General features: G+C 39.8%; 4 protein-coding genes across 10 annotated transcripts; all 4 read right to left on the reverse strand.

Annotated features, from left to right (window-relative positions):
- Nucleotides 1-2,914: 2,914 nt before the first annotated feature.
- On the reverse strand, nucleotides 2,915-94,310 carry LOC144053366 (voltage-dependent calcium channel subunit alpha-2/delta-1). 2 transcript variants are annotated; one of them, XM_077567755.1, is made up of 39 exons: nucleotides 94,006-94,310; nucleotides 81,831-81,912; nucleotides 80,892-81,008; nucleotides 63,255-63,314; nucleotides 62,774-62,809; nucleotides 61,213-61,342; nucleotides 53,254-53,385; nucleotides 49,950-50,019; nucleotides 47,917-47,967; nucleotides 47,653-47,752; nucleotides 40,215-40,373; nucleotides 37,473-37,577; nucleotides 36,999-37,077; nucleotides 36,875-36,924; nucleotides 36,686-36,775; nucleotides 35,427-35,501; nucleotides 35,257-35,337; nucleotides 35,068-35,142; nucleotides 34,283-34,342; nucleotides 32,370-32,441; nucleotides 31,939-32,010; nucleotides 31,800-31,861; nucleotides 30,725-30,801; nucleotides 24,998-25,058; nucleotides 24,796-24,887; nucleotides 22,649-22,730; nucleotides 20,207-20,269; nucleotides 17,972-18,075; nucleotides 17,387-17,482; nucleotides 16,018-16,085; nucleotides 15,891-15,929; nucleotides 15,748-15,819; nucleotides 14,146-14,298; nucleotides 14,006-14,058; nucleotides 13,624-13,679; nucleotides 13,217-13,346; nucleotides 11,646-11,758; nucleotides 9,243-9,325; nucleotides 2,915-6,422 (listed from the first exon to the last, which is right to left on the reverse strand). In XM_077567755.1, the coding sequence occupies exons 1-39, from the start codon at nucleotides 94,092-94,094 to the stop codon at nucleotides 6,309-6,311; spliced, it is 3,303 nt and encodes a 1,100-aa protein (XP_077423881.1). In that variant the 5' UTR covers nucleotides 94,095-94,310; the 3' UTR covers nucleotides 2,915-6,308. The 2 variants fall into 2 exon arrangements, with proteins under 2 accessions (XP_077423881.1, XP_077423882.1); XM_077567756.1 differs by lacking the exon at nucleotides 34,283-34,342.
- Nucleotides 94,311-99,829: 5,519 nt separating this feature from the next.
- On the reverse strand, nucleotides 99,830-159,455 carry pclob (piccolo presynaptic cytomatrix protein b). Of its 5 annotated transcripts, XM_077567228.1 has the most exons (37): nucleotides 159,319-159,455; nucleotides 155,721-156,876; nucleotides 154,229-154,888; nucleotides 150,393-151,163; nucleotides 149,518-150,321; nucleotides 147,984-148,913; nucleotides 147,083-147,916; nucleotides 146,173-146,937; nucleotides 144,897-146,039; nucleotides 143,765-144,811; nucleotides 142,463-143,527; nucleotides 136,376-137,158; nucleotides 129,836-136,259; nucleotides 127,934-129,498; nucleotides 127,582-127,847; nucleotides 126,402-127,236; nucleotides 125,263-126,307; nucleotides 124,453-124,521; nucleotides 124,090-124,116; nucleotides 122,484-122,572; nucleotides 121,973-122,048; nucleotides 121,759-121,884; nucleotides 118,584-118,692; nucleotides 116,939-117,006; nucleotides 116,615-116,868; nucleotides 114,040-114,087; nucleotides 113,459-113,589; nucleotides 111,422-111,448; nucleotides 110,956-111,049; nucleotides 108,813-108,884; nucleotides 108,463-108,748; nucleotides 107,161-107,355; nucleotides 105,350-105,494; nucleotides 105,213-105,271; nucleotides 103,589-103,726; nucleotides 103,165-103,310; nucleotides 99,830-102,066 (listed from the first exon to the last, which is right to left on the reverse strand). In XM_077567228.1, exons 2-37 carry the CDS (start codon nucleotides 156,642-156,644, stop codon nucleotides 101,923-101,925), a joined length of 22,164 nt encoding a protein of 7,387 aa, XP_077423354.1. In that variant the 5' UTR covers nucleotides 156,645-156,876; nucleotides 159,319-159,455; the 3' UTR covers nucleotides 99,830-101,922. The 5 variants fall into 5 exon arrangements, with proteins under 5 accessions (XP_077423354.1, XP_077423358.1, XP_077423356.1 ...); XM_077567232.1 differs by lacking the exon at nucleotides 124,453-124,521; XM_077567230.1 differs by lacking the exon at nucleotides 124,090-124,116.
- Nucleotides 159,456-176,355: 16,900 nt separating this feature from the next.
- Nucleotides 176,356-205,701, reverse strand: sema3e (sema domain, immunoglobulin domain (Ig), short basic domain, secreted, (semaphorin) 3E). Of its 2 annotated transcripts, none has more exons than XM_077568923.1 (17): nucleotides 204,951-205,701; nucleotides 189,858-190,018; nucleotides 189,619-189,678; nucleotides 189,244-189,363; nucleotides 187,458-187,551; nucleotides 187,195-187,311; nucleotides 186,742-186,884; nucleotides 186,520-186,634; nucleotides 185,226-185,295; nucleotides 185,019-185,163; nucleotides 182,795-183,020; nucleotides 182,116-182,207; nucleotides 181,251-181,292; nucleotides 180,858-181,024; nucleotides 180,328-180,395; nucleotides 180,083-180,216; nucleotides 176,356-178,140 (listed from the first exon to the last, which is right to left on the reverse strand). In XM_077568923.1, the coding sequence occupies exons 1-17, from the start codon at nucleotides 205,087-205,089 to the stop codon at nucleotides 177,643-177,645; spliced, it is 2,391 nt and encodes a 796-aa protein (XP_077425049.1). In that variant the 5' UTR covers nucleotides 205,090-205,701; the 3' UTR covers nucleotides 176,356-177,642. The 2 variants fall into 2 exon arrangements, with proteins under 2 accessions (XP_077425049.1, XP_077425048.1); XM_077568922.1 differs by having other exon boundaries at nucleotides 180,328-180,398.
- Nucleotides 205,702-220,119: 14,418 nt separating this feature from the next.
- sema3ab (sema domain, immunoglobulin domain (Ig), short basic domain, secreted, (semaphorin) 3Ab) lies at nucleotides 220,120-244,206 on the reverse strand. Its single transcript, XM_077568635.1, has 17 exons — nucleotides 243,636-244,206; nucleotides 234,158-234,318; nucleotides 233,780-233,842; nucleotides 230,938-231,057; nucleotides 229,837-229,927; nucleotides 229,193-229,312; nucleotides 228,712-228,854; nucleotides 227,708-227,822; nucleotides 227,552-227,621; nucleotides 227,330-227,474; nucleotides 227,016-227,235; nucleotides 226,842-226,933; nucleotides 226,725-226,766; nucleotides 226,143-226,300; nucleotides 224,834-224,901; nucleotides 223,986-224,131; nucleotides 220,120-222,090 (listed from the first exon to the last, which is right to left on the reverse strand). Exons 1-17 carry the CDS (start codon nucleotides 243,754-243,756, stop codon nucleotides 221,581-221,583), a joined length of 2,385 nt encoding a protein of 794 aa, XP_077424761.1. The 5' UTR covers nucleotides 243,757-244,206; the 3' UTR covers nucleotides 220,120-221,580.
- Nucleotides 244,207-288,358: the final 44,152 nt, after the last annotated feature.

Below are 288,358 nucleotides of genomic sequence, written 5' to 3' on the forward strand. Positions count from 1 at the left end.
TGCTGGTGGCTAAACTGAGCTCTGCCTGCTTCTGTCAGTTAAAAGAAGAAAAAAAAGAAAAACAAAGCATGCCAATTAAAATGTTCATTCCAGATTTCAGGGAAGTTTATCCAGACGCGGGTTGATTGCCCCCAGCCAGGGTCACGGGGCCGAGGCCACTGAGAGCGTTGCGGCTAAATTTAGACTCGCACCATCGCTAAGTTGCACCACAGATAGCGTTTGTTAGTGTAATCTTCAGCCAGGCATGCTTTATTACAATCCAAATAGTGTTGATGAACTTTTGGAAGTTGGGGGTTAAGCATGCCATGTGCTTACACCCGCTCATTTCGCCGGAGTCAGCGTCAGTCGCGTGTGTCACTTCCTGCAATTAGCGGAACAAACGCCGAAAAGAAGATGCTCTTTTGACCTATGCGGCAGTGAGTCACGCGGCTGCAGCTTCGGGGTGAAGTGTTCTTACTTGAGTGGGCCAACATTGTGCTAAAATAAGCACATTGCATAAAAAAAAGTTACTGGTGCAGAGGAACATAAAACTCTCTTAGGTTGTCTTTGACATTGAAAAAACAAAGTGGCCTGCAATGGATGAGTCACGGTATCATAGGCCCAAAATGTCTATTATGTGTCATTTTAACAGCTGTTGATGAGTTCCTGCTGTTGTGTAGCCAGCCATCAATTACTAATTCGCACATCAGCCCAACAGTTTTGTGGTTTGGGTTCAAATCTGGGCTCGGGACTTCCTGTGTGCATCTTCTCCCCGTGCTTGCGTGGGTTTTCTCCTGGTACTTTCTCGCACATTCAAAATCATGCATGTTAAGTTCTTGCCTTCAAGTAGTGTTCTAGCTGACACACTAACGGGAAGATCCAACTTAACTCCACGGCTACATGCGTGTCCTGACTACACCCTGAGTGGTCCATTGATGATTTAAAAAAAAAAATGTTAACCTCAAAATTTTACGGAAAACACTGGTGATCATTCACTATAGGTTTTTCACGAAAAATTGGGTAACTGCGTAAAAAAACAACCCAACAACAAACAGAATAAATGAGAATAAACAAAATATTAAAAAAATTGGGGGAAAAATCCCAATCTGAATATACAAATTTTCAGGTGCCGAACTGCGAATTTGTAGTGACTGATGTTTTAAGTTGTAATATCACCATTCACCACTACATGGCAGACATGAAATAGTTGCGCTTACACCGGGTCTTATACTGCCATAGACTACAATACTAGTAGGTCTGTTTTATTTTTTATTTTTTCAAATTTTGAGTGATATGTAGGGCAAACATTGTACATCTGCAATATTAGTTTTGAGTGAGTTAATTTTTGTGGGGGAAAAAACAGTTATTGCACTTAATATTGATTTCTTGTTCAACGTTTTTATTTGCCGTCCTAGAATGGGGGGTGGGGGGTGGGGGTGGTGGTTGGGGGAATCAGAGTATGTCGTTATTTTGCTTTAATCCATTTGATATTCGGTTAGGATAATGGATGGATATTTTATATGAAAGTATATTAAAAGCACTTTTGCACATATTTTGTCCATATTTTAGATAGGATTTTTGTCATACATCTGATTATGAAGTGCAGGGACCGATGTAGCCCCACAACACTAATAAAAAAACACAGCGTTTATTTTTGCCCATTCTTGGTGTAGGCCTAATACATGGTTTGTCTTTAAATTTGGGGTTCCAAATAAGGACGAGCTGTAGTAAGATCCGCCACCGCCGCCGCTTTCCCCGCGTCTGTAACTCCTTAAGTCAGGCATGTTAAAGGCTATGACCTCAATCTCCGTTTACAAGGATATCCCCTTACGAGCTGTCTTCAAGATGACCACTACAGAGCAAACGTAGAGAGACCTCCTTGTTGGATACATCTCCAAAAGAAACAAACTGTCAGAGACAACAGCACTTCAAGCTGCGGCCGTGCTGATGCTTAGATTGGCATTGCATTAGATAGGAGAGTGCAGACCTCCGCTAAGGTAGGAAGATTGTTGTCTACGTTTCAAGACAAAGGACTCCAGGAGAAAAACATTGATATTTATCAAATTAAAATGTTTTAATTAAAGTGGACATAATTTTTTCCCCCCCACAATTTAAGACATTTCCCATTAATACCTTATTAGTTCTGTGACACACTTTTGTTCAACTACCCCAAAGATCAAGAATTGCAGGACACTTTTTACACTTGTTTAACTGTTTTGAAGGGGCGGAGCTGTCTTATTCAAATGACTGCTCACTTGGCCACCTCTATTTGGAGCAACAGCTTTCATCACCAAGACGACCAGGGACAAAGCTACTTGATAAATTGAAAAAAAAGTGAGTGCAAACGTTAAATAGAGGCCCTCACACCATTTAGACAACAAACGCATCAATCACATTTTCACTTGCGGAGTCAGCACTTCTTCCCCAGACTTAGACGTGTCGAGAAGTATTGTGTGGATCCACTTCCAACACTGCAACTCTGCTTAGCTTTTGGCCTTGACATAACAGTTCTTCTGTATTGTAATGGGGGGAGAAAAATACTGTGGGCGGTTTTATGTAAATTAGCCCATGTGTGATGTCACAATTTTACAAAAATTCTCATCCATGGACACATTTCAAGAAAGATTTGTTTGGTTTATTTGGGACCTAATCACTGCATTCCAAGCTATTAACTGATTAACTGTCAAGTACATTTTTTAATGGGTAGGAGTAGAATTCCTGTGAAATTCAGGTTTTCAAACCACTGTAAAAACAAATTCCGGTCAATGGCACTGATTATCACTTTGGATTTGAGGTCAGCACAAGTTGTGAGTAGAAGATAAATATTAAAATATATTAACCGGCTTTAAAGGGGAATTATGAAAAGGGTCTATTAACATTAAAATGGATGTGACGTGTGGTGCTGCCAACAATGAAAAAAGGTTAGAAAAGGCCATAACAATACAACACTTTTATTGTGAATATATTATATTTGCACAATAATCAACACCATGTTATAAACATTTTTAACCCTTTCTGTTATTTTTCTCTTTTATACAGTAAATAGTGTACAAATGTATACAAAAATGTATTCAGGCTATAGTCAAGTTCCACAAAAGAGTACATCATGTACAGTATTAAAGCACAATCAGATATCATGGAGGAGGAGGAGGCCTTCGCATCAATAAAGATGAACCTCCCCGACCTCCCTTCTGGATTAAACACACATCAACACTTTGATAAACAGGCATCACCTGCACACGTAGCACCGGCAGCTCAACACGAAGGCAAGGTGGAGAGAACTTGAACCCTCAGAAGGCACGCACCTGGTGACCACGATGCGGATTAAAACGGAGAGGTAAGGCAATGCTGGATGATCACTGATACTTTGTCCTCTCACGTTCTCTCCAGCAGGCCCTGATGCTGACCGCGGCGGCGCTCGAAACACAACAAACAAAAAAAAGCTCAACCCGGGAACTTTGCAGCGTTTTGGACGTACAGGCCTTAAGCCAGCTTCTGCTTCACAGCACTTTTAATAGAGCGACAACAAAGAGGAAACAGGCAGGAAGAGGAGGAGGGGAGGGAAAACAAAAAGACGGTCATGTTTGATATTAAGCTCATTCACAAGTCATCTTGGCTCCTGAGTCGGGTGATGCAGAGAGAATACAGAAAGTAAATTCTGTGAAATGTTGGAGCATGAACTTTCGGCTGAAGTGGATCCAGGAGGAAACTGCATTCCTCATCTTTTCTTCACGTTTTGGCGCTTAACACATTCTCACGTGAATTTAGTAGGGACTTGCACAAAAGAAATCCAATTGAGCACCGTTCGGCTACGTGCCAGCAAAATGAACATAACAAAACTACTTGATATCGTGCTATTAAATCTCCATATTTTCCCAGAAAATATCTTTTGTTATCATAATTGCTCCAGACAGCACAAGATTGATTGATATCATTTAAAAATAAATAAATAAATAAAAAGCTTTTTGGGTTTTAGTTTTAAACAACTGGTTCACTCCAGTTCTCTAGGTGGCAGTGCTGCACATTACCGAGTGGGTTCCAACTGCGAAGAGGAGCGACCACTACTTAGACCCAATGGAAAGGGACTGTAACAATACGCACCAATACGCTAATGGATTTTTTCCCTGATTTATGCACCACTTCAGTAAACAGTTTGATGAAAATGTGTTTGTAGCCAATTCTGATAGCTGCGTAACTAGCTGCTATCCAAAAACTAGGATGTCACTTAGGGGATGACGAAAGACGTTAAATACGGACAGAGTGTAACATTTTTTTCAATTCTGGGGGGCTACGGACAGTTTGTACGGACAGTGATTCATTGATTCAAATGGCATAAACTAAAGATCAAGATCCTGATAAGCAACAAACCAAAAGATATCAAAACCTGATTTTGAGCTTTGAGGGAGTAATAAAGCTTTGCCTTGTGCTTTTTGCTGTTTGTTGAGGTATTAAAACCACGGAAATACACATTGCATGAAATCCTACTGAATTTTCACGAGAATTGATTGGTGGGCCGCATGGTTAGATCAGAGAGTTCCAGACAGTGAGAGATCACTAGGTGTTACACCGGAAATTATACTAATTCATCGCTTCTTCAGTTGCCCCCATTTCCACTGCACATGACCAGCTCGGCTGCACTTGCTTAGCTTTGAGGCTGTCAAATCTAATTCCAGAGGAGACTGAGGGCAGCTGCAGCAAAGAAGAGATTGTGGAGTATAACACCACTGTGTCCAAAGCCAAGGCACAGCAACAGGGTAAGCTCGCCTTAGCATTTTTGTCATTTTTAAGCAAATGCTTGTAATCCCGGCTGAGCAGGAACTGGAGGTAGTACCTTGTTTTCGTCAGTGGTAAGTGTGGGTTCTGTGCAGCAAAAAAAAAAAAAAAAGGGTATCTGAGTCAAGATGCAGGCAATGGGAGTTCAATGCATCAAATGAAGGAAACCCAAAGATCAAATACAAATGTTAGATTTTAGGGATGTTCAATAACACTTTTTTTTTTCAAGACCAATACCAGTGCTCAACTCTTGAGTAGTCAGTGGTCACCCATACCAAGACCAAGTACCAATACCACTGGTACTTTTGATACGCAATTTTTAGTTCCTGATTGTAAAACAGTTGGCAAATACTGTACTGGCATTGGCCACTGTTGCTAGTACCGATGACTTGAAATAAGGCCAGGTCCTAGTAATTATTATTATTATTATTATTTTAAAAGAAGTGTGGGGACGGGTCGTGGCATTTGGGGCATCTGGAAGTGCAACCCCAAAAACAATTTTTGTTGTCAGTTCAGGTCAGCAGCACATAGTCAATTGCTTTTGAGCTTCCTGAAAGGACTGTTGCCCTTATTGTTTTGAAACATTATGAAAAGGAATATTGGCATTTATTTTTTTCTGTATTATTTGCTGAAAAAGCTTTGCTGTCCCTATAAAGCCTAAAGAATGCACAAAAACAAAGTAAAGAGGAATTGGTCACAATGAAGTCGTTGATGTGATACATCTCAACTGAAAGATTAACATGTTGGGGTGTTGCTAAGTTTAGCCTGGGTTGTTAGGAGAATCTTCTCTGCATATGATCATAATGCACACCTCAGGTGCAATTTAAAAAAAATAAATAAACTAGTCTGTAGCCTAAGATGTTTATTTTTTGAGGCATAGTTGCAAGATGACTTTTAAATGACAAAGTGTTTGGGGTCATAGTTTACGGTATAGTTAAGGTTTAAACAAAATTTTGGGGGGGGGGGCGTGTTAATTACATGCTTTTTCGCGATAGGGCTCAGTTTACAGTATTGTCCTTTGCTTGATATGAAGCACACGTCTCTACGATACAACACTGAGTTAGTAGCAAAATGCCTGTTGAGCGGGTACAGTACATTTTTAAATACTCAACAACAAAAAGAGTGACGTGATGTGGGGATTACTCGCCCTTGATACGCAATCAATACAAACAATCGCAACAACTACACAAATCAACGCTGCCAGTGAGCACACAATCTTGAAAACAAAACAGAATTAAAGGGTTTGGTTCGCGCTTACCCTTGCACCCCGCAGGAAAATCATTTGGGGGTGCAGCATGAAATCGAAGCAGCTGAGCAGGGTTAGCGTTGGAAAAAAAAATGAGCGAGAAACCTTTGGCATCAGAAAATGAAGACGCCGAGACTGCGTAAGGAACCAAATAACAGCGCATTTGTCAAACCATCTTCATACGGTCCTGGATGGCATCCTCCCGCTCCTGACATGACGCCTTCGCTTCTTCAGAGCGTTTTTGCTGCCTCGTTTCCTCTACATACGCTAAGAGTCTTCCTAGCCGCGTCGGTTTGGACGTTTGCAGGCGTCACGAGCTTGGCGAAGGCGTGCCGAACCACAGCAGCAGAAGCAGCTGGACAGCGAGCGTGGCCCCAAGGCTGGGGCTCAGGCCGGTCCCGCCGCCACAATCAGAGTCGTCTTCCTGCAGGGGAAATCCTTCGTCAGTTAGATACACAAATAGAACGACAACTAACTCTACACTAATGAAAATTAATAGTCAGAAATTGCGTGGCAATGCAGAGATTTTAAATTGAAATAATAATTTGGAGATAATGCAATGCAAATCATAGGGGATATTTTATGGAAAATAAAATAAAATGTAAATTTTTGTAATCTTATTCAATGAATAGCACTTACAACACTGTAATTTACACAAATATACAGGATTTTTTTCCCACAGAGGCTACAAAACATATGTCTGTGAATAAATTGTCTGGCTACATGTGTTGCTGCATTATCTGTGTTCCAATATCCGTTGCTTGAAGGGTTATAATGCCGACAGATTGAGGCTAGTTTTGTTAACCAATCTATGGCATTTTGAAGAATTGGCAACTATCTGCCAAACTGCTGGTTGTGATGGCCGCTGCCGCTTTTAGAGCATTTTTCGAATCATGCCATCTATTCAAAAAGAGCAAATTTTGGAATTTTGCGGATTCATCTGTGGTGTGGTGGTTATAGCTAGAGGTGGTCCCCAGGTTACGACGGCATCTACATAAGACATTTCAAGGTTGCAAACGGCGAGCAATGGACTAGTTTGCACAGCGGCATAAGAATATGCCTTAAGCGGCACACAAAGACAAAGTCCTGTCTACTTTTCTAATCAAAATGTATACAATAAAAGTGACAGACTATGACGTCCCAAAATATAACAAACTTAATTCTCTGCTGTAAACCGAAAACACTCGTGTAGATTTTTTTTTTATGCTCAATTGCTTTAGTTTACTGCCATCAGCCCAAGAGTGTTTACTGTAGTGAAGTTGTTTTTGTGACCTGTTTGTTTATTGTTACACTCATTCCAGCAGTAACGAGGTTGAAGTTCATCACGACCAGATGTTCTAACTAAAACCAAGAGCATTCATGCATGCGGCCTAGGGTTTTGTTTCAAAAGTAGGTCGGGAAATACGCTGACATGAACCTTTTAAACCCTACGATGACCTTATCCCAATTTTGAATATGTAGCTTGTTAATAATGTATTAGTAGTAAGGGAAGGACTACTAAAAAAAGCCTTTGAAGAAATAATGCTTCTTAGTAGGTATTACTGTTTTGGTTAGCAATAGAGTTCAGCAAAATCTTATTGTCTATGAACAAGACGGCCAACTAAGTGAGGTAATATACAGTACCTTCCCGCAACTGTAACTGTGTGCGTGTGAGTGTGTGTTGGGAGTTTTCAGGAAGCTCTGGCATGCCAGCAGCGGGCTTGAAAAGGTTTCAGAGTGGCCTGGATTCAAAAGGCAGGAAAGCCATGCGGGGCTTCCTCTGTTTACTTCAGTGACACAATCTGTCTTCCTATGAGGAGCAGAGCTAAAAGTAAGTAAGGTAGAGATGGAAAGATGAGAAAGGCCCACTTCCTATTTCCTCTTTCGGAATCCCAGGACACACTCACAGACATCAAGTGTCCTGATCTAAGAAGCTTAAAAAAAACAATGAAAGGCAGGGCTAACAGATATGACACCATTTTTCAGACCAAATATTTAGACAGCGTATATACACTATAAAGTCGGCTGGTCAGGAACAATATTTTATCCACATTCCTCCTTTGATTTTGCCAATTTATGCTGGTTTATGCAGCACATGAACCGCATCACCCTTTTTCTTTCTTTGGTGGAAACCATGTTAATGAATTGAATGTGAATGGGTGTGAACAAAGCAGCTAAAATATTCCTTCCTGAAATGACGTTCTATGCAAAGCACTTTATTGGTAGTGAAGCAAATCTCCAAGTGTTACACGAGGGAAATGCATCATACAACTACTATATTAATATGTTTTTTAATAGGTAATTAAAAGGCAATTACATTTCCATTTTAATAATTCTTAAATAATAATAATAATATCCACAAGTATTATTCATAATTCATGCAATGATAATATAAATAAAGAAATACTATAATTATATTAATCACACACATCAATTCAGTAAAGTTCTTGGATAGGAATACTATTAATAGTATAATCATTGTATATTATTTAGCATTTCATTCATAAAGTAGCAAATATCGGTGTTAAGAGTTAAAAAATACAAACAATGATGTCAAAAATATATATTAAGCATAAATTAATAAATTAAGAGTTGATTTGCATTTGTACTGTTTTTAATTAATCTAAATTATTTCATATACAGTAATAATAATGATAATAATAGCTTTCAGTTTAATAAAGAATAATGAAGATTACTTTTTTGTTGAAGCCTCTAGCTTTAAGGTTTTATACACATTTGACAGTAATTTGTCCTCACAAGGGGAATATAGGTTAAAATTATTAGCGCGGCAATAAACACACATGACCTAAAACATTCATTGGAATATAACTGCCATAAAAAAATATACAATCTTTCTGAACCCGTCGTTCCTACATAGACAAACTAACCAAAAACAGTGAGCAGCAGCAACAGAAACAAGAGCAGGGCTGAGTAGCTCAATGTGGACCCTCTGCTGATTGGACACAAGGGCTCATCCTAGCATGATGGACGAGAGCAACAGCCAGTGGGAGGCAGAGGCAAATAAAATGAGAAGATGAAGACAGAAATCATTAAGAAACACAACAGGACGACAGACCAAGAAGAAACGATGACATAAAAAATGGTGAAAAATTACAAATATGGACACAATAGAGTAACCAGACAGATAACGTTGCACCCAAAGGCCCAAACTGATCCTAATCTGAAAGCAAATGACATTTGTGAAGAATAACATCTATTGTAAATCTGTCTTGTCAGCTCACAGGCACTGAGGCCAATGTCTTACATTTTCATTGTTGTCGAAGCACACGTCGGGCCCTTTGCGGTACCTCGGGTTCTGGGCCAGCTCGCATTGATCTGGGCCTTCAGCTGAACATACATTTTTCAGAAAAACGGCTACAATGTGGTGATAAACAGAGTAACATTCCTCACTAAACTTACGCATGCAAAGTACATTTCATTGCACATATGTCGTGTTTGTTTTCTAAAAATTTGGATTATTATGATAGATACATTTAAAACTACTGCCTTATGAGTATTGTCCCAATGGGTACAATACAAAAGTTATGAAATAATACTGTCATAATATTAAAATGATGTATATATACTGTATATAAAACAAATAATGATTCTATGAGAACAATATAATGGTTCTGATATCTTGTACGCTGCAAGAATGGCAGGGTGGGCAAAATTTTCCCTGACCCTCCACATCCTGGTCACCACCTCTCCCAGCTCCATCCCTCAGGTGTGGCACTCTGAAACTATGCACACAAAAACCAGCAGACATACCAATAGCTTCTTCCCTCTTCCTATTAGCACCACCATTTACAAAATCTCCATGAATTGATGAATAAATAGTTTAAGTTATTCAGGCAATTTTCAGAAAATAAATAAAACATAGATGCAAAACACAAGGTAGCACAAATGGAACACAAATAGATTTGTATTGTCTGTGTGTGCTTGGCTGAGCAGCATAAATTGAACTATCTTAAAGTGCATTTTTGAAAGAAAGATGAGAAGAAATCATTTACATCAATCGCAAAATCTTGCAAACTAACCAACAAACAAAGAAACACCTGATAGGGGTTAAATCAACCTTCCTAACTCTGAACATATTGGACACAATCGGGGGGGGAAAAAAGCACTCAGATGCAGGGGAAAACACACCAGGCGGTCAAGGAACTGATTATCTCCACACAGGAGGAGTAAAATAAAACAAACACAAAACAAATAAAAGTGCTGAACTCAACCTTGGTAAAAAAAAAAAAATCAATGAAAAATTAATGACTGTTATGCCCTTGTCAGAAAAAGACCTTCAGACAAAGGTTGAAAAACACAAACAAACAAACAAAAAACCTGGATGTCTATGGAACTAATTACCCGACAAAGCAAAAAATAAAAGTAGCAAACACCAAAAACTAATAAAAGTGTAATGTGTAAAAGTGTACAACGTAATCTAACAACATTGGAAATAATTGCTGAAAAATGACTGAGTGATTGTTATGCCCATCTCAGAAAATACACTCCAACAAAAGGTGGAAAATACTCGGATGTGCAAGGAACTGAACACAGAAGGCATAAAATGAGATCTGACCAAAACACAAAACCTAAATAGGATAGAGCAAAACCTTGCTACTGTCCAAGAAAATTGGACATAATTTATGAAAAGTGAGTGATTGTTATGCAGCCTTTCTAAGAAAAATAAACGTAACTGTGGTTGAAAAAAAAAAGGTTGCATAAGGAACTGATTGTATTGACGCATAAAGCGTAAAAAACAGTAAACTAAAAACACAAAAACAGATACAATGGATGAACACAACCTTGCTACTCTGAAAATATGGGGCTTACTCTATACAAAATGAAAGATTATTATGTCCTTCCTTAGTGGGGGTAAAAAATGGGTTGTGTAAAAAAGAACTGATGATCTCAACACAGAAGGTTTACAAATAAATAAAAATAAAAAAACAACAAGAAAAAAATTAATGATTATGTCCTTGCCAGAATCCCGCCTGTGTAAGGAACTGATTATATCGACACAGAAGGCACAAATTTGACAGCCCACAAGTGAAACAAATGTCAGGGAGCAAACCGCAGACGCGCAAGACACCGAATCACATCAGGAAACGATAAATCCGACTTAACACCAAGTAACAGTCCAAAACAATCACAACTAAAAGCCCAATTGAGACTAAAAGCCAACAAATAGTTCTAAACAGGACAATTTGTTCGCCCGTGTTAAACTGCGCAAGCACCATTACCTTAGTGGCAACAAATGCGGCCAGTTGTGACCCCGTGGCAAACGCTCACGATGACACCTTTACTGTTCGAGCAGCAAGAAGCCACATTTAAGCCACATCTGTCAAACAGATATCCTGCCTACATTTCAACATACAAGTGCACCTCTGCTCTTAACCTTAATTCAACTTGATGGCGGCGCACAGGCCAGAAACAAAGAAAAGCCAATCTGGTAGTAACGTGAGCGCCTTTCATACGCGCCGCATCTGGTTTACTGCTCACCCGCGGACGCTCAGAGGGGACCTGCTGGAAAGTGCTTCGGCGTGTGTCCTTGGACGCCGACTTTAAAGCTCTCTTGTCACAAGGGCTGATGGATGGAAGGACTCAGGAATGAAAAAAAAAAGACGTGTCACTCCCATGTTGACTATTTACGACTTGAGTGAAAGGATACAGGGTTGTTCGGCCTGTCGCAGAGGTCTGGGGTCACATGACAAACACGTGGCTTTGGCGTCGGTGATCAGGAACACCAGGTTGGTGTTGGGCAGCTTCTCCGCTCGATACATCCTGGTGAGCACACGGAGATGATGCAGTGTGAATTTAGTACCAAGTTCACAAAAATGTACTCTTGCATTAAGTTTGAGTATAATGTTTATCCTTAAGTTAGTTTGAATTTTCACTGAGAACATGGATCATCATAACTGCCCATCTATCTACACATCTAACATTATCTATTCATCCATCCATAAATCTATCAATTTCAATTCAATTCAAAACATTATTTCACTCTTTAAAATAAAATAAATAAAAGAGGACAGAAAGAAGTAAAAACGTGTTATATCTGCCCCTGATCAACACAATATTTGCTATAAATATATATTCCCAGTAATTTATACATTTTTTTTAAAATACAGATAGACTGAGAAGTTTTTTTTTTTACAATCCAGATTGTTCCACAAACTGACACCGTGAGTTGAAATACAACATTCATTTTGTTTTGTTCTATATTTAGGTTTGGAGAAAAGGTCTGTTCCTTTTAATTTGTACTCACTTTTCCTTTTTTTTTTTATATATTTCATTTGTATATTAACTGGTAAAATTTCACGACGGGCTTTATACATTATTTTAAGGCAAAAATTAAAAAAAAATAATTTTCAAGGCGGACTTTTTACAAAAAGGAAAAAAACCTGGACATTATGAGGATTAGTCAGACAACGCTTGTAGCTGGCTAGCTTGTTTCAACCCGGTAAAGGATTTATCCACTACTTTTACAGTGGCAACTAGGTACTGTAGCTCTGGAGCTGAGTGAAATTTTACGTCTGAAAACCAGCGCCCGCTACTGCATCATTGAAACAGGATTAGCTTAGAGTAGCTAAGCTTTTATCCAAGTTTGCGCAAATATGTATTCTTAGTAATTCTGCTACAATTGCAGTGATTTACTTTATGAGCTGCTATGTAATATAAGCAGTCCCATTTGCTACTTGCACCCATGCAGGTGTGCATGTGGCCTCTCTAAGCGGTTCTCTTATTGGACTTTTTATGGCCGCCATGAGGCTTTGTGTGTTTGCAGCCGTTAACATTGGGAACCAGACACGCGGGACCCATAACACCGGGTAATTACAGCCATATTTAACCTTCAAATTGACACAAAAGAAGGTTAGAGCAAAGTAAATGTGCAGCGGCCCGTGGAAATTGGTGAATTTGAAGAAAAGCTAGAGACTGGGGGAAGCTGAACAGATAAAAGAACATTTGTGCTTCCCCCTGCAATTCCTGTCAGTGGCAGATCAAGGTCAAATGTGCCTGAAGTAAAAACCGAAAGAGGCCGTTCAGGAAGGCAACACTATTCCTAACCAATCCCCACGGATCATTAAACAGAAGGATGTGCAGGAAAAGGATCTGAGGAAAGGAGGGACATCTTTATAGTGTCATATACACTACATTCGCACATAGAGGAGAAAGTTGATAGTTTGTAGGGGCGCATGAAAATTTACTAGACAGAGCGTACTCAGAAATTAACAGACATACCTTGAACAGTTTCCGCAGTCCAGGACCCCCGAGTAAGATCTTTCATCGTTGTCAAAGAAGTACTGAGTCTGCTCTGTGATGCAGCTTTCTTTAAACATGGCGTCAGGAATGTCCTCATCCGCTGACTCCACTAAATGAAGTTTGCACAAGGAACGGTTTGTCGTAAACAAATGCCGCTTTTCCACTTCACATTATTGTAGCATTGACAAAACTGCTTGACTGATGACTGACCAACAGTTTGGTATCTACTCAACACGCTTGAACAAAATTCTAAGAATGGTTTATTCCAACACCTGCCAATACCTGAAGTGTCAATAGCGAGCAAAGCCGTGTCGAGCGGGTAGTAGAAAAGGGCATTACGAGAGAAGCAAAAAGTGGGAACAATTATAAATGTTTGCGTTGCTCACCTGCCTCCAGAAGGTTGGGCAACATGAGGCCATAGAAGAGCTGTTGGAATATAGACCTACACAAGGACAATTTTTTCTATTTTAAGTTTGTTCCTTTCAAAGGGGAAATCAGGTCAAACATTTTTTTTACAACAAAATCTATCTATGTTCTGATTAATTTTACGTCGTATGGAATGTGAATTAAGCAGCACACACAAAAAAAAACTTACATTGATTGATTATCTTTACCTTTAAGTCCTACGATTAGTCCTGCACAGTACATCATAAATAAGTGTACCTTAAAGGACAGAAATTGACTCCAACTGCACCCAACATTCTTATGTTGTCCAACAACATAGATACAGTACACGTAGAATGTACAGTATGCCTCAAATGAACTCACCAGGCAGCAGTGGAGGCCCACCAGCCAATACTGAGCAACTCTGTTATGGTTGGCTACAAAAAAAAAAGTCAGATATGGAGGTTAAACCCCTTCAAGAATCCCTCTCCAAATTGGCAAAGCTAATCCAATGACAAACCGACCACATGGACAGAGCGAAGCCCCGCTGCAGCCTTGCTGTCTTTCTCCGGGTCACAAACAGACTGGTAGTCGTAGGTCTTGTTGAATGAGTACAGGGAAGTATTGACCAGGTTGATCATCAGCACAGGATCCACTTCACCAAAGAACTGACCTATCTGGAAACACGAGAGATACCTTCAGTTCAGGAAAACTTTTTAAGCTGCTGAATTGGGGTTTTGCAAGGCAATGTATCATTTCTCAAGAAACTGGCATCTGCTTTCTACGGCAATTTGCATGGAGAGTTCAGTCATACGCAGACAATCCTTTTAATAAACAGGCAGCTGTCAACACATCTCTGGTGCATGTAATGGAGTGGGCTATTGCCATGTCTTTCCCCCCTCTGCTAAGTTCTGCAATGTCAGATGTTATGCAACCGTATTATATTTCTGCCATGGCCACAGAGGAATCATGTTTTTCTTTTTGGAGGGTGGTGTAAAAAGTTACTATAGTACACTGATAGTCCCATTTTCTACACTGACAAAGACTTAATTTGGCCTGATGAAAAATTGGATGTTCCATTTCTTGTTTTTCACAGGCATCCTTCATGCAATCAAAATCCACCAGTGATATTTCAGAACCACTGGCATTTGCTTGTTCTATTCATGAACATACCAGATCCAACCAATAAATGCCTGATCTGAGAAATTTAAAGCAGATGGTCTGCAGCAAGGTGCCAGACAGTTCACGACTGTAGAATGTCTGTCTGAATTGGTTGAGCCAGTCCAAAATAATCAGCAATGGAGTCACAAAGGAACATTTATGTGTGGTCAAGAGCTGATTTTTTTCAGACACAAACTAAGAGAATGAAAAACCACAGAATCAATCTTATGGTCCAGATGATGAAATAATAGCAGATCACACTGATTACATTTAAAAAAAAAAAAAAACATAATCTTTGAGGTATTTTGACAAAAGCCCTTTATTAAGACACCTGGGAAAGAATAGGAACTATCATAACTTACAAAAAGCATTCCTCAGGCCAGCACTTGTACTGTACTAACATTGGACCATAGAGACCTAAAGCAGTCTATAGTCAGTATCTCAGTGCGAGAGGCTCAAATCCACAAGAGACTCACTTCAATAAAGCATCCTTAACTGACAGAACCTGAACTTTGAACATCCTCGTGCGTCTGATGTTGTATTTCAGTGGGGGCAAGGATGAACCTACGTCCTAGAAAAGCTTTGAAAGGAGCTCAGAGTAAGCAAGCAAGCAAGCCATCTTTGTAACTTAGCCATGGGTCCTTTGTCTGACCTTGGTAGGAGATTGATGCAGTCCCATGAGATGCAATAGATGACTTATAAAGTTTCTGATTTCACCTTTCCTGACAACATGGCAAAATGTTTCATCCTGTGATATTTCTTTATTCAACAGACTACCCTCAAGATAACCCCCAAACACGCTTTTCCTGTTGGATTTTACAATGAAAGTTAATACATGAATTTGATGTGCAAGGCTAAGATGCTTTTCCAAGTAAAACTAGTTTTTCTAACATGAAGTTCTTGGTATTATCAGCTTCGAACAACTACAGTGACATACAGTATCTCTTTAAATGATTGAAACTCACCAAGGTAATGTAATCTTCCTGATTAGACATGAGCAGAAAGCCACCATCATCCAGGATCACGCAGTCGACATGCTGCAAAAGGTCAAAATAGTTTTCAAGTCTGATAAAAAAAAAAAAGTTTTTTAAAACATGCATTGTTTTACCTTGTCATTCCTCATACAGCCACAAATCTCATCTTTGCACTAAAATAAAGAAATAAGTGAATTCAGTGCTAATGCCTAAATGTGTGAAAGGAATAGTAATACATATGATCATTTAAACATCACTTACATTCTCTTTAAGTGTGGCGTTCATAAAACTGTTCATCCAGAAAGTAACATTGAGTTTCACTCCCACCACTACAAACAGAGTAGCATTAAAAAAAACAGTTTTATATTACCAACATGACACAATTTGGTGTTTGCATGATATTGATTCTCTAAATTGGATTGCGTGCAATGGTGGACGTCTGGTTCACACTTTTTTGTTTTGTTTTACAAGCAAGGCATTTTAATGTAATCATCAATTAAAGACAGTTTTTTTTTCCTTTTCCTATATTTCAACACAGTGTATAATGTTACAGTGGTTGACAATATTAATAAATATGATGTCGTGATCTGCGTTTCTGTTGCCTTATTAGTTTGTTTCATGTTTTGTGACGTGTCCCTTTTTCATGTGATATCTACGTTTTAGGTTTTCATTTCCACTCGTTCTCATCAGCACTGTTCCTTGTGTGAAACAATGTTCTTTTAGAATTGTGCCTCGTTATCTCAGTCTGTTTTTTATTTAGCAGAGATGGAATTTAGGTAAATCGTCAATTTCCGTACATGAGAATGCCCAACTTCCAGCGTATGCTTAATGACGTGACACCTCGAAAAAACACTGAGCACCGACTGAAGCAGGTTTACGTCCGCCAATCGGGTTAAGTACAGATAGTCCCTCCCATTTCGTGCATTTTTGCGAGGCTTCGCGTCATAAAGCATTTGATAAAAAAAAAATGCGGATGCACTCGGCGAAAGGTGGGCAGTGTCATCAATGGGAATTGACGATTAACGGAAGAGCTCACCTCATGTATTTAGCTCCCTGGTGTCTTTCCGTTTTTCTTGGTTCATTGTTGCTGTCATTTGTTACGCTAATCTAGTCATGGTATGTTTTTTTTAGTTGTGAGTTTATTTGCTGTATTTCTTTGATAAATTGAACCATGTTTTTTGTATTAGCTAATTTGATTTATCTCAGTACCTTGTTTGGCTTTTTGGTTAAAAATGTTGTATTATTATCATTGTTTTTTATATCCATACCACTCTGCCTCCTTGCTTCCCTACATTTTGGTCCTTTTAGTGCAATGCCACCAAAATCCATTGAGATACTTTTGTTACGTACTTTTAAGAAATAAATCCTTTAAAAAAAATACAAGTACTTAATGAGTAAGTTGATGTTTGGGAAGGTGAAAATGGTTAATATTTACTGTATTTCTATGTCAAAGTCTTTTGATATTTGCCATTATTAAAACTTTATCGTTTTATTAATTCACTTTAATCGCAAGGTTTTGAGTCATTAATATTCCTTTTGGGGAATTAGCCCACCTAAAATTTGCAATCGTGGGTTTTACTTCAAGTCTTTGTTACAAGCAGCAATCGATGTGCGGTTAAGCACAACTGACCTGCCGGCTTAAGCGTGACTTCATTGATGGTGAGATCCACGGCTTTGCTGACGAGGATACCAGATTCGGAAACACTCTCTCGGCCTTCTGTTGCAGCTGAATGAAGGACAGACGAGGGAACAGTGAATGTAATTACTACACATTTGGCTGAAAAGCCAGCAGAAGCAAGCGTTTCAGAACCACACTTAAAACAGGAATAATTGTTATCCATGGCCGGGACGGATTCCAATGCTTGTAATTCACATTGAGCCCGGTGGAGCTCGTGAACCCACATGTGTTAATCCAGTTGAGTATTACCCCGACTACATTACACTCATTGCTTGCCTCCCCTGACGTCTGCCGGAGAGATTAGTGGAGATAAGCAAGAGAGGAAGCTCACAGTCCAAGAGTGAGGCCGAGGATGAGTGCTGACAGACATACTGTAAGCCGGGAAGAAGCTGAGGATAAAAGGTATGATGTCATCGGCGTACGAGCGTGAGCTTCGCCAGGACGGTTCGGGCTGACTTACAAAGGCGCTGGGGCTTGATGCCAGACCAGACTGAAAAAAAGCTTCGGCAACAAAGTGCTTACACACGAGGTTCTTACTATTAAAAGATGGAGCAGTGAAAATGTATATGTCGTTGTCCAGGGATCGCTTGTAGAAGCTGGATTCGTACGTCTCGGGATTCTCTATCCAATCTTCTCCGGCACTGCAAAAAAAATAATAAAATCACTTTTTCTCAATTAACATAACGTGTAGTTAACCTTCCTGTTATGCGGTGGATACAATTGAACCGATTTTAAAGGTTATGTCTTCTGTTGGCATTATCATATTGTATTTAATTATTTGGGAATTTACATTGTAGATTAAATAAGACCCAAGGGTGACACACCAGACTAAATGGTGACAGAAATATCCAATTTGTTCATGCTTTTGAATATATATATAATCTGCACTGGATATAAAAAGTCTACACACCCCTGTTCAAACACCAGGTTTTTGTGATATTAAAAAATGAGACCAAAGTAAATGTTCTCAAAACCTCTTCCACCATGATTGTAACACGTAACCTTTTGAGTGGAGAAGTAAAAAATAAAGAAATAAACAAACACCTGCCACCATTCGACGTGACTTTGATTAACCCCAAACAAATTTCAGATGTTCTAGTAGGCTTCTAATGACTTTTTTCTTTTTATCTGAAGCCTGAACATTTTGTACTCACATTGACTGTAAGATGGTAAGGAATTATGAACATAAGGGTTTCTAATATAATATAGGTGAGATTCCAATTTGGAATTCAAACCATCATTGTGAAAATGGCTTAGTACAATGTTAGCAATGGTAAAATATCCAATACATGCACAAGTATATATTTCTGTATTATATTGGAGTAGTTCAAGGTGTTGTTGTTGCCTTCAAAGAACAAGCATCTTACTTAACTTTAGAAAACCCAAATCCCTAACTTAATCCCAACCTAACAATAACCTTAAACCTGACCCGAACCCAACCCTTTTTGTTTCACAATAGCATCAGTCTTACTTGAATGCAGGTGGCAAATCCAGGACCAGAAAAGTAAAAACCATGGCACACTTCAGCCAAAGGTGACTCTATACTCAACCGGCTCCTTGAGAGCTCGTTTACCTAGCATGGAGTAGAAGCCCCTTTGACTACCCTTACCAAAAAGTAGTATACATTAAGTACATAATACAGAGTATACTTAAGTATACCTAAATTTATTTTTTGAGTGTACTTATTCTTGTACTAAAAGTAAACTTTAAGCAAACTCTTTGGGATTAAATTGGAACATTTTAGTATACTTAAAAGTACACTTGAAAGTATACTTTGTGGTACACTTATGTCCACAGCAAAAATCCCAGTGATGAATTGACAGGGATCAAACCAGCAAACACTGGTATTAAAGGTAGCGACCTTAGCCTCTAAACTATCCAGCCACATGATCTTTAGGGCTTTATAAATAAATGTAACCTACAATTTTGATTCCTTAGCGAGTGCCTTATAAGTAAAACTACAGTATGTAAACTTTTAGTATATGTTTTAGTATACTTACAAGTACACTTAACATTTACTTGGTGCAGTATACTTCCAAAAAGTACAAAAAAAGTAAACTTGAAAAACACTCTCCTAATTTTGAGTATACTTCAAGCATATTTAAATATACTTCTTTTTGGTTAGGGTAAAGCCAAACTGTAGTGGGGTTGTTACTTTCTGGACCTGGATTTGCCACCTCTGTTTGAATGTAACAATATTTAATTAACCTCAAAAGATAGTCTAACATATTTTTGTTGTGTGGATTAGCAAATTACATTTTTTACACAATTATACAAATATTTTAATACAACAAATTACTATGGATACTCCCTGTTAATAGTATGTAATGTTCCAATATAGAAATTGAAATATCAGATGTACCTTTGATTATATTTAATGAAAATATCAATACCTGATGTGAGCATGCATCACAGTATCTATTTTGTCACAACTCAATTGACAACATATGGCAATTGGCAGGAAGTGATTATGACTAACATTATGTTCACTTTGGACCACCCATGCATGGCAAAGACGAGGAAATGGAGGAAATTAAAATGCACGTGGCTGCTGCTGCAAGCATGCATGGATTGATCCTTGTTCTGCATGGGCCTAATCCTTCTTGTTGAAGAGCCACTGGAGCGGCCAGAAAGAGCTCCGACTAAAAATATCACAGCCCCTTTCAATTTTCACAGCACATACTGTATTTGAGTGCCCAGATAATTGGCTGAAGCTCGCAGGCTAGTTTGGCCGCGCCAGAGAAGAGCAACGTCGACGACGAGCAGGGGTACCTTCTCGGGAAGACTCTTGTGATTCCTCCATCTGTGGCTACAAATCTGGCCACCGTCCCATTCCTGAGAGGATGGAAAAAACACAGTCAAGCTTCGAAGTGGATCACGCCGACAAATAGTGCATCTGTGAGTCCCAGCTGGGGGAAAAGACACTCTTGAATTTCACAACCAGAGTCACTTGTCAGTGTACAGAATACCCTTGGAACTTGCAACCAAAAATGTGGTCCAAACGTCAAAACAGAATCCAGAACCCAACGGAAACTGGAATCAACCCATCTCCCTTGCCTCCCAGTGTATTTTACTGTGTTTTTTTTGGGCTGATTTTGTATGTGTAGAGCCTTTACAATGATAATATTAAGCAGAAAAAAACTGTAAACATTGTAGACATTTATATTCTTCACATACAACAGTTTAATGCCATCGACATATACAGTATACTGTTCGTCAAATACCGTTTTCACTGTTTAGGCGTGAAAGACACTCTCGCTGAGCTTATTTGTTAAATTCATGATTTGTAAACCACTGTAATGAAAAACAGATTCCTCTAAATGCTAGTATTGCATCACTTTGGATTTGAGATCTGCGTAGCTTTTGAGTTGAAGATAAAGTTTAGGGAGTGAATCTCGGCTTGTCACATCGATTATGAGGGGGAGAAATGCCAATGCGTTGGAAGTCAAGTAATCGATGATTCAGTTCTTTGAGTAAATGACAAATGTGAATTTACAAAGGCCACAGTGTTAATTAGTTTCACATCTGCGAACAAATGATTACTTTGCTATCAAAAACCTTTCTCAGTCTTGTTTCTGTTTTATAGTTTTAAGTGTCACAAAAGCAAGCTATATTATAGCATCAAAGTCATTGTTCTGGTTGACCGTTTATTTTTACAAACAAAAATAATAATTGTGTCCACTTTTTGGTCAGAAACTTTTTTGTGAAACCAGTCAATGTTCTATTGCTGTTTGCTAAAAAAAAGAAAAAAGCTAGAAACAAATTTTTTTTTCGGGTTCTCAACTTTGAGAATGATTGTCAAATTGACGACGCTAAAATGATAATTCAAACTGAAAATGATCACTTATTTTTGCTGTCCACTGTGTTATTTAAGTGAAATAATCCAGTAAACAGATTAATTACAAAAAACAAGGTTCCACTGTATAAACTTTTTTGTGGCGTAGATTACAGACGCTCCCCTACTTACGAACATTCGAGTTACGAACAACGGTACATACGAACATGTCTGCGCGCATGTCAAAAAATGTTCGGAAAGAGATGCTGTAAGTTAGATTTTTTATTGCGCACCTTTTTCCGAGTACTGTAGTGCTTCTTTCCGCCGCTAATACCGACGCTTGCCGCTGTGAGAGCTCACCCAGCATTGGAGGCTCAGCAACGTGTCGATGAGGAGGAAGAAGAAGAAACGCCTGTCGCTCATATATAAAGCCATCGCACTCTTCGAGCAGCAAGACCCAAATATTGAACGTTGCACAAAGGTTGCAAATCAATTGAATGATGCCATACAGTGCTACCGCATCATTTATGATGAAAAAAGAAGAAAACTGTGCAATCGTAGTTAGATCGCTTCTTTCGGCCAGTTTCTAGTAAATCCTCCAAGGAAGATACTCATCAACCCTCATCTTCTTCTCCGCGACCCTCAACTTCTTCCTACATTGAAGTTACGGAGGAGGAAGTAACTTTTGAAGCCCATTCCAGCGACGACGAAGAACCTCTCATGATATAAAATCCTCCTCTTCCTCCTCCTCCTCCTCCATCAAATCCTTAAGCATCGAGTACATCTTGCAAAAGTAAGTTAAACTTCATTTTATTTATCTTATTACGTACACGTACATACTGTGTGTGTCTCTCTCTCTCTCTCTCTCTAACATACGTAGTACAGTACTGTACGTATTCTCTTTAAACATACATTATAATACAAAATATAGCACTGAAGCAACTTACGAACAAATTCACCTTACGAACGATCGCTCGGAACGTAACTCGTTCGTAAGTTGAGGAGCGTCTGTAGTTACTTGCGGATTTTCACAATTTACAACAGGGCTTGTCCCCTATCTCCTGTGAATAGTTAAGTATGATGCTCCGCATGCACAAGCGTAAGAAACTTTGTGGAAAGCAGTTCTAATTGGAACCCGATATAGTATTTAAATTTGTGCACACGCTCCTAATTAACTGCCAGTGTCGGTAAGTGGGTACATGGTATGGAATATGGAAAATTTTGACATCTTTTGACATGATTCCTGGCAGCGCTACTTGTGCCTTGTAGCAATTAAGCATATGCTTTGCAATTAAACCGGGTGCACACATATTGACTATCGGGCCAAATTTAAGCATTTCGTCACAAAAACAGTACGGATGAAACCTGACAACACAATTGACATGTTTGCAACGTTGATTTTCGTAGTATACATAATAATCTGGACGATTCCTACTCACACTTTCTGCTCTTTCCACAATTCAACCAGCTCAGCTGTCAGGCCGGCATCCAGGATGAGTCGACTCACAAGGGACACATTGCCTGTGATTGGAGACAGATGCCGTCTACATATCATGCATGTCACGGCTTCAATAGCTAGACTTGCAAAGAAACTTGTGAGGGCAAAATGAATGGAAGAAAAACAAGCAACAATGTCACTGATAGCTAATTGATGATAACATTTAAAACTCTTTAATAGTTTTTGACCAGGGATGTCTAAACTTGAGGACCACATACAGAAAAATGGAAGGAAGTTGTGCTTATAAAACATGCTAATAACAATTCAATATACTGTAGGTAAGACATGGGCAAATTACAGCCCGGGAACCACATCCGTCCCGCCCACAGTCTCTGACTGACCCTCACAATGACCATGAAGTCCAACTAAAATGTAAAATATATACCACTTTTATTTTGAAAGCTGTGTTGTTGTTTTTTGATGTACACACTTGTGGAAACTCGTACAAGAGAGGTAGCGAGGCAGAACTACGACTTATGTCTGAAATGTTGCCAATTTGGCTATGTTTTGGCTACATTTAGTGACTTTCCCTCTCGCTACTATTTGTCCAAAAAAACAGACTAGCTAAAAAAAAAAAGTAATAGTGGTCCTAATGCTAGAAAGTGGATTTGGCCATATAATACAGTACGCAAATCTACAGTTTCATATATATTACATATTGGGTGTATTATAAGTCATCATAATATGAGTTGGCAGTTGATGCACAAAATTAACGTAAAGTCAAAACATTTCTTTACATTAATAAGTTCTTGAGCCCCTACTAGTCTAAACACAACATTCTGATTAATATTGTGTTTGTGGAATATGAATTAAAGAGCAAAATTCACCCATTTTTATGGATCTCAGGAGACGGCCATTTTGCTTCTTGCTGTCGACTGAGTGCTGAGCAACTGTGATGTTATTTTTTATTTTTAGTCAACAAGTGGCAAAATGGCCGCCACCTGAGATGGATAAAAACAGATGGATTTTGCTTCATAACTCATATTCCACGAATTCGATACTAATCAGATTGCTGTGTTTAGACCAATGCGGACGAATATAACATATTGCAAAGGAAATAGGTCTTGACTTCGCCTAAGTGTAAAGAAGTCATTTTAGTGACCGCTTATAATTTGGTTTAAAATGTGTCCCTCCTATTCTCCTTAATTTATAACAATACATACCACATTTACACATGTAGCAATTTATTGAAACAAAACATTATACTTTTTCTAGATACAGTTTTTTTTTAAAGTAGACAAAGTTGAGGTTAGCATGTTAGCTTAGCCCTCGAGCCAGCATTTCAGTTTTCATGTGGCCTCTTTGCTAAATTAGGTAGGTTAACATCTTCTGAACATAATTAAAGGGGGAAAAATCTAAGTTTTGTGTTATTGTTGACTTTGGAAAAAGTTAGCATTAGAAATTAGCTTTGAAGTCTGCTAACATCATGGTAAGCTTTTTTTTTCCTTGTAAAAATTAAACTAAAAAAGTTTGATATCTTGTCACGTTCAACTTTTGTTACAATATTATTTTTGATCTGATCATAACTATGATGTTGGCCCCGACTAATTTTATATAACAAACAGAATATGCAGTGAGCTACTAAAACGCTTCAACTGTGAATGGCCCCCAATCAGACTTTGGACATCCCTGTTTTGTACTCCAAACTTTTCAAAGGCAGCAGCCTAGTGTGACCTTGGCTCCAAATGGATCAGGGATAGCTGTCTCCATTAGCAGCGGGATAATGGCAGTAAGCTATACCGGCCGGTGTGATCCATTAGATGACGACCAATCAAACCCGATGAGTCTCCGCGTAGAATGACAACACGGGGCTTCTAGGAAGCTCAGTCGATCGGGCCTGATGTCACCCTGCTCAGACCTGACTCATCAAATGAGCTGCTCTGCCCTTCAGATGCTGAGCACAGGGGTGAAGATTGCACAACTTCAAACATGAAAACAGATTGTGACGCATGCACACACACGTACACACACACACACTTGACAGGGCTCACGTTTATCGCACTCAGTGTACATTGATGAAGGCCGAAACACCATCAGTGCGAGTATTTAGAAAGCAAACCAAAACACTGAGAGAGATGCATGACTCACATGCATCTGGAGTGTTCCTATCAATGTACTGGTTGAAATCGAGGAGAAACTGGGTGTTGTTGAGCGACAACGTCAGCTCTTTGCAGTACTCCCTGAAGAAACAGCAACCGTCAGTTTCACTCTCGCCACCACATTTGCTCCGGCATGCGCAACGGTACGTTCAGTCGGGGAAAGTGGCCGAAGGGGGACTTAGCCCACTCACCGTGGAGCGATAAAGGTGTGACCAAAGTTGTCGAAGTTCTCCAGCTGGAGGGTTTCCATCACTTTGGGACAAAACAACGCACACACAGATCTTCATTTACATTACTTGACTGGCATTTCGGTACCTGCAAAAATGTTGTGCTTTCAGATTCAGGTTCACACACACTCATTCTTACTCAAAAACCAGCAATGGAGCTTGAACTTTACTTCTATTTTCAACGACAGGATTTCTCGCTTTTTGTTTAGCTTTGGAAGGAAGAATGTGGTGACGACCGTAGATCCGCAACTAAAAACTATGCAGGAAAGTGGTACACACTTCTATGTCCTGGCTGCTCAGCACTCTATAAGCTTAAATAATAAAACCATAACATACAGTGGAAAGTCAGCATAAATATTAGGTGAAGCAATGAGTTAAGGCTGAGGACCCAGTGACAGTTTTTACACTTAAATGATTAAGAATACCTTAAAAACACCTAAAAACATTGCTTGCAGAGTAAATTATGATTTTACAAAGGGGACATTTTAATGTGGAATGGACAAATTCAAATCCATTCATTTTCTATCGTCGCTGCTATGAGAAAAACACGTGTGTCCATTTTTGCCATTTTTATGTTTTTGGGATGAAACTGAATGTAGACATCCCAAAAATGTAAAAATTAAAAAAGTCGGGTGAAAAATGGACATCAGTATTTTGAAACTGAATGCATCTTAAAAAAAAATAAAATCGGGGAAAAAGTAAATGTGTTTTTTTTAATGTGAAAAACACTTATGTCCATTTTGTCATATATTTTTTTATTTATTTTTTTATGTTTTTTGAAATGAAACTGAATGCAGACATCCCAAAAACATAAAAATGTTAAAAAATAAATAAATAAATAAAAGACACAAAAATGGACATAGCCTAAGTGTTTTTGACAACATGTGAAAAATTTATGAAAATCATGACAATTGGAAATTGCATTGGTTTTATTCTGAGGCATGACTATTTTTTAGGACTGTAGTTTTTATATTGCAGTGATGCTAAAGCACATAGATGGCAACTAAGGTCTACACACAAACACACACGGCCACTGACACGCCTACACTGACACATAACAAATTGGACAGATATGAGGTGCTGGATAAAGAGAGTGAGGTGAAGAGTGGCGGCTCATAAGGAATGAAATACTTGCCTATTTGCCCTGTGACCCCCATGAAGAAGGAGGAGGAGAGGAGAAGGAAAATCAGAAACTAAAGAAAGTATTTGGAAAATATTTTCTAATAAACTAGAATATCAGAGCATGCATTGAAACAACAGTCATAAACATCCAAAAGAAAATCTCTCCAGGCTGCGGAGGAGCGTTCAAAATCTCATAAATGACAAGACAGGCGTCGTTCGCCGTCATTCACGACCGTCCGTTCGTAGATTTTTTTTAGCATTTACTCAGTTGGCGTGGTGGCGCTGTCTGCAAAAGCCATCACTGAAAGCCCCACTTTGAACATTGTCATGGAAATGTGCTGCGGGATGAAACGACATCCTTCGCGTAAAAAGATGACAGGCAGATTTATTGGCCAGCTCCATATAGCACCCTCTGGTATAGGAACGCATATTTATGCGCTACTACTTGGGGGGGCAATTTTTCCTTATGAATCAGTTGGGAGATGTTAGTGGTGGTCCAGCTCTGGTGTGAAACTTAAAGAGGACTTAATATGGAAAATGGAATTTTGAACAGCTTGCATACAAATAGTTAGGTCTCTGGAGTGCTTGCCCTCCAGTGATGGCTCAATCAAATATTGATAATAAAATAAAAATATTTTTAAAATATATCTGTATTTTGATACGACAATGCAAAACATGATGAGTAGTGTAAGAGTTTGTCATTCATCTCTGTGGTCTGTATCTATGTTGCTTTACCCACTGATTCTCATTAAAAGACAATATAGGACCAAGGTGGGGCGCGCATCATTCCAGTGCCCCGAGCTAGCCGACATCACATCCCAGTTTGGGCTCTATGTATGTATGTCATATGTCACCCACTGTCTGCTGGAGTTATTAATTATTTATATAAAGTTTTACATCTTACGGACAGGTGTGCTTACTCAATAACAATACAGACGAGTGAAGATGTCACCATTGCACGCAAGTTTGAGTGTTAAAATAACCACATTTTTCACCCACACTTATTTGAATAATTGTATAATGGGCAGGAGGCACTATTTTGGCACAATGGCTGTTGCCCCTATTTTCCTGTAGAGTGAAATAAAGATGAGGGTTTTGGGACTGAAACTTAAATTTTCTCCGTGAGCGTGACAAGAGGAATGTGCACTGTGCATGCTCTCTCTCTCTCTCTCTCTCTCTCTCTCTCTCTCTCTCTCTCTCTCTCTCTCTCTCTCTCTCTCTCTCTCTCTCTCTCTCTCTCTCTCTCTCTCTCTCTCTCTCTCTCTCTCTCTCTCTCGCTCTGCGGAAGCGCTGGGAAGGCGGAAGTGTTTGGGAATGTGTGGATGAGACCGTGGAAAAAGATAAGCGTGTGCAACAACGGATATAAAAGTGTGTCAAAATAATAATAAACCAAGATTGCAGTGAGACAGTCCCTCTTTTGGTGGCTCCTTTTGTTCGACCATCGGGACGAAACTTTGGCAACATGCAACGGCCCGGGAGTTGTCCCCGGAGGTGACTCTGACCCAGGAGGAAAAAATCTCCCCTGCGTTCCAAGATACGATACCGATCAGGAAAGGATAACACCCGTCAATTGTGACAAAAAGGGCAAAACTGAAGTTGCACAAGCGTCACGGGAGAACGTGGATCAATAATGGAGCAGCGTTACTATTGAAGTAGGTGGTAAGATCTAAAAGGATGAAACGGGACCCACAGCTTGCTTTTTTCTTGCTAAAAAGGTAAGACCTCGTCACGAAAATGCGATAGGGTCTATTTATCATAAGCAATGCACAATAAAACTACCACTAACAAACGTCTCGGCACTCTGGGCGCGTGCACATCGTTGGCTTCCATTACGCTTTTCGCCAGAGGGGCCGCAAATCTGCAAAAACTCGGTAACTTGTGTTCAGCTCCTTTAATTAAAAAAATACAAATAAAATGTTACCAGTTTCTTTGTGTTGTTGTTGTTGAGTGTGTGTGTGTTGGTGGGTATGATCATGTGGATGTTGGGGGGAGGGATGGGTTATCTTTTTATTGTACTATGGATGTTTAAATTGTTCAGCACCTTGAGCTGTATTTTAATGTATGAAAGGTGCTTTATTAATAAAGTTTGATTTGATTCGTTTTTTTTAAAACACACTTTGTGTCTGGTATCATTTGTATTGGTATTAGGCCAATACCTGGCCTTATTTCAAGGTATCGGTTCTTATGAGCAAGAACTAGAAATTAGAAGAATAGAACATTGCCATTAATTTCTTGCAATTTTAAGGAAAATTATTGTCATTGTATATTTTTTTTTGTAAGTTGAGTACTCGTACAGGTAATGGTCTGAGAAAAAAAGTGGTACCAAACACCCCTGCTTTCACCCCTAGTTGTAACACTATTGGCCCAGCAGCAGGCTATACAGCCAGTGTGCCCATTTGCCACATAGACATAGATCCTTAAATCCTTTGAGTGTTTCGTGACAGACATCGGTGTTATTAAAACAACTGGCAACTGTTTTAAATTGTAGGGGGGGGGGGGAAAATACACAATCTTTAAGATGGCCGCCATGCCCAAGCAGCACGGTGGGTTTTGAGCTCTTTTAATGGCCCCGTAAACGTCGACGGGCTCTTTATGGTGGCGAGGGAATGACACAAGGGCCAAAGTACTCAGTCAAAATCTCATCTATTGGGATAACTGCTCCATTAGCCAAACGGCTTTGTAGAGACACATCAAAGTGATGAAAATGCACTAGAGACAGATGGTTTTTTACGCTGAACTCGCAGTTGTTTTTTTTTTGCTGCTAATAATACCCTGTGAGGTAAGTAATCGGCAACAGAGCGCTAAATGTAATAATCACACAAACCTGTGCAAGATAAAAGCATGCAAGAAGCGGAAGAAACATCACATTACAAAAAAAAGGACAGAAGAGTCAGTACTTGCCCCAAGACGATGCTGTAAATGTCCAGCAGAGAAGACACACAAGGAAGTAGTAGAGAATTTAGTAGAAAATCGTACAGAAAGAATTCACAACTCAAACAATGTGGACTTGTTTGTGTATACCTTAAAACCAAAAGTGGAAGTCAAATTTAAATCGCAACACTCACTTTTTTTTTTTTTTTTTTACAGTTACTTACCATAAAACTTATTTTTAGTAGAAAAATCATACAAAAAGAATCCACAGACTAAATCCGAGGCTTCCTAGAAAGCTGCTTAATTATTATTTTCATTACTTTCAATATGAGATTTTTATTTACTATTTTAACAATCACTTATTTTATAGCTTAAATTTTAATAACTATTACTTAGGCAAATGCTGAGTGACATGGTAGATTTAGTTTTTTTAATGAATAATTGATATGAATTTAGTATAAATTTGCATTAAAAAGTGCAAATGTCACACAATGTGTGCACGGTTTGCATGTTCTCAGCGTGCCAACGTGGGTTTTCTATGGCTACTCCGCTTTCCTCCCACATTCCAAAAACATGCATGGTAGATTAATTGAACACTCTAAATTGTCCCAAGGTGTGGTTGTGAATGTTTGTCTAAAGAGTTCCCTGCAGGGTGTACCCCGCCTGCTGCCCGAAGACAGCTGGGATTGCGCCAAGTAATATTATCAGGATAAAGTTGTATTATTACAAGATAAAATGGCAAGATTACATGAATGTCAAAGTTCAACCAGGTAAGAAAATCACATTTTAACAAGTGAATTTCAAAAATAAGCTTTGATAAATCTCTTTGAGGGAAATGCCATATTTCCGGTCAACTTACAGTTAACTGACAACTTAATTAAATTTCATACTGTAAAATAAATGTTCACTTTTAACAAAAACTCATTCCATCATACCCTTTCAAATTGAGCCGTACCATATCAAATTGTATCGTTATTCCACTGAAACTAAGCAAATCAAATCATTCAACTTTAAAATGTATTGTTGCAGGTATCAAGATAATGCTAAATCGAATCGTCTTTTATTAGAGAGATGCACATCTCTATGCTGTTAGGCTAACAGTAGCTACAGCAAACACTTGCAATTTGCCCTGTGGCAAAGCACTGCTTTTGTCTAAATGAAGCTATTCAACTCACTTTATCACCAAGATCCCACCAAATGTAATAAAAAAAACATTTTGCAGACCCTCAACCTATGGCTTGCAGACCCTAATTAAGGAACCACTGGTGTAAATAATGCATGTTAGAATTGTTGCTGCATAGTTTTTATCCAAACTGATTACGCCAGATGGAAAAGGTAAGCGCAGGGAGGCGAAAGAGATACAATAGAAGCCAAAAGCCTAAAAGCAAGTTAGAACAAAAGAAAGGAGGGAAGCAAAAAGTTTAGGGAGGATCAAAGGAAATTCAGCACTCAGGCTAGGTCACTAACAAGGGTTTCATGTGTTTGACTATGCATGGGAGTGCATGGCCGCTGACCAACGGGTTCCACTACAAACGAAAAAGCTCGGCGGGGATGCGGCACACAAGGAGCGGCCTGCGGTTTCAGCTGGGAGGCAAAAGTGGTGACCCAATGAGAAATTTGTCAGGGAGTTGCTCGTGGAGGGTCAATAAAAGGAAATAAAAGCGCAGTTTGCTTGATGATGGATGGTGTTGCACTCACACATTGCTTGCTTGATGTCATCGCCCAGTTTGGCTTGAATGAAGTGCTCGCTGTATTTCGGCAGAACCAGAGCCAGGCTGCACAGGAAAGGCACATGAACATTTGTTGGTTAGGAAGAAGCATGTTGTTGATGATGATGATGATGATGATGATGATGATGAAGACAACGATGAGGTTATTGTTGATTTGGTTGATGTTTTTGATGATGTGATCTGTCAACTCAAATTCGGTGTCTGTCTGTATTCTGTCATTTTTTCTGTATTTTTACTGTAATATTTTTACTCGACATACAGTCATTGAATAAATTATTAGAACACTTTTGCTTCTTCAGTTTCTTGTTCCTTTTTAATGGCTGGCATGACTAAAAATAATGATGACAACCAAAATAGTACCTCATGACAGTTGATTTTTAAAGTGGCTATCTCGCCATTTTTTCTGTTATTCTTGATAACGTACCTCAATTAAAACTGTGATGTTAGGTCTTCCATGTTCTCTTTTCTAAAAATGAACAAGAAATTGGAAAAGACAAAGTGGTCTAATATGTTTTTACTTTATCTATTTGTCTGTCTGTTTGACTGTCCAGCCATCAGTGAATCTAGTCTAGTATACAGTGCACACTATTATGATGTGGATATTCATTTGATTAAATAATAAAGACATGATAAAGAAATTCATTTTGCTGAATGTAGGGTGGCAATTACTTTTGATGTTCGGTATTTGCAGCGGGACACAGTCCATACTCCCATGATTAGTGGGTGTTCACTGTTCTTCCTACTTTTTTTCCCTAAACAGTAATGCATTTAGTATATATGAACCAAAAATATAGCGCATTAACCGAGGTAATATTGCTTAGAAAATTTTGTTCGTTAAGCAAATTGTTTACGAACCGGATATTTGTTAACCACAAGGTGTTCCACTCTACTGTAGGCCTCTGGAGCCTGACATTAGAATCTATGGTCAGCCCTTGTGACTTAGTACCCTTCATGATTGAGTGACCACTCAATGATGAGTTGTCAGTGGATAGGCTTAAGTAGCGCAATTGCATAAGATCTTCACGAGAGCTCAGATGACTCACCTGTAATCGGTTCCATTGACTGGTGCCCAAGTGTATGTTCTTACTCCTCTATCAATATATCTCTGCAAGATGATACACATATCAAACTGTAATCTAGCTGCATAACGTTTTTTTGTAATTTAAAACCAAAGTCTCTGACCTCATCCTGAGTTTTCACCAGGGTCTGAATAGTGCGCTCACCCGTCTCACCATCAATCATCATTTTCCTGATCTGGAGGGTGACAGGTGCACTATTTCAGTTACTTCCTGGTGCCTTTAGACCCACGTCACAGTACAGCTCCACTTTTAAAAGTACTGTCCGATGGATTTCTGTTGCATTTTGTAAACGCAACATTCAAAACTGACGCTTGAGGAAGTCGAGGAAAGCGGCCAACCAGTAACGAGCATGAGACCAGTCCACCAATCAGGAGTGGGGGTTTGCACAGCCAAATTTGCATATGCCACTGATAGTAGCTTACCTCCGCAGCTTGGTTGGAGGAAAACTTCTCCGCCCTGAAACGTCTGGACAGGCCAAAACAAATCCATCGGACAGTACCCTTAATACAACAATACGAGTGCCGTAAACAGTACCTCCACTTTAATGTCATTCTCCAGCTCGGCATCCAGGAAGTCGAGAGTAACCGGCTCCTGGAATTTAGGATTCTACAAGAAATATATATTTTTAAATACCCTGCACGATGTTGGGAAATATTTGGGTGGTGGCATTTTTATTGTGCAACTGAATAATAAAACTCATGGTCCTAATTTTAAGTTGTTTGGTCGAAATTAATTTATTTGTTTCCCCAACTTTTTTTGTTTATAATTAGTTAGTGCCCGATGGAATGAATACAATCCATGTGTCTGCAGTTAGGTCCACAATTATTTGGACAATGAGAGTTTCAAATGTCTATACTGCATCTCTATTACACTATATATGTCATGGCAGCAAATACTGAGGGAAAAAAATATGAATATATATCTTCAGATCAAAATCACACCTCTTCCACATGTGAACCAAAATCCGGTACATATCGGATATCGGTCAATGTGAGTGCAACATAAGCGCGCAAATCAGATAGCTTGTTGTTTTGAAGTCTGGGTCAGTACCCAATGAGTCCACTATATGCAGCATCTAAAAAAAAGTAAAAATCATTTGAGTCATATTTGATTAAAAGTAACACTGGGCCCTTACAACAGGATGTCTCAAAAGTCACAATAGCCTACACTGCATTTTTTCTCATTTTTTTCAGGTCTTATTTGGACTGATGTGAGGACATCAGCATCTAATTGACATCGAAGAAGGGTTGATGAGCTGATCCTTTGAATCAGATGTGTAGGAGCATGGAAACCTCTAAAACATGGCAGGACTGTCGACCTCGAGGACCGGAGTTTGAGACCTATGTGATAATCTTCTGCTTAAACAACATGAAGTTGGTACGAGTAAAGGTTTGTCACTCTCTGAAGCATCTGATGAATTGAGCTTGGTAATGTTGAGTTCCAGTGCAGCCCTCTAGACTGACATTCCCTGGCTTTAGAAGTTTGATGTTTTCATTAGCGGTGGTATCGCAAGCTTTCCGCTCTGTGGTTTGTCAACAACAGATCCTCTTTTAATTTTGCAGTGATGTTTCAATTTCAATTGGCTAGCAATTTAGCAAGGGAATGGTACACTTAAAAAACCTGCGAAGCCTATGCTGTCAAATGTTGACGGCATAAAATACGAATGTCACCTAAAACGAAATAAAACAAAATAAGGGCATGGAGACTTTTGGGACACCCTGTAATGTGCCATGTTTAAAATAAAACACATCGGTGTAGTTTTATGGTGGTATCAAATGAAATGTGAGCAGAATGACGGTGCTATTCTAGTTCCCGCATATGTGCCAGATGAGACAGTGCCAATGGGTTGAAGGGACATTACTATGCTGAAAAAAATATTAAGCAGTACACTTACATCACATTAAACGCACAGTTAAGAAGTGTGTAAAATATTCAATGACACATTGAAATTGCATGAGTTCCTTACATTTGGCGGTAAGTAAAAGAAAAAAATAGTGCAATGAAAGATGAGGCATCTCAGCATGAAAATAAGAGAAGGGGAAAAAAAGAATAAATGATCAAGGGCAAGCAATGATGCATGAGACGGAATAAGACATCAAACATATTCAAGGAAGACAGGAAAGGATATGAAAAGAACTAAAATGGTTAATGAAAAGAATTCAAAGGAAGAGAGGAAGACATAACTTTTTGTTTTTTTTGTTTTTACAATAACTCGATCATATGTTGGAAACAGGAGATATATTTATTTTACACATTGAAGGGACTTACTTTACCCCAATTGTCTATAATAACGCCATCCTAGAAAGTGACACTGGGAATAACATATCGAATCACAACGCTAATGCTAACTAGGGTATTCTAAAAAGTAAACTGCTGCAAAATATGTACATACTATCTATGGCTACTAAACTGACTACTTTTATGTACAAAACCCTGGTAGAGCTCACCTCGTGAAAAGTGACAGCATATTTATTATAGACCCTTAGATTCCTGTTATGGATCCTTTTCTGGGAAAATCATGATAAAGTGTTTTATAAAATAGCTTTCATAGTGGTAGGTGGGGTTGTAAAAATACAGGAGTGGCATTAAAAAAATAGTCTGGTACTGGTACTGATCTTGTAATGTTATTCCTCTGCTGAAAGCCAATAAAACATTTACCTTCATGAATTGAATAACTAGTTTTCTTTCCTAAGTATCTGTCAAAAAAGTTGTGAGAGATCTTAGCCTTACCTTAACTCTAAAACTTATTTTAACTTACAACATTGCATTGGGAGGTTAAAATGAATCTTTAGCCAATTTACAACTAAAGCTAACCTTACTTAGGTACTTAATGTTGCTATAAGTTCAGGTGAGCTTCAGCTAACTGTAACTGATCAATGTGGGTATTTTCATTTTAGTAAACGTGAATGCAGACATCAGATTAGCAGCTAATAACCTAACACAAGGTTAAAATGTTGTGTATTGCATTATACCTGTAACCTTAACCATGCTATGTGGAGAACACAATACAATCACAAGGTTAAGGTTAGTTCTAGTTAAATGTTTGCTATACAACTAAAGCAAACATTAACTGTATTATTTGTCTATTTTTTTCTACAAAACATGAACGCAAAGCTAATCTCAAGAACATTGTTGCAAAACATTAATTTGAGCTAATGGTTAGCTTCAGACCAAAGTCAAATATCCAGCTGAAGCTAACCTTAACTGTACAGTGTAATCTTGTGACGCCTACCTTTGGCTGGAGATTGGGATGCAACAAGACATAGCCGTTTGGATCAATGGCAAAGTAGTATCCATTTGGACCAATCTAATGCAGACAACATAGCAAAGGGCAAATTTACAAATAAGCAAGTTACCATGAAATATTCGTACATACGCCAGCTTTCATGCAATCTAAAAAAAAAAAAGAAGTTTGACTGACCGTGAAACGTGGCGTCAGCTTCTTGATGTCATTCAGTGACACATCGATGCCCATCACTCCGAGAATGAGCTGATTTTGATACTGAGAGACAGAAATAATTGAAATACATCAGCTGGTCTCTATACCGTTGACTCCTGTACATCTGTAATCATGTGTCAACTTCACCGCACCTCGCTGTTCCTGTCGTCTTTGGTTTTGGTCTTATTGAAGACGGGAAGAGTCCCAGTAATGACCAGACCGAGTTCCTGAGTAAGGCACAAACACAACAAGGTCTATAATACCATAAATTTACATTTTAATGTTTTAGCCTACAAATAGTTAGGTCTCTGGAGTGCCTGCCCACCCATCAACAGGCTTGGGGAATGCAGGTCCAGAAAGTAAAAATCCTGTCATACACTGCAAATAGGACTGTAGAAATGTTAAGAAAAAAATATAGTAAAATAAGAAAATTATTACTTCAAATAAGCAAAATTGTCTGCCAACAGAACAAGAAAATGTTACTTTAATTTACCTGTAAGATTTTGAAAAATAAGAAAATAATACTAGGCCCATTTCAACCACTGCGGTCTTGAAAATAGCATTTTCAGACTAAAAACAAGTCATGTTGACTTTTTTCAAGCTGTAATAAATACAACAATTTTCATAAATACATGAGTATTTTTTTTACGCTTGGATAACTTAGCCTGAGTGTCAAGGTAACAGGTCCCATTTTCTTTGTCATGACACAGCCAGGAATTGAACCGACAACTTTCAAGTCCGAGGGTAGGCACCTACCACTAGACCACCAAACTGAAAAATTTGCTCAGTTGATATAACGAAATTAACAATATTGCACTCATATTATCTTATTATTATTATTATATATATTATTATTATTATTATATATTATTATCTTATTATCATATTATATACTCTTATCATACTTGTATTTTTTTTCCATTTATCTTATTACTAGATTATGCAAAATCTTAAAATAAGAAAATTTATGAAACCCTAGTTCAGGGTCTTTGATGTTGATTAGTTATCTTAAAATGTGGGAAATTCTTGTTTTAATACTCACAGTACTTAAAACTGGCTGTTATCACTCAATGCCCAGACTGCTTGATCAAATAAGATAATTAAGTAATACGTATCTTAAAATAAGCACAATAATTTTGCCTGACAATTTCATTTTAAGTAAAAACAACTTATCAAATCAAAATAAGCAAATTTAGGTTAAATTTAAGAAATTATATTTTACTTAAGATTTCAGTTTTTGCAGGCTTTCGCCACAGGTGCTTCTACTCAACTGGTAGGTAAACAAGCTTGTCTCCACCTGTTGATTAGAAGCACCTGTGGCAAAAACCAAACTGTGGTTGCCGCGATAACTACATTTGTACTGGCACCCCACAGAAGATGTGACCACAGTTTCAAGTTTCCCACCACTCACCAGTGCATCGAGGTACACGTTGGTCCACTGCACTTGTTTGGCCTGCTTGTCTGCCAGAACCATGGGTCTGCCCAGAACATCCAGGTACTCCTAAATTAGACCCCAAAAAACCCCCAAACAAACAAGAAGCTACTGAGTCATGTCTGGAAATAGATGCTGATAATGTTATCAAGCATTTAATAAAATGACCTGTGTGTTGATTCTTATGGCTCCAATTGAGGGGATCTCATAGAAGTAACCTGGAGTATGTAAACAAAACCAAGAAATGGATAATATGATGGCATATTGCAGACAACGTGTGAATGCGCTGCACCTTTGTTGGAGCAGGCCATCCACTGAATGGGTCCTTTGTCGTAGTTGTGTTGTCCCACAGAGAAAGTGAAGATCCTCACCTACAACATTAAAATGTCCTTTTTAACTCAGGTGTCCTTCGCATGGTTCTCTGAGCAGAACATGCCTCAGTATATATTTATTTAAATAGTAGTCATTATGCTCTGAAGTTGTATCTCAACATACACACAATCTTTTTAGTTCTTACTCAAAATGTGTATAGAAGAATTGAAAACAAAGCACTTAGCAGAAGTGACATCATCAAACTAATTGCTCTTAAGGCCATTTGTTGTTAAAAAAAAAAGAAGTAATAAACCATATATGTTATATGCGATACTTCATGTCATATTAAATATTTTGCTGTGTGAATGAAAATATCTTCCTGATTCTGGGATAGCCCCAAGACTATAAACACATTGTGATTGCAAGCAATTATACGTTATTGTGTGAGACCAACTTTTTTGTCTGCGTTGTATTTCTCCAGGATGGACCGCGCTCGCTCTTCTCCTCCATCAGTAAACAGCATGATGATCTTATTACAGTTTGCTCTGCTTATATTTGTCTGTTAACGCACACAAAAACATGAAGATTATTATTAGACTTTGGTCTACGCTGTGTTCAGTCATAATATTTTTTTTTTCATTTGATATTACATAGTTAATTACAATTTTGAGTGATGTATTAAATATAATGCTGAATCCAAACCACATGTTGATACGCCTTAACAAAATCAAAAAATATATACAGTATATATATTCTAGCAGAAGTAGCAGATAGATCCAGCAGATGGCAGCAAATAGCAGAACATTACTAAAGCTGTCTTTCACCAACTCGTTCATGCTTTAGTAACACTGTATGTATAGCATTAATTGCAAAAACAATGAATACAAATGCACATGTAGCCTAAATGTCATTAGTTAGGTTAATGAAATGAAATCAGTTAAAAAAGAATAGAAAATGTTAAATTCAAGATGAACCCAAAAACACATACTAATGTCATTCATCAGTTTTCTTAAAATAAATAAATTAATAGATAGTAATAATAATAATTATAATAATAATAATGATGATGATGATGTAATCAAAAAGAGCTTCAAAATTAGGAAAATCAAGTAAAATTAAAAAATAAAATGTTTGACGCAAGATGTACTGAAAACAATGTCATTCATTGATTTTTTTTGTTCATTTAATAGTGATTTAAAAAAAAATCAAAATGCATAAAAAATTAAATAAACTGTAAATTAAACTGAAATAAAACGTACTACTTGATTGTATTTTGAATAAAAAAAGTATTACAGTAAATAATAATAATAATGGGTAATTAAATAAAAAGATTTTTTATATACATGCATAATTTAAATTAAATTACATTAAATAAAACAAATCACTATTTATTGTTCATACATACAAAACACATATTCAATAACAATATTCAAAAAACAAAATAAGACAAAAAAATAAATGTCATATTACAATACTATGAGGAATTAAAGAATCACTACACATATTCACTTGTATGAAAAATAAAAGCAGTTAAAGTCAACTAAATAAAAGCTTTGTGTATTTAATAAATTAAAGGAAAGTAATTAAACTTTTTTTTTTTTTATGTAATATCCTGCGATTGACTGGCAAGTGGCAACCAGTTCAAGGTAGAGTCCGCCTTGCGCCCAACGTTGACTGGGTTAGGCTCCAGCACTCTGAACAAGATAAGCAGTGTTGAAACACGATGGATGGATGTATAATAACTTTAAAATTAACTTTGTGTTTGAAATTAATGGCTGCGAATGGCTGGAAACCAGTCAGGGTGCACCCTTGACCAAAGACAGCTGGAATAGGCTCCAAGACAAACACAATCCTATTAAATGTATTTGTATTAAAAAAGAGAATAAATAAGATAAAGATATCTAAAATTTCGTTCAACACAATGACAAAAAAATTGTGAACAAAGACCTTTCTTTCTGACGTAGACGATGATTCGCGGATGTGTCAAACGGCCGCATTATAGCACCAACTACTACGGAGGAGGACTCAATGTTAGATTATTTCTTTTTTCCTTTAGTAATTGAGGCTACTATCGGCAACCTCCGTGAGTCCACAATACCTTAAAATAAGTCCGGCAAAAGCCCAAGAACAATACCGGCTATTGGCACTCGCCCATCCCTAGTTGTGTGTAATAGACTGATTTGATTTCATTTTAGTAGTTTATTTGATATGGCCAACGCAAACATAGTTACTAACAAAGCTTACAGCTGATGTTGAGCAAAAAGTGTTTAGCAGATGTAAATTTACAACTCACCCGTCCCTTGTTGAGCTTTTTACAATTGATTCACAATCTACAATGGATTAAAAGAATTCCACCACTTAAAAATAATAAAATCCAGTATAATAATAGAGTGTAATCGGGCCTGTTGATCGATCATTCGCTCCCCTCATTCATTCACTACATATGGGCACAGTTTTGATTCATTTTCAACCGACTTTTAAGTTGGGAGGTAAATGTTTTAAACTCACAGATAGCCTTTATTTTAGGGGTGGGAATCTTTGAATATCTCATGATACGATTCTGATTTTGGGGTCTGCTATTCGATTAGATTCGATTTTTGATTCAAATTGATTTGATTGACAATGATTTTTGCTTCAATCTATAGATGTGCAAGAATTGTAATGATCTACTCCAGTCTGACTCACTAATGCTAATTAGCGCAGTACTTGCGTCATTTTTATCACTCAAAAGAACGGCTCAACGCTAAAAAAAACCTAAAATTTTTTTGGAATAACTTGATCGTGACTTTTTCCTTCTACTCTCTAATGTGGCTACACTTAACAGTGTATTAGCCTGCGTGGAACCACACTGCCCCTCAGTGGCTAAACATGAACAGCGCTCCAAATAAAGGCACACGCAGACAAAGGCAAGACAGTATAAAATAATTTAAACAAAATCGATTTTTGGACATTTAAAATCGATTCTGAATCGTACTAAAGGAAAATCACGATTCTTATGAGAATCGATTTTTTGGGCACACCCGTACTTTATATCTATGGGAATAGAGCTCCAAAGTTTACTGCTCTGATATGAAAAAGCTGACTGAAAAGAAAAACAAATAGAAATGAAATAAATATTCCCAAACAGAAAAACTAATTGAACTGAAAAAAAAATATTCAAATGACCAAAAATAAAACGTTGAAAGGAGGTGCTCACCGCAGCGAGCTGCTCAAATGCAAATTCGAATCCCTTGGTGTAGTTGGTGATGCCCTTGGCCGTGATGTTTTGCACGGCATCCTTCAGCAGCTTCTTGTTTCTCACGTTGGCTTGAACCAGATGGTCGAAGCATGCAGTCTTCTTCACCATGGTGTTGAACTGGGAAACAAAAGCCAGCGCTTAATAAATTACACTACGCAGACCCCGAAGACACGCTGTCGTAATTAGAGTGAAACGCTTGGTGGTATGTGGCAGTTTGGCTTGAGGCAATTTGGAATACTTTATCACATGTGCAACATATATGTAAATGAAATACTGCGTGGCACGCACAAACATACACACACGCTCACACACGCATGTACACACGCTTCACTCCCACCTGGCCTTGGTTGTTAGGAGCCAGTGGAAAAACAGACACATTCATCAAGCCCCGCTAATTGCTTCACATTCTTGAAGCGCCATGACTTGGTACCCATGGCAACAAGATCGGAGCCAGCTACAGTATATAAGAACAAGGTTATGCAGCAACAAAGTCTTGTTTTTGTTTTGCTTATTGTGGAGCAAAAAGGTGAGGAAGCCATTTCCATGCACACGCAGTTCAAGCTCCTCGGCATCAGTCGTTCACGTGGGAGGCCCTCAGGAAACAGTGAGCCGTACCTTGCGAGTCGGTAAAATTATAGTTATATTGCATCACTTTTTAAAAAGTACATAAAACAATCCACTGTAGCATTACGCACATTTGAAACATTTAATTCAGTAATGCTTTTGCATACCACTAGAGGGAGTCGGCATCCCAGTTCACTTGTTAATGTATCACATTCTTATTTTATTTTGGAAAATTTACTATTTATACTGACAATAAGAAAGGTTCTAAATTATTTTTAATTTTTTTTTAAAAGCATTTGATTCAGTAGAATTCAGTATAGCTTGCTTGTTAGAATAGGACTTTGTTCCCTCATTAAACTTTAATATCATAATATTACAACCTTATCTTAGTGAAAGACAAAGTCCTAATATTTACATTCACCATTGTGACAAAATGTGTCTTTTGGTAAACATTATGGCTTCATTTCTTAAAAATAAATAAATAAATCAGAGCATTCCAACTTGGTCCAACTTTAACGACGGGGGGGGGGGGGGGGGGGGGGGGGATGCATTGGATAGCATTAATTGTATTCCAATGTCAAATCTCAAATCATCAGGGTTTTTCTGTGTTTCTGCAAACACTCGTGTGTGTGTGTGTTTGTGTGTGCGTGTCTGTCCGTCCAATGGCCAGCCTTGAAGCAGCGTCTACTTTGACAATAACAGACAAACACATCTCTATTTGACTGAAAGGCCACCATCACAATGAGTAAAAAAAAAAAAAAACACTAAATCAAGAAGACAGCAAATATACGTACTCAAACACAACAGAGGTGTGCATAATGGCCCGTGTTGTCATATAATCCATTAAATGGAGGACGAGGAGCAGTAAAGTGTGTGTGAATAGGGAATACGAGGAAATTGGGAGGGTGTGTCATAGTTTGCAGAAAGAAATTAGTTCATGTCATGAGCTAAGTCATGTTTACACAGATGGTGATTCTGCTGTCAGGAGTGGGTGGTGAGTTTTATATTTAATGCAAAGGCAATCATCACTGGCCTCTCAGGCTTGAAACGGAAAACAAACAGTTATAAAAGATTAAATGCCAACGTATTGGATTTAAAAGTTAAATATAACGAACTGTACTAAAACAATGCATCATTCTGGATTTAATGCAAAGGTTAAGGCAATGTAACTCATGCGCAGTTTGAACATTTAATTCAGCGATTCTTTGTCTATCACTTGAGGGAGCCCGTGTACAACACTTCCAGAATTACTATATTGCATTAATAAGCATTACTAAATTTGTATCATTATGTGTTGTTTTTGGAGTGATTTTTTTTTAGCACGTCTAACATATTAAGCACATTTGTTTCTGTTACCAGAGGGCTAATTTTCCTCTTTAATTTGTTTAGTCCCATCATTGTGCACATCAAAAAAGCCGTTTCTCGTTTCTTTGAACAAGTTGCGAATGCCTTAGCACATCCATGCAATTGATTACATAACGCTTCTGCTGTTTCCTTGCCCAGTCTCTTGCAATCAATCTTCCCCAGGCACTACTAAGGTGTAACCAACAATTTAGAATAATTATCGAAACTTAAGTGGCAGTTGTCATCAGAACATCCCTTCAGAGTGCACCGTTACGCTCCAATTCACACTGACTGCGGAACGGACGCGGTGCGTTTTCCGTACGGGATCCGCACGGACTGCAATTCACACCGCATGAGCTGTCCGTGTCCGGAAATCTGCACCCGCCAGACCACAAGATCTCGGTGGTTCGCACTGTAGAGTTGAGTTCACGCGATAAAAAACGTGAATATAGAGTCCTATTGGTAAACAATAGCCACACTTGCCTGTTGTCACACTGATATGCTTTTTGGACATTATTTCTGGGACTTCTAATTAATTGAATGATTAATTTATTCTGAGCTTGTTTTTTGTCTTTTAAATGTTCGACTAATGTCATGCTATTTTAGCTAACACCCCTCCCCCCCCCCCAAAAAAAAAACAACAACAACAAAACAAACAAAAAACACGAGTTCGCAAGCGGTTTTATTTTGAAATATACCGGATGTGAATGCCTGACTTCCTGTCTGCCTCGTGTAATTTCTTCAGCTTCATGAATTTTGAAAAAAAAAAAGAAATCCGTTCCGCACCGCACTGCAGCTGGTGAGAATTGAGACGCAGACTCAAATGCTTTCTATTTCTTGCGAAGGGGATACTCCGCGTCCGTTCCGCAGTCGGTGTGTCTTATCCGTACAAAATGACACAAAGATATGTCGTACTGATGGCGCAAACATTTACTTTTTGAGAGATGAAGTAAGGATTTTGCAAAAGAAAATTTCTTTTTCACTTAATTGTTTTGCAAATTTTCATTCTGATCTTAGAAAAGTACCAAAAGAGAGAACAACTAATATTCATTGTGTGTTTGTGTTTGTAACTGTTTTCAGCATTTTTGGCCCTGACAATCATACGAGGGCAGTGGTTTTATGCCAAATGAATGAGAGTCTGTGCTAAAGAGTAAAGTGAAGCAAAAAGACGACCAGTCGGGACATGAAAATTGAACCACTCGTACTGTATTTGTTTCTTGCCAATGGACTAACTATCTGTTAGAAAACTACAGTTGCGTATTTACTTTCAAACTCAGCATGTATAAAATCGTGAGTGACGTCCTACACGCTGGGATCGCGACCTCTATCATCCCAGCATTCTGACACTGGTCAATGGAGACTTCATTCTTCCTCCTCTGCATAGTCTGGATGTGAAGTGCCAATGTGGAGAGAGCTATAGTATGGCGTTTTGTATTTTGAAGGGAGAACAATAATTTGTTCGGTTATTTATAATTATTTTATGTTTTGTGTACGGTGCTTTGTTCCAGCTGCGGCTGTTGTAAAATCGTTTTATTGAGTTGAGTTGAATTGAGAGTGAAAGGGTTTCCGAAATGGGTCTCATGTACCTTTTTTATTGAGCAGCTGTTTTTTCATCATGTTTGTCAGTAGTGTATGGATGGTACATTATATTCCGGTGATGTACTGTATGTTACTACTACTACAACTACTTTGTCTGAGGAAATGTGAGAAGTGATTGGATCAACAGAGCCCTTAAGATTCTTCCAAGCAGCATTTGAATTGTAAATGAAATAATAAATGAATCAAAAGAAACAAACATTTTTGTCTGTGTGTTTAGCATAGTAGCATATGGTTTAATGCCCAAAGTTATTCTCGCTTGATCCGTTACGAGTAACCATTGCATGTTTGTGATCATTGACATTTGCAAGTGAGAAAGAAGCCGCAATGTCGGTCAGGGGAGCTTGTACATTGTGTTCCCTGTTTCTGCTCTTTATTGTGTTTCCCAGTCATTTTAATTACAGTAACTCGGAAAATGTTGGGCATCATTCCGATTTTCTTGAATGCAGTGATAGATAGATAGATAGATAGATAGATAGATGGATGGATGGATGGATGGATGGATGGATGGATGGATGGATAGATAGATAGATAGATAGATAGATAGATAGATAGATAGATAGATAGAATCTTTCCCCCCCAAAAAAACACTTCAGTTTGAAGGTCCTTTTACAACAACTTTACTGTATGTTTGTGTGAAACACCCCATGTTTTACACAGACTGGATTAGCCATGACGCAAGGCTCAAGGCTAATCATACTGGTGTTAATGAGACCTGAACACTTCCTTGCTCCAGTTGGCACTCACCGGCCTGGCTGCCTGCTGGACATAGAGCAGTGAAAACAAGGGCCTGGTTTATTGAAGATCCCATTATGGGGACGTCAAATTATATTTAGTCACTCGAACCGATTTTGCGCACTGTGGGCAACAGGTGTAAAAGCGGTTGTATTTAAAAGTAGGTTTTGTGCTTTGGGTAGTTTAGAACATATTAGTGAGCACCGAAAGTGTAAAATGTAGTTTATCATAGGTGATACGGCATGACTCCTTCTTGCGACTGGCTCAGCCCTGAGATTATTCATTTCTCAATCTAAAATATGTTGCACTAATCTTTGCTTCTGGCATTTTAAAAATGTATGGAGCAGAAAATATATGTTTTCCCCATTTTGCAACCCTGCTCAGGTTTGATCAAATCACATTGAACAACTATTTGTATTTACTCCTCCCAGAATAGGCGAAATTTGTTTGGCGTTCATCTGCTCACTAGATCATCTGTTTGCATGAGCAATCAAGTTTGAGCCGTTTTAGAACGAGCAAACCTTTAGTAAATCAGGCTCCAAAGGAGCAGACGGGAAAAAAGTGGGAGAAAAGAGAAAACACATGAAAGAGGAAAAGATGAGCACAAGTGAAGAATGGGAAGGAGTAGCCAACAGGCGTTCCTCTGACCTACAACAGCTGTCGAGGGAGTGTAGACGTGTGCATGTGAGTGTGAGAGTGTCTTCCTTGACCAAATGCCAACTCGGTCCCTTGGCTGCTGTTAATGAGGGAGGATTCATTGCTCACATTTGATATTAATGATGGCATGTCAAGTTCCGACACCTCCAGGTGGCATGCACCAGTGTTTGAGATTTTCGAGCGAGCCCGCGGATGAAAAGACAGACGTGCTGAGAGGGCGATACCGAGACAAAATGATGACTTCTGAGAGTGACCTCAGTTAATCTGCTGTTTTTTTAATAGTTTTTTGAGGGGAGCGGCATTTAAGGGATTTAGGAGGATGGTGACTGCATAACCCTTGGACTGACCAACTGACCAATCAGTAAAGCACAATACTAAAGCGAATACAGTCGCACAGAAATAAACAGTTGATGCATCATGATCAATTAATTGCAGCTCCCATTGTAATAAAGTCATGCAGACAAGTGAAGAAGAGTTCCATTAAACAACTCTAAGAGACTATGTAATCTGTTCTAATATTAGTTAAATTATTGTTAAGGATAACAAATATATGACTTATTACTTACTTGTTATGTTGATTGTTTGCATGCTTTGCTTCAATGTTTGTGTTTAAATATCCGTTCCTTAAAGTGAAAGTCAACCTGAAACATTTCTTTAAGAACTACTGATATAACGTGAATAGCTTTCTTACAAGGTGACATGTCTATGGTTAAAAATAAATACAGACAATATCCTAAAACCATGAACCAACCACCACTTTTTAAGCATCTATGTCACTTCTCTGTTTGACCGTATCTGTTCCATTCTTAGAAACACAAAGGACAGCCTAATGGATGGTAAAGATCTTCGCAGAACGTCCACTGAGAACCCGACATTGTTTTCAGAAAAACAAAACTTCCCTGAGGGAGTCCAAAGCTCCAATCTGCAGGCTCCGTCACAACAAACACTTCATCTACAGGAGCACACCACTATCGACACACCACTCAGCCTCTTGATTGGTTCTTTGGACGCTTAATCGCAGGCCTGGAAGGTTTTGAGGGATGAAAGCGCAGCGAGTCGTGGGAGTGATTGGTCGATGAGAGAAGAACAAGTGAAGGGAGAGAACGCGAAAAGATAAAAATGGAAAAGTTGCTGTATTGCACATGGAAAGGGTACACGCATTGGTCATAGATGCAAAGAGACGAATGGGCAAAAGTAATAGAGATGACAAATTAACTGCTTCAGATTGAGTTTTAATTATTTTTGTCCAACGCAAGGGTGGCAAAGAAAGTTGGCTGGATGTCACAATACTTTTGTGCATGCAGTATATAAAAAGAGAGGGCGGCGATGAGAGTTTAAAGTTTCATCCAGTGCACCAAATAGAGCAGCAGGCATTTCATTAAAGGCCTGCTTGAAGGTGGCCAGACGTGGCAGAAATCCATACTTCATTACATGTCATCCATCTCTGGGAACTGCTTGCGTGTGCGTGCATGTACGTGCGTGTGAGACAAAGCAATTGTGGGGTGGAGTGTCTTTGCTCGTGTGTTTGCTAAACCCTTAAGAACCCTTAAAACCCTTAAAAAAATACCAGTATACCAAAAACTGTTGTAGAAATAATAGTATACAGTATAATAAATGTGTTGCTATTACTGTACTCTTTAAATGAGTTCATCTTCCAAAATTAACTACTGAAGCTAAATCAGTTATAATTTAAGTAGCAATGAGTATTTGCTGAAAACAGTAAACAATGTGACATTTTGCCTCACTGCATACCATTTGGTGGATATATTTACTCAAAAACATCCGTAAAGAATGATATTAGTAGTTTTCACATTTGAACAAATCAAAAAAACGATATTAGCCCAAAATATATAAATATCAGACACTGATTTTTGGAATTTGTACCCATTAAAATATGTTCTCTAAAAATATCTTTAGCAAGTATCAGTCCGTTGTGCTGAAGAAGGGGCTGAGCCAAAAGGTCAATCTACGTTCCGACCCTCACCAATGTTCACTCCAATGTCTCTCAGCTGGCCTGGGAATGCCTAGGGATCACGCTGGAGGAGTTGGTTGAAGTGGCTAGGGAGAGGGAAGTCTGGGCTTCCCTCCTAAAGCTGCTGCCCCCGGTATTTATATGGCCGTTTAAGAGAAGTTATTGTTTCAGTTGGTATAGGCACACTCGCGGAAACAGTACAGCGTCTGATTTTTGTTACACGCTTTGAATAGGCAAAAAGCAGCAGTGGAAAATTACAAATCAACATCATAACAAGATCAAAAACAATATTTTTAAGGAGACATTTCTTGTCACTATGAACAAATTTATATTTTTGGGGAGTAGATTTGCCATTTTAGGTTATTTTCAGGAAGTATTCCTGATATTCTCAAAGTGGAATATCCTTTGGTAAATTCCACCTTTTGCCATTCGACACAGCCAAAATTGCCACAAAAAAAAGTCAATGGTGCAAAATGTTCGCATGAAAATTGAATTGGTAGGATTTAAAGCATCTGAATCAGCACTCACATAAACCACGTTAACGTAGTCGTCATCCGACAATGTCTCCAGCATCTCGCTGACCGACGTCCGGATCAATTTGAGCGTCAGACCGGAAACGCTGCCGCTCCTGCATAAACAAGATGACGATATCATTCTGCTGCACTCGTGTTTGTCAGGTAAGACCAATGGGAGGCACAAAATGGGGGTGGCGATGAATAAGACGAGAAATTAAATGTGTTATGATCAGGGTAAATCATAAGGGGATGGCTCAATGACATTTGTGTTACTCACGCGTCCACCAGGATTAGCATATCTTTGGGCGAGGCGGCTCCTTGAATATACCTGCACACACACTTAACCAGTAAGCACAGTGGTACCTTGATTTACGGGATTAATTCATTCCCTACCATGCCTGTAGCTCAAATATTTTTTTCCCAGTGAAATGAACAGAATTGCCATTAATCACGTCAGCTACCAACATTTTGTGTTGCATGCTTTTTTTAATTATAGAAATAGCATTGTGCAGTAGTTCACTGTCTGAAAACATACCCAAAATAAGAGCCTCTTTCATTGCAACACATTTTTACATGCCACTTTCACTGAACTTCATCTTCACTGTTTTTTTTTTTACCACATGTTTTTCCTTGCAGCACCTTCTCCATCTTTTCGTGAGTAGAGGTCCAAAGCTTAGAAATTATTTAAATGCTCCTGGCTGGTATTATCGACCACTTCTGCTTCAGTATAGTATGTATCGTAGAAATACAACACTGAGATTGCTTCACCAAGTCAACTACATGCACATCTTGCTCTTGTTGTTTTTAGGAGCTTAAACTTTAAAATCTTGTTTTTATTTAAAGTAAACAAACAGTAAATTGGTGCTGCTGTTGTAATTTCAAGCCAGATTTTTTTCATAATAATCTTAGGCAGCTGTCCAAAGTAAAGCTTCTCCTTTCACAAAAGCACTAACAAACCGTAATTAATGCCTTTGTTACATATATTACTGTAATGCACTTTATTTTGTTGTCAGCCAGTCCTCCCTCAAGCGGTCCTAAACGCTGCTGCTCACCTCCTTAACGGCTCTTGTAGGAGGGAGCACATAACTCCAATTCTGGCCTCTCCTGTATATTTTAGAGTTCATTCTAAATTACTTATTTATTTATTTTTTGGTTGAGTTACTTCAATTGATATCATCTGCTTCTTCTGAACATGCACTTTCTTAGGGCCCAAGGTCTGAAGAAAGAAATTTGGCAAAATATGGCACAGAATGTGAGCAAAAGACAAAAATGACCTGTACTTTCACTGCGAGGTAACCTGTGAACTGAAGGTGGCCGGGTGTAGTGAAATGTGTTTTGTTATTTTTCTGATTTGTTTTTCTTGTACAGTTTGTACCTTTATCGTTTCCCATTTATTTTGGGTGTAATTCCACTGTTGACCACTAAATAGCGGCACACTGTTGTTGTTTTTTTACACTATAAATTTGAAAGAAGAAGAATGAAAACAGGAATTATTTCAGTTTAGTCCAGTTTTTGCTGAAGATTATTCAATTTTCTTCACATTTTCTTCACTTCTGCTTTTTACACCTACAGAAGGCAATAGCTCAAGGTTGATTTTGTGCATCTTTGGGCATAATTGTCAATGTCAGATGATAGTTTGGGGGAAAAAAGGGATTTCTTTACTTTTAAACACTTAGAAGGATTGGTACACAGTTACACTGTTTGTACAATATACTTGTTCGATCCATTGTGCTCTCAATTTATTTAAAACTCTTTAAAGGCCACTGTATCCGTTTGGCACACTAACTTTAGAATGTTTTTAAATTTTAGGCATTTGTTTGGAAATGAACTTCAACTCATTAACGCATTTTAGGTATTTTTATTTTTATATTTTGTTGTTGTTTGTGTCCCTAATACTCAGGAAATGCAAGGCAATTTTTTTTCCCAATGACTAATTCTTAATCCGGCCATTAAAGGGCTGAATATGCTTGTATTATTTTAAAAGTGTGTATTAAGACATTAAAAAATGAGTGTTGTCAATGCTATAAAAACATACTTAGGGAGTCTTTATATATGGTATTTTTATTTCGGATATCACTTATTGCGGAGGTAGTCTGGAACTGGGGATGACTTTAAAGCCATCTTTATAAGTAGTCTGTGCAGGTGGACTGTGCAGGTAGAGCCAGTGAGTGGATTATAGTATTAATACATAAATCTTGTTAATTTACTCCAGCAAAAACCTTCCAGAAATAGCATTGTCCTTCGGATTCAAATCAATGAGCCATGTTGTGGCTTCCAAGCAGTAAGCAATGATGTAGTGTGATCTCTTACCACGGTCTCCTGCGTACATCATACAGGTCAATTTTACTGGGCGTCTTGCGAGCATCCATCCAGGGAGACGCTGCAGGACATGAAAAGTGTGTTGATTACACCTGTCTCACACAGCCAGGAGATAAAACTACTAATTGCTTATTTTATGTATGACCCACCCTTCATGTCAGGCTGTATGACATACTGCATGGTGACAAAAATGGCAGATTTCTGGATGCCATGTTACATATCATCAAATCGTAGAGCCCAGAATATAATTCTTGACAAGACGTGTGGACTTAATTTAATTGCTTTGACAATCACCAGTTTGGTATTAGAGTGGGGGAGCATGAAAAGCGAGCACGCATGAGAGAGTGAGCCCGCTCTTCATGCATGCTAAGTAGTATTTAAAAACACAGTGTAATAAAGTAGACAAAGCCAGTGATCATTCCGGAATATTGCACATCAACCTCTCCTGTGACACACACAGACGATGTCATGAATAGAAAACACTATGGAGCTTAAGCATGGATGATTGGTTCGTATAGGACTGTGTTGTATGGGATATGTTGAGCTTTTGTATGTACTGATATGAGCATATTGCAGACTGTGACTATAGGGTCAAGGTCATTTCAATTAAAAAAACACTCAAAATGGATTTTATGTATCGTACTCAGCAGAGAAAACTGTTGATTTGAGCAGGATAATAAATGTGCATAGACAAAAAATGTTGGCCATTCCACTGAGACATAATGAAAATGTAATATGGAAAATGGAGCAGGAGCTTGACAGGTGGATCGTTTAAGCGTCTGCACTCTGCAGTGATGCAAACTCTGGACCAGGAGGAGCTGAGCCGAAAGGCGAAGATCTCGATTTAGCGGTTGACCTACGATCCCACCATCACCTTTGGTGACGAACTGTGGGTCGTGATCGCAAGAGCAAGATTGCGGGTACAATCAGCTGAAATGAGGGAAAGGAGAAGCTCAGAGCAAAGCCACTTCTTGTCTGTATGGGGAAGAGTCAGATGAGGTGGCTCTGGGATCTGGTTAGGATCCTGAAAGCTTCTCTGGTGAGGTGTTTAGGCCACGTTCCACTGGGAGGAGGACTGGAGGAAGACCTAGAGCACGCGGAAGAGACCCTGGGCTCTATTTTCGTAGACAGCGCATATGCACTGTGGTGCGAATGCCGGCAAGTCCTGATTTTCATATCAATGCAAAACACGCTCACATATCATTTGGCAGACCAATGTCCGCCAAGCTGGATGGGTCGGGGCAGTAGAAGGAGTGTGTTGGAGATGGGATTTACAGAGTGACCATTTGGTGGCAGGAAATCAATCTAAATCTCAGACCACATCTAACACCGGTGCAGGGTGTACAAGACAGTTGGGGTCCATTTCACAATGCATGTTCAACAAACACTGAGACTAACCCTGAACAGCGAGTTGACATATACTGAGAGAGGAAACTCTGCGTTTTCGGTTCCAGGACAGCTGATTTAAGATAGTTTTATCAACACAGAGTAGTTTCACATGGAGTTATCACTCCAAGACCACCTTAATGGAGCCTCGATGCGTCTAGTCACCACGGCAACGGGGAAGCTGCCCTCTGCTTCCGCTTTTATTTTACCCCTCTGAAAATTGTAATGCGATCATATGGCGAATTTGAACATATATTTAGAAAAAAAGTGCAACACCGCAGCGGCTCCACATAGAGGAAGGCGGCGTGGGAGAACGTTGCTGCTCGTGTTAATGCGTACATTTAAATGTAGTCCTTTGCAATCACAATAATATTACAGGGGAAACCTGTTGAATTGTAGCTCATGAATTCATTTCATTTAGGTGCAATCATGCGGGGGAGAATCGCACTTGACTTAAGATGAAATATAAAAACATCATTCAAACGGGTATAAGAAAAAAACAGTGCGTATCACACAATATATGCTGGGATGTGATATATACGACTGGTAATGTTGCAAATGTAAGGACGGATTAAGTTGTGTATGTAGATGATGGACTGCGATGAGGTACCGCTCAAAAGGATAACTGTCTAAAAATACCAGCATATCAAAAAATCTCGCAATGAATTCCCTGCGCAATATTGCGGCACCTTCATCAATAGGGTCATTGTCAAAATGACATGCCACGTTTGTGACAAAAGACTTTACACTATAGACTATAAGCGCATTTACGCAAAAAGTCACCGCAGCGGACTGAATGAATGAGGAAATCAAATGTCGTGTGTGGTTGAAAGGAGGCGGGTACAGAGAAAACCTAGAGGTTTATTGTAGAAAAACCTGTTACCAACCAGGTTAGGTTCATGGAGACTGTTACTATGGTAAATGACTGAGGGCTTAAATTACCTCTTTTTATGAACCATGCAAGAGTTCCCTCTTTTCCTCTGGTTTCAGTTACCTCCCTTTCTGAAACGGAAGACGCAGAGTTTCCCCACATTTCAGAGTTTCTTGACCCAAGGTTCTCACTAAACCTTACTTTGTGAAATAGACCCAGCTGGTGTAGCATGTAGCATGTAGCATGTTTTATTCGTAAATATGTCAACAGCAGGCGTCAGACCCTCTGAATCACTGTACCTATTGCATATTTTAATTCATCCCAATGGATGGCAGTTATGGGGGGGATCACTTCATGGTGTAGATGTGCTTCTGCCGTGTGTCTACAGCAGTGTTCCACTAGGACACTGCATTCATTTATTCATGTATTCATTCTTTGTCTAACCATGTAAAAAAAAAATGAGAACAGTTTCTCATTTGCAATGCCGATCTGGAGGCAATTTAAAGTTCAGTGTCTTGCCCAAGGACAGCTCAACGACACATAGTAGGAGCCAGGATTCGAACTGCTGATGTTTCGGTCACTGGACGACTCACTCCACGAATTGATCCATAGCTGCCCTAAAGGCAATGGAAGAAGCCACTTTGATTGGCCAAGAACTGAAGTTGGCCGAGCTGTGTTCATCTGTGAAATACCAACATCGGGTCTAACATGCCTCCGTACAGTTACACCACACGCAGTTATGAAAATACAGCTATATGTCTTCCAGCTGGGAATGGCTCAGAATAACCCCGGAAAAGATGGACGAAGTGGCTGGGGAGAGGTAAGTCTGGGCTTCTCTGCTTAGGTTTCTGCCCCTCTGACGTGACGCCAGATAATAGATGAATGGAAATTGAAGCAACTCTGAACATTTCAACCTGGTGTACCTTCTCAAGTTGCTCACTCTGTTTATCTACTAAACTCTTTCTGCCAAACTTCCGCTCTTAATACCTACCATCTTACTCGGAATGTGAAGACCTCGCTGTACTTTCTTTTGCATACCTGGGTAGTAGCGGGCTAGACCAGTAGCACTTCCAAACACCTGCCAAAGAAGCGTGGGATCGTCCTCTCTGTTTTTCTTAAACACATCCTCCAGTGCCTCCGTCCAGTTCAACTCGTTCAGCACAATGGTTGCTAAAAACAAAAGACAGATTGCGATGTACTTTTTCACAATGTTTGTAAACATTAGGCACCAAGCTTCTTCCTATGTGACTACTGCTGACTTGGCCGGAAAATGATGACCTTGAGCTAGTAGGTCATAAATGGCGTGGATGTTGTAAATAGTTGCAGAGAGATCGCAAGACTCACTAGAGGGACAGAGTGGGAATCACTCCTTCATTAGGTTTGTGGAAGACACTTTATTACATATGTATAGAGTGTTTCAGTCGTTTTTGAGTAATTTAGCAAAATAGTGGCTAGCCTGCTATCAAGCATCAGTAGTGTGCTATACATTTTACTGCTGTAAAATCATTTCAAGAGACTTAACATATTCGACTATGACATCATTCAAGATGTTGCTGACCCTGTTTTCTTAATTTTTCATGCTTTGGTGCAATCAGAGAGCAAGTGAGCTTTGCAGCACGCGTAAAAATGTCTATAAAATACAAGAATAAACACCTTAATACACATCATTGAAATTTCCCAGCTTCAGCAAATATGAACTCGTGTGGAAATTTTTGATAAAATACATTTATATTCCCTCACAAAAATGAACCTGTTCATTTCTACCTCAAAACAATGTATAACATCTATAAGTGTGTGTGGGTGTGCATGTGTGTGTGATAGCAGCTGATTGATAGTGTGTGTTGTGGGAGGCAACAGGCATTATGGATGCAGTGACACAGCACTTGGACAGCCCAGAGCCATGTAACACTCACAATGATGGATGGGGGCAGGGAGGCAACACTGGGCGCCCCCAAACTGGATCAGCTTCTCACTACACTCTTTTTTTTCCTCTTCACTTCTTCCTCATTTTTAGTCTCCTTACCTCTGCGGAGGATATTATATTTGCACACGTGCCTCGTTTGCCTGACAGTAGAGATTATGTTAAACATTGCATTGTTCAAGTTATACCTGACACTTCATTAGGTAGGCCTCGGGAGACCGCATACAATAGCTGTATCAAACCCTTTTCCCTTTCAAAGATAATAGTATTCAGTTTTGTCTAGTTTTGACTTTACTACACTATATGTAAATGTGAGTAATGCGACAAGCACATCAAGGTAATCAACGGCTTTGGCATTTGCCAAAATAATGTTCAGTGTTTTGTTGATGGTGTTGTGACGTATGTTGAAAAGCACAAAAAAATTGTTGGATGTTATTTTAAGTGCCAAAATAGCCAGGTAACGACCAATCACAACTCAACTGTTTCCTGAAACGGAGCCAGGATTGGTCAGTATTTGATCCTACTCAGTCAACAGTAAGTGGCAAAATGGCTGCCCCCTGAGATGGATCCAAGCGGTTGGATTTTTCTACTCAACACATATTCCATAAATGTGATAGTAATCAGAATGTTTTGGAATAGTTTGGGCACAGTACAACACATTATAGTAAAATAAATTTGCATTTTTAATTTTGGCACAGAGGACAACCTCCATAGAGTAAAGTGTTGTTGTTATTTCTTCTTGGCTGTAAACTTCTTTAAAGGTACGTGTGTGAAATAGATGGGAATTTACTGTATTGATTGTGACGTGGCTCATTGATGTGCAAACACTACCATTTGCATGCGCGCCTCTCGAGGCGGCACTAAATGAAGTCTCGCTTTACCAAGAGTGGCTATTTTATTGTTGTTAAATATAAACATACGCGTGTGTGTGTGAGCGTGCGTGTGCATGTGAGTGTGTGTCCAGTGTGTGTGCGAGTGTGAGTGTGCAGATTATGCATTTACCTCATTAAGTGCAGAATTCTAAATGGGGAGGGATAAAATAACACTATAGCCAGCGGTGCATAATGAGAAAAGTTCAAATTGCTCGAGGCTAAAAGTTACAATGGAGCTATAGACTAAAATAGCTTTACATATACATTGTTCGGGATAATAAAACATTATACTGTATGGATTCTGCATTGAACACAGTCTGCCAGAGATTAATTCATAGTGTAATTAAATACAATAGCATGAATTGGATGACTAGATGACTGCACACTAACTAGAATATTAAACATATGGTTAATAACTCTAGGACCGTGTGTGACAGATGTATCTCTCTGTGTATGTATTTGAAAGAAATCAGCTTCCGAATAGCTCCTTCATTCATATTTCCGTTTTGGGGACCTGATTTTGGGTCCTCACAGCCCAAGAAGTGATTGTCTAAAAAGATGTGTCATGATCTGTAATTTGGAATTTTGCTTTGTTTTGAATACAATTAGTTTTGTTTTATGTAATGGGTTTTCTGTCTACTTTTCTCATCAGCCTGGTCCCTCGTGTCTAACAATCAGCTCTCTCGGCCACTCGAGTGTTCCTCGCTGTCTCTCCAGTTTGTTTGTATTTAGTTCCACGCTTGCTTTCAGTCTTTGTTGAATGGTAGGATGTAATACTTGTCTGTTGTCACGTCTTTTTTTCCTGGTGAATTTAGTGTGAGTGTTTGTTTGTTACTTTTTACTTTGTATCTTTTCTTTTCATTAGCTAAATAATGTATTTTTAGTTAAGTGCCATTTTCTTTTCGAGAGCACTCCTGCCTTGCTTCCCTGCAATTGGGCCCTTAACCCCAACAGTCCAACCTTATGGGCCATTGGGAGGAAAAATGACCTTCATACTAGCTCCAGAAATCGTGTTCGGATGTTTCCCCTGATTTATGGTTCCTGAACCCTGTGAGGTCCTCGGAATGTAAATGTGAAAGAAATCCCCACAAAACCATGAATAAAAGAAAACACTTTACTTTGACTTTGTCGTCACAGATGTGAAAAACATGTATCAATGATATGTGCCATAACATTCAACTTCAAAATAACTCCCTAATGAATAGAATGGGTCTCATGATTTGTGATCCTCACACCACAAGTGGTCCCTGAAATACTGTATGAAGACGTAAGCAACATTTTGTTCCCATAGAACCATAAATAGTAATAAACACAAACTCACAGAAAACATGCATAGACGGTATGCGCCATTGCTTTGTAAAAAAAAATAAAAAAGCTAAAAAATAACTCCGACATTCATATAATTGGTTTCCTAACTATCCAACATTTTGTTATGAAATCAAAGCCCATATTATTTTGGCTCATGTGTTGAGAAACATTTAAAAAGTTATTTGAGAGCATCTACTGCTGGAAACATAACAATTACGCTCCACTCCACACTCCCTCCTTTTCCCTCATTTAGCCAAAAAGATGAAGCCATTGTGATGCGTTCGTCATCTGCTGTATTTCCAGTCTCACAGCAGGCCAGTATGGGGGTGATTTCATAACCCCGCCTCCCACTTTACCCAGAAAATCCAATTTCGCCCCCCTGTCTGAGAAAAGGCTATTCCGGGAACATTTATGGGGTGGAGATCAAATTGGGCGAGTTGAAGCCTCAACAGCGTACAAATGTCTTCTTTTCCCTTCAGAGCGCTCAGAAGAATATGTTCTGTGGAGAAGGCAGGCGGCTGGCTGCAAAAAATATGCAAGGACGGCTGTTGGCCCACGTGCAGACTGATGCATGTCTACAATCAGTTTTCATCAAAAGTGCCAAACAACACATCTCTAGCATTGCTCGGTGTCAGCTTAAGGCAGAATCTCCAAGCAAATTGAGTTTTAGGCACGCACACACACACACACACACACACACACACACGCACACACACACACACACACACACACACACACTAACACGCACACACACTTTATATAATTATTCAGAATATCTACATTCATCTCAATGGGTTTCTCTGACAGGGTTCAGATTTGGGGTAATTTTAAGGTAATTAAATTTGCACTTTGAAACAGTAATCCATGCCTTCATCACATCTCAACCGTGTAACTGTAATACAATTTACTTTGGAGTCAGCCAGCCAGCCCTGTATATGCTTCGAAGGGAAAAAAAGAGCTTTATAAAAAATTCAGGTTGCTATGCGTTTGTTCTGATTTTGGTGTGTTTAAATGTATTTATTTGAAATGGACAATGCACATTAATCAACATTTTACAATGTAAATGTGCCCAAGTTAGCTAAGTCAAGCTAATTTTCATTGGCAGTCCCTTGGGCGAATGTAAAAGACAGCCTAAAACGAGAGTCATTAAAATCACAAATCAATTTCCAACAATACACAATAATATAACACGAGTTATTGTCCTGTACAGTTAATAGTGCTAACTAATCTCTTTCATTCAATGAGACAGTTTTAGCCCGACTTCAGCCACTGTGTTTTTTGTTGAAGACACTTTTATTCTTCTCCAATTTAAGTTCAGCGGGGAAAGCATTCCATAGTTTAGTGTGTCAAGTGCATGTCAGAAGCTCACTAATGACATGCACACTCGATATCGCATATGTACGGCGGAGCTGCACATGGGGGAATGCTAAAAATGTAATATGTACAAAATCTCATGAACCCTGGTTTTCCTGATTTTTTGTTCCCACGCTGCAAGAAGTCGCCATGATGGACTACACATTTTTTGTACCCATAAAGCATGAATACCCGGGCAGACACACACACTGACGGAAAACCACACTCTCAAAAGAGAATTCATCCATCCATCCATCCATTTTCTTGACCGCTTTTCCTCACTAGGGTCGCGGGGGTCCTGGAGCCTATCCCAGCTGGCTTCGGGCAGTAGGCGGGGTACACCCTGAACTGGTTGCCAGCCAATCGCAGGGCACACAGAGACGAACAACCATACTCACAATCACACCTATGGACAATTTGGAGTGTTCAATTAACCTGCTATGCATGTCTTTGGAATGTGGGAGGAAACCGGAGCACCCGGTGAAAACCCACGCAAGCACGGGGAGAACATGCAAACTCCACCCAGGAAGGCCGAAGCCCGGACTCGATTCAAAAGAGAATTGCTGAACCAATTTAAGATTAAACAGAGAAATGTTGACCAATTTAATAAAACTAAAAATGGTAACACATGATTGAATTAAATTAATCCAAAGTGATATATTAAATTAATAAAATTAATCCAAAGTTAATTTAAGTTTAATTAATTATGAATTCATTAAACTTAATATATTCACTCTTGCTTCAAGTGGTAACACACAAATATATTAAGTTGAATGAACCCATAATTAATTAAACTTAATACATTCACTCTGGATTAATTTAATTAACTTAATATATCACTTTGGATTAATTTAACTCAATCATGTGTTACCACATTAAGCAATTTTATTAAATTGGTCAACAGTACTCTGTTTAATCTTAAATTGGTTCAAAAATTCTCTTTTTCGATAGGCATGTCATATGGGCTAATACTATTTTTTTTAAGCTATAGATAATTCCTACATTCATGTTTTGGTGTCTCCTTCGTCAGGAGTAGTTTATGGTCCTGATACAGCAAGGCGACCCATGAAATTACTAAAAAAAAAAAAAAACATGTGGGCCTATGCATGAAAATTCACATCTTCTGAATTCATATTACATAGATAGCTTGATTTTTGTTCCCCATACTGCAAAAACTGCCCATGATGTGAGTGTGTAAACAGACGTTTGTCCCCATTGAGCCATCAGAACATCCAGCAGCTCTGATATTCATTACTTGCAAGCAATACACGGCATCTAGGAGTGTGAAGTATTATGGCACCCAGCCCAGAATATAGCCAGGGATTTGTCACAGGAACGGTAAAATAGGACAAAGTCACGACAGGTTCAAACCCAAGTGAACAAACAAGCCCTGAACTTTCAGAGTCAGAAAATAGAGGACAACTGCCCCCGTATTTCCTGCTATGTGTGAAGTCCAACAAAAAGGTCAGGGGTCTAACCTTGGGACCAGATGGGTCCACAACAGGACTTTAACCCATTCCACAGTCCCCTTCCTTTGTGTGAATGCTGAATCATCACATTTCACAGAATTGTAATTAATAAAAGCTGTAAGTCACGGTGCCACACAGTCGTTGTGGTGTGTCCAAAAAAAAAAAAAAAAAAATATATATATATATATGTATTACCACTTTACAGAGATTTAGAGAGGAACTCCCTTTGGAAGCAGTTTTTCAGAGATTTTCTTATATTTTTAAGCTTTAAAAAAGAGATTCAGGTTTACTTTTAGTGCTTCATTGTAAAAGTAACAAATAAATGAATAAATAAAATAAAGAATCCAGAATATTTTGTGTAAACATGTAATGAGGCAAACAAGCATTTATTTTATTTTATTTTATTTTATTTTAACTAATTGCTCCATCACCTCCACGACCCTTGGGAGCACTAAGCGGTTAAGAAAATGGATGGATGGATGGACAACCACATCAGAGTTGACCTGCACTCCATTAGATATTTGTCTATTGCTAATGTAAAAAAATGCAGCAGCACCATTCAAAAATACTGGTATTAGCATTAGATTAATTTAATGACCTTATAATTGCAGTAATTAAAACATAAGCTATGATTGGTATTCAACCATTAAAAGCCAGTAAAGCAAACCATTCATTTTAAATTCCTTGCTGGGTGAAGGAGACAAACCAAAGCCAATCAGCAAATAATAATAAATAAATAAACTGTTGACTGTTTAACTTGAATATGCCATCATACACAAAAAGTCGTTATTAGGGTCTCGGGTAAAGACTGTGGCACACTCATGTTTTTGACTTGTTTCATTATTGTGTTTTACTTTGGTGAAAATATTGACGGCTGTTTTGTGTAACCCTGTTAAGCCAGCAAACTTATAACAGATGGGATGGAGGAATAAAAAAAGAAAAGAAAAGAAAAGAACTACTCGCCGGTGGATAGAAATAAGAGAGAGAATAAAATAAAGCACCATAGCCTTCACATAGCCAGTGAGCTATTAAACATTTAAATAGTCTTCATAACAGGAGCTATGACCACCATAGCTCAGCTGAAAGAATACTCGATGGCCTAAATATACTGAAACCACCGAAGTGTCACTGTAAAAGATAGGCACACTTATTGTGTTGAATTATTGAATGCAATGTGATTTGCTTTTTCCCTTGGAAATAGTGAAATGTGAGTCTTGTTCATTTTCTTGGTCATTTTTTAAATGAAATTGTTTAATTAAATCACATCTTTTACATTTGAAACATGAGGCGAGGCGTTCATACCCATGATTTAAGTACAATTCTTTATCTATTTTTTTAATGTATACAAACATATATTTCATTTTATAAATCCTGAAACGTCTTATGATCTATGTTTTTGTTGACTTTGTTTTGATTAGATTTAGTTTTGTTTCATGTTTTCCCTGTCCTTTTTTTTGTATCATGTCTACTCGTTTTCAATTCTACCTGTTCTCGTCAGTCCTGTTCCTTGTGTCGACCAATCAGCTCTCACCAGCCACTTGTGTCTTGTCCATGTGCTTTGTTGTCTTGTATTTAGTTCACTGGTTTCTGTCAGTCTGTGTCGGGTCATGTTAGTCATTTTAAGTCATGTTATGTTTCCTGTAGTTGAGTTTCTGTAATACTTTGTGACCTTGCTTTTTATGGACTTTGTTAATTTAATATTTTTATAATTCCACCTGCCTTGTTTTTGTTTGTTTGTGAATAAATAAAATTTTATTTAAAAAATTTCTTGCTTCTCTGGGTCCACCATTTTCCACCACATCATACAACTTTGACAAAATGGTCCCATCTACATAGACAACCATTTACATCATCAGCAAGAAAGAACTGAACCCAAGTAAGGTGACTACAAATAATAACCATCTTATTAACAACTCTCTAAAAGAGGGCATCATTATTTTCTGTTTGGAATCATTATCCCCTATTAAGCCAATGGCAAATTGAGGCGCAAACTGCAACGACGTCTTTTAATGCAGTTTTTATGTGTCAGCTGTATCCATGGTTACCGTGGGTGTGCATGCATGTGTGCACTCACAGCCATCATAGATGTCGGTGGGGATGTGCACGGCCGTGTGGCTGTGGTCCGTGAGGCGTCTAAAGGACGGATCCTCCTTAAAGTCCGGCCGGAGTCGAGATTTGCGTCCCTCAGTTTCGTTTGAATCCAGCTATTGAAAAAAAACATGAAAAATCAGTTGTATTGTATATATGATGTCAGTTGTATTCACCTTTGTTGCCCTGTTATGGTTTACCGTATATTTTATCACCTTGCCTAAGAATAGGAGAAAAGGTATGGCTTTGCATCAAGGGTGTGACAATATGTGAAGAAACATGTGTTGAGATTTGGAGGACGTCGAATGGAGAAGGAGTGAAAAAGGGAGGAGGGCGGTAGTGCATGTGAACACTTGCTTCTTAATAAAGCAACAATACAGTGGCCTCATCTATCTCATCTGTCAATTAGAGGAGAACCATGGCAGGAACCTCTTCACCTGCAAAATAAAAAGGTGCGGGGGCGGGATGAATTAGAGGCGACAAAAGAAGAAGACGAAAAGAAGAAAGCCTTGAAGGAGACCACGTAGCATGAAAGCAAAAAGGTACGAGACGAGAGTGAAGAGTGTGAAGATGAGGATGCGAGTGTGAAAGGGAGGTCACCATTGAAAAGTTGCTTGGATGACAAAAGTCTTGGGACACACTTTCACTGTCATCTTTGTTGTCCTTATTGAAGGGGTTTATGCATCTCTAATCTAAAAACCCTATTTATTGATTGGTTTGCATTATTCTGCCAATACCAATACAAATGTTTATGTGAAATCATATCATTTGTTAATCAAATGTCAGTTTGTTAAATAAAAGTAATATTTTAAAAGCACAAGTGGTATCTCAACTCAGTATTGGTGAGTACGCAAGTGTGAATATTTGTACAGGTATCGGTCGGAGAATAAGTGATATTGAACATCTCGAGTATGAAATTTTTTAATAAACTTTGTCTTGAATTTTGTTTTTTTAGATACTCCAGGCCGGTCCCCACGTAGTCTCTTATTCAAAGTGTTGAAAAGAACTTGAGAACAAATCCATTAACTTTATTGAACGCTCAATTGTCTATGTAGTGTTGTAAAAGACCGCCTCTTCCCTCACTGTGGAGCCGCGCAGTATTATGTTGCCTTAAGATTTAAAGTATGTGTGTTTGTTTTAGACAATAATGAATGAAAATGGTTTGTGTAGACATATTTGATAAGGCATCTTTGGTTAAAAATGGATCGCAAGAACGAGTCAGTCACTAACTTGCAGTGCATGCAAACTCATTTCCGTCTATTAAACTGCTCAGTCAGCTTAACGTTTTAATTCTTGCATCATCACTCATGGCTTTAAGACCTTTGTGAAAGAGTTTGGGAAGATAATGCAACCGTCATTTGCTTTTGTAAAGCATTAAAGACTATCTGTCTGGTCGGGGAATCGGCATGAGCGCAGCAATAATACATTTCCCACCACTGACTTACACAATAAGTAATTTATTTTATCATTCAGTTCATTTTTTATCATTTAATTTAGAGTCCAAATTCACAGACACAAAATTTTGAGGTCTTCCCAGAAACACTTACATTGTCCTTGGAATTGTAGTACGCAATTTCATCATCCTGCAAACAAGCACATGAAGCAAAAAACAAAAAATTACCATAATGTGGCAAGAACAATATATATTTATATATTTTTTCGTTTCATTTTGTTTTGGGGGAAATTGTTTTAACCCTTCTGTTTGACACTCTAAAGAATTGTTTCTTGTAAGTACATTTTTTAGTTTCCCTTCTAAGTTTTTAATTCCTTTCTCTAATGTAATTTTATTGTAACATACAGTATTTTATTATGAACTTGGGCTTGGATCAGAAAGAATAAGGCTATAAATGGACAAAATTGGCAAGTTTTAATCATTTTTACTGCAACAAGAGTGGAAGTGTATATAATTGATCTTGTGGTTGATTCTTACTGCCTTTTTTGTAGTTGCAGTTATTGTCACAAATCGCTACACATTCTCTATGCATGCAGAAATAATAAAAAAATACAACTCCCACAATTTTTCCTCACCTCATACTCATCTTTCCACTGGTGTTTCATCTGGAACTGCTCAGCAGCTGTAGCCAGTTTCTAGAGGAGAAGAGGTGGGTGGCGATGAGGGTGGGGTGGGACAAGGATGACAAGGATTTTAGTCTGGGAACTACGCAACATCCACTCAGTCATTGGTCTGTGTAATTATTGGGAATGTGCACAAAAAGCTACAGACATGGATATATTACTGCCATCCCGCCCTCGCGCAGCTCAAACTGTCCGGGCTATCAAGGTCTTACAGCACTGTGAGGCAAAAGGCCACGTCGCACTGCATAATAATGTCAGAGTGAAAAGGTTTTACTGCTTGTGTGTGTGTGAGTGTGGTTGTTTCAGCCTGCGAATTGGCACATCGCTGAATCCCGTCATAGGCAAGTGAATTACTGACTGAGCACTTGTCACTCAAGGAGGACTCTGCTAAATAAAGGCTGCGGGTGCTACTCTTGTTATATGTCCATTTTCTATACTGCTTTTCCTCACTGTGGTTTCAGGTGAGCTGGGGGCTATCCCAGCTGACAGCGAGAGGAAGAGTACACAACAGACTGGTTGCCAGCCAATTACAGGGCACATGGAAACAAACAAGAATCCACACTCATGTTCACACCCGTTGAGAATTTAGAGTCTTCAATTGATGTAAGAAGCTATACTATATTTCTTGGTCCAGAAAATATCCAACCTAATAGGATTTATGGGGGTAAAATATTCCTTTAAAAATCAGTGGTGCTGTTATAATGATTGGCATCCGAGACCATCTGATGAGACAAAGGGCAAATTTCAATGTGTAAGCATGTTTTTGGATGTAAATGACCACAAAATGACAACAGTAGCTGCTCAAATTGGAACAGGTTTCCATTAAACACAATGGAGCCCTAATTTTAAAGGAATGAGCTTCAAATTTGGATGAAATAACATTCCAGTCCTCACTGAAGGACGCATGTTCACTCTTCACTAGTCTAGTCTCCTATATTGAGGCCACGAGAATCATAATTACATTATTACATATCCAAAATTGCATTTGAATTTTAAGAGGTCATGCTAAGTGGTGATCACCAAAAATAAAAAAATATATATACTGTTCATTTAGTCTAACTTCAGGGATTTGGTGAAAATATTTGTAAATATTGCAAAGGGAAAAAAATATAAAATTTTCATGGAGATTTTAACGACGGTGTATTACGTCCACGTATAAATATATTATTTTTAGAGGGTGGGAGCAATATTTCGAGAAAAAAAAATTCAAACTCAAACTTACGAGAATTACACGTAGCGTACTACTCGGATGTTTGTGCCAATACTTTTCGGTCGGGTATTCAAATGAGGAGATAGTAATTGCTTTAGCAGAAATTTAAGCATTTCAAGCATTCAAGTTAATTTGTTAAAATGTATATTTACTTGTACATTTATGTTTCTATTTATTATTTTGTATTGTTTCCAATTATTATTTACACATTCATACATTTTGGTATTTTTTTGTACAAGTAGCTAAATTGATGTGTCGAATCTGCTGCTCTCCATCATTCAGTTGCATTTACCTAAAGTATGCTATCTTCTGATTGGTTAGTGTTAGTCAGGTGATAGGGGATCAGGAAGTGTTGTCGCTCTAGCTGCAGTGTATGACGAGTAAAATTTAAATTAAGAATGAATCCGTCTCTACCCTGCCTTTTCATTTCATTTCATTCATTTTGTCCCATTAACCACCAATGAGTCCTCACATTAGGCTATGGCTACATTTATTTGTCGTAAGTTTCTGAGTTTTTTTGTTGTTGAAAATTTGCCACTTTCTAAAGTCGCAAATTTGCCACTTCCTAAACTTGCAATTTTTTTGCAAATATACCACTTTAGAAAGTGCCAAAGTTGCAATTTTTTTCTCTCTGAATATTAATACGGTCTGCAAATAAAAAATAAAAAAAAAACTTATATATAGCCCTAATACGCCATCGTAGATTTTTCGCCAAAATAATAATAATAATAATAATAATAATACAAATCATGTGGGACGCAGGATCTGAGCCCTGGGTCTTGAGTTTGACACTTGTCCACAAGATCCATTGAGTAGCAGCTGGCAGCACTCTTTTAAAATATCACTGCCCCCCATAGGGCTGGAGTGGAACAGTATCACCTGGCACTAGGAATCAGGTGGGCGTGTTTGTTCTTGCTGTAAGTCTGCTCGCTCATTATTGTGAAAATATTAAGTGTGAGCACGAGGGTTGACAATGATAAAAAGCAAATCCATTCATCACATTTCCAAGGGTATCATTTCCATCCTCAGACCTTTGTGATAACAACAGCACATTGCTTGTGTTTGTCAAATCCTTTCAAACAACTTCACGCTTCAGTGACGGATCCAAAGACAGACGGGTGGTAGTGGGGGGGATAAAAGATTACAAGGCACACTGCTGGCCCAGCCAACCCCAAATAACATGAGCATTTTCCACCAAACCAGGACAGGCCTTTTCTGTACATTAGTCACAATACAGTATTCAAATAATGACATGATTGTACTCTTTATATCGTACTTATTGACCTAAGTACATACATATTCAACGAATTGGTGAGTTTTCTGATATGTTGGGGGGGGGGGGGGGGCAATCAGTCAAGATAAGGTCTGAACACTGTAAAATATGTAAAGGTTTGACCAAAAAAAGCTTATCTGTTGGTTACTTTGCACAGGGAAGATGTACAGAAAGTACCACAGGGGACAAATTAGAACATTCACCAATCTTTCTGTATGTGTGCAGATGGTTTATAAAATAGGCCATGGAAGGAAGGCGGAGCTGAATAATCGTATGAAAGTCTCACTCATTCCTTCTCATCAATAATTCAATACACAGACAGTTAAAGTCAGAAAATTCGCCCGGGGATCCAAAGTTATGAAATCATAATTTAGATATGATTTTTCTGAAATACATAACTCTTTTTTTGACTGGTACATTCAATCACTACACATATAAAGTTAAAACTTGCTTCTTATCCTTTCAACGTAAAATGTGAAGTTTATATGATCATTTTATTGCACGAGATTCAGATTTGTTTACTGTTCTCAAGACAATTAGTAATTTTTTTTCACCTTACTGCCGTCTGACACTGTACTGGAGCAAACTATACGGCCACATGCATGTACAAATCTGTGCAAACACACTCACACACACACACACACACACACACACACACACACACACACGCACACACACACACACACACACACACACACACACACCTCAGTGGAGAGCAGACGGACATGCTTGTTAAAAATTCATGACAGGACTTCTGGGAGATATAGGGGAGGGTGTGTGTGTGCGTGTGTGCGTGTGTGTGTGTGTGTGCGCATGTGCGTGCACGTGCGTGCGTGTGTGTCTAGAAAGATAATGATAATAACAATTATGAGCCTATCTCTCAATGTATATCTCTGTTCAACACATACAGCTGGAATTTGATCAAATCTTGTCGTGTTTAAAAAAAATGCAGTCCAACAAATTGATACTTAATCAAACATCAGAGTTCAATCCAGTGCAGGGGATTAAATAAATAAATAAATAAATAAATATATATATATATATATATATATATATATATATATATATATATATATAGAGAGAGAGAGAGAGAGAGAGAGAGAGAGAGAGAGTATTTAGTTGTTGACCCCTACCATAGACTCTTCCAAGACATCCTACAGCTGATAAATTGCATAGGCAAGCTTCATTAGGTTCCAGGGGAAGCAATCCAATACAGGAGTGAGATATTGGAGAAAAGTCCGATCTCACTTTCTGACATAGTGAGGCTGCTCCTCAACAGTTGTGGAACTTGTTAATGTGTGTAATAACAGTAAATCACACCAAACGCAGCAGTCCTTGGGAGAGTTACTGCAAGTTGTCATTTGCACAAATTGATCGACGCTCCCTCGCAAGGAAGTAAAGCAAATTTCAGCAGAACAACAATTGAGTTAATGGGCTTCCCTAACTGGTCGCCCGTAACGATCTCCCTGTAACTGCTCATTAGTCGTTCTCTCTGTGATTTCAGTGTAGATGGCTCAGCTCCTACACAGTAATGAGTTCACTCCGTCACCGTGGCTGACCACTGGAGACCTGAGGAGAAGCCACCAGCTCAGCTGCCGTTTTAAAGGGGGAGGAGGATGAGAACTGGATTCAAAATCTATGGTTGTTTGAAAAGTGCCAGAGAAGAAGAGGAATCATGCAGAGCAAGCAAAAGCAATTCACTGCAACCGGGAAGTCTAATGTGATGATTAGAGGCGCTGAGAGGGACACATGCTTCGTACAAGGCTGCATTTCAGGCTGCTAGAAAGCAGGTAATGAACACTTCGAGCCGAGGCACTCCAGTTGAACATATATATGTATAAATAAATAAAATACAGACATACATACATACATAAAACACTGCCTGACGACCACAAAAACAATTGCTTGTCGGCACAACAAACCTGATATTGACAGGCTCAATTTACAATATCAATTTAACAAGATTTTCCAGGTGGAAGTCTGTTAAAATGCTGATTCAGAATGGCCACTTCAACGCAATAAAATTTTGACAATCAAATGAGAGGAAAATTGTTTGTGTGATAACACCTGAAAAGAATAGAATAGAAAACCTGGTCAAAAAACACCTTCAAAGTAAAACACTATAACTTCACTATTTAGTTGCACAGGGAACAACTTATCTGATTGGCTGGCAGGTTTCAGTTAAAAATATCCACTAAAAATCTCATATGGGCCGGAATTCCAAGGGGTTCTCCAAACGATGCTTCAAAATTACTCGACACTTCAAATGCTGTCACTTGCCCTAAAAACTCCCACTAAAATAGTGCAAATGGGACATTATTTGCAAAAAGTGTAGTGTGGGCAGCAGAAGACGTCATGTACTTTATCTTTTTTTTCCCCAAAGCAGTATTTGAAGAGCTCATTCTATGTTTGTTTTCTTTTCTTATCTTTTTTTCCCCAGAAAATTCCACAAACATTGTGGTTACTATTTACAGTGAAGTACATAGTAAAATAAATGTATGTAAGAATCAGGGATTATGGTTGCGTTAATGAGCTAGCGGTTGAGGTTAGATGGTTTCCTTGGCAAATCCTCGGAATGATCATCAAACTTTGATGCCATCCTAAGACCATTGATAGGCAAAAAAGAAAAGCATAAAAATTTAAAGTTACCCATCTGTCAAGGATGCCTGCTTCCGTTTGGGACTCATTTGGTCCAATTGCCTAACAGGAGTTTGTCAAAGTACCAACTGCAATGAAACACATCTAAAATGGCTGAGTCAAACAAACATTGCCTACTTTTTGTTAATACTACGAGTTTATTTTTTTTTATTTTTTTTTTGTTTTTGTGAATCCTGTTGTGCTAGACATGTCCACCCAATTTCGTGTTGATCATTGATACTGCTGTCAGTTGCTAAGTTTTTCAAATTTTGGGAAAATCTTCAAAATGATCATCAAACTTTAATGTCATGCTTTGCCCTCATCATATGGCAGAGAGGGGAAAAAGTTACACAATTCAGCTTTGCATGTTGATCTTAGATAGCTACTTGTAACTGGGGCACATTTGGGTAAATTCCTAACCCTGACACTAACCCAGTTCATCAAAGTACGAGTTCTGGAATTCACCCGAAATGGCTGCTTCGATTCTAAATGACTGAATTCATGTTCAATTTTGGACATGGATCCTTGAGGCTTTGGTTTGTGCATATTGTGATAGATGGATGGCATGCGTTTTGGGAGATTTTGTTTTCCTAATGATACCGCACTCCATGCTTTGATACTCAATTAATTGACAATCAGGTCCGGACAATTCTCAGAATCCTTATCGGTTAATGCTCATCTTCTGGCCGTATACCAATTTGACTGGCTTTTTTTGCCAATCGGAGGCTTGAAATTTCCAGTTTTCTTCTATGAAGTGTACTACAACATTAGAGTAGAAAAACAGCAATATTTTTTTCTCCTACATGCAGCTCCCTTGACACGACCAAGTTCTGTTCTCTTGGGAACTTAGTAGTTCAGGGGGAAAAATATCTTGAAAGTAATAACAGACTGTAATCTAATGATTAGAATTTATTGATATCATACTAAAGCATATTAGTGTCATGTCTTTTCTAGCTCGTATTGCTGGAACATAGACCAGTTCTCATGTTTAATGCAGTGCTTAACGCTTTTTGTATCATTTCTCGCAAAATCCCCATGAGACGTGTTGCATAGTGAAGAAAGACGAGCACGTACAGGCTGGAAAGACTCTCAGCTCAACTAAACCCCAGACTCTCTTGTGTGTGCATGCAAAAAAAAAAAAAAAGCTTCTAAAGCCTGAAATCCATGGTCCATTCAGAGCACAGCGTTTTCTCCCTTACACAATAGAGCAATACTGCTAAAGAGCAGTAATGGCCTAAAAGATCATTAACACACACAAGCGCTTGTATTCCCTCCACCCACTCACGTCCATCTACAGCTGGGAAGTTTTGTCATCACGAGCATGACGAGTGGGGGGCATCAATATTAGAAGCTGAGCAGAAGAAAGATCGAGATGAAGAAAATGATTAGGGTTATTGATTAATGCAGGGCAAAGAGGAAAACACCTTATTAAAACCTGAGAACAAACACACAGAAAACCTTCACTGCGTAAATATCTTGTTCTGCATGCTTGAAGAAACGAGGCAACTGTATTATTCAATTATTCAACAAAAGCGCAGAAAATCAGGAAGACTGAGCCGAGTGACATCAAACACTAGACGTGGAGGTCGGGCCAGATAAAGAACATGTTGATTTTTATATTCCGCTTTGATAGAGTGGCATGGCAAAGGGCCAGGAAAAAAAGGCTACAGTGGAGGGAAGACGATAAAGAAAGAGAGTGGCGCTCTGCATGCCCTGTGGGAGAGCCTCGCTCGACTCTCCCACAGGAACGTCGGCAGCTGCTTCTGTCTCACGCTCTAATGTCAATGCTGTCTACCCCTGAGAACATCATGTGGCATAAATTGTCAGCCAATGACACATTTATAAATGTTTAGCTATCGATCCATCTATTTGCTATGCTGCTTATCCTGTTCAGTAGGCCTGAGTATGAAACAGTGGTGACTCGAATTGACAGTTAAAAATGCATGTTGAATCTCAATTTTCGCATTCGAAAAAGAATCATAGGATACTGTATTTTATGTGTCACAGCAATGTTTAAATGGGAATGTGTGTACGTATGTACCTAGGGACTCTTCATGAATAACACTTGGAAATGTTTGCGTGCATGGGAATGTTTAGCCGGCTAATGAGCATTATATTAAATTGTTAAGCAATTAGTTAATAAAGTCCACCTAGCCAGTATATCAATGCCTTTGTCATTACGCATCTGTAGGCCTCTGAATGCTGTCCTAGCACGAAGAAAGTTTGCAACGTTGGACACAGGGCCAGAGAGATGAACCCTCCCCGGGTTAGCTTAGCACTAGCTAGCTGCTACGACGGACATAGGGTGACCATAATTTGATTTCCAAAAAAGTGGGCACTCGGCCAAGGGGAGGGGACCGACACCGTGACCACGTCTTCGGTTTGCAGCGCTGAGCACTACCAGTGAGCAAAAATTCTGGGGAGCCGACAAAGGTAAGGACCTTATTTGAACGCTGAGGAAGTGAGGTAGGGAAAATTTGTTTAATCCAAATTTAATTAAATTTTGTATTTTGTATTTTCTTTACAATTATATTTTCTACGTGTCCCCATTAGTCTACACACAGTACTGTATTCTGAATAGTAGGGGAGACCGGGGCTAGTTGTATCACGGGTAAGTTGTCACATTGCAATTTTCTTCTCCACCAGAGGGCGCAACGAAAAAGTGATACTAATATTACTAGTAATATAATATAATATATAATATATAATATAATATATATAATAATACTAGTTTTCTTCCTAGAAATGCTCAGGGGTTGTGTACTGTCTGAGAAGAGAATAGCACATTGTGAGCTGACATGAGTGCCCGTTAACTGTTTTGCACAACCCAAAGTAAACATTTTCAACTTCATGTATTTTGAAACAAGCGTCGTACATAGACAAATTCTAGCAGCAAATCATGTGGACTCATTAGCGGAGAGATTCGGGCATTTTGTCATGCCTCAGTCACGGCTCTGTTTTAAGATAACTTTAATCTAGAGCAAGAATTAGCCAACATGGTAGTTTGGGGCAAATTGTCTCAGTCATTTTGGTGTTTGTTGTCAAATGTGCAAAGAATAGGCCAATGAAAAATGTACTAAGGCTGAGAGCTATGAACTCCATGCCAGCAGTTCCTAAGGACTTTAATCTATTTTATAATATTTTATGTTAACCTTTGCTGAATGACTATATGGTAAATTTTCAAGATCAATGATAAACAATTTATCTGGCTGTAAAATTAAACAACAACAAACAGCAGGAGAGTAAGGACATTTTTGTCCTTGCTTTATTAGTTGCAAAATCCGGTGTGACATCTTACCCCATATTGTGTAACAACTTACCCATTGGTGGGGCAACATGTCACATGTTCACCCCCTCTATTTGATGGCTTATAACTCTGCACTGACACAAGGTATGAAATTTATATGAATACAAAAACTTCACCTAAGACTTTTTCATCTAGTATACATTTTGTTTATGGTTATTGTCCATCCATCCATCCATTTCCTTAACCGCTTGTCCTCACAAGGGTTGTGGGGGGCGCTGGAGCTAGGCGGGGTCCACCCTGAACTGGTTACCAGCCAATATGATGTATTGATTCCAAGAAATATATAAAAGTATAAAAAGTGACTACATAGAACATATTATTATATAGAATTTTTGGGGATTGACTTTCCGTTTAGGAAACATGTACAATCTTAAGTTTAAAAAAAAAAAAAAGTGTTGCCTATATGTATAACAAACTACAGTGTGCTGCATTTATTAAATCAATGAACAGCTTAAGACAACACAAAATGTTGTTTCTGCATGTTACAAAAACATCTTGAACTCTGAAAATAGGAAATTAGTTGTAGCTTACTTTCAAATAAACAAGTCACTGTCTATTTAACCCCCCCTCCCTTGTCATGAAATGAAGCCAAATTAAAATTATTCGCCTGCAGCAAACCAAAATTGCTGCCTGATTCTGATTTCCGCCATCATTTTATCTCATATGGAGCTTTAAGTCAGTTGTCAGCGTGAATTAAAAAAGAATATTCAACAATGTAAAATACATGCAGTATTTATAGCCAAATTAAATTTATTTTACCTGATTAATGTGATTTCTGCTTTTCGACCTCAACATAAGGCTGTATAGATGTTACCTTCATTTTTACACACGATAGTACGCTGTCATGAGGTGCGAGCAATGTTTCTTTTTTAATATATTTCATGTAGCATTCATTAAACGTCCTATTCAAAAAGTGTTCTTTCCTTGGATTTATCCATGGTTTGCCTAACAGGGGTCGAATAGCTCAATAAATCCTGTCGCCAGGTGGAGCAGAAACTTGCTATAAATGAATGCAGAATTGTCCGCTGCCTCCCTTCTGAACACATAAAAATGTCATCTTCTGTGGCAAAAGTCAGGCTAGCTATTTGAGTCATAGAAATGTAGACATAACTTCCCACATCGAGCCGTATAACGAAATATGCGCATAATATTACAGATTTTTCTGAACATGTGAGTGTGTGAAACAAGTGTTAGGAGGTGACAAAGTTTGTGCGAACAGAAGCTCTTGTGATCTGATCATTGTTATGAATTACGAAATGTGTGAGCATAACTTGACGATGCAGTCCATATTGCTTCTGAAAACAATTACAGTAATCGCATGTTTGCAGTTTACTATTCACTCACCAGTTTGACTCACCAAAGCACAAAATTAGGTGTTGAACAACTAAACATTTTTTTTAATCAATGTGATGGAAGTCAACTGAAAATTGATCAGTCAATGATGTCATTGATATTTTTTTCAGTACAGCTTCTCCCAAACTTTCGATGGACTCGAACAGAAACAAAAACTAATGATTAAAAATACTTGTATAAGTCACCATTATGCTGAATGTGGTTGATTGAAGGCTAGCGGTGATCAGAAGAGCAAAAGTTAGCAAAGCTAACCACTATTGTCATCCACAACCATCATATTCTCCTACTCTCTTACCTGCGCAGACATTTGAAAACTGTGTTGCGTTCAGGGTTGGGAGGGTTACTTTTAACGCTCTGTCCTCTCTCTCTCTCTCTCTCTCTCTCTCTCTCTCTCTCTCTCTCTCTCTCTCTCTCTCGCTCTCTCGCTCTCTCTCTCTCGTTCTGTCTCTCTCTCGCCCTCTTTCGTGCTCTCTCATCGTAGAAATTGTAATCCCTCGAAGTAATCCCCATTTTTAACAAATGTACCTGTAATCTGATTGCATGTTTTTTCCTGTAACTCTAATGGAATACAGTTAAATTTTTTTTGTAATCTGATTATGTAACGGCGGTACGTGTATTCCGTTTCTCCTCAAGCCTGGTTGCGTTGATGGCTGCACAGCTTGCTGCTCCACGTAGCATTTCAGTTTAGCGACGGCAGCAGAGAGGCAACTCGAAAGACGATGCCAAAAATACGTGATTAGCGATTTGATGCCTTGAAATTTTGATGCGAGTAGGAAAGTCAATTACTAATTGGTTCAAGTTGTTACATTATGACTCCTAATGATTAGATAGGTGACCTGAGCTAGGCCGTTGTGTCGCTGTGACCTGTCCTGGCTTGGCGTCTTCCTATCTATCTGCACTCGGGCTCACTTATCCAGTTGAAACCAGTTAAGATCATCATGTCACACATTTTTATATGGGCTAGGCTGAGCTGCCCACCGTGTGGGTGGGTGGCTCAAGTCACCTATCTAATCATTAAGAGGCCTAATCTAACAAAGTAATAGGTTTTACTTTCTGGAACTGGATTTGACACCTCTGGTAGTACAGCAGTGATAGTGAAATTGGTATGTCTCAACTGAAAGACAAGCTTTGTATGTTGGTGAGGAGACAAGTTTAGCTTTACTTGTTAGCGGAAATTAGGTCTTAAATCATACCAGGTAGTTATTTGTAAGGGCAATGTTACAGAACGAGTTACACATTTTTATTAAAATGTTTTGGGGACATAGTTTGTGTGATGTTTTTGTTTTCAACTGTTAATGTAGGCAACAATCATTTTTACAGGGCCTGTCAATTAATTGTTTTGTTTTTTTAATTCCGTTTATTACTGTTATCTGCTACCTCAGGTAATCTTCAAAAGAAGTAATCACTGTTCACATTATGCTAATAAAAACGAAATGCAACGATGAATATGTTGAAATTTAAGTGTGCAGTCATCTCTAATTGTTCACGTCACATTTATTTACACATCATCTTGGTGACTCCTTCGCTCGCGAATAATTAACCTCATTTATGGCATTTATTTTATGCAAAGTGTGCTTTCCTGTGTAATGTCTGCATTTGTTTCACACCCAGTGGTGTGTGTGTGTGTTATTTGTTTGTTAATCTGTCGCCTTCTGCCAGAGTGTTTCCATAATGAGCGCAAGATGCGACATTATGCGCGTCAATATAATGAGCCGAGGTTATGATAGGATCAGAGATGTCTCAGTCTCCATAGCAGATGTTACTCAACCGCCCATCGCCTCTCCACGCTGATTATATTAAGCAGACGAGAGGTATCTGTGTGTGTGTGTGTGTGTGTGTGTGTGTGTGCGTGTGTGTGCGTGTGTGTGTGTGTGTGTGTGTGTGTGTGACAGACAGAAATACAGAATAAGAGGGAGCAGCGCAGATGGGGAATTCATGTATACAGTATGGTAGGCCTTGGAGAGGTGTCGCATATAAGCCTTTTCACCATGGTGTCACACCAACTTCAAGCCCAAATGAACAAAAATAAACTCTATGTCATTTGATCGTGAGAGATCGCTGTAGTCTGTGCATTGTGTCAGTTGAAAAGATAAAATTATGCTTGTTAAAGGTCTTCCAAGAGAAATGGAAGACCCGCCGTAATTTACATTTCAACAGTTAATACGTTGATTGAAAACAGACACGGTGAGCATTCGAATATCGTGAACTTAAACATTAGAGGATTGGCTAATTAATCAATTTTTCTGTTAATCGGATTATTAACTCAGACGTGCTTTTTTTGTTATTTTCTATTTTTTACATTAGCATTAATAGGATATTAGTAACCTAACACCAACCAATCCATATTACAGCTTTTAATAAGATTCCGCACACCTGCGCTGTACTTCCGCACAGTGACAGGACAGCTGACAGTATACTTGGACAAAACCGTATCACCAATGTGACAGCTCAAAGTACATCATGATATATTGTATGTCAGTACAGTTTTTCATTTGAAAACCGCAAGTGTGCAGCAGCCATTGTGTCTCTTTTAAACTGTTAAATGCATTGTGCGGGATATCACAGAAAGCTGCTTATGTTGCTGTCATTAGAAAAGCCCATAAGGTTAAGTCTAAGGTAAAAATCTAGTGCAGTAGGCGTGATGTAATATAAATATATGTGTTGTTATATTCATATTATATCACCACCGTGCCACGGATCTTTACTATCTTCAGTAGACCAAACACACCCATAAACCTTTAAATTAGGTTTATAGTCATAGTGATTTACTGTATGTAACTTTGAAAGCAAAACTGTGCATTCCAGCTGCAGTTTATTGCTGTGGCTTGAGGTTTTACAGTAAGTGGTGTTGGTGTTGCAGACCCTGCCATTTGTCACCTAATGCACGCACGAAGTATTGTACAATATATGCCAATATGCAAAAGAGGCATTAATGCCTGCTTAATGTGTATGCATAAGATCATGTCTGTCTGCCTGCCAAGTGTTTTATCAGTTTGCCTGAATTCTGCAGCATCAACAATTTCATTTTTAATCAAGATTCGGGGTCACCGTGCTTTCACACTTGCGGTGTGTTCATCCACTTTGGAACATTATCCTTGCCCATTTTTTGTGCCCTTTCCAGTGTTCCCTATAAACCTCCAAACAGTTGCATAGTTCATTTGGTAACACAAACCCTTCATGTGGCATTTCTAATACACATTTTTTAATACGTGAAGCTTTTATGAAGTTCAATATATTCCCTTTCAACCCTGGAGGACAGTAGCACAGATATTGCAGAAAATGGTTTATTTAAAATAAAAAAAAAGAAGTATCATAAGTATGTAAGTAAAGAAAATAATACAAAGGTACTAAAAATGGATGACATACATATAGTTAAAAAGAAGAAATAAAGGCCTTACCTCAAATAAATAGTAAATTTCAAGAAAATATAATGATGTAAATGGTCAAGAATGTTTATGACAGGCTGTTAAATAGCAACCATATCGCCTCCACAATTCGCCGAAGATAAGGACCAAGACTAACCATGATTGTTAAAAATCCAGTTAATTGATGCACCACTATCGCCATAAAAAATGCAAACAACTGGGGGAACTGGCATAAAATAGATAGATAGAAAGTAAAGATGTAAGTATGTTACCATGAATAATAAGAGTAGTGTTTAAAAAATAAAACAAAACATTGTATAGGTAAATTTACAAATCCCAAATCTCGAATATGTAGGGTCCACTGTCGTCAATTTAAATAGAAGCAACCCCTTCAAAAAATAAATGCCTCACTTCAGAACCCAGTGAATGCTGAAGTCCTGATGATGAACATGAACAACTGTGTACTGTACCTATATTAATCCTTTTGAAAGAAAACGAATGCCTCACCTCAAAGACACATATCCTAATGCCCTCAGAAAATACAAACAAAACAAAATACTCACGTCTCCTAAAAAGTGAAACTGAAACATATGAATGGTCAAATGTGGTGATGAAAGGTTTTAAAGTGGCGTTTTTCATCAAATATTGGCCTCAGCTCTAATGGATGACTTACTTCAAATAATTGCCACACCTCAAGCAGACATATCACCTTTTCTTCTCACTATCTGTCACTTCAAAAGTATTGAATTTTCTTCTGTTTTTGTTAACAAAGCAATTTACCCTAAAACAATTGCCTTCACTATAATAGATGCTGTGCCTCAATCTTCTGTGTGTCGTCTTTTTTTTAATCGAAATTAAATACACAAACCCTAACTCCCAAATATGGCCTCCCTAGTTTATGCCTCAATTGATACTGTGTTGAAAACTTGAAAAAGTAAATGCCTCACCTCCAATAATCCCATAATTCAGGTCAGGACAAAATATTGCTTGTAATGCAAATAGTGTTCATCATTAATTTAACAAATGAACACATCAACCCTCATTTCTGATGAATGCCTAAGTAGTTGAGTAAATAAATGTTCCTGGTACAAGTACAGTTTTGCGTGTCGACTTTAATGAGGACAAATTGTTACATAAATGATCCATCCTCAGGAAAAGTAATGGCCCTCTCCAAGACCTTTGGCTTTATTTTTGTCTGTTTAGGTTCGTTAACCTCGGGTAACAAGATCACTGTGACCACAGCCAGTCAGGCGAAATGCGCCGCGACAGCCACCATGTGTGAATGCGCGTCCCCGCTGGATATCAAGGCCCGGCGTAGATCGTAAAGCCTTTGATACTGTGCTCTCTCTCCGAGCAGCGTGCGGCCAAGTGCTCATTAATAATGCATGCCATACTCTTCCCACACACTTATTTATGGAGGCATGAGTACACATGCGTAGCCACACACAGGTGGCTGGTTAAACTGTCGCCTTAATCTGGAACTGTTGAGCAGAGACAGAGAAATAAGAATTGCTCGACATCTCGCTGAAAGATGGACTTGCTCGATGTGAGATGAGTGTGCTTATTGTGCGCGTGTATGTGTGTGTGCTATTCACTCATTTATCCATTCATGTGTGTCCTCAGGCATGTAGAAACCAATATCAAAATGCCCGGAGGTCACTCGCAGGGCAGGAACGAGACAAAAATGCAATAAGTAGCTAGAGGTGATCAATGTTTGGAGTCTGATTCAAGCTCCCTGACCCTCGTAACACACACACACAGTACAATTTTTGGTGACACAAGACGTCACTTGGCCAGTTTTTTGTCTTGAGATACAAGCAAAAATCTGTGAATACCAGTCTGCTTTAGACCCTCACCGCCAGATGGCAAAAGCAAAGTTCTTTCAAAATCCAGCCACCATCAATTCACATTGGTTTCTTTGCAATGGAAAGAAAATATCAGTTGCACTGATGCACCATTAATTAAAAGGGAAGTCAAGTCAAAAATGTTCTTTACAATAATATGTTCTATCCGGCACGATGAGCCTAAACACGGGCTTCTGATTAATATGAATTAAGCAGCAAAACCCAGCCATTTTTATCCATCTCAGGGGCGGCCATTCCGCCACTTGCTGTCGACTGAATTATAGTCATAAGAATATGGTGTCAAGACTAGTGAGGGCGCATAGAACATATTATTGTAAAGAAAATGTTCTGTATGTGGAGAGCCAATATTATGCAACATAATATGTGCATTTTTATACAGTACAGTAATGTGTAGTACTATAAACAGATTGCAAAAGATGCCAGATGTAATCCGGGTTGGGACTGAAAGAGAGTTGATATTTGATTTGAGATACAAGTGATCTGAGTAACAAGGATGTCATCATAAGTCAAGGTATCGTTGAAAACACATCCATTACCTTCCCATGGAGCCAATTTCGTTCCCATTGCTTACTTAAAACACAGCAGACAGACACTTGGCAGGAGATGTGTTTATGAAGCGACTGTCTGATTGCTAATGACAACGAAGAGGATGCAGGCGTCGGTTGGGGTGCTGAGAGACGAGCGCTTTCGGCGCCCACTGAATGCACGAACACATAGATGAGCGTCTATCGATGACCCACTTCTGTGCTCATAGAGAAAAAAAAGAAAAGAAAAACCCTCCTCAGGGTCATAGCTTTCATTATTGCACTGCATTTCTGCTTTTATGTTGACATGGTTTGTATAATGAAGCCTGTTTTCGTGACTGTTGACTAGAATTTTAGGTCATATTACTGCTTTTACTACTGCTAAGAGCGACGAGCAAGCACTCACACCCTTTCCATGGTGAATCTTCAACATTTGTTTGCCATGCTTCACTAACTTGAAATGTTGCAGGCTAAAAATATCTTAGTAATTTATCTGTCAAAGATGCCTTTCCGATTGGGCAAATTCCAAGAAGAAATTTCTCAGAGTATTAGCCGTGGATTTTACCTGAAATGGCCACTTAAACCAAAATCCTGAAACTTTAGTGCACGGGTCCTTAAGACTTCTTCCTGCATCCGTATATGCTAGACATTTCGTCTTAGTTGGTGTCAGGAGCTGATTTTTGTTGTTGTTTTTGTAAATTTCCCACAATAAAGCTTATATTATAAATAAATAATCACCAGACTTGGACGACGCCATGCGCTGCCCACAGTACAGTAGTTGCTATAAGCAAATAAAACCTTAACAATTTCTGGCCAATGTATCTTGGATACATGCTTACCATTAATTAATCTGATTAGGGATTTTTTCAATGTTTTTCGATCTTTACTTTTTTTTTTTTTATTGCTAAATATAGGCCTCAGTCATCCCTGGCATCCTTATTAGGGTCTGGGGCTATTGCATTTGTATTTCTGTTCAACTAAAATATTGGTTTGGCTTCAGATGCAGTCGAAAAGAGACTTTTAACTATCCTGGATGCTTCTTTACTTCCCTACTGTGAGCCTTTAGTAGCAATTGTGAGTAACGTTTATTTATTTGGAGGCGATTGTGAGCTGCCAGAGGATTATTACAACATGGAGGAGTGCGACGGTTTTCTCTTCGAGCACAATGGCGCTTATTTATCACAGCGAAAAGCAAACAATCCAATTCAGTGTCCCTTGGGAACGTTCAGCGAGCCAAACAATTCAACATATGATTCAGTTAATTAGGAGCCAGATGGCACTACTAGAAACTAAAAATTGGATTTTCTGGAAATAAGATGTTAATCAACTCAAGTAGAGATGTTGTTGGAAGCTGTTTAATAAATGTAATTATGAATGTCATATTAACCAATGGAGATCGAGAGTCCGGGCTTCGGCCTTCCTGGGTGGAGTTTGCATGTTCTCCCCGTGCCTGCGTGGCTTTTCTCCGGGTACTCCCGTTTCCTCCCACATTCCAAAGACATGCATGGCAGGTTAATTGAAGACTCAAAATGTGGTTGTTCGTCTCTGTGTGCCCTGCTATTGGCTGGCAACCAGTTCATCCCGCCTACTGCCCGAAGCCGGCTGGGATAGGCTCCAGCACCCCCGCGACCCTTGTGAGGAATAAGCGGTTAATAAAAAAAATAAATGAATAAATAAAATAAAATAAAAAAAAAAAATATATATATATATATATATATATATATATATATATATATATATATATCAGAACCCTAGGTCGGGGATGAGATCCTGCCCCATTTTTTAACCCTATGGTTTGCTATGCTAAAAAAAAAAATGAGAGCAAGATGAAAACTCAAGCACAAAATGGGCGCCTATGTTTCCGGGTTTATGAGTAGGGCAGACTGTTGTACTGTAAACCACACTGTCAGTTTGACAAATTCCCCGTGGGAAAGCGCCATTGTAGGAGCAAGCTAACATTTCTCGGCACTAGAGCTGTTTAGTAAAGATGCCGGCATGCGCGGGTCGGTGATCCACCTCCACACAGATGTTTAATTTGTGTATGTCCAGTCTTACCTCCAAGGCTGTAGACCTCTTACGAAGCAGCTGTTCAATGTTCCTGGCTGCTCTGGCCACCAGCTCCTCAGCGTCATTCTGCTCTACACTGTACAGGTCCTTGTTCCGTAAGAAAATCTACAAACACACACACGCATACACACAGAGCCATATATAAGAACCTCAATGTTGATTACATTTGTGAAGAAATTGAACCTGCAAATATCAGTTTAAGACCTCACAAAAAATCCTACTTTTAACCAAAATGGCTGACACCCGTTTCACTTTAGGGCAGGGGTGTATTAAATCACACTGTAAATCTTTAGTGAGATTGCACTCCCAAAGTGAATTTTGTTGTCACATATTGATACCGAGCTAGTTTTTTTTAACATTACCTCCAGTAGTCCTAAAACACGAACAATTTTTACAGGTTACACTAGTTTGCAAAATGTGGGTTTTTAAGTATATGCTTAACCTCTCCAAAAGGATATTTTGTGAGACATTTTCATTAATTTACTATGTTTTACGGGTTCTTGTCCAGGATGCCTAAAATAGCAACAAATTTGCCAGGATAAAAGTTTTTGGAAAAAAAATTGTGAGTGAGTCCTCCCTCCCTGATTTTGAGGGGTCGTGCCAATGACCCCTAAGATACAAAAGTATTTGATGGATACACATTTATTTAGTAGTAACAAACAAAATAATTTAAATAGAGTAATTGCTCCTAAGTTCAGTCTAGTCAGGTTTTTACATCCGAATCCCCTACAATTATTTTTGCCAGATTCAAAAAATATTTTGTCATTTAGTGGGTCATATAGAGTCCTCAGAATTCCATGCTTAGGCCCTAACTAGCCAGGTTAAAAGATTGTAAATATTTGGTGAATTTGGGTGAATGATAAATAAAGCAATTTCAATTAAATTTCAATTTCAAGTGCTAACTATCCATCATTGGCATTTTCATACCTGGGTAAGGCTCTTGCCGGCGGTCGCCGTGTCTGCTAGGGTGATGAGCTCTTTTTGCATCTGATCAACCCATTCTTTAATCCTGCCAAACAGAAGACAGACGTACACACACAGCAGCGGAGTTAAGCCAATTCAGAGGCAACATGCAATTAAGCTGTCAATCATGGCAACCCAGTTGGCGACAGGCAAGCTGCTCAATCATGACACATCAAAACAAACACGGGATTCATTGGGCGAGGTGTAGTCAGACAGGTCGGCCAATTCGATTGAAAGGACCAGGGTCCAGCAGACTTTTCATAAAGCACCCGTCCATTACCTGAACCGCCTCTCTTCACAAGGTTCGCGGGCATGCTGGTGCCTATCCCAGCTCTCTTCGGGCAGTAGGGGAGACCCGGGCTAGTTGTATCACTTTTTATACTTTTATATATTTCTTGGAATCAATACATCATATATTAACAAAATCTATACCAGTCATAGGAATATGTATTTTCTATTTCTATTCATATCACTTGAACAATGAACTTTGTGTCAGTGCAGAGTTATAAGGCATCAAATAGCGGGTGTGAACATATGACATGTTGCCCCACCAAAGGATAAGTTGTCACATTATATGGGGTAAGATGTCACACTGGATTTTGCAACTAATAAAACAAAGACAAAATTATCCTTGTTCTCCTGTTTTTGTTTTTTCTTTTTATCTTTTACAGCCAGAGAAATTATTTATCATTGATCTTGAAAATTTACCATAATCATTGAGCAAACTTAAACATAAAATATTCTGAAATTGATTAAAGTCCTTGGGAACTCCTGTCATGTAAGTCATAGCTCGCAGCCACAAATACCTGTTTAGCTTCCCTGAAACTGAAAATTTTAGATTAAATTGAATTATGATGGTTCATCATTAAACTTGAACCAGTCCTGACATGTAGGGTATACTGTAGTTCCAACAACTGGAACATCCATTTTTAAACAATGAAACAAAATCTGGCAAATTCATTTTCCTCATTCTTCAGACTTATTATCTGAAGAACAATTCTGGCATACGTAAACAGAGTTTCAAGAGGTAAATTTTTCATTGGCCCATTCTTTGCATATGTGACAACAAACCCCAAAGTGATTGAGACAAGTTGTCCCAAACTACCATGTTGGCTAATTCCTGCTCTAGATTAAAGTTATCTTAAAACAGAGCCGTGACTGAGGCATGACAAGATGCCTGAATCTCTCCGCTAATGAGTCCACATGATTCGCTGCTAGAATTTGTCTATGTACGACGCTTGTTTCAAAATACATGAAGTTGAAAATGTTTACTTTGGGTTGTGCAAAACAGATAACTGGCACTCATGTCAGTTCACAATGTGCTATTCTCAGACAGTACACAAACCCTGAGCATTTCTCGGAAGAAAACTAGTATTCCACTTTTTCGTTGCGCCCTCTGGTGGACAAGACAATCGCAATGTGACAACTTACCTGTGATACAATTAGCCCCGGTCTCCCCTACACCCTAAACAGGTTGCCAGCCAATCGCAGCATTGTGTACTTAATGTTTGTAAACAATAAGCATAGGATTCACAATCACATTGATTTTAACTGTCAAAAACTAGTCTGAATATTATCTATTACTTTATTGTACAGTTTTCTCAATTACACGCAAAATCAACATAAAATTTAGTTGACCTTTGACCAGCTATCAGTTAACTAAAATGGTAGTGTGTATAGACATGATGTGTATCGTTGCTGTGTCTTTTATCTTTGAGTGGCAAACCTTGCTTGTTGCTATTGACTTTTTGCTTATAAACTTAATTCTTGTGTTACGATGTGCAGGGGTTGAGGACCCAAATGAAGGCAAGCAAGGCAGGGATGCAGTCAAAAAAGTGATTTCAAGAAAAGGTGAGGAACTACGGCATACAAAAAAATACTAAAACAGAGTTCAAAACAACAAGGGTCAAACTCCAACCAAATACTGTGAAAACTAACAAAAACTTGGCAAAGGATAAGGGGGGTTCAACACAAACAGCAAGGAGGACCTGACATAGACATGACACGGTCAATGAACCAACAAAGAGAGAAAGAAAGTAGGTAACTAAATATACATACTAACGTGACAATGAGAGACACCTGGACAAGACACATGTGGCTGAGGGAGCTGATTGGATGACATTAGGGACAAGGATGACAAGCACAGATGGACATGATAAAACTTGACGAGGCATTGACAAAGTGAGCCACACAAAGGAAAACAGAACACAGACCATGACACCTTCAATCCAAATTTGATCATCTTCGGAGCTCTTTTCATTGCTGTACATATTACTGCCCACCATTAGAGTTCCAAAGAATTTGCCCCAAGTTTAGCATAATACAGGTTGAACAAAAGAGGGCAAAGAATGGATCCTTGAGGAACTCCAACTGTCACGGCCAATCGATCAGATTCAAAACTTCCAAAAGTCACAAAGTAAATCCTTTCCTCCAAGTAGGACCTTAACCATTTTAATACAGTTACATTTAGTCCTACCCAAGTTTCCAAACTGTTCAACATATTATGAGCTACCGTATCAAACAGTGCACTGAGATCCAACTTAGCTCGAACTGACACCTTTCTTCAGTCATTGTTTAACCTTATAGGGTATCATTTAACACTTTGGTAAGAGCATATTCTGTACTGTGATGAGGTCTGAAATCTGATTGGAATTTTTCAAAAAGTCCATTTGAGTTCCAAAGAGGACTGAGCGGATTAAAAAAACACTTCCTTAACAATCTTGGTTAAGAATGGGTAAGTTTGAGATGGGTCGATAGTAACAGTCAGGCCTCGACTGGCACAACAAAAAAAAACACGTCAAAATGACAGGGCCGACCCGGCCCTGCCCAACGCTTGCCTAACATGTATCATTTTGCCACTGATGTTTATTGATGTTTCAGTTTGCAATCTATATTCGAAATGGATTCAAATTGTGGGCCAGTCTCTTGGAGTAAAATGTAAGAAAATAATTAAAAGCACTGCATTGGCCCCAAAAAAGGCCGGCCCACCGGGCATCTACCCATTGTACAGATGGCCAGTCCAGCCTTGCTAATAGGGAAGCATCCAGCTTTCTATTGTATATATTTTTAAGTAGGTTTATGACACTACTATTAGGGGTGTGAATTGCCTAGTTAGTACCTGGCGATTTGATTCGTATCACGATTTGTATGTCACAATTCGATTCAATACCGATTAATCCCAATACAAATCTATAAATTGATTATTGCGATTTAAAGATATATATATATATATATATATATATATATATATATATATATATATATATATATATATATATATATATATATATATATTTAGAAAATACTAATGAGTAAACTTGTACATGTACACTGTAAGGTTTGTATGAAAATGTATTTATTTATCTGAAAATTCAGGTTGCAGTCTGTTCTATGTTTGAACAGCACTGAAATAAAATATTAAGGCTTAATGTCCATTAACATAACATTCTTCCATGCTTAATGTGTAAATCCTAACCCTAAGACGTTTTGTTGAATATTCCCATACAAAATTGATGTTTAAAAATCGATCAGCCGCATATTCAATCGATTCGAGAATTGCGCTCTCTAATATCGCGATATATTGCCGAATCGATTTTTTCTAACACCCCTAACTACTATCATACATTTAGGAAGCTTTGCTGACTGAAGTGAGCAATTGATTATTGAAGCCTTGTTTATTAATGGCGCAATCAGCGTTTTTACCACCCGCAAGCCCGTGTGACTTGATTGTGAAAAGGTCTATTAAGCTGTCAATCACGTCGGCCCCCGTAGGCGACAGTGAGCAGCTCGATTGTGAGACATCAAAACAAACAAGAGATTCATTGGGTGAGGTGTCGCCAAACAGGTCAGTCAATCTGATTGAAAGGACCAGCATTCAATAGAGTGTCATCAGGAGATTTCCCGAGAAGCGGGCCAAATGGGCTCCACGTCAGTCACAATGATGGTGATGTGAGTGAGCGAGCCGGGAAATGGATAGGTAAGACCTGGTGTGCTTGTCTATAAGTTCCCTATGGAAATCAGGTCTGAAAAGCGTGACAAATAGACCTTTTGAATTTGACCATGATGTTTCGCATACTTGACAATTGATGGAGTAAACAAGTCCTTACATGTCATTTGACCAAGGCAGATTGCTTGAGAAAACAGGATAAATGGTTTGAATGATGATTATATCCATCAACCATCTTTTTATCTGCTATAGTTAGAATGTGTAAAGTGTCCGCTGAAAAGAAAATGATACATAAATTGTTTTTGGATGTCAACAAGATAATTCAAAAATCGATGTGGAGGAAATTCTGACATACAAAGTGGCCTACTTAACATGATCATTAAGGGACTGGCTAATGAACTGACTTGTGTTTCTTGGATTAATAACACCATAGTGTGCTGTACAGCTGGTGTTAGCTAGCAGGCTAGCCATTATGTTTTACTAAGTTACTCAAAAACAACACAACCAAACATTTTATACATACAGTACCTGTGAGAGCTGTGTTTTGACTGTTTTCAATTCAAGTGAAATGTAGTTTATGGTACCTATTATTTACAACTTACATTATGCACCACTCGGGCTCACGTTTGGATCCTAGAACTTATTCTAATTTTGCCTAAGTCAAGTCCTTCGTATGCTTACTTACAAACGAGCGATCATTCCAGCCTTAGAAATTTACAATAAACGCCAACTTGAAATATCAGAAATATGTCAGAAATATATAGAATAATCTGAAATGCTAAATGTAGACCTATAAATGAATAAAGTCAATCACAATAATTCACAAAGTAAAATGATATGTTGTGCAAATGCTCTGCTTCCTGAACATTTGTATTAGTACTTGCATTGCCGGGCTACAACCCGAATGCACGTCACACCACACACGGCAGAGTAAGTATGGAAAAACCAATATGCTCACCCACAGGATATTTTCTAGTGAGTGTAATGGCCGTTGTGTACGAACAATATATCAGTTTGACTCCATGGAGCTGAACAGACTGCAAAGTATACAAGAATACCAAGAAGCCAGAAGAGACATTTTTTCACAGAAGACGGTTCACGATATGTGGAGAATATTCAGAGCACCGATGGTAAGAATGATGAGATCATTTGGACAGCAGCAGGGGAAGCACAAAGTGAAATTGTTTAGGAGAAGAAAAAAAAAGCTTGCCTATTGGGAACAAATTGCAGTGCAAAGCAGCTGCTTGCCTTTAATTCCCAAAGCCAGATGGTTATGGACAAGCACTGCAGACTGAGCAGAATGGCCTGCTTTATGAACAAAAAATGTATATTCTGTTCTGTAAATGTGCAGCCACAGCACAATGTGCAATGCCTACTATTTAATTCCATTTTATATGCTGACTAGGACAGAAAGACTGCGAGGACCTGGCTGGTGACTGCACATTAAAACCCAAATTTAAAACTTCCCAATAGAAATGCAGATAACCATAATGTAGACACTGGACAGTAATGCAAAACAGACGGTTTACACAGACTGCTATGAGTGCTGTAACACTTTTACTCTAGGAGCATTTTCTGGAACAAAACGATTTCAGCCCATAAGACACAGTTGACATATGACCAGAAACTGTCTGAATTTTGCCAAATTGTGATAGTCGATGATTATTAAAATTGGATTTGAGGGTTGAGTCAGAAAAAGGAAATTATACCAAACAAAAAAGTGGCTAATATGCAAATCAGATCGATGACTATGCTATGCTTGACTATGACTATGCTTAAAATGTACTGGACACTCGACATGACTTCATGTTGGTCTGGTATTATGTAAATTAGATGACATATGACATCGCAATCTGTGAAAATACATAACGGTTTGCTCACACTGTTGGTTAATTTCATATTTGTTGGGTGGTCCAGACACTCCAGACAGAGCTTTTTGTATACAAGCCACTAAAAAGTCAATTTTACATAATATGACCCTTTTCAAAGGCGATCGCATTTGGAAAATGGCTGTAAGTAAAGGTAATATACTTTGCAGCTATAAATGTCAAAGCAATGTAATGTTTTCCCCCCACACACATTGTGACCATTTTGAGGCCTTCAAGTGCTGTAAGTACAGTTTCACAGCAAGATTTCATTGCAGCTGTGGCATATTTTTAGGATTCCCTGATTTAATCAAATTATTCCTACCCGTGCAGTTCTTTTTTATCCTCCCAAGTGTGTTGATTATGGATGTCAAATTAGCATCTGAGAGCAGCACAATTAGTCATATTCCCAGTTTGTATGTTAATGTGGAATGGAATGAGGATTTCTTGGACTGCAAAAGCTATACAGTGAAGTCAGCTCTGTGTTACACACTTGATATTTGCAAGGAAGTGGTGAGCTCTCCAGTGTGCTATTAATAACCTTGCTCCCTTAAATCATGTATTTCCAACATCCCGCTTGACTACTATCCTGCTGCATCTTATCAAATTGATCAGTGTGATCAAGACGTCAGGCGAGACTAAATTGTGAGGACATTTTTGCACGCAAAAAAGTTAAACAGTGGTGCAAGGAGATAAGAATTTAATTAGTTTGAAGCTCAATACACTCATCAAATCATTAGCCATCAAAATGAAAGTAAATGCCATTAATCTAAAAACAAAACAAATAATTGTAATGTGTTTTTGAATACCAAAAATACCACTCTATAATATTGTATTTGTATTAACATCGTAAAATAGTATGTTAAAAAACGGAACAGTTTGTGCATCATTGTGACTGTGCAGCTCCTTCCGTTGTGTGCGTGCTCCTTGGCCACCTGGGGCCAGTATAATCCAGACATGGATACATAAAGACGCTCACAACTAAGTGACTCATTAAGCTGCTGTAATGTCATACGTTTTTCGCAGAGGATAAAGAATATATGCCTCTGAGTATTATTGTCTGTCTGCATGTTCTCCACTGTCTGTGTTCAAATATCCATCGCTTAAAGGTTTATAACACCGAGACACTGATGCTAGTCTTTAGCCTGTCTATGGTGCTTTGCTATAATTGCTAGCATTAAGCTAAATTGAATTGCTTTATATTTGTTTAAAATACACACCTACTTGCTCATTTTATTGTTTTCCCCCCAGTTTTACAGAAGTTAATTTAGCAGCATAGTGGACTAGTAGTTAACAGTTCTACCATAACAGTTAGGAGATTCACCCCGCTTTGACTGCGTGCTCCGGACACGTCAATTTTATGGACAAAACTCACTGGCTGCGCACAGCTGAGTTCCAGCAGCTCCGTCGCTGACAACTTCCCGCCGTGTCTCGTGTGATCGAGCGCGATAATGAGGCATTGAAAACGACAAACACACAAACAGTCTGTGCTCAACAGAAATGCAGAATACATTACAATACATTTACTGATTCCATAAGGTTTGCTAGAATTTTTTTCTAATACTATGCTGAAAGCCTACAGTTTACCTAATTAATCTCTTTGTTGTTGTTTTCTGAGCTAGAGTATACACATGTAAGTATAAATATATAAAATTATGCCGTTTGCTGACATGATTGCGAAATAGGATCTGGCGAGTGTTTTATTCTGAAAAGTAACCGGAATTTTTTATTTTGAAACTACGCCAGTCTTCCTGTTCCGCTCGATATGTTCTGTGCTACTTTGCCATTTGACGGATGCCAACGGATGGGATGCGTCGTCCGGCAAAAAATAGAAAATAGGTCTATTCGTCCGGCGGGCTTCGGCACGACGGAGCTGGTCCGCAGTCGATCCGCAGCGCATACGCAGCCGGTGTAATTTGAAGAAGCTGATAGAATGGAAACGAATTGGCTCCGCTACAGGAGCGGATCTGCAACGCACACACATGCGGTGCAATCTCGGGGTGAGGGTTCAAATCTCAGCTCTGGCTATCCAGTGTTGAGTTTTCTTTTCCTATAGCGCTTGTCCGCAAAAGGGTCACCAATGGGGTGGAGCCTCTCCCAGCTGACTTTGGGCAAGAGGCGGGTTATACCCTATTGTTGCCAGCCAGCCAATTGAACCCAGAACCACTCCAACCCTCAATTGTGGGGCAGACGTGCTTACTACTTCTTCTGTTTATAACGTTTCCAAATCTGAACTATTTGACCATTGCTTGTTTTGACCCGAGAAGTTCCAATTGTATTCATTTAAAGCGACATAAGCATTGAGCTACTGCATGCGCTCGTAAAAAAAAACCCTGCAAGGCCGCACTCCAGCAGCAGAATTGTTAATACACACTCTTTATTGGATCTCACAAAACCTTGTGGCCAGTCTTTCATTGTGCACGGGTCAGCTAGGGGTTAGCTGCAGCTGATTGCAACCAATAGCACTAATGGGACATTTTAGTAATGTGTGAATAACAGCATCATTGTATCGCTTTTTATTTGATGAAACAGGGATACTTGTGTAAATGCAGCATGTAGCTGATTAAAAAGTATTCAGAAATGCATTAAAAGTATGAAAATAATTGCTAATAATAAAGTAAATAATAAAGCTGCGGTGAGCAGTATTTTTTCAGCTCGGCTTGCTGTGTTTTGATTAGTCCGGCCCCTGGTACAACAGCAGCACACAATTAAACACAGGCACACTAAAGGCAAATGGGTCAGACACATTGTTGTTGTTTTTCCCAACACAGGAACAGCAAATGAGGGCAAACAGGAGGAAACAATGCAAAACAAGCAAGGGACAGATGTTGTGATACCAGCATCACTTTGGAGGGAATAATGAGCTGGCCAATGAAGGGTGGCCCTCACCATCAAACGTTGACTCCATGCTAACCCACATCAAATGGCGTAGCCAAAAAATCTTTTCAATTTAGCGTCGCCCATCTGTCGGGGATACCTGCTTTTCATAGAAGGAGTTTGGTTTTGTACACACCCTGGAATTTGCCTACAATTCTGGTTAGTTTTAACATTACAACTGTGCTTATATATAAGGAAAATAAAATGGCCTGAATAATGATTCAATTAAAATGTATTACACTTAAAGGTTACATTGTACCTAAATAAATGTTGAAAAACCGACTGTTCGTAAGGAGTACAAAGAAATGTACTACACTTAAAAGTTAAATACAATTAAACTCTACTTAGGCAATGATTGCATAACTTGGCATTAGCCAGATTGATAATTGTGATCCACTCAAGGGAGTTCTTCACAATAAAATCTGGGACTGCTCCACGGTTTTCTCAGGAAAGGTGGGACATTCTGTCCAATACTCTGATGGGACGATGCGGCACGTTTGTTTTGACCAATCACGGCAGTGGATGAAAATGTTGTTTTCTGTCTTGTCTTAGAAAAAAAAAAGTATTTTTACCAGATAAAAATGCATGAAGCACCTCTTGCTGTTCAACATTCAACAGAGAAACGATGAATAATTCTGCAAGAACGGAATTAATTGCAGTGTCCATTCGTCCATGTTAGGTTTGTTTGTTGGTGTCATTTTGATTGTATTTCACACTTAACCTCATGAATAGCTAAAAAAAACAAAAACAAACCTCTGAGCAAATAAACTACAACAATAAGCTGCTGTTGCCGCTCCAGTACCACCACCAGCTCCTTCACCCTTCCCATTTATTCTTTCAAGGTAAATCTAATGATGGATGAACTGAGGCTTGCGAGCACCTTATTTTAATTTATTTAGCTTCATCTTGTGTGGCTAAATGAGCTATTTGCATCTCATCGGAATGTGCGCGGAAACGGGCGGGGGGATTGCTTGCCGCCGTCATAGTGATAAATGGATCGGAGACTTGGAAAAATCGAGCTGTAGTTATTAAAACATACTCGCATTTACGGCTTAATACTTGTCAGAGACATAGTTAATACATTTGCAGATATAAAAGGCAATGTATGGATTCTCAACAATGGAGGTTTGCCAGTGATGTCAGTAACCGGTTACTAAGTAATGTGTGTAGTGTTACTCAATATTGGCTGCCATTTTGAATAACTAGCAGTGTTGGGTATCTTGTTTAAACTAACGGCGTTAGGCAACTCCATTTTTATTTATTAATTGAATTAATTGAATTTTTACTGGCAACTTTAAAATTCCTGTAAATTATAATACAAGAAACAGTTGTAAACTAGATTACAGTGAGTACTGTGTTCCTAAAAAAAATTGTAATTGCAATAAGTAATTGTAATTTATATACAGTAAATAGTTGTAAAAATACAGTAATATACTGTAATAGATTTTCACAGTAATTAAATGAGATTTCATAAGAAATAGCTGGGAACTTTTTTGCCAGTTATTTCTTGTCGATTCTACAGTCAATTTGTTACAATGTATTTGAAATGCCATTATCATTATTGTATGTTAAATGCATTGTGTTACAATTGATTTATTAGTTATGTCACTTCCACTTTTATGGCCCATTAGTTTCTGCCAGCAGTCGGTAACATTGGGCTGCAAAATTTAATGTAGCGTCTCTCAAATATAGTTGATGTCAGACTTTTAGTTGTCTCCACTTCTTTATTTTACTGTAGGACATAGCCACACCAAAAGAGAACAACAACAGTGAGACGGAGGTCAGATACGAGCAACATGTCTAAGGTTTTTCTCCCTCTCAAATGCTCACGTTTCACTCCTTTACCCCATCTGGGAAGGAGCCTCCGAAAATCTTGAATGCACATTGCAGTTTAATTGTTTTTTTTTTTTTTAGCTAACCCTTTTTTCTTGCTTTAGCACACCTTGCAGTAGAGGAGATGAGGGCAGTGGCTCATTTGCATGAGACAGGACCACCCACTCCAAAAAAATTCTAAACAGTGTGAATGTTCAGTATAAAGTCTAACATCCCAGAATAGGTTATCATGGCTCCTGGTAGGCTTGACATGAGTGTTTGAAATGGCAGCAGTGATTATCCTTTACAAATATTTACATATTGGTAATTTTTGATTAGGCTTTAGGCTTTTCGCAAAGAATAAACCCCTCTCCCACAATATTGACATATTTTTCATAAATAAAGTCCTCCTTTATAATAAATACTGTACACCTATAACTTGGCGTTGATTAAATATTTGTTCTCTTCAACATTACTTAGAAATGATTCAAGATATGCACTCCCTTCTGATAAACGTCATTCCCCCATTAAAGGGGGAGGTGTTGGTACTCATATAAAACTGCTCACTTTAACATCAGTCCTATTTTTACTTTCCATACCCCTAATAGAGTGTGAGATGTGTAACAAGGGTTATTTGTTCAGTTTGAATGATTAAAAATATCAAAAATAAACAAATCCTTAGGCCAATATGCCTTACCCCTATCAGAGGACATTGCACCTTGTAAAAGTTTCCGCGTAAACATCAGATTGAATAATTAAAAAAAAAAAAGGCATTTATTATTATTACATTTTAAAAAGCTCCTACCTAATAAACACCTCCCTCCTAATATTTTATACATGTGCAATATTCCCTGCATCAAATTAATTTAGGACGCCATTCCGTGAGAACATATGGTAGCAGTTATGCAATCTAAAGTTGTCTCACCTGTGAAAAAGTCAAGTGTTTTATTGGCAACAAACTCACAAGCTATAACTATAAACACATAAAACACTGAACACAATTAATTACATTCAAACAGTAACAAGGTAATGAATTAATTATGTGTTGTTATTATTATTATTAGTAGTAGTAGTAGTAGTAGTAGTAGTAGTAGTAGTAGTAGTAGAATCATTATTATTATTATTATTATTATTATTATTGCTGTTGTTTTTGTTATCTTTAATGTTATTATTAATAGTTTTTAAATCACATAAAGGATTGCATAATATAATAAGACAATATAGGCTACAGATGAATAATAATGCTGTTATTATGCTGTTATTATACTTTATGCATATAGTAAGAAAACACTGTATATATCCATAATCACATCATAATATCATCTCATATTCAATACAAGTGTGTGTCCAGTGGACACAGTCCCACTAAGTTGACCTGCAGGACAAAGAAGTTGAAGAGCAACTTGATGATGATGATGTAGAAGATGACAATAGAAAACACGCGCACGCACACAAAAGGTAGGTGACATCCTCCCAGCCCACGCGCGCATATTGATTGCACAGACAGACAACCCACGCCACGCACGCGAGCGCCTCATAAGAACAAATCAAGAGCGTGCTCGCGGGAGGGGCCCCTTGAAGACAGGACAAGAGAAGACAAAAAGAAAGCGAGAGCGGATCAATGGGATTAAATACTTACATGAGCTGGGAGGGGAACTGGGAAGCCAGAGAGGCGCTCAGGAGGAGCAGGATCTGGAACACCCAGGCGTGCGCCCTGCAGGTATCCATTGGAAAGCGGTGTGTGAGGCGGGAGGGTATGGGGTGAATGTGGCGCTCCCCACCGCCGATGAATGAGCGAAAGCGGCGGCGTGACGCTCCGTCTCCCTCTCGGTGCCGCCTCACTGTTCGCTGCTGGAGAGCTTTAAAGCTTCTAATCTCATCAGAGCGACAACAGACGGCACCGACAGGACAGGTAGCGCCAGAGCTCCTCCTCCACCCAATGGATCAACGGCAATCTCTCTCTCTCTCTCTCTCTCTCTCTCTCTCTCTCTCTCTCTCTCTGTCTGTCTGTCTCTATCTATCTAGTATATCCTGATTAATGTATTTATTTGGACCAATGATAAGTGAAATGTATGACATTAACCTTACTTTACGTAGCAAATTATTTAAAATAATGGCTCCAATGCCTCAAATCCCTTGACTGACAAGATGAAAATGTGAATACCGCCTGGGAGTAATCATTGCTCGGGTGACAGAATTGATTTCATGCATACGATCCACTGAGCAAATCTCAAAGTGCAGGAAATCTCCTGCCGCAGTTGATGAAATCAAATTAGTACCATCAATTCATTTTCTATACTCATCTGGGTTGCGGGTGAGCTGGAGCCTATCCCAGCTGACTTTTGGTTGAGTGCACCCTGAACTGATTGTCAGCCAGTCGCAGGGAACATATATAGTAGACAAATAAGAATTCACACTCATATTCACACCTAAGGAAAACTGAGCGTCGTCAATTAAATTAATCACGACTGTTTTTGGAATATGGGAGGAAACTGGAGCATGCCTGAAGACAACCCACACAAGCACATGGGACGACATGCTCAGCAACACTGTGAGGAAGACAAGCTAATCACTAGACTCATGCTACACTAATTAATACCTGGTGACCAAATTTCGAATTTTGCTCTTTAAGGCCCCGTCCAGACGGAAGCAAAGCCAGCTTCGTTCCTCAAACAAATCTCGTACACATAGAAAGCGTTTCAAGACTTGCGTGTGTCCAAAAGAAGATCAAATGTAATGTAAGTCTGGAGAGGCGCTGTAGCGCAGCCACAGGGAGTTAACGGAAAGTGTAGAAGAAGAATCAGCGAAGAAGATGGACACTTTATTATTATTATTTTTTTATTGCAATCTACAGAACAAACATGGCTTTGCATGTATCAAAACAACATGAAAAAGACAAACACAGGAGAATTCACAATGGCGAGTAATTCACGTACAACACTGCTTGTTGAACGTGGAAATAAAGAAGCAAAATATTTTGCTGCAAAAGCATAAGCAAGCTAAGGAGGCTGCGCAAAACGACTACGACACGGCTATCCGCCATTGTTGTTGACAGACTGACGGTCCGCGCGCAGTCACGCGAGAATTGGCGCATACGTCATCAATCTGCGACAATGCGTCGTCATCCAGCTGCGACCATTCGCTGGAGGAGTATCCTGCATATGGTGTCCAGACGGACGCGTTTTGAAATCTTTCCACTCTGGAGCCCGGTTCCAAAAGTGATTGCTTTCAAGCTCCGAAACCGCGCCATCGTGTGGACGAACGGCTTAAACGGTAAGAAACTTGTGAGGATACATTGAAACTGGCTTTCGTGTGGACGGGGCCTAAGTATCATAATCTATGTTTTGTTGACTTTGTTTTGACTACATTTAGTTTTGTTTTGTGTTTTCTCTGTGTGTTTTTCACTTTATCTCTTATGGTTTGTTGTTCCTTGTGTCAATCAATCAGCTCCTTCCAGTTACTCGTCCAGGTGTGCCTCGTTGTCTTGTCAGTTTTCTATTTAGTTCCCCTGGTTTCCTTCAATGTTTGTCAGTTCATGTTGACGCTGCTGTTGGGTGATCAATTTCAAAATTTTCAAAATAAACACCATTGATCAAGTCATGTTATTTTTCCTGTAGTTTTGAGTTTATTATTATTCTTTTTTTTTACCTATATATAATCATGCTGCTTCTTTGCATTTGTGTCCAGTTTTTGTCTTCACAAAACAGTGACAGAAGGAAGCCTACATTAGTTTTGCTTTGTGCTCCACTAATATATTTTGTATGGTAGTTTTAGAACGTTACATCAGTTACATCCGTTATTACATTATGTTGTGATATGATTACGTAATTGTAGCCATTTAGTTTTAAGTGCTGTATTGCCACACAATAGGCATAATGGGTCTAATTTACTCAAACTCCAAGTAGTGGGTCTCTAATTGAGTATTCTCTCACTCTAACAGATTGCACAGATTGTTGTTGGCAATATAGGTGTAAAAGTGGTGGAAACTGCCATATTTAAGAGACTTTTGCTCTTTAGGTAGAGCTGATGTTTTTCGCTATGGAACATTTGGGAAAGCACCGCAAACATAAAATGAAGATGGAAGTGATGGAATTGGAAGTGTTAGTGGAAAAGGCCAAACATATTACTGACTGACATAAATCTTTCGCTCTGAAGAAAGTGCATATCCTGTGTAACATTGCGTGTCAGATTTGGGATGGCACAAAACTGCTCTGGCGGAGGCCAACATCACGCGTCACAATTTTAGCGCGCTGAAATGACTCAGATGCAAGGAAAAGCAGAGTTGAAAGTGGTCTTGCCATGACTGATCTCGTATGACTTCATCTTGTGGCTGCCTCCAGTCACCTTTTAGATCATTCAGATACTCCAAAATGTCATTGCTGAATAGACAACATGACTTGACATCTCATTCCTTCTTTACGGTTGCTTTTCAGATGCACAAATTCACTCACTGGAATTTGAGTCAGGTTTGATAAATCACATTGAGCACGCTTCTCTTCCTAAAATGCACAAAATGAGCTGCAAATAAAATTGTGCCCGTTCAGGTTAGTAGATCACTTTCCACATCTGTTTGCACGAGCAATCAAGTTTGCGGCCATTACTTGTCATCCATCCATGTTTCCTGTTAAATTCTCAGTTGATCTGCATCACGTTATTCTAACTGAATAGTTTCTGTTTACTCCTTTTGTATTAGACAAACATCAGCATTTTGATTGGGGGAAATTGAACAGTGTGCGTGCGTGTAATGCAGCCCTGTAGGTGGGGAGCGTGGCAGCACAGGCAGGATGCCCAGGGACTTGGTTATCAATCGTTGCCTGGCAACCACGCACCATCTCTCGTGTCCTCTCACCCTCCTCCTCTTCTCGTTCCCCCTTCCCTCTTCTTTCCGCTTTGTCTCTCCCCTCTCGCCAAACACTGTTGCATTCATCTCACCATCTCATCTGCTCTCCACATTCTGCCGAGATACATTTTCAGGCATACTTGTTTTTCTCCCAGAGTGCACCGGGAGGAGGAGAGTGAAGACAAGAACGATCGGTCGCTTCTGGAGAGAGGTTAGCGAGTGCAAGGATACAATAGTGAGGAAAAAGTGAAGACAGGCTCCCTCGGCAGATATTCATTACTTTTTTTTTCTCATTAACAAGGAAACATGTCACTACATCCTGAATAATAGGTGTCAGACTCATCCCAGCAACACCTTTTATTTCGAAAGCAACGAGGATTTGACAATGCAGCTCCTAAAATCTGGAGGAACTCACAAATGTGTGATCATGGTAATCACTCCACAGCTTTGCATGGGATTGTTGCATTTAAAGGAGGCATATTTGGCATTTTTCAGACTTTAAAACAGCTCCAATGTGTTTTAAAGGGTTACATGACTTCATTTAGCCATTTTCAGCAATACAAATTTTATATTCCGTCTAAAATTTATTTCATATTTTTTCTGTACAATTTAATACCTTAAAAAAATATTTTGCCACTTGCTGTCAACTGAGAATGGCATCACAGGTGCGACCAATCATGGCTCACCTTTTTTCTGGGTTTGGTCATGTGACGTTGTCAAGCTGAGCCATGATTGGTCTTTAATTGATCCTTCTGCACACGTGATGTCATTTTCAGTCGACAGCAAGTGGCAAAATGTGTTTTAAAAGGTATTAATTGTACATGTAAATGAATGAAGTTATCAAATTAATTATAGACAAAATATTTACTTTTTAAAGCTGAAAATGGTGAAATTAGTCAAGTATTTAAAAGCTTTGTTTTGTCAAAATACTCCAAGAATAAAAGAGTACAGCACATTTTCACACTTGTTTTTGAAGTCGTGAAATCAAGCTGTTTTGAGGAGCCATTGCTGGGGAAAGCGTTTTTTAAGGTGACTTGCAACAAGGAATCTCTTTCAAAGAAAGTGGAATGTATTTTCATTTATGGAGGCAGCGCTTCATCACCAAGCAGCAAATTTACACTTTGCCAGTAGTGTGGTGGTGCCCGCACATTGCATTTTCGCTCATGTAGGTAGCACTTCAATACCATGCTGCTGAACAACACTGGTCAATCAATGTACCGCATTGGTTCTCAAACATAAAAAATAAATAAATAAATAATTAAATTAAATACTTGCCTCCAAGTAACTAAAAATAACTAAAAATTAAATACATAAATAAATAACTTAATAGCAAATTAGCACCCCTAACTGTTATGGTCCTTCTAATGCAAGGAAAGCAATGTCAATTGAGGGCCCCGGATAGTGAATGACATTTGCTATCGCCATCAAGTGGTGGGAATCTGAGATGCTTTTGTATCTCAGATCTCTGCTTGTATCACAAGACCATGTGACCAAAAATGGCCAAGTGAAGACTTGTGTTTAAAAAACACACACAAAAAGAACTCAAGGCACTCATATCTCAAGGCACCTCTGTACTGAAGAGGTAAATACAATTGAACTGTACTTAACAAATGTACAATAATACTGGAAAGTTGAAGCCACTGTGACCATGCAGTTTGAACGTTCAATGAATATGCAGTGCAACACTGGTAGACAGTGTGAAAAATAAAACAAAACATAAACCCGCAAATTAATGGCTATATTCATTTGCAGTGTCACAACTAAACTGCCACTTTAATGGACTGACTTTCTATGCTCCATATATCAAATGCTCCCATTGGCTGACTATAATGTGAGTACCATCTAAGCGGTCTGGCCGCATAACAACCTTTAATATAGAATTTAATTTCTTGATGACTTCTTCAGGGACCCCTTAAGATTGAGCCATCATGAGACAATCAGTATAAATGATGGAAGCCCATGCAGCCTCAGTTTATGATCTACTCTCTTAGGTAATATCGCCCCCTCTAGGCCATACATTGGCATCACAAGATGAGCTGTTGGAACTATAGTCAGTGGACACTGGAAAAGTTTATTTATTTTATTCATTTTTGCATACAATTTGGTGTGAGCATTGTATTAAAAACGATGTTTCTTCAATATTACATATGTTTTAGATTACAGGACAACATTACATTTTCAATTTAAGTGCACACTAGATGAAGCCCAAGAAGTTGTGACATCATAAACAATTCTCTTCTCTTGAATAAGCCGTTTACTTATTCTAATAAATAATATATAATTAATAATAGTAATAGAATAGAAAATAACAAGTAATACAATAATATATATATAATAATAAATATAAAGTAATAGATATAAATATTAATAGAATAGAAAATAAATAAAAGTGATATATTGTTTTTATGACCCCCCACACACACACACGCACACACACACACACACACACATTTTACATTTCAACATAATCTTGAAGCATCACCTAAGTGTGGTCATTAAAAAAATGCATTTTGCCTGAAACCTGTTGTATTTATTTGGGGGTTGGGAGAATTGTCACTACTGTATTGCCTTGAAGCATAATTGAAAATACATGACTCATGAAATGAAAGCCCAAACTCCACTCTGCATTTGTAATATAGTCTCTTAATGTTTATTGTTTTCGACTCGTGGAGGGGTGGCAGGGAGTTCTTTTGTTTTTTACAGCACAATTTGCATAATGTCTAAACACATCCTGTGTACAATCACAAAACCAATACATTATTGTTATTTTTTTGGTGGAAAAACAAGACCATTTTACAAGCATATTTCTTTACAGTCAGCATACAGATCAATCTATACATAATGTGTCGGACCAAACATGCAACATCCACAACATGAAGACATTTTTCCTCCCCCTCATTTGTGTTGTACAACTATAGACACGCATTAATTACTGTACATTTAATGTATATCTCTTTTTGCCCCTCCCCCTCGCATGCTCATATTTGGACAAAATAAACATTCACTCTGTAGAAAATAAACACTTTATGTACATTGTCAGTCACATTCACCCACATGGATAATTGCACAATCAACAGGCAACAGGACAAACAGTGAAGAAAAGTCGAACAGGGAAACAGTCATTAAGCAAGAATTTTGCATGGAAACAAGGCTTTCACTTGCTGTACATTAGACTGCTCCTCATGTTAGCACGTTCAGATTGTGCATTGCCTTTTTGTGGAACTCCGCCATGTATAAGTATATTGTTGTTCTTTCAAATTTGCTACATAGACACACATAAACACACGGCACGTTAAACGTTCTACCGCCACGTTTTCAATTCATTCCAGTGCAGAAATATTAAAACACATGAATGAGGAAAACGATAAAGTGCACAAGCTTCCACGCCCCTAAAAAATACATAGAATTTAAATCTGTTACAAAATAAAATATTTTTTCCCCAGTCTTTTTTTATTTTTTATTTTAGACCTTATGCTTCTACACAGACATTGAATTACAAAAAAACAAAAACATGTTGCATAGAAGTACCTCAAAAGAAGCGGGAAAATGGCACGATGAAAAGAATAAAACAAATATTCTCTTTCTTTTTTATCGTCATATATTTTTTTTATTATTATTTTTTTGCTCTTAAAGTGACATCTTGTTCTTAGCCTCTTTATATATACTGATATGCTTAAACACCTTGACGCTTTTTGTGTTTTATTTTATTTTTTCAAAATGATCACGACCTTTTATACTGTTGGGTTGACCTGCACTGCAATTAAGTGCCCAGGATGTGTTTTTTGGTCACAGGCAGTGAAGTAGGCTGGTTCACCGTGTTGCACCGGGAGTCACGCGCACACACATACACACATACACAGATAGAGGAACTTTGACTTTCTAAGACCGGGAGGGAGGCGTTAATGCGCGATAAATGAACACTAGTCATCTTCTAGTGTTGCAACATTCCCCGCGGCACTGCTTCATGTGTACAGTGCAAAATGGTGACTGCATGTGACCATTGTCGTGGGGCGTCACCCACTCGTAAATGTGTCGGACCTGTAACACATCATAAGAGCAGTTCTTTGATCCTGCAGCAACATGTTTTTTTTTTCAGAATGTGTACCGGCTTCGAGTTGAGTACTCCAGCTTCTTCACACATTCCATATAAATGCTAGCCTTATTGAAGACTATATTTTAAGTCGGTGTGAACGTCAATGTATGTGCGCTGAGATTGAGTGGCAACTTGTTCAGGGTGTGTGCCTATAGAAAATGGATGTATGTTTGCCTATATGTCCTCTGTGATTGACCGGCGACCAATCCAGGGTGTATTCCACCCATCGTCAGATAGAATAGGCTCCAGTTACCCACAACTTTTTTGGACAAGCACTATTTAAAAAAAAAATAGCTATATGGCTACTGTGGACTTTTAAAGAAATATTCCCCATTGCTGTCACCAGGCAATACTGTAACCTGTCCAAGATTGTCAACAGGCAAAACTTTGTCTATTATTTAACATCTGTATGTGTCATACCTAAATGTATTTCTATTCTCTCTTCCATTCGCAAAACATTCCAACATCTCCATTATATGAGGTAAACATATGTCCAAGTCGATGTTGGCAGTTCTTAGCTCATCACACCTCCCCGATGTGCATGGATGTCGAAGGATATGGGCTAGTAGTCTTTCTTTTTTTTACATTATGATGATGATGATGATTATCATTGGATTATCTGCTCAGAGGTTGTTGGGCGCAGAGCTGACGAGCAGCTTGTGCCAGCTGACCACCCTCTTCCTCATGTCCACCTTGTCTAGCCAGATGTAGGCCTCCCCGATCAGGGTCTTCTTCACAAACTTGCCCCCGTTGGACACCAGGAAAAGCTGCAAGGACATGGAGAAGGTGAATTGTGGTTAGCATAGCTACTTTGCAATCATGAGATCTGACTTTGAATCTGAATCTCATTGCATGTTCTTCCCATGTCTTCCTTCCACATTCCAAAAACATGCTTCTTCGGTTGTTTGAAGACGATAAATCGCCCTTAGGTGTCTGTGTCCTGCGATTAGCTGGTGACCAGTAACGAGTGTACCCAATGTATTCTTATAACCTAGCATGGGTCGATATTAAATTCTGACGGTATGATAATCGTGAGCCAAAATACTGCGGTATCACGGTATGAAAATTACAGCTCTAAAATGACCTTTTTGACATATTTCGGTAAATAAAAACTGAATTTTTCCCACCACTGAACACAATGTATTTCATTTCTAAACAGAATATACTGTAGAAAATTTAGTACAGAAGAAAGGTGTACCATGTTAAGTTTAAATACGTAAATGTCACCATTCTTCTTCTGTTTTAATTATTTTTACACTGAGTTCTTTTGCATGTTGTCCATGCCACGGTAAACCGTCAACCAATGGCGGAGGCACGTGGTGGCCCCCCATCCCCTCCCTAGCCACCCCAATGAAAAATATCTGGCTACGCCCCTGCCGTCAACCCAGCACTCAGCTCGTGCCTTGCCCTTCGCCCAATACAAATGAGGACAAGCGCTATAGAAAATAAATAGATTGATTGAAATTGACCACAACAGACTGCTAAATGCGATCAGAAAATAATGCTTAGGCTTGGTGAAGCAGCATGTGGCTCAGTGCCAACTTAACATACAAGTTGTTTATGTTACTATTACATTTTAAACACAAAGTGTATTTTTTTTCCATGTACAAGATGATGTTAAAAAACAGGTGTTTCTTTTGTCATTTGTCTTGGTGAAGCAGCATGTGGCTCATCACCCAAGGTTATTTTGTCATTGATTGTAAACAATTGTATTGATCATGAAGCGGGTCAGTGTTTTGTATAAGTGCAGTGTTTGTCAGAACATCTTGTTTACTCCTCTGCTCTGTACAATCTATCCTTTTTATTGCCACAACAAGACTGTCCTTTATGAAGTGTATTGTGACTTTTTTCAGGGTGTACAGTACCTGTATGGAGTGTCCCGTGGGGTTGAGGGGGAAGCGGAAAGTCTCGTTGAAGGAAGGCTCCCGGTCGTGACGGCAAACTCTGGTCTTCTTCTTGATGATCCTTTTCTGAGTGGCCACGTTGACCACGTACAGCTTCACGTACAGGTCTGACGGTGTGAGGGGGGAATCAAAAGAGACAAAAATGTCATCTGAGAATGGGGTTGCAAAAAAATTGGATCTTGAACTTGATCAAAAATTGCACTAAAAATGTTAAATTGTATTATTTTGCATGGCAGTCTTCGTATAACAAAACACACTTAAATTCAAAATCCGAGTCATAACTTCCTATGGAAATTTACTGGAAACTTTCCTGAAATATACCCACCCCCTTTGAAAGCTATTATTTAATGTCCACAAGCACAAACATGGCGGCAGTTCCCCCCACCTGGCAGGTGGTCAGGGCTTTTGAACTTGTAAGTGATGTTTCTGCACTGCAGGATTTCCAGGACCAACTGGTCGCCGTCTGTCTTCACCTCTTTCTTCAGAGCCACCTTGATCTCACCCATCACTTGCGTCTTCCCGCCTAAAACAAAGGCCCGTGGTCATTTACTACTGCTCATATAATTTAGTGAGCAGCACATGACTCAATGCCCGAATTTATTCTTGCATGCAGGGTACAAACTACAATAAACCCTAAAACTGAATTGAAAAACAAGTGGAACCTTTTAAACAGAGAAAATAAATAACATAGATGATGTATTTGCATAAATGTGCATAACCTCTCAAAATGGGGATGTGACTGGATTCAGAATTAACTAATTACGTTCAAGTCAAGGTGGAAGTAATTATTAACAATTCTTATACGCACCATGATAATTTGGTCAAAGAAAGATTTTAGAACCAGTCTAAGGTGAAGGCAGACAAATTCTGTGCTTTGTTGATATGTGTGGTGGATGCCATCATATTTCATTTGTAAGTATGGCAACAGTGAGTCTATTTCTGCGTCCGCAATTTCAAACACACTCAGTCACATTCACAGTTACAAGAGGGTGTGCACATTTATGCAAACACATGATCTCAGGTGTTTGTTTTTATTTCTCTCAAAAACATTAAATATTTTAAAATTGAGTTGTAAAGGTTATAGGTCATGATTTCAAGTGGAAAAAGTTTTGAAATTATTTATCCGGGTCTCTAATCAATATTTATCACAAATCTGTCATTTGAACAAGGGTGTGTAGACTTTCTATAGCCATCTACGTCCATCTTAGTTTGAGAAAAAGTCTAATGCTGCTGCCTCCTTTTTCTGCAGTGAGTGGCCAGCAGGTGGCGACATACACTGCAAAAACGAAAATCTAACCTTACAGTGGTACCTTAGCATTCCAGCCTGTACCAAAACACAATTTATTACATAAATATAATAAATATAAAAAATAAATATAAAAACATAATAAAAGTGAAGTTAAAGAAATAAACAGTTTTTATAAGGTGTAATTAAGCCAAAAGTCACACACACCCTCACTATACCTGCAGTACATAAATGGAAAAAAATTCTTAATTCTAAAATACAACAGAACTCACTATTTTACTCCAGTTGCTATTTTAAAACACATGGTAGAACGCTTGTCACCGTATTTTAGCATATATGCTACCATTTGTTTTTAGCATGCATGCGCCAATTATGATACGGTGCGCTCGTTTCGGAGCTGCAGTCACCTACACTTAGCCACCAGTAGCTCTGCGTGTGTGTGCGTGTGTGTGTGTGTGTGTGTGGTGAGGACGTGTGTGAATTGGAAAAAACAAGGCAAACTGTCAGAGCAGGATATGAGGTGTAAAAAGTAGATTTCAAATCTGTAGGAAACACTGAAACATATAATCATTCTATATGTGCCAGTTGTACAAACTATTATTAGTTTGAGGACATCTACATGCTTTGGCCTGAGCACAAAAACAGTGAGGTGATACGTTTTTCGGTGAATATGAAAGGACAAGTTCCAAAAAGTGTGTGAATAAGTAAATTCATGAATATGTTTCATTCATTCACTGTACTCTGTTTGTTGGCTGCCACTTGCCTTCATTCTCAGGAGTTCCCATGTGGGTTTTGTCCGTCCCATTGGGAATGGTCGTACCACTGCCACAAACGGTACGTACAGTGTTAGCATTCGGCACCGTCAATCACAACTGACATTTTAAAAAATGTTTCTCTCACATGCGCGGGACTTGAAATATGGCGCTGTCCACTCCAGTTCCTCCACCCTCACCCCCATCCAGACCGCCCCCGTAGGCGTCGCCCACCAGGCTCGGGGCGGACAGCACCACCGGCCCCGAGACATCGCCCAGCCGGTGCCCTGGTCCTGTCATACGTAGATAGATGGATGGATAGATAGATAGATAGATAGATAGATAGATCGATAGATAGATAGATAGATAGATAGATAGATAGATAGATAGATAGATATTAGGCACACCCACCACAATTCATTCATGAGAATAATTTCAAGAAGTGGGTTGACGATTCTGTATTTACAAAGATAACAATGTTCAGTTTTTGTTTTAGGAATATTTTAATATTGTATTATTATTATTATTAGAGATATTTAAATTGTATTTATCATGTCAATTATTCACACATTTACAAGCTGTTTATAGTAGGTTTTAAAACATTTTAGTATTTTTTAGGATTATGATATTGGTTATCGTTCCTGTCTGTTGCCTCACCTTCCCTCTTTCTCTCTTTGCTCTCATTGGTGGATGAGGCTCGCAATGATGCTGTTTCCTGCTTTGACCGCCAATTGTTGAGGGCAGCGGGATAAAGAGGGTGGGAGGCTAGGGGGAGGAGCGGGTAGGGTGGGGAGCCTGTGTGCCATACCCGTGTGTGTGTGTGTGTGTGTGTTGTCTCTTTGCTAGTGGTGCATTCGTATGGTAAACACATGCAAAGACACACACAAAGAACGGCAGTATAGAAGCCAGGGGAGCTGCGACGACATGCTCATATGTTCGAGAACACATTACAGAAATGCATTGTTGTTGTTTTTTGTGTTGATTTTGAAAACCGCTATGCCACATTGGTTTCAGGGTTTGGTAGAAACCATATGCTCGGGAATGGCACATGCACACTAGTTGTTGTTATTATTAGAGGTTGGTGTTTTATATGTTAGATATGTTAGATACTTATTTTTGTTTTTGTTTAGATGTGTTAAATGCAGGAAAACAATCCGATCAACTTGTTTTATTAACATGACATTTACGTTGCCCAATCTCTTTTGGATGACGCTTTAGTGTACAGTGAACCCCCGTTATTATAAATAAAGCGAGAATCCACGAGTCAATGATGCCCAAGCAACAACAAAAAAATCTGCAATCACTTACTGATGCCACAAGATGGCAGCAAAGCTGTATGGACTATTTGCAGAAGGTCAGGAAAGTACTTTCGATTTCACCAGCGATCGGTAGTCTAGTTTCCAGAGAGTGTCTTTCTCCATTTGCAACAGTGGTAAAATGAAAGGACAGAAAAATTTGAGCGCTTTAACTGCCTTCAAGGTTTGCCAATTTGGGGTAGTTTCTCTGTCAGTTCATTTTGAATGGAGCAGGAAGTTAACGGGAAAACAAATTTGCAGATTACTGGCGAGATTGGAAGTAGGCCATGTCCATTAAACAAAGCTACGTCCAGACTAAATGGCGATCAACCCCTCCCTTGAACATAGGTGCTTGACACCAAAGGTGCCAGCAGGTGACGCAAAAGCAATATTATTATATTAGGCATTTTTTTGGCCTGAGCGAAAAAACAGTGAGTAGGCAAGTGTTTCAGTGAATAACGACAGAAATGTTCCTAAAAAAATAAAATCTGCAAATTCAAGAATGCTAAACCACGAACTGGCGAGGGTTCACTGTAGATAAATTTAAAAAAGTGAAAACGTTAAGGTAGCGGTTTTAGTGTTAGCTACATGCACAAGTGGGGAGGGGGAAAAAGGGAAAGAAGCGTGTCAGAGGAAGTGCATCAAGGGTAGGGAAGGGATTTACTTGGTTGCAGGCGGGACTGTTGCACGGCAGCCTCGGCAGCGGCGATGGCTATCCCAGCGTCCTCCAGGTGGGCTTGGGTGACGCTGCTTTTGCTTTGGCTCCTTGATGGCCCGTGTGAGCGAAGCTGACCGTCTGAGGAAGACTTGGAGCTCCCTGGGCTGCTGTGGGACTTTTCCAAAGGCAACATCTGCAAATCTGTGGTGATAGTGGGGTGGATTTAATGTATTTGATTTATTTATTTATTTTTGGGGGGTGGGGGGTGTTATAGTTCCAATCCAGTTTTTATCCAATCAGATTTCAGTCTTTTTGTGTTGTCATGTCTTTTTAATCTGCCCAGGGTCTTCTGACTAATGAGTGCTGTCCCATGTAACTTAAAATGTTAGCATTAGCAAGTGACTGTTCCTATAAACAATCTTAATTCAAATTCATCCTCACAAGGCCAGAGCACAGGCCATTAATGATGTCAGCACTTTTCCATCCTCTGATTGGTTAGTCGGCACAAAATACGTTACAGTCAACTTCAACTGGCAAAACTACGGAAGCATGGCCCTGCAACTGCGGAGTAAACATTTTTGACTGGGAAATATGTTCAAGCGTATTTGCAAAAATGTTTAAAAGTATTTAAATGCGTTCAAACGCACTTGGAAGTACTTTCAAACGTGTTTTCATTTATTTGCAAGTACATTCAAACATACTTGTAGTTGTAGGCTAAACACTATAAAAAAAAGAAGTAAAAACGGACATGGGTTATTGCTCTACGCATATATAATAAAAATACATATTTTTAGCATCTGTTCTACATTATACCAATACAATTAAGTAAGTAAACATTGTTTATTTGTAATTTTCATGATGTATTGTTATGTCTGCAATGCATGATTTGCATTCAGCGTTTTTTTCTTTCTTATAATGCCACAGGGTAGTGACTTGCGCACATTATGATAACAAATGCTTTTTTAGCATTTAGTCATAACATAACGTAATTTTCAAATTCGTTCTATTATGTTTAAATACCTTTAAACGTATTTGCAAATACATTCGCATTTGCCAGTCAAAATATTTTACTCCATATTGGCAGTTCCACGCTTCCGTACAAAAGACTTCTGTAGTGATGTGCATACAATTTCAACATTTCACTCATTCACTGCCATTGACGAGTATCCTCGTCAGTGGGAATCCAAATATTCCACACCCTTGAGTATGATTTTAATGAAGTACAACTGCCAGCAGATATTAACAACTGCAGGTCTCAGTACTTCCCTGAACGCTTGGTTACCTGTAGTAAGTCAAGTATTTTCTTACCTTTGGAAGGATCAGGGAAGATTCCATGGCTTCTGCTCTTGATTACAGAGTTAACGGGTGAATCATAGCTCCCTTCTCCATGCTCTGGCCTTTGTCCCATTCCGTGCCCCATCCCGGACCCTGACAGGTGGCCTTGGGCACCGTGCTCCTGCCCGGCTCCAGACCCGGGTGGCCCCTGAACTCCGTGGTGAGCTCTGCTGTGCTCAATGCTCTCGCTCTGCTCCTTGAGTGGCAGCCAGCGGGGTGTGTTGTCCAGCAGACTTGTGTTGGACAAGTCGATCAAGACCTGAGGTCAATAACAAACAAACATCAATAACTGCCTTTGTATGCCTACAAAGGCTTTGACTCACTTCTCCCAGGAAGTCGTTGGATGAAGATCTGTCGTAGTCCCACACTGTCACCTCGAGAGTCTTTTTCTTCAGCTATATTCAAGACAATATCAATATAACCACATTTACTTACAAATATGAGGGGCTGTCAGGGACATAATTCAGAATTGCTTCTCACATACAGTACAGGCCAAAGGTTTGGACACACCTCATTCAATGTGTTTGCTTTAGTCTCATGACTATTTACGTTGTAAATTCTCACCAAAGGTAAGCTAAGAATGAACACGTGGAGTTATGTACATAACAAAAAAAGGATGAAATAACTGAAAATATGTTTAAATAGCCACCTTTTGTTCTGATCACTTCTTTACAGACTCGGCATTCTCGGAATCTCCTTCAGTACTCTTAGAAAACCATTTCAGGTGACTACTCTTCATCATCGAGGGAATGCCAAGAGTGTGCAAAAAAAATCAGCACAGCAAAGAGTGACTATTTTGAAGAAACTACAATAGAAAACATGTTTTCAATTATTGCACTTTTTTTAAGTACATAACTTCACATGTGTTCATTCATAGTTTTGATGGCTTCAGTGAGAATCTACAATGTAAACAGTCATTAAAAAAAAGAAAATGCATTGCATGTGAAGGTGTGTCCAAACTTTTGGCCTGGACTGTACACAACTGAAATATTCTCATACACACAGATAAATCACTCTCACACACACAAATCCTCTTACACATAACACTTTCACACTTCTTACTGAAATGTGCTTGAATAATATGCTGTGTCAGAGTGCTTTAGTTATGAGATCGAGCATATCAGTAGAGTAGGTGAGGATGGATAGATGAATGATGGATGGATAAATGGATGGATGAATGGAAGGCTGTATGTATGTATGTATGGATAGATGGAGGGAGGGATGGGTGGAAGTTTGTATGTATGTATGTATGTACAGTATGTATGGATGGATATAAGGTTGGATGGCTGGCTGGATGGATGATGGATAGATGAATGGAAGGTTGAATGATGGGTGGGTGGATGGATGGATGTAAAGTTGGATGGAGGGAGGGACAGATGGATGGATTGATGGGTGGGTGGATGATGTTAGGTTGGATGGATGTATGGATGAATGGAAGGTTGGATGGATGGATGGATGATGGATGAAGAAATGGAAGGCTGGATGTATGTATGTATGTATGGATAGATGGAGGGAGGGATGGGTGGAAGGTTGGATGGCTGGATGGATGATGAATGAATGGATGGAAGGTTGGATGGAGGGAAGTACAGACGTAAAGATGGGTGGGTGGATGATGGAAGGTTGGATGGCTGGATGGATGGATGGACGGACAGACAAACGGACTGGCAGACGGATGGGATAGTCATTTCACAGCAACTAACAATGAAATGCATTGAAAAAAGTATTTTCAAACAAATCCTAAAATGTTAATTCTCTACTAAACACGACAAAGTACTTTTGTTTGTTAATGGTCTATTAAAGTAAATGAGAGTAGAGACACTTGTACACTTGAGTGCAGGCAAAAGATTGCACAGGGACACTGAAAGCAGCCCTTGGGGTGAGTTAAAAGAATACGATCCTGAAAAGGAATAGGTAACAACTACTCGGTGTGAAGTGGCCTTCAGCACACACGTTATAATTTACACACGTGTATTCATGTCTTTTTGTTTTTGTGTGGCAGAAACCCTTGACATCCAACCCTTACTGTTACCACTTTGAGTGGACAGGTTGGTCACATAAGGAAATTGCCACACAAATTTCTGTCATCCTATTATGTCATTTGCAAAATGGGTGTGTGTGCTTGTTTTTGCGTTTTTATGGCTATGAACAATGTACAAATTTGGGAGGACTATAATGCCATTCCAAGAAAATCGAAAAATGTAAATCGTGTGTCTACCTTTGGTTACATGGTGGGGACAATATTACAGATTTAACACAGTTGTGGGGCCCACCTGTCCTTGTGGGGCCATTTTGCTGGCCCCCACAAGTTTAGACCTCTTTTTGAGGGTCAAGACTTGGTTTTAGAGTTTAGGTTTGAATTGGGTTATGGTTGAAGTAAAGGTAAAGTAATGGGGGTGGGCATTCATTTTTGATGGTTGGGGTTAGGGGAAAGGGCTAGAAAATGGCCCGCTGTGTGTGTGTGTGTACCTGTTCCAGATGAATGTTCTTATAGATGACCGTCTGGTTCCATTCCGGGTTGATGGTCTTCTGGGCATATTTGGTCCTTCTCTTGTTGTCCACACTGCAGCATTGCGACAACACACAAAACATGTCATCATCACCTCCACATCTTGGTGTTGTACTGTACAATATTCCATATACATGAACATAAAGGAAAAAATGCTTGTCAATATGACTGTTTCAAAATCATGGTTTGAAAGAAATGAAGTAAAAAAAATACTACCATTAATAATTCTACAAAAGAGGCACAGAAGATTTGAAGGTGAGAGGCATGGAGAAGAAGCAGAAATCATGGCACATCTTGTCTTAACTACTACACAGAGCAGACACACAAATAACAAAAAGGATGGGAAACTAATTACAGAAATTGAAGGAAGGGTAGGAAAAAAAACGTAACAACACCAACTGAAAGCAAAGATCAGCACCACACTACCTTGCATTCTGGACAACCATGACTTGGCTGAGGGAGTCCAGAAGAGGAAGAGGAGGGTGGATTTTCACAAACAAGAAAGCCAAAAAATAAACAAAAAAACAACAACAGAAAAAAACAGTCAGAGAAACCCAACGAGCCCAAAGAAAAGGCAGTCAAAGGATAGTGAGCCAGGCTGAGGCGATCCATACTCTCGCCGAGGTCACATCCAAGCACACATAAGGTTTTACACTCTGGAAATGCACCTAAGTAATCATCAACACGTGAGCGCAATTGGCCAACAGACAAATCTGAAGTGTTGTTCTTCTATCAGCCGTCAATGTGGAACGCACAAAGAGGAGCTTGACGATAGTGCTGTTGTTTAAGAAGATGTCTTTTATCTGAAACTGATCCTGTTAGGGAGACTAATGGCTCTATTGATCCCTGGGCTATTTTCAAGCTCTCACGGAAAGAGCAGTCAGAGCAACAACAACATCAACATCAACATCATCGCAAGTCTACAGTGGGGGAAGTAATGATTTTAACCCTTTGCTGAATTTGAGAATTTTCTCATTTAGAAAGGCATCAATTGTTTCTTATTTTTAGGCTTGTTTAATGTTAAAGGTAATAAACAGAAGTAAAAAAAAATTGTGTAGGCCTACTTCCACTCACAAAGAGTTAGTCAGGATGACCTAAAATGTACTAAAAACTTCAAAGTTGAACTTAATGTGATCTCTTCTAAATATTTCAATGTTCAATATTTCAACTGCTGAATGTTTCATTACTGTTTAATCAACTTGCGATTCTCTAAGTCAGCGCAAAATCCACAATACGTGTTTGATTAATTTAAAAAATGTCCACTATTATACCTTTCTGTGAGTCTTCCAGTCGGATGGATGAATGGATGGCCACGAAAGGGCACACCACCACTTACCTTAACGTTCATTAATACAGTAGAAATTTCACACAGAATGGAGTTGTGGGAAGGGTCTAAAGCAGTGGTTGGCACACTCAGTCCTCCAGGGCCTTAGTCCTGCAGGTTTTGGAGGTTTCCCTGCTCCAACGCAGCTGGATCGTTATCAGGCTTAGGCAGAGCTGAGATGAGCTGACCATATGTCAGCTGTGTTGGAGAAGGGAAACATTCAAAACCTGCAGGACTCCAGGTCTTAATGACAGAGTTTGCCCACAGCTGGTCTAAAGGCTCCTCAACTCATTCAAACCCAAAAACATCTAAATACGTTTTTAATAATTTGTCCTGCACTAGCAAAAACATATTTATGATTCCTGATGAAAGAAGAGACTATATATATATATATATGTATATTTTTTTGGTAGGTTCCATGTTTTTATAGCAATAGAACACAACAGCTTGTGGGCCTTGCAAAATCTGCCAAAATCCAGTAAAACAGCCGGGAGCAAAGGGGGTTACTTCAGTGAAAGTGGCTGGGAGTTAATAAAGAGACATTGATGATAGGAGTCGACGAGCAATTTTTTGTGTCTTCTACTGAAAATGACTTGAGTCATGCTGGATGGAAGGTAAAGTCGGATAAAATACAAAGTAAAATAATTAACAGAGCTACTTGTAGGAGTCATTGTTGGATTGTGCACAGATGCGTGCCAAACGGGCACCAGCCAGTCTGTGTGAGCCAGAATTCTGAGTTCAAATACTTTTGTCAATAAAATGCATTCATGCATGCTTATATAGTTTGTGGGTGTGTGTTTTGACTGTCTGTGTTTTTGACTGAGATTCTGTCTACATATTACCAAAATCAACAACTATAAAAATACCAGTCATTTCTTCTTAAGTGAGCAAACCAGCTATTCAGCCGATAATCACATCATAAGTTCCTCCACTGTATACACAGTAAAAGACAGTACTATAAGTTTCTAGGAATGACACCCCCAAACAGTAAGAAGTAGTCTAGTAGTCTAATAATTACAAAGAGCACAGTCATCAAGAAGCAAATAGGAAGAGCGAACTCAGGACGAGGACACACACACACACACAAAGGTGCAAGGCAGACAAGGTGCAGACATGAGTAGTCACTCGCAGATGCTCACCCTCTCCCGGGCAGCAGGTAGACCTTGACGAAAGGGTCCGAGTAGCCGTCGTTATCCCTCGGCGCCAGGTTTCTGGCCTGGAGCACGTGAACGATAAGGTTCCCCACGTTCTTGTCGTAGTTGATCTGCAGCTGAGGTGGTAGAAGGATTCCTTGCTATTGGCGTCTGGTGGACATTTAATTGGCCTATTTGCTTTTCAAGTACCACGAAGGAAGAAATGTTTGTCATCTTCCGGCAGTCGAAGGCCTTTTGCTTTAAATCCATTGCAGCAGCTCAAAATAAACTGAAGTATATTTAAATGTATAAGTGCCTCTGCTCATGTCCAAACCATCTCAATATTGGTTTTATCCCTCTAAAAGCTTTGCCCTGTACTAGTTTTGCTCCACTCTGCACTGTGAATCCTTCCCAGCTCCATCCAACTATTTCATACACTGCTGAGGTAGTTATTCTTTGCTCGCTATGGTAATGTGAGAGGTGCCGTTAACCTCATTCCAAGTCCGGCATATGCCATTGAAGTTGTTACTTTTAATGACTACTGTTACTTATTGTTGATTGAAGAGGGGAGGCAATGTGTTTTCTACCTGAATTTCTCCAGTAATGGGATGAGACATCCTTATCATGTCTGTTGGCTGAAACAAAAGAGGAAAGTTTTGAATTAGTCAAAAAACAAACAACACATATTTGAGCCATCACGACATTTCAATAAATCAGATAATATATGCATTGCAGACATCTACAGTGGATATACAAAGTCTACACACCCCTGTTCAAATGTCCAGTTTTTATTATGTAAATAAAAAAAAGACAAATCCGTTCCACCAATACTGTAACTAATAAAACATCTGAACTGTATTTGATTTGATTAATACAATTAGTAATAGTAGTAAATAATAAGACTAGCAATATGACTTATAACCTGAACAACGCTATAAAAAAAACACATCAATCAATCAAATCAGATAATCAACAGCAATAATGTGCACCCGGTTGTAATTGGGGGTGTGGCTATCTTCAGAATGAACCGAGAACATTCAAACTCATATTAAAAGTCAGCAGAGCACACAACTGTCTTCAATTAAAGTGCCTCTTATTAACTCCCAAATCAACTTCAGCTGTTCCAGTACAGTCATATTCATTTTAGTAATGAGTTATGCTGGTCTCATTTCTATCACAAAACGCTGGCATTTGAACAGGGGTGTGTCGACTTTTTATATCCACTGTAAATCTTTCTGGGGACTAAAATGTCCTCATAAACAAAACAAGTGATGTAAATAAATGTGTGTTTGTGTGTGTGGCAATGTGGGGCCAACATTTTTATATGATTTGCCAAGCTGGTCTCCCAACAATATGAGTAATGTAAATCAATGTGTGTGTGTGTCCTTGCACACCTCCTCGCACACTTCCAGCGAGGGTCACGCGCCACAGGACCACATTTACTTGTTCTATCATAATTGGCCTGTCATTGTCTGATGTAAAGCATAATAGCGTTTGACCTTCCTCCCTGGGGGAAGCTTCCCCTTAGACGCGTTGTGTGATGTCACGCTAATGGAATCAAAATGGCCGAGGTGAACCAAGGATGGTGCTGACGCATGAAACGGGCCATCGGCATTAAGAGGCAGGGAATGCAGTGCCCCACCACATGCAACAGACACTGTTGGTATTATTGATTGTGTGTGGTTTGTATTTAATGCACAGCCGTGATTCAATTGTGTTTGAGTATCATTGCTAATATTAGTAGTATTAATGGTAAAAGTAGTGTCCTTATTTATTTATTTATTTTCATTAGTAATAGTAGTAGTAGTAGTAGTACAGAGTAGTGACAATTATTATTCATAATTCAAACTGCTACTCTGTTTTAGAGAGAACATTTTACGATTTAACATAACATAACAACAATCAGTACACTGCATTAAATACAAAATATTTTTATCAATGTATTTTATTACTGTTATCATTATGACTTAATGACCTAACTATTATTAATAGTAGTTAGTTAGTAGCAAAACAATTTGCTATTTTTAATTTGAATTATTGAATTACTATTGTTAGTATTTTGTTTATTTGTATTATTAAATAACACAGGGTATCTTATTATTAATTATTATTATATCATATAACATTATAATCCATATTCTGTATTAAATAGGAATATGTTAGTGTTCCTACTACTACTACTATTAATATTATTATTATTTTTTATTATTATTATTTATTTATTTTTTTATTATTATTATTTTTGTTGTACCAAACCACAATTTATTATAGTTTATTGCAAACTCAATTCCCCAAAAGTTGGGACACTATACAAATTGTGAATAAAAACTGAATGCAATTATGTGGAAGTGCCAAATTTCATTATTTTGTTCAGAATAGAACATAGATGACAGGTCCAAAGTTTAAACTGAGAAAATGTATCATTTTAAGCAAAAAATATGTTGACTGTAAATTTCATGGTGCCAACTGGGTTTTGAAATGGCCAGCCTGCAGTCCACTTTTTTCACTTCTAGAGCATATTTGGCGCATCATAAAGGGGAAGGTGCAACAAAGAAAGCCCAAAACAGTTGAACAGTTAGAGAGACGCTTGTTAGACAAGAATTAGACAGCATTCCTATTTCTAAACTTGAGAAACTTGTCTCCTCGATCCCAGACGTTTGCAGACGTTGTAAGAAGAGGGGATGCCTCACAGTGGTGAAAATGGCCTTGTTCCAACTTTTTTGAGTTTTGTTGACGCCATGGAATTTAAAATCAACAGTTTTGATACATTTTCTCAGTTTAAACTTTTGACCTGTTCTCTATGTTCTATTCTGAATAAAATATTGGTCTTAAATTTGGCACTTCCACATAATTGCATTCAGTTTATATTTACAATTTGTAGTGTCCCAACTTTTAAAAAATTGAGTTAGTAGTTAGTATTTTGTGTACGTGCGTGCGTGTGTGTGTGAGTTAAAAATAAAATCATATGTCATATCGATCGATGCCTTCTTAAAATAATCGTGTCATTTTTTTCAGATTTTTTGCCTCATGGAGATGATTTAGGTTCGAAATAATTTTTGCAAAAAAACGACTTAGGCAATTGTTTTAACTACTGAAGTAGTTGCGACCCCAGCAATTTTCATGTAATAATGCAAATATCACATTGTAATTCCATTTGACTACCTTGTGTCGCTGTTTCTTATTTACGGCAGGTGATGTAGGCTGGCCGGGGCTGGGCACCCCGCTGGATGCGGCAGACCCAGTGCCCGAATGGAGCAGAGCCGATCGCTCCAGCGCCGACAGCGCGCCCAAACCGGCAGGTCCTCCGAGCCCGACGCCAGTCCCGCCCATCATGCCCGGGGCCTGCTGCTGGGACACCTTGTGCAGCTCTGCGGCCAGCTGCTTGGGATCCACGCCGGGAGAACGCTGTCCTCCGACTGAAGCAAGAAGCCGTGTAGTCACATTGTGATAGTGTAACACACATGCATGCAACTCCATTGAACATACCAGCCTTAAGCTGGACGTGGTGCTCCAGGACTTGTGGGTGCTCGGGGTCAGACAGCATGTTAAGATCGCTGTTTGAAATCATACATTTGGGGACATTTGTAATATGAACCAGTGCATTTGAGCAACAATCAGTCCGAGTGGTCAGATGATGGGGACGTGAAGAGGAGTGGAGAACAGAAGGGCACAGAGGAGTCATGGGCATGCGCTGATTGGCTGTATAGACCTTTTCAACATTACATCACTAAGGTTGCAAAATTCTGGGGAATTTTCTAAGATGGATATTTTTTATTGCAAGTGACAAGAATAAACTAGGAATTTACTAAATTGAAGATTGGCTTTTAATAGAGTACTTAAATAGGGAAAATACTGAAACAACCAGACTTCAGTAGTATCAGTGGTATCAAAGCTATCTATTTTTCAAGAATATCAGTTCATGACAAAATTCTATTTCAAATTTCAAATAAATCACCCTATGTTGTTTCTCCCATGCAATGTTTCCAATTCTTAAATGTTTTAAATCTTAAATTCTCATGTAAATTTACTGCAAATTTACCAGAAAATTTCCAAACCCGTAGATAATCTGGACGTAATATGTACGGTACTTCAGGGTGTAAAAAACGCAGATTGCACCGGTACTCTGCAAACCTTTACGCATTGTTTGACCAAGGCGAAGTGATAAAGTGAATTTTTAGCTTTCTTCTTGACTGACATAGTTTTAATTTGTTACATGCTAGTTGAAAAGAAGATAGATCAAAATAAGTAAATTGCTTGATGGGGAAAGAAATACTGTCTGTAATTTCCATTTCCATAGGTGTCTTCATTTCCAATAGATGTGGTGGAAATTCAAACGTAGTCTACATGATTATCGAAGGACTGGCTAATTAATTGACTTTTTTGTCAATTGGATATCTATCCAAGTGACAAAAAAAGTCAATTCACACAGTCGTCTTCCAGAATGCTAACCATTATGTTTTGCTAAATTAGTCAAAGACAAGCCGAGCAAACATCTTATGCATACCTGTCCACTCAATTTAAGTCAAATGTATTAGAAGTTGTCTCAAGGCACTTTGCACATCGAGCCAAGAACCACACTCCTCACTACAGCAACCCAAATGAATTACACATGATCACACATTTGGCAAAAGAGGTATGGAAAAACTCCCTTTGAGGAATAAACCTCAGGGGGAAAGAACAGGCTGTGTCAGGCAACTGCCTGTCTGTTGGGTTGAGATAGAGACACAAAGTAGATAAACAGAGCAGACAGAGAGAGAAAACAGGATTGTATTTTGAATGATCCAGGAAGGGACCACAGAACAACATCTACAACAGCAGCCTGGTGGAAGTTTGATTCCCATTCTGTCCCTTTGAAAGTGTCTGCTCCGCCATTAGGCAGTCTCGGAATCCCAACTATTTATGACATCCACAATTTATCTTCCTCACCCACAGGTTCACCTAAATGAATTGGGATTGTATATTTAGCTGCGCATCCCCAAACACAACTGTTGTTCCGCCACCCAGAAGTGCCAAGGCGCATCTTGTTTACAAACATTATGAAAAGGTCAATACAGCATGGCAAAGAGGTTTCAGAGGGAGCGACAACAGCGGCGGAGGCGGCGAGGCCAAAACGGGAAAAGCTGTGACATACAGTCGCACGCAAAGCTCCGCCTCTACACACGGCTGGCCCATGATGCCTTGCACTTCCTCGTAGGTCTTTCCCGTCAGCTGCACGCCGTTCCACTCCAGCACCTGCATGCCTGTAATGCCGTGGGTGAGGGACAAATGTCATTAGATGCTACTAGTGATAAGAATATAAGATTGGGGTGTTGTTGGGGACCCCCAAATATGTACATTATCACCATTTCCAAGAATTGAGGAGTCTAAGGCCCCCCCAAAAATCGATTGACCTAAAAAAGAAACACAGACGCTTTTTCTACTGCCTTGTGCTCAGGTCCTAATTATAATTCCAGTGGTACCTTGTCTTGAGAGCTTAATTCATTTTGTGTACAAGCTCGTAACTTAAAGGACGGGCAACACACTGTGCCATGGCATCTCGAGTGAAGAGACCCAATGGTGTGCACTGGCCAGTGCCTTGGTGGCCCGTCAAAGCGTCGTACTGGTTCCCAATGTTGGAATGCTGGATTTTTTTTTTTAAATATCCGTATTAATCAGCATTATGGCCGTAACAAGTTCAGTGACTTAAAATACGGAACTCTGTAACTTATGGCAGCTCTGTTATCCTAGAAAATGTTATCTATGAGTAAAAACATATGCCATGTTCAAGAAAGGTTTTTGAACAATATTTGATGACAGTAAAACACATTTGATAGCTGTAATGGAATTATCCAATGGAAAAAAAAAATAGCATCGGGTATCTAGTCACTTCATTTCAATTGTACATGCATGTAGTCAGGCTTGAGGAGTAATGGAACACAGGTATATAGGAGTGCAGGAAAAAAATCATGTAATCAGATTACAGGTATATTTATTAAAAATGGGGATTATTTCGAGGGATTACAATTTCTACGATGAGAGAGTGAACAAGAGAGAGAAAGAGAGAGGCCGTTGTGTCGTGTTGATGTCGTACGACTAGTTTAAAAAGTTCACGGACGAAAGGAGGAAGTGGCGACCAGTATTCACTTGGCTTGCTGAAGGACCAATTTACCTTTAACAAAGAAAAAAGTTTGATCTGAGAGTTCAGTGACATGCTACACTGTGCTTCTTACTAGCCGCCGCTACACCATGATGTATGTGAGTTACACCTTCAGAACACATCTCCCTCCAACCAATTCACTATTTAAACACCATACACAATATACACGGCTAAACTAGTGACTGTGATAAAAGTTCATTTTGCAGTTGATGTCACGCATTGTCATCCTCATATCATTATTAGTGCGTGTGTGCGAGTGAAATGAGCTACCATGGGAAATTAGTTACTCAACCAATCAATCTTTAAATGCATGTTAATGGATGTCAATTATACAAGGATTGTTGCTATTTGTAGGCTGCCCGGGTCCCTATCACATGCAAATAGCAGGGGCGCACTGTATAGATATATATACTGTATTGTGGTAATATTGATTTTTATTTTGTCTTCATGAGCATACTTGGTATTGGAGTAATCCAAAGTAATCAAGTTACATTATTTTAATATTATGCTATTTGGATTAAATTACTAACTAGATTTTTTTTGGCAGGTAACTTGTAACTGTAATGGAATACATTTTAAAAGTAACCCTCGCAACCCTGCATGTAGGTAGTTGAATTGCGCAATGAACAAAAACCACAGCACCGCAAACTAAATGTCAAAAAACTGTACTGAATGACTGTTCGCTTACAAATAAGAAACCAGCTGCTCAAATGAATATGCATCTTTGTTCCAAAAACAGCCTCTGTACCCTGCAATTCATTTTGTCCTCCACATCCTCAGCCTATTTGGGTTTGCACCTGCAGGCATGTTTTGACGCGCCACTCTCTGCGTCTTTTCCGTTCAGCATGCGGTGGGTAAACAAACGGGCTCCCTGACCGCACCATCGCCTACTCATCAGCTTTTCAAAGATTAACCTTCCTCCTTTATCAAAATTACGATGCGAGAGTCACCACAGCGGACAAACACGAGAGGCAACCAAGAAAACAAGCTGTAATTGTCCGATTTGGCCTCAGCTTCTAATCTCTTCTGTTTGCAAATTGCACCTCGGTGTGTTAGGGAAAAAATGCACTTGCCTCTGCTGTATAAGGCTTGCTAAAAATAGCTTAATGACTAACACCACCCAAGGTAAGCTGAAAGGATGTGATGTTCTGTGCACCAAGAAATGACAGCATGTATGTGACACTGTGATTCTGTCAAGCCTCATATACATCAGTTCTTACAAATAAAGGGCACATATTGTGGAAAATTTACTTTGTAGTAGCTCATATACACAAATAGTTGGGTGTCTAACGTGTGTAATATAATATATATATGTATATATATATATATATATATATATATATACACATATACATATATATATATATATATATATATATATATATATATATATATATGTATATATATATATATATATATATATACATATACATATATATATATATATATATATATATGTATATGTATATATATATATATATATATATATACATATATATATATATATATATATATATATATATATATATGTATATGTATATAATATATATATATATATACATATATACATATATATATATATATATGTATATACGTATATATGTATATATATATATATATATACACATATATATATATATATATACATATATATATATATACATATATATATATATATATATACATATATACATATATATATATATATATATATATATATATATATATATATATATATATATAATATCGCCACCCATAACTTGGCAACCAGGCTGGGATAACATCTGCCATTTTTGAGCGACATCACATCAAAGCCAAAAGCTATGGACAAGCTATTCTCCATTTTGCTTCACTATGACATGACAAGCAGGCTACAGCTACTCTGGTCGAAGATCCGCCATTTTCAAGCAACTGACTACACGGAAATACTATCAGCCAAAGCCATGGGTAATTATTTGTAACTGCAGATGAAAACAGAATCTGCAGAAGCCTCCAACACGAGAAAGGGATCTGTATACTTGCTAAATGTATAGCGACAAAGCCAGGTTAAGATGCAAAAATGTCACACACATCTGGGAACTGTTTTAAATTGTGTAAAACAAATCCAAAATGTAACACAACTTCCCCCAAAAAAAGAAACACATTCCACTTCCTCTAATTGTTGTCTTACCCTCTGTGACTTTGCCTGTTTGTTCCGCAACGCCACCAGGGATGACTCTAGCAACATAGGCTCCGATCTCCCCTCGGCTGCCCGGGATCTCCTTGCCGCCAACTACCCGGATCCCGAGACCATTCCCTAAAAAAAACAACAAAAAAAAAACATATCACAATCAAGTTCTATCCACAAAGGGGGGATTATTCACACTGTCCCTATGACTTTGTACCTGACACGCTAGAGTCTCTCTGGTCTCTGGTGAGCTTGATACGAGTGTGAGGGAAGACATAAGGGACCAGTTTCATCTGAAAAAAAAAAGTAATCACCAGCATGTATACACTGCTCATACCATCATACGCTGGTCTTACAATCTGCTTTTATGAGACCATTGGCTGATCTTTCGTCAGATTTTCAGACATTGGTCATTTTAGTCATTAAAAGGTTAATGGCAAGGGGAAAGAAATGATTGGTTTGCCTGCAATCACTGTTCATGTAATTATTGGCCAACTTTCTTACAGTCTAACCTTCAGCGGCTGTTTATGTCATCATTGGCTGATTTTCTTTTCAGTTACTGTCCTGTCGTATTAGATAGATGTCTCTGAGGGTCATGAACTGAATTGTATTTTGTGATATATTAATTAGCATCATAGTAATCATTTCTTTGGCAAATCTAGTTCCAAGGAGGCATTCTTAAGTTTTCAATATATTGTAGTACATCATTTTGTGAATGTGGAACTTACTTGTCTCCTATCTGCCATGTGTCTGGCCTGTGGATGACCTTCTCTTGGCTTGTCAAACCAGTCGGTGTCCTCTTGTCTCAGATGGTAGGCTGGGCAACGAGAGGTAGCTGTTAAAAAGCTTGCTGGTTGGTGAATAAGGTATGTATCTACTTGAAGCATTAGGTTAGGGTAAACAAAGCAGAGCTCAATCTTCAAATCAAGCTTTGGAAACGCTGTTTCCAATATGCCTCACAAAGTCTGTTACACATCAATTCACTTGGCGTCATGTTGCGCAAAAATTATTGTTTTCATCCGCTTTGATAAAGACTGATGGAAATGTGCATTGATGCATTAACGTATGATTCCTACATCACCTTAGAATAGAGACAGATACTAAAAGCTTATATACAGTAGCCTATGTGCTCTCACAAACCAACTTAATTAATACATTTGAGCAATCTAATGAGATCCAATACGAGTGCCGTACCAAGGATTATGTCTTTCCATAGATGGCAATGCTCGGTATTTGGTGGGTTATCAATTTAATGATAGTGAGTCCTTAAAGTTGTACAATCTGGATTTGAACCAAATCGTTAATAGGGTGAGTAGTTTTGATTTTCCTTTACTTTGGTTTTAGTGTATAACAGTAAGTCTCTTTATCTGCAGAGGTGGGCACTTCCGTCTCTCCGTCAGCCCCGTGGTTGACGGATGCCCACACACATTTTCAGCGAATGCTTGAAGACGCAAAGGCTCGAATAGATACACAGATCAAGCACCAACTGAAGAAGGTTTTCATCCGTCGATCTGGCTCAGTACAGACGATCGTTCTCAGTCCGTGTATTTTTTTAGGCTTTGTGTCATAAACCATTTGACGAAAATGTGCGCACTTGCTGAAAATGTGAGCATCTGTCATTGTCGGGGCTGAACAGAGAGACGGAAGAGCCCAAATCTGTTTATTTGTTTACTTGTTATTTTAAGCTGAACATTTCCATCTTGAGAAAAGCAGGATTTTGCTCTTTTCCTGATATTTTATTTATTTAGCCGTTATCATTATTCTGTTGAGAAACTTATTTCTCCTGTATTGCCCTATGCCCTGTGGCCCCTGAACTTGTAAAGTTATGTAAATGTTAGATAAACGCCTGATCCCATTATCTGTGCTTCTTGGATTAAGTGTTCTTATCAAAATTAGAGGAAAATGTTCTTATCAAGAATCGGTGTGCAGCAGCAATGTCGACCTTGAAGGCTTTTTTTCAGTCAGAAACTGACTTGCAGTATATTGGAGTTTCATTCCAAATACACATTTTTGTGAGAAAAACATACATGAACACAGACAACCAGAAAAGCAACTGATATGCTCTACGGAACCACTGTGATGTGCAGCCATTCCCCAATGATGCATACTCACTTAGTCAGTGCAGCAGATGTGCTATTGTGATGGGTCATTCCCAAAATGAATTGCAACTAAGGGTTCCACTAAATAGCATGAGACTTTCTACCACTGAGATGTGAGTCATTCCAGAATGGGTCCACTTCATAACTTATAGAAAAGTGATACATTCAGGAGAGTAATGATATGCGACATGGAGGAGTACATTCTGTATGTTGCTACATGGGAGAATGCTCTCACCTTCTATATTCCAGTTTGGGCCTCCAGCTGGGGTACAAAATTGTGTATATTTATATATTTTTTGAAAGAATGATATATGTTTGTTTTTTTTGTTTCAAGAAATGCGTGCAGCAGCCTGTGAAGTCAAGGAACTACGCTGAGAGGAGCTTCTACGTACTGGGAGTGTATGTTGGCACATGCAATAAAAGCGGGAGTTAATGTATGATGCATGCTTGAAATTACAGCAACCAACTAGCCGCTACGTGTACACACTTAAAGGAGAGGCACTATGAAAAAGACACAAGATACACTAAAGGGGAAAAAGCTCATCCATCAACCAGTGTGTAAATGGGCCTTGAGAGTTGGTTAACTATGATACTCTACCGTGTGCGATACTTTCATGATAGATTCTGGCTTCCTCTCTGTTCAACATCAGCACGGACTCACTGAGTCCTGTAATCAAGGCAGATTAACACTTATATGTGGAGTCAGCACACAAATCATCTTCTCATAACCTAGAAAGAGCCTACACAAAACAATCCACAAGCTACATGTGATGTGAGTGGAATACTAATTCATCATCAAGACAGTGTTTAGAATTTTTAGTGGGAATGTGTATTTTGCAGCGACAAATCTGGATTTCTTTCTAAAATGGCAATGAGGATAACTGAAAATATGGAAGTCATTGACTTTATTGGGATGGAAAATCAAAACATATACTGTACTGTGAATGCTTCTAGAAAAAACATGCAAGGATGCAAAATCAAATGCAGATAATGAAAAAAGACAGAATTAATCTAACACAATTTACATGATAATATGGCGATAGTGTAAATTACTGCATGTCTTTTATTAAGTTATTAACATAATATAATGGAGACTAAAAATATACAAAACAAAGATGACTAAATGATGACAAGACATGCATATAAAATCACATAAGAAATGTTGATAGACCTTAATTGTGCCATACATAAACCCAAGCTTATGCACTAAAATGGAGAAGAACAGCATGCAACACATTAAATAGAATCATACTAAATATGACACAGTAATATGTAGAGTAACATGTAACAGGCAATGCACATTTTAAGTACTGATGATTGAATAACACATAAGATCACTCAACAGTAGCATGCATGACAAGCAAGTCCACACAGTTGAGTTCTTGCAACGGTCTCTGGTTCCATTTACCTTCACTGTCCGACATGGCACCTTGTAAGTCGTCCATGATGAATGCGATATCTCGGTCATAGCCGCGAGTTCGAGATTCTTCCCTCATGTGTTGTTGCACCTCTGGCAAGGAATGGCTCGAACCAAACTGGTCCCTGGAGTCAGCAGAAATTGGAGGGAGAGGTCCTGCTGATGCCCGAGCCATTCCCATTGGTTGCCCCACCGGGCTCAGGGGGCTCTCCTCCTCTGAGTTCTGTGCAACGATGGGGATACGGCCCCGGCTCTGGCTGATAGGTAAACTGGTGGGCTTTGTTCTGGTCACACCAGGAGCAAACGCTGCGTCCAATACCTCCACCTCAGTTTTAAGTCGTAGTGAGGAGCTGGAAAGATCACGTTTGATTGATAGATCTAAGCCGTAGACGGAAGAGGGTCGGGAAGAAGGACGAGATGATGGTCTGGAACGGCTGCCGCTTGGGTAGGTGCCATCATCCTGGACAGAGGCCCTAATAGTGGACCCAAGTCCCAGGGACTGACCCAAAGAGCCCGCAAGATTAGCTCCCAGTGAGGAGCCCAAGTACTTTTGCTGTTCGGATATGTTCTTTCTCAGTCCAAAGGTAATCTCATCCTGAAGTAGCCTTGCCCTGGCAGCCAGGTTTGTGACAGATGAAGCTCCAGATCCCATGTAGCTGCCAAAGTCTGGCTCCAAATCCCGACTCTCCTGAATGGGGGAAAATTTTGTGATGGCCTTTGGTTCTATTAAACCCTTTTTGTTCTTCATTTGTTTCTGGTAAAGCACAGCAGCCGGGAGTTGTTTTGCAGCCTGCTTCTCAAGTGTGAGCCTTCCAATACTATATTTTTCTCCTTTAGGGAAGTGGCGAAAGCTGCTATCACTGGACAGATACTGGGGATAGCCCAAGCCCGATAAATGTTCTAGCCCTTCAGTTCCTCTCCGGAACTCCTGCTTGATCTGTTGCTTAAGTAGCTTTAACTCATAGGGCTCCTCCATACTGTCTTCTTCTCCTTTACCATAACCTTGAAGTTGGGACTGGCCTAAAAAATCTGCTACCTAAAGGGGAAAAAAGGGGAAAAATAAGTATAACAGAAAGGAAAGTGGAGAGAGTTGACAAAGGTAATTATTAAGAAAAATGATGGGGGTGTACCTCTGTGCGTCTGACTTCTGCTGCCCTAAGTAGTCTGTCTGCCTTGGATAGTTCTTTATCAGGCAGGTTAAATCCAGAACCCAAGCCAGTGGTACTCAATCCTGTGGAGCCCTTGGTGAGTTCCCCTATGTCCTCAATGAGCACATAGTTTCTGGCATGGTGGTGATCGATGTCAGCATAGAACGAATCTGCAGAAATGCTTGACATGGGACTAGAAGCCATACTCCTCTCTTCTAGCCCGAGCCTCAAGTCCAAGCTGCCATACTTGCCTCCGAGATGAGCCACCCCAAAGCCGCTCTCTGAGGAGGTCGGCACAATGATTAGAGGCTGGTTACGTATGACCTCATAGTTAGTTGCGATTTTAGGCTCTAAATCAGACAGGTTGGTTTGACGCTGCTTTCCTTGTTGTAAGAGAAGGGCATGCTGGTAGCTGCTTGTCTGATCCTGACCGTGGGAGAGTGATAGGGTCGAGACATGTTGGTACGGAGACACCTGTTGATGGTAAACGGACTGCGGTTCATACAGATTATGTTGGGTATAATGGCTCGTGGTTTGAGTTTGGGGAACGTACTGGCCGTAATGAGAGTAGGGACTTGTGAGTGTGTTGTACTGGGAGTCAGCTTCTGTCTGCGGGGGTATGAACTGATCAAACTCTGATTGGGGTGCCGTCCGTGGCCTCTCCAGGCCATCACTCCGGTCATCTCTAATGTTGCTAACCTCACTATCTGACATGTAATCTCTTTCTTCTGCCACCCCCTGGAGATAGTCCCTCTCCCTCTTCTCTCGCTCTTTCAGCAAGACCTCCTTTCGCCGATTGATACCCATTTCCAGGTACCTGCAATCATAAGGTATCACCATTTACCATCTAATTGTTAATTCAGGAACGTTTCTTTGACCCCTTTAAACAAAGTTGCTAATGTTATGGGTTCTCACACAATAATACCTTTCACAATGCGTGAGTTTGGAGAGGTCTCATTGAATGATGTCAAGGCAGCCTTTTAGCCTATAAACTAGCAAGGTAAGTATGGGCATACAGATGGATTAGGGAGGATGATTGCAAAAGAGGGATGAAAGCAATGGGATTAATCAAAATTATGGGTGACAACCAGAATCGTTAATGGATTGTGTCACACAATCCGTTCAAAAGCAAATGTTTGCTGTTTAATCTGTAGCATCTCACCGTAGCTTTGCGTCAATTTCCTTTTCCTCTTCATCCAGTTCAGCCTGTTTCTTGCGTAGTTTTGAAGATTCCCTCTCTACCATATCAAGCTCTTTGTCAATGTCCTGCAGGATCTTGGCCCGGGCCATTGTAGTACTGCGAGCTAGCCGACGGCGGGCAGAGTTGGTGCTGTAGCCTGAACGTCCCATCAGCGGGTCGTCCTCAGGGGGCGGGTCTGGGAGTGTTCGTTTGACCTTCTTACCTGTGCTAGAGGGGGAGCCTCGACCCTAGAACATATGAACAAATAATTAATCTACCTTTTTTTTAAATCAGGATTGCTTACTGTATTATATAAATTAACTTTGTCACTCACTGAATATGCGTCTGCATAGTAGACACCCATCCTATCTTCTGTGGCTGCACTCAGAGATTTAGGATCAGATAAAGACTTCTGGCCAGGTTTCAACCGAGGGCAAGAGGAAAATCTGCTTGGATCAGCAGTCAGCATTTTCTGTCCTCCAACTGATGTTTCATGCAATAGAGGGGGCACTGACGTATAGAAACCTCTCGACCTCGCCGTGGCATCAGTTGTGAGGTGTGTGCTGTAACCCACCTCAACGGGTGTGTGGCTTCTGTCCGAATCTGTCTGACAGCTAAGACTACCCCCTCTTTGAGAGCTTTCAGGAGCTGAGATGTGTTTGATTATTTCCACCTTGGTATCCATCTGAATTTTAGGTCTTTTGATAGATCCAGAGTGGTCGGTCTGAACAGATATCTCAGCAACTGTCTGGATAGCAATGCTAGACACTTTTGAGCTATGTTTTCCTTCACTGCTGTGTTTTCGGGAGCGTCGTCGAGCTTTTGTGGGAGCATCCCATTCGTCTTTGTCCTCATCATCACTCTGAGCAGAGCTATCAACGTTTCTTTTGTTCTTCTTTCGTCTTCCAATATGCTGCTTTTCAGCTGAGTCTTCATCGTCTGTCTGCACCCCACTGTCAATGATCTTTTTGCTTGTGTCCTGATCATGTTGAAACCGTTTTGCTATGTTTTGCTGTTTCTGACTTTCTTCTAACTGTGTTCCAATAGATGGACCTGTAGACTCATCTTTGACAGGCCAGTATTGTCCACTGTCCCCTACTCCTGCATACTTAGCCTCAAGAAGGTTTGCCGTGGTACCTGTGCTACCATAGTGCTCGTCTAACTGCCGCTGGAGTTGAAGCTGGAGTTGCTGAATTTGCTGCAATTGCTCTTTCTGCTGGGCATATGTCTCCTGCTGGGCCATCATGTGAGCATGGTGTTCTTCTTCTTGCTGCATGAGAAGCTGTTGTTTCAGAGCCTGGAGCTCCTCAAGCTCTTGTTGCACCATAAACTGCTCCTGTTCACGATAGCGCTGGATCTCCTGTCTCTCCCACTCTAACTCCTCAGCAAGACAGAGCTGTTTAAGCTTCTCTAGCTCTAGAAATTCCCTCTCCATCTGGTACTGAGCCATTTTAGTACCGTCTAAGCCAGGGAATATTGGAGAAGAGGCTAACACATCTAGGGAAGCTGCGAGTGCTTCTAGTGTGGCATCTGAGTACATTTCTGGATATCCTGTTATGATGTCAGCCAATGCTGTGGGTAGAAGCTCCTTTGGAAGCCCTGTGTCATAAGGAATAATTTGACCTTGGTCTGTGGCAGGGTTGTAGCCAAACTGTTGGGGCACAGGCTGATTCTGGGCTGTTGATGTGGGCACTAAGGTGGTGCTAAAGACGGAGCCAGGTTGTGTGGTAACTGCATATGTTGATGGAACTGGGGCTGAGACAGAGGAGTAAACGATTCCATCTGAAGTTCTGAGAGTATTATTGACACCAAAGGAGGTGAGTTTGTCCTGAGAAGATGTAGAAGGAGTCATCCCAGCAAAGGTTGCAGTAGCTTTGCTAGTGTAGTCTAGAGGTTTACCTGCCATAACAAGTCAGAGCGATAGTTTTTACTATTTGAAATACACACCATTTTACAAACAGTCATTTGGTCTATGAAGTAAGCCTACTTAATCTGGATTCACATGTCCATGCACATGCATATTTGAAGCCATTTTCGGCTAACAAGATGCAAAGCCAAAATATTGCGGGAGCACACGCAGGCAAACACATGCATCTGTTTGAAGAAAAGGGGAAAAAAATCACAAGAGTTATAAATCAATACAACTAAAAGAAGAGCAACAGAATGCAAAAATAAAAAGCCACTGATTTAAATGAAAATCCAATTTATCATGCAACAGAACGACTACTATACTCACCAGTAGGAAGTTTGGTGGCAGTGAGGTCTATAGCTCCATCTGTAGATCCATTGAGATAGTCATAGTCTTTGTTGGCATCATAAGCAAAAAGTTCTACCTCTCTGAGTCTGGCCTCAGATATGAATGCTTTTTCACCATTCACGCCAGCAATGCCATACTGTCCAGCACCACCATACTGATCATCTCTTTGGACCAAACTGTTGTCAGGCTGAGTTGTGACAGGCGGTTGCGTTCTACAACTTCCAGTAAAAGGTAATTTGTAAATAACATCACAGCATACACTCCTTCTACCAGCTGTGAGGTCAACTGGTGTCCCATCATCCTCAACAACAGTGGTTATTACTTCAGGACTTGTTCCAGATAATGCTACAATAGATCTTACTGGTCTGTAGTTGGACAGATCCATAGCACCCGTTGCCTCCAAAGATAGAACGCTGGTGATATCTGTTGAGGCAGGAGTAACTGATTGCTTGCCTTTCCTGACGAGAGCTCCATATGAAAGATTAATTGGTATGTATTGAGCTGTGGGTGGTGCTGAAGTAACTACAGGCTGGGAATTAACTGGTCTGTATACAATTTGTGCCACTGGTTCGCACGGTTTGTATGTGGTGAGAGGCAGGGGTAAGGATGTAACAGGCCCCTGCAAGTCGAGGGGTTTCTCTGCTGGTGGGTTGCCGTATGAAGCAATGGTGGCTGTGCATGTAACAATTGTGATGCTATCAGTTACTACTGACAGCGTAGTTGCAGGGACAACTTCAGCACTAAGATTTACTATTTCTGGCTGCACTGCTGTGATTTGACGCACAGAATCATTGGATGGCTGTCGATATAGCTCAGGTGGAGTTAAATCCATGCCTTGTTCAGTCATCTTCGCACCAACCTTCATAGTACGTAGATCCATAACATCCCCACAATAGATTATCTTTCCATCTTGCTTAGATTGAACTTGGTATTTACTTTCATTGGATTTTATGGTGGCAGCTACGCTGGGTGGAGTATGCTGTGGAAGTCTTTCATGGACAACAGACACGGTAGTTCTCTGGACCTCTGTGGTGACGACTTGGGTGACTAAGCTCGGCTGGATTTCTGCAGGCTGGCCTGTAGTTGATACTGAGGAGTACTTGTGACTCAAACTAGAGACAACCTTCTCAGGTCCTCGAATCTCTTGACTTTCAATTGACTCTTGTTGAATTTTAGTGATGGTAATCGGCGCAACGGCTATATCAGGTGGGATGTCTTGTACTGCAGGTATTGAGGTTCTCCTTGTGTACGCCTCAGTGGTTATTATCTCCAGTGGGCGATCATATTCAGATGAATATGTTAGTAGCTGTGGTGGTTCAATTGAAGGAAATGAATCTTTTCTGTAGGTGTTATGTACATCACCTGGGATATCTTTCTCAGCTGACATGTTTATTATCAAGGGCTGCTGCATGGTTAAAGACTGTCTTCTTGTGCCAGCAAAGACCCCAGCGTTAACAATCTGGGAAGACATTTTATAATCTGTAGGAAAGGTAAATATTTCATTTGTGCTATATGGTGGTTTATCTGTGTATGATATTGATGGCCTCCTTTCACCTGAAGTTTGTTCAGTAGTAACTGCATGGGACATTGAAGACACTGCCTGAGATTGTATCATGGATGGCATTGGCACTTGACTCACAACAGCCTCTATTGTTACATTACGTGTAGCGTCTGGTTGCAATGCAATGACCTCAAGTGAAGGTGTTGAGCATGGCATGACTGACGTTTGAAGTGTTTTATGCATTTCAGGCGTATAAGTAATAGGATGCTCCTCTGGCAGTGGGGACACACGTTGTGACTCCGTTTTAACAGCTGAAGGAATCAGTTCTGGAGTTTGTATTACAGGAACTGGTGCAACCTCTTGATGCCTCTGAGGTAATGTTGGTATATCTGGTATGGTAACAACATAATCCTTTTGTGGTTCTACCACAGATGGTTGAGTGGTCCACCAACCCGCTGCAGAATAGCGTATTTGCTCGGTTGCTACAGGTAATTGCTGACTCGTTGCCATTGGTGACCTTAATGAAGTTTCTGTGATAACGATTCCACCAGTAATTTCTGGTTGTGGTTGTGCGTTTTCTATTCCAATTTCATGCTGTGAACGAAGATTGTTGGAGTATACTGTAACTGTATTTTCTTGGGAAATTAGTACATCAGAAGCTAACCGAGGCTCTATCAGAATAGATGCATGTTGTGTCAAAGGCTGTTGGGGTGGCATTGTTTGTAGTTGGGCCACAGGACCTTTAGCGTCAGCTAAAATCTCTTTTGAAAGCGTTGTGATTTCTGAGACCACTTTTGGATGTTGAGTGACAGATGAGTCATATTGTAATGCTGCAGTGGCTTTACTCTGCACAATTGCTGAAGTCCCTATGCTGTATTCTTGCATTGTTGTTGATGGCAAGGGCTGATAAACGACTTGTTGTTGCTGCATTACCACAGGTAGGTATGGCTTCTTTATTGGGTCTGGTACACTACAGGCCTGAACTGGTGTTTCCGGATCAGGGTATGTCACAAAATAATCTCTTTCAGGCTGCACTCCAGAGACCACAGTATTATTGGGTGACACATGTTCTAATGGAACTGTTGAAGCTATGGTTATTGGCGGTGGATGCCTTGCAGCGGGGACAGATGCTCTTCTTACAGTGGACTGTGCTGAAAATGTTTCACTGTGTGTTTTCTGCTCTGAAGGGGTTGTTCGAACCCCTGGCCCTTTTGTAGCTGGAATAGATCCTCGTCTTATTGGTGCCTGGACTGTTATCACTTCTGTTGGTGAACCAGGCTCAGACGGCAGAGTTATCACCACATATGTTTTCAAACATTTGGCATGTCTGGGAGATAGCGGTGACTTGGGAGACGTTGCCCCTGACTTACTCTCCGCAGGTCGAGTCAAGCTAAGTGACAAGGCATTCGGTGGTGCTTTAGTCCTAGGCAGTGTTGCAGCTTTTGGTGCAACAACAGGAGGTGGTTTGACACTTTCTCCTGGTTTGTGGCTGAAAACCAGTCCAGCAGGAATTATTACAGGCTTAGGTGGTATTGGTGGAGGAGCCTTAGAAGAAGGACTAGTGCCGGCTATAGAAACAGGAACCTGGTATGCTGTTGCTGAAGCAGGAACTTGTGACTTTGGATAAATAGTGGGCTTTGGTAAAGTGGAAGGTGGTGGCGGAGGTGTGTCAGCTACAGGTATTGCTACCATTTCTACATTAGTTCTCACAGCGGGTTTAGGCAAGAGTGTTGGAACTGCTGACACTGTAGTAGATGGTAATGTTGAATCTGTGGTTGACCTCACAATTACGTGCTGTGTGACTGTTTCAGTACTTAGTGCCTGAGATGCAGGTGAGGATTTTGTGCTGTCTTGATTAGTTTGCCAAATCCGAGACATGTTTTCCACACTTGGCACTATGATAACCACATGCCCTGCTCTCGTTGGAGTCACTACTTGAGCTACAGCCACGTCATCTGGTTTCATATCCTCCATTCGTGGCTGTATGTCCACAACTACAGACTGCATTGGCTGGGCTGCAACTGTGGTTCCAGTCGAGATGGTGGAAGACACAATTGTGGAGACATGCTGTGCATCCCTTATTGGTAGCCGCACTCCACCATGCTCAGGCAGTGAAACTGATGTTGACCGTGGTGGAGGAGGCGGTGGGACTTTCTTTTTGATGATAGTAGTTGATGGGGTAGATATAGGAACCATTGATGTAGCTGCTGGTTGAACTGAGTGTACAACATTTGGTTGTGTCTGGGCTTTGATTGTTGAGATTGGTGTAGTTGTTTGAGTTGAGAATTGAGATGTAGTTGAAACTAGGTCTGGCATCTGGACAATTACTGGGTCGTGGTATGGTACAGGAGTAACAGTCGAAGTAGCTACAAGAGCTGGAGATGAAACAGATCCTTGACTAATGCTTGTAGTTGATGGCTCAGTAAATTGAGCTGTGGGCTTGGCTGTGACAGCAACAGGTTCCGGTCTTGATGCTGACACCTCTAGCACTGATGGGGCCTCAGTGGGCATTTGGGAGGGTGATGAAACCAAGTCTGGCATTTCAACTATAACTGGAGGAGGACTCTCCACTGAGGCTAAGATTGAAGGTACAGGAACATATGACTTAGCTTGGACCACTGTTTCAGCTTTAGACGGATCGGAAACCACATCTGGAATTGCTACAATAACTGTAGCGCTTTCTCTAGAAGATACTTCACCTTTAGTTGACCTAAGTGGCGAAGCCTCTCGTGGTGTTTGAGTTAGGAAACAGGTTGTAGGTGTAGAGAGAGGGGTTGAGTCTGATGATTGAGGTGTTTGAGCCTGGTAGGAGGATGAAGATGTGGCATTAGATTCTATAGTGGAATCAGGTGTGGCCGGTGAAGTTGGTGGTGACTGCGGCGATACAGGGGAAGGTGTAGTAGTCAGTTCTGGGGCTGATATTGGAGTTGGAATAGGTTTTGCTTCTGGGATTTCACAGACCACGGATATCGGTTCCATTTCGGTTGTCTCGGACAAGGGTGAGCTTATGAATTGGTCGTCTTTAGTTTCAGAATCATCACTTGGGGTAATGTCGGATGAAATACCAACACCATACTCATCTGCTAGACTGTCATCCTCTTCCTCCCCTGATGAACATTGTGTAATTTTAAGGTCAGGTATGGGGAAGAGTGCCTTTCTAAGTGCAGGATCAAGAGGTACCATGGGTCGAACAAAACCTATAGAGCCAGATGTGCTCGGAACAACAGTCATCTCAGTTCGCTTAGGCGGTTCAGTGGGGCGTGGTGGAGCTGGTCGTTTTTTCTTCTTGACTGGCGCTTCATCAGAAGCTTCACCACTTTCGGGAGTCATACTTTCTCCAGTGTGTGATATGGCTTCCGTGGGCATGATTACAACGTAGGTCTCAGGAACTGGAGGAGACACAGATGAGGCTGATTCCAATGCTGTCTGGGCCTGTTTAAACTCTTGTTCGATCATCATTAATTCCCTCTTTTTTTCCATCATTTCTTCATATACTTCCTCTGGAGACCTGAGTTTCTTCAAATGTTCAGTTTCAGGACTGATTTCCTGTTTAAGTTCCATAGCTTGAAAGTCAGTCATCATTATCTCAGGCTCCTCAACCAAGGATTCATAAAGATAGTCCTCAATTGACATGCCACCATAAAGTGGCTCAACACCTGGAGGACTATCACCTGGAATAGATTTGGCCTTCTGGAGAATGTCCTCATACGCTTCTTCTGCACTCTTTAATGATTTTGAAATGCTTTCCTCTCCTTCAAATGGCTCAGATGGAGTGTATGGTATCACTGTTGGAGAAGGTTTGCCTCCTATCTGTACAGCCTGTTGTGCTTCTGGCTCTGATTCTATGCTGGCCCAGTACTCAGAACTAGATGTTATACCAGTTTCATCCCTTATCATGACTTGTCTAAGATCTTCTGCAGGGGAAGCACTTTGATTTGGAGACAATCGACCATGCACATTGAGTTGGTTCTTTTCTTTGCGAGATTTCTCTTCCTCTGACGAGTCTTCAATGGTGGGAAGTGGCTGAGTCGCATGTCTGTGTTTACCCTTGCGAAGCTGTTTGTCCCCACTAAGCCTCCTGTGACTTGGACTGCTATCACTGTCCTCCTCCAGGGATGATGCTGACGTAGGTGACGACCCCGGTGTGAAGCTAGATGCTTGCACACTAGATGAGCCTTTTGACAGGGATTCAGTGATGCTCTCTACCTCTTCATCAGTGCTTTGTCTATGTCTGATGACCGGAATAGCTTTCTTTAAAGTCATGCTGGGAACGGTTTCTTTTGTTGTGGCCTCGCATGTCGTTAGAGGGGATTTTGTCCAGACTAGTGTGCTTTCATTATCTGTGCTGCGTTTGCCCGAGAGTGATTTGCATTTTATGGAGGCATTATCAAGCCCAGCCTTCTTGATAGCTTCCTCATGGGACAATTTCCTTTCTTTCTCATCCTCCGAGAGAGACATTTCCTCTTCACCGCCCATATCCATGATCTGATTGCGGATGAAGTCTTCATCTTCTATAGATGAATCAGCACTTTCTGTTTTGATCTCCTCGCTGATAGATGACACATCAGCCACCTTCAGTCTCCTCCTCTGAACCTCAGGGGAAGGTGAAGGTGAGAAATCACTTCCGCTGCTCTCTTCTATTACTGGGAAACTAAGTCGCCTTTTACCACCTCCAACAGCCTCCTTAACTGTGAGGCTTTTATCTTCTTCTGTGTCATTTTTACTCACACTGCACACCACCTGCTCCACATTTGGTTCCTCAGATAAAGGTAAAATCTGAGGTTGAGCATCTTCTTCAGCTTTGGATGTTGCTTTGGGACCTGCCTTGGGAACAACTTGGTTGTCCAGTTCATCAGGAAATTTTTCCATTTTCAAAGGCTCTTTTGCTGCATCGTCCCCCACCTAAAACACAAGAACACAAAATATCTGTGAAGCAAATCACTGTTGTAAAAAATGATTCTGTTAGGCAGACATGAATTATCACATAAACGGATCACATAAAAACAAAGTTTTCTTACTTTCACGGTGATGTCCTTTGTAGATTTTAATTGTAGCTTTGGGAAGAGAGCGATGTTGGCCTTGCTTTCAGCTGACTTAACAACTTTATGGCTGTCAGTTGGTGTCAAATCTTGACCTTTTGATGGTTCATGAGACTGTTCCTGAATCTGTTCATTCTGTGCAGGTTTGATATGCTCAGTCAGTTTAATTTGGTCTTCAACATTTGGTATTTTGACAGCAATCTTCTCTGATGAAGGCTGCCTTGTTTCATATTTAGAAACTTCAGTTGTTGCTTCTGAGGGATCAGGTTTTGATATTTGAAGAATTTCTTTTATACTTGTCTCTGCTTTCTCTAAATCTTCTTTTCTGTCAGCTGTTACACTTTTTGAAACATCTGTGCATGGAGGTTCGGAGACCATTATTGGTTGAACAGGTTCTGCTGCAGGTTCAACTAAATTCTTGTTTTCCTTTTTAACGGGTATATCTTTCACTGCTTTGGGTACAAGTGAAGACTCATGTTCAAGTTCAACCATTGCCGAAGCTGCCACCGCTGAGGTTTCCGCTTTGGTTGTCGGACCTATGCTTCCCGTCTTTGTGGAGGTCGGCGTGCTTGGTGACTTTTTAACCACATCTGCAGGTTCGGCCCTCGCAGGGGCTGGCTTGTGCTCTGCCTTTTTGGTTGCAAGTATGGCTTGAGTCTCTTGTACTGCTGATATAGGTGAAGGCTGAGGCACTTTCCTTGAGTCTCCTGTTTGTCCCAACAAAGCCTTTTGGGTGTGGCAGGTGAGACAAAGCCACTCTTTCTGTAATAAAACATAAGCACGGCATATTGCATCATTTGTTATTTGCTTCGCTTATACATTCTCTATATGAGATAAGGTCCTCCAGAGCTTATAAAGGTATGGAGAGTTATCTCATAGCAATATTAAATGGGCTACATTGTGAGTAGAAATAACTCAAATTAACTCAAGGTTATATTTTCTTAAATGCACTATTGGACTACAGTATATTGACTCTAAGCCTCTGATTTGTGATCGCCCGCTGCTACTGCCGATGGGGGTGGCAAGTGTGCAATTGATTTTCTGTCAGACTTTCCTTTGGCACATGAGAAGATGCTCGGCTTTCAGCACCCCAGACGGAGCACAACACTTTAAAACTCCTGCCTGCCACGTACCCACGCACACACGCGCACACACGCACACATACATTTGTCTTTGTATCATCGTGGGGACATCTCATTGACATGATGCATTTCCTAGCCCCTTCCCCTAACTCCAACCATCAAAAATCATTGCCTACCTCCATTCCTTACCCTAACCTCAACCATAACCCAATTCAAACCTAAACTCTAAAACTAAGTCTTGACCCTCAAAAAGAGGTCTGAATTTATGGGGACCACCAAAATGTCCCCAAAATTTCATGTTGGTCCCCACAATGGTAGTTAAAGCTGGAAAAAGACACATGTATGGGCCCTACAATGTAGCAAAGACAAAAGCACACACTCACACAGATTCTTAACCTATTGATCTCTATTAGGCACAGTGCTTTCCTCCCAAAATATAAGAAGGAAATGCGAGCCTTGTTTTTCTAATCTGATAAATGGCAAAGCAACAAAAGACGCAGTGGAATGAGGTGAAGCAGCGTCAAGTATTAAATGGCTTGTTTAATACAGTTACGATCCAGGGGAGGAAAAATATGATTGCAACAATTAACATTGACAACATTACAAACAATACAATGGCAAGTACATAAACCCAACAAATCCCAACTGACATTCCATTAAAAAAAAATGATGCTAAGCTACAGAGATAATTAAAATGGATGTCCCCTACAAAACTAAACGACAACACAGAAGCATCGAGATCATAAAAGCTATGCAAACATTCAAAGCTCTGCAGCATTTGCCTACCAGCAGTCAGAAAGCTTCAATGGACTAACTTGAGGTTGAGCAGATGTCATTTAAAAAAATGCAGATAACAGCAACTTTAATTCACCACTGAGTGGTCGGGTGGAGGGTCACAGTGGCCATAACTAAGACAAAGCCTAGCAATGAACAAAGGCTGAAGACACCCTGTAACATTTCATCCCCACTGTACATGCACCAGTTTATTTTCATTTTACCACATTATTTGACAGGGACAATACAGTTAAAGTTAGCTAATGTCAGGCATAGAGTTTATAGCTAGTGCTACTTCTCAGCTCTAGTCACCAGTTGGGCTCTTCCACATTACTGTACAAAATAAAATGTAATATATAAATCAGTTAAAAAGGCCAAACCATTTCAATATACATATTGTAATATACAACCAATTTCACACTTATAATGACATATATATTAACTTTCACTCACTCACATTCTACCTCAATTTATAACAATAAATAAATATATATATTTTTTTTTTAAACATACGATGTATATATTCAATAATTCATATCAATATGGCATTTATATGATGTAAAAAAAACTCACTCAGTCGCTCACCCAAAAGACTCACTATTTGAAGGTGACTACTGTTGTTTTTCTTGAAATCCAAGATACATTTTATTTCTGAGGGTAGTGCGTACCAGAGTTTACAACTCTTACAAGAGAACACTGACTGTCCTGCAGAATTGGGTTTTTGCAGTTTTGGTTTGCGGACCATTATATATACATAGTACACAAAATGGGCCATCATTAAATTGTACCAAAAAGTAAACAAGCCAAATGACTGTCCACTTTTTATTTGTCCACAGAGTTGCGAGGTGATCAGATGAATACTTTTTTTGTATTTGGTTTGTTTGACGAAGAAGCTCTGACCTGTCATTGTTTCATCACGAGGGCATATTGGACCAATCACAGTACTGAGTAGCCTTTTCCAATTCCTGTATTTTCAGTAGTGTCGTGATTTTCGGGATCTGATTTTTCTCAGTCTTGTCTCAGTTTCGGACAGGATGGACTCTGGGTTTCGCATCAAGACCGGTCGTTCTACTGTGATCAGTGAGAAACTCAGAATGCAGGTCCTGCGCTGGCTTCCTGATGTCTCCTGTAGTGCCACACTCCCTAGATTTGATATGTGTTTTATATTTCAAAAACAACATAGCATAATTTGTGATTTTTTTTCCCCCTTTGAGATATATAGTCTTGGTCTTGTCTCGTTCTCTATACTCTCTAGTCTCTATATAGTCTTAGTCACCCACATGGTGAATATGAAGTGGTGATTTGTGGTTGAGATGAAGAGAAAAGAAAATGTTGCAGACAAAACCTAGACAGACAAGATAAAAATACACTTTCCAACAAAGGAGCCTCCTCTAACACAAACACAGTAATGCATTTATGATTCAAGGCTAACAGCCATTGCAACCTGTATATTACAGCAAGTGGCATTTCCTCTTATTGTTCAAATAATGAACACACATTGCGCATAGAACCATTTTCTGTCCAAAGGTAAACAAAAACCTTCAGCTGAGTTCAATCTTTCCATCCTCACACACAAAAGCATGGTGCACGTGCGCCCTACTTATCAGGACAACAGTCACTTTGCAGGCTATTTTAATGGCTTGGTCAGAAGCACAACGAGCAATCAAAAGGATCAAATGGAGAGACGTGCTCCCGGCACTCATGTCTTTCAACCCTTTCAACACTCTGTCCTACAACCAAAGCCGTGCTCTTTCCTGCTATCAAATAAATAGGCGACCCTTCCTGTTTACACATGTTCAAGCATCTCTAAGGAGGAATACAGTACATCTTGGATGGTATAGGCTACACCTCATCCATATGGCCCTTCTCATCTGAGGCTTTGCCCTCTGGTGACTGCAGTATGATAATTACATAATTAAGGAGGTCTATTTTAGGGTTATTTGCCATTTACAAAATCTGGAATATGTCTCTTGGAAGACATAAAGATGTTGAAAAACAGCCACACAAACAAATGTTTCAGCAATGGGGGAGGAAGCCAGAGTAAAGAAGAGGGAATAACATATAAACTCAAAAACACAAATTCAAACCCAGGGCCCCTTGATCATAATGCTAACCACTAGTTCAACGTGCTGCCCTGAATCCTGTTTCAGGTTTGTTATAAATTGACTGTTTATGATTTATTTCCTTAGTACGCCAAATGATGATCATCGTGTAATTTTTCTCAGAAAAAAAACTGCTTTCCACATGGATGAATGAAAGTGGAAAGCACATCACATGGCAACCTGCAGTAACCTGCATGTGTGTGCTCACAAAGCGGGTACATGTAGTTTGTGTACTGCCCACCCACATACAATAAAGAGAGAATTGACGTGGCACCACTGATCCAAGCGATAGAGCAGATGGCTCGAAAGGAAGTCTCTCCTGCTCTAACGAAATGTTCCGTTTGACGTAATCTGCCTCATCTCTGCTTTATTGGCATATCGCACGACGTTACCATCTCAAATCTGCCACGGGCTTTGGGAACCGCACCCCCGCTTGAGTCTCTGCACTGACATCAGATCCCATCTCGCTAATGCTGTTGCACAACAGCCTTAATGCAGCTTGTGTGTTTCCCGGGATCTGCTGAAGGCAGATGTAATGGCAGCACTTGAATGTCCAGGGGTCTATTTCACAGGTTTAGCGAGAACTCTGGGTCAAGAAACTCTGAAATGTGGGAAACTGCGTTTTCCGTTTCAGAAAGGGAAGTAACTGAAACCAGAGAAGAAGAGGTAACTCTAGCCTGTTTCATAAAAAGAGGTAATTTAAGCTCTCGATCAGTTACCGTAATAACATGTTCCATAAACCAAACCTGGTCGGTTGCAGGTTTTTCACAATGAACCTTGAGGTTTTCTCTGTCCCCTTCTCCTGCCAGCCACACACCACATTTAATTTCCTCATTCATAAAGCCCGTTGCGGCGAGTTTTTGCGTAAATATGCATATAGTCTATAATGTAAAGTTCACTTTTGTCACGAACATGGCATGTCCTTTTTGCCAATGACCCTATTGATGAAGGTGCCGCATTATTGCGCAGGGAATTAAATATTTGTCGTGAGATTGTTATCAGACCTCGCATAGATATGCTGTCATTTCCGGAGAGTTATCTTTTTGAGCTGTACCGTTTCAAATCACAGTCCATCATCTACATACACAACTTAATCCGTCCTTACATTTGCAACATTACCAGCCGTACGTTATCATGCGCTCACATCACAGCATATATTGTGTGTTGCGCTCCGTTTTTTTCTTATAACCGTTTGAATAAAGTTTTTATATTTCATCTTAAGTCAAGTGCGCTTCTCCCCCGCAGGATTGCACCTAAATGAAATGAATTAATGCGTTACCATTCAACAGGTTTCCCCTGTAATATTGTGATTGCAAAGGACTACATTTAAATGTACGCATTGATGCGACACCCGAGAAGCAACGTTCTCCCACGCCGCCCTCTTCTATGGGGAACCGCTGCGGTGTTGCATTTTTTTTCTAAAGACATGTTCAAATTCACCATATTATTGCATTTAGTTTACCAGTTGAGAGGGGTAAAAAATGTGTTCCTAAAACACAAAGATGCTTAAAGGCACCGAATGGGTATCTTGGTTAGAGAGAGTGGCTGGTGATTGGGAGTGAGCCAACTTGGAGAAAAACACATGAGACAGCATCTGTCTTCTATCAAAGTACATGTATGCAATGTACATTATGCCGATTTTAGGGTGGCATTAAAAAAAAGGTGAAAATGTTTAATTGCTTTTAATGTAGACAAATAGTTGCTTCTCTGGAGTGCCTGCACCGACTCATGAAGTGTGAAATAACATAACCAAGTAAATCTTTTGTTATCTGCCTATTTCTAAATATGTGTGTGTGAGCAAACCTTTCTCTAATTGCGGGCTAATTTACATAAAGTAATAACCACCCCGCACCGAGGTTCTCCAACCATAACTGGAAACTGTTCTAGGCAAAGATCTAGAGCCAATTTCAAGCGATGACCACTGGAATACACTGTTTTAAAACTATCATGCAGAGGCACTATGATTTTTCTTTCTTTTCTTTTTTTTTTTCAAATCATTGAGGTATTTAGACAAAAGCTTGTCATAGATTAAACAGTGTTAAATTGAGAAAATAAATGTCAATATGTCCCCTTTGATTAAGAATGGTAGATTGAAGCATTGCACTTACCCCTCCTGTATGAGGCATGGGATTAAATCCGCAGAGGTTACACACAAGGCTCTTGCATTCCGTACAGGTGTTGTAATTGGGAGGATCCTTAGAGTCCACATGGAGTTCAACTTTACAGAGTGGGCAGGTGGTTACGTCTGCTTTGGGACCTCCTGCCACTTCTGTGGCTTCTAATGGCTTCTTCTCTACTTTAGACGGGGCCACTGGAGTAGGTTTGGCTTGTCGAGGTGCTTGTGGTTTTGGTGCAGCCTTTGCAGGAGACATCTTCGGAGAGACCGGGGGTGTAGTTTTGGGCTCGTCTTGAACAGCGGATGTTATCAATGTGGATGCAGAGCTAAAAATAGATGAGCCAAATCCGAACATTTTACCAGTGACAGTATCAGTGGGCTTTGCGGCAGGAGCAGGTTGTTTTTTAGGGGCACCAAATCCAAAGAACCCCCCAGACTCCTTCTTTGCAGACACAGCAGGTGGTGGTGTGGATTTGACAGGAGTTGAGGATTTAGATGGCTGTAGAGGCGGTTTTCCATCTTCCAGTTTTGCAGCAACGATCTTTACCTCTGGTTTCGGAGATTGAGAAACATAGCCAGACTCTGTCCTTGCAGACACAGCTGGTGGTGGTGTTGAATTAACTGAAGGAGTTGGGGATTTACAAGCCTGTTCAGTTGGTTTACCATCTGCCGGTTTTGCAGCAACTGCCTTGACTTCTGCTTTTGGAGTTTCAGAATCATCTGTCTGTTGTAGTTTTCCAGTCTGCTGTGGCTGCTTTGCCACATTCTGAGCCTTTCCTTGGTCAACACCTGAAGGATCTTTTGGCTTTGGCATTAAATCTTGTTGCAATGAATCAGTCTTTGGCGTTACAGCTTGGGGAGCCTTATTATCCACTTGATTGCCATCTTTTATGAGTAACTTTGACTTCTCTGGCTGGACTGCTGTATCCTTTTGTTCTGACGTTGAGGAAGCAATCTTGACTGGTGAGGGCTTCGGTTTTACTACAGAAGGTCTGGTGGGCTCTGAGGCTCCAAGTGTCCTCTTCATCTGACAACTCAGACACAGCCATTCTTGTACCTTTGAAAAAAGAAAGCCATACAAAGGTTGGTAACATGAGCTTGCAATGATTTTTACAGCATGCAACCTATCCCAGCTGACTGAGGGCAAGAGGTGGACTACATCCAGGATTGGTCCCCAGTCAATTAGAGGGAAGACAAACATTCACACTCACATGCATACCTAAACCAGTACACTATCAGTGACCACTGCTTATAAATTACTGAAATGTGTGTTGTTTCTGTAAATCAGACTTACTTCTGATACGTTGGGCATTGGATTAAATCCACACTGATTGCAGACAGTCATTTTGCATTCTGTACAGGTGTTGAAGTTGGGAGTACCTTTTCCATCTTCATTAAGTTGTCCCTTACAGAGTGGGCAGGTGGACTCAGCTTTTTTTGGGCCCCCCTGAGTGTCTACGGGTGCCTTGGGAGATATGACTGGAGTTTTTGGAACTTTATCTTGTGTAACTGAAGGAGTAGTTTTCACCTGTGATTTGTCCAGTTTTTCTTTCTCTGTTTTCTGGAGAGTTGGGCCTTTGGTGTCTTTTGCAGGTAATGTTTTAGGAGAGGCAGGTGGTGTCGTTTTAGGAGAAGCCTGCATGGACATCTTGCGTGGTGTTGGCGGTGTTTTAGTTTCATCTGGAACAGCTGAGTTTATCAAACTGGACGCTGAATTCAAGAAAGATGACCCAAAGCCAAACATCTTCCCAGTCACAGATTCAGCAGGTTTGGCTGCAGTAGGTTGTACTTTTGCGCCACCAAAACCAAAGAAGCCTCCAGATTCCTGTTTTGTAGGTTGAGTTGTTGACGGTACAGATTTAGCTGGAGATTTCACAGCTTTTGCAGGTTGTTGGGGTGCTATTTTTGCTGCTTCTGGTGTTGTTGGGGGAGCAACCTTTATAGTGGAGGTCACGGTTTCTGGAGGCTCCTTTTGAGCTAATCTAGGTTGTATCTTAGAGGTATTTTCAAGTAAAACAGATGCAACATCAGTCTTCTGTACTGCAGTAGGACCACTTTTTTCAGGTAATGAAGCTTTTGCAAGTGGTGACTTGTCAGTGGGTTCAGAAGGGGATTCACTTTCTTTTATAGAGACAACACTTACAATCTTATTGTCCGATCGAATGGCTTTAGATATAATAGTGTCCTTCTGAGAAGCTGGTATTGCTGTGTCTTTCTCAATTGAGGCAGGTGGCATTTCTTTGCTCGGTGATGGTTGAGATTTTATAAGTGGAAGCCCAAGAGGCTCAGAAGCCCCAAGCGCCCTCTGCATCTGACAGGTGAGACACAGCCATTCTTTTCCCTGGCAACACAAAACACACATAATTATTAGCACATTTAACAGCAAACACAAATGTGATCCATGTAATGCAAAAGTTATATCTTACTTCTGCTTTACTTGGCATAGGACTAAATCCACATTTGTTGCAGACCGTGGAATTACAATCAGTGCACGTGTTGTAATTAGATAAATCTTTGGAGTCCATATTAAGTTCAACCTTACAAAGAGGACAATTTGCTTGTGCTGCTTTGAGAGCAGGTTGGTTGTCTACTTTTAAAGGTTCTTCTGAACCTTGGTCTGCTTTCTTTGTTCTTGATGGAGAAGCCTTTACTTGAGTTTGAGCCTGTTGTGATATTGTTTCCTCAGCTGACTTTACTTTGTTTATGGATGTTTTGAGTGGTGAGACAGCAGGGCTCGGCTTGACTGGTGGAATCTGAGATGCTGACACTTTATCTGAACCTTGTACAGGGGCGGACATTTTACGAGAACTCGGCGGTGTCGTGCGGGGTTCCTCACGAACAGCAGAGGTTATCAAAGATGATGCTGAACTGAAGAGTGTGGAACCAAATCCCATCATCTTCCCGGTCACTGCTTCGGTTGTTTTTGAGACACCATCCTGAGAATTTTTTAGATCAGTTCCTTTTTCTTGATTTCGTTGTACTGTTGAAGGACCTGATTTTGTAAGTATGTTTTCAATAAGGTTAGGCTTGTTTGGGAGTTTGGGGAGCTGTTTACTATCAGCTATTGTGACTACTTGATCCACCAATTTTATGACTGATTCCTGCACTTGCTTATCTGATGCCTCATTTGTTGCAAGGGAGTTAGGTAAAGGATGATCATCTTTCTTCTTCAGTGAAGATTCAGAATCTGTCCTGACTGGAGGAGGTTGATTAGTCAATGGTTTATCAGAAAGTGAAACTGCAGTAGGCTTCTCTTCAGCTGAAGATGTCACTGAGATATTGCCTTCCTTTGTTGGTGGCAAAACAGTTTGAATGTCTTTTGTTGGGACTGAGACTGAACCTGAGCTCTCTTCTTTCTTTTGTAATGTTACTGGTGTTGGTTTTGCCTTCTGGTTTTTGTCCGGTGCATCTGCTTGTGTTAAAATCGTATCTTTAATTTGATTGGTGGTTGCAGCTGCTGGTGTCTCTTTCTTGGGTGATGGCTGAGGGTTCATCAGTGGAGGCGCCACTGATTCTGCTGCTGCGAGAGCGCTTTGCATCTGGCATGTCAGACATAGCCACTCCTTTTTCTACAACACAAACAAGAAAGTCGTGAATATCAAGTGACATTTTCTTACAAATGAAAAAATACATGTTTTTGTACAAAGTGTCTTTGTGCATGTATGTGTGTATTTGACTACAATACTTGCAATCTTTACTCACCTCTGATACATTTGGCATAGGGTTAAATCCACACTGCTTACAGACAGTAATCTTGCAATTGGTGCAGGTGTCAAAGTTTGGTAGATCTTGGGATCCAATGTTGATTTCAACCTTACAAAGCGGACAAGTGGGCTGGGCATCTTTTTTAGATATATCCACTTTGGTTTGTTCAGATGAAGTTATTTTCATTGGCTGAGTTTGGTCCGGTTTCATCTGTTCCTTCTTTTGGACAGAAGAGGGTTGATTCTGTTTCGTCTGGGACATCTTAGGGGAAACTGGCGGAGATGAGTTAAGTAAAGTTGAGGCACTGCTGAAAATTGAAGATCCAAAGCCAAACATTTTCCCTGTAGCTATTTCTGCAGGCTTAGAAGCGTCTGGTTGGGTTTTACTGCCGCCAAAACCAAAAAATCCTCCTGATTCTGCTGTATTGCGCTCTATACGCTCAGCTTGCCTTGTCTGGCCTGGTGATGTTCTGACACTAGGTATGTTTTGAGGGTCCTGTGGACTCTTTTTAACAGGAGCTGAAATGTTTTCTTTCAGACCATTTGGCTTGTTAGCAGCCGAAGAAGCTGCAGCAGGCTTTGCTGTCAAAGCTGTTGGTTGTCTTTGAGGTGAGATTGGTGTTGATGCCACTTTCTTTTCGGGTTCAGCTGTGCTACTGACATCTTTTGGGGGTATGTGAGAGTTGTTAGTCACAGCTCCTAGGGGCTGGCTCGCACCCAGAGCACGCTGCATTTGGCAGGTGAGACACAGCCACTCCTTAACCTAAAAAAAAGTAAGGTCACTCCAATTACATATGTAAGTTCAATTTTAATGTTTAACAAGCTGTAAGCAGAGAATACAAATTAAGGCATGCATGTAATCGTATTTGCATCACTTAAAATATATATATAAATGTATATAGTTTTACCTTTGTTTCATTTGGCATGGGGTTAAACCCACACTGATTACATACAGTGTTTTTGCATTCAGTGCAGGTATTGGAATTGGCGTGGTGAAGTTCAACTTTACAGAGTAGACAGGTAGAGCCTGGTTTGACAGTTGACTTGGTTGCTTCTACAGCCTTTTGAGGTTTGGGTGTGTCTTTATCTCCTCTAGTTGGACCTGATGGAGGTGCTGTTCCCACCTGTGATGACTCTGATGACTTCTTCTGTGGCTCCAGCTTTTGAGAATTATCAGATTTAAACTCTTTCGCAGGGGACTTTTTGGGAGAAGCTGGCGGAGTGGTCTTGGGCTGATCCTGAACAGCTGATGATATTAATGTAGATGCCGAGCTGAAGATAGAAGAGCCAAAACCAAACATCTTTCCTGACACGGAATCGGCTGGCTTCTCTGCATCCGGCTTGGATTTTGTAGCACCCAAGCCAAAAAATCCTCCAGTCTCTTGCAGCTTTGCTGCAGTGGCATTGCTCTGCCTGCGCCCAGGTTGGCTTGGCTGATCTGGTGGTTTCTCAGGAACAGGTTTATAATTTTTCTGTTTCGTTTCAGCATCAGGTGCTTGGCTATCCAACTTCACTGGTGTAGAGGAAGCTTCAGGTTTGTTTGACTTAACTGAAGCTGTAGATGACTTTTGCTGTGGGGTGTCAGCAGCCTTTGGATTTGCCTTTATTTGAGATGTAATCGGTTTGGAAGTGTCTGTTAGCTTGATCACAGTTGGAACATGGTCTTGTTTTTGAGAAGTTGGTTCCTCAGATGCTTCGACTGCTCTTTTCATCTGACATGTAAGACACAACCATTCCTTTTTCTGAAATAAAAGAAAAATGTGTCAAACAAATACAAATACATACATAATTTACAGAGTATACAGTTACCTTTCCAATAGACAATGGCGTAAAACCACATTTGTCACAGACCATGGTCTTACATTCAGAGCAGCTACTGTAATTTGGAGGTTCCTTAGAGCCGATGTTTAATTTTACATTACATAGAGGACAGTTTTCCTGGTGTACATTAGGATGGGTGTGGGAAACTATGGCTGCCTTTGTTGGCAGTGATGAAACTTTATCCTGCTTATTCTGATTTAATTCTCCGTGTTTCTTGACCTCCTTTGTGAGATTTTCGGGTCCTTTCGGTGGTGCTTTGCTGGGAGAAGCTGTTGGTGTAGTTTTGGGAGAAACCTTGGGCACAGCTGCCGCCTTTGGAGAGACCTGCACTGGGGCAGACATCTTGCGAGAACTTGGTGGTGTCGTGCGTGACTCTTCCTGAACAGCTGATGATATCAAAGTGGATGCTGAGCCAAAAATGGAAGAGCCAAAACCAAACATCTTCCCTGTAATTGAGTCAGTTGTTTTAGATGAATCGAAAGTGGTTTTAGGGCCGCTCGAACCAGACTGGTTGGATGACTCTTTCTGGCCGTCTGAAGTGACTTTGCTCTGTTCTGGTCCGGAATGAGTGGTCTGGTCTGATGGTTTCTGAGAGACATATTTTGTTTTAGGTTGCTGGTCAGAAACTGGGGTAAAGTGTTTGTTCTGATCTGTCTCTTTAGCAGTTACGGACGGGATCTTCTGTGGAGTACTTGGTACAGAACCCTCCTTCTTATCAGGTGCTGCAGTCTGTATTCTTGGAAGCACATCAGATTTCAATACATCCTTCTTAGTTGTTTCAAATGAATTTGAAACAGTGGTCTTCTGAGGTATGGACGATGGAGGTGGTTTATTTACTGCATTGGGGGTCTTTATTGGAGGTTCAGATGCATTCAAAGCTCTTTGCATCTGACAGTTCAGACATAGCCATTCTTTGACCTAAAAAAAGAGAGAAAGATAACTTCAAAAATAAGACTATTTAAATTAAGTGCATATTGTTGTCAAACAATGATAAGCAGCAATCATCCGATCAGCCATTTTCTATAACCCTTGCCGTCATTAAGGTCACAGGTAACTAGAGCCTATCCCAGCTCACTTCAGACAATAGACACCTAGGACTGATTGCCAGTTAATTACAGGGTAGATACTCTACAGACAAACATTCACACTTACTGTATATATACACCTAAGGAGAATTTAAAACAGGAATGGGCAACTTAAATGATGGAGAGGGCCACAATTTTTCATCAGCTCTACTGGGGGGCCTTGTGGGACACACACTTTCTAACTAGATGTAGGTCAAAAATGCCATTTTAAAAACCGACAAAATACTTGCCCACTCACAAAGAGCGAAAATGTGTGTATAGTCGATGGTCATTAAAATGCATTAGGAACAAACCAAAAAGTTCTTCAAAAAACCTAGGGAAAACTCGCAAGTGCCGAACGGCAAGTATACCACTGTCCACAGTAGTAGAGAAAACATGGTTAGACTCTCCCCCAAAATATTTTTATATTAGATTAAATATTATGGTAAATGAATTACCTTTGACTGATTTGGCACTGGACTAAATCCGCACTGGTTGCAAACAGTGTTTTTGCATTCTGTGCAATTGCTGTAGTTGGGTGGATCCTTTAAGCCCAAATTAAGTTCTCCCTTACACAGAGGGCAAGTAGACGGGCCTTTTTTGGATGATGCCGGGGAGACGGCCGCCTCCTTTAAATGAGTTTTAGATGGTAACAATATAGACTTGGACTCTTGTTTCTCCTCCGGTTCTTTCTCCTGAGCAAGTGGTGATTTGGTCACCTTTGCAGCAGACATCTTTGGGGACAGTGGGGGTGTCGTTTTGGGCTCCTCCTGGCCTGCTGAGTTGATTAAAGTGGACGCCGAGCTGAAAATAGAGGAGCCAAAGCTAAACATTTTACCGCCTATTGAATCAGTGGGCTTTACTGCATCAGACTGTAGTTTAGGACTGCGGGATTCTTCTTGTGCCTTTGAAGCAGCATTAGTCTGCTTTTGCCCAGACATAATTGTTGCTTCTGAGGGCTTCTGAGGTCCTTTCTTCTGGTCTTCTGTTAGAGCTTTTGGATCTGAAGCCGAAGTGAGAGTTTTTTGGTTTGCAACATCAATTTTTCCAGATTCCTTCGCAGGTGTGGCCTTTACTTTGGACTCAGCAGGTGTTAGGTCATCTTTTGCATCAGATTTATGCTGTGTTTCCTTGTTTGTGACAGTCGCAGACGCAGGAACTTTGTTTGGCGAGGCTTGTGGTTTCATCATGGGCATTCCAGGAGGCTGTGATGCTCCGAGGGCTCGTTGCATCTGACAGTTGAGGCATAACCACTCCTTCACCTATAAATGAGTACATACAGAGTTTGTTCAAAATCACAAGAGCACAAAAAACATTAAATAAACCATTTTACCTGCTTCACATTTGGCACAGGGCTAAATCCACATTGGTTGCAGACAGTGTTTTTACACTCAGTACAGGTGTTGTAGTTGGGGGGATCTTTAGAACCAACATTGAGTTGTGATTTACAGACAGGACAGGACGACTGTACAGGTTTGGAAACAACTAGGGGAGCGGATGCTGTCTTCGGTGGCTCTGATGAAAGTTTGTCCCCTTTCGGCTGCTGGCTTTGTTCTGTTTTCTTTTCTGGTTGTTTATTAACACACGTGGAGTCCTTTGAAGTAGGCATCTTGGGAGAAGCTGGTGTTGGTGTCGGATTTGGTTCCTCTTGCACAGCAGAGGACATCAAAGTGGATGCAGAGTTGAATATGGAGGAACCAAATCCGAACATCTTCCCTGTCACTGACTCAGCAGGCTTAGTAGCATCAGTCTGCTTTTTAGGACTGCCAAAACCAAAGAAACCACCTGATTCTTGCTGTGGAGCATCGGTGGCATTGCCCTGCTTTTGTAACGGCTCTGTTTTTTTCTGCAGATTTGCCTTCACACTGTCCTGCTGAGCTTTCTGAGCAGGAGCTGAGCTGGCCTGTTTTTTACTGTCTTGTGCTGTAACAGCTTCAGTCTTGGATGACTGTGTTCTTGCTGAGCCCGGCGCAGAAGTCGTTTGCGGTACATGCTGTCCCGGTGTCCTTTTCGATGGGGAACTGGCCAATGGGTTGTCTTTGGGAGGTTCAATTCCTCTTGTCGCACGTTTCACTTGGCAGTTCAAACAAAGCCACTCCATGCCCTTAAACAAATACAGCAGATAAAGGTAAATTTTTCTATTAAGCCACATTTCACCAAATAGTTCAGTTGAATTCATTTATATTCATATCCTCATTGGGGTAACACTCTAAAAATTGATTGGTTAAAAAAACAAACAAACAATCTAGTAGGTTAAGCTCATATTGGCTTGATTAACCAATAGATTAGTCAGACGTTGACCATTCCGGGTGGTTACAGGCATACCAATTTTATGGGTTAGCCAAACAACCAATTAAATTGGTTCCAATAGAAAGTAAGTCTAGATAGATAACTTGGGGAAAAAAATGTATCAATTTATTGTATTCTAAATGTATTTAATAATTATTATAAGTGATTATTATATAGTGTTTAATTAAACATGTAAATGTGTGTCTAAATAGATTACTAGGCGTGACCAGCTCAGTGGGCTAGTGGTGTCTGCCCTGAGATATATATTGGTTGAAAACACCTACCATTGTAGAGTGGTTGTTTTAACCAAAGGATCTGTCGGACACATAACTACCAGCTAGATTGGTCAAATGTAACCATTTTTTTCCTGGTTAATTTGACCAATCAGTTTTTAGGGTGTAGAGTCTGTCACATTCAAGACAATCAACCATTGGGCAATTTAGAGTCACCAATGAAATGGTCATGCATGTTCTTTGAAAAAAGGAGAAAAAAGTAGCCAGAGAAAACCCACACCAGTAGCATAGGAAAACTCCATACATGAGGGCCTCTCAAACCCCAAACCTGTCGACTGGAAGGCCGACATGCTGATCTCTAGTTACGGTCAACAAGAAACATGGCTTCCAAATGCCATTTTTGTTTTTCTCCCATTCCCTTAATTCCATAGTAACACATACATAGTAAGAAGATGGACTGTTCTCTGTCGACCAATCAAGCAGCAGTGTAACGAAGCAAAGCATACTACAGGGACATGTACCACAACAAAGGGGTACTGAAAGGTTGGATATGTTGGGAACTTTTACATTATGGAAACACAGCAGACTGAATTGAACAAACATTAAAAAATGAGAAGGAAAAAAAAGAGGCAATACAATCGGGGGGTGGGGTGGGGGTTAAGACATCCAATTCCGAGCAAAACACATTTTAGTCAAGGAACACAATGGGTAGGTGTCTCATTTGCAAGACAATAAACACAATTAATTTGATTTGGGGAGATGCAATTTAGGGAAGAACGAGAGTCAATTACTGGATATGTAATGTATTTTTTTTGTACAAAGCAGTTTTATAGCTTGATCCGACTGCACATCATTGTTACAGGGTAAAGCAGCAGCCTTGGGGTGTCGTTGGCAAGCTTGTCCTTACGAACTGCACATTGTGCATTGAATTACAGAGTCGAGTGTCAGGTCCTTTGTGCTTCAGACTGCCAGAAAGATGCCTTATCCATTTACTTCAGTGTGTGCTCGCTTTTCTCCGTAGTACAAGTCTGCGAGGTGTGGATGTGTATTTTTAGCATGGAACAAGCATATAATGTCTGCTTTCAAGCAGAGTTTACGAGATGTTAGACAAGTCAAATTGGAATTAAACGTTAGTCATCGATGACGCCACAGAATAATAATGATGTTGTGTTCGGTGAGGAATCCCCTTAAGCAATGTCGGATCAAAGAGACACGCAATTGTTAAGTTCACTACAAACAGTCAGATCCAGTCAGCAACTGTAACCAAGGCCAGATTGTGCCTACTCGCTGAAAAATACAAAGCAATTTGAATTCTAACAGTGACGCGAAATCAGGTCTGGGAAGAATTATGTACTCAAGCAACTCTTTTTACATTTTTATTACACACAGATCAGCAAGGTCATTCGAAGATCAGATTTAAAAACACGATTTTAAATGGATAAAATAGTTTGCTTTGAAATAAAATAAAATTGTGTCTTCAATTTATAATTGCAGTATTTATTTAATTATAATTATTTAATAAATGAAACATCTGAAATTGTTTATTTTACAAGTATTTTGTAATTTATTAAAAACAAACAAATCCATACAAGCTTTTTTCTTTCTTTTTTACAAATTTTGACCAATTTAAAATGTTAAAAATGGCTTGCTCTCTTTAATGGTGCAATGTTAATGGTTAAATACAAACATGTCGCTTTATATTTATGTAAGAGGAATGTGTTGTTGACCTGCTTAATGTGTGAAGTGTATTAATGCAATACGCCATCTATTAAAAACTAACCAGCTGATCTGTGAAATAGTTTATTTCAACTCTTTCCAGATAAAAATCGTTAATTTATGTTAAGCGATTAGGTTTTTTATTACTTTTTAGGGATCTTTTTGTACTAGGTACGTGAAGATCGTGACGTATCGCGTGCTGTAAACAGGCATAAAATCACATGGCTTCAAAACAATCACATGGAATTATTGCGTGCCATGGCGGACATAAAAGAGGGAATTATGCCCTGTAGCAAAGAACAACTTTTTCCAAGCAGTACAGCCAGGGGGGACTCGCCAAAGATTTGACTCCAGCCGAAAGTGAAGATGAAACTGTGGCCGAAGATTAGGACGATTTGAGCCACTCCATGGCGAGTAGAAGCTAGTCCACAACATCAGCCAACTTTTACTCGGTCCACCAGCTACATTTTATTGAGCTGAGCGTGCTTACTCTACATTAAGAGACGTCACCCTACACACCCTCAAGGAAAGACATGAAATCTGACATGCTGAGGATTAAGTCGATCAGAACTGGCATAGTATTTGGCGATAGAAGATGGCATTTTTTTAGCCCAATATGTCAGCAACCTTACATTCAAAGGTGACCGTTGTTTATGCACCGGATACGTCATCATGATCACATGACTGGATAATGGTGCTGCCCAGGGTATCTTATTATTTTGATACTTAATTGTCTTTAAATAAAATTCAGGGAATAAGATGCCATTGCTATTTGCACTTTCATTCGTTACACACTCTGCCTAATCGAATACTGGAAAATGAGTTTTCAGTGGTGTATTGCTTTAAGAAATCATCCGTTGTGAATTGGCAGTATATAGAGTGCCCACCCACCCTTTCACTATCTTATATAATCCGTATGAGTCAATCTTACCTCTTTAACATTTGGCATGGGGTTAAATCCACATTGGTTGCAGACAGTGATTCTGCATTCAGTGCAGTTGCTGTAGTTAGGAGGGTCCTTGGAGCCCACGTTGAGCACCATCTTACAAAGAGGACAAGAAGATTGGCCTTTTTTGGGAAGGTGCCCGGGTGACTGCGAAGGAGAACGTCCTCCAGGAGGAACTCTGGCCTGCTCCGGTTGTAGTTTCTTCTCCTGGACGGCGGCTGGTTTGGTCTGTACTTTGGGAGAAACCGGCGGTGTGGTTTTGGGCTCGTCCTGAACCGCCGAAGTTATCAGTGTTGATGCGGAGCTAAAAATGGAGGAACCAAATCCAAACATTTTCCCGGTCACTGTCTCCTCGGGCTTTGCTGTTTTAGAAGCACCAGAACCAAACAAGCCTCCGGACTCCTGTTGAGTGGCTGCTGCCGGACCGCTTTTCCCTGGGTGCTGTTTCTGGTAGTCTGTCCCGACGTGCTTGATAGTTGCTTGGCCTTTGGGAGCTTCACTTTTGGCTATTGATGTAGTTTGTGTCCTGGTGGTTAAACCTGATGCAGCAGGCGATGGCATTTTGGAGGGGGATGGCGTTGGCTTTTTCATCGGCGGTCCTTCAGCTCTCTTTATCTGGCAAGTGAGACAAAGCCACTCGGATGCCTGGATAAAAATAAAAAATAAAAACAAAATATAATGTAAATTCTAAATTGGGCAATAGTTATTAGCAGAGGTGGAAAATGTACCTACACTAATAATATAGTTTAAATAGTGAGGGATAGCTGCACCAGCTTTACCCTGTTTTGAACGTTTTATTCCGATGTGTTATGATGTAATGTAATGAGAAATGATGAATGATGTCATTGATGGAATGCCCAGATCCGTTCCTGATCCAGTTATTAATAATTAATTACATAGACGAACAAAAACCCACTTCCACCAATGCTAAATAAATCCATTATTTTTTCTAAGTTTCTCATCAATTGTTAATCGACAAAAAAATGGGCGTCTGTCATTGATGGATTGATGGAATAACAATCTAGACAGACTTAACTCTGTTAATATGTGACTTTAGTGTTAAATCAATCTTCAGGTCTATAGCAGTGATTCCCATACAGGGGTGCTGTGAAATTGTCCATTTTCACCTAAATGGTCTGAAAAATCTCAAAAAGGTTCAGAAAAGTTGGGAAACACTGGTCTGGAGTACATCTTTCCATGTTCTGTAAAATAATGTTCTCTTTGCACAAATCCACTACTTCCTCATCTCAATACAACTCGTTCATTTTCTGTCTTTCATGAGTGGATAAGATGATTAATTCAGGTGTGCCTGACCTCCGTAACCACGACGACAATGGCCAGACACACCTGGATTCATCAATTTGTCCAATCGTGAAAGACAGGAAACAAAGGAGTGGTGTTAAGTTCAGGAAGTAGTTGAGCTGTGCAAAGAGCTCATTGACTGTACTCGTATGAGTAAAAACTAGAAAATACTCACATCAGCATCAGGAGGGCTGAAGCCACACAGGTTGCACACCTGAGTTTTGCATTGTGTGCATGTTTTATGGTTTGGTGCTTCCTTGGTGTGCATATTGAGTTTGGTCGTGTTGCAAACAGGACAAACTGAAGACCCTCGCATGAGGTCCGGCGTGGCAGGTCCTTTTGGGCCTCGCTGGTGGGCTGCCTGCAGTGCGCCCACCTTGGACGAGGCCTGTTGTGGGGTGGCTTTGGGGGTGCTCTGTTGTTGCGGAGACGGTTTAGGTGGCCCAGAGTGTTGCTGGGATGGTTTCTGTTGCGGGGATGGTTTAGGGGAGCCCTGCAGATGCGGGGAAGTTTTAGGTGGTCCTTGTTGCGAGGATGGTTTAGGGGACCCCTGCTGTTGTGGAGAAGATTTAGGTGGCACTGTTTGTTGCTGGGATAGTTTAGGAGACCCTTGCTGTTGTGGGGATAGTTTAGGGGAACCCTGTTGTTGCAGAGGTTTAGGTGGCCCTGGCTGTTGCTGGGACGGTTTAGGGGACCCCTGTTGTTGCTTTCCAACCTTGGCTGTTCCTTGCTGGGTTTCTCGCATTTTGGTCCCTGCATCTCCATGAGCCTCCAGTGGACCTCCAGGCTTGGATAAACCTTGTGGTTGCAAGCCTTTCGGTTGACCCTCAGTCTGTTTCAGGGGCCCCGCTTGTCCATTGTCGTGCAGCTGCGGCGGCCCCTGTTTTGCAGGGGGCTGGCTCCTCTGCACAGGAGCACCCTGGTTGGGTTTTGGGGGTCCTTTCTGTTGTAGCTGGCCTTTCCCTTGGTCCACACCTGGCTGCTGCTCTCCGCTTTTCTGGTTCTTATCCCCATCATCACCAAACAGACCAAATTTGTTGACAGCAGAGGACACTGCACTGAGCGGGTTGGTCCCACTCAGGAATTTGGAAGAAAACATATTAGGATCTTCGTCTTCCTCGTCTTCTTCCTCTTCAGTGTAGGAGCTGGAATCTACAGAAGCGTCTGACTCAGAGCAGGAGCTGCTGTCTATTCCCTCTCCTGGCGCTCCGGCCAAGGCCTGGGGGGGAGCTGGAGTGGGCACTGAGGAGACAGCATCGACGGCCGCACTGCTGCTGCTGCTGCTGCTGCTCCCTGGACTCTCCTCTGGCTCAGCATCTACATAAGACTTCCTGGAGAAGGGGGAAGGGGAGGAGGTCAGGGTTGACAGGGAACAAGATAAGATGGAGGGATAATGGAAGGGAAGCAAATTAACATCACATTGTTCTCTGTTTTGGTGTGTTTGGCTGCATGTCGAACAATTGAAAACATAAATTGTGAATACAATGAACATATACTGGATTTCTTATGATTTCCTACAGCAAGCGTATCAAACTCAAGGCCCATCATCAAAAATTGGGGCCAGTTTCTGGTTAGTAGTTCACCTACCCACTACTTGTTACGATTGTCCGAGAGTTGTTACTGGGATGGAGAGGTTAAGAATGTTACTTAACAAGATCATCTTAAATGCAGTCTAGAATTATTTTATTTTATTTTTACTTTTTTGTTATAATTTCATGTACAGTAGTTCTATTCTAGTTATAGGGGAGGTCAAGTCAAAAAAAATGTTACAATTGTCATGTTTTTGTGTTGTGTTGACTTGGTTTTGCTTAGATTTCAGTTTTGTCATGTTTTCCTTGCGTCCCTCTTGTCCATGTGTCTCATTACATTATTGTGTCCACCTGTGCTCGTCAACCCGGTCCCTTGTGTACACCAATCAGCTCCCTCAGCCACATCTTGTCAAGGTGTTTCTCGTTGTTTCGTTAGCTGCTTGTATTTAGGTTTCTCTCCGTCGGTTCATCGTTTGCATTACCTGTCTCTGTCCAAGTCATGGCTTCCTAGTGTTGGTTTGCCACTTTGTACACAGTTTTTGCATTTAAGTTATTTTGATTGCTGCACTTGGGCCCTCAACCTTGCCATAAACAAAACATGTTCTATGAGCCCCAACTAGTCAAAACACGGATTTCTGATTAGTATTGCATTTGTGGAATATGAATTAAGCAGCAAATCCACCCATTTTTATCCATCTCTGGTGGCAGCCATTATGCCACTTGCTGTCAATTGAAAACGACATCACAGTTCATATGGGCTCAGCTTCTGAACGACTCATGAAAAAAAACTGAAAACAGCTGAGCTGTGGTTGGTCATTACCTGTAGACACATGTATAATACAAAAACTGTGAATAAGAGCTTTTCAGCAAATCTGTGGACTATACTTTAGAAATACGCTCAAGAACACACTGGTTCACTCCGACCGTTATGAACTCGGTTCATTGCTCAAATTTGCCGTTCAGAAATTCATACTGCTGGTGCACGCACTAGTTGCTCGGATTGGGGACACGATGGCAGTAAGAGATGGGAACGGTAACTAGCAAGGTGTGAAGGTAACTAAGGGATAAAAATCCATTGACCATTCGTGTACCGGTGATAATTCTCAAGTTAAGTTATTAACTTAACTTTTTTCAGAAGTTTGCGGTTTATTGGAGCTAGGCCTGGGGCTTTTCTTAAGGTAGTGGTTGTTAGGCTGGCTAACATTGACATTAGCTAGCTGAGTTGAGTTGTATTTCTGAACACGTCCTTGGTGTCAAAAATTGTAAGACCACTGTTCTAGTTGGTTCCAGACAATCCCCATTGTCAGTGTCCAGCTTGGAAAATCCCAATTACTTATGACGGTGACTAATAAAGAATTTGTAATTAATGATGAACACCATGGCCACATTCACTACAATCTGACTTGGCATTGATCCAGTCACTGCAACAAACACAGCAAGCACACTTAAACCACTCACACTATGATGCCACCCAATCATTCTCGAGTAGATCCCCCCTTGTCACACGCCGATTATTACTCTGTGTCCACTCATGCTGTTACATAACATGTGATTAATTCTGCACACACACACACACACACACTCCAGTAATGTCTGATTTGAGCATTTGTGTATCACTCCAAGCCAGTGGAGATCCAGCCTGGCACTGTTGCTTGTGTGTGGAGCGGGTCGGAACCGCTCGGGTGAGCAACGCATGCCCATTACGAGCCTGACAGATCCAACGAAACGATACACAATGTGTACATAGAGACCACAATGAATTTGAAAGGACCATTCGAGGTGTACATTTGGAACATCTAGCATCATCTACAGCTATGTATTCATGATGAGAACATCAAATTGCATTGCAGCACTGGTCCAGTACACCCCTCCCTCCCCCAACACATGACAGGTAGCAGCCAATCCACAACGTAATAAAAAAAAAAAACACGACATGTTAAACGCTTGTGGGAGATAGTGAAGCGTGACGGATGGAGAACGGAGTCATCCTCAAGATTTGTGTGTGCATGCCCTTGACCGGAAGCTACACTTCATACTCATTTCGTGTCAAATTGCACAAAATCAGCCGTAATCGAACGAGCAGAGGAGGAGGGAAGCCCTGTCATGCTGTGTAGTGTTTAAAAAACACAAAGAAAAAAAGGATCAGCGCGTCTCCTCCCACCCCGCAGCATCTTTCACCCTGCGCGACCACAATGTCAAATGGCAAGTCGCTCCTCGTTTTGCAGACGATTACCGGACGAATACCTTCAGTAAGATCGAATCCGTGCAGCCATCCTGGTCCGTGACGCGCTCGCCGTGTGCGTGGCTGTAAAGAGGCGGAGGGCACAGGGGCAGCGGCGGATGGAGGGAGCAATGATCAGCAACATCCTCCAGAAGAGGAGGGGGCGGGGGGCAGTGCGCATGCGTCGCTTATGACAGGTGATCGCGATGCACGGTCAGGGAAATTAAAGGGGACGTGCTGGGTTTTGGCTCCACGTGACTCACGTGATGAAACAAAAAGCCTCTTGAAATGCAGTATTAGCATTTATGTTATTATTATTGTTATAATAATAATTATTATTATTATTATTATTGTTATAATAAATAAGGCAATTGTGAGTGGGGATGGTTGTTTGTCTCTGTGTGCCCTGCGATTGGCTGGCAACCAGTTCAAGGTGTACCCCGCCTACTGCCCGAAGCCAGCTGGGATAGGCTCCAGCGCCCCCGCGGCCCTTGTGAGGACAAGCGGTTAAGGGTTGGGGTAGTCTATGCCATTGGCCACTACCCTGCTGCACCATTTACAAAAAAAAAAAAGTTATTTATTTATTGTTTTATATATATATATATATATATATATATATATATATATAAATATATATATACTGTGTATATATGCATATATATGTGTGTGTGTGCGTGTTGTAACGTTGCATATGTATTTTTTTGTTTTATAAAATGACGTGGTGATGATGATGATGATGATGTCAAGATAATAATGATTAGTAGTACTAGTAGGAGTTGTTTGTTGTAATAATAGTAGTAAATTTACATTACTATACTATTTTGACTCACTTGGTATCCTGTAGGACAAGAGGGGGGGGGGGGGAGCATGTTTCCTTTCTCTCTCTTGCTTTCTCTCTCATTCCCACTTTTTCTCTCTTACTCACTATATAGGCCTATTATATCTCTCTGCGTCATCAATCAAAATGTCCCCATCCAATGTTGGAGTATAGGCAAAACATTTCTTGAATAATCGCACAAATGTCAACTTTAGATGGATTTGTCATAACGTTAAGTAAGCAAATTTTTACTTGCTAAGCATTTCTCCGCATTGGGGTACACCAAATAGGACGTGCTGCTTTCCATCAACAAGCTCAAATTCAACCTTCTTTCCAAGCATTTTTTCCCTGGGTGCATTTCAGTAGCTGTTTTTTTTTTTTTTTAATGAGGGCATTCGTGTCAGACAGTAAATATCCAGAGGCGCAAAGCACCTCTGTAAGGTCACTGTTCTCCCTTTAGTGGCCTTCACATTGGCTTTTTTTTTTATAGCTGTGGTGTGCGCATACAACCTGCTCAATGTCATCGTGATGTTGCTGAAAGAACAACAAAATCAGTGTAGAAGAAGAGAATAGGTGAGACCTTAGTGAAAGTGTAAACGTGTTTTTGTCGCACTTGAAAACAGAAAGGCCAACATGTTGGGCGGCAGACAATCAGATTATATAGACACTAGTAGGTATGGTATAGCAGAGTATGTTTCACAGTATGTAGTAGATTGTTACAATCATGGTAAAAGGTGATACTGTTCATGGAGTAAATGGTGAACGGCATGTGAAAAAAAGCCTCTGATGTTAATGTAATTTTGATCTATTCTGACAGTGTCACTCAGGCACATTTCTTAGTTGTGCAAATTATATTTTTTTGCCATCCCTTTTTATTAGTTCATGGGTTGAGGTGTCACAAGCACAAATAATAAATATGAGTGTCAGAGTCCCTAAAAAGCTATTTTTCTCCGGTTTTTGGTTAGAAATTGATGTTTTGGTGAAACTCACACATGTTCTCTTGCTGATTACTAAAGAATGTAAAAGGTTAGAAAACTAACTTTTTCTGATGAAAGAAAAAAGTAAAGTCTTTCTTTTGGTAGCGTCGGTGCTCGTATAGTCACAGAAGAAAATATTCTGCGTGTCTCGAAAGATCAGTCAAAATGCTCTAAAATGATATTGTTATTTTGCAACTGTGCCTCCTGTTAATATTTGCACAGTGGATGAGTTCATTCTGCAATGGTGGTGGAGTGTGAATGAGATGCGGGGGAGAGACTGAGAGCGAGAAAGTGCCTGCATGTGCTTTCGCTCGTGGGAATCCTGTGTGATTTGCGGATGAATAGTCAGAAATAATTTTCACTCACCATAGACTGCGTGCAAGGTTTTCAACTTATCCTCATCACAAATAGATCACTTGTTGTTATTGTTGTATCCTGGCTTTTGAAAAAAAAAAGTGGAAAAACAGAGGACTGTGCAGACTAAAGCCTGTAAACTCCAACCTGCTCTCTGACTGTCCACTTTTCCTCCCACGCACTAGAAAGCCGCGCTTAAATCCCTCGCAATAGCTGAAGCGTCGTCAAGTCAAACAAGAAGAATGAATTGAGGGCTATCCTTGTGGTGTCATGTGTAGCCAGCAGGGTACATCCATGGGATTATTTGCTTCAATAGAGATTATTATGTTGTCCATACATTCACTGAAGGGCAAGTGGACAGCCAGCCTTTTATATGGCATTCCAAACAGCAATATAAAATCATTTGGAACAGGCAGCTGCATAATCTTTTAACTTCACAAAAAGTAATAATAATGTCCATGAGATTTGACCCACATTGTGTTGTAGTTAGGGGTGTCAAAATTAGTGCGTTAATTTTGCGTTAATTTGAAGTGCCTTTAATCCTTTTAATTGGAAAGCCTATACTGGGGAAATTTCAGTCGCAACGCAGCAGCCACGTTCACGACAATATTATATTAATCAATTTAATAACAATGCGTATTTTTGGGGAGACGGGGGTTAAGTTGTAGTTTACAATTTTAAAAATGTGCAGAATTTCACAAATTACTTCATGTTAAAGATTAGATAGCTCTTAATATGAAAAGAAAAATGCACTGAGCTGTCACCGACGTCTTACAAATTCAATTATGCCATCTAGTGGCAGAAAAATGACCTTAACACAAGTCAATATCAGACTGCAATACAGTACAGCTTTTTAATTTTAACTCAATTTTATGAATTAGCCTATTATGAAATTACTGTATTAATAACTACAAGATGCAGCCATATGTATATTAGTTTTTTTCCCACTTTTATGTTAACAAGAGTATGAAAACTTAAAAAAGATATTTTAGTGAGCATTATATTGTACATTTAGAACGGATACAAAATTTGAGATTAAATGTGAGTTAGCTATTGAAGTCATACGATTAATTATGATTAAAAATAATAATAATCGCCTGACACGTCTATTGTTTGTACAAAGGTGTCAAAAACCCAGCAATTGTGGGTTATCCTGCGGCCTAAAAAGCAGTATTTCCTTTTAACCCTCCTGTTATATTTGATTCTCTGTAACTATGATAATGTGCCTTGATTTTGATTCGGTGTGCGTTTAATTCTGCAATATTTTTTTGTGTAATCCATCCATCCATTTTTCCTCACAAGGGTCGCTGGAGCCTATCCCAGCTGGCTTCAGGTAGTAGGCAGGGTACACCCTGAACTGGCTGCCAGCCAATCGCAGGGCACACAGAGACAAACAACCAAACTCACAATCACACCTATGGACAATTTGGAGTGTTCAATTAACCTGCCATGCATGTCTTTGGAATGTGGGAGGAAACCGGAGTACCCGGAGAAAACCCACGCAAGCACGGGGAGAACATGCAAACTCCACCCAGGAAGGCCGAAGCCCGGACTCGATCTCACGTCCTCTGCACTGGGAGGCAGACGTGCTAACCAGTAAACCACCGTGCCGCCCTTGTGTAATCCTGCAAGTTAAAAAAAAAAGAAGAAGGAAATACTTGTGCCAGTGTAGCTAATGTGTACGCGTACATCCATTTCATGGTAGAATATGACTAACATGCGTCCTCTTTGCACCTACATTAGAAAGGCGGCATCACTTTTATACGGCATTTGTTTTCTCTTCCCTGCATGTTCATCAGTGACACACACACCAAGACAAACACACACACCCTCTCCCTTTCTGTCTGTCTCTCTCTTTCCGGCTGGCTCTCAGTCAAACAAACAGAGCTCACGAGCAGTACTTATCGCTCTCATTTTAATTAGGCCGACACAGCAGAGCGTAATGCACCATGGCAGTTTGCCTTTTGGATGCAATTGTCGCAGTTAAGACTGACTGCAACTTCCAAAAAAGTCACTCCCAATTACACTGGACATTTTTTTTAGTAGCACTCACCTCTGGCGACCTTTCAGGAAGGCGAAGCAGTTTTTTCCAGGCATGTTTTTTTTCTTTTTACCCGCTCAGAGGTGAATGGCAGCAACCTGTGTAGGTCTCTAGGTCTGTGTGCCTGCTTATGTTTAGATAGGGGAGGTGGGTTTGTCAGCATGTAATCAATACAGTAATATGATCAGGCACACTTCAGCACTGTCATTAAATTTACATATCCACACCAAGGGGGGGAATGTGGACTCCACAACAATCCGTGAGCGTAAAGTCAACACATTTGACTTTACAAGCAACACCTCTCTCGATAGTGTGTATATGCAAAGCTCGATATATGATTTATTCATGTGGAGTTGTAGTTATTCTACAGTATTGTTGATTCATGAAAAATACTGTCTCACAAATACAGTAATACTACTCTCTATTGCTACAGTACATGTATACATATTTTTTGCTACTGAGTACTCTCGCTACATTTTAGTCATGTTCACATCTGCATATGTAGAATAGCATAGTATGATACAGTATAGTATATTGTAGTAGAGTATTCTGCTGGTAGTTAGTACTGCTATATGTATAGATTTTTCTAGTATAGTATAGTATAGTATATTATAGTATAGTATAATATAGTATTAGTATAGTATATAATCTGCTTAATATGCATAGTACACATTAATGTCATACAGTATTCTGCTGGTAGTATTTATTGCTACTAATGTACTTTAGGCCATAGCTACATTTATTGTTGCTGATTATATTGTTGCTATTTTTTCCCGTTCACACCTGCATATATAATAGAGTATGCATACTGATGAGAACGCAGGTACTCAGTAAATTCTGCAGAGTAAATTTGAGTGGGACCAAATAGACTCAGTTTTAGAGCATTATTTCAAGGATTGAGGAAAGAACTCACGACCTTCAGCTTGGGAGACAGGCGATCTACTACCTGAGCCACGTAGCTTCTACTTTGTGTTAGTATTGTACTCGTGTCAGCTGGAATCTTCCTAACTTATCTCCAAAAATAAACAAACAATAAGCAAACAGTAGGAGGGGCATACTTCAGGTAGCATGGCAATCTCTTAAACCAGTGGTGTCCAAACTCGGTCCTCGGGGGCCGGTAGTCCCGCAGGTTTTGGATATTTCTCTCCTCCAACACAGCTGAAGCTCATCAGCAAGCTCTACTAAGCCTGATAACAATCCTGTTGATTGAAACAGGTGCGTTGGAGCAGGGAAACCTCCAAAACCTGCAGGACTACCGGCCCCCGAGGACCGAGTTTGGACACCACTGTCTTAAACTGAAGGTCGTGAGTTTGTTTTTCATCCCTTGAGTGACTTTTATTTTTTCAATTCTTTATTTTACTCTCTTTCAAGTGTAAGTATTACTCTAAAATTCAAACTTATTCTAAACAGAGTCAAATTTATTCTACAGAATTTACTATCAGTACTATTCTGTACAATTTTTGTTACAATGCTGGTAGTTAGTGTTTCTACATGTACCTTTATAGTGTATTCGAGCCATTCAATGCTGACTTTATGAATACGTGTATAGTTTTTTGCTACTTTTCCATGCTGCTGACTATGCTGTTGATCACATTCACATCTACATATACATGACATATGCATATTCATAGATATTATGTGTAGTACCACTGCCACATGTACCACTGTTGTAAATATGTACATATGACGTCAAAAATTAATTTGAACTATTTCTATTAGTTTAACATTTTTTTCCACTTTTGTTAACAAGAGTATGAAAACCTAGAAAACAAAATATTGTTCATTTAGAAAAGATATCACATTTATGATTAATCATGAGTTAACTATTGAAGTCATGCGATTAATTACAATTTTAAAAAAAATGTCGACTGACGCGATTTTAAAAGAAAAGAAAAGATTATTTAAAAATTAGGAGCGTAAGGCGATTGAAATTTTTTATCGTAATTAATTACATGACTTCACAAGTTAACTCACGATTAATTACAAATTTTATATCTGTTCTAAATGTACAATAAAAAAATTCTAGGTTTTCATACTCTTGTTAACAAAAGTGGAAAAAAATGTTAAATTAATAGAAATAGTTACAATGAATATTTGACGTCTATAACCGTCAATTGCAGTGAACAAGTTAATTGACACAGGCAGTTATTGGCTTATGCCCTCACACAAGAGACACTGCTGTCAGTCTTTAAATCGCCAATATACACGTTTTATCACACATGATGACATTTAACATTCTGTCTAATTAATGAATGTGTGACATTAGTCTTTCTGATGGCTTAGAAAAGTGAGTAAATTATGAGTAATTATTATTATTATTATAAGCATGAATTTGTGGCAGTCACCAGTCAGCTCCTTCCTTCACTCACCAGCATCACAAGCATCTGTCGTGCCAACCAGCCAGTCCAGAGTGACCACACTGTCCGCCATGCTAAAAATATCCTTAAAGAGACATCAGCAAAATCCTAATCTCCGCTTCTATTCTAGACTTGTTTCGGTCTCGACAGCCCTTCTCCCAAATCAGTGAGCTGTAAGCCAGTTATAATGAGGAGCCACAGTCCAATCATTGATGTTCATTCAGGACCAGGCTGCCAAGTGGAGAAGAGGTGTGACATCTGGCCTCTGAATGGGCCTTTTGAATACGAAATGAAAGTCAACAATGCGCAAAATTAAAAGGCACGGATACGTGACGGTTGCTGCATGGAGAGACTAAATGCGTTATATTAGTCATATTGTGTGTCGTGTTCAAATGCGAGACACACGTCGTACTGATGAATCATGAAATGCTTGCACTTGTTTCACAGAATAATTTCAGATTACATCTGTCCTTATTGATTAAAAAAGTGTAAATGACATCTACAGAGGTTCAGATATGTTCCCTTAGTGGCCATTATTTAGGCTTTATGATGATCAATTCTCCTGTGGTAGCAGGTTTATGCATTGATTAGCCTAGCATGCTGGTGTAATGGATGCACCTTGACATGTCCACCCACCGCTCTTAATATTATATACTAGCCTCGTGGATGGTTGCACAGCTAACGTTTTTTTTTTTGCAGTCAACGCTAATAACATAAAAGTCGGACTGGTAAAGCCGACTACTCGACTAGTCTGCTCAACCCCTATTTGGTACCCAAGTATCGAATGGGGTCCGCAAAAGTAAATGTGATCATACTTTGCAAAAAAAGATACATTTTGGAAACAGCTGCTGTATTGTCTTCAATTTATATTTAAATCAAAAATTATATATATTAACATTGTATTCAACTTTAAGGTAATTCAAAACATTTTTGTTAGATGTTATTTCGTTTTATTTATGCCCTCTATAGGTTAAGTTGGTGTTTACTCCACTGCATTCCCAGATCAATCAGATTGTTATTGCTTCTATTTCATTTCAGTTTAATTTAGGCTCTCCATAGATTTAAAGGAAAACAATTTACTCCACTAGTTTCTCAGATGAATCAGAATTGTATTTGTTTTAGTTCACTAGTACTACTACTACTTCAACTCATCATCATCATTATCATCGTTCTTCATCTTATTCTTCTGCAATTGGCTGGTGACCAGTCAAGGGTTTGTCAAGGCACAAAGATAGGATAGGTTCTCTAAGGAGAACAATTGCTGTAGAAAATAGTGATGTTTTTAATTTAATTTAAGCTCTCTCTAGGTTTAAATGCAGGTGACTTGGGAATTACTCCACTGCTACGTTCCCTATTTAAGTCTGATAGCACCTCTGATGTAGCATTATTAGACATCGTTAAATATTCAATATTTGACTGTATTTGATGTATTTTTGTTTTGGGGTTGTTGAATGTTGAGTTATGAGGTTGTGAGTATAGCATGATTTATGTGCACGTGCGTGTGTGTGCTTGTTGTCCAGCAGGCTCATGAATTCCAAGACGGAGGCCACAAGACTGTTGCAGCATCACTTTCAGGTATGCCTTTCATCAGCAACTTCTAATAGCACCCTGTCTGCTTGGCATATTAAGACTGAGAAACGGTACCATCTGTTTTGTGTGAGTACACGTGTGTGTATGTGTGTCATGTGTGTGTGTGTGCGCACGCTGAAGTCAACCTGCAGAGGGAGGAGATCCATTCTCTCATCAAATATTCACCAGTGAGGCTCCCAGCAGCCTGCTGCTTTGGCTCTGCTATGGCTGCTTGATGGATGCATTCACGCTTAGAAAAGGCCTGAAGAGGCCTTTTTCTATGTATATTTTACTTTCTAAATTCATACAGTTTGTCTTCAAGTGTACATGCTATCATTATGGCTGCTCTTCTCATTTGCATTACATGTTAAAGGGAGCATACAATGCTAAACACACACACACACACATTTATCAATTTAAAAGAATATGTGGTCAAATTTAACACATTTTGACAAGAAAGAAAGTGCTTAAAACTAGCGGACCAGCCAGGACACATGTTAGCACTAGCATTTCAACTTACGAAATCAAACCTTATGTTTTAATCTAAGGCGTCAGACTTAAAAGGTGAGACATATCTCTCTTTTAAGTGTGGCACAGTAGCGGCTTTATAACCACTTAATGAGCATTAGCGTGCTTCTGAAAAGATTTAGGTGGATAGTTCCGAAGATGCCATAAAGGACGGAGGGAAAAAAATCTCCTTAACGCGCTTAATCAAATCACTCGCATAAATCCTTGCATTTGTGAACATCTGCCTTTGCAATTTGTCAAACGTTTACTGCAACCAAGGAGCATTAAAATTGTTTTATTAGATGATAAACATCATTAGTGTGGTAACACAATCACTTTTATTTTCATATAAACAAACCAATCAGCAAATTACATTAGAACAACACTCTGAAAGATTTTCTCTTTTTGGTATCAAAAATGACTGCACTTTTTTGCTGTCTTTTTTTTGAAAGTTTGGCTGAAGGAGGTAGTCCCATCTCATGCTAACTAGCCACTGCTCTCCCCTCTACTGTAGGTCAACAGAGTACAGATCCTCTTACCATGACATCCAGGTTTGGAGCTTATTTGCTGTGACAAAACGAATACAGATTGCAGCCCGCAATGAGAAGAAAAAAATCGGGCGTAAACACTAAAATAATTGATTGTATTTTCACTCATGGAGGCAGCACTTCATCATAAAGCTGCCCAATTGCACTAGTCAGTTAGTGAACCAGATTTGTGCAGCTGGCGCATGCAGCGGACACATTGTTAAACATGCTCAATCATATCGACAACCTTTCCTAACATTGGCATACAGTATGTGCTAATGTGAAGCTAAGAATAATCTTAGCACTCCAAAAGACTGCAGCTCTGCTTATCTTTTTGACTTTAAAAATATTGTGCTTCTATACTTAATACCAGGTTCATGGGTGGAAAATGGAGATGATGTAATTTGGAAAAATATGAAATTCTAACACTGCGATTGGTTGGGTGTATCCCGCCTACTGCCCGAAGACAGCTGGGATAGGCTCCAGCACCCCCGCGACCCTTGTGAGGACAAGCGGTTAAGAAAATGGATGGATGGATGAAATTCTAACAATTTTGAAGCATCAGTTTTCCTTCTGATGATTGAACAGGCAAGACATTTTCAGATGAGTGCTTAACTGTATTTGCAGATCGGGTTTATCATTCAATACTGTAGACTTCATCCTGCTCACCATGGGCTCAAATCTATGACTAGAGATCTCAGTTTTGTTTCCTTATTCCGTAACTAACATTCAAGGTTCGAAACACAATACAAATACAATGACAAACATTTGCTAATTTCAAGGTGACATCGTCCTTAAAGAGGTTTGCTAATGTAAATCTATGCTATGAAGATGATGATTTAAAACAGCATATCATTTACGGAGATCAGGATTTCATCTTTTTCTCTTTTTTTCTGTTCAGGGCCAGCTGTTGAAGTTAAGAGTGATGTAATGCAATGATGCAGGGATAAAGAAGAAAAGACAGGATTAGTGAGGACTGGACAACCACACCCCCTCCTGACAGAGTCACAAATGTAGTGATTACATCCAGATTAATCGCACCGCTGCGTCACATTCAAACACACACAAACCCTCTTTGCCTCTTGAATTATATAAACACACGAGCATAATAACCTCCACATGTCCCAATCAGCCTAAAATAGATGAACATTTGGATGTAGTTAGCATCATTATAAAATCCAGCATTTGTTGGGATATTTCTGGTTTAGTTTTTACAAAATAAATAAATGAATAAATAAATAAATAAAGGTAGAGAGAGAAGTGGCAGTAAAACAGGCCAAAATCCAGATGTCAGGTGCTGAGGTGTGGCGAAAGACTAATTGCATCCTAGGTGTTGCTTAATGCGATCATATAGGAATAAATCATTAGCGAGATGTGAACATTTGTATAGTGGTAGTAGCTCTAATGTTGGAATTTGTAGAGAATTCCCAAGCACTGGAGCGAGCCCAAATAGTGAATGATCTAGATCAGTGATTCTCAACTGTTGTCACCCCAGAACTCGCTTCTTTCTATTGTTGTAAAGTTGTTTGTTAAAAATCTGAAATGTTGTACAGTATGTTACATTTTTAAACACAATTTCAAATGAGTTTGAATTACTAAACTTTATAAGACTTTATTGAGTCATATGTGATAATCTCCAGGTCACCTGCAACCCTAATGAAGATAAGATGTATATAAAATTGAAAGATGAATGTCCATTATTTCCCATTTGATTGATTTCAGTTTTTGGAGTTCCAAACACAGCAAACACAAAGATTTTCATCAAGTCACATGATTTCAATAATTTATTCAGATGAAATTAGCTCAATCCCTTCTAGGTCTTCCCTCCATTTTCACGAGTGTGCCTGTTCCACCTGCATCTGCTTCCTGACCCATTTGGAGTGTCGCTTGGTTGCATGCCAGATCACCGAGAGTGTTGCCAAAGGAGTGGCCCACGCACAATTGCAAAAAGTGAGGAGGCGAGTCGTGACTCATCTTTAGGTTAGAACTTCCTCTCTTTTTCATTTCACACTTTTTAAAGTGCTTTGCTCACATCAACACTCTCTCAAGGTGGCACACTTTCCAGGATTGCCTGCAGCTGTCTGCTGTTGATCTAACACATTCTTGGTTGGAACATTAAGTTGGGGTACACGGACAGGCACTCTCCTGGTTACAGTCTTATCTAACAGAGCCCAGGGTGTTGGTTTTAGTAATAACTTATCTAAATATTCTGCAATCGTCTTGGGGGCGCCAGTGGGGTTGGTCTTTGGCCCCCTGTTGTTTTCTCTTTACTTCCTCCCTTTGGGTAAGATTATTTCTGAAAATGACTTTAATGACTAATGTTATGCTGATGATATGCAGCTTTAGATGCCTCTGCAGCCAAATGGCCCCTCCTAAAATCCGGAATCTAAAAGCATGTGTATGCCACATTATTGTAAAAGTTGCATTTAAATGCTTCAAAAACAGACATGGTACTGCACACTACACCCACCTGTCTGAGGATCTATTTCTTAGTAGTGATGAATGCAGGATTTTTGCGTGCACTCATGTAAAACATTTAGGAGTTACTTTTGATCCAATTCTAACTTTTCAGTGGGAAATCACTAAGACAACACTTTTTCATCTGCGTAATATAGCTAAAGTTCCCCCTTTATCTTTTTCATTTATCTTTTCAAAATGCAGAGATTGTTCTGCATGCTCTTAGCTGTGCCATGATAATCGTCAGCTTGTTCAGAATTCAGCCGTGAGAATTCTGACTAGAATAGACAAGAATCCTGACTAAATAGGTACAGTCACATAACTCCTGTCTTAGCATCACTTCGCCATACACTAGAGCTGATTTTGATTCTTCTCGTGACCTTTAAATGGTCCAGCACCATCATATCTGTCTGAACTACTCACTCCATACATTCACCACATTCCCTTTGCTCTTCGAATTCACACCTTCTCATCATTCCTGTAGTACAGTAAATGTTAGATATTATTAACATTTTAATTCTTTATTTCATATATTAACCATGTTGAAATGTTTTATAGATGTGTAAAGTAGGTGAAATAGTGTTGAACTCAGTATAATTTGACCTTAACCTAAACCATACACTTTGATTAGTCTAAAATTCCTTCTCAGTGTGCGAAAACACATTCTGTTCGTGAGAACAGAATCTGCCTTGAACACACACACACACACACTGACTCTGTTGGCATCATCGCTCACGGCCACTCTAAATCTAGTTCAACTTGTTTGTGAGATATTGTTTTGAGAAAAGTACCTGGAGAGTATATTTTGTCTGGAGATCGGCACAGCTGCAAATCTGTTGTATAACGTGTTTTAAAAGGCGTTTCACTTTCCAAGCTCGATACTATAAGAAGCCCTCTTCCGCAAGGGAGGGGGCACAATGGGCACTCTGAAAATTCCACCTCCTACGTGATGTTCAGGGTTGTCCCAATGTCCGGAGATCTCTGTTTTAATAAATCATCTTTGCAAAGGTGTTTTTTCTTGCATTAAAAATCTGTCTTCATATTTTTGGAACACGCAAAAGAGGACGGATATATTTAACCTCTTCAAAATGGTAAAAAAATCCTCAGGTTGTATGGCTTTCTCCAACCGTGCCTTTTAATTATGGAATTGTTTCCCACTAGATGTTGATGAAGTTACCTCCATCCTGTCTTAAAACATAACCTTTTTACTCAGTATTTTGTCTGTGGCTGTTTTATTATTATCCTTTGTGCTTTATTTGTATTTTTAAGTGTTTAATTATTTTCCTCATACCTGATTTTATAGTTAAGTGTTTTAATTGTGTGTGATTTTTATTCTTAAGTGTATTGGGACCATGTTCCATGGTGATCTTGAACTGTTTGGTACGCGTGGTTCTGGGTCAAATTTTAAAACATTTGAATACAATAAAATGTTTTACATTCTTTCACTCTTAATGATTTCTTCTATAGTGACCCAAAATACACAAAATCATTATTGTTATTGTAATACTGAGACACCGGTTAGGAACAGTGTCAACTGTCATCATATGATGCAGGCCAGTGAAGAATCATTGGCTCCAGATCCAATTCAACGCCATACACAAGACTCAAAACAAACAGACACACAAATTGATGGATGCAAACTACACTTTAATGTATTGGATGTGAGCAGCTGTGCCACCGTGATAACACATGTTGACACACTGCTATATGTCTTTATCATTTCACATTCTCTTTGCGCCCATTTTGTGTGCTTGTGCACCGGCGTTCGTGTTTGCCAATGACAAATATGCTCTCTCCCAGTGAAGCAAGTGTCCGATGCAGAAGGACAAGCTTGCTGCTCGAGCGCTGATAGTGTTTCTGTGGAGCTTATCAAAGCCGCCATCGGCTGCTGGATTCAGTATTTAACCTTCACTTTTGGTCAGAAAAAAACAATCGCTGAATGAAAATAAAAGGAGCGGTTGATGTGTTTTAATTCAGCCATCTATGCAAATTTAAAGGCATCCCGTGATATTATGTGCATCGTTTGAGAACTATCTTATGCTTACCACATTGTATTAAATGTCTAGTGTAATCTTGCTAAAACCTGCTGGCCTTGGAAGCATTCTGCTAAAATAAAAGTTGTACAAAGCGCATTGACTCATTGGCTCAGAAAAATGATAACTGTAGCTTGTTAAAAATGATTTAACTGTCCTTCTAAGCAATGAGTATCTTGTCGAAAAAATTTGCTAATCGGACCTAAGAAAAGAGTCAGTGCACCACCAAACGCAGGTGAAACCGTAAAAATGTCTTATCCAAGACCAAGTCATGCGTTTTATTTTAATAATGAGCGTCCATCATGCAGTTTTGTTAACATTTCAACTCATTGTGCTGCACAGTTGAAGTAGATAAAATTCTGTGTGAGAAAAACACAAGTGAACATTTTGCATTGATTTCAGACAGCATAATTCGTGAACTCAGGCAATAATTGTCCAGATTTTTTTGGGAAGGTGATTTGTTTGTGAACCAAGGTTCTACTAAGAGGTTCCACCTTAATTGTTCCACTTTTTTTTTTGGTCATTTCAGGTCTGAAGCAACTCAAGTCGATGCTTGCAAGTCTTAGCGTTTTTCTGAATAATTTCCCCCCTTTTTTTCAGAATTTTCTTTTTATGACAAAAAAAATATTCAGTAAAACAAAAAAAAAAAATTCAGTAAAACAAAAAAAAAATATTCAGAAAATTAAAAATACACAAAAAAAGCTTCCCCCCCCCCAAATGAATGCAATACACTTACTACTTACTATTACACCGTAATATTCAAACACAATATTAATCAATTCTGTTTTTTGACTAGTGAACATAGAACATATTATTGAAAATACAAATTTTGCCTTGAATGCCTCTTTAAGTTTTAGTTTTTTTTTTAAATAACTATACAGTAATACTTTAATGTACATAATCAATACATAATTGCTTGATAGATTGGTTTTAGTGTGTTTACTAAATTGAAATCAAAGAATTTCAAAGTGGCCCTTGCACACTTTGATTCTTCTGTCTACATGTGGCTCCCTTGTAAGAGGGACCCGAGCTGCACCCTGTTGGACTTGACATAGAGAATGAGAGCGAGCGCTTTGATGAGGAAACGTGTTGAGCTGCTTCAGAGCTTGTTGCTATGGCAGCCATATGGAATCTATCAGCAGCATGAATTCCATCCTCAGATGCCTTTAGCACCCCGCTGGCTCAGGTGGACTACGGCGGAATTTGAATGAGTGTGAAAAGCCCCCCCGTGCGTGTGTTTTTGTGTGTGCGATAACACATTTAGTCGGTAGCACGTCCTTCCCCAGTTATCACGCTGGACCATTAAAAAGGAAAATGAGCTCTGGTGAACGCATTGACCTGCAGTCACGTAATAAAATAGATCTGTGCACTATTTTGCATATGTTATGCTCTAAGGAAGGCAATCATAAACTGTGGTGCAGTATATTTTTTTTCTCCCCCAAATGAGATTCTTCTCACAAAATAAAACATATTACATATATTTCCTGAATAAAATGGCACTTTCTATGAGCAATTTCTTTGAGTGTGCGTACAGGGTAGGGAGGTGCCACTGAGGTGACTTAAAAAATATGACTTCTCTAAGGTTTGAATTTAATTTGACATATTGAAACTATGATGACTATATATTGAAACATATTGAAATTGAAGGGCAGCACGGTGGATGACTGGTTAGCACGTCCGCCTCCCAGTGCAGAGGACGTGAGATCGAGTCCGGGCTTCGGCCTTCCTGGGTGGAGTTTGCATGTTCTCCCCGTGCTTGCGTGGGTTTTCACCGGGTACTCCGGTTTCCTCCCACATTCCAAAAACATGCATGGCAGGTTAATTGAACACTCCAAATTGTCCCTAGGTGTGAATGTGAGTGTGGTTGTTCGTCTCTGTGTGCCCTGCGATTGGCTGGCAACCAGTTCAGGGTGTACCCCGCCTACTGCCCGAAGCCAGCTGGCATAGGCTCCAGCACCCCCGCGACCCTTGTGAGGAAAAAGCGGCCAAGAAAATGGATGGATGGATGGATATTGAAACCTCCACAACAGTGAATGAGTTAAAGAGGAGTGAAATAATTAGAGAAACTTGTGTTCAATTTCTACATGTTAAATCCCTTAAATAGCCATTTAACTTAACATAATTTGTTTTGTTTTTTTGTTTGCATCATTTCACACATTAGAAAATCCAGTGATGAGATCAGTACAGCAAGGATTGCTCTACAATGTGTAATATTGTTGACCTCATGTGTTGCAGTCATGACATCCCATGACCGCGTACAGTGCGTGTACATCGATCTCCTGTTTGTCTGCAAGCAGATACCAAACAGACGGGACACACGATGCCGCGACGAAGGCGGGTGTGATATCATATACTATGTTATGAATTATGCTTGGACAGGAACGTTTTCTAATGTTTCTAGATGCGCGGTTCTAAGATCTCCCGAGACTCAAGGAGGCAGAGAATAACAACATTAGTAAAGGTAATTTCAATTGATACAAACTATCAAACTATTAAACTTTAAACTGTTCAGATCATTATAAGTATAGTACAGTATTCTATGCCTTTCCATAGCTTTCAAATTCCTCATCATTTCATATTATTCAGTATTCTAGATACTGCCATATTGTTCAATATCATACCCCATCATTTTACTTCTTCTTCTTCTTTTCCTTTCGGCTTTTCCCTTCAGGGGTCGCCACAGCGAATCAGTTGCCTCCATTTAACCCTGTCCTCTGCATCCTCTGCTCTCACACCAAATATCTTTAACTACATCCATAAACTTCCTCTTTGGTCTTCCTTCCTTCCTTACTTAAACTCCTCCACCTTCTTGGTTTCTTCTCCCTGTAACCTCACTCTTCCACTTGGGTCCCTCCCATTCACACACACATACTCCGTCTTGCTACGACTAACCTTCATTCCCCTCCTTTCCAGGGCAAACCTCCACACCTCTAGCTTTTCTCCTCCACCTGTTCACTGCTCTCACTACAAATCACAAAGTCACCCTCAAACATCATAGTCCATGGAAATTCCTGTCTAACCTCGTCTGTCATTCTGTCCATTACCATAGCAAACACAAAGGGGCTCAGAGCTGATCCCTGATGTAGTCCCACCTCCATTTTGAACTCCTCCGTCACAACTTCAGCACACCTCCCCACTGTCTTACAGTCCTCATACATGTCCTGCACCACTTGAACATACTTCTCTGCCACTCCAGACTTCCTCATACAAAACCATAGTTCATCTCTGGGCACCCTGTCGTAAGCTTTCTCCTGATCTACAAAGACACAATGCAGCTCTTTCTGCTTCTGATCTCCTCTGTACTTCTATATCAACATCCTCAAAGCAAATTCTCCATCATTCAACATGCCTCCATATTTCATCATTCAGCATTCATACGCAATTGCATTCACTAGTTCAGTAATATGACATGAAATTTATTCAGCTTCTTCAAGTGCTTAATTTGTCTTTTATTTTGATTGATTAAAATACAAAAAAAAGCTTCTGATACTTATAGTGGTTTTGTTTCATTCTGCTGTACATTATCATTGAAACAGTCATAACAAACACACAAATAACAACAGCATTACACTTTTCCAGTTTATGTATGTCTAAAAACTACATAAGCCAGAAATTGAATAAGTTATCATCATACATCAGCGTAATAATATTAATAATAACAATATTAGATGGGCATTACTTATAACACATCGTGCTCTAGGATTTTTTTTAAAGACCGTTGCAAAAGTATATGTTTCTCTGATTTTGATATTAATATGTACAGTAGATAGTAAATGTCTACACACCCATGTTCAAATGCCATGTTTTTGTCATAAGAATATGATCAACCCCTAATAAAGTTTACCACTGGGCTGGGGTGTGTTGACTTTTTTATATCCACTATATATGTTTGAGAAAGAATGAAGTTTTTGTTATATTCTATAAAATGCTGACAAGTGTCAAATAAAATTCCAAATACAAATATTGTCACTTGGAGCATTCACCGGTATTTGCCAACAATGGAAAATGAACAAAACAGCAAAAAGATCCAGTGTTATTTTGGGCCCTAAATCTTTTCCGCAGCTGATTTTTTTTCCTGTCATGACAGATACAGTGAGATACACATGCAGTGCGTTCATAGCACTAGTACAGTTGTAAAGAGACGTTAGAGTGCATTGGGATTGACGCCGGGGGCTGGCTAGTAAGGGGTCAGACCATGGAGATCTTGTATTTACAGTGTGTCTTGTCTCCGCGGATCAATGTCCTTGTCACCTAATTGCTCGCCGCCCCCTTGCCTATGAGAAGGGAAGCCCTCGTTTTTCGCATGACTGACCGACAGCCCGTCGGTGACAGATCATCGCTTGACAGCACAAAAACGGCAAGCTCTGCATTTTTTTCCCAAAGTCAGTCTGAAAACCGAGTCATCAAACTAAATGTCAAAATGTAACAGCTAGCAATGGAATTTAGTAGGAATAGCACGAAAAGTGAAGCACTAGAACTGGACCTGTCACATGCAGCAAACGTGATGGAATTTCGCAATCAAAATTATCTTAACAATTGGCAACACAGTTAATCATGTGGTTATCATGTCCGCCACATATAGTCAAAATGTTCTGGGTTTGATTCTATTACTATTATGTATTATATACAGTGTGAATTTTTTTGTACATAATCCTGCTAAATTCTCTAATGAAGGGATGTGCGTGTGTGTGAGAGTGTACGTGTGCTCTCAGGTATCAAGAGTGTGCCTGGGTGCTCGATGACTACCCTCAGCCATCCTGGCTTTACCTTTCTTGTCGCCACTTGACGGGATAAATTTCTTTTTGCTCTTTTTGCGTTTTTTATCTGGGCACCACACCTTCTCACAGTACTCCTCCACTCGCTGGGCATCCCTATAGTCAATCAGCTGGAGGAACTCCTTGTACCACTGCCTGGAGTGGGGTCCCGGCAGGGAGGCGGGCACAACAGTCCTGGGCCTGAAACTGGGGCCCGCCACGGGGTTGACGTGGGACTGGCAGGGGACTCCGCTTTTGTCTCCCGGCCCGTTGTTAGGCCTCATGGCGGATGCCAATGTTTCACCGGTTAGCACGTGCAGTGTGATGCGAAGTAGCGTGTGCACGTAGCCGTGTTCCACCGTCTGGCACACGTACACGCCGGCGTCGGAGCTCGTGACGCTCAGAAGAAGGAGCCCGTGCGAGGTCCAGATCACACGCTCATCCTCATGAACCTAGGGGTTATAAATAAACAGAGGTTTGTTCTCAAATATAAGCCATCCATCCTTTTTCAGAGTCCAAATACTTAGTTACCATACTGCAGTAGATTTTTTCGCTGCAATGGAGTATTTATTTTTCTGATGACTTTTTACTTTTGCTCACTACATTTTAAAATAGATTCAGTGTTGCCTTGAGATATGAGTTTAATTATTTCCATGACCATGCTTGTAACTCAAAAACACTTTTACTTTTTCTCTAATTCAGTTACTGAAAATGCCATTAATCTGTTCCAGCCCCCCCTACCCAATTTTTTTTTTTTTTGCAATGTATAAGGAAAAAGAGCACGCTATTATAGCCTATATTGTACAAATATTTGACAGTAATGACATACTGTGAACCCTATTCATCGCGGGTTCTGTGTTCGCAGTCCCACTATGTGGTGGATTTTATTTGTGTACAATTTATAACAATTTTGTTCTGCCTCCACCTTATTTTGATGTAATTCTACATCAGTTACTAGACTGCAGAACTCTATTGTTTTTGACACTGTGTACATTAAAAAAAAAGAGTGAAAGCAGGAAGTATTTCAAGACCAGCCTAGTTTTTGCTGAAGATTACTGAATGTTTAATCCTCTTTAATCTTGTTTTTTAGGCATAGAGAAAGTGACGGCTGTAGGTTCATTTTTAATTATTGATATATATTGTGAGATACGTTTGGGATTTGTTTGATGTAAACACAGAGGATTTGGTACACTGTTTATATAGTATTTTGGGTTTTTAAGTTAAGTTAAAAATGGCACAAAATGCACCTGTCATTTTGTCACTTAAAGCTGAAAGCTTAATAAGATCACATGTTAAACAATGTTTGCAAGCTTTTAGGTGTACAATTACGCAAACACTTTCAGCACTTCAATCTCCGCCATTCAAATGACGGCTATTTTGGTAGCCACGCTTTTTTTAAAAAAAACGTAATTTTCATGCGTGCGCAAACATAATGCGCACTCCGCTTATTCTTGTTGTAAAGTGAATTGAATTGATTTCACACATGGATTTTCCCTAGAGATCCTCGGACCCCAGCTTGAGAACCATCGGTTTTCACCATGATGTTTCTGAGAAGTGATTTTCACCCCTTACATAACCGTACGAGACTCAATTATTATGGTATACAGCACAATACAGTCTAATGATTTCTAGTGGTTCACTGATGCAGAAAACCTAATTTTCTTGAGTCGGGTGTGTTCCGTCATACTGACATATAATAGGACATTCAGAATCACATTTAAAACAACATAGTTTATCTTGAGATGCAGCGTTTTACTTGCTGTTCAATTCCCATCACCTCAATTAGAAAATACTATTCGACACTCAGCATGGCTCAGTAGGTCTGTTGTGCTGTTGAGAATACAAAGGATTTTAAATTTGTTTTCTATTCGATCCTGATGTATTATTTTGTGTAACTTGTCTGTAGTAGAAAATCATACAAAAACACTGTCTTGAAAATAAGATGAACTTGCATGAAAAAATGTGACTACAAAGTGGTAAAATGCAGAATTAATAGTAATATACTGTAGCAGTGGTTCTTGTCATTTTCATACCAAGTAACACCTAGAAAAATAGTACAGTAGCATAGTCAGTGTTGATCAAAAACGAGGCAGTGGCTTTATTCCTAAAATGTACAATTAATCTTATTGTAAGCCACAGTAACATTATGCACAGTTAGAAAATTAACATTTCACTTATAGGAAAATGAAAAGAAACAGTACTTAGGTAATGATTCCACAAAAATGTATTTAAACATAAGTTCAATAAAAATTGTACCAAAATAAAAACTAAATATTGTTAAAGATATCATATTGTAGATAAAAGGTAAATACAACTAAACTTAACTGGATTAATAAAACATTTAACACAGAATATTTAACGCAATATAGCTGGAACTGGTTTTGTGTCACTGACCTCTTGTTTAGTGTCTCCATTTTGTAGGAACCAGAGCACCTTGGCATGAAGTGATCGAGGGATGCAGCTGAGCAACGTGCTGTTGCCCTCCACACCAAACACCGTCTTCTCCTCAGATTTGTGCCATTGCTCATCTGGATGGACAAGCAGGATAAAACCCGCGCTTTTTTTGACCATTGTTCATATTTATACAGCATTTCTTTGAAACACAACACAGCTAGAACCTGCTCTTTTCACGCTTTTACCGTCAATTTGCAGGCCGTTGCACAGCTGGACGGCGTTGCCATGGCGAATATCCTGTCGCCTGAATCGTCTGCTGAGATGGAGGGGAGCAAAAAAAAAAATGCAGGGAGGGGGATTTTTGAACGTGTGATAGAAGCATTGCAGGAAAACAAAACAAGCTAGTGGTGGGAAGTAACAAAGTACAAATGCTTTGTTGTTGCGGTTAAGTATATTTTTCATGTGACTGTACTTGAGTATTTTTTTTTAAACTTTTACTCCCTATATTTAAAAAAATGTCTGTACTATCGAATTACTGCTTAGTTTGTCTAAGTAGAAGTTTAATTTCTTTTAATGTTACCAAGTTATGGAAAAAGGTGTTGTTGTCTATTATTGAGATTGAAAATCTATTTTTACTTTTATTTCGTACTTAAGTACATTTCAGAGTCTGTACTTTATAATTTTGTTCAAGTAAATGATTTTTTTTTTTTTTACATAGCTTTCTGTATTTCTATTCAAATGTGCGAGTACTTTTCCACCTCTGCCCTGTGCTTACCTTTTTGTGTAGACTCCAGCTGGGTAGTAGCTGGAGCAGGTGAAGCCATCCCAAGCGCAGTAGGGGTCTCGAGCCAGACAACAGTCGGCACATTCGGAGCCATAGAGAGCGCACTGGTGCAGTTTGACCTGGGCCACGCCTACGTCCGAGCCCACATACAACTGTTGCTGTGAGCCCCCAAAAAACACAGACAAGATGTTTAATGTGCCAACAATTCTAATCCCAGTATTGATGACAGAACACAGCCATGCAAAGTGATGCAATGTTATCATCTTGTGGTTAAGAAGCAGAATTGCAGGAATGAGGATTTTGAATAAAGCCGGTATGAACAGGGAGCATATTGAGTGTATTATAACTGCACAAAGTGCACAACCAGTAGATAGTCAGTCTTACCCGTTTAGGTGATATAATAATCTCTTTTATTGGAGCTGGAACCTGGGAGTTAAAAAGAAAGATCTGTGTCAACATGTTGCTAGCATGGGGACATGCATAAAATGGAAAGATATATGTACATTGGCTTTTGGTAGTGTAGTTGTACATGTAGTTCATTTCTGTTCAGGGACTGTAGATGTGAATAGTTCTTATCTTGTAATTTAATTTAATTGTCTAAAATTGTGAAAACAAAAATAAAACAAAGCAAAAATGATTTAATCTTGTATAAAATTTGAAGAAAAAAATTCATGCCAATTTTAATCCGGATTTTTATCCAGATATAAATTTGAAAGCATTTTTTTTTTTTAACCCTGCATTGGTTGATTGAAACTAAGTTTGCTTGGTGTATACTGGGTTAACCAAAAAAAGTTTAGCCTGGATTGGGTCCACATTATAAATTTGGCAGCAATTTATAATTCCCGTAGGTGAAAACAACACACAAGAAAATAGATGACTTCTATCGCTGCCAAGTATAATTCGATTTGAACAAATTCATTCTTGTTCAGTCACCATCTATATATAAATGCATGTGAATTGTTGGTGTATTGGTTTTGATTGAATTAAAACAGGAAAAACAAAAGACATTTATGGATGTAATGTACATTTAAATTTTTAATATATAAAGTAATGTTAAATGTATTCCGAATCTGATCCAGATGTGCATTTGGAACCAATTTCCATTTAACACCAGCACTCCCACCCCCACTTTTTATTTTTATTTTATGCATATACCTTGATTTGGACAAAATTCGTTTGTGTGTATAAAACATGTTTAATCTGGATCCGGACCAGATTACAACAAACTACATTGCTCTCACATTCACACCTCAAACACTTGCAGTTCCTCCAGCAACACCTCTTCCATTGTGTCGGCGTCTTTGTTGTAGATTGTGATAACTTTGAGCACCAGCGAATCATCTGAAGGGAAGAGGCAGCAATGATGGATTGGTTAGATAATTTATATATACTTCATTCAGTATATTATCATTCAAAAATCATATTGTCTACCACTTTACTTATGATACTCAATTGGATCCTAAAGTATACCTCTCATACCGTGTCATAACAAATATATTTTTTTATACTGTGTCATATCGCATTATATATTGTCTTGTATGTATCATACTAAATTGTATCGTATTGTATAAAATCCTTTTGTTTTGGACTGTTACATACTATATCAGACCAATATCATATGTTTTGGTAGCTACTGCATTGTACCTTATTGTACCAAATGCTGTTGTTCGTTATCGTGTCATACTAAATTTTATTTTCTTGTTCCATAGCATAATTTCCTGTATCTTAACATATTGTTTGAAGATGCATACGGTGTTTTATGTTGATCCTATGAATGAAGCAAATCTGCACTCACATTTATATTTTATATAAGTGCTATGTAAAAAAAATAAAATAAATAAATAAACAAAAAATTAAATTAAAAAAAAAAAGTCCTTACAACGTTAACTAAAAAGCTGTTCAGCAATATGTGTTGATATAACCAGTACCTGTCCCAATGTAGAGAACATGGTAGTGTCCATCTTGGGCTTGAACCCTATCCACCGCAATCTGTGTCAACTTTCTCCTGCGTGGCTGTGTTTGCAAGAAGACAGGCCTGCGATGTTGCGGAAGAACGGGATGATACATCATAGGGTGAGAGCGCACGAAGCGCAGAACCTCATCTGGAAACTCCTTAGAGCTTGAAAAGCCGCCACCATTGACTTTGCTGGCACACTGTCAATGAGATGACAGATTTAGAGCGGTGCAAGCAGAGATGGTAATTAATTGTATTGGCAAGGTTTTGCTGTGTAGATAAAAAAAAAAAGCGGTATGCTGTAGTCTGACTGCGACTGCCGGCATAACCTGCAGGAGGTTGCTAACATTCAGCATGGTATTTTACATGCTCATGATGATGTTCCACTCAAAAGACATCAGTCAAAGACAAACACAGTGTGCCGTGAATGCATAATTGTGGTGCTTTTGGAATCAACCCAATAGAGAAGACCTACACTGTAAGGACATGCACAGTAAATTTTGCTCTGAAAAAGACTATATTCCATCCCAGTCCAAACAGAGTGAACTTTATACTCGGAAGAGAGTAACATAATAATAATAATAATAAAATAATAAAATAAAAAATCCTCAACATTTTGAGGAACAATCACAGAACCTTCATGTTGGGAGACAGCCAACCTAAGCACTAACCCATGCCACTCTACTCTGTGTCAATATATCACAGGTGTAATCCTTGTAGTTATACCTCGATTTTTGGCCTCCTTTGGGACACATCAACATTATCTCAAGTGGTAGAGTGGCTGTCTTCCTGAAGGTTGTGGAATTGTTCCTCAACCCTTGAGCGTTTTATTGTTGTTGCTGTTTTTTAGTATTTTACTCTCTTCCGAGTGTAAAAATTTACTCTGTTTAGAGTGGGACAAAATATAATGTTTTTACAGTAAAATCTACTGCATATTAAGTCATCAAATTAGCCTGTTTTAAGTGTGAGGCCGTGTGTCATTTGAGAACGGCTTTGGTCATCATGGCAACTATCAGCCAATCTAAAAAAGTGAGTGCAAACTGCAAATTGTTCATGAGCTCTTGTAAAGACAGTATTACCATGGATTGTATTTTAACTTTGTGGCAGCAGAACTTCATCACCAATCCAACAATTTACATGTGTCAACTAGTGTAGTGATCCTAGGCCTCAGTTGCTTCAGCCTTCCTGGAAATTAAATAGCATCTTCGCATAGCCTACACAGTTAATCCTGTAGAGTAAATTTGACTCTATTTAGAGTGGGAACAAATATACTCAGTTTTAGAGTAACATTTTCACTTGGAAAAGAGTAAAATAATTGAGAAAAAAAAGTCATTCAAGGTTTGAGGAACGAACTCACAACCTTCAGCTTGGAAGACTGCCCCACTACCACCTGAGCTATGCCCCTCCTACTGTTTGCTTATATCCAAGACTGTTGTTGGTCTTAGAGTTACGAAAATTCCAGCTGACGCACGTGATATACTAACACACAGCAGGAGCCGCATGGCTCAGGGAGTAGATCGGCGGCTGTCTCCCAAGCCGAAGGTTGTGAGTTTGTTCCTCAACCCTTGAGTGACTTTCATTTTATAATTTTTTTCAATTCTTCATTTTACTCTCTTCCAAGTGTAAATATTTCTCTAAAACTTGAGTATATTTGGTCCCACTCTAAATTTAAATGTAGAGCATTTCATATAAGTTGTGTTAGTCACACTGAAAAAGCTCTAATCAAGGTGACAAATGATAACTGCCTGAACATAGATGACAGTCATCCATGTGATCTTATTACAGAGATTAGAACACTTGGTGCATGGGTTACTCTTGTACTGCTCGAAATTGGTTCAAGTCCTAACTTGAGGACAGGACATTCTTTTCTGCAATTGGTAACTTTGTTTTGAGGCTTTGACTTGTGGGTTCCTCAGGGGTCAATCTTGAGACTCCTTTAGCGCAATCTGTACATGCTTACAATTGGTCAACTGATATCAGCTGTTCTACCATGTGTTACTGTCAGCAGATGGGCCTGCAAATTTATTTAACTGATCAGTGTGTAAATGCAAAACGGTATTCTTTGTTATGTTGGAGCATAAAGTGCTAGTAAAAAGTATTCTTTAAAAAAAATCTTCTTTGCTATTTGTTCTCATTACGGGTGCAGGTAAACTGGACTATACAAGTAATGAAAAAGTCAATTAGTAAACTGGACTTACAGATCCAGGCCGTGGGTAGGGGACTTTGTCCTCAGAAGGTGTCCAGTGATGCTCAGGTCTCTCTCTGAAGGCAAAGGGGCCGTTAAACGCTGCTCGGATGTCATCCATGTGATAGACACACACCGCATAGCCCTTAAACACCGCACTGCAAAAGAAGAATTGGAGTGATCAGTTTGCCTTCATGCCATGAAACATCATCTTCCTCACCTTGTTGTGCTAAAAAGGCCAAAGATTTCTGGGTTTTTCCCGTCTTTGTTCTTCAACACATAGACATCCTCTGGAAAACAAAATGGATGTTTTTGTAAGCTCCACCAAGGAGAGAAATTTTCGTTAGCATAATTTCAGATTCTTCATTTATTTGCTATAGTTTATAGTTCAAACAGGGCAGGCATTCTCCTAGGGAAGTGCAGTATGTAAGACAAGACGGTAAATTGTCTAAAGTTTGATGTGGATCTGATCCATATTGGGAATTTGACATCAATATGAAGTGGCCATGAAATATCTTGTTTAAATCCTTTTCCCCCCCAAAAAATATCTCATATGATTTGATTTTTATGACCAAACCAAGTTTAAACTGGTTTGGATCCAGATGAATCAACAATTTAAATGTAAAAAACAAAAAACAAAAAAAAAGCCTTTTACCATGTTCCGACACTTATTTCGCTTCATCTGATTTTTTTTGTTTGTTGTAAAAGCAGTTTTAGTAGATGTAGTAGATGTCCATATTTAATCTGGTTCTAATCCATATTTAGCATTTTACAGCAATTTCAATTTAAAATTTACAAAAAGGCCCCTTTCCAAATCCAGTTGTTTCTTGAGTTGGACGTTTTGTTTTCAGGAACTGTAGAATACCTGTAATGCTGTGCCAAGTCTAATCTAAATCAGATCCAGATTTAGCATTTGACAGCAATTTCCATTTAAGATTTACAACCCACTTTTGATTTTTTTCCCTTGAGTTAAACAGTTTGTATTCAAGTGAAATACATTTTGGTAGCTGTAATGTGTCTCAAACTTAATCTGGATCTTACTAGATTGTGATTTTGGACATTTAAATGTAGTTTTCTCGGGTTTTATATGTTTAGACACGTGTCTCGATACGATTTATTACTATTATTATTATTTTTGCTCGAATGTCAAATGTTAATTATGAATCTGATCCTCATTGTGCATTTTGCATTCTACAATTGAAATTTGACAAATAAAATCATTATAAAATGTTTAGATGCCTACAATCCTTACGTCTTTGTAATGTTGTCATTTTATTTTGCTCTGTGCTAGATACGGTGATATCAAAACAAGTTTAATCTGAATCTGATACACATAGGGCATTCACATACAATTGATTACATTTTGTCAAATCCTTTTTGACATGTTGATCAGATGCTTATTTATCTGTCAAATGGGAATATGTAGTTGTGCTTATGTATATATCCCCCAATTTTGCAAATTGTTTAGGTTCTGTATGAACTATAAAACAATGATGTACACCACATGTTCTCACCAAGTAAATCAAAGTGAGTATCAATGCCATCAGGTCCAGCCACAGAGCAAATGAGTCGAGTTTTCAGAAAGGAGCTCCATCTGTTCACCAGCATTCTTTGTCCTCCTTGATCATTCTGAGAGGCGATAAGATACAAAATGACGAATAAGTGCGCTCTCAGCAATATTGGCTTCTTGATGGATTTCATCCAGAAAAAGCTTTAACAATATATCACAGCCTTACCGCACAGACTCGTCCGACGCGGGTGTAGACAGCCTTGTTGACCCCCTCTGCATCCACCTCACGTTCAGTGAAGAAGAAGTAAACTTTGTCATCATCTTTATCGTCGTTATCGGGAATAACCGCTGAACCGACAAATCTCGGTTCTGTAGACAGACAAATGTGAAATACTGAAGTGAAAGTAAATCAAGATACAATATGTTGTAGTCTGTACTTCTCAGTATTGCAGTTGAAAGCCTACACCACTACGCCCCTTGTTGGGCAGGCGCAGTTCCCACTCTGTAGGTGTTAATGTGAGGGTGAATGGATGTCTGTCTCTTTATGTCTATTATATATATGACTGGTGACCAGTTAATGGTTTGGCCCGCCTTTTAACCAAGCTGGGGGATGCTCCAGTGGCCCTCACCTTGAACAGTATAAGTGGTCTGAAAAATGGGTGGATGGATTTTAGCTGACCGTTAAGCTGCTGCCTGTCGTCCCTCTCGGTGCGCGTGTAGGTGCGATTGTTGAGGCGGCACAAGGCAGCATCGTTCTCCCAGTAGTCTGTATAGAGGCCCACGTACAGCTCTCCACCTGATTCAAACCAACAAGCGCCAACACAGCATGTCATGACACAACATGACCGCAAGATGGCAGCATTGAATGGCTTTTAAATGCCATCTTAAATCTTTCTGGTATGTAGTATGACACTTGAGATTTTCGCTCTGGTTCTTATTTACCTGAGAGTGTAGAGGTGCAGGGACTGTTGTGGTTGAACGGACATCGTCCTCTACCGCTTGTAAGGCTCTCCTCTTGCAAAGTAAACAGCCTGTCCTGTCAGCACAAAGCATCACGAGCATTATCACGCATCAAAATGACAAGCAACTAAACAAAACAAGCTGTGTGATTAAGGAACGTAGAAGAGGTGAAGTGTGGATAAAAAGTGATGGATGAGAGGGAGGAGGAAATGATGGATGAGCCAAAATAGAGGCCTGTTGCTCTTACAGGTATATATGACTTTAACACATATGCACGACTGATTGCGGAGCTCTGACAACCAGGTGGCAAACGCACACACACAAAACTATTGATGCACAGCCGGCATTTTTACTACCGTCACTGGTGGTTCAGAACTGTCATTGATTTATGTGGAAGGTCCTGGAAGCCCGCTGGGCTGTGAATACGGCCCCTCGGATGACTGTAACAAAGGCCAGCTGCAGGTCACCACTTACCAGACAAACAAGCACCCTCACTCACATTCACACCTTTATTTAATCTATCATGCGTATTTTTAGGAAATATGGAGGGAAAATAGGGAATCCAGGAGATGAATGGACACAATTCACAGCCGAGATTTGACTCCAGGACCTTTTGGCTGTGAGGCCAGACTTGCTAACCGCGTTGCCTCACCATGATTTGAAATGCGATTGTTTGATTAATTGAAATTTGAGCAAGTAGTCTTTAATCACTAAAGATCCTGTGAAGTGAAGTCAGGGATTTGTTTCTAAACACATGATACATGTTAAAAGATAATTGCCCATTTACAAAGACTGAGGGATATGTAGTAGTCAGTTGTAAAAAATATAGCATTTGATTGTTTTTCACCATTTCAGTTTTGCTGATATTTTGGCCATGGCTGAAACAGGGTCCAGTGGCGCACTTAGTCTCCCATCCCTCACTTAAGTACCTGCGTTTCTCATCAGCACAATTTCGACGTGCATGTCTTTGTTTTGGATTCTCCGCTGGCATGGCCGTTTTAGAGTGCCTCGTTGTTGGCTGTGAGTCTGCGCACGTCAGAGAGATAAGGCGGAAGAGCGAAAAGGGGAGAAAATGTTTTTTTAAGATAGTCCAAAATAACAGCCAACATGTGGACAGGGGCTGTGGACAGTGGCCTGGTATGGCAGTTTTAGAGTGCCTTATTGTTGCAGTGTGGAAAAGTCCAGCGACAACAAATGGCATGTATTGCACTTTAAGCAGATATATTTGCATGGCTCAAACATGTAGTTATGTGGAGGCTTAAAATGCTGGTTGACGAGGTAGCATGTATTTATTTTGTCGTAGTAGTGAAGTTTGATTGACAGTTGAGCAAGATTTGGTTTCAGCGTATTGAGCGAACCTGCCTGCACTGTTCAAAGGGGGAGAAAATGGCTTGATATTTCAAAATTTTGAAGCCTCACTTTATTCACTTGGTGAGGTTTATTAATAACATTCTTCCCTGTGTTGTGTCAAATTTACTAGAGATATTTATTTTCACTTAGCAGGGATCATGTTGCTATTGTGGTTAGTACTAGCATGCCAGAAAGTCAGGAGATCTGGCTTTGATTCTTCTTAAGAACGTCTGCATGTGAATAAAAAAAAAAGACTGAAGCCATGAAGAAAACAGACTAATGCAGCGAAAAGGAGATTGTGGAGTGTAATAGTGCAGCATCTAGACACAAGACATTGAAGCTGTGAATCAAGCATACAAAGAAAATGGACAAATGCAACTAATTGGAGACTGAGAAGCTTGGTACTGTTATGACTCACCTTCCCTGTGTGTCCCACGTGCACCAAGGCACATATGGGGTTGAAGGATGCCGTCCCACAGACCAAGAGATGGGTCTGGTTGTACTGCTGCAAAACCTTGATGTAATTTGCGCACTCCATCTGTTGGAGGAATTAGGACAAATAAATCACCGGGGTGATGACATTGCATCAGGGGGCTGTGAGGGGGGGGAATGTGTAATGGAAAAATGCCAGACGCTTACTGCATTATCAATAATGTCAATAGGGCAGGTGAAGCAAAGGTCAGTGTGCTGTAAGAGAGCTACAACCTTTATTGGTCTACACTACATAACCTACTCAACGTGTGGTGATTTACCACAAGTAATACTGCACTGTAATATGAAATTATTGACATACTTTTTCCCGGCCCTTCATCAAGCATTCTTCTATTTGGAATTTAGTACTGGCCCACTGGATCTGGAAAAGAGTAGAGGGAGCAGTACAGCATTATTGGCATTACTTAAAATATGACTCAAGTTACATGTCTGTACTTGGAGTCAAAATACAGCCCCGTATATGTCCAAACACGCACATCTAAGTAGGTCACATGATCCAGTAATGGGTTTAAGTGTTCATTAGTCTTGGACCAGGAGTACCTCTTTGTGGTGCGTGTTAACCTGGTCCAGGTTGAGGGAGAACAGAGCATTCTTGGCCCCGATATAAAGCCTCTCGTGGCCCTCGTCCAGCAGCATGGTCTGGGGCTGAAGAGGCACTCCATTGCCCTGGAACACCCACGTCCTGTTCAACTGCCAAAGTTCTGTCGCGATAATATCAACACGAGACACTGAGGATGAGGATTAACAAAAATGATTATGACAATATCGCGGCGGCGGTTTGTATTGTATTTCAAACAGTGCAAAGCCTTGCATGCCCAGGTTAGACATGGTTTACTGAACTAAGCATTAATAGCCTTGTTCTGTCAATATTCATTCACATCATCACTGCTTTATGCTTTACACTTTAATGCAATATGTATGATGTATAATACAAGACTTATAATCAATGAAGACTGTTATAAATTTATATATATATATATATATATATATATATATATATATATATATATATATATATATATATATATAGTGGGATGTCATAACTTGCTGAATATTTTATTTTTGTTTTTTTCCTCTTTATGATATTGCTTCAAATTGTCTATTTGCTTCCCTCTGTTCCTATTGGTTCTGTAATGAATGCAGCCGATAAGGATTTAATATTATGGTAAGTCAAATGCAGCATAAAAGCAAGGTGTTCGATGATTTCAGCGTTTTCGCAGGATTTGATTGGATACGCAATTCTTGGCCTTGTTGCATTTGATTATTGCTGCATTCGAGAATGGTCCAAAGTCGGACTTTTCCGAGTTCACACCAGGAAATGTGTATGGGAAAAAAGTACCCGACTTCACCTACAGAGTACAGACTACAATGTGATGTCACTCTACAATGGCGACCACTTTGGAAACACAGACCATGAATGGCAAAACCCAATTTACTCGAGTATAAAAAGAGATAGCTTTCTTCATTCATAAATATTTAACATAACTCCACATAACACAACATATACGTAACAGTATGCCGCTATCTTCCTGCATAAAATCATACGGTGAACTACTGAACTGTATGAAATGCTTATGAAATAAATAAAAACAATAAATGAAGCAAAATAGCGAGAAGGCAAGTTTGCTGGAAGTCAAAATAGGTTTTGAGGACCAAAATAAAAAACTATTTATCACTATCTGCCATTTTGGTTGTTTACTTTCATCTCAAACGCTTTCATGTCGGAACTGGGAAAAAACAACTCAGATATATCTGACTTTCGACCATCGTCGAATGCAGCATTAGCACCGAGCTAAAACCAACAAAATGCAAATTGACTTTTAGTGCCGAATGTTTAATCTCACTATTCTTCTACCTCAGATGGATATCCGTCCTAAAGGAATACACACTTGAAAATACTGTATGCTGGAATGTTAGTTTTATTAAAGCCTCAATGTCTGGACCATGAACACAAGGGAAATAAAGAAGATTGGAATTTGTTCTTTTATTATGTTACTGTTTGGCAGTTTGGGTGAGTAAATGCCTTACTTTAACATTTAATTGTTGCTTCTGCTGCAAAGTACTCTATAAATAACACACACAATAACAGCTTTTTTATGCCTACATTAATAATAGCAATCTGTAATACATTACAAAAACAGGTGTAGGTCCTGAATATATAGCAGTAAGATTTGTACTGTAACAACGCATTCTTCAGTGGAAACCGAGAACCCCCTTTATCGTTATTGTTTTATCCGTGCAATGTCTTAATGGTGCTTTTTTTTTTAAGGGAGTACACCACTAAAAGCCCAGAAACTAATTTACACACACACACTGTCATATCAGTGAAGTATTATCGGCTAGTGTATAAACGTGCCAATTCAGATATGAATGATAGATAGGATTGTCCGAGTCATATCTGCACATATGTGCCATGTGTTTCAGATTCACCATTTCCCCAAAGAAGAAGAGGACTATCTTTTAATCTCGTCACTTCCTCCCATGTGGTAACTCTTCCTTTTGCTCTCTCAAGTGTGTAACATCATGCATCAATCTGCCAGTCATACTGCATATGTCAATTCAATGGCAATGTAATATCTTCAGCGGCGAGCTGCTCATGTGTTCAATATGCACAAAAGTGGATGCACGCAAACGTGTGTCGGACGATCTGATTGAGCCTGACAGGCAGTTCCGTTAAACATGCTCTCCATGTGCTGCATAAGCAAATCAGCAGAAACACTTCCTAGGCTTTGAGGATGAAACGTTTTGAAAGAGGTGATGCTGAATCCAATGTGCGTTCTGTGAGGGTCTACAATCGTGGGTAAAAAAAAAAGAAAAAAAGAAGAAACTTTCATTGTTCCCATAAGGCCTGAACCAGGTGTCCTTGGGTGACAAATGGGCAAATGGGTGACCTGGCGTGTGTTAAATTTTGATAGGTTTACACAGGCAACAAGGGATTTAATTTAGGCACTGGCCATGCCCAATTCCTACACCAGCCCTCAATAAATGGATTTTCATTACATCCGTTCTTGTGTGAGTGCATGTTAAGCAGGCTTGCACAAAAAAAAGTGTTGGCCTCAGTGGAGCTATTTAAGAAATAACGTCACAGAATAACTGGCCATATGATGTCACAAACTGTTTCCAAAACATTGCTATACAGCAGTAAACTGAACCATCTACCTGTTTTATTATTTTGTCGCAGTTGAGCAGGAACCTCAGATTTAAAAATATCATAGGGATGTTCAATTAATACCACTTATTTTCAGACTCATATGAGTATGCAAATTCATTCTTTGAGTACTCACTGATGATAGCGAGTACTAATACCTCAAGTTCTTTGGATGCATAAAATTTAATTTAAAACAATGATAAATAGACCTTTTTTTCTTTTCTTTTGCACAGTATAGCGCCAATCACTGCCACTGAGGCACTTACTTGACAACTTTCTCCAAGAGACCTGTTATCGCCCATGCCTAATCATTATACAAAATGCAGTACGGGATTATTTTGGACAAATCAATACTAATGTTCAGTCCGCACAAAGAGTGTTGTTTTTACAAATTATTTACCAATGCTAAGTGTTGAAAATAACTTGAGAGCAAATCTATTAATTGTCTTGGACACTGTCAGCTGTCTGAGAAGTGTCATGACTCCACTTCTTCTTGAATCTGCAGGAACCTTGTGGCATTATCAGGGCTCTTCACTATCTTTTGCATTGGTAGCACTGGTGGTGCCGACCAATTGAAAAAGGAAGAGACTGGCTGAAGTAGTGAGGAAAAAAAGACAGCGACTTTCAAGCATGTTTTAAACCGCAAACCTGCTACAGAGGACGCATTAAAAAAAAGCTAATGCAATTGGATGACATTTTTTTACCAGCACACACGGAAAAGTAGAATAGATAGATAGCTTTGGTGCAAGAACACTGCCAGCCTTTAAGGTACCGGTAAATTTGTTATTAATACAATTACAAAAAAAACACAAAAATAGTCGATAGTCTTGCACTGTTTGATGCTGTTGTATTGCAAAAAACAAACAAAAAAACAATGATATTACATGATACCATGTTGAGATTTATTTGTCATTCTATTAAGGTAGCCTATACATATTTGATGTGATTGCCTTGATACTGTATCAAAACAGACAACTTTATGATACAATCTTTGTTTATTTTTCATATACATCTGCTATCAACATTTAATACTGGTACTGTATCGAAACAGCCAGCAAAACAATTTATCCCAATAAAACTTATACTAACTTAACTTAACTTAACTTATACACGTTGAGAGGAACCAGATGAGGTGGCTCGGGCATCTGGTTCGGATGCCTCCTGGACGCCTCCCTGGGGAGGTATTCCGGGCATGTCCTACCGGCGGGAGGCCCCGGGGACGACCCAGGACACGCTGGAGAGACTACGTCTCTCGGCTGGCCTGGGAACGCCTTGGGATCCCGTCGGAGGAGCTGGGTGAAGTGGCTGGGGAGAGGGAAGTCTGGGCTTCCCTGCTAAAGCTGCTGCCCCCGCGACCCGACCCCGGATAAGCGGAATTGAAGACGGAACGGAACAAAAACTTATAATACCAAACTACCTGATATATGTGGGATCAGACGTCGAATCCAAAAACTTTGCGGGTGGGCGAATGGTAACGGAACCCTAAAACACCAACTCTACGATAGGTGTGAAAACACCCTGACATATTTTACTTTGATCATAGTTGCCTCACTTATCTGCCGGATGTGTTCCAAATCCATTAAATTCCTCTGCTAGCATAGAACAACAATCCATGTAAGTTTGAGCAAGATGATTTTCGAAGGTTGAGCGTTAAGCATAAAGAAACCTCTGCTGAAGGTGCTGTACTCGCACTAAATGTCTCACTTATGTGGACCACAATAATGGGGCACCTTGTCCTGAGGTCTGCTGAGGTTGCAGGGGCTAATTACTGGATTTTCTTTTCCTATAGTCTGTATATTTTAGCGAAACTTGATCATGTACAAGGATGCAAGGAGCGCTTATCCCATTTTCATATAGCAAAAAATCCCACACCTATTTGTTTAAAATAGGATTAGGTATCCATAGAGATGTAGGCGAGTGCAAGTAGTACTTTGTTGCGATTAAGATTTAAATGTTGGAAAAACAAGAACTGCTTGTTTGAGTAGTATTGGGTCGTTAGCGATTGAGGTAGTGTGACAAGTAGTGATACGTGCTCCCTGTAATTATCTAATCGGCACAAGCAGACTCGCATCTCTCGCCGTCACTTCTCAGTTTGACAGAATTTGGCCGAAGGAGCGCATTCCATTCCGACGCTTGAATGTCAGCCTGGCTCACTAAACAAGGAACTCCTTCTTTTGGGTTGTGCAGTCAAAATCTGCTAGCACTTATTTAGATGACAGACGTCGACGTCTATTTAAAGTGATGCCTTAAATGGCTCGCACGGCAAAGGTCTCGCTCGTCCACTTCTCACTTGTCTTGGTGGATCACGGCAAAGGGATAATTGCCATTGACGTACACACGGGAAGGAAGTGGGAAAATAATCTTGGAAAAAGGGAAGGAAGAATGAGCAAAGGAAGCAAGACAGGAAACACAAATAAAGGAACATGAAAAAGAAGAAAGCGGCAACATAAGTAAACAGATTAGAGGAACACGGGAGAAAGGTTGGATTTATTGGACAATGAAGGGAGGAAGAAGGCGCACTAAGTACAGAAGGAAGGAAAATTGAGGAAAAGAACCAGAGGAAGTTCTCTAATCGGCTTTTTCATGGTGCATTCTGGGAATTACTGTTCATTTATTTTAACAATGTCAAGCAGCACTTTAGATTGTTTGCATGTAGAACGCATGTGCACACTTTTTTCAAGTCAGTTGTCGAAACGGGGAACCAAAATATATATATATATATATATTTTAAAAGAACGATTCCCGGAGAAATGGAAGGTTCGATTCTCGAGACTCAATGCCCAACCCTATTTATGATAGATATCCACTGAAAATTCACAGCAATTGAGAAACTGATGCAGGAGCAAATTCGTTATTTAGTGGAAGACTAACAATGTGGGCAGCGTTTCTTTCTGGGCATTGTCTGGTGCTTGGGACCTAAAAAAAGAAAGGAAATGAAAACTCTGGAAAGAAAGGGTATGCCAGGAGGAAGCAGGTCAGGAAGGATGAATGAAATGGAGGCTGGAATAAATGAAATAAGGGAAAAGCCAGAAAAGGAAAGGATGCCGTAAATTCCTCCCTTCCCATAAAAAACAGAAAACGCTTAGTTAAAAAAAAAAGAAAACGTTTTTTTTTATGGTGTGTTGAACTCAGTACTATGATTAACACGACTGCACTTTTAATCTAAAACAGAACAGGTGTGTACTGCAATCACACTGCTCTCTCCTGTTATTATGTGCAGCTGTAGCCACGTCTTGAACTGATACAAAGGCAACGAGGGGGATTTCTGCATCTCGGTTTCCCTGCTCTTCCTTTTCAAACTTTGCTTCCTATCATCCTAAGCCAACAAGGACTTTCTTTGCCACTAGCTAGAGACGTGAGAGGAGGTGGTGGAGGGTTTTCCGCCGTTGGCCGAGATCCCACATCAAAAAAACGCATAGGGGAAAAAGTATTCCCCCCCCAAGGCGGACACTTTCATCTGATACGCGGTGAAAGAAGATGCAGACGACGCGGAGCTCTGCAATCCAAATAAACATTTTCTCTCGTCTGGAGTGTGCATGGAAACACTGAGACTACAATGTGTTTGCCAGTGAGCAACCTACTTTTTCATTTGCAGACAGGGCGGAGGGATTCAAATCGCACAAACTAAGAGATCATAAAAAAACAAAACATTCTTTCATCGTTTCATTCACTTGGAAGCTTGTTTTTTATGCCAGAATTCAAATGAGCAAATGTTGCATTTGTATGGAGTTTGTGCACTGACTGAATGTCTGTTGCAAGACAAACAGTAACTGAAGAGAGGCAAATTGAAGCAGAGTCGGCTGGCCTTGAGGCCTGAGCATAAACGTGGTGTCCCAGAGGGGTCGTGAAAGGGTCAACCAGGTCTTGGGTGTGTTGCCATTATCGGCAAACAACCTTGTGCTCAGGAACCCCCCTTGTGTTTGTACGAGTGGTCGTGGGGTGATGTCACATTGTGAGACGGGTCCCACATGGAGAGTGAGAAACAGATTGTTCGGCTTGTCTTGAAGACAAAAGAACGGATTTCCCCCAAATTAAAAGTCACTAAATTTTTATTTTGTTGCCGCATTCATATGTACAGTAAGAGTCAATTTGAGTTCCTTAATCTGAGTTGAATACAGCCAAAAGTGAGTCAAACTAAAAACAAACTCTGGCTAAAACAGTGGTTCTTAACCTGGGTTCGATCGAACCTCAGGGGATTGGTCAATCAGTCTGAGGCACATGTGTCAGAGTCAGGTCCTTGAGGGCCTGAATCCTGCATGTCTTTGAGGTTTCTCTACTCCAACACACCTGATTCAATGATCAGGATCATCATCAGGCTCCCACAGAGCTTGCTGATGATCTTAAATATGAATCCGCTGTGCAGGACTCAGGCCCTCGAGGACTGGACTTTGACACACACCCGATTAAAATGATTTGTGAAGACACGCCCTGCTATCTGTGCCTCAGAGAATTTGAGGCGCTCAGAACTCGACTTGTGACTGTTGTTATGGTACATTGTGTGATTTCTTTATACTACGTTGAGCAATAAAAGAAAGTGGTCAGACAGACATGTGCAATATGAATTTGTATGTATAAAGGAACGTGTGGTGTTCCACAGGGTTCAATTCTGGGGCCTCTGCAGTTTTCATTGTATCTGCTGCATCTTGGGTTCCACCTTGAGAATACAGTGGTGGTTGTTGAAAAGTGCTTTATTAATATAGCATTCAGTTGAGTGATGGGAGTTCTATTTTATTTTTCAGTAAAGGGTTCAGTGATGCGCATAGGAAACAGGTGAGGTTCAGTACCTCCAACAACTTTAAGAACTACTGGTTTAAAACCACTTGAGGGTACCAGCCGTTGTACAAGTTACATTGATGTACTCTATTTCTATGTCTGTGAAAGCTCAAATAATCTCTGCCTTCACACCATAGTCCTCTTGTTTTTTTCAAGGGGAAAAGGTCATACAGAGCATTGGATCTTCACCAGCTGCCTCCCCCGTTGACACCTGATTAATGAACACACGTACACAGTGGGAGGGCAACTGTTCAGAGATATACACAGACAAAATGAGGTAGAGAAATGAAAGCCACGGGAGGTGTGCGCTGTAGATATCATTTTTCCTTTGTCACCTACAAAGGGATTCGCCCAATCAACATCACACTTCTATTTTACCACCAAGTCTGAAAACTGATCATGTACCATTCAAGTTAATTGGACTTCTCAGTTCACTTTATCTTATCCCAAAAAACATCCCATCTCCAATTTATTTGAAGAACGACACACTGGTTTTCCCCTTCTTGGGGCAAAGGGGATGCCCTGTCATTTGCAAAGCTACAAAATTTATGAAGTGTCTGAAATTACAGCTCAAAGAGGCAGGTAGGTTTTTATTACACTATAATTACTACATGAATAATCACTAATGTCAGCTTATTTTCACCAAGTATGCATCGTTGTTTAAGCTGCTTGATGACATGGCATGCAGCGTTTAACTTGAAAAATAAACTGTGCTTGAGGTATGGGACCTTGCTCAAACCATTTGTGACTAGCCAGCACATTTCTTTGAGCAGGAGTGCAAATAAGTCCTGTTAGAGTCACATTTCAGTGGAATATCTGTATAAGGTTAATATTGCGGCAGGACATTGTAAGTTGCTGTTGCCATGGTAGCTTGGACATCCACTTACTGTGTGGCCCTTTGGGCTTTTTTTTTTTTTGGGTCTTTAAGCTCATCCAGTTGGCCATTCCTGCTTTACAGTACAATGCAATTCGCTCAGTGTATTCAAAGACACTTCTGGATTGAAATAAAGCTACCAAACCTTCAGCAGCATATCTAATTAGGTCATCGACAGTGTGTAAATTGCTGCATTGCATTGACCGCAGCCCAAGCCCGACCACCTAACTCGCAGCCTGCCGTAACCTGACACATGCTGCCTGTGAAACGTTTCATTAGCATCACAATTTATGACTGTTTTTGAAAAAAAAAAAGAAGCGCTGCAATTCCTGCAAATGCTCATCTAATACAGAGGAGTCCAAACTAGAGCAACATAATGTATCTTCTGCAAGATAATTAATTTACACAAAACGGGAGTTAAGGAGTAGAATAAGATAAGGCTTTTGAGGAGAGTTGGATGCTGCATCGCCAAACATTAGGGTCAGCTTCTGCTCTAAATACCGCATGGAATCTTGGAAGTTCACTTAAGTTAATACGCTGTATGATTGGAGTAGAAACTTCACCTCAAATGAATCTGGATCAAACACAAGAGAAAGAAAGGTGAGGATATGAACATCAAGGCATGCAAATATTTGCTTGCTCGCAAGGTCATCCAAGACAGATATGCAGATCTGCCCTGAGGAATTCATGTGCAGAAGCCAGCAGAAACTTGAGGATTCCTATTGATCCAAGCGGGTTAAACATACAGTGATTTTGTGCTTATACAATACAGCATATTACAAATATTCTTTGGGCGTAGAATCAGTTCTAACTGGACTGTTATAATTGTCTTAGATTAGAAGACATTTCACTTCTCTTAAAAACAGACTGCTCATATTCATAGGCTAGATCGGACAGCACAAGTGCTGATGTGAAAGCCAAATTGTTAACTCATTCACTGCCATTGACGGCTATAGACGTCAAAAATTCAAAGTAACTATTTCTATTAGTTTCACATTTTTTCCCACTTTTGTTATTTTTTTTATTGTACATTTAGAATAGATATGAAATTTGGGATTAATCGTGAGTTAACTATTGAAGTCATGCGATTAATTACAATTAAAAATTTAAATTGTCCGACGCCCCTAATTTTTTATAATCTTTTCTTTTTTTAATTCGGGGCATTAGGCGATTACATTTTTTTTTTTTATTGTTATTAATCACATGACTTCAATAGTTAACTCACGATTAATCACAAATTTTCTAGCTATTTTCAACATTTAAAAAAAGGGGGAAACAATTAGAAATAATTCAAATGAATTTTGGACGTATAAAGCCGTCAATGGCAGTGAATGGGTTAATAGTTGGCCACAAAATGGTTCACTCATTTTGGATGCAGAATGACAGTCGTTGAGTTATAATCATCCTCTTTAATATTCCACTCACTTGTAAAAATGACTATAGAGGCACCTGAAGGCCAAAATACTATTTGTTTGTTTATTCACTGGCAGCTTAAGTTATGGAGTCTCTTTGGAAGGGATGAAAGGACTGCATTTTTTGCGGAAGATAGGTGGTGTAAGCCCCCTCCTTTTTTTTTTTTTTAAACGTAGATGACCTCTCCTGTGAATCACTCTAAGTCTCAAGTACAAATATTTCCTCCACAGTCCTGTCCATCATTTACATGAGGTGGACTCGACTACTTCCACACTGTTATGATAGCAGATGTTATTGTAATATTTTTCTGTATGCTGAGGGAGAACCTTTGAATTCATCTCAGCGCGCTCCCTGAACCGCATCCAAGCCACCAGCTTGTGAAAAATGTTTCCTGTGCGCATGAGTGGGACTTTTCAAGTTGGGGAAAATATACAGTAGGCATCCACTTACAGACCGCAACATTGAGCAAGGGATCCATTAGAAAAAAAAGATTGCAGTGGAGTTCTACACAACGACTGGATTACTGACACAATACATTATATTTTGGTCATATGACGACAATATATCGTGCCGGCTCTTGAATTAATTCTCATACTATGCAAATGCTAGTGTTTTAGCCGATGAGAAGCTTTTTGTGTTTTTCCCTCCTAAATATGATTAAAATGCGGCATTTTCCCATTGTTTTTGCTAGCCAGAAGATGGCAAAGATAGAAACTGCAAATTGGTAGAGTCAAGCACGTACAGATTTGCTTACAGGCTCTTCTTTATTTGGGTTGTTTTTTAAAAAGCATGCAAGTAGAACTGACCTTGATCATCAGTCTTTTATTATGAGCAGAGTCTTGCATGAGTCTATTTTCCTTTTTGAGTTTCACTGGAAGACATTTTTGGCACCGTAGATCAAACGCACTTTCATATACCATGCATAGCTACGGTAACCTGCATTTGAAGAAGAAGTAGGCTATATGTCATCACTAGAGCTTGGGCTCCTTTACAATTCAAAAACACTATTAGACTGTGCTTCGTGGTGCCATGTCTGGGATTTCAACAGACAGAACTTTACATTCAGTGAAGTCCTTCGTTTGTACGTTTGATAAACTTGATGTTACTGCAACAAATACCTTCGCTGATGAAAAATGTACAGCTTGAAAATATACAAAGATATAATGGCCCTATTTTCCTATTTCATTTTTAGACCAAAATTAACTTGCTCTGACTGTGTTTTCTTTAGTTTCCAGAAGAAGCCAAAGCTCTCTGCCCTGATGAGAACTGGAAATAAGACGAGAACAACTCGTCAACATTACAGAGAAGGTTCAGGATGAGATATAACTTTACACAGAAGTCTGCCATCTACCTACCAATAAGTGAATCCAGTGAGTTGGTTTGTGGAATGTGAGGCATATTCTGCCAATGCTATTAAACTTGACAGCAAGATATCTCTATATGCAAGCATTATCCACACCCTCCGAACGTGCATTTTCCACTCTGAGGACACCATCAGCCAGGAATGGAAAACTACCAAGCTGTCCAATAAAACTCGAGAACGCGAAGCAATGTTGAATGTAAATTTACTTTTGTCAAAATTGATCATTTAAACTTGGTAATAAAATTGCTAATATAAACTTGGTATCGAACAAAAAAAAGTTGTTTGAAAAATTGGTATTAGTTCCGGTATCAAAAATGTTCGCACTAGAAAGCATGCTCGATTAGTGTCGTACTTTCTGTTTTCAATTTGTTTGGTTTCTATTAATGACATAGAAGTGTTTTACATACAAATATTTACTGTAATTTTTACTTTGCTACCTTTTTACCGTCAAATGTGTGGTGCATTCCAACTTGCATATTTGGCTTAAGTCACCTCAGGAGGAAAGGAACTCTGTTTTAACAGAGGACCTCCTGTACTCATCTTGCAACTTGTTAGTTTCCGACTTGGATTCAGAATAAACCAGTTAATACTTGTAATACAATCAATACTTTAAAAAATATTTTGTGTAAATTTTTCAAACAGTTTAACCATGCTTTCTTTTTTTCTTGCTAAAGTTTTTGCTACATTTCTTTAACTGTCTAATTTCAACATTACAGTTCAATACCTCCTTACAAAAATAAATACATTGCATTAAATTGATCTATACTTGCTTACCTAGCTGAGGCTATTTTGCACCAAACAATAACTCTGGTGAGTATTGTTTTGTGATGTTGCTAGAGGAAATTTCCAGCCTCTGCAAAAGCTCATTAACTACTTTTAACACATAAGAAAAAATTATCACTTTTAATTAAGGTGTCAGTAGATTATAAATGTTCATCACCTCTTACCCCTTGCCCTTACGCTAAAGCTGAGGCAAATTACGCCGCACAGATGAATAAACATCGTACTGCTTCACAGATGTAACTGCTGACCCCCAATTTTTTTTTTATAAAAGGTCCAACAGCCCTGTGTTTATAAGTTATTGACCGTTCAAATTCCACACCTATATCCAACCATGACTAACAGGCTTATGTGGAATTACCACTCTGTTGCTATAGAGATGAAAGAAATGTGTGAGAAAATGACAGTGTTTACTTTGCAAATATTAAACCCTTATCATCAGCACCGTCATTGTTAGCCTACAAAGTATCCATGCACACCTTTCTTCATTTCCATTGCTAAATATCTCCTCCATTGCTGTGCCAATATAGAATTAAAGACAACCACATTGTGGATTCTCAGCCTCCGTGGCTGTACAAAACAAACAAGGAGCTGCTTCTTCATGTGATTAAGGGATGAAAACGGCTATACTACATAATGACTGCACGTTGGTGTGGGCATAAATCTTACAAGGACCATGCCATGATGACAACCAAGGGTTTCATTTTACGGTTAAAGGATACCATATTTTTATGCGTGTGACTCACTGCGGTTGACTATTTTACTATATTGTCCCTACAACTTGCTTCTGTCAGCAATGAAATTCTGGGTTACTCGACAGGCCAACTTCCTGGAGCAATTGGGGATGTGCAGTGGGGAAAGTCAAAAAGTTCAACTTTGTGAGAGGATCAGTAAAAGTATTTTTTATTTTTTTTCCATTTGGCTTGCTCTGAAATTTTACCAGGCGCTGTCTGCAGGCTTTGATGTAGCCCAAGATTTATTGCAGGAATTCCCCACCCTTTTAATGCCCCACTTCTCTAGAAGTTTTTATCTGTACTTGGAACCCTGTAAGGTAAAAAGTAAAAAAAAACAACAACAATATTTCATGAAACGTAAAGTGCTTAATAAATGTAAGCTTGACGCCACATCTGCACTAAATTGGCAACATTGGTACCCACAAATATTTTTGTATGTTAAAGTATTATACACAATTATCTAGAATGGTGCAAATTAATCTGAGAGCCCTCATCCCTGTTCAAAATAGTCAAAAAAATGGAAAAGTCTGTGTTAAAACACTTTACGAGATGAGTAGTTGTTGGTGACGGTATAAAATACTTCTTCAGCAAAGTATACAGAAGATCACGACAATTCATGGAGGATGGTGACCAAGCCTGAACATAAATAGTAATTTTCTGCGAGTAATTGATACTAAATAAATGAATCCATAAATATCCCACAAATTATGATCCCCGCACACTTTAATAGTGCAACAAACACTTGAAAACATTTTAAAACATTGCCGGATCTTCTAATAATACAGTACGTTAACAAAGTTTACAGCTACGCATGCACGCACATACACAATGTACAGTACCTGTATGTACATGTCACTGATGATTATACTGAAGAATTATCGTTGCGGTGCAATCCCGTGTAAAATAGCATTTGACTGCACAGCAAAACACTGGAATTAATGGTGTCAAGTGCCAGTGAACTGGTAGGAAAGTAATCTGCTTCATACGCCGCCGTCTTTACAATTCTTAAAGTAGCAGTGTGTAGGATTTAGTGGCATCTAGTGGTAAAACAATAGAATGCAAAGATTAGCGCACGCACACTATGGTGCCTCAGAGATACCAAATTTTGCAATCCTACCACTTATTACTACCAATTATTATTTCTGAGCGAGCAAGCAGCCTGGTGAGCAAAAACTTACTGAAGCGGCTAACGAGGACTAGCGGAAGAAGTTAGCGAGAGCAAAGCAGAGGGAGACAAGCGACAGGAGCCCGAATTAAGGGAACTCGGTCACTCAGGCATCAGCTGTGGAAGGTAAGCAGCGGTCGAACATTGGGTTCGACACGAGCTACAAGTGCCACCAGAAGTCCTAATTCAGTGAATATATCGTGAGCGAAAGCAGACATAGGCACAGCCATCTTATTTAGCGTATCCCCTCCTACTGACTATCAATAACAAATCTAACAAGGCGGTTGTTAGATTTGTGATTGAAGGAGCAAGTCAGGGATTGGGAGTAGAGTGAGTAAGTGTGAAGTTTGGCCACAGAAGTTTGGTTGAGTGGACATCTAGTTTTTGTTTTGAATGTGTTTACAGCAGCAAGTCACAGTTCATTATCTCATTTAGAGATGTGACAATACAATAAATTGATTAGAGCTGGGGTCATCAGCCTTTTTAAAACTGAGAGCTACTTCTTGGCTACCAGTTTTATACACACTTAGAATTTTGTTTCAAATTGCCTTTAGTAATTACTGTATATTGTTGATATTGCTGGTGTTGGGCTGAAACCTCACAAGTCACAGTTGAGTAAAAACAAATGCTTTCCAAAAATCAATTCTTTTTTTTTTTTTTTTTTCATCTGGGAGATCTCAGTATTGTATATCCAAAAATCAATTCTGTTGGTCAGTCCACGTGTGTGGGTGCTATTTTCACAAATTATTGACTTAAGTGTTGAAAATGACTTGCTCTCTTTAATGATGTAATGTTAATGGTTGAACAAATATTCCATTTTGCTGGTCTCCTGAAAACTGGCTGTTTTGGATGTGCAAGGTTTTGGCTACATGCCAGCAACATTTATTTACTTGAAAACATTCATGTTAATGGTTTCTCACAATAATTAGGAAACATAAATATATCAATATGCAGCACTTTATTTCTATAAATCTCTGCCATTGTCCACATTTTCAAATGATAATTTCTAGATTTCCTAGAAATCACATCATTGGTGAATTATTTCGGACCTGCAGGCTACTCATGTGGCCCTCGGGCATCACGTTGGTGACTCCCACAATAGACAATATTTTTCACCATAAAAAAAAGGACCCCTCCCCACCCAAAAAATTGTGAATAGGTGAATTTGTGAATGCCGCACCACATGTACGTATTCAGGGTTCCACTGTTTAACATTCTTTAATTTTATTTTCGGTCTTTATACTTGTCCCTGCGACCCGACCCTGGATAAATGGAAGAAAATGGAAGGATGGAACATTCCTCAAACTAATTTTGACACCAAGACATGATGAGAAGCTTTTTAAAAACAATGACTTACTTCACAACACACTGCACATTTCTTACCTTTGTGTGAGAGCCGTATTCTGGGATAAACGCTGCTGGCTGAGTCAACTGTGCTTGGAACCAAATACAATATTATCAATGCCAAAAAGCTGGTCCTCAAGCAGTCCTCCATCCTCTTAGGAACAAGCTCCACATTCATCTACAAAGAAAGCCTGCAAGGGATGCTAAACCCGAGCATCAGTGGAAATACTTTTTCCCCCCCTAAAAAAAATATATTAATAAATAATCTTGGCAAAAACTAAGCACAACGGGTCTTCCTGAAGGTAACGGTCCATTTAAGGATCATCATCACAGCTTGCGCTGCTTCCTCACTGTCTCCTTGCTCCGTAAATTGCAGTCTGCAGTCTGCTGGCTGCATCCACCCACAAGCTTGGTGGACAGCGCTGACTATTATTTTCTCACTTGCTCTTAGTAACCAGGGAGAAGAGAGGTCCAGTTATTGCCTTCGCGCTGCAGTGCCCACTGCTCTCCATATGTTGGTCCTTCTGTTTATTTGTCTGGATGTTGAGTCGGATGCGCTCTTTCCCGTTCCAAAGGGAGAAGGGAAAGAAAGAAATGAGAGAATCCCACACAGGTGATCAATAAAATTGCATGGCATTGAGTCTTTCCCAGCAGGCAGGAAGCACTCTAGTGCGTCTATTCCACTTGAGTCCTCTGGAGTCAGTCGATCTCTGGATGGGAGCCCTGCAGGAACGCCTGAGCGGGAGAGGGGAGGAGCAGGGAGCCTCACGCCTGGCGTGCGCTCGCTCTTTACAAGGCAGGAAAGTGAAGCTGGGAATTTGTAAAGCTCTGCTCAAACAGGAAGGGAGGATACCTAAACCTCACCTCAAAAGTGAGTCAGTAATGATGATTGCTACCACCACTACCGATCTGGCCACGTGCCATAATGACTGCTTCGCTGTCTCAAGGCTGGAAAATCTGCCTGCTACCTTGTGTCAACTGTCTGAAGAGCTCCTTATTGATCGGAGGCAACTGGTTTCAGTGAAGCTGTTTGACCCATTGAGATGTCCTTTTAGAAATCCGTACACTTTCACCACCTCCTTGTTGCGCCACAGAGACAGCCAGTTGTAGTCAGTTGAATTTCACGTGGAAGATGGTCTTGTGGCAAGGAACCCATGCTTGTTTTTTCTCTCTCTCTTCCAATCTCAAGACATTTTTAAAAAAACGCAACAGTAAAGTTTTGTTACTCTTTTTATCACTCTTATCGCTTTGACTTTTAAAGTAGTAACAGTAGTCATTTGTTTTATGAAAATGTTACAACAGCAGAGCGTTTTTTTTTTTTTAACAATAATTATACATTTTTTTAATTTTCGGGCAGTTACTCTATACTATTGTTGGATTGACGACTTTCCAGTTATTTGGTGCTTTTTTTGTACTCACACAAGGGTGTGTTGATAGATTAATTCCTAGCTGCCATCCAAATAATTTGGAACAATTATATTGTTTATATGCTGTTGATTCAAAAACATTTGGGTTTGACGTCAAAAGATTCGGACTTCAGAAATTCTCTGATTTACAATTTTCCTCAAAATTATATTTACAACACATTTTCTCTCGGTACCGATACGTAGCAAGAAAACTCTCATTCAACACAACATTAACTTTGTCCCAGAAAATGTAAACACAAATGCATCCTACATGCCATTGGCGAGGAAAACAAAACTGTCAACAACCTCGGGGGTGAGGGTGGAGATTCAGGCATCCAGTTAGGAGAGCCACGGCATCCCGCCTAAGACATCTGTTTTCTCTTGACATCTCTTTCTCATATCTTTGTGGTGACACCAACATGAAGTCATGCTAATCACTCACGTGCAAGTATCTAAGGGATTTGGAAAGAAGTGAAACTCCCTAAACTCCTTTTGGATAATGAAACATTTTCCAGACTTTGGTTATGGCTCTGCCAAAGCAATGTCTTCAATGAGTGCATTCGCTGCTTAAAACACAGGGATATACTGTACAATGTATTCGTTTTAAGTTACAAGCGCAGTATAAATTGAGACACAGTCACGATCATGAAATTGCAATTGACTGCATTAGCTGCAGCAGCTGCAGTCCGTCCGGCCCCTCACACCAATGTGGGGGATCTGGTGTTTTCAACTCCCACGTTGCACCTGTTCCCCAGAGAACAGAAGGACTTTGTGGGCTCGCACCATACACAAACTGGAATATGCCGCTGCCTTGTTGCAATTATAGGCTCTCGTCTGCTGGTCTGGGCAAGACAACTGCTCAATGTCAGGGGAATGTGGCTGACTGACACACTATCGCCCGTCTGGAGCCGAGGCATTTTTTGTTGAGCGTGTGCATTAACCTTACAACCTGATGAAAGGTGCACTGTGGGATTTTTTTTCCACCCTTTGCTTAAGCCCCAGGTCCAGATTAATAGCCATTTAAAAAGGCTAATGTACATGGCCGGTGGGTGCAGTATCCATTTACTCCTTCCTACCAGTCTAATAGATCTAATAAGTCTGCATTCTACCATAGATGGCAACAGTCAGGTCCCCCACATTTTGCTTCCTAATCCCCTCTTGCTCAGTTTCCACTTCCCTCCCCTCAGCTTGATTTGTGTCAGACTTGGAGTGCTTGATGACTCCAATGTAGCACAGATATTCCACAGCAACAACAGAGGAAAAGAGGGCTGGCAAATGTGGCCTAGTTTTTCTTTTGACAAAAATCAGATTTTTATTTATTTATTTATTTTAATGGTTTTTCTTTAGCGATATCTAAAAACTATGTGGAAGTATATTGGAAAAATAATCCTTTGGTATTAAAGTAGTCTGTTTTTGTTTTTCTGATTTTACTTTTTTTATTTTATTTATTTTATTATTATTTTCACAGTAATACGACATTGGACCAACATAATGACGCTTAAATATCTCCCTCCCCGGGCCCGTCCCCCCAACAAAATAGGCATAAGAGTAAATTGTCAAATTTTTCTCTCGGTCTTAAATTTTAACAAATATTAAAGGACAAATTATTGTCTGCCTGCAATTCACGTGGGCATTAAAAGTGTCATGTTTGGGTTCTGTTTTTGGTTATGTGTCTCCCTTGGTCTTGTTGAATGTAATCCTGCCCTTCCTCGTGTCAACCAATCAGTGCCCTCAGCCACTTGTGTCTTGACCCAGGTGTGTCTTGTTGTGTCATTAGTGTGTGTATTTAGTCTCCTGTCAAGTGAGACAAGGCACCTCGGCAAAACAATCTGTTGCTTGAAAGAACACGCCCGCACAGTTACATCATCACGGTTTCTGCATTGCACAGTATAAATGGGCAATGTTCTTTTTGTGATTCTCTGTTTCCTATAGGGGCAATGAAACTCACTACAAGTATACTCATAAAGAAGTATATTTATAAAGGATATGGTCCCTAATTTGGTTGGAAAATTCAGCAAAATGGAATGTATTTTTGTAACCCATGTGCTGAAAAAAACAAGAAACAAATTTTAAAAAAGGTGCTGAAAACAAACATCCTTTACACTCCAATGAACCAATACATTTGATTAATCAACCAAGGTGGGAGGAGAGATTACTGACCAGCAATATGCAATCTGAGGCATTTGCACCACAAGTGTGTGATGCCTCATAATTTTAACACTTATGAATTCCAGAGGGTCCTTGTCCAAAGGCCCCGTCACCTTTTGGGTTTTAAAAGGCTTTAGTGAGTGTGAAAAGGTGCTTTGATTGAGTGCTGGTCTGGTGTTTGTTTGGATAGGCTGCGTCCAAATGCCCGGGGTGTTCTATTCATGCTGTCCGAACACAGTGAAAATATTTCCATTCAAGTTAATGCTGTGTCAATATACAGAAGCCTCCTACAAAGACATACACAGAGACACTCCCCATGGATGCACCTATTATACTTTTAAGGCAATGCACCACAATGAGAGCGCACAAAAGAAGATCTTAAAGCTAGATTGAGAACGGAACATAGGCGTGTTTTATGCCTACACGACTTGCAAAAGCTAAAAATGAATCTGGTCTGTGGCATCTGCACTTCACAGCTAATAGATACTACAAGCGTTTACACAGGTGGCCATCACATGGGCTGTGAGCTTCGTCCATGACTAGAAACACAACCAGGATTTTAAAGCAACATGTCATAATAGTACCTTTAAAACAACAGCTTGGAAATCTATAGCACCTTTGTCGCCACGGCGACCGTGCTAACTGGACTGAGCGACCGACTGCACGATCGAGTGTTAAACGTCTTTAGCTTCTAACCAAGTCTTTGTTTCTTGCATTTCCTTGTGCCTCACTCAGTTAGGGCGACCAGATGTCCCGGTTGACCGGGATAGTCCTGTTTTTGAGCCTTGAGTCCCGCGTGCCGCATCCCAGTGGATTTTACCAACCTCATTGTTTTGTCCCGATATTACGCAGTTCCCATCCTGGTGTCACGTTGTTTGCCATGTTGTGTGTATCAATCACACAGTTGTCATAGCGATTCATACAATAAGCCTTTTAACATGGAATTTTACTGTTAAATTCCTTCCTATTTACTTCCAAATTCATGTTAGTGTTGTCATTCACATCCACATCGAATAGATAGCAGGCAAGAGGCATTGACCGGAAATACTTCCTGCTTTTGCATCTAAGGATCATGGGAAATGTGGTCCTCCTATCCACTGCGGTGACGACTCGCTGATCAGACAACGCAAGATGAGCTTTCAAATGGTATATTTCCAGTGTTACAGTGTGTCACCGACGCGAGGTAAACGGCACACAGCCGGCAGACAAAAAAAAGTTGGATAATTTAGCGCTGTTGAACTGTCAACAAAGATAGCATTTAGCACTAGCGATGGACATCCACACTTTGCCACTCCCTCACCCGTCGCCAGTCTTTCGCGCTCCCATCCCCCATTTCAGCATTGTAATGGGCTGTCAACGCTAAAACCATATGTGGTTAACCTACTTACTGCATATGTGCTGCTAAAATTCTCTCAAAGAGCTCATACTGTATTTCACTGTCAGGAGAGTTTAAAATTGTGGAGCGAGACAATATAAATTGGCACACTTGACAGGTTGAACCAATTCCATGTGACATGTACTTTATGAATTCCGACATGGGTCATTTTGAACATACGGAATGTGTGGAGACAAGTATGTACAGCAGTGTTGCACGGCCTTTGTTGAGAAAAATCTCAAGGCGCAGGAGAACATCCTAAACTATGACTGAAATAATGAGGATCTTTTCTTTTGTCTATTACTTGTTAATTGTCTTCCGTCTGAAATCTGCCTTTTTTTAAATTGAACACAACACTGTCATATTATGTGGCAAAAATTAGGGGACACAGACAATGAAACAGGCTAATTAAATGATTTATTGTAAATAATAAGCAACGTTAACCAATTAAAAGGAGTATGGGATGTGAACAAGTAAATGTGTAAAGTGTATGCAAGGTTCATTGGTGGATGTAAATATATAGTATATGCAATAACGTATGAATGAAACAACCAAACAAATGAGGAAGTGGTACCTGAGGGAGAGAGAGAGAGAGAGACAGAGAGAGAGAGAGAGGGGCACCTATATACAACAGACACGGCAATAGCGAGCATTTACCAAAACAAGCAATTGTGCCAAAGCACATTCGATAAAACCACTATCATTATTGCTTCCACCCAGAGATCGGTAGTAACGAGTTACATTTTCCCTGTTACATTGTTTTAAGTAACTTTTGGGAAAAAAAATTACTTCCAAGAGTAGTTTTACCACTTTACTTTTACTTGAGTAGATGTGTGAAGAAGAAACGCTAGTCTTACTCTGCTATATTGGGCTACACTAGAGTCGTTACTCGCCACCCGATTCATACATTAATTAGAGTTACCGTATTTTCACGTAAGCGCTTCGCTTAACTGACTTTGTGGGAGCATTTCTGCGGACACATTGCTTAAGCCTGGTTTCCACCTACTCTACTCTACTCGACAAAAGCCCCGTCTCCACCAACAAACCCACCCGGCTCTACTCTACTCGCTTTTTCTGGTACCTACTCCTTCGCGGTTCTAAAAAAAAGTATCCCCGTTCCAAAACATGACGTAATTATTTTTGGAGGCCATTGAATGGTGCGAGACACGTCGTCATCAATGTGCAGCGTAATATTTATATTTATATTTATATTTATATTTATATTTATATTTAGATTTAGATTTATATATCTTACTTGAGTACAAATTTTGGCTACTCTATCCACCTCTGCTTCTGCCTGTGTTGCAGAGAGGACGTGACTGTAGTAGAACCTAGGGAGGTCGGCGTCTATCTTCATTAAAAAGGGACCTGCAGCCTTTGTTTGTAACCCTACCCCTACAGGTTATAGAGAATTGGGAATCTCCTTCGTTGTCGTGAACGCGCATTCCAAGGGCTGAGACGACCTGTAAGGGGCGGTATTGGGATTGAGCCTTATTCTGTTGTAGGAATGGCAACAAGTGGATACACATGGTAATTATACCATCTGCCATCCTGCCTGTCACTATATGTCGCCGTCATAGCTAGATGAACAAAGGTAACATTTTCCGACGAACTATTTGCACCCTGTTTGGGAATCTCTGATGTACACTACAATTATACTAAAACGTACACTATATAAAGTGCCTCAACCCCATAAGTGAGTGCACGAGACAGTCCAATTGTAAACACATTCTAACTTCACCAGCAAAAATGCCACACCCGCAAGGATGTGACCACTTCCAGGCAAAGAAAAAAAAACTGCTGCTGATTCACTTGTGTTTTCTGACATCCTTCGCATATGAATCAGTAATGGGATATTCAGCCAAAGCTGCTGGGGTGATCACCATCTGGCCTCCCGTGAATCCTCATCCATCATCATGGCAACGGTCACATAATCTATAGGTGTGCTGGTGTCGTGTGCATGCATGTCTGCTGTATGCTTTCTTTATCCTGCTTTAATACCTCATATGTATTTATTGTATTTTGTGAAGTGCTGGGTCGAAATTCTGAATAATACTAATTAGATACGTTACTCAATTTTCTTTTTATGGAACCTAACATGATTCTGTCGTAATTTTTATTTGTCCCCCCCATGAGAACTACTTTGAAAACAATCACTGACACAGAATGGAGCCTTTAACTTGAGAGATTTACTCCAATACCAAATACGATAATGAAGACAACAAATTACATATCACTACAATATATAATTGCATACTTTGGTCTGATCTTTTTGGTCTTATGAATGTTTTATGATATGTATGGTTTTGGAACAAAGGAGAAAACCAGACCACCCATAATTTGAATCGTAAGCCTCAAAACTGTTGGCTGGCAGATGTGCTAATCACTTGTGCATGGGCCTGAAGATGGAAGGATGAATAGAAAGACAAATACTGTACAGAGTCAGACCAGCAAGGCACTTTATTTATCACGTTAAGGAAAGTAGTTTTACTGTATTGAGCTGTTTTTATTGGTAATATAGTGTTATAATAAATTGGTGGGTGATTTGTATGCAAGGTGGAACTCACGTTAGGAACTACCAGCTACTTCCGCTGAAAGCAGGAAGTAGATGGACTATGACAGCTCCATTTTTTTTTTTTTGTAAATGTTATTGTATATATGTTTTTTTTTTTGGTATCTTGAATACGTAACATCCATACATGTATTCCGTCACTCCCTAAGCCAGCAGCACTATTAAGTCATTTCAGTCATAGTCAGTTATACCATCCGTGATATTGATGCTACTTTTAGTAGCCTGCCTATGACATTTCCCATTATGCCTTAGCATTAAGCTAACTCACTTGCATAAGACAAAGTTACGTGGTTTGGCTAAATGGACAACCTGTAATTATTTTTGTTTTGTCTGGTTTTACAGTCAACTTAAACTGGAAATGGCAGCAAACAGATAATGCAAGCCTCTTTATTTGAGGCTTTGTTCACTATTTGCCAACCTGCTGCTTGTTGTGACTGCCACGACCACTAAGCACTTGTAACTCATTTTCACTCATAAGCCAAGATACAAATACATATATATGTATGTTTGTCGAAGGCTACCAAAAGCTAAAAAAAAATTTTTTTTTACAAAGGTGTGTGTGAATAATTTTATATCATGATCATTATTTAGCGACCCCTTATGATCTTTGAACATTTTTTCAACACATTTATTTCACATATTTCCCTTTTAATTTTCCCACTGTATTCATCATACACCGACAAGTGCAGACTAAACATCTGCCTGCAGCATGTACTTATGGCCTGTTTTCCTCACGCTCGCTTACCCGGGTGATTGATGCCCACACAAAAAAATGACCGACATTTCATACAACATCAAAGCAACATGAACATTAGCAGATTGTCAGAATACAATAAACTTGAAAGGAATGAGAAACATTTTCCAACCAAACAGTGACTAATATTGGAGATTTGCCAGCATTTGCCTTCTCAACATACATGAAATTTGTGCAACACTAGAAAAATGAATGACATCTCATACATACATACATCACACATCTCACCGAAATGCTATGTAACAGAACATCCAGTGTCAAGCGCGATCTGTTTCATGACATTGTTTTTGTTTAATTTATCTTTACACGTGTTTTGGCAAACACGTGTAAAGATAAATTAACCAATTAAATTAAGTACAATAGTTACCTAGCCTGCCGACACTAGGTAGGTCAATATGTATCTTGCAAGTTTTTACAATTTTTTCAGTATTTTATTTTATTTTTTAATTTAACAAATTTTGTAGACCCGAGACTAGATATTTTCCATTTCTGGTTCTATTGGTATAAAACTTTTTTTTAAAATATATATTATGAAACATGTCATCACACAGAAAGCCAAAGACTTTTGAATATTTTTATAATCACGTATTCCATCAATTATGCCATCCAGTATCCGGATAAAAATAGATTCTGTATTATACACAATGTTGTACATGTGAGGTACAAATAATTGTGTCCACTTGGGGATGCTATCCCTAATGTTCTACTGTGGTATTTGTGACTTTTGAGTGTGTATGGCTTTAAAAGCCAAGGCCTGGCCAGGTGAGTGACATGGTCATCTGGGGAGTTGTCAAAATTAATCGATTAATCAAAAAGTAACAATTATCATATTAGTTGACAGCTATTTTACTAATCAAGTAATCGTTTGGAGCAATTTTTTTTAATTTAAAATTGTCCAAATCCTCTGATTTCAGCATATCAACAGTAATTGTTCACTTATTTCTGTAGTCCTTCATGAAAGAATACTGATTATCTTCTGTGTTTAATAACATAGTACATCAACTCCTCCACCCCCCTTTTTTTTTTTAAATCCCTATGCGAATACGAGGTACGAAATAAACACCAATCAGTGGTTAATAAACAATAATCAGGGGGAAAATCCTTTTGTAATACACTTTAATGCAAATTTTTAATTAATCCAATTAGTCCTAAAAATATTCGATAGTGACAGCACTAGTCATCTGTAAATGAGAGTGGGGGGTTGGTTAGCTCATAACTGGTTAACTTGTTAAGCATTCTGCGTGTTTAGTTACTCAGCGTGAGTAATTATCTTGCCTATTTTATTTATTTATTATTGAATTATTCAAGTTATTTGAATAATCATTGTCCCAAAATATACTTGATCTATTTGATGCTCACTAAGATAAGATCTCACTAAGATTTACTGACATCTCGCTCGAAGTTGCATATGATGATGATTTGAACTGTTTAAATAATTTTGAGGCATATTTCGGTTGACTTCAAAATTAGACCACTTTTGGGACATTTGAATGTGGTGGTTTCCCTGCATTTTTCCTAGAATTGCCTCAATAAGACAGTTTGGGATTAAAAAACAACACATGTAGCCTGTCTTGAGGTCCTTTTGTCTTTTGTTAATTTGAAAATATCCACTTTTCTATGAAAAAACAGATGTCTGTCTGTTTGTTGTAAGAAAGCCAATGAGTTGTGTTGGAAATCAATGCTTAAAATAAGTTGCCCACAACCATGAATCAAGTGTTGAGTCACGCTTTGGGTGTATCCCTCCTGAGTACATCAGAGCATACTGGGTCCTGTTTCAGGAATTTTTTTTTTCCTTTTTTGAATCCTTGACACCTAATCCCCGTCTGAACTCACGCCTTCGTTATCTCTGCCCGTGTACACCAGCGAGACCTCACCCTCCACCCAGCACATCACTCACACCAGTTAGCAGCGTTAGTCACTGTCGACCTTCAGCAAGAGTTGAAAAGGGAGAATATCAGCATTTGGGCGAAACGCTTCTTCCAGATGTCTTCCTTCTGGCAGTGTTAACGTGTTAAAGGCTCAATAAATCACTAGGACCACTTGAAATGGCGTCATCAGTGACCTGTTTGAAAACCTTCCATTTACGGACGACACAGTGTTCACGGTTCTCTGCGACAACTGATGGATTGCTTAAGCCTTGAATGGGGAAATATTGCATACGTATTTCTAAACGCAAGCAAGCATTTATTATTTAAAGTGTAAAGTATTGTAATGTTAAGTCAAAATCTGTTGTAGACAACCTTGCCAAATTAGAATGATTAAAAAATAAAATCGGCACAGCTACTTGGCTAAATGCACAGACACAATTGCATCGGATGCATTGACATTTTCGCATACAATATAACCTCACATCATGACCGAAGCACTCTCCAAAAGCGGTACATTTTCTATGACACGTATCATTTTGGGAGCTGGATCCTATCCCAGCTGACTTTGGGGCATTCGCACCTACGGACAATTTAGTTTTCGATGAAGCCGCAGTACACGGAGAAAAGCCGCACGAAAAAAGCCGCACGAGGGGGAACGGGTAGACGTGTTAACGACTAAGCTTACCATGGGTTCCACTCTCAAAAATAAAAAGCAAAATAAGGAAAACATTGAAAAACAATATTATTTATTTATTTGTGTGGTAATTATGATAACTTATGCCTGGAAGCACTTGAGGTTTTCGGAGTCAATAAATTTAACAGCCTGTGACAAGCACTCTTTTTTGTTAACATCTATAATTTTCTCCAAGCAATTTAACAATTTATTTCTTAGTGTGGTGCAACTACATTACATATTACTACTACTACTATTGCTACTACTACTATTCTTACCATCTTACATATTCAGAAGGTATTGTTTCATATTTGGCCAGTTGACTAAGGCTAAATTAAGCAAATAAAAAAACAAAAAAAACATTAGCGGTCTTGGCAGTTTGGAGCCTATGCCAGCTAGCCAAAAAAAGGCGTAGATACACCAATCCGACGTCGGCCAAATGTGACCGACGCATACCCCTTTTGGCGTTGACTTAGAAGTCTGCACGCCGCGTAGAAAAATGATGTAAATACGCACTGCACCGACCCCGTACCTTAAGCGCATGCGCGAGAAATAATTCCCCTCCATACCATCGGCGGCGGCAGTCATCATTCCTAAATGCAACCAGAAACCTCTCTCCGGAGGGTGGGATATAAAAACAGAAATAATGCATACCGGTTACTTTTTCTCTCACGATGTCCTCCCACGTGAATGAAACCCTCCGGCTTTTTGCACAGTGTCGTATATAAAAGTAAATCCTACCTGCTATATCACGTCCCCACGTCATGCAATAGTTTGGCTTTTATAACTTTGTCGACATACCCTAGCTAACAGCCAATCACAGTGATCAAATGCCCGAACGCCCGACACGATTCAAAATGTCGAATTTGCTGGGTTTTTGTTAGGTGGTATGCCGAGAAATCCCTGAAATGTCAAATATGTGCCTTGGGTCAATAAAAGTTAGGAAACACTGCGCTGGATGAAATTATCTAGTAAATTCCAGCTGCTTGAGCCAACCAGAAGAATTCAGTGAAGTTACAGCTGGAAACAACCCAGCAAGAGTGAAAATTCACAGAAGGCGCTACAAAGACACATTTTTTTGGGGGTATTGACCGTTGACCCAGAGCCGCCACCTCGATTGTTCCAAACGTATCACACCTGTTTCTATGTTTTTACCATCTGGCAATATCCTTTAACATACCGCCTAATCGGCCATTGGCCTGTCTTTTCAGATGACATTTTCCACATTCACCTCACTGGCAGCAGTGTTTTTCTAACACAAAAAAATGTCTTGTTCGTAATATTTCAACATCTGTTTCAATGATTTCCATATGGCTAATCAACATTTATTGTATATATCGCATGTATTCGTGACATTGCTCACCGTAGCACACACCCTAGTTGCTCTTGGACAATAAACGGACAAAAGGTGCTCAGAAACAGAATAATAGAGCAGCAGATCCATACAAACGTCTGTCATTTTATCTTTTTGGGTGCAACCGCAGTGCGTCATAGGTCTACTTTTTTTTTTTCTGTCTCTGTGTACTGATGTGTGACGGATCACAACAGATTCTCTCCAACGGTGTTTAGACTTGCAAAGTGTCAAAACTGTTTTGATGCCACAACAACTCGCATAAATAAACTGTAATTAGCACTTGACGAGCACCACTATTGAGAGTCATTATGTTGACAAGCTCGGTAGTTGCATCACAACCGCAAATTAAATGTTGCTGTCATTTAATTTCATGGACACTTGGCTGATATTTCCATAATGCTACGTGAAATAACAGACAAGTCTAGTGCCCAGAATGCATTGACACATGAGGTTTAGGTAATATTTTTATGATCCTACCTGTAAAATATTTTGCTAATGTACTATTTTATACTGTATATGACTTGCATGTCGATAGAACAGAACTTGGTCATAAATTGAGAACTTAATGTATCAGTTTTTTCTTCTCACTATGATTTCATCCCTATTATGAATTTAGTTTTCTCATAGAAGTTCCGACCTGCAACATCAAATTGAAAACAATTCATCTCTGAGAGAGTGGGGTAAAGCATACATCAGAACTTTTAGTGCGAGCCTTCTATTTTACAGCAGAGAGGGTGGTCTTACACCGGCTTGTTATTTCTCACCTAGCTAATGGACTGGAGGTGTCACGGGTCACTCTTAAGAGGGCTTGTCAGACATGTTTCGCCTGTCAGGGAGGCGTTGGACTGCCCTCTGGGGCCCACAGCAGTTGTGCTAAATGGAAAAAGCTAAACATTTGCGTTTGATTCACATTCTATCCTTTGAAACTGAAAGCACGAACATGAAAACAACACAGAAGACATGAATTACTCCAGAATAACTCCATATAAGTCCCATTTTGGGCCCCAACCCAAGTTTGGGGTAAACCTGATCTAAGCCAGTGGGGGTTTTTTTCATGCCCACTTTCTGGATCAGAACTGGAGGAACGTAAGTGAGCACATGCTTTGCGTAGAGGAGTTTGTTGTGGGTTGATGAAAGTTAACCCTTATATTACCTTTACATTTGCTAACATCTTATTTGGGCTTAAACTAGGGATTCACCGTGTCCAACGGTCAGGAACCAAAAGGCTTTCACCCTTTGGATCGAATAAGCAGCCAGTGTAGGCATGCAAGTGGGTCACATCCAAATCTTTCCAACTGTCCTCATACACATGCCTTCACTCTAAATTTATCTCCACTAAATGTTTTTCGATGGATGCTGTTATGAAGCACTCAGTCGTTGAATTGATGTATTGGACATACATGATAGTGTATCTAGAACTATTTTGATAACAGCAGCACAAAGTCCAGTCAAGGAATGGTCAAGTGAGAAGATAGACCACAATAACTTTCCATTATTGGAAAGTCGTGTTTGCTGGTGGTCAACAGACTTAACGGGGGTTAACAAGGAGGGTGTTATTAAAAGAAGATTTAAAAAAAAAAGAGAGAGAGAGAGAAAGAGAGACAGAGAAAGAGATCTTGCATCTCTATTCATCTCCCCCCCCCCATTAGTTTATCACTTATGATTATTATTTTAAACCCTTTATTATGGTCTTGCCTGGCACTCCCACCGTCCCACGCGAACATGGTCAAGCTCCCGCAAGAGTTTCATAGCAATAAAATTAAATAAGGCCTGTAACTTCTCCCTAAACTAGGTATGTGAGTCACTTCTTCCACTTGTGTGTATTGGCCCTTCTATCATGTCAGGGCCGGCCGCACACTCATCCATGGGTTGGGACTTGGGAGTCGTCAATTTTCCATCATGCACTGCAAGGCGTGTTATTTTCAGCCGCCAGAGGGCAGTCTCGTTCTGTATTAAGGCTCACTCCTATCTGGGTTACAAATGGAGATGATGTGGCAGGATACATGAAATTTATTAAAGGTGCTTAATGCTCATCACAGAGTCAAATGTAATAATATGAGGAAAGTTTGCTGTAAAAACTAGATTTTATTTAAACTAAAGAACTATAGTATTACACATCATGCAAAAATATATGGTGTCCTGTACTGCTTCATGACCACCGCTAGAGAGAAGTAGTGCAGCAAAATGCAAGTATCTTGTTCATTCTTGACCATATGTTGATACATTGCAATTGATGGGGGGTAGTCAAGATTATTTCCAAGTGTTTTTACACACTTTGAACTATTCACTCTGCATGTGTAGTTTATGGTGCTGTGCGAGTGAAACAGCTGGCTGTGCTAACAGCGGGAGATGTCATGCATTCTTGTGTTTATGTCTTTCAAAACATACAGTAAATGTATTGCCAGGGACGCTGCATATTACAAACATGTAAAAAAAAAAAAGTATTGATTAATCAGTAACCGATCAAATATGAAATTATTCGCCAACTTTTAAGAATTTAATCATTGATTAGAGCCATTAATTGTCCAAATACTTGGATTTCAGCCTCTCAATGTAATTATTCTGATTTCTCTTATCTTTCCTGAAAGCATATGTTATTTTATGTGTTTAATCAAAATAAGACATTTGCAAACATCTGCTTCACTTAAAAAATGACCGAACCTGTAACTGAATTCATTTAAAAAAAAAAAGATTGCTTTGTTGTTTTTATCACTAAACATTGTCAAATAAACAGCAATAAATGGTTAATATATTGTAATCTGGGAAACATGGTTTTGATATACTTTTTAAAAAATACGTTTAATTAAAAAATAAAATTACGAATATTCAATTATTCAATGGAATAATTTATAGACTAATTGATTCTTAAAAAAAATGATAGTAAGAGCCCTACATTAATTTGCTATTCATTTATTCTTTGGGAACTGGTAGTCTTCCAACTATTATTTATCACATAAAATGAGTTATGTAATTCTTAGGGATGGATGGGTAGATAGCAGTGAACATAAATTATTAGCACTTGAAGTATGCAGTCTAAACACACACACACGCACATGAATGCATTTATATTATGAAGAGACATTTATTAACAGTAGAATACATCACCATGCCAAAGCAGCAGCAGAGCTTGATATCCTCACTTGGAATCATATATTATCTCTTTATTATCATCAGCTTCTCATATTGCATGAATAGACTTAGTTACATTATTGTTCAGCTCAAATCGTGTTTCTCATCTGCCACAGTGACGATGGTAGATAAGGCTTAGAAACACTCAAAGACGACATACTGTTTTCATGTGCTGCACACTTGTTTCTATATACATTGTTGCTTGGTATCGTGTTAGCTGGTGTGTAGATGTTCGAATAAATGTTTTTTTTTTATAACCCCCTTTAAACAATCAGGTAATTGTACACTCAAAAACAGTATTTACATCTTTAATGTTGTGTACTGTGCGCTGACCATGGGACGAGACATTACAATGGCGACAATAGCAGTCACATGCACTAGCACGCCGTGTCCTCAAACATGGAGAATAGTGTTTGTATTTACATCATGTCCACAGCTACATTCCAGCTTGTGCGTCATAGAAAGATTTGGAGAATATTTAATGAAGCAATACCTAGCGAGGGAGATCGTGTTATTGCACAGTGCGCATCATTGACCGTTATTGCCAAATATATTTTTGATATTTCCAGTCCTAAAATATTTGTGATAATACACTTGGTCCAATAAAACAGCCAGACGTTGTAATAAAGAATTATTTTCACAATGCACATAGGAGTACAAGCAATAAATATACAGGTAGCAGAAGATTATATTCAACGTCGGAATAACTTGTCGCATTTCATGCACGGAGACGACGCGTTTGAAGAATGCTAAGGAACGCCGGCAGGAATCTGCTGAGATGGACAGAACAGAAGCATACACCACGTCTTTTGTTTGTAAAGCTTATCTATGGCATAGACACACAGATGAGTACAAAATGGCTTCTTAAATAAATCTCTATCAGGAGAAAGGACATGGGAAAAAAATGTGAGACACTCCCTTTTTGTAAGTCATACAGTATTTACATGTTTGTAGCTACATATTTGCGGTGACGTTGCGTTGCTCCCAGTGTCGTGCAGTGCTCGGGCTGTCGTCTTGTGCTTCTGTCCGTCCACTTCGCCTCCAGTCGCGTTCGTGCCGTGGACATTAAATTGTCATTGAACTCGCAAGCCCATAAAGCCCCCGAGTGTCTACGAGGCGGGTTTGTGTGTTCACTCTTGTGCTATTTGACACTTAGTGTCTTCGAGCAGCTGAGGCCAGCTGAGATAACATGACCCGACCATCCGTTGTGACACAACACTCCTCAGCGCGGTACGCCCGTGCACGGAACACAGCAGCTGGCAGTTTGGGGCGGAAGAAATATGCTTTCAAGCCAGTCACTGTGGAAAGAGTCTGGAACTCAGTTAATGGGAATAGCCATGAGGGACACAGAATGAGAATAGGGAGGGTGCTTTCAAACAAGGTTTATGGGTCAGACACTGCGGGGGGCCCGTTCCAACTCGTGGGTCCTCCGGTTGCGCCCCTTTTGCCTCTCCTGCAGGTGTTTCCACTTGGCTGCCAGGCCTTGATTGTGCATGTGGCTGTGGGTGTTCAGCACAGCCTTCTGTTGGTGCTGCACCAGGTGAGCTTTCTGCTTCTTATGCTTGCGCTCCCGCTTCCAAACCTGCTCGCAGAACTCATCCACGCTGTTCAAAGTCGGGTGATTGACCAAAGACAGGAAGTCTCGGTACCACAGCTTGCGATTGGCCGTCTCCGTAGGCGGTAGGAGGTCCCGAACCGACGCGTTGGCGACGGCCTCGTCGTCACCGTGCAGCAGATCCTCAAGTCGCTCGGTGTCGATCACCTCCAAGGTCACCTTCAGAAGTGTTTGCATGAAGCCGTGCTCCACAGCTTGGCACAGATAGATTCCAGTATCTTTCTTGTTCAGAGTGCGAATCAACAGGCCCTGCTCTGTGCAGATAAAACGCTCCTCTGATTTGATCTGTGGGAAAAAAGAAAATGTTCAAATAAGCAAGGTCAGTATCATGTGACACTGAAAACTTTAACAATTTGTGTTTTCTATGCCTGGATTTACACGGCAGGACCAAGTGTCAAATTCCAACTTAATGCCTGTAGGCTCTGTGATTATTTTGAATGTCTACTTTTATGTACATTTCAAGTCAAACATCCAATATGGCTGTGTTAACACTGTTGGAACGCACGAAACAGTGTGAACCCACAAGCAAAGCAACTTGAAACATTTAAAACTAACGGTTTGGACAGTTCTCACAAACCGTTCCACCACTTGTTATCCTATTTATCTGTACTTAAATGTTTAGAATCACACAATTCTTACCAGTCCTGACATTAGCTCACCCAAACAAGTGATGCTGACTGGATTGCCACATTGGTGCGAATGAAAAAAAAAAAAAATCTTTCTTCACTTCTTAGAAAGTCAAATTGTATTAAAATGCAGACTTACAACTTTGAACAAGATGATTTACTAGCCGTACAGTTCAAGTTAAAGGGATTACATCACTGTATTTTAAGCCCTTCCACAGTTAACTATAGGCATATAATGATTAAAGCTTACCTTTGACCCCGTGCCAATGTAATTTTTAATGAAATATTAGGTGTTTTTCCAGTTATTTTTCTAACGGGGAAGTAAAACGTCCGGTTCAGTAAAACCTCGCCTTTCTTCGTGCGGTTGCCGCGCCACCGGCAAGTTGTTTGCAGTCTGCTGTTGGGGCTCTGCGTTTGAAAATTCCTCTAAATGGCCACGCAAGCCACCAATTCTTCAATTAACATTTGAAACAAAATGGCTACTTGCCGCAATAAATCGAGGAGGAGGAGGAGGGGAGAAGAGGGAAGAAGAAGAAGAGAAAAAAAAAACAGAGTAGGTTGCAAACCAGGTACCTGCTGCTTACAGGGCGGTCACACTAACCACTACACTATTTGTTCAGTTAGGTTTGGAAGCGCAAAGGTTTTACTTGTAGTTTACACAAGTGTCAGCCAGAACCTTTTCTGAGATTTTAAGATGGCAAATTGTCATTGCACTCTGGCATTGCAAATGTGAAGGATAATTGATTGCTTTAAATTCATTTGGACAGAATGTTTACTGATAAAGGCTACTTTTGTTACTCTCCAATGGAGGTCTCAAAGAAAGTGGGCATGCATTTAGTCCGCAGAGGCGGTGCGGTTGTGGGGCCGCACCTAATGACGTCAAACAGTGACACCTGATCGTTTTCTTAGGTTTGGAGGAGCTGGTGCTTGGAGAGCAGAATAACCTAGAATTTCTCATAAAAGGGCGAATAGAGGAAAACACCACTTCGGTCACGTTTTTGGTGAGGAATTTGCATTTTAACATGGCTAAAAGCCACGTTTTCAAATTGCTGTCCCGTTAAGTCAAGTCAAGTCTCTTGGATACCAAGTCTAAAGTCATTTCAAGTCTTTCCCAAGTTTTTGGCAAGCAAGTCACAAGCCCAAAAAATTGCAACTCGAGCCTGACTCGAGTAATGTCATATGACTTTTTAAAGCCATGGTTTACCTTGAAAAACACCAGTAACCAGCCTAGTATAAACCACCGATCGGTGCATTTCTCTGAGGTCCAGTTCTCATTGACGGATTATACTCATATTGACTGATATCCCTTGAAAATCATAAGATGCCTCTTAAAATAAAATTGATACATATTAGATTTGTATATCTTATTTTCATTTTATTGGGACAATATCTGATCCAAAGATGTCGGAGTTCTTGCATTTCCCTTTGTATTTACGCCTCATGACGCCTTACTTGAGTCACTTGAACCATGCAGTGTAAATCCAGTCTTTTATTTTCTTTCAAATAAGCTGTGCAAACAGCATCAGGCTATAAAAGTATCGAGGAATTGCCAACCTCCTGTTTGCGCTCGTCAGGAGAATGCTGAAACTGCCAGTAAGTCAGCGCTCGCTGCGACTTGGGGCTGCACTCGAGGAAGGTGCTGCTGTTCTCCACACCGTAGACGCTCTTGTCCTCCAGGGTTTTCTGCTCGCTGAGTTCATCTAAGACAAATAATCAGAGCGTATGCTGTAAATCACGTGTGTTTATACCTCACTTCATACCTCATAACTCACTAGACTGACTGCAGTTGAAAAGCATAAAGATGTTCGGCTAATGCTGGAAACAGTCCATGATCCAATTTTGCACAATGTGAAACACATGTTGCTGTGTCAACTAAGCTCTGCACTGTAACATTATGTGGTCATTTTACCTAATTATTTTTGATGGGACGTTGACGATGACGACGTTCGATGGGAAAATGTCCAAAGCTAATCTGTCTGTACCTCGCTAATAACCGAGTGCTTAAGTTTAGTGTTAATACTAGACTTTATTAAACTTTTTAAGATGGACTACCACCTACTGTCAAAAATGTACAAAAGCAAAAGGCATGCTGTGTTATTGCCACTTTAGAAAAGTCTTCCAGTGCAATCCAGGCTACCGTATATGCTTCAGTGAATTTCTTCTGTTTGCTTTCATCCAGTTTCTGCAAATGCAAATACCACTAAAAAAGCAACGTAACACATTCATTTACATTTCATCGCACTCATTTAACTGTATCAAATTTCAAATTAAAAGCACATTGCGGAAATACAAGCGCAGTTGTTTTTCAATATACGACTTGATATTTCAAAGGAAGATGCTATTAATCAATCATACTAAAACCAACATATTCAGTTAAAGCTTAATTATCATAATTGCTGTACCGTGCTGCTGCAGATCTGAACATTGCGTAAGAGGGTCTCCATTCCTGATATCTTGTCTCCTGGTACGCCTGCAGAAACACAAAGAGCAGTCAGCAGTGACCTTTGCACTTGTGTAGATCGTGAATCCCGAGGTTGGAGCTTCACATGGTTGTGTTTGTAGGAAAGATGTTTTTTTTTTCAACATAAGGTTATTGTTGAATGTCAAAATCAATAAAGCCCGTGGAGCTTCGTGTGGGAGTAAATCTCACAAAAGAAGCAGTTTTTCACAAAAACCTACTGTCTCTTGTCTAATTCATACTAACCCCAAACATCAAACACCACATTGGTTCTTATAAGGATAGAACACCATCAATTCAAACAACTCTTTAACTCTAACTTGACTACTGAATTTGGGTATGAAACTAACAACCGTCTTACTGACCATCGCTTGACTCATTTCTGTGATCACCAACAAGTTTGCGCTGAGTTAAAATGCATTTGTTTGTAGTCATTTTAAGTACACGTTTTGTGTAGTCTTTTGTGCTGTGTGCAATGCTTACGTTGTGTGAACGTGTCTATTTTCGTAATAGCCTATCATGAAAATACGGATAGAGTGATAATTTGGGAATTTTTATGACTTAATTTCTAATTGAATCTCTTATTAAATTCTTCAACCTTGTCATAAGATAATTGCTCAAATGTAATTGCTTCTTGGCATAATTAACCTTCCATCTGGTAGTTATCAGCTAAAATAATAGCAACTCTGTTTATATTCAAATTAAACACCACATATATTTTGGCAGAGAATGTAACACTTGGGCAAGGTACAACACGCAGATCACATCCATAGTCTCTGACCAGCCCTCACAGTTTTCATGAAGTCAAACTAAAATGTCAAGTATGCAATGTTTATGTTTTGAAAGTTGTGCTTTTTGTTTTGGTGGCCAACAACTTGTCTGTAATGTTGCCAGCTTTGCGACATCTTTGCTATATTTAGTGAGTTTTCCGACCCCTCTGGTGACTATTTTTCCAAAAATATACTAGCGACATTGCAGGACACTGGTTCTTGTGTTTGCAAAAGTATTTCCTTATTATTGTTAACACTAGTTGCTAGTCTGTCTGTCTCTATATTAGGATTAGAGTCCCCACTATGAAAGGATAGAATGAGTTATGTTGTCACGACATGAGTTAGCAGCTCATCAAAACAATTTAATATGTTATATAACTGAATTTAACTCCCGATAACTCTTCCAGTTTCTAATGCGGCCCCTTTGGAAAATTTACTAAAATCCCTGGTTTAGTTTGTGATCGTGAAAGACGTGTCTAATACCTCTTCGCCATGGGAAAGTATCTGGAGCACTCGGCCCCGTCCCATGCACAGTAGGGGTCCCTTGCCAGGCAGCATTCAGCACACGCCTTTCCGTAAACCTCACAGCGATGCAAAGGCATTTGAGACACACCCATATCTGAGCCCAGGTAAAGTTGTTGCTGCACAGATAGATCACAAGATATGATTTTTTTTTTCCAAAGCATCAAAACATGGATTGTTTGTGGCTAGATTCTAAACATTTGGATTTGTGAAGTGAATGTTACTTTGTTTTTCCTGAGCAAAAATTATGGGTCTTTATATGCTACAGCTATACAGTTTACCTCTGGGAATCCAATCTGATGATGGGTTTTTTGCACACCTCACTTGTTTGTGCATGAAATAAGATGCCCAGTCAAATGTTTTGACTACTCATAGAAAAGGGTTAGTTTACTGAATGTACTATTAAGTGAAAACAAGTTGTTGAAATCAAATGACATAAATTAGTGTTTCTGAATGTATCTGTTTCTGTGCCACAGGGTGTTTTTCCGATTAATAGACAATTTGCCTTCTATGTGAAATTACTCTTCTGTTGATTATAAATACCTGCTTTGTTGAAAGCTCCATCGCTGTAATGGCTGTTGGCTTCTGTAACACGCGATATGGGAATCTTAGAAGACTCGCAGTGATAACGATAATCAAAGTGAGGTGAGAATAACTTACTCTAAAAACGGTCATTTCCTCCAGCAGCACTTCCTCCAGGTCATGCCACGAGCCTCTTGGGATGGATACCACTTTTAGAATTGTTCCTATGTCTGGTACAAAACCACAGTATTCATTACGTAAATCGGCTTACCAAAAAGTTACATTCTGAACTCTTTCAGTGACTTGTAGTACCTGTGCCAATGAACATGACGTCATACTGGCCGTCTTCTGCTTCTACTTTATCCACCACTATCTGCGTGAACTGATAGTCCACGTCAGTTCTAACAATGATGGGTCTGTTGTTGATCGGGTAGACAGGATTGAACATGGCCGGGTGACTTCGGGCAAAGACTACGACTTCATCTGGAAGGTCCTTGGTCGTGCCGAATCCTCCGAATGTCTTGCTGGGACACTACAGAGAAAGTGAGTCATCAATGAGTCCCATTCATCAAAATTTGATTTATTTAATTAAATTTGATTTATTTAATTCTGATTAATACACTCACTGTGCCGGGCCTTGGGTAAGGAACTCGCCCTTGAAAGGGCACCCACTGATAGTTGGGGCCGTCTCTATGAGCGTACGGACCCAGGAAAACTCTGCGGATGTCAGTCATGCTGTACATGCACACCGCTGAACCCTTAAAGATGTTGCTAATGGTATGGAAAGAACACGTTCAGCTGTGAAATCAGTAATTACAATAAAATTACTCCACAGTCAGCCCCAGTACCTGGATGTGGTGAATACCGCATAGATGATTGGGCTCTTGGGATCCTTGGTGCTGATGAGGAAGACATCCTCTGAAAGGCAAAACAGAGAGCAACATATCTTAAAGACATTTACAATTAGTGTACTGAATTGTGCCATTTATTTAGCGGCAACTCACGTAGTTCATCAAAATGTGTGTCAATGCCGTTACTTCCTGGCACAGAGCAGACGAGCCGAGCCTTCAAGAAGGTGGTCCACTTATTCACAAGACTCCTGTGGCCCCCGAGGTCGTTCTGAGTAATTAAGAGCAGGATTTTACATCTCAACGCCGTCGATTAAGCATCTCCACATTCTGTAAGGTGTATGTGAACCAATCAGTACTACACAGTAAATTACATAGAGTAAATTTGACTCTATTTAAAGTGGGACCAAATAGACTCAGTTTTAGAGTGATATTTACACTTGGAAGATAGTAAAATAAAGAATTGGGAAAAAATAAAGGTCACTCAAGGGTTGAGGAACGAACTCATAACCTTCCGCTTGGGAGACAGCCGATCTACTCCCTAAGCTTTGCCGCTCCTGTTGTGTGTTAGTGTATCTATATCGCTAATGTTAGCTGGAATCTTCATAACTCCAAGACCAAAAACGATTTTTTTGGTCCCCTCTTTGATATAGGCAAACATTAGGAGGGGCATAGCTCAGGTTGTAGTGTGGCAGTATCCCAAGCTGAAGATCATGCATTTGTTCCTCAACCCTTGAGTGACTTTTTTCCCAATTCTTTATTTTTACTCTCTTCCAAGTGTAAATGTTGCTCTAAAACTGAGTCTATTTGGTGCCATTAAAAATCAAAGTCAAACTTACTCTAAAGTCAAATTTACTGTACATAATTGACTGTGTACTAATTAGGGATCATAGTGGTGCCACTGAGATCATCTTTGACTCCCAGCTTCGGGTGACATTTCTCTCAGGTTTTTGTCATATGGGATGATTGTACTTTGAAAAACAAAGCGCACTCTCTAAATCTAAATATAACCATAGACAACAACCTCTGAGAGCAGCCATTATGCAAGCCTCTCAGACACCAGTCAAGTGTACTTCCCCCCCATCCCACTGTATGGAAGCCCCTTCGCATAATGGAGTGTGTGAGTGAGTCTGTGTTGGAGGGCCTACTATTGTTCATACTTTGCAGAGCTGACCAATTCGAGCATGTGTGGCTTTCCCAGCGTGCTCGCCATCAATGGCGTTCTCTCTGAAGAACAGGTAGATTTTATCATCCTCCGGGTTGTCGCTCTCTGGAATCAGATGGACACCAACGAACCTGGGATCTACCCCACATGTAGAGAGACGCACATTAGGCAAATACAGGTACACAAGTGCACATGATTCATTTAATAATTGAGGGTTGTGTTAATCTACGAATGCATAGTACACAATATTTTTTTTGTTTTTGCTCTCAAGTGACACATGTGGATAACGGCAGTGGAAAGGGAAAAAAAACGGATGGAATTGAACATCTAAATAAGGTCTTGTCTCAATTTGTTTTTGTGTCATCTTTGCTAATCCTGGTGCAGAACGCACAGATCTGAGAACACTTTGAGGAAGGCTGCGTTTTGTTCTAGCATGATAGTTCACAATTTAACTTGAAATGGGAGTTGTGTCTCACCATTCAACCAGCGGGAATCATGCTGCTCTGTCCTGATTGGGTGATGCTTTCCTAAGGTGCGGAAGATGGCAAAGTCCCGTCCCATGAAGTCAGCCGATGTGCCCGCGTACAATTCCCCATCTGAGAGCACAGGGTGAGAAGTGAGTAGAAGCACAATGGTCTCTTTTAATGGAAATCCTGAAGGGTGTATTTTCCTATTGAAAATGTCCCAAGATGACAAAGAGATGGGGTGTGTTGGGGGTGTTCATAATAAGGTGTGGGAGAGTAAAGACAGAAAAATAGAGATGAAAAGTGACAGGCTGGAAGGCAGCCATCTGTCAGGTTAAATGGTGCGATGTCACAGATAGTGACAGCCAATAATTGGTGACAGATGACTGTCTGGCTTTTTGTTCACCAAATACTGACCACTTATGGCAACACAATAGCTGAGAGTGTCATCTGCGACAAACCAGCTCTCAAAAGGAGGTATCCAGACTGAAATAGTTTACAGTCCTGTCAATAAGTGGTTCCCAGTGTCTAAATAGCATACAAAGCATATCCACTTGCATTAAATGACAGGCTAGCGCTCAGCATTCATTTTTCACATCAATGAAAGAAAAGGCGAGAGGGTGTTTCTATATTTTTTCGACATGTCCGGGACTCACCGATCAGCATGGACGCAGTAAGAAGTTTTGGATCGTAGGGACTTTTTCCTCTGCCGTTTTCAATGTGAGGCAGGAGTCGAAAGATGCTGTCCTGAGTGGAGAAAACACAAAGTTGCTCTCTGTGGATTTTGGGGATTAAAATTCACTGCATATTGCAATTATTATGGGTATGTGTGTCCCCCCCCCGCCAAAAGGCAGTTGATTAGATGAGGTGTATTTGTGTAAACCTCAAGAGATATTCAGTCCAATGACCTCTTGAATTGCATTTTCCCCTTTGTTTTATATCAATCCTCTATTAAATAAAACAGCTTTGTGTGTACTTATCTATACTCAAAACCTCACTAAAATTTGCACTTTTGTTCATTCTGCTAAATGTGTTTATTTGGTAACCCCAAAACTGCTCAGCCCTTGAGCCGTTTTCAGTTGGCAACTTGGAATTTGGCAGACGTGTCTATTATGCGCAAGCACACCAAATGTCTCAAGAACACATGCTCAAAATGTGGACCATTTTAGAGTATTAGCCAATTCCAGGTATCCTTTAAAAAACATAAATTTTGCCTGATTCATGCTAAAGTTGAACTACATATACTAGACAGCCCTATGGTAGTTAGAATAAAAACATTTCTGCATAGTTATGTGCATCCATGTTTATGTTCTGGAACTTGTCTCGTTTGGCTCTTGCAGTTTATCTCGATCACTTGGCATACATTCCATTACAGTGGTAACTTTGTTTAGCTTTTCCAAAAAATTGAAAGCAAAGAACCATAGTAGACATCATATTGATTGTATTAATTACGCTGCTATTTGTGGAACTACAATAAATAGAAAAAGTAGTTTTCAGCTGCAATGATAGTGAAGTTATTTCTTTGACTGAATTAAAAAAAAAAAAAAACGTGGAAAATGTGAAATGTTTTGGTTTTTATTATGACTTAGTAACCTTGACATGCTTACAAAGCAACTTGCTTCCATCAAATACATACATGAGCTCCACATGAGTCGTATACTGTAGGTTATTAAAATAAAGAGTTCTTCCTACACCTTTGTGTGATAATGTATTAGTGATGAAGTGATTTTAAAAGCTATGCAGTATCACAGACGTACCTCTAATTTCTTGCCCACCTCTAGGTAGGAACACACTGGGTGAAATGCTCCTGTTCCACACACATAGAGGTGAGTCTGGTTGAATGGCTGCAGCACCTTGACAAAGTTAGCACATTCTCTCTGAGGAATGAAAGCAAAAATAAACCATCATTTCCGACTGTGCCAGGGCTCAAGCGGATATATTACGGTTGATCTGTGGGAAAAACAAACACGCGGCCAAACACAAGAGGAAAATCCAATAAGAGATTTGAGAACACACAGGACTGTAATCTAGGGTAATCCCACACAGAGTGCACAATGATGAGTCATGAATGTGTATGTAACTCTTTCACCAGATTGACATCTGTTCCCTTAGTCCACCTTCACAATTGTACTCAAGCATAATTCCCGCTTTCCCAGACATCCTTGTCTAATCGCAATTACCACAAATTACACAATTGGGCCGTTAATTGACATCTTCCATTAATTACCGGTGTTGACAAAGCAGCACACTCTGCATTAAACACATTGTCTCTTTACTTATGACCCTTCATTTAGCAGGCAGACATTATTATGCAGCTTGCATGTGACATCTGAATGTGTTTGTATCCACTGTCCTGCTGCCATATGGCGTATTGATTTCCTTGCACCCTCTTGCAGCACATGGCAGGCAGACCTGACCTCAAATGAAAGTAACTGTGTCATCACATATTAAAAAGGGCATCGGGGGGAAAAAAAATGTCACAAATTATGCATAACTAAGCTCATCTGGCTTTAATGGGCCGTGCGCAGACAGCCACTGACTTTTGCAGCTGTCACAACAACGGATTTATGAAAGTAGTGCAATGTTTTGCAAGTTTAAACATTGTCATCTGAAATGTAGTACACACGTACCGATTTTTTATCATCTTAGCTAATTTTTTGTTTGAGGGATCCCACATTTGGGCGATAAAATGAAGACTGACTTGTGAGTGTGCCACAGGGCTGTTGAAAAATACAAAGAATAAGTAAGGGGAAGAAGCAAAATCAGATGTTCACTTGCCAGGTATCTAATCTTTTTTTCCCTTACCATTTCTATTACGTTGAATACTTACTTATGAGACATGTTATTCAAAAACTAGGCACAAGCTCCTATTAATGTCCTGCAACAGTGTGAGCGTCCTAATTTGCTACTCTTCCCTTTTAATGCCACAATTACAGAGTCAGTGGCTCGGGCCAACTGTCTTGACCACAGAGAGTACATTAGGATTTGCCATCGTAAATATTAAACAGGTTTTACAACAACGATTGTCTGCCCTGACTATTTTGCGAGCAGATTGATCGGGGCTGAAAAATGTCTCCTAATTTACCCCACACAACAAGATTCCAATCGGGATTATACACTTCCGCAAAACAAACCACTTGTATTTGCCTTAAAAAAAACAAGGTGCCCTAATTGTGTAAAACTATCACAATTTTACATTTGCAAATAGCCAATAACAAGCAGCTCTCACATTACATTACTCTCACCTAACGTTATAATTGTGCAAGCTAATGATAACCTAGAATGGTTTACACTTCACAGCAGATTAACTGTATCATGTCATCAGGCCATACTTAATGATGCATGCACAGGAAGTCCGCCAACCTGTTTACCGGTTTGGTCACGTGACTTTCCGCATAAGGCCCATCGCTCAGGATAATCTTTCTGAAACATCAGAGTATTTGCTGACTTTAATTGTAAAGTGGAAAAATGCTGAAATGTGGCCTAAATATCGGTACGTAATTGAATCTTTGCACTTCAGTGTCGTCACACTTTTTGTATGCATTTTCTTTCTCCCAACTTTTTCAATACATTCTAGCATCCTTCTGTAACTCTCAATCTGTTCTTCTTCCTTTATGAGGGATTAAAAAAAAAGAAGCTTTGGCCCACTCTATTCATCTGTGCCATAATATTTAGAGATACCACACAAAGGAGTTCACGGTCCTTCAAATCCATCATACCATAGTCTTATCTGGCCAATCACCAAACTGTGAGCTCAGGCACAAACAGCAACATGGCCTGAGGCATCATATCATCTCAGTGTGCTTACATTGATCTTTAACTATGCCTTAGAGACATAGTGTTTTTTTTTTTATTATGGTCTCACCCTAACTTATAACAAGACAAATTGTTTTACAGTTCTGTTTCCAACATAATTGAGCTGAATGACTGAGTGAAGAGATGTACTGTTTGACGTCCAGGAAAGGATTGTTTTTCCCTCATCTAAAAGAAGTCAATAATCCCAGTGTAACCACGGCATATTCAGTGAATAGTTTTGGGTTATGATCTTTGGAACCACTTTGGTACTTTTGTTAAGGTATTTTGGTATGACTGCAAGGAATAGATTAGCTAACTGCAAATTGAAGGTTTCTGTAGTACAAAGGTGATGCGTAATGTGGATTATCCTTGAAAATATTACTATACACATTTTTCATGCTTGGTATCATAGAATTAGGTTGGAAAATGGTAATAGAGATCCACTCGGACTCACTCTTTTAAATGGAGCTCTTGAAAGCTTTAGCTGTGATTAAGGGCAAATGCTGGTATGAGTTGATGCTGAGATTGTGATCAGGCCTGAGGCAAGTATGCCCGTGTGTTCTCCTCATGATTGCTGAAAATATGAATGGTGTCATTATACTCTGTCCACAAAAATGTAGTAAAAGCTCTTTCCTTTACACTATTATCTAAAGAAGTGGTTGTTTTCAAAGTGGATAGATACGTCCATCTGGAGAAAATAACCATGAGTAAATTTAAGTTGTTTTTCAGGTAATGGACTATTAAAAATTAATTTGATTATCAGGCCTGTTTCTTGTCCTAATTGGAAAAATGCAGCTTCATTACCGAGAGATCTTTTCCAGCCCACTTGCATTCATCTCTCCTGATGGGAGACGCCGGCCAAGGGATCTGCAAACACAAACCAAACAGACCAAAAGAATCATTCCTTCCATGTGCATACATGCGTGTGTGTATACAGAATGGTTGAAAGGGTCATGGTGCGATTTGTTCTCCACTTTGTTTCAGTTTACTCTATTATTCATCCAGGCAGGTGAACATAGAGCGGCTATCGTGCCAGGCGCAGCATGTGATGGCGTGCGACAGTGCTGCCTTGTAATATTAATGAGACACTTTCCAGTCGAAACTGAACAGAAGAAGTCTGAGGTACATCAGGCTCTGATTGCAGAAATTCGGCCAGACATGACCCCGAAGGCTTTGTTTTACCTGTACGATATCGTTGCTAATGTTGAGGAGGTTGAAGGAGAAAATATGGTCTTTGGCTCCCACCACCAGTCTTCCTTTCTCTTCATCCAGCAGGAAGGTGTGGTAAGATGAACTGTTGAGTAGACCTTCGAAAGTCACAAGGTTGTTGGACTCCAGCATTTCTGCAGGGAGAGGTGCATAGTTTAAACCCACTGCAAAGAGATCGTGATTAAGATAACATGTTAATTAGTTATGGCTAATTGTAAGACGAATGCTTTGATTCAAGATGTTTAAGCGGTCTTCAACCTTAGTACATAGTCATAATTTGTTCCTGTGAAATATTCAAAGTCCGATTTGTTCAACCTCCGAAACATTTTTTTCCATAGGAAATAATGTAAATGCAATTAATCCGTTTCCCAAGCTCCAAAAACAGAACATTTCTATTTTACTTTACAGTATTTCTAATTTCATTTAATTTATATTTATGTAAAATTGAAAATAAAATAGAAAATAAATAAATAGAAAATAGAATGTTAATGCTTGCTTTAGTTCAGTGCTCAGTTGTGTATTTTACATTGGGCATATTGCTAGACTACTAAGTATTTACGGAAGTAGTCACGTTAGATACAACAGCGCGATTATCTTCTTCCTTAAATCCTCTGTGGTTCCTTCTGTTTTTCTTTGCTGCCACTGGCACTGTTGTCTTTCTTTGGGCCATGGCGAAGAAAATTGTCGTGGGAAAATCCAAATGGACTCACGAACGTCGGAGCACCTCCATATCACCTCCGTGAGTGTTCACGCTCTGGCTTGAAATGAGCAGTGCCTCACTAATATAGATTACTAACACATAACAAAGACATGATTCTCCTCAGTACAAGCCAGTGTACCATTAGAATACATTTGAAGATGTTATTCCAGGTTACAGTCACTTCTGTCAGTTTTGCCATAGAGCTGTGGTTTTCTTCAGTTTTCATAGACACCATCATACTTCAAAATAGTTGATGTTAGGAATTGTACAACTGGGCCAAGGAACACAGCCAGCAAAAACCAAGGATACAGTGCCAAGCTTAACTGAACTGCCCAGGTGATGCCAGCACTGTGAGCCAATGACCAAGTTGCCGGCATAGTGAGGGTCAACCTCACCAAAGCAGCCAAGCAGAACTCAATGCGCTCACAGTGGAAAACTCAAAGGAACATATAACATAGTAATATAGTCCACAGCTCAAACTGTAATATTCACAGTCTTACGCCTAACCACAGCTGCTATTAGGGCAAATTAAATATGGTTTGCAGATCACGTTTTGCTGTGTAATCGGAGGGTTTGCCAAGGCAACATTTGCTTTCACAGCGGAAAGCTCGACTTGTCTGACTGACGATGAGAGCCCTCATCTCTGCATATCCTGTGAGCATGCAATTATCACATTATAAAGCCATTTGTGTAATGCAAATGGAGGACACTCTCAACTCTGAATTGTTTGAGAATGTAATTGAATGATGATAAACAAGCTAAAACCAAACATGCTTTGTAAAGAACAAATCCTGCACCATGAGCACATTTTCCGTCAATTTATTTTACCACAATTTTGTTCAGATGTAAAATGTGCTGGTCAATACAAGAATCCACATACCCAGATAATTATAGCCAAGACCTGTAAATGTAATCGTTCTCGCTCCAAAATGATCAAATTTTAATATTAATCTTTTGCTGTCAATGCATATAAACAATCTTCTCTGCCAAGTATGCTCATGTTTATTAAACCTCTGATGTTATTGCGTTGATTTAGTTGGTTTCCGGTACCTCAGCACTAGTGGAGGATTTCTTTTAGACAGTCTCTAAAATGTAAAGCCAGAATGCTACATTATTTCTAAGCCCTCAGGTATGGACTAACCCCACTCCCATCATTCTCTGAGAACCTGATACCCAACTTCATAAATCCCAGAGGATTTGAAAGCATTCTTGAAATTGTGAAGCCAAAGGAAGCTGGAGAAACTGAGTTGTTTAAAATCACACCATCCTGTTAGTTATATATCTGGATTTATTGACCAGATACTATGGGACAATTGGGCTACTACTCACAACACAGTGAGCATCTATAAAAGTTTCTGCTCAATCGAGACAAAATTTGCATCCCAGATTTATGTTCTCCTCTGGCCATGGTGATCCATCACGGGTAAATGTGCTCACAGTAAGTCATTTTACTGACAGGACCGTAACACCCACCTGATCCATTTTCACCTTCACTGAGGCTGTGGTTGTAAAGATTGATTAGAATATCTATTACATATATGATGCAGTAATATTGTGTAGACGTTCATCACTTCCTGTTGAGTGAAGAGAACGGTTTTAGGGTGGGGGGGTTGCACCGACTTTATTATTCCCAATATTTAGAGATAGACATCGACTAGGCTCTAATCAAATGTCGTTCGAGTCTGTAACCAATTTTTCTTCTAAGCAGTGCAATTGTGCACAGCTTTCACCATCTCAGTGCATTAAAAAAAATGCAAAAATGACATTTTCAAATCCAAATCCATTTTCACATTTGCCTCATACACAGAAATTAAAACTTTTATTGGTTTAGGTTAGTGTTGGGGGGGAGCGGGAAGAAATTTTTTATTTTTTTTTTAAAAAAAAAAAAGACGGAAATTGCTGAAAGTGTTGAAAGCCTTTCAAACTGTATTGCACACTATGTCCAGTAATCATTGTCACACGGGCCTGGCTGAAAACGCCGACTAGGTTAATTCAACTAGTCTTGGGTCGTACTGCAGCTTCTTTCTATTAATATTAATGTTAAAGTACATGAAGTGTTGATAGGCAATGCGTGGTGCAATTCACATGAGTTCTTGCAGCGTCGAGCTGCCTCACGTCATCAATGCATGAGCCGCGAATGATCACACTTTAGCCGGTCTCAGCTGTAGCTAGTCATTTGGAGGCCCAGCGCAGATATAGTCAGAGCCCAACACTTAAAATAAACCTATAATAGCTCAATTAAGTCACAATTTGATACCCTGAATCAAAAACTAAACCTGCTTAGCTTCAGCAGCTGACACCATCGACTAGCTGTCTTGAGTCAATACCATCTGACTTTTTCAAAACTATTGTGAAATCTATGTTGAATTACAGCAAATAATCAACTGATCACTTCAGTCAGGCTAGTTAACTAAACCTCTTAAATTAGCTGCCGTCAAGCCTCTTCAAAGAAAGAGAACGATGAACACTTCCTTCTTAGCCAATTATAGACCCATCACAAACCTCCTCTTCTTACCAAGATTGTCAAGAAAATGTTTTTTAATGATTTGAAATGATGACAATTTAACACTGACGCAGTGAATGTGTCCGTGCTTGTCTCATTAGATCTCACTGCAGCATTCGATGCAGTTGATCATAATATACTCTTAAACAAGCTGGAATGTTGTTATAGTCCTAAATTGGTGCATGTCCAACTTGGCGGGAAGGAGTTAATTTGTGACGACTGGAAGTTTAGAATCTAATCAAATAGCGATGACGTGGAGTCCCTCAAGGGTCAGTCCTTGAACTACTTTTGTTCAGTTTCTGTATGTTACCTTTGGGTCAAACGCTTCAGAATTCCAATGTTGTCTCTCATAGAGACATAGATTACACACAGCATCAGTTCACTTAACGTGCTATGTCACAGTCTAACGTAAATTAACAACTTGATTAATTAAAAGTGCAGTTAAATCAAAACAGTTTTTGGCAATAAAGAAGAGTGTTTTATCCCTAGTCATCTGTTACATGTGTTCTATCAAAACCATACAGGCTCATACAGATGCTTGCATGTAGAATGTATCGCCACCTGCATCCTACAGCAACATACAGTAAAGATCAATCAGCTGATCCGTGATAACTTTCCATGGGAATAATTCAGTTAGATGGGAACAACTCAAAGCTAATCATCTAGGGAAAGACACTTTAAGGGTGTTGTGTGTGGTATGTCTGTTTATGGTGCTCACTGGGATTTGTGTTATTGGAAAGAAGGAAAGGATGTTTTTCCCGAATGGTTTGGGCCTCTACATGTTGGAACTAGTATGTCCCCTATGGTTAGCTACAAACACCCATTTTATCTCGTTCAACCTGCAATTTCAGAGCAAAAAATGGATGTACATGATTTATTTTTATGCATTCAAATGGGCCACTGCCAAACAGATTAACAGCACACAAGCAGGTGAATTGGAGGATGTGCCTCTTTTAACAGGTGTCAGCTGCCTGTGTGCCCAGTCGCTCTGATCTGTCCACCTGCCACCTTTTGCTTTTCACCATCTGATTTGCTCTCACTTCCTCAGTCGTGTACTTTCCTTAGCTAATTTAACAGCTGCTCTTTCTTACCCACTTCTCACCCGCTCTCACTCAGTCTTACTGCCTCTTCCGTCGCAAAGAATTTGTGAAAAACCAGAAATGGGAGGCCAGATAGAATTGATGCAAAGAATCAACATTCCCATGTGAGACTGATAAAAATAAATTATTTGACCCGACTTTCTCTCTTTCTCTTTCTTGACTGGGGGCAGCGCTAGTGTTATCTAAGTACTTCCAGAGAAACAGAAGGAACACATCTTGACAAAAGCCCACGTGTGGCATGTATTTATGAACCCTGATGCATCACTCATAATACTGATTGTGGGAGCGCACACATTGACAAACACAAGCAGAGCACATGCGTTTCATTTATGCCTGAGGAAATGCACCACAAAGCTTCATTAGTCGAGTACTGTATGTACTCCAGTACAAAGACGCTGAAATGCAGGAAATATCTCGGCTGCCTATTTTTACTTATTGCATGCTGGTTGGTCTGCTGCTAATCTGGGTGCACACGAGAATGTTGCAGATGTCGTCGTTATCATTTTTGCAGGATGCTGGCCTCGGGTACATCCCTGTGTCCTGAGCTGTTTTAAATCATATGATTTAGAAATATGTTTGTTTGCCTTCTTCAGTCTATCCTCTTGGCTATTCAATTCACATTCAGTTTTATAGGGTCCAAACAGATTTGGACAGCCAGTAAATTAATGTTATCATCTAGCCATAGTGAGGTAGCTGGAGTCTCTACCAGCTGACTTGAGAGATTGTTGTATATATTCTGGACTGGCTGAGAGTAGACTGCAGGAAAGACAACCCTTTGATAATTTAGTTTTCAATGAGCCATACATGAATGGTTTTGAAATGTATGAGTAGGCCAGAATAACTGTGGAAAACCCAAACAATGTCATTTCAACCACACCAGTCAGCTATGTTTAGGTATACAACAGAAAACAAAAACATACCACGAACTAAGTGAACCTGTTCAAAGTTTTACATGGAGCTGACATTTGCAACACAGAGTTCCGTTCCAACAGACTTAAGCCGTATTTGTATGCAAGTCAAAATGTGTCATAGTCTATCACTAACTGTAGTCAAGTCTTAACTATATTGTCTATGGAGAAAACATATTCCACCCTCAAGTTTCTTTACATGCTTACCGACCACTGTCGTGGGGCTTTTAGTAGTGTGTCAGTAAACAAGGAATGTACTAAATTGAAGCAGTGGTTTGTGCATTGCAGAATGCAGATCAAAATACATTGAATAGCAACATTGAGAATCCAAGATTTTTATGTTTTTCCGATAACGACGGACCTATAATCTGGGGGTCAAGGCAAGCTCTTGCCCTACTTACGACACACCAGCTAGTTAGCAATAAGTTTTGGTATCTATTCTCTTTTTCTCTCTCTCTTACTCTCTCTCTCACTCTCTCTGTCTTTCTCTCTCTCTCTCTCTCTCTCTCTCTCTCTATCTACCTATCTATCTAATCGTCGATTAGACAGATATCATAATCAATCTATATCTATTTTACTAAAGGACTATACAACCTATTCAGAAATACAAAGTTTGAACTGAAATTTGTGCTTGAAATTGCCGCACTGACAATGTTTATAGACGAGAAAAGTTTGCTGCTATTCACAATAAGAATTTAAGAAATTAAAATGTGGATTATATAAAAAAGGAAACCAATTATTCATTTGTTATCTTGTCATATTATAAAAAAAACAACAACTTTGCTTCATGTCTCTTGGATTAACCTGTAAAAATTGCTCCTCAAAATTAGAATGTTGCTTCTCAAATGAAGTCACTGATTAGGATAAGTGCTCCTAAAAGAGTTATTTTATACCTTGCTGAATGCTTTGTGTTGCCAGTTAATTCCCATTAATTTTTCAGTTTCTATTTTGGAATATTTCCAGGATTCCCCAGTTTAAATTCCGATGGGAATTTACTGGGAAAATTCCCACCCATTTATAATCTTAGCACTGTATGTCCTATTACTTCTGGCAGTACATCCTATAAAATTAAAGTAACATCTCATCACTCGTTGGCAGTTAACACCTCTTTTGGCTCATAAAGCATATGTATGGTCATTTACTTCCAGGATCATGAATTCAACGGCACTCTGTGAATTGTCCTAATGTCCATTCCTCTTGTTATTTCTCATACAGGAGTGCATTTCTTGAATGCTGTCACCCCGCTTAGACACTTTGGCATCACCTCGCAGCACGATTGTTGATACAGTTGGAACTTAACTAGTGTTTAGGTAGCCGTGGGGTATCGTTGTTATCTTTCCTCCTACGCCACTGACCTTCTGGCCTTCAACCCTCACTTCTAAAGATCAGTCAGAATCTTGTAGGTTTCAGCTGCATGTGTGTTTGTAAGAAAATTCAGTATGTATCAGATAGTATGTTTAGTGAGGAACTCATACTATGGAGGCAGTGGGCTCTTTGTGATACACATCTTAATGCTTCATTCGTACGAGGGAATCCTTTGTAGTCGTACGTACCCATATGCATTCATGCTGGTTGAGACCCGCATCATGTATTGATCTCTAGGGGTCAGAGTTCTTTAAGTTCAGCGCCTCACGTGCCGCTGATAATGCTGGATTGGACCATATGTCACTGTCAAGGAAAAACGACCTTTTGATGTCTCACTGTCAATAAGAGAATGTAGTCATTACAAATAGCCTGTTCATATGTTGTTTATTTATGTGTAGTCTGAGTTAATAACAATGATTTTAACTGAGTTGTGTTGAATCTATTGTATCATGTATCCTTTGGCATTCATGTCTGCATTTATTTATAGATACCGTTTATATGCAAAGCCACTGACCTTATTTTCTGCTTTTATTCTCATTCACTTTGAATACATAGAATGCATTTATTAATTTCATTTGTATTATCATCTACATAGACTATGTATTGATAGGCCTACATGTAGTTTTTTTGCTATGCTGCTGTTCACATTCACATCTGCATACATAGTAGTGATGTCCACTTATTTTCAGACCGACATCAGCATAAATGTGCAACTCTTGAGTAGTCTCCAATACCAAGTACGGATACCACTAGTACTTTTGTTAGATTAAAAAAAAAAAAAACACTGATAAATCTTTTTTAAAGAATGACATATATATCCCATTTTTCCTTAATATTTCATGAAATTAATCATTTAATTAGTAACTAATTTCTACTTCCTGATTGCAAAATGGCCACAAGACAGTGGCCAATACAGGTATTGTCCAACATTGCGAGTACCAATACCTTAAATTAAGGCTGGGTATCTGCCCGATATTGATACCAGAAATTGGTACTCGCCCATCTCAACTAAAACATAGTATTATTTATATACCGCTTCCCAAATACAGTATACTCTAGTATTGCCCTCATTCATATATGGATAGATAGATAGATAGATGGATGGCTGGACGGATGCACGGATAGGCAAATAGACAGATTGTCCACCCTGTTTGAATAAAATCTGCTAATTAATCAGACTAATTGCTGACAGTATGAATGATTCATAACGTGATAAGATGTTGTTCTCAGGTTAAACATGCTCATAATGTTGCTTTTCAGGACAGCACAGTTGTTAAATAGTGCCCCCCACAGGGGCTAATGCAAATGAGGGCCTCATTGAGAAGCGCACAATTAAATAAGCAGGTTGGCTTCCGCTGTAATGGAGACATCAATGCGTGTGGGCGTGCTTCTACCAACTGACAACGTGTACTTTTTAACTGACTGATATGCTCACAGGTATCATTAGCCATTTACAGATGGCAATGTGAACATGCACGCGTGTGTGTGTGTGTGTGTGTGTGTAATTATGGATCTCCCAGTGCTGAGCGAGGACTATTTCTCTTCGAAGGGTAAAGCCATCTGCTTAAACAGACCTGCACCATTCATTCCAAACATAATTGCCGCACGTTGTGGAACAGAGGGGGGAAAATGACACTTGGGAAGAGAAGAAATAAATGACACTTGGCTGGCAGGGAGTCGGCATCTGGCACCACTTTTCACGACGGGTACACACCGGCACACAGTGCTTTGTCATAATTTAGGCAAAGATAAGATGTTGAGAATGAATCTCGGACAGACTTGTGCAATGAACAGTTGAGTAGAAGCATGCATACATGACAGACAAATGAATCTGATACAACCACAACAGCATATTTGGGTTAGATAATTATCCTGATGACTTCACAGGATTATTGTCATTAAATCGTGCATGTGTATCTGAAGATGTTAAGTGTACAGTTATGTTTGTCAACAGTTGGGCTCAGTTTGAGCATTATTTCTCCCTCACGATCAGTCAGTGGAGGACCGATTTTCAGATGTCCCTGAAAGATCATCCTAAGTGATGTGATGTGGGGTGATTATTTTATATATTATTTTATATATTTATTATTATTTTTATTATTTACTATTTTATATTTTTCCTTTTTCCATTCAGAATTTTTTTTTTTTTTTATGCAAATCCTGAATTTCAGGTACACACATTTGTCTGACCTAATTTCAGCATTTTTCCTTCCTTGCGATCAAAATCAACAAAGTACATATTATTGGGTGTCTTATTTTCCTGCGGTGTGCAACATAGCGTTGGGCAGACTCAATTGGTATTATTTGAAACATAATGATAGCCATTCAGGAAACACTTGCTCTTGCCTGGACACAAATCAAGCAGCCACTGGTTGTGTTAAATGTAATTTAAAAAAATACCATACAAAAAAATGACTACGAAGAAGTTGCCACCGCAATGTCACCAGGCTGCCCTGTGGCACTGAGTCGCATCAATGTATTACTATGGTAGGCATAGTCATGTGTGTAGTTTACTGTGTTCATCTGACTACACAACACACTACTGTATAAGAGCAGTCAGAACACATGGCAATATTGATCCAAGTTAATCACGAGGTCTCTCACATACAGTATTAAAAATCCGTTAAGAGGCTAAAAATCATTATGTACCTCATGTTGGTCAAATAACCACAAGACACAATTCCAAACATGGCATTTATGCTGTAAATAATAATAATGATGAAAAAGAATCATTTAAACATATTATCACGTGCAGCTAATTCAGGTGCTAGTTTATTTTTTTAAACACATAAAAACAAAGAAATTGACCAAGTGAGGACAATATCAGAATAATTTCAAGATAGCGTGTAGGACGTCACGAGTGCACAGAACTCACCTTTGTACGAGAGTTTTAGTCGCGGGACATTGGCCTTGGTCTGCTGGACTCCGTCGCCTCCTTTCCGAAACAGAATCACGCCACAGGCCAGCACAAAGCTGCCCCAGAGAAGAGAGCCCATTGTCTTGAGGTGAGCAAGGCCAGCGGCGTCTGTCTTCCGCACACCTCTAGGGTCCTTCTACAGATCCACTCCAAAAAGTGTCCCGTATTTGTGTGGGTCAGTCTGCACTTAAATTGGGCCAGTTGAAAGCCGGTCCAAAAGATGAGTTTGCCAGTGGGGGTCACAGGTCACCGTAACTGCATGAAAGCCGGTCCCAGCAACAAGCCCAAGGTGAACTTATTAATGGAGAGCGGAGAAGCAGCAAGGTAAATCTGCCATCTGTCCTGCTCATTTAAATACCATCCGCGCCAAATGAGGGAAAACAATGTCCTGTTTGTGTTCTGCTCTTAATCCTTAGTCGTCTGTTTTGAGTTTTCCCTTTTATCCACTTTTTCTCCCTCAAATCTCCTCTTCCCGTTGCGCTTGCACAGCTCTTTCCTGTCCGCGCTGCACAGTGCAAGTGAGCACAGCTGAGGCAGACAGTGTGCACACAGTCAGGAAGGCAGAGTGAGAGTGCAGTGAAGGAAGGTGGGAGGGAGGGAGAGAGGAAGCACACGTTAAGGTTAGGGCAAGGCACACACACAAAAAGACAGGAAAGTATAAATATGGAACATGAAAGCATCCTACTGTTTATTGTTTTGTGGGTTTGTAAAGCTTTGGAAATATTTTTAACACCCGTTGTTCATAACATGAAGACAAATATTAAATGCTACATTGGGTTTCGATGACTCGGCCTGATCCCTTCTTCCGTTGATTGAAGTGACAATAATTTCCACATTATATCACTGGCCATAACCTGTGATTAGTTTTCCTATTTAATGATGCAAACAAAGTCTGGAGAGTGTCATGCATGCACTGTCACCATATTGTCACCCAGATTGAAATAATGCCACTATGTCATGCAGTCCAACACACTTGACTATTTGAGCCTGTTCTTAAAACAGCGACATTCTCTGCAGCACTGAGATTCTCTGGCAGGCTGCTCCACAAACACGGCTGCAAAATTGAAACGAGTCCTCGCCATGAGTGTGTGTCCTGAGCCAAACGACGCCAGTTACATCTCACGGGGGTTAATAGGTTAAAAGGAGTGATTTTAAAATCGGTAGATTGGTCTCAAACTGCTCTACTTTAATCTATGTAGTATTTTGATTATTTGGTTGCAATATCTTTGTGCAGGAGTATCTAATGAGGAGCTTTCGCTTTCCAAAAGGCCTACAAGTTGGAAATCAGTAAAAATTTCAAATGTTACCAGTGTGCACACTGAATTCTTGAAAAGTCTTACATTTTAATGTTAAAAGTTACAGCAATAAAAATGGAATGAACACTCCATTGCTTGGAAACAAATGTTGGAATGAGTGCAACCATCAATCAACAATGTTCTAGTTCATCAGAAATATAGCCATATTGACCACTTCTAATTGTCGTCTGTCATGAATGAATTTCGAACATCTAATAGATCCTTTCACTTTTGTCAATAGTGTGCCCTTAATGTGCCGCCATGTGTTCTCTTGCCATGCAATGTTCCTTATACCAATTTTCTGTCATTTGGTAAACTGGCTTGCTTTCATTCTCTGGTATTTAGACTAAAACATGTATTTTTACTTAGCTTTTAGAATACGGGAGTCTGGAATTAATTTTATTATTTTACTAAATTGACTTGCATGTGCCTGTCAGCAATCATTTTACTGCTTTCATAAATTTTCCTCTACTTCAAAGTGTAACTAAATATTTCAAAGGCAAACAATTGTGCGTATTTTGACAGATACAAGCAAGATTGCCAGGGTAGTTGAGTTCATTAATTAAGTCAGTACTGTTGTCGCAATTGTATCTCTTGGGTGCAATCTTGTGTCCTAAACCTGACAGAGCAACGATCTTGTTGACAAACAAGATGACTCTGGTCAGTCAAACCAGTAAATGTCCTGCCAAATATGCAGGGTTGTTGGTCAGTATGAAGCTAAGCACACAAATGCTGCTAAATGCTACTGAAGTACACGGCAGTGAAGAGTCTTGATCGGTCACATGCAACAAGTATTTCACAGTTTTAAAGTGAATGCTAAGTCACCTGAGACCAATGAATAAGAGATGAGGCCGATAAATCAGTGATGTAACTCCATAATAAAACAAACAAGTCTTATCAGTTACATGGCGCCAGTCAACCATGGGTAAGAGAGTTAAGTCCAAGAATAGTGCTATGGTTGTAAATTCAAGACACAAACACTCGAACAACATCAACGTTGAATTAAAGACCCTGTAATGTAATTTCAGAGATATTTCATCAAAGATTGTTGAAGGAAGTTGTTGAAAAAATGAGAACACTGAGAACTATGTAAGTGTGATGCTATATCTTTAACTCTTTGACTGAAAGACGTTTTCAGAAACGGGATGTCGCCAGTGTCAGCCGATTTAAGCATTTTGAGGGATCTTTCAAGGTCCACAGAAAATGTTGTGTTTGGACTATGGAAACACACATACTACCAAATGAAAGATTGAACTCTCACCTTTCATCAGAAAAAAAAAGTTTGTTTCTACCTTATTCCGTTCTTCAGTAATCAACAATAGAAAATGGTTAGTTTCACCGAAATGCTCTGTTTTGAAACAAAAAGCGGAGAAAAAGAGCTTTTTGTGAAACAATGTTATTTCATGCACTCTAGTGAATTGTACACTTCTTTTTGTCCATGAATGATGCCACAAACACCTAAATAGTGCTTTACTTCTGTAAAACGCTATCACCAACAATGAAAAAGTGTTTTTAGATTGTAAAATACGTTTATTTCCATTCAACAGTGTAACAATTTGACAAAACAATTTCGCAAACTATTTACAAATGTGTGCAACTGTGGTACTATTTACAATTATGTAGATGTTTCAAACACAGTTTTTCTTTTTGTAACGCTCCCATGCGTGCAAGGAGACGCAGCAGGATTTGCACAACAGATTAGTTTCACTTGCGATGGCTCCTTTCGCATGCAGACGTTACACTTTCTTGACGGCCTTTTTTTCCGGGGAATAGCAAGTAGCAGACTGTACCCACTACACCGATGAATATGCATTGGACTCGGGGCACTCTTCGTCGTCCGATTGAACGTCCGCCTGAGCGTGCTCGGTTGTACTCCGCGTATTCCGGTGTTAGCATCGCTAGCCCGTGAACCTTTATGACGTCGTCATAGCCGCCGCGTCAGCGCTTCCAACTTCGGCGTCAACCTCGGAGTCACCATCATCATCATCGATGATGATCATCGTCGTCATCAATGTGCTCTTTAGCGTTGGTCGATGCTTTTCGTCTTTGAAAAATAATGCTCGAGCGTGAGCTGCTTGCAACCGGTCGCCATGTTCTCTTCCCTTCCCAGCCATTGTCCCCTCACGTCTTGTACTGCCGCCTTCAACGCTTCCAACCTCGGAGTCACCATCATCATCATCGATGATGATCATCGTCATCATCAATGTGCTCTTTAGCGTTGGTCGATGCTTTTCGTCTTTGAAAAAAACTGCTCGAGCGTGAGCTGCTTGCAACCGGTCGCCATGTTCTCTTCCCTTCCCCAGTCATTGTCCCCTCTAGCTCCGCCTCACGTCTTCTACTGACGCCTACCCAATCTTGTCAAAAGAGAGTCATTGCTGCCATCTAGGGGACAAAAATAGTCATTAGGCTAACTAGATCTGCTTGAAACTTTCACCACAGCTGCCCAAGGCTTCCCTCCACCCGTTTCAATTTTTTTTTTTTTAAAAATTGGATGACGTCTTTTAACGTCATTGGTGGCCCTCCGTAGATTTTTACTTGACGTCTTTTAACGTCCAAGGCAGTCAAAGAGTTAAACAGTTTTTAATCATTTCAGTTTTCCAGATTTTTTTTGGGTGGGGGCATGGCTAAATTAGATTTGAAAGCCTTATTTATTTATTTATTCAATTTGGCAGGGTTGTTAACACGCTGAGTGTCTTTCACAAGACATTTATTTTCATTTATAGAGATGTAAAATGATTATAATCAACCACACCAACTCATTTAGCAGCGTTTTAAACAACACAAGCCACTAGCAGACCAGATGAACACTCTTAAGTAGTGAAGATAGATTGACTAGATACTCCATCATAGTCAAAGGGGGAGTTCCCTGTCCTTTCTCTCCGAGCGTGCCAAATGTGATGTCAATCTCCCTGCAAACAGCGGACCCTTAGTGAGCCCATTCCTCCTGGTGTTGCATGATAATGACACCAGCGACCATAGTGGTGTTCAAGACCCTCTACCGAGGTGGATCTGTGCGGATAAAGAACCATCAGACAGTGGGAGGAGAGCAGAACTAATTCAGTAGTGAGTGGATGAGGCCTGGCCGTTATGCTAATGTCCGTTGGGAGCCAGCATCACGCCACAGTCTCTGCTTACCCCTGTGGGATTTTCATCACTATGCCAGGGATCTTGTAATGCAATCTGCCATTGCTGTGGCGCAATTGTTGTAGACAAATTTGGACTGAATGGGATGCTTGAGAATGTACCCAATAGTTCCTCTTCCATGCACTTTGCATGTTAAATATACAGGGGGTCCTTGATTTGCAATGGAGTTTCGTTCCTATGGCGGCGGTGTAACCGGAATTTGGACGTTAGCCTTTTAAGAAAGGCCGAGGTAAACATTTGTATGAAAAACACTTCAAGGGCATAAATCTAAAACAATCAAATAAAAATCAGTAATTGCATGGTGGCCAGGACTATGCACAAATCCAGGGTGATTCGAATGGCGATTTGAAAGGGCATGGAAAAGCAAATATCAAATCAAAATGTTTGCACTCCGGTCCGAAGGAAATCTTGCAATACTGTTGTGTGTACTGTCCTTGTAATGAAGAGCTCAATATATATGACATAGCTATGTGGGGCAAACACATGCCTCAACGCGGGAGTGGGTTAATTATTTTTTATTTTTTTGTGGAGAGCTCAGTATTGTTCATTCGGTAATTTTACCGATTTGACATGTCATCATCATTGCTCTCCTTTATTTTTTTTTATTATTATTTTTTATATATATATATATTTTTTTTTTTTTGTATGTTGGTGAGTATGTGTATGTGCGTGTGTGCGTGCGTGCGAGTGTGTGTGTATTCATTAGTTCGCCTAAAACCTATTAAAAAATCCCATACCGTTCACCTAAACCGAACACTTCCAGCCAGAGTCGTGAGGCCGTCAAGAGACCCGAGGAAGGACCAAAGAAAGGAAAGTGAAATCCAGCACCGACCAGACACCAACCGCCAGGCCATCAACCAGAGTCCTTCACCAACCCCGGTGACATCTAAAATCCAACAAATCAGGGAGACCTCAAGGGACCAAAGGAGAGACTGAGGATAGGAAGGAAGGACAGACGAAGCAGAGTGAGATCCACAGACACCAGCCTCCACCGATTCAATGACCTGAGGAAGAAGCAGTTTGTGACTGAATTTCGATAGATGCTGGTGTGGTGGATCTGGCATGCATGAAAATCTCCACCAAAAAGGGGAGCCGGAGTGGGTTAATACTAACTCCACCATGTTGCCCATCTCTCATTGTTATAAATAAATAACTTGACTCGAACGACTCTTGCCAAAAGAGAGGACTATCTTGACTATCTTTTGAGTTATTCCCAGCTTAAATGAAGCGCAGTGTTTCAAGAAGGGGGATGGCCTCAACCCACCTTACAGTTGAAACTGTCTTGGCCTTCATCCTAGTCCGTCTCAGAGTCGTGTCTGTCAATACCCATTGAAAATCAAAGCCCTTCCACATCCCCCGCCCGCCCCCAACTCAGTTCACTTAAAGAATGTAGTGCCCATCTCAGCACATATGTTGACAACACAAGTGCTCCCCAAGCCTCAGATCTTTGCTCTCTACCTCCCGTATACAGTACGCCAGTTCCACAACCACTTCCACATCCCACCACTTACACATGCACCACTGAAAAGCCACTTTCTCCATTCCACCTTTTGTATGGTATGGCCCCTCTCACCACACAAGCACGGGAACATCAACAACAATCCTCTAAACGACAGGATTTGGCTTAGCAAAATGAACCACAAGCTTCCAGAAAAGCAATTAACCACATTTGCTGCCCACCTACCCTTTAGAAAACAAGCCCGTAGAGTTTACCCCACGACTCCACGTGCCCAGCTGGAGTTCAGATTAGCCTCGTAGGGGAGAATCTCAGTTGCGGCAGGTAAAACACATGAAACATATTTATCAAGTTCAAAGCCCACATTCCAGTTGGTTGAAGATGCGTACACCAAAATATCTCCTCAAAATTGATACATGAGAACCATAAAAGAATACCTGACATTCATTCACTTCTGTCTTTTACACAGAACCAAGTGAAGGCAGGGTTTGGCCACAGTTTTCACATTTTCACAGTATCCCTTCAATTAGATCAGGGGTTGGGAATCGATGTTTCCCCTCCACTAACACACCTGATTGGATGAACAAGATAGTTATCAGGCTCCTGCAGAGCTTGTTGATGAGCTGGCCATTTGAGTCAGCTGTGTTGGAGGAGGGAGACATTGAAAACAGGCAGGACACTGGCTCTCGAGGACCAAAGTTCTGGATCCCTCATTTGTTTGTTGCACACTGTTTGTAACCTCAAAACCTGGTATGTAGGGACCGTTAACAAACAGTGGACCTCTGAAAGTGGGAATTGCATTATTTACTTCAGTTTATTAATAATATTATTATCATTATTATTATTACTACTCCCGTTCGTATAAGTAATTTTCCTGTTTCACTTTTGAGACTCACAAGGTCACGTACAGGAACATTTGATCGCTATGCCGCACATAACGTTGAAAATGATTATTTTGAATACATGAGCATGGGATTGTTATGCCACACATATCTTTGAAAATGATTATTTTGATTACATTATAGTGGGATTACACCACACACTGCTTTGAAGATGATTACACAAGCGTGTGATTGTTATGCCACATAGCTTTCAGAATGAATAATCTTACAAAACAAAAACGTGTGATTATGCCTCACATAGCTTTGAAAATGATTATTTTGACCATGTGTGATCGATTATTGGGCCACACTTAAATATGGCTCAAATAACCTTAATTTTCTACTCAAAATTTTTAATATGCCTCATGCAGCCGACCACAGGTCTTTTATTGTTGTGACTGGTTGTTGATATATCCATTTTTGCCTATGAATCAGAAGAATGACAAGGAAGGGCACTCCCTGAAGAAATAATTTCACCATTGCAGAAATTCCACTACACTTTATCCCACTTTTCCAGCATTGCCTTACACAAGCTATGGTTGGCTGGCGACCAGTTGAGAGTCTAGCCTGCCTCTCACCCAAAGTCAGATGGGATAGGCTCCAGCACAGCCACATTATCATGAGGCTAAGCAGTACAGAGGATGGATGGATGGATGCCTTACGCAAACCCTGGGGCGAAATGGACTTGGCAATTTCCTGCCTTTGGTGGTAGTATCAGATTGTGGTAGCATCCAATGCTGGGATAGAGAGATTAAGTTTAACATGTCACATTCACTTTTCCAGTCATGTTGGTTCGGGTCATACCAAGTATTTGTCACACAATGCTGATGTTATAGTTCACACATTTACCATAAATCTTAACAGCGTTCTGTTTGAACAGCAAAATTCGATTAAATATTGTGTCAGTTTGTTTATTTTGCAGAATGTTGTAAAATTACCAGGTCATTCTCGAAACCCCAATTCCGTGTCAGGACAGTTTATGCGTAACAGCGGTATGACGACTCAAGAATGCATGAAATGGCCAATATTTTGTCTTTGTGCCCATTTGTGGATACTGTTAATCTCAATCCTAAACAAGAACAAAGAACAATGTGTTCCTTTCTACGGCTATTTGGTTTCACAAAATGACAGCAATGATGTACATATATTCTATGCATTATTTGCCATTGTAAACCTGCTGTGATGGGAGACAGCTGTGTGTGCAGGCATGGATGAAAAAGGAGGGCATGTATAATCCTTGCAAACTGCTGTGCTAACCCTTCCCCAGTCATGACCAGCTCGCCCCAGGCAATCTTGACAACATACGACAGGAGATGCACGTGCAACTTAGTGCTACGTGGCTTTTGCGGCTAACTGGAACAAAACAAAACCATAACTTATCTGACATTTCTGTCGTTAAAACAAATAGGGGCAAACTCTTTTCCACGCCAGCTCTTCAATTTGAGACGGCACGCGAGAGTGGCACATGCACAATTCATGACTACATAAACCACACGCTGTTGGTTATTTACTGTTTAGTAATAAAAAATGGATGAAAACGCGGCAAAGACCTCAGAGCCATGAATTAATTACTGCCAAGGTTGAACTGTATCAGCCCCAACACGCTAACCACGCCCTCGTTATGGCGACCACATGCTCCATGATAGCCTGGGATGGTGCAGGAACAGGAACTTTTGTATGTTAACCCAAAACCTATTCTGCATTTTATATAATTCCAGGACATGTACCGGCATCATCCATCAATATTTCAATTTCCAGGGTTACCTGTTTCTTGTCTCCATGGTTATGAATAAAAACACACACTCAAACTCTTATTGACTTGGTTGCAGTCGGCAGTAGCGGAGGTAGCGCCAGTACCCGCAGACTGGCTCTACTTTCCATTCTGTGGGCTATAGTGACAGCAATATTCCTTTCAGGAGATGTTCCAACCACTTTAGATCCAACTGCATTAATAATATGAAGATATGTTGATAAATGGATATTACCAAGCCCTTTCCGGTTAATATATGTTCAGTTTTTCATCACAATAATGTATAATTCTCTTTAATTCAACCGGTGTGCAAGCTAAACCCATTAAATTAAAAAAACATATACACATGCTGTATGCCGCACTTATTACACATAGTTACAGTGTAGTCGCCTTACCCAGACTGCACCACAAGTGTTTTACATCTAGCGTTGATAGACGATGTCGAGAAGTAGATGATAGTCAGCAAACTAAACTAGAGCTAAACTCCAGCAGTTGGAATTCTTTCCACAGAACAGAGAAAACGTATGCGATACTGCCTTCTTTGGTTTTGCCATGCTTAATATACATTATGGAGTTTCCATTGTAAATTAGCATTAAGTTAGTGGATTTATGTTGGGCTAATGATGGTGTGCTGCTGTAGTACTTTGAAGGGAAATTTGTAATATTACGATACTTGACTAATATTTTAATTTACAAATGAGAGTCTGACATTTTCAAAGAGAAATTGTGCACTTAGTAGTCATAAGAGCTTTATGACTCTATGCTCCACTTAGATGTGTTGTTCGTGCTCTTGGAGTTTCATGCAAGTAGACATTCAACTCTGGGCGTGAAGCAGAAAAATGTTTGGAAACAGTGGGTGGAAATGAATCATCAAGTGTTAAAAACCATAGCCATGCCATGTAATGGTATTCCTTTGAGAAGTAGGCAAAACACTTTAGCTTCTCAGCAAACGTGACTGGGTAGCCCCCACCCGGTACCCCCCACCTCCCCCACCCCCCAATAATGTGGTTGCGGTGAAAGACGCACAGTAGCTACTGTTCCTTCACTCTTACTCTTACTCGCCTATGGTCATTAGTAAATCTAGGATTAAGAACTGATTTCAGGCACATGTACTGGCATGGAGAGTGAGCAACATTCATGTTCTGTTTCAGACATGTGTGACCACTTCACATCAATTGACATGGGCCCTGTTGTACTGAGGGGATAAAGGCTATACTGTACGTCATTAAAAAGCAATACCAAAGTCTCCGGATTACACTCTTGCTGAGTCTTTCCTTGTGGGTCAAATTAATGATTGCTGTGTCACTCAAAAGCCTTAAAGCCAACCTTCAATCCTGGCGTGTCACTAGTTTGAAAACAATAACCCTCAAGGTTTGATTAAGTGATTGATTGAAACTGATTATTCTATGCTAGCAACTGCAGTTGACATACTTCCTCTATTTGAATTCTAAATTGTAAATACTGAATGTCCTTCTCCGTGCATTTTAATAGCATTGATATTTCTTTACTGACCTTAAATGTGCACCTAATCAGCATCCATAAAGCCACACCATGTGTTTCAACAGCTAATGATGGAGAGGATTGACCTTGTCGGGAGTCTGAGGGGCATCATCCATCGATTCGTGGTCATCTTTTTTAATGTGGCTCCCGGTGTTAAGGTGAGGTCAAAACAGAAGGGGATCTATCTACTGTATGTGGCTGCAACCTTCTGCCAAGATTTATACCCTCACCCAGAACCTTGACTCACATATAAACCCACTCATCTTTGTGCAGTGCAGCCTTGGACTGTCATGTATACTACCACCTTTAACTTTGTGAACTGGACAAAACAAAGCCAAAGAAAGCTTGGAGATCCCGTCCTCCCCTTGGTGTAAGACAACCACCCACCATACCATGTTCTGGTGATATCAGTAAATCTGTGTTCACACAGTAAAACAATACATTTTATGGGTCAAGTGTGAATGCTTAAATCTGAACTATGAACATTGGACCTCTCGAAGAGGTGGGTCTCTGTCCAAAAGAACAAAATCAGAGGCACTGAATTGATCATTTTGTGGAATCACTCATAACTTAGGTAACTCATTCATACCCAAAAACATATATATATACGTGTTTTAATAATTTGTCCTTCACTCCCCAAAACATATTTATATGTTTTCATCATTATTATTATTATTATTATTATTATTATTATTATTATTATACGGTTTTGATACAGCTTCTGATCAGAAGAGGTTGCTTAAAGCAATGGTATTTATTACAAAAAAACGGCCAGCAGGTGGCAGCAGAGTATAAGAGATAAGCCAGGGCTATGTTGCAACAAGCTCTTTTTGCTAGTGTTTTTAACAGGTTTGTAAATAATGATGAAACTTAGCTATATTTTAAAGCTAATTGCTGCAAAATGGAAACAAATACAAATGAAAAAAGAAGAGACTCAAATCTTTATTTTGGTTGGTGTCCATGTTTTTATAGCAGTAGAACAGAATATTCTGTTCAGCCTGGAGTGAAGGGGGTTGCTTCAGTGAAAACAGCTGGGAGTGAATGAGTTTTAATGTAAAATTTCTTCACTTTTCCCATATCCCATGTATGGTAGGATGCATCTTGTGCTTTAAAGAGAGAAACACATATTTTCAAAGTAGACTATAGGGAAAACATTGAAAGCCCCTTTTAAGTCCAACTCAGGAAATGTAGCCTCAACTATTTGTATTGAGCCTCAAATGGTGGGTAGAGCTGAGGGGTGGAGGATATTCACAACAAGCATTACCTGAGGCCGGAGGCATCTGTTTTAGCTGACAGTTTTGACTATGAGACTAGAAAGGAGTTATTTTTCAGCCCACATTGACCCGTATTACAGACACTTCCTCTTGTTGAGACTTATTTCAAGGACCAAGTCTCAGCAATAGTTTTTTGTTTTGTTTCTTTTATCTTTTTCAAATATATTGTGAGGGTCTAACTTATTTGATACCTCAAAGGGGAAATTGCACCAATTCATGATGGGTAAATTGCAGGTCACTTTAAGTTATTGCTGGAAATGATGCAGAGATGGGATGGAACACCCTCTACTCTCTACTGCCTAAACAGATGTTCTTTTTCACCTTACTTTAACACAGTTAGTAACATCAGATTGATTTATAATCAATTTACCATTTAGGATCAAGATTACATAAATGCTTCAAAGCAAATATTAAATCAATTTAAACACTGCTTACAGAATGTGTGTTTCTTATCCATCCATCCATCCATTTTCTTGACCGCTTTTCCTCACAAGGGTCGCGGGGGTGCTGGAGCCTATCCCAGCTGGCTTCGGGCAGTAGGCGGGGTACACCCTGAACTGGTTGCCAGCCAATCGCAGGGCACACAGAGACGAACAACCATTGTGTTTCTTATGTCATGTGAAAATTATTCTTCAAACCACATTAACTCATTTACTCCCAGCCATTTTCACTGAAGCAATCCCCTTCACTCCTGGCTGTTTTACTGGATTATGACTGATTTTATTGCTATAAAAACATGGAACTTATCAAAAGAAAGATTAGAGTCTCTTCTTTCATCAAGAAAAAAGTATATTTTTATCTGTTTCCGTTTTGCAGTAATTAGCATTAGAATATAGCTAAGTTTAATCATTCACAAATGCAAGAAGAGTATAAAAATGAGTCTTAAGACATGATTTAAACGTTTCTACAGCGGTAGTGTCTCTGACCTCCGAGGGTAGGGCATTCCAGAGCACTGGAGCGCGATTCGAAAATGCTCTAGAACCCGCGGACTTCTTTTTGGCTCTTGGAATCACCAAAAGACCTGCGTATTGCGAAGGAAGTTTTCGTGTCGGAACATACGGTACTATTAAATCGATGAGATAGGAAGCCGCTAAGCCGTGTAATATTTTATATGTAAGTAACAGAACCTTGAAATCACATCTCAAATGGACCTGAAGCCATTGCAAGTTGGCCATTATCGGCGAAATATGATCAAACTTTCTCGTCCGCGTCAAAAGTCTAACTGCAGCATTTTGTACTAACTGCAGACTTTTAAGACTGGTCACGGGAAGACCACAGAATAATATGTTACAGTAGTCGAGGCGAGACATAACAAACACATGAATTAAAAAGCATTAAAAAACGTATAAATACGTCTTTGGGACACTTAAACATTGCAAATGAGTTAAAGTCAAGAGCAGGTCTATGCAAATAGTGTTTTGTATTTCTCTCGTATGTAGACGGCCCCACCATCATTGCTGTAAGTTCATGCACATCACATTACGAGTGAGGGTATCAGCTGCAAACTTAAAACTCGTAGAACCCTTACAACCTGCAGGAAAACAATCAAGTGTTATTGTTGACATTTTTAGACCTGCCTCTGGGAGAAAAACAGTTTTATCTGGATGAACAACACAAATTAGTGTCTAATTACAGTACTGATAATGACTTTTTGTTCTTCTTTAACAATTTAGAGAACTATTGCAAATTTGTCAGGTCATGGCTTGTCCAGTGTAGATCAAATGCTCCAACCCAGTAAGACTTAAAGTAACCCTTGGTCCTCGTTTCTGTATCTAGATTCTCAAACTCCACTTATCCAGTCTCACTTACCATCCCCTTCCCTAATCTCTACATCAAAGCACTTGGCTTGTTTTGCTTGGGTGCCTCATTATGGCACCCAGAAAGTCTTAAGTGGCCTACGGGTGGACAAACTTGAAGGGAGCCTTTGTTTCCACTGAGCGGACACATTGTAATAATGCTGACACTTTGCACTCTAACCCAAACAAAAGAAAGCAAAGACAATTACACCGACATCCGCAGCCTTTCTATTCTGGTGCATGACCCTCTTGCGTCCTACACCCCACAGCTATACCCTTACTACTTGCGATCACAACAAATGGAAGTGCCAAACCTGCCAGCAAGACAAGTTACGGTGTAAGGCTTCGCCCATGTCTACTTGGATCCGGCCATTCTACCATGATGACATGTTTGTTTCACTATCTTTTGAAATAAAAATGATCGAGTGCAGAATAACTCTCATTCAGACTTGCATAATATGGATGGATTATTTTATTCAGATGCGGATGAACGCGAAACCCTATGACCATCTCCAACACATGGCCTAGAGAATGACACATTTATGGGGAGGCTCTGCCACCTACAGAGAGCACCGTTGCTGGTTACAGACTCTCTCTCTCTCTCTCTCTCTCTTGCTCTCTCTCTCTCTTGCTCTCTCTCTCTCTCTCTCTCTCACTCTGACAAGTTTTTATAATATCAAAACCGTACCTTGTGTAATACAAAACTAAGCTACTATGGTTCCATTTGTCAAGATCTTTGTTTAATAGGATCATTTTATGGCCTTTAAAATTTAAGAAAAAATACTTACAGTATAATGAATGGTATCTTTGAGTTTCATATACGTATGTTGAGGTCGGGCTCTTTTTTGGAAATGAAATTATGGTCACCCCAGTCTACAGTATATGGACATATGGATATCAGAGCTAATAAAAAAAAATTCAGTTCAAGTAGCTGACCAAAGTTCACATTGGTACATATCTCTTCAGCTCTATTCCAAGCCACCCATCTGCAACAGTTTTTCCACTCTGCAAAGCATGAAGTTTATAGTTTACACACCACACAACAAAGATGAATGTTTTTGTATTTTTGCTGTATCATTGGCTGATTAAAATAACACATAATTGAGAACATAGTGTTTGCTACTTTGCTAAATTGGGTAATTAGCCAAACCTGCACCATTGTATTATCATCTTAAGATCTGTCTGGCTCTCTGTGGTATATATACGGTGTGGCAGCGACTGAATAATATGTTGCATTATGTTGGGCTAGCGCTAAATGAAAACAGTACCTCGACTCATCGGCTAAGTTGTTGTGAAAGCTCAAGCTCGATCACCCCATTTCATACCTGCTCTCCCTTGGGAAGATGGTTATCTTAATAAGGGGGTTGGTTGAGTGACAAATAACAATGGCATACTTGAAAAAGTCTTCCACAAACAAACTGAAACTCACCCCAGGCCATTTGAGCGTTTATGACACTCATCCCCACTGATCCCCAAAAACGGATTATGGACGAGTGCGATGAGGCCCAACAAGGAGTTTAATTGGGTTATTTTTAATAAAAATCGTAGACACATGCAGAATCCTAATTAAAATATCTCAAAATGCAATCGCTGTCAAATTTCCTATTTTTGAATTGCTTGTTGGGGCGGGGGGTTAGCAAAATAAAACAAGTAAAAAAAAAAAACACTAACTGAAAGTACATTTTGCATTTACAAAACAACTAAAAGTACATTTTGCATTTACATTTTTTTTTTTCGGTATGACTACAAAAAGTAAAATAAAAACTTGAAAGTACTTATAGTAGGTGTCCAAGCTAGAGTTTTTTATTGATTCTATGTAATATTGTGTGATGATTTTGGCAGATTATTTTTTAATCACCCTGTAAATTAAAATTTCAGGATGACATTTTTGGCAGCAGATTTTAACTCCTGAAGTGTAATTTTTATATTTTTTTAGTTAAATGGTGCCCAAACTAGATGTTATTTTACAGAGTTGCAGATTAGAGATGTAATCAAGATCCACCTTCGCCATTTTCCTTTTCCTCACTTGTCACAGGAAACACTGACATACGAACAAAAGGAATTTGGGCACTGGAAGTCATTTTTACTTACAGAAGAGACTTCCCCAAAAACTGGACTGTTAAAATTTGGATTAGATCAGTGATAGGTCGATGTTGCATTAAGTATATTTAAAACATCAATTTCAGCTCAGTGGTTAGGATGTTTGACTTGGCAATCATTTTTAGGAGTCAACTTTTAACTGGGACCCAGCTGGGCAGCCCAGATGGGGCCCACTAACCAGCCCATTCCAAACCCATGTGTGTTTTAGCTAGGGCCCATATGAGGCCCACCTTAAAACCAATGTAGGTTGAGGCTAGGGCCCACCTTGTGCCCATCTGGGCTTGCCCACATGGGGCCACCATGAAATCCCCGGCCAAATTTAACTGGGACCCAGCTGCACAGCCCAGATGGGACCCATTCACCAGCCCATATCCAACCCACATGGGCCACATATGTGTGTGTTGACAGTAACTGTCCTTTTTTTTTTTATCATAAATGAAAAAATAAACATGGTTGTACAGTGTACTGTGTACTGTATCTATCTTATTTACCTGCCTAACTATTCATGTTCACGCTATGAGGATTGACTTGTTCTGCATGCCTTGTGTGTTGCCTGTTGTCACACAGCCAATGAACACATTTTATCATGCCACATTGGACAGATTTACAGTTTTACTGATAAACCTCTTTAATAGTAGTAGTATGTGATGTGATTTTCCTGAATTATGTTGCTGTAAAACACTTTCTGTTTTGTTGTTCCATGTGACGTTTTCATTGGGCAGAGAGTTAAGACAAGTTAATTGTTGACTCTTCTTGAGACAGTTTGATGGCCTCCAATTAGATGACGAATCAGAGTTTGATCTGTTCCATACTGCTCTTAGCAGAATTTTTCATGATGGGAGCTTACATGAATCCTTCTGGGTTCTAGAGATTCTTGCGTCTCTCTCTCTCTCTCTCTCTCTCTAGCTCGCTCCCTTTTTCTTGTAACAACACAGAAACTTCAACCGCATCGTGCATTTTTGTTTCTTTGCATAAGAATCTGCATAACACTGAACTGTTACAAACTAATGAAGAACAGCCATTATCTGTAAAAGTGCTTCAAAGATGGATAAAACGAACTTCCCTCAAAGTCAGCGACACTTGAAGCATACCGTTATATGCTGCCAGTATATTTGCAATTAAAGCAGACAAGTGTGCGATAACAGCAGTAGATAACGTGCTAATGGTTCCCGCAGGCACATCAATTCATCGTGACTTAATCTGCCTTACCTTCATTAACTTTATCTTAATAACACCCTGCTAAAAAAATTAATGATTCATTTGGCTAATTAGTATGTCTTAAGTGAGGACTGAGACAACTTAAGCAAATGCCAAATGATGGCTCTTAGACTTTGTCCTTCATTTCGTACAGATGGATAAAGTGGATCAAGTGGTACCCTGGGATGTATGTTTGATCTGTGTGACAGCATGCACAGGCATGTCCACGTGTGTGTCAGTGGATTTGGACGTGATGGATAATGCAAAGAAACCAGGGTTGTCTGCTTTTTCACGCTACATACAAAAAGTGTAAATGTGACACGTTTGCAAACACCAGCATCCGTTGGGACGTTTCGGTTCACCAATGATGGCTCCGTCAACTGACCCTACGCATGGCTCTTGGTAAACTGAAAAAATTACGATGGAAGCTAAAGGGTGAAGAGGGAGTAATAGCATCCAGACATAAGGCATGGGGCACAAGGATGGAAGATGATCCAGAGATGGGGGGGATTAAGGACAACCACATGTTCAAGAACAATATGAGGCCAGTGGTTCAAAAACCCTCAAATGTTCCAACTAAAAAACAAACACACTTGAATAAAAGCTGGGGTATTTTTCAAGCCAATAAAGGCTCCTTGGAGATTGCAATTGTGTTCATCAGCAACTTAACAGAAGCGGTAACAATAGACAACATTAACAGACAACATGGCATTGCTTAATGAATGATGGCATAATATTCTCATTTCTGTATAAAAAGTTATTCCGATGCTTGTGTGAGTATTATTCTCATATTAACTGACCACAGTGGTATTGTTTGACTTAACATCAACGGTGTTGGGGTGAGTTCAAAACAATATACAGAATGACTGTCTGCTATAGAACAACAACTAATTAGACCCTGTATGGATGACGTTTACCACCGCAATGTATCATACCCACCCATTTTTCAGTTTATTTGTAGTGTGCTGGGCGGTCTAAGTATACGTACTGTTTTTAATTTATTTTTGTTTTATATTTATGGCCTAGTTAAAGTTCCTTTAAAGCAACACTAAGGAACTTTTCAGTTTATGCTGATTATGGCGATGCCATATGGACAAAAGCGGTATTGTTATGTCTGAAGGAAGACCACATTTCCTATGATGACAAGCGCATTGCGTCGTTTTTTTAGCTCATGCCAGCAAGTGAAATCTGGGCCAACGTTCATCCTTGAGTGTCCTTTTATCCGGGTAGCTTTTGACGTATGCCATGAAGCAGTCAGCAAATTTGTAGTTTTGTGGTCAGGCGAATCACGATTCGAAGTTCTTTGTGAAAAACTGGGGTGCTATATTATACTGACTAAAGAGGACAAGGATAACACAAGTTGTTATCAGCACTCAGTTTATAAGCCTGCATCTACGATGGTATAGGGTTGCATGAGTGTGTGTGGCATGGGCAGCTTCGACATCTGGAAAGGTATCGTCAATGCAGAAAGGTATATTCAGATTGGAGAACAAACAACATATGCTCCCATCCAGGCATCATCACTTTCAGAGAAGATCTTGCATTTCTCAACATGATAATGCCAGACCACATGCAGCAAGCACCAATTACAACATCATGGCTGCGTAGGAAAAGGATCCGGGTATTGAAATTGCCAGCCTACAGTCCACTTCTTTCACTTCTAGAGCACATTTGGCGCATCATAAAGGGGAAAGTAAGCCCAAAACAGTTAGAGAGACGCATGTTAGACAAGAGTGGGGCAGCATTCCTATTTCTAAACTTGAGAAACTTGTCTCCTCGATCCCCAGACATTTGTAGACTGTTGTAAGAAGAGGGGATGCCTCACAGTGGTGTAAAGGGCCTTGTCCCAATTTTTTTTAGATTTGTTGACACCATGGAATTTAAAATCAACATAGTTTTCCCTTAAAATGATACATTTTCTCAGTTTAAACTTTTGACCTGTTCTCTATGTTCTATTTTGAATAAAATATAAAAAATTGGCACTTCCACATAATTGCATTCATTTTTTATTCACAATTTGTATAGTGTGGCAACTTTTATATATATATATATATATATATATATATATATATATATATATATATATATATATATATATATATATATATATATATATATATATAGCACGTCCGCCTCCCAGTGCTGAGGACGTGAGATCGAGTCCGGGCTTCGGCCTTCCTGGGTGGAGTTTGCATGTTCTCCCCGTGCTTGCGTGGGTTTTCTCCGGGTACTCCGGTTTCCTCCCACATTCCAAAGAAATGCATGGCAGGTTAATTGAACACTCCAAATTGTCCATAGGTGTGGTTGTTTGTCTCTGTGTGCCCTGCGATTGGCTGGAAACCAGTTCAGGGTGTACCTTGCCTACTACCTGAAGCCAGCTGGGATAGGCTCCAGCGCCCCCTGCGACCCTTGTGAGGACAAGCGGTAAAGAAAATGGATGGATGGAGATATATATATATATATATAACCTCCACCGCTGCAATTTACGGAATTTTTTCCTGCTAAGTCGTACCACATTGGCAGAGACCAGATAGTGTCTGCTTCTCCAACAAAGAGGCTCCAGTGAGACAAATATGTGCAGACATTGAACGAGAAGGATTGTTTGTTGGCAGTGCGACCACAACAACCACCTAATTCGCATTTGCTGTGCATGCTGGTGACAGACTGCGCTGGAAGCCGGCCGACAGCACGTTTCTACTTAGCCATCTTAAGGCCCAATTACACAAAAACACTTGCCGATCATAACACGGAAAAAGACGGGAAATAAGTGACACAGTGCTTCTCGACATAATTACATAACTATTGAAGGCAGTCACAATTTTATTTTATTCTTTAAAGCTGGAGTCCACTTTTACGCAACCAAGATCCCTAAAATGTCTAACTTGTGTATTTTAATAGTGGTGCCTTGAGATAACCACCAACAACCAGATGACCATACTCAGAATTCAAAACACTCATATCCTCCTCATTAAAATGGCCCCTGGCCACTACGTGCCTCAGCCATTGGTTCAAATATCAATTATTATAACACTACCACATAGATACAAGGAGATAGCCTATCAATAACGCTTCCCATTAACTGAGCATTAAGCTAGCACTTTCAAGCTAAATTACAGTATGCGGTTGTTTTATAAACACAAGATGTCATTCTCTTTGTTTTATTGTATAGTTTGACAGTAAACTTCAAATTGGAGTGACATTTATAAGCTTGAAGCTAAGATTTTTTGAACTATGCTAAACTGCTGCTTGTGAAATGAAATGAGTTCACTGCCACCATACAGTTTTGCTAACGGTCTATACTACATACAGTATGTCTCCTTTACGGTCTTGGAAAGTAGGCCTGCATCCACACCTCTCTCTCAAGTCGTACCTTCAGTCACCCCTGAAGGTGTTTGCATTATGTGGTGTGAAAGTATTTATTAGCCCATTGTGATCTAAACAATCGGTCCTCTCATCGCATTGGAGCAGCACGGTCAGCTTTTGATTAAACTTAGAAGATTCTCACGCTCACACACACACTCGCATGTTGGCTTCAGCTTACACATTCTCACTGTGCCAGACACACTGGCTTTTTGTTGCAACAGTCAAAGTGAAAAGATTGATGATGATGCAGTATGATTTTCTGGAAGACGTGTGTTCTTTATTTGTTGATGTTGGACACCTCTGAAATGATTTAAATCCTGGCTTGGAAGGAATGTTTTTTTGCATCATCACATTACCTCGGCATGCAAGTCTGTTGCACTAGGCGGCACTTGTAGCTTACTGTGTGCTTCTTCTGTGTGTATGTGTATGGTGGGTGCTCATCAGCTTAACTGTAGACCCTCAAAGTGAATTTAAAGATTAAAAGGAATTATTTGGAATTTTTTTTTCCAGAATGCAAATATTCTTAAAGTTGTTTTTAACACACATTTTAACATTATTGAATGCATTTAGAGGATGTTTAATTTTCTTCTTTTATTTTCACATTGTTGAAAATAAATAAATAAATAACGTTCTTTCCTTTGTTTGGTTTTAGGATAAAGCAAATCCCAGAGTGGAGGAAATGCTAAAGATTTGAATGTCAATTTGCTGTTTTTCTATGATGTAGGGGAAAAAAGTCGATTATAATCAGGAATTTGATTTTGTGCAGTATAAGCAGTTAATCATTAAAAAATAAATGTGTTTAAAACACTTTAAAAGTTTGAGTTCATTTACTATTAATGGTCACAGCTTAGTGTAAAATAAAATATAGTACTATTGCAATGTAGGAGGATCCAATTAACATGAACATAACATGCACGTTAAAAAGAATAAAATAATAGGAATGTAATGGTGATTCAGATTTTTTCACTATGGGATGTTTGGTTCCACATTTACAAAAGAACAACACTGTAAAAAAATATTTCCTTTTTGTCTATTTTAAGTCACTTGAGGAAAAATCATTAAATTTCAGTGTGAAAGTGACATTTAGTCCAGATTTAACTGTTGAGTATATATAAATATTAATCCTGATCCCCCCCTTCCCCACCCCCTCAGAAAACTTTGGTCAAATTCCAGAAACATTATCATTGAGTTTTTATTGCTTTAAAGGAGATACTACTACTTGCACCAAGAGTTGTGAGTGTTTGAATTCCCAGACGAACACTTTCTCTCTTACTACGAGCCTCTACAGACTCCATAAAAGCCGCAAGTTTATGAGCAAACATTGAGTACTCCATCATTCCATTAAGTGGGCTGCATGCCATCATAAAGCGCACGCCGGCACGCTTGCTCCTAGTTACCACCCCCATATTTACCACACATTTACATCTCGCTATGAGATCACGTCATGTTTTCTCGCCCCGAGGTGAGTTCTCTCCTACTGTCATAGTTTCTGTTACCGAGTGCAACAGCAATACAATAACTTACTTTACTGCCATGACAAAGGTGTGAACTCGCCAGCTTGGCAACATGAGAGCCGACGTAACAAAACAGGCGCTCAGTGGATAATAATACGCATGGAAACCACGTCGGGGAAAATGATACTTTCATGTATCAAATGTACAAAATCCCTGTCAATAAAGTGTTGCACTTTGTACTGCTTTAGTAGTCATGTCTAAAGGCTGTGTCTGATATTTATTTTGTTTGTATAATATGTTGGAATACTACGACGGCGAATTAGGGCCACGTATAAATATATTTTTTTAGGGGGGGGGGGATATTTTGAGAATGACACAAAGTATTGGTTTTCACAAAGTATGCTGTTTCAGTGTTTTTAGATCTTTTTGTTAGATGTTACTATGATATACTGAAGTATAATTACAATAATTTATCAAGTGTCAAAGGCTTTGATTGACAATTAAATGAAATGTATGCAAATTGTCAATATTTGCAGTGTCGACCCTTTTTCTCAATACCTCTGCAATTCGCCCTGGCATGCTGTCAATTACCTTCTGGGCCACATCCTGACTGATGGCAGCCCATTCTTGCATAATCAATGCTTGGAGTTTGTCAGAATTTGTCAGTTTTTGTTTGTCCACCCGCCTCTTGACGATTGACCACAAGTTCTCAATGGGATTAAGGTTTGGGGAGTTTCCTGGCCCTGACCCAAAATGTTGATGTTGTTCTCTCTGAGCTACGTAGTACTTATCACTTTTGCTTATGGCAAGGTGCTGGAAAAGGAATTGTTCGTCACAAAACTGTTTATGGATGGTTGGGAGAAGTTGCCCTCGGAGGATGTTTTGGTACCATTCTTTACTCATGGCTGTGTTTTTAGGCAAAATTGTGAGTGAGCACATTCCCTTGGCTGAAAAGCAACCCAACACATGAAGGGTCTCAGGATACTTTACTGTTGGCATGACACAGGATGGATGGTAGCGCTCGCCTTTTCTTTTCCGGACAAGCTTTTTTTCAGATGCCCCGAACAATCGGAAAGGGGATTCTTCAGTTTTTTTCTCGGAATATTGCCCCCGCCTTCTAAAAAAATATATATATTTATACATGGCCCTAATACGCCGTCATAGAATATATAACTTGTTTAATTTTTCAGTTTATAAAGTTGAAGGCTAGCTGTCAATAGCAAACTTACATGTGGAAAATATATTTTGGCATAACTCTGACTAGGGCTGAACAATTTATCATTTTGGGATCGAAAGTGTGATCTCAGACAATCCAATTTCATGATGTTAAATGTGCGAGAGTTCCACCCATCCATTTTAAAGCTAACTAATACACTACGTTTCCATAATCTAAAATTAGGGGGACTTCTTTTTAATGAGAAGCAATTTAGCTGAATATGTTCATAAACAATATCTTAACTTTCCATGGAAATTTAACAGAAGCCTTCCAGATTTTTACCAGTAACTTTCCACCTCTTCACAACCCCAACATAACATGCACGTTAAAAAGAATAGAATAATAGGAATGTAATGGTAATTCGGATTTTTTTCACTATGGGATGTTTGGTTCCACATTTACAAAAGAACAACACTGTAAAAAATATTTCCTTTTTGTCTATTTTAAGTCACTTGAGGAAAAATCATCAAATTTCAGTGTGAAAGTGACATTTAGTCCAGATTTAACTGTTGACTATATATAAATATTAATCCTGTCCCCCCACCCCCAGAAAACTTTGGTCAAATTCCAGAATTATTATCATTGAGTTTTTATTGCTTTAAAGGAGATACTACTACTTGCACCAAGAGTTGTGAGTGTTTGAATTCCCAGACGAACACATGGAAATTTAACAGAAGCCTTCCAGATTTTTACCAGTAACTTTCCACCTCTTCACAACACCTAGTTACCGACAACCATACAGTAACTCACTCTACTATAAACAAATGCGTAAACCCTGCACATTGGCAACATGAGCAGATGTAACAAAACAGCCGTCTATGATAATAACAACCTAATAACAGCCTAACATCAACAAATAAAACATACTACAATCTTACAATCTTGATGTGTGATGGCTGGTCCTGACTTGCGTGTTTGTATTTCCAGCAGCCTGGAGATGACTTAGCATCCGTCATTTTCACTTCCAAATCATCTTTGTGCACACATTTCCTCCTCTAGTTTAAGATGTGAAAAGTAGAAGTTTTAGCGTGTGTGATACAATCACCTCGGGGAGCAGAGCACTGACGTGGGCCCATCTCAAGGGGACACAGGTGGTGGTGTCGGCTGACTCGGGCATGCCCGTCTGCTTCCCGCCCCTGTCGGGAGGGAAACGGAGGAAGACTACAGGGACATGCATGTCGCAGTAGTGAAAGCGTGTGGGATATCACAGATGTAGATTCTGTGGGTGAGGAGGATAAATGGAGTGGATGTCATAAGTAGTTGTCAGAGTAGCTGGTGGTACTAGGTTAGGGGTCACCAACAATTTTAACCTGAGCGCTACTTTTAGGGTACTGATTCTTCTGTAATCACATATTTGCTCCAATTATTTGGGGTAAATAATCTCCTCATTGTCATTGCACCCGAGCCCGCCTCCATGAAGCATTGTTCAGTCCATAGTTTGGTTGTCGACAATACATACTTTGAACTACTGTACTTTATTTATTTTTTTTAATTGTTTTTTTATTAATGTTATTACCAAATTTACATCAATGTAAATGTAATTTAAAAAATATCAACAAAGAGCTCACTGATAAGTGGTGCAATTTTCACGTTATTATTTATTCGTTTTTTTGGCTTGTTTGTTTGTATGTTTGTTTTTTAGATTGACAACACAAAAAATATCACTGATGTACTATTTTGAGAGCAGGCCTGTAGGTTACATATGGGGTCATTGAGGGCTGTGGTGCCCACGGTCATTATGTTGGTCAAACCTGTGCTAAATCTTCTCATAGGAATGTATAAATGTGTAGTTGCGGTGAATCTGAGTAATTTCGCAAAATATAGTGGCTAGCTGGCTAGCTAACATTGTTTCTAGCTACAGTGCACTGTCCATCCGAGTAATCAAAAAGTCAGTTAACAAGCTTAATTCCCTCAATGATCATATTAATTATATCTGAGTTTACACTGTGTGAATATTTGAATCAACATACTGTTGAAATGTGAATTGCGACTAGCGTTTGGTTTCCTTGGGAAGCAATTTACTGTACCTAGCATCTTTTCGACTGCCATTTCACATTCAGACTTCAGCGGTAGAGAAGAAGGCTAAACTCATCATTGAAGCTGTTTTTGCAGTCACTCTGCCTTTGTCAAATTACATCTAAGTGTTTGTTTACTTGTGGTACAATCACAGTTTTTGCAACTTGGATGTTTGTGTGATTGTGAAAAGTGGTATACTTAGATGACAGTCTAATGTGGGTGGACCATGGCTTCCAAAATTTGGTCTTTTTGAGGAATCGCCATGAAAAAGGGAGCACGAGGGCCCATTTGTCACTGCTCCGCTTGAATTGATTGTTAATACTAGTTATTGGATCCTGTTAAATTGTGCTGCTTAATCTAATCAACTATAACATTAAAAATCATAATATGAAGCATAGACAAACCTCATACCCATACTTGGAAAATGAAGTTACGATAACTTAATTCTAAATGTGAACTTAAGATGCTGTTGGTTTTCCACTGTCCCCGAGTCAGTAGACATTGTTACGGTGACTTTCACATTTACGTTTCCCGGTGGTTTCCCAAAATTCCCACATTGGCATCAGTAGCTGAGGTAGCTCACATCCTTATTGTTTTTTTGTTTGTTTGTTTTTTAAAGGTATAAGCCTAATTGTTTGCACTGCTGTCGGACACATCTCATCTTCAACACTCTGTGGACATGTCAGTCCGGCGCAGGTCCAGTTACTGCACGTTTCCATCTCTGCTTGAAATAATAAACAGCAAAGGCTGGCCGGTGTGTATTTTCATACATCTGCAGACAAACGCTACACACTGAAGCTCTAATGCCCTGCAGATGGTTCCACTCACTAAAATGTGTTAACAGGACGTGCACACTCTATATCCTGGCTATTTGATATGCTGACGCCTTACTAGACAGTTTGATATGACTTCGGAAAAACGCCAAGATACTACACACTGGACAGGAATTTGTCATGCCAGATGATGATCTGCTCGTTGTGGTTTGATGCATGAAAAAACACATCGGAGTGAAAGACACTTTTGTGTATCAAGAATTATAGATAACCTGTTAACGAGTGTTACACCTTGTGGCAGCGTTTCCGATTTCTATGCAGTGGAATGCTATGAAAGCAGTTATATAATTTCTTAGAAATTATATTATAGACTTCCTCCTGATACTCTGGCTTCCTCCCACATTCCAAAAATAACCATGTTAAATTCATTGAAGACAAACATGTCCAGAAGTGTGTTTGTCTATACGTGCCCTGCTAATGACTGACAACCAGTGACAACCAACTCAGTGAGTCAAAATGATCACTTTGTGGCCCATTAAAGCAGTAGCGAAACTAAGAATCATAATTTTTTTGCGCGTTATTGTGACGTAACATGCTTACATAATCTACGCCAGGAAATAGGAGGTTGAGGCAAGCTCTGTGCTATTTACGCCACACCAGCTAGCTACCAACAAGCTTTGGCTAGCCAGCTAGTGCAGCTAAACATGTTGCGGAGTCACTCATAGGTCAGCAATCATCGCCTCCATGGCAGCAAATAAGGTTCTGATAAGTATCATTCTCTTGAAGGGATTACGAAAAAAGCGGAATAAGTCGTAATTGCTAAACTGAGATTGACATGCAAACGTGAAATACCGTAATGAAGTGCTTGCACGATTGATTACACTTCACAGAATTCTGGCTGGAACCGTGTTAAAGCGGAACATATCGAACTTAGAACGGCAAAACAGCGGTCAATTTAGTGTATGCAGAGAAAATTATACACGGCGCTACACAGCTCGACAAGAACAAAACCGGAAATGAAATATGCTCGACTACCGTGTATGTCTTCACTTTTACAGTATTTGCTTTTACTCACTCGAAGCCATGCGATGACTCAGGGGTGTCGCGCATGGTATGTTTCTCAGTTGTACATCTGTAAATCTTTATTTTCAACGTTATTTTGCCATCAAAAGAAAAATAAACATGAATAAATATAATAAATAATATATTATATAATATTATTTAGTCTAGAATTAGAATGCATTGTTTCATGTGAAACCAACCCATGTTATAAGATTACGAAGGAACAGAAAAAGCTACAAACGTTTTTTTCTGTTCAAAAACAAGAGCACTTTCTTTGGTTTTTCTGTGGGTTATGAAAGATAAGTCGAAATGCTGTAAAAAGGCTGGCAATGTGGAGAGCCCTGCTTTTAAAACAGCTGTGAGTTAATGAGGTTTTTTTTTTTGGGGAGAGCTCAGTATTGTTCATTCGGTAATTTTATCGATTTGACATGTCATCATCATTGCTCTCTCTCTTTTTTTTTTTTGTATGTGGGTGGGAGTTAATGAGTTATTGACAAACTACTCTTCAACTGTGTCCAGTTTCAGCTATGAAGTTTCATTTGAAGCCTGTAAGAATTGTAGGTTTGCTATGCTCCCTACTGTGCTTCATTCACACAGGCCAAAACTTTGTTGTTTATAATCGTGCAGATACATATGAACATCAAGAGACATCTTAGCAGCTATATATTAAATTTTCTCTCTCTGTGGTAAGGGTAAAACACAATAAATAAGGTTTTGCCAGCATGACAACATGCCATAATTCATTTTAATTATTACTTGAAATACTTTTCGGGTGAAGGTTAAAGGCACGTTTTCATAACAAAATTAATTGCGAAAATTTTATGTAGTGCGATTAAATGAGACCAAAGCCGACCATCTCACTAGGATGCTTGTGGATTTTAATTCCGCATGCCAACGGTGGGCCAATAAGTCCTATGATGACAACTTTACAGCATTGGGCCGGCGTTCAGGACACACACTAACATTTAGCTTCAATTCCCACACAAATCACGTTCACCAGAACAGATCAAAATTGCAGATGTTTGCCATTTTTGACTCAGTCTTCTCAACCGCATATTGGACCGACCAGCTCTTAGAATACATAACTAGGAATAAATATAAGGATGAACAATAGACAAGTGCCACTAGTGTACATCATATTGAACCATGATGGGTTGTGCAATCAGTAATGTCCTGTTTTCCAACAGAGTCTTTTATGGGCCACACATAATTAAATTGTGCTGGTGTGGCTCAGTAATGTGATGCCCAATTAATGACATATTTGAGCATTTGATCTAGATTTCATTGTGGTTAGATGTGACTATGAAAAGGAAATGTGATGATGATGACCTCAATTCCACTTTTGAATGATGAGAAGGAAACAGATCTGATTCGTCATGGAGGTCTGATGCTTCAAGTGTTCTCTATTGATCGATCAACCACCCCTAGGTATTGACAGCCTTTCAAGTGATTCTGTACGACCTTGTTGGGGTGAGCTAAGATTTTTAAGCAACTGGACTGACCAGAATTCAGGTACGCATTCTTAATATAATAAAGGGACACTTGCACTGATTTTTTAACATCAACCTTCTTCTAAGATACTATATAATTTGTGCAGAACCCAGTGAAACTGCCACAAATCCCGCAATCAGACTATTAAATGCAAGACATTAGCATCATGTGTCTGGTGTGACGTAAAAAACAATAATAATAATTGCCAGTTTTGCTGCAATTTGTAGCTTGAATTGCTGGTGAATAGTGTTGTGGCATTACAGATGTAACGGCCAATCAAAAAATGGCGTTGCATCACATAATCTTTCACAAGGAATTATGTTTACAGATAGACCTGGCTATACTGTACATTGTTTTAGAGCAATCTCTCTTTTATTGCTTCAAGTGGCACAATAAGATAATATGTGGTGCCTTAAGAAAAAAAATGACATGATTTATTAGTTGTTTTTGTTTTAGATACAAGGCATTAACTAAGCACTAGCAGTGAACAATAGTTTAAAGAAAAAAAAATATATATATACAGTAAAATAAAGTTTCATGTTGTGTATTTATTTACTTCATGTAGCTTTGCTTACGACAGCCTATTTAGCTTAATACTAACAAATGATACAAGTCATGTTTGGGTTCCGTTTTTCCTTGTGCGTCTCCCTTGGTCTTGTTAAGTGTAATCCTGCCCTTCCTCGTGTCAACCAATCAGTGCCCTCGGCCACTTGTGTCTTGCCCCAGGTGTGTCTTGTTGTGTCATTAGCGTGTGTGTATTTAGTCTCCTGCCTCCCCTCTGTCTGTGTCGGTTCATTGCTATTTGGAGTTTGCTTTTGTTTTGTAGTAATTAAAGTCCTTTTTTGTACATCACCTTTGCCTCCTTGCGACTGGCTCCTCCACCAAACTTTGCCTTCTTGACAATACAAGGTTCGATAGACTAAAGTACAATATTAAGTGCTGTTTTTCTGCAGGTAACAGGCCTGATGTTACTCTGTAGCAAAAAAATTGTGGATGGACTTCACACACACCCCATTGCTAGAAAGGTTTAATCGATACAAAAAAAATGTCTGGCATTGTGATTGCACGTTGACACTGTGTGGTCCATAATTGTGCAGTGTCGGTGCTAGATTGCATTGACAACCATTGTTTTGATGAACACCATATGAATTTTCAAGCATGTAGTGATGCGTTTGCCTCTTTATTTTCTGACAGTGGATTTTGGGTGTCAGATTAAATATAGTCTCCCTGTTAAAATAATGGCATAAGTCATACTTTGACCAAAAACTAAACTTCCCAAAATGCTGCCCACCTCTAAAATTGGCTACATCGTTTGTTAAACAGATAATTCATTTCACCCACTGAAATAAAAATTTCAATACATATATAAAAATCAGTATTTGGTTCAGTTTTTCATGTTTTCTGAAGAAAAAAAACGGGGGAAAATGACTTAGGCGATTATTAGGGTGAAAATATTTTGTATTCAAGTTTTATTAATGTGTGATTAGCCACTAGTCTTCCTGAGAACCCCGACTTTTTTTTAGCCATTTTCTTCTTGTTTTTCCCACTGAGCCAAAGTTGGTGTGTTCTTCAACACGTCCCATCACTTCCACACTTGAGCCTTCATTTTTTCAAGAAGTATAGTGGGCCAGCAGCTGCTTGTGGCACCGCACATACGCATTTGTCAGAGCATCTCAGGCTTGTGCCCCTGGTATCGCCACAAATCAGTATAACACGAGGAGAAAACTTGCATTTACCATCAAGCTGGTGTCCATTCAATGGTCATGTCGCCACGTGCTGTGGAGTGTCAGGCAAGGTGTTGATTTGCACACCAGGAACTCAACGTGGTACTAAATGGAGACAAAATAACTCCCGCATGGATCGGAGAAGAAACAGAAAGTAACAAAAGAAAGTGCTAAATGTGAATCAATATTTTCTCAACACACCCGAGGTGATTGGCACACCGTGCGGCCTCTTAAACACACAACGGAGCACATATGGTGCTTGCATTTAGCAATGTTAATGGCAATAATGTTACTGGCAAAAGCTTCAAACATTAGACAAAGGTTTCGTTCTTCGGCACATGTAGAACATACAAGAATCTAGTGCATACATTCTGAAGTGGTTCATAAATGTGAATGTTCTGTGTGGTCAAAAAGGAATGAAAACTATGAATCCTATGTCAGCCATGGTTATTTGTTTGACTTTACTGCTACGGTAGTTGTGGTTCATTTTTGGAAGCCGATTGTGAGAAATAACTGCATTGTTAGTCATGCATTCTTTCATTCATTATTACATCTGATCACTGTCCTTTATTATTGATTAATTATGTTTTGAAGAAATGAGGACAAAATGAAGCGTGCTGTTGTCCAGTTTGCTGTTTATGTACAATATTGAAATTAATTTAAATGAATTTACCCCCTAATTCTACTAAGGTTTCTGCTATGTCTGGAAAAATATGGGTCCCAAGCTGAGCCCTCCGGGTCTAGTACTATTTAAAGCTTCATGTGTGAAACCTCCACCTTATACCAGCCTTTGCTGCTTCTGCAGACTCCAATGCAGGTCATTGGTCTGGCCTCTACACCTGGTCAATGAGAGTAAATGAGCGGTCAGCATTCGTCTCGGGACAATGGTCGCAGTGTGCGACACCATGGGAGGCCCCCAAACCAACAGTGGGGCCCCTGTGACAATGTCCATGCATCCTGTTGCTGTCAGCACCCCACTCGCCCATTCTGCTTTCTTTTGACTTTTTTTTTTCACTTTCTTTTACCCTTTCCCCTACAGCAGGGTTTGACACCTGTGCTTTACATGATGCTGTGATCCTGTGTAATGTGAATGTCATAAATGCAGTGGCTGTGACCGCCAGACTCAATTATTACAATTTAAAAAATCGGAGAAAAAATGTTAGAGGTGCTGTTTTGCCACAGGATAGCTAAAAATACAACAGAATCGTCAGAGAAGCTGCAATATATAAAAAAAAAAAAAACTTCGAGTCGACCTTGGCTTGTATCCACACAAGTGTCTTAGCAGTGTTCTTTCAACTTTCAGGGATTATCACAATGTCAACGTAAAAGCATCGTATTGATTTATTGAATGATATCTGACCCTGGATGGAAGCGACCGCTGAGATCAAAGGTCAAATAAGACCTTTGTGTCTTCTGCGGTTCAATGACAATTATTTTTTTATGGTAGTGTTTGACTTTTATTTTGGATTTATGATACATTCTTTATCTAAATATCCTGCATTCTATTACTTTATAACCAGTGATATGACTAAAACTGCGAGGGAAGCTCAACTTCCTTTAAAATGCAACATACAAAAAAAGAGGAGAAATATGTACTGCTGTGTATGCTAAATATGTGTTACAATACATTCATCTTTTGTTCAGAACCAACTATTTATCACAGATAACTGACACGACTTCCGTCTTTTTCATCCCATAGCGCCACAGAGCTTTATCCCGCCCATCGGAAGCTCAGCCTCTCTGGGCGTCTATGTGGCAGTGAGATGATGATCTGTTTGAGGTGGAATCCCTCTTGATAAAGTCAGATAAGATAAACTTCCACGTGAATATTTTCCAAGGTTTTCATTCTGTTGTTCTGAGCTGATCAGGAGACTTTACCGATCCCCAGCGACCTTGTCATTGTTAAAAACTTAACGGAGGGTAGAATTTAGATATAACTGGCATCGGGCCGAAAACCTCGTAAGTCACAATTTGGCAAATTTCATATTTTTTTCCAAAATCTATTCTTTTGGCCAGTCCACATGTGTGGGTATCATTATTACTAATAATTGATCCATTTAAAGTGTTGAAAATGGCTTGTTTTTATTGCTAGTCAGAGAGAGAGATATTTTTTCATTCTGTAAATAAAATTGAGATTGTAAAGATTATATCAGTGCGTTCTGAAAGTCAGCAAAAAGGTTAATGGTGAACAAAGTAAAAAATAATAATAATAATAAAATGCCCCATGCACCGCGTTAGTATTCTGTGATTACCTGACGTTTTTTTATATACTGTAAAAAAAAATTGTGAATTATCTATTGGTTGTAATGGCAACCATATGAGCCTGACCTCAACCACATCCTATATAAAAGCTAGGGAAGTCTGTGTGAAAACAGGCCATGTAAGTTGTAAAATGTGTTTTGTAGACGACCCGTTCACCTCTGAGGAAGGGTGGTGGGCAGTGGGGGAGGTGGATGGTGGCCTCTATATATATCTTCAGTGATTGTGGTTGCGTGCAGGTTCCCATCTCTCTGCCCTGTAACTGACTCCATCCCTTCAGACGACCCGGGTCGTAAAGTACGACCGCGACTTCCCGCTGGTTTTCAGCGAGCCTCAAATGAAGCTTTTAGTGAGACCCCAGAAACACCCGCTGCCAAATTAGCTCTGTCACCAACTTCCTGCCTCCACCTCAGATGGAAATTCTTCAGAGGTGGCAAAAGCACGTACAGATATGATCACATTTTGACAGAGGAGTAAAAAGTGCAGATATGTTGTCAAATGTAGGGAGTCTTCAAAAAAATGAATACTCAAGTAGAATTTTCAGGTATCTGTACAATATGTATTTGTACTTCAATCACTGTTGACAGAGACAAAAGTATAAACTGCATCCTCAGCTGCCCTGAATTGGGAAAGGGAAATGGCAACTAAGAAGGCACTTCAATGCTGGAGTCTGCTTTGTGATTAATGGCTACGAGTGTGACCCTGAACTTGATGGTGGACCTCTGTACATTGCGAGGCAGTCTGCTGAAGCCAGTGAAACACACAAACACAGACACGCGCACACACACAGACATTAAATAAATAGCTCTTGCTCAGGTGGTGAGAGCGTACAGGCTGAGTTATATTGCGTCGCCAACCTTGAATTTGAGGTTTTCTTCTCATCCCGTTTTAATTGAAACTGCAGTATGATTTTTCACCACTTCATGAAAGTCTTGAAAATAGTTGATTTTTAATGTTATCAGGGTTTGAAAAATCCTTGAATTTTCAAGAAAGGGCCATAAATGCCTACAAATGCATTTCTGACTTGTCAGTTGTTTATTCAGTACAACATCGTAGTTTCCTTAATTAGCAGTTGCAACTTACATGCTGTGTCTTATTTTTGGGTCAGTCGCAACTTTAAATCGACTCCTCACAAAATACATCAGGTTAATGAGAGAAAACTTTCAATCAAATCCTCCCAAAATTAACTGAGTTTATGGCACTTTATAAAAAAGCAAACAAACAAACAGTTTCTTCACATTCTCTATTTTGTTGTATCCATCAATTTTGTATAGCGCTTATCCGTATTAGGGTCACAGGTGTGCTGGAGCCTATCCCAGCCGACTTTGGGCAAAACGTGTGCCTCTCTCTTCAAAGCTGCTGTGAGGTTAGAATGAGTAAATGGCATTCAAATCATTTGACTTGTGAACATTGATGTGGTAAAATATTGAGTAACAAATTGTGATAGACCGATATGGGTTTTTTTTCAGGGCCGATACAGATTATTAGTAGTCAAGGACACCAATAACTGATATTTGGAGCCGATATTCATTTCCACTAAAAGGGAAAATATTGGCATCAAAATTTGAAAAAATAGAAATTCCAGCTCACATTTTTAAGCATATGTTTAATACGCAACTTTTAGGGTTCATCGAATATTGGAGTTTAAAAAAATCTTAGTCAATAGACATCTTTGTTTTAAAAATCTAACAAAAAGTTCAGGGACCTCCTTGGGGCAAAAGCATGTCTTAAAAAGTTAAATAAAAAACTTAACTAAATACCTCCCTATTGTTTTCTACATTAAATAAAGATTTCCAAAATTTCAAAATATGTCGAGTATTAAAATTTTACTTATTTTGGTTTTAATTTCAAACAAAAAACAGAAGGTGCAGAGAGTTTCCAGGGTCATCAGCATTTTTGAAAATTTAAATACCCGGTAATTAGTTCCCTGAAGTTAACACTTTTTTTTAATGGATCTATTATCGGCCATATGACTCTTCAAAATGGCCAATGCTGATATTTGTCAAAATGTTGTATATCGGCGCCGATAATCAGTCTATCTCTAGTAACAAATTCTGTAATGTAAAAAATTCAGTCGAAATACTAAAATAATTTCATTTGTTTTTAGCACATTTTTAGTATTAGTAACATTCAGAAGTGTAATTCCCCACAGCTGTAAGGTGCTGAAAAAGCTCGAAAAATGAAAATGAAAAGTGCTTGAAAAGTGAAAGATTTATGAACAATGCGTTAGGCCGTGTTCCTACATTTGTGGACGGGCGCTGAGTAGGAATGCATACTGGGTTCAAGGGGATGTCATGTGGTTAATGTCGAGCCTTTTCATCCAGTCGTCAGACGTCTCCTGCGGAACAGCCCATCCATCAGCGCGTGTCAGACCGACTCCGGGGCAGTGGGTTACCTTACACCGCAAGCCCCGCGTCTCTGTTTCTTTTTACCCCTTGTCAACATCCTTCTTACCCCCTTTTCCTATCGATGCGTCCAATACTTCCTTCAATCCGCAAACTCATTCCCCGCAACGTATCTTTTTTTCCCCTTCTCTACTTCTTTCCCCTTCAGGCACCATCACCCTTGTCTCTTCCGCCCTCACACGAGCTGGCCAGTTAAAACGGGAGCAGGCTCATGGGAGACCATTAAACGCCAGAAACGTAGCTTTAGAGCTTTGCTTGCCGAGCAAACGACCGCAGGGGCACAATCCATCGCTGAGCAACAAAAGCCGACTCTAACCTTCCTACAACCCAAGCATGTAGTAGGCTATATACAGTATTAGAAGATATCCAAATACACCGCTGTTCTATCCTTTGGAGTCTATCTGAAGCGCAAAAATAATCTGGATGATTTACCCCACCTCCGCCTAAAGTCAGGGTATGCCTAATTATCTGATGGGTCTAAAGCAGTCTGAACTAAACTAACCATCAGCTTGCGGACATTCGGACACCCAAGAACAAGTCAGCGTAATCAAGTAACAACCTATTTGGAAGCCAGAATGATACAAAAAAATAGCTACTGCAATCTAGGCATGCAGGCAGATCAGGTGAGTCTTTTGAGAAAATATGCTCAAATGGCAGACTATGGATTAAGTCAAGATGTCATGCAAACCCATGTTCAGATCAGGTCTTGAAGAAGGATCAAGTTGGAAGTTTCATTCATGGCACAGACAAGTATAAGTTTTTAATGGAAAAACAAGACCTATTTGCAAAAGGAAATGTGCCATTTTTATTTTGTTTGGTGATGCAAACCGCCATTTTGAAGTTCACACTGTTGCTCTGTGAAAATCTTTGCATCTGAATTGTAAATTAAATCACTGCTCTGGGGATACTTTAGTGTGTATTTTGCTTTCCATTTATAAATAGTGCTTCTATTAAATCCATACATGATGAAAACCATCCATCCATTTTCTTAACCGCTTGTCCTCACAAGGGTCGCGGGGGTCCTGGAGCCTATCCCAGCTGGCTTCGGGCAGTGGGCGGGGTACACCCTGAACTGGTTGCCAGCCAATCGCAGGGCACACAGAGACGAACAACCATACTCACAATCACACTTATGGACAATTTGGAGTGTTCAATTAACCTGCCATGCATGTCTTTGGAATGTGGGAGGAAACTGGAGTACCCGGAGAAAACCCACGCAAGCACGCGGAGAACATACAAACTCCACCCAGGAAGGCCGACGCCCTGGGAGGCGGACGTGAAAACCCCATGTAAAAACATGACATGAAGCTTGTGGGAGTCAACACCTTCTGAACAAATATTAGCCAGGCGTGCTGTCACCCAGCCTTTAACTTTTTACGGATTTGCTTTCACGAGAGGACCATGCCTTAAAACCTCATCTGCCATTAGCCTGACATTTTCAGGAGAACACTTTATTGTGAGGAATACGCACATATTGCCAGGTGCAAAAAAGAATTTAGACTGAAGTCGGATTTCACCATTAAGTCAATATTTACCTCAAAATACTTTGTACAGTCATTTAAAAAAAAAAAAAGATTTGTGCCGCGGAAGATGCCGGAACCAATATTTTGTTCCGGCTCAATGGACACCCGCTGCTAGAGGTAACAACAACACTACTTAACATAACTTTAAAATGGCGGGATTACTGTGAGAAATGAACGGGTGTCATCAAGTCAAAAGACCTCATGCGTCGTAACTCAAGGACTCTCTGCATTTTAATGGATCCTTTTTGTAAAGAACTAACAGAACTCACATGAAATGTGTTAAAACACACATTTTAATCATTTGCCTATAAGACCAGATAATAGCAAATTAATCACAACTTTCAGGTTTTTATCTCTATGCTAACAACCGACAAGGGAACTATTTTACGGGTTTATGTATCTGCATCTAGAGCTCAAATCACACTTCTGAGCCATTAGTTCCGCAAAAGTGATCTGAACAGGAACCTGCAAATAAATGAACCTGTTTTCCACAAAACGGTGTGTGACCCGATGCAAGACTCGACTTTCTCCCACACTGACTGAACTCTCATGCGGCGTAGGGGCTTAGACAACTAATTTGCATGAGTGGCCACTAGTACAAGGCATCACAATATCACTGATGTAACAGCTAATAAAAAATTAACACGGGCTTTTACATATGAAAATGTATGTTTATGGATTTGAACATTAAGCAAAACCAAACCAGGCGCGACAGCATCTACATTGAGGTACTTTATACAAATATAACAATTGAAATCAGTTTTGGTATTGTGACAACACTAATGTGGGATGTGTGTCACATGAAATATACATTGAAATATACAGACAAACGTATAGGATATAAGCATTGAATCTGAATTGGACAATTGGGCCTGCAGTGTCAAATCAGCCTAGGAAAGGATATTAAGCAGAAGTTGGGTTTCCATTCCTATAAAACACAACTAGAAATGCAGTCGATAAATTTGCCTTTGCTTATAGATGAATGTTAGAATCCTTCTTTAAGGACAGGTGCATGGAGTCTAACCCAGGACCTTCTCCCCAGCTCGCCACACACGTGGACAGGATTTCTACCCTCTTGCGAGTCGTCCATATTGCGTGTGGTCTGTAAGTCAATGCCCTCGTTATGAGGTGCTATGTGCTCCAGCCGCCTGCCTCGGGATTTACATGTGATGGGGCGCGGTGGGGCAGTGGGGGTCACAACAGCCCCAACTGCCAGGTGCTACAGTCTCTGCAACAAATGGGGACATGCTTATTGTCGCGCAGTGAGATCGGAAAAAGCCCAATGATTAAAGTCTCAGGCATGGGGTCTAAAACGGAGTGTTGTGTTACGGCCATCAAGTTATATTCGTGACGCTAAGGTTACAATGGTGGAAAAGAGGGTCAATTGCATCGTTTTCTTGCACAGGACTAACATTTCCTCCTCTTGCTTCCGTGTAATTGTGCCCTCAGGACAACCTTTCCCTCAGTTTCCCCAACTCTAACTAAAACTAAAGCAGTATGACCTTCACTGAACAATAGCTTTCTTTAAAGCTGTGGCTCTGGCGAGTTGTTTATTAAGTTACAGTGAACGGTGCAACCTGTGTTTTTGAACTCCCTATAAATGACAGAATGTTAGGGAACAGTTTCACAAAACTTTCAAATCATTGTCATTTTAGTTGTTTTGATTTTTCCTTAGCTTTATTTATTTCAGTAATGCAACATTTAAAAATGGCCTGAATTGAAAACCCCTTGGACACCCCTGGCATAAATGATGTAATGATGTGCCCCATGTATAGTTCTTGAGTGACTTTCAAAACATGACATCACAATCCAAAATTGAAACTGACCTCACGATCGTGTTTGCTGCATAAATATAACCACGTTCATAATGTCATCGTTAAAGTCTGCAAATGTGTTTGGCAACCCAAATAAAATGCTCCGTTTCCAGACTCAGTGTTTGGGAACGGCTGATCTCAGCAGCACATAAACGCCGCATACTCTTTGTTTTCCACCAGGGGTTCTGGCAGGCCGCTCTATATTAGCGCACAACAACTGCGGGCTGGCGGGAACCCAATCTGCACACCGCTCAATTAATTGAGTTATCACATGTGGCGGAACACGATCTCGTACTTGGAGCGCCGCGCTTTCCAATTGGCTTTCAGTGCTTCATAAAGATCAAATGGAGATGTCTGAGGACACCTGCGTGCATGTGTGAGAATGTAATGGAGACCCCTCGACGACTCCCTGGAGACAAGCTTGACACAGAATCTAAGAATAGCCCCTCCCCTGTATGTATTACCAACAGTCAATGGGGAAGTGGGAACCCTCGGGACTAGACATTGTCCTTTAGGGGACGTTTCTTTTTACCTGACATAAGTACATAAGTACATTATATACCTTAAACTGCAAGTGCTGTTGGCAACAGGTTTAGTGGTAGAGATATGTAAAAGTAGGTTTTGCACTTTAGCTAGCTCTGATATTTTGACCATGGATCTTTTTGGAGCACATCACAACTGTAAAGTCAAGTTTGAAGTTTGGAAAGATGGAATTGGAAGTGTTAGTGGAAGAGCCAAACAAACATATTGCTGAGAAATAGAAAACAAATCTATCATTGCAAAATATATTTTGTTTGAGTTAACGCTTCCCAAGTGCATGGAAATGAAATGTATGTTTAGAATTTAGGACAATACACGTGAAAAATAGCTCTGGGAGTGTCTAGTACCAGACATTTGCCAAATGCACTGAAATGAACCAGATGCAAAAAAAAAAACTGCGTTGAAAGGATTTTTGCCATAAGTGGCATGGCATGATTCCTTCTTGTGACTGAATCTTAGTCAGCTCTTGCATCACTGTATTGCTGAATAGACCATACGCCATGCAAAATTTTGTTTCTGGCATTTCAACAATGTTTACACAAGCATAAAAGACTCACTGTCACCTCATTTTACCCACATATACTCCAAACCTCAGTCATCTGCCACTGCAAGTCCTTTTAGGTTTGATAACTCATATTATCAATTAATACTTTTCCATGTACACCTCCCTAAAAATGAATTGTTTGGTTATTTTTCAGTCAATTCTGGTCTGTTTGTGCTTGTGCAAACCCTTTAGTAAATCTAGGCCCATAGTCCTGACTCATGGCATCACCTCTCACCAATCCCTAATTCAGAAACCCATTTGCCCTTAAATGCAAGCTGTGACTGAAATGCCGAGCATGCGTGGATTAGGGCAATTGGAGCCTAACCTCTTATTTTTAGAGCAAGCAAACAGTGGGACTGTGCTGAAGTTGTCTGTTATCTCTGGCGTCTGATGATGCTGAGTTTTAGGTGGTGTGCGGGGATGAGAAGAAGGAGGCGGACGAGACAGATGACGGGTGGAAACAGTAAAGGTCTGCTGAAGTGCTTCACTTGGGATCAATGTGCACCTTGGGCTCTTATCTCTGATGAAAAGGCCGAGCCTGTTCATGTTTCAGCTACCAGTTTGTGACTAGGCCCTAAAAGCATCATTTCCTTAGTGTTGTCAAAGTTAAAATAGCTTAGTTACTTTACTGCTTACTTTTGCTTTAAAAAGGTAACTTAATTAAAAAGGAACTTTAATTATTTTTTATTTAAAAAAAAGATATGAAGTCTTTTCAGGATTTCACTAAACAAATTTGCTACTTGTTTTTTTATTTTAAAATATATATTTTTTAAACAGCCTTTCTAATCTTCCCTTAAAAATACAATTTAAAATAATTTCTAAAGGAAAGGCAGCCTTATTTACTTAACATATTTAACTATTAATGTTGTAATGGCAAAACACAACATTTATAATGTATACTATTTATAAATATGTGCGTTACATTCCTTGTCACTAGAGATGTAACAATATCCAAACATCACGATACAATATTATCACGATATGCAGGTCACGATCGGATAATTATCACGATATTGTGGAGAGGTTGGCGATACAAAAAAAGTCCCATTATTGTAAAAAAAAAAAAAAAAAACACTCATACTAAAAAAAAAAAAAACAATATTGTGCTTTTGTATATTAGAGCAAAGTATATAAACAACCTAAACTCTCGAACAACACTTAATATTTGGGGCACATACTGACACAACGAGGCTGTTTTTGGACTCAGACGCAGAGGAGGGTTAAGCAGCTTTTAATTAACAAAACAAAAGCTCTTCGTTGAAAGGGAGAAAAATAAAGGCTATTAAAATATTAACTGAAAGCGCTCCAAAAGGGAGGAAGTTCAAACGACATTCAAAAACAAAAATCACTCTATGACTAAACAAAACTAAGCTATACAAAAATTACAAACAAAGGTTCTCTCACGAGACAAGGCAATAACGGCAACAAGGCAAAAAGGCAGGCTTCAGTGGCTCAAACGAAAACACTTCGGCACAAGACAGGGGGAACGCAGACTATTTAACACATGAGGGTAATGGGGCACAGGTGGACACAATCAGGGATGACACAGACTTTTCAAAATAAAACAGGAAATGACAAGACACCCTCACCACGGTGTGACAGTACCCCTCCCCCTAGGGCCGACTCCTGACGGCCCAGGCCGGTCAGGATGATCCCTAAAAAAAGTATTTAATTAGAGAGTCATCCATGATGAAGCGGGAAGGTATCCATTGTCTCTCCTCGGGCCCATACCCCTCCCAGTCCACCAAGAACTGCCTGCCCCGGCCCCGCTTGCGGACGGCCAGCAATCGCTTTACTTTGTAGACGGGCCCCCCATCCACAATCACAGGAGGCGGCGGGGGCGTAGGAGCCGGAACCAGAGAACTCTCCCTGACTGGCTTGACTTACGTGGAACGTTGGGTGAACACGCAGGGACCGAGGCAGGCGAAGACGGACCGCGGCCGGGTTGATCACCTTTGAGATGGGGTATGGGCCCACAAACCGAGGCGCCAACTTTTGGCACGGCACCTTTAAGTGAAGATGTTTGGCTGACAGCCACACTTTGTTCCCCGGCTGGTATACTGGAGCAGGTCTCCTCTTCCGATCCGCTGCTTGCTTGCCTCTGTCCCTCTGGCGCTCCAGAACCTGCCGAGCGGCTGCCCAGATGCGATGGCAACGACGGACCAAGGCATGGGATGAAGGAACCGAGGCCTCAGACTCTAGGTTAGCAAAAAAAGGAAGAACGTATCCAAAAACGCATTTGAAGGGTGTGAGTCCAGTGGCAGAGGTGGGCAGGGAGTTATGGGCAAACTCAACCCAGACCAGGTGTTTGCTCCACGATGCAGGGTTCTGAGAGACAAGGCACCGTAAACCGGTTTCCAGCTGCTGGTTGAGACGTTCCGACTGACAGTTAGCCTCAGGGTGGTACCCTGAGGTTAGGCTGGCTTTGGCACCGATTAGGCGGCAAAACTCCTTCCAAAAGTGTGACAAACTGGAGCCCCCGATCCGACACAATGTCTCTAGGGAGCCCGTAAACTCGAAAAACGTGTTTAATCATGACCTCAGCCGTTTCCTTGGCTGAGGGTAGCTTTGACAAGGCTAAGAATCGGACCATCTTTGAAAATCGGTCGACTACTGTGAGAACGGTGTTTTTTCCTTTGGAGAGAGGAAGTCCCGTGACAAAATCCAGGGAAATTTCTGCCCATGGTCTGGAAGGAATGGGAAGAGGCTGTAGCAGACCCATGCGTGATCTGGTGGATGTCTTGTTTCGAGCACATACCGAGCAGGCCTCGATGTACTCCCGGACCTCCGGCTCCATGGAAGGCCACCAGAAACGCCGGGAGATGGCGTAAATTGTCCGTCGGACTCCCGGATGACAGGATAGAAGCGAGGTGTGACCCCAATGGATCACCTGTGGGCGCAGCTGCTCTGGAACAAATAGTCTAGTCGCCGGGAATCCTTTTGGTGGGGTTGCCTCACCGTTGGCTTGTTTCACTTCCCTCTCAATTTGCTATGTCACGGCTCCAATCACACAGTCCGGCGAAAGGATGGTCTCTGGTTCCTTAGTTACAGGCTCGGGGTCGTAGAGACGGGACAGGGCGTCGGGTTTGAAGTTTCGAGACCCCGGCCTGTAAGTGAGAGAGAAGGAAAAACGGTTGAAGAACAGTCTCCATCTGGCCTGGCGTGAGTTGAGTCTCTTGGCTTTGCGGATTTATTCCAGGTTCTTGTGATCGGTCCAGACCACAAATGGGTGCTTTGCCCCCTCAAGCCAGTGCCTCCACTCTTCCAGAGCAAGCTTGACAGCCAGAAGCTCTTTGTCCCCAACGTCATAGTTCCGCTCGGCCTTGGATAGTCGTCGTGACAAGAATGCGCAGGGGTGCATCTTTCCAGCCTTCTCTGCACGTTGAGACAGGACAGCTCCGATCCCCTCATTGGACGCATCCACTTCCACCATGAATTGCCGCTGTGGATCTGGTACTATGAGGATCGGAGCTGTGACAAATAGTTTCTTGAGTGCTTGAAAAGCGGCTTCAGCCGCCGGTGGCCAACTGAACTTCACCAGAGAGGAGGTGAGGGCATGCAGAGGGGCAGCTCTTGCGCTGAACCCTCTGATGAAGAGTCTGTAGAAGTTTGCGAACCCGAGGAATTGCTGAACCTTCTTGCGGTTAACAGGAGTGGGTCACTCCGTCACGGCCCTAGTTTTAGCCGGGTCCATCTGAACCCTCCCCGGGGCTATGACAAAACCCAGAAAAGAGACGGTTTCAGCATGAAAGACGCATTTCTCGGCCTTGACATACAGTTTGTGCTCCAGTAGTCTTTGAAGAACCTTGGAAACATGGATCTGATGAGTGGCTAGATCTGACGAGTATACCAGTATGTCGTCTAAATAAACATACACAAACTGGTCCAGAAAATCTCTCAAAACGTCATTGATCATGGCCTGGAAAACCGCAGGAGCGTTAGTGAGTCCGAAAGGCATGACCAGGTATTCATAATGGCCACTAGGTGTATTGAACCCTGTCTTCCACTCATCCCCCTCTCGGATCCTAATGAGGTGGTAGGCATTGCGCAAGTCCAATTTAGTAAAGATCGTGGCTTGTTGGAGATTTTCAAAGACGGAGGACATGAGAGGAAGAGGGTAGCGGTTCTTTATCGTAATGTCATTAAGGAGGCTATAGTCTATACATGGCCGTAAGGAACCATCCTTCTTCCCCACAAAAAAAGAAACCTGCTCCCGCTGGTGATGAGTAAGGACGAATCAGCCCAACCTTCAGGGAAGCTTCGATGTAATCCCTAAGGGCCGCCTTCTCTGGTCCTGAAACAGAATATAGGCGTCCCTTGGGAATGGTGGAACCAGGAATCAGCTCTATGACACAGTCATAGGCCCGATGGGGTGGGAGTGACATGGCTTTGGTCTTGCTGAAGATCTCCTGGAGGTGATGGTAGCATGGAGGAACGATGCTCAAATTCAGGTATTCTGCGTCCGTGAAGGATTTGACTGAAATGTGATCAACCGTGGTGATGTCTACTTCTCGATTTGGTGAACCAATCCCATGGCTCACACAATTCTTTCCCCATCCCAGTAATTCGCCAGTTACCCAGTCTACATGGGGATTGTGTTCACACAACCAGGGGTGCCCTAGGACCAGGGTCCGTGAAGGAGACTGAAAAACTAGGTGCTCCAAGGTTTGCCGACTTGGAGCTGGATGGGTTCTGTGATGTGCGTAATAATGAATAATTCACTTCCATTTAGTGCCCTAGCCTTAATGGGCTTGATTAGCGGCTCAGTCTTGGCTCCTAAATGTCTCACCAGCCCCCAGTCAATTAGGCTCTCGTCAGCTCCAGAATCTATCAGGGCATAGAGGTCTGTTGGAGTGGTGTAATGATTGATCCTCACTGATGTGAGTTTTCGTGGAACCGCCGCTGGAGTCGTGACTTGACTCACCATTTGGGTCCTTTTGGCTGGGCAGGCGACCACGAGGTGATCTCGGTTCCCGCAGTAGAAACACAGCCCTTCCTGCTGTCGACGCCGTCTCTCCTCCAGCGAGATCCGCGCTCTGCCCAGTTGCATGGGCTCCTCCTCTGGTTGCGCGGGAGCTGGTTGGCGCTGCACTGACAGGGATCCGAGAGGAGCTGACACACCTGATGTTGGGAAGCGCGGGGATCCCTCCATTGTCCTGGCCCGGCGATCGCGGCTCTGCGTCACCTCCTGCAGCCGATGATCCGTCCATATGGCCAGGGCGATGAGGGAGTCCAAATCCGGTGGAAGATCAACCGCGATGAGAAGCTCTTGGATGGACGTTGCCAGTCCCTTGAGGAAAACGTCGTAGAGCGCCGTGGTGTTCCAGCCACTCTCTGCTGCAAGAGTGCGGAAGCGTATGGCATAGTTACTCACTGAGTCCCTCCCTTGGATCAGGCTGCTCAGCTGCCGGGCCTTTTCCCGGTCGGAACAGGCTGGGTCAAAGACTCCCTGAAGAGCGGCTCGGAATTTTGGGGCGGAGCTGCAGAGTGGGGAACTGCGGGTCCACTCTGCCGTGGCCCAGGCTCTGGCTCTCCCAGTCAGGTGAGAAATCATGAAAGCCACCCGCGAACGATCTGTGGGAAAAGCCTGGGGGGAGTACTCAAAATGAATGTCACAGTCTGTTAAAAAGGCCTTGCATTGTCCTGGCTCTCCAGAGAATCGCTCAGGAGAGGCTAGCTTGATCCCCGATCCGGTATATGGCACGGATGGGATCGGCAAAGTAGCTTGAGTCTCTGGCTCGGACGGAGGGCTATGGGTGCGACTTCGAGAGCCCGGAATCTGAGCTGAAAGCTCGGTCATTTGCGTTGCCATGGCGGCCTGAAACTCCTCTTGCGTAGACGGGCCTCCTGGGCCCACAAAGCTGCGATCAATTGCTCTCTCTCTGCTGGCCGAAGTGTTCTGACACAACGAGGCTGTTTTTGGACTCAGACGCAGAGGAAGCGGTGGAGGGTTAAGCAGCCCAAAAGGGAGGAAGTTCAAACTACATTCAAAAACAAAAATCACTCTATGACTAAACAAAACTAAGCTATACAAAAATTACAAACAAAGGTTCTCTCACGAGACAAGGCAAAAAAGGCAAAAAAGGCAAAAAAAGCCAAAAAAA

The sequence above is a fragment of the Vanacampus margaritifer genome, chromosome 6 (genome assembly GCF_051991255.1).
Source record: "Vanacampus margaritifer isolate UIUO_Vmar chromosome 6, RoL_Vmar_1.0, whole genome shotgun sequence".
Taxonomy (NCBI): Eukaryota; Metazoa; Chordata; class Actinopteri; order Syngnathiformes; family Syngnathidae; genus Vanacampus; species Vanacampus margaritifer.

Bases quoted from the DNA above. Each gene is read 5' to 3' on its own strand.
- sema3e (XM_077568922.1), bottom strand. From the start codon at position 205,089: ATGAATGTGGAGCTTGTTCCTAAGAGGATGGAGGACTGCTTGAGGACC. The intron at 186,635-186,741 runs GTAAGGCTGTGA...ATCGCCTCTCAG, and splicing joins GCGTCGGACGAGTCTGTGCG to AATGATCAAGGAGGACAAAG. The intron at 180,399-180,857 runs GTAAGCACAGGG...CCTCCATCTCAG, and splicing joins GCTGGAGTCTACACAAAAAG to CAGACGATTCAGGCGACAGG.
- LOC144053366 (XM_077567755.1), bottom strand. From the start codon at position 94,094: ATGGATACCTGCAGGGCGCACGCCTGGGTGTTCCAGATCCTGCTCCTC. The intron at 47,753-47,916 runs GTGAGTAACACA...TTGTTTATGCAG, and splicing joins ATGCTAATCCTGGTGGACGC to GAGCGGCAGCGTTTCCGGTC. The intron at 30,802-31,799 runs GTGAGTCATCTG...TTTCCTGTGCAG, and splicing joins GTCAATGGAACCGATTACAG to CCTGGCTCTGGTTCTGCCGA.
- sema3ab (XM_077568635.1), bottom strand. From the start codon at position 243,756: ATGGGCTCTCTTCTCTGGGGCAGCTTTGTGCTGGCCTGTGGCGTGATT. The intron at 227,823-228,711 runs GTATGAACAATA...TTAATTACTCAG, and splicing joins GAATTGGTCAGCTCTGCAAA to AACGACCTCGGGGGCCACAG. The intron at 226,767-226,841 runs GTAAGTTATTCT...CGCGTGTTACAG, and splicing joins AGGAAATGACCGTTTTTAGA to AAGCCAACAGCCATTACAGC.
- pclob (XM_077567228.1), bottom strand. From the start codon at position 156,644: ATGTTTTCTTCCAAATTCCTGAGTGGGACCAACCCGCTCAGTGCAGTG. The intron at 151,164-154,228 runs GTAAGATTGACT...TATTTGTTTAAG, and splicing joins CCATGCCAAATGTTAAAGAG to GGCATGGAGTGGCTTTGTTT. The intron at 121,885-121,972 runs GTACAAAGTCAT...TGTTTTTTTTAG, and splicing joins GAGAGACTCTAGCGTGTCAG to GGAATGGTCTCGGGATCCGG.